The following is a 288,358-nucleotide window of genomic DNA, read 5'->3' on the forward strand; positions in this document are numbered from 1 at the left end:
TTATAAAACGTTTTTGTAAAGTTTCGTTTTGTATATGAATGCATTCTCCTTTCTTTTATTTTTTTTAAACAAAGACACTAGAGGAGCCAAACCACTGTTTTCCCCAGACTACTTAGATTGTAGTGTGCCTTTTAACTAATCAATTGAATGGGCCGTTTTCTGTTTTATTTTCCTTGTGGGGCTTTGCTCTGTGCTGGAGGGGGGACCGAGTGGTAGAGTAGACATCTTGCATATATATTTTGTTGTGTGGTTTGAGTCACCTTAATGTGCTGTGAGTAGGTACATTTGATTTGGTTCATGTGCAGTGCTGGTTTATTCATGATCTGCCTACATACATTGTGACTCTTTTCATACGCATAGCTCTACACTGACCTCCCTGATGGTGCAGTCTCGCCCCACATTATTTATTTTCTTTGCTTGTTCATTTGTTTTGATTTATGCATTAATTGTATAATTTACTCCCTCCCTCCTCAATTATGATCTGCATTTAGGCCTTCTATTGAAACTCACTTGTTGAGTGGAGACAAGTTTTTTTTATTTCACGTTTTTTCAATAAAATCTATATTTTCGGTATAATACTCTCCGGCTCCAGCTTATTCTAGGTCTTGTGCAGTATCACCGGGTCACACTTGTTTGGTGGCTTTTCTTATTGGACACCAACCCAGTACGAATAAATCAATATTCAAATGAGCTGGGATTTTATTGACAATTTATTTTTGTGGTGCTGATATTCTTTTGTTCATTGATTTGTTACTTCATGCTATTTGATACATTTCCTCCTATGTGCGCATTTCGTTTTTGCTTTTCAAAACATCTCTGCGCAATCCATATCTCCGTTTCCTCGAGGTTTATACCGCTCCCTTTGGACTGTCTATTCTCCTTCATCTCCATCTCGCCGCCATGACTGAAGTGGATCCAGCAGGTAAATCAATCGGGGATCAGAGCTTTCACCTGAGCAAGCTAATTGATGGAGACACTAGCTGCTCCTGATATCCTCATATTTTGTCCATTTTGTGGACTCGCCCTGCTGGGCCCTCACCGCTGCTCTCTCCGTGCTGAGTGTATTTGGGCTGAGGGGGTGATGGATGTTGGAGGCTTTTAAATGGAAGAAGGAAGGAGGTGGGGGGGGGAGAGCAGGAGGCGAGGAGCGACGGAGGAGGGAAGAGGGCGAGGAAGGAGAACAGGAGGATGCTGAGCCAGCTGTTTTTCTTCTTTTTTTTCACACATGTAGAAGTCTGTTGCGTGTGTGTAATGCAATGTTGGCCCGCATCCGGTTCCAGCTAGTGCCTCCCCATCCCAACGCTGCCACCCTCCACCTCCCCCATCAGGCTGATTAATAGTGAGAAGAGCCAGCTGCACTCCTCTCCCCACAGAGAGGTCAGGCATATGGCAGAGTGGAGAGCTGAGCTGCAGAATTATCATATCAAACCTGGTTTCCCTTGAACACTTGGGGGAGCGAGCGTCGTAGTCACTGATTCTGGGAGAAAAAAAGGAAAGTATTATGACGATCAAGGTGCTCAAGCAGTCTCTGACCACCACTGTTAGCTTTGAGATTATGGATATTTTTTTTGAAGCGCTGCCGTACCTTTTCATCTTCTTCCCTATATCTGTCCTCTCCCCGGTCGTGATGTAAATTATGCAAGGAGCAGCAAGGCCAATTTCCCAAATATTTAAGATGTAACCTCCGAGGCATTGTCCTGACCTCCACGACACACGGAAACTCAGCGGTTGGTGTCTGTAGATCTGCAGGACCGGGAGGTTTGTAGGAAGTGTGCCAATGTTGGCGGCACAGATGCCTAGCGGTTAGAGAGACACGGTACTGGGGGTGTCCCCCTTTTTATCCTTGTAGCAGCTTGTCTTGTCAAAGGTTTGCAGCGTTTTAATCTGCACAAGTCCTCATAATGGGGGCACAAAATACTATGTGTTCCAATACCCATACTACCATATTATTTAGTATGTCCCAATACTTAGTATGTCAAATGCAGTATGCCAGCAATATCCGGTTGCATTTTGCAGTATGCAAGTCAGCATGCTTTTCTGGTCATTCTGACCCACAATCCTCTGCGCTGTGGAAGTAAGAGCAAGAGGGTCAAAGTTCAAAGAGCAATGTTATGAGGAAGTGGCATGTCCCAATTGAAGGCATACAGCCTGCCACAGTATGTGCTTTGTAAGGGAAGCAGCGGTATGCCCTAAGAGTAAATTATGCAATTCAGAAAGCAGCTATAGTTTCCTTGTCAGTGTGTTCCAAAACAAACCATTTGACAATTCCAAAGACAATTTCTAGTATTTAGTATCTAGTATTTGCTAGTCAGGTTTAGGCAAGTATAACCTCTTGATTCGATTACATGTCTGCCGAGATTTCGGCAGACATGTAATCGGATCATTAGTTCTCCTACAATATATTCTTGACATAGTTGAAGTCCAACGAATGATGAGGCTGATTCCAAATCAGCTCTGGACCATGTTATAGCTCTTATTGTGCTTTACCTACAATTAGGTGATCACATGATGTTCTCGGTACATAGCAAATTGATGGGGGCGCAACTTTGTATTTATTTTGTAGTTATTTACATACTTTGAGGTTAAAGTAATGAACACCCATGAGCACATTAGAATTACATGTAGAATGTGTCTGCATGAGTAGGTATGGAGTCTTTAACCAGCGGGTACATTATTGGATGTTCAGTAGAACCAGTAGCACCGATATACCGATATTGGGCCAATACCGACTTACATGGCTGCCTGTTTCGGTGACAATGTGGCAGAGCTATTAAATTAAATTCGATGCTAATATAATAACAATACATACTAAATAAATAATTAAATAATTAAAATTCCTGTTTACAATGTGTTGCATTAAAAAGGTTTACGCTTGAATTACTGTTATTTCTTACATTGAAGATTTTTTTGCTGGTTATTTTAATCGTGAATAAAAATCCAGTAAACTTATATTTATTTATTTTTCTGTTACATTTAGTTAGTTAGGAAAGCAAGTCTAGTGGTCAAGCCTGATGTTGCCTTGCACATAAAAGAGTGCAAACACACACCCAGAATACCACTCGCTAGCATGTGTGTGTTTTGACCAACAACACAGTTGGTCATTGCAAACATTGGAGGGGTCAAATTTCCATGTGACCTCCCCCGTCCCCCATGGCGACGACATGCTTAAACTGTAAATTACTGCTGATAACGCTGAAATTGTGTCCATAATATCACATTATAGTGCTGATGAGGACTGAAGTTTAATTTCAGTGCCGCTCTCACTCGGTAATCTCACCACAATGTTAATGCTGCATGTTGTACATGCATCAAAGGAATGACTGCAGTTCTGGACAAACGTAAAGATCAACAGATGAAGTTTCCATAGGTTATGTATTATTTATCCACATTAGTTAATGCAGCTCATGAGCTTGCCTTGTTAATTCCGTCTTTGAAGGTCCTTTGCGGTGCAGAGGCCCACCTCTCTCTCATTAGTAAATCTCATTCAAATTGCATGTTGTCAAGGATCCCTCGTGATTGACAAAGCTACTTAGCAAAGTTCTGCATAAAATCTAACTAAAAAGTAACTTTTGGACATCATTAATATATGCATTACAATGGCAAGTTCCCTCTTTAATATTTAAGCCCTTGTTTTGGGGGGCAAAAAATCATACATAATTAGAAACAGGATCTTGCAATTTGTAACAGTTAATTACACCTTTTATGCCTGAGTGGGGACGGCTGGGTATCAGCGCTCAGCGGCGTTGTGGAAAGCCGACTTCTCAAGTTACTATCGGCCGCAGAATGACAGCCAGCTGATTGGAGCGTGGTCTGTTGTTGCTGGACCTCCTGGAGCTGCTCTGCTTGTGCCCGACAAGACAGGGCTTGTATTTTAAGGAGGTAGCAAAAAGAAGCGGGATTACAGGAGGACAAGAATGTACCAAAAACATTTCCATGACAAGATAAGAGAGAGGCGAGCTGGAGACGAGGTAGGCCAACTGCGCCAGCACTTTAGGGGGAATCTTCCTCGTCGCTCCTTGTTGGAAGAAACACACTTAATGTTTCAGTTTGTTTGGGCATTTTTATTCCCTGGAGGTCTAATTTAGAACGAAGCGATCTGATTAGCCCGGCTCCCCGGGAGTCACTCTCTCTCGGGAGCCACGGCCGAGGGCATCACTTGAATCGGAATCAGAAGATGCAGAGACCAATTATGCGTCTTAAAAAGAGGAGATGTTTTTCTAATCTTTTTTTCTCCAAACCCAGATCAGTGATCCTCCACTCTGACCCACTGCTGCTCAAGGAGACCTTTCATCTGAACATAAGTACAATGTCCATACACTATAGACATCAGATTTTTGATGAGACTGTGAAGCAAATATCCAAATTCTCACCATGTTTCCTACTGCTGTGACCGAATAGTGTATATAATTTATTCAAACTAATTATTTCTTGCAATGCACGTCTGCTCTGTACACATGACAATTTGCAGTCCCGCCAATGTTCATGCAAACATGTTTTTGCATTTGCACACTAAATGGTATAATCTCATGCAGTTTTTTTCACACACTATATATTCAGTTTTTGCTAGTAAAACCTTCATACATCATATCCAATAGCAGGTTCAAATAGCATACATGTTTTTCATTGAAGTTTTTATGTCATTAAGGCTTCTTCTAATGCTGTAATCTTTATGTCATTCCAAAAGACTGGGTTGGGACCCACAGTTGGGTAGCAGGGGATTTTTATTAGGGTCACAAACGTCTTCCGTAGTCTTTTATTCAACAGTAATATCTGCAGTACACCTTTGAGCCCCATTGAGCCTGCTTGTAACATTGAATCAAATATGAAAGTCAAACATTCTGTTTAACCAATGAAAATAAATAGATATCCCGTTAACTCCACCTAAATGTATTTATTTGGTCTAATTTATAAAGTATTATTTCTTCAAAATGGCTGGTTTACTTATTCAAGATAAGGGGATGCAGAAATAGCAGTAAAGATGGTCAGGAATCCTTTATTTACTCACAGTTCACACACTCTTATTGTTTTTGGGATGGTCTGTTTGGCCATCAACTACCATTACACTGCTGATCCATCGCTGCGATTCAGCCGCTGCTATGCAGGCAGACAGCTTAGTGAGTTTCATTTTGTTTTTGAGAAGATTGTATGAAGTGTATTATGCGACGAATTCGAACCGATCGCCTGCGTACATCGCCACTTGTTTTTGAGTTTGAAAGTCGTACGTTACGACGCCTAACAGCTCATTGGCGTCTAGACGGGGGTCTTCTATTGCTCAATTCTCGTTAATTATTCAGATGTTCTGTGCTGCAAACTCTCACCACCTTCAACACTGAGTATCAGGACAAAAATGAATATGAGCAGTAACACATGCTGTATATTAACCCCTTGCTCGTGGTGTTCAAAGTGGGAATTATATTCCAAGCAGTGCAGAAAAATCGTTTTAAATAGTATAAACAAGGTCATTATCTCAAACCTACACTGAGCATGTCTGCCTCCCAGCAGGGCCCTAAAGCTTTCAAAGGTATTACAGCTGAGCAGTCGAGTCAATGCAAATATGCTTTCCTGCTCTACCTCGTGGGAGTATTTGCGTGTTGTTGTCAAGTGATCTTAATGTCACCGTGCATGCACGGCTGAAGATATTGTTTCCAACTGCGCCGCACACTAGAGCCCACCAAGACCTGATGTCTATTTATGAGCAACAAGCCGACAAGGACATGATTGAACACGCTGTGTGTGTGTGTGTGTATCTGCAGCATTGTGCACAGACGCTGCGTTACGTTGTGCAGACAGACAGAGTAGGTGACGGGCACGCCGAGGCGAGACATGCAGTGGTGAAACCGAAAGCTGCTGCGGCTGGAGTGATTGCACGCGCGTGAGCGCAGTTTGTGACGCATGATGGAGATGTCAACCGGGAGAGTGGCGATCAATCAAGAGCCGTGATTAATATGGCCGCGCTATTCTTTGGAGCTAAACGGCCATGTGGGACGGCGTTAATCTACCTGTCAGTTTCCGTCGGTTTTCCACCGGCTACGGTGCCGACTTGTCACTTTGATACTTGTTTTGTTTTTCTGTTTATCCTGTTACTGCCGAATCATTTAACTGAGTAACAACTGTATCGCCGCCGCAAATCGTTGTTCCGGGCGCGGTGTGTGGTTAGTTATGCACTCACGCGGTCTCTGCCTCTCTCTGACACATACACACACACACACACCTGTGTGCACACAAGCCCTTTCACTTTTCCACCTGGTGTGGGAATATAAATGAACAATTTCCCAAGCTGAAGTAGAAATGCTCATAGAGGAAAATTAAATCCCATGCCTGGGGCTGATGGGATATTCATCTTTCCCATTTTATCTATGCTTTCTTCCTTCAGCAGTTGGCACATTTTCCATCAGTGGCATTCTCCTTCAATCAGTTGCACTGTGTGTGTGTGTGTGTGTGTGTGTGTGTGTGTGTGTGTACACCAAGACACTGCTCATAGCAAGTCAGGTTTTTTTTCTTTTCTTTTTTTGTTTAATAGATTCACCTCGCAACCCAGACACATTTTAAGTGAGGCACAACACTGCAATCACAGCACTTCTCCTCCATACCAAAGCGGCACATGAGGGGAAAGGAGAAAAAATGCAAAACAAGATGTTTTCTTAAATTCTTCTAAAAAAAGAGGTGTGTGTGGATTGTTGACTGAAGGCGAAGACGGCTCACCCCTAATTGGTTCAGTCAGTTCGAGGCACGTAAACAGTTGCTCATCTTGTTAAGAGAGATACTCCTCCGCTGTTAGTCTGCTCACGATCGGTGATGATCAATTGCAGATTCGATCGCCGCCATCGGGCAATCGCCTATACGAGTAATTGCACCTGCGGCCAATTCGTGGGCTGATGTCTGTTGTTTTTCGTCGTAGCATATTATTGTTGGATATTTTGGTGTAATTTAGATTTTTATCTGTGAAGACGCTGACCGCTGTCAGTACTAGCAGGTAGTTGAGGGGATGAAAACCCAATCCCTCTCTCCTCAGTGTCCTATCGATGGAGAGCCGTATTGACCGGTGTGCTGATGCGGAGGGAATTGAACAGCTGAAGGCTGGTGGAGTCGGCGGATGTCCAGGGCCCTCTGGACCCAGCCTGGCTGACTGTCAGAGGCCTAGTGATTCTTTAAGTAATTCATGGCTACAGTTGACATGTCTACACACACACCGCGCCCTAAGGCAGGGTCACAACAGGGTTTCTAATGAGAGCTGTGGATAGCTCCCATAGGACACCTGACACCTGTGAAATGGAGGTGAAAAAAAAGGTCTCACATAATGGAAGCATCTGTAAGACATCACATATTTCATTAATTTTCTGCCAGTAAGGGGGTAAAAAAATAAATAATCCATCACTGCCCCAAGGCCATGTACAGATGAGTTGATTTGAATTCTTTAAATCATTATTATCATTGCTTCTAGAGTGAAATGATATACACAATTGGGAGCCAGTGTATAACCCCCATACAGACCCCCCTCACTCAAATGATGGACATGTTGAGAGATTATTATCATGTGACATGCTATAATGAGATTACACTGAGTTCGATATAGGATTCACACACACACACACGGTGTTGGAAATGGCACCTCTGATTTGTTCATATCTTGGAAGTTTCCATCATTAGCTTAGCTTCGGCACTAGTAGCTTGCTAGCTGAGGGGTGGAGGAGAGAGAGAACGAAGGTGGCAATCTGCCTCAACACAATACACAGCTGAGTTTAATATCACATAATGAACTGGGAGGAACTTTTGGGACATGGGGTGCTATTTGATGCTAATTCGGGAGTGTAGCTCTCTGAAAGTATACACCAGAGGTACACCCACGCAACTGATGCAATGGCCATGGTGTTTCCATTACATACATGTCCAAACATATAGCCACTGGTTGCTAAAATATTAAAAAGCAATGTAATGAGATGACATTTGCTATAGGAGTATTGCAATATCATAAAGTTGATGTAATGGCTCAGTGTAAATGAATATATACTTTACTATTTGGTCAATGGGATAAATGCGTCTCCAAAATATTAGGAGATACAGCCAGTTGATGATGAAAATATATATATATATGTTAAAACATTTATACTGGAAATGAGACGGTATTTTGAAGACAATTATAGGCGATTCAATAAGATATTCGAAACCAAGTACATATTGAGAAACATTCAATGGACTGGAAAGTTAGAATCATGTCATGTCACACACAGTTTGAATATTTCATTTCTTTTTCCACATTCAACAGAAATATAAAGTGACATGTTGTTTTACTGTGGTTGTGGCCTTTTTAGCATATCCGTTTATTGTAGTGGTGGAATATTATCATATATATATATATATATATATATATATATATATATACAGTTTTTAAAGTCCATACTGAATATTTGTCATTATAAAGCGCTTTCTTTAAATGTTGTTCTTGTTTTATACAAAAGTAGCAGTAGTTAGTGTATCAAGTTGGAGGTAGCATTGGCCCTGAATTGTTTTTTTACATGCATAAGACGCGACATTCTGCACCTTGCGTTACCCACTTGATTATCTATGAACATAAAAATTATTTAAAAAATCAAACGGAGATGAGTACATGATAACGATATAATGTACTCAGATGCAGATTTAATGGTGACAAAACCACAAGTGAAATAGCCCTGATGCAGATATTGTCTGTGCAATTATGATGAGTGAAAGCAATTTCACAGATGTGTATTTTTATACTCCCCACGCACATCACCCTGCTCAGAAATATCCCGTGAAGACATGCCATCCACATGCAATTACTCCATAAACTCCGAGAGGTAACGCTTACAATTGAGAACAAACTGATACAAATTCCCAATCTAATTTATATGCAAAGTTAGAAGTCCCTTGTCCTGCTCAGTCAGATAGGTTTTCAGTCTGCGGTGTGTGCAGGATATGATGGGCCACAGGGACTCATCTGTAGGTGTGTCTTTGGTTTTATGTACATGGTGATTGATGCTGCAGCTTACTCCACCCAGGCCTGTGTGTCTCATATAGATAGGCGTCTCACCAAGAACTATAGCACATATAGCACATAGTATATACTGTATGTATATATATATATGTATATATATATATAAAAACTCTTGTCGTCATGTCTATTCGGGATCCTCTTAAAGTCCCAGTGAGACGGAAGTTAGAGTGTGTTTAGATTGTGTACTGTGACGTATTTCACGGTGAAAAGGAATATCTTAGCGGTGTGAAGTTACCAGATGGATTTAAATCAAATCCTGTGCATTTGATTTCTCCGAGCACTTCCCCCCCCCCCAAAACCTGTTGTTAGATCAGAAGGATGTAGGGGAGATCAAAAGGGATCTTTGAGATTTTCCTGTTCCGCGCTGCGGTGACACAGAGCCGGTTGAAACTCTGCAAAGTTTCCGTTAAATGAATTAGACCTCAGCCACATTGTTTTGGAACTTAAAACAGTAGCTAGTTGCTAAAAGTCTCATTTGATTTCAGATTTTTTTTATCACGCTCTTGAGCGCCGGATGAGTCCTCAAACATTTTAAACCATTTTACAGAAGTGAAAAGACAGGGATTTTATGTACTCTGGTGCTGATTTTTTTGTGCTACATATTTGGCATCCAACAAGTGAATGATGAACAATTCACACAGGGACACAGGATTAAAACTGGGAAGAGGCACTTTTCACTCCACTGGGTCTTTAATCCCACAAAACAAGCCAGCTTCCTCTGTTCTCTGTTAAACAAGTAATAGCTGAAGGAGAAGTGCAAGCCACTGTAAAACGTCACACATCATTTTTTCCCAAAGTTCAAAAATAATGACGGCTTCAGTTTCACATCCTGACCTCTGCCTTGTAACGGCTTCCCTGGGCCTCGTCTCCGCACAGTCCGGTCACCTGGGGAACTTGTTCACATCATTCTGCATCTCTCAGACTTCCACAACTTCTTTTTTTTTCAACATCAAAGTCAATGAGAGCAAAGCAAGGTGAACAGAGAGATGCTGAGCTGAGCCTGGCTGAGCCCGCAGCGCGGAGAGAAAAAAGTTCAACTTTTTAGAGGAGACTGCACGGCCTGGACCGACTTAGTAAAAGTCAGTGAGTCAATGCTCCAACATATAATACTTAACCCAATGTGCAGGCCGAGCACTAATTGAATTAAATGGAGCACTATACCGGAAAGAAACATTACATTCACCAATCGAAGAGTGAAAGCAGTCCAGCATGCCAAATTGGGCTCAGAGGATCCATACGCATCGCATCTGCTTAATCTAGAGCATCAATTCGGAAAAAAATGTTGGCCACTTGGAATGATATCTAATCTGTTATCTCTAAGAAAAGAGGCAAGGTGGATAGTAACCTGGTCAAATGTGTGGGCACATTCAACCGACAATTAAAGCGCGTAAATATACAGGGGGTGGACATACTTTACAGAGCCGCCTTTGTGACACAATGCAGTCCGATGCAACGCCTTCCGCCTCTTGTGAATGAGTCAGTGTTCACTTTCTTGAGCCAAATGAAATGCAATTTTTTTGGTGACATAGTTGCAGGTATTGGAATGTGATACAGTGTGTTAGGTGTTCCTGCTTTTGGCCACCCACAGAAGCTTCATATTTACCAAGCAGACATGAGAGTGATATCAATCTCCTCATCCAACCTTTGCCAGGCAAGCAAATCAGCGTATTTCCCAAAATGTCAAAATAAATCTCTCTATGATGTATTGTGCTGTATGTCGCCAAAGGCCAAATCCCTCAGATGCAACGATTGAGGTTGTGCTATTAATCAGTGTCCAGGATTCGTATTTTGTGCGGAAATTTGACTAATTTGATAAAGTAAATTGGGATGTTTTGAAAAGCGACGTCAAACATTTTCCTCCGACTCAAAGCCTCCGGAAGCAACCAATCCCCAGCTGTGATGTGCTGCAGCGGTCCGTCTCGCCATCTCATTCAAGTTCTTCTTCACCTTCGTTTGCTCTGTCGTCCCGTCTCGCTCTCATTCTTACTTACATTCTTTCCATCCCTTATTCATATGTCACCCTGGATAATTGTTTGTCACATCAATGCCCAAACAGTGCATGTCCTTCTCCCTACCGTTTCTATACGGTCCTCCTTAGAACGCCGCACTAGAGCCGGCCTTCTGGTCAGAGCCTGTCTTTTCTTCACCGCACACAACGGGATCTCTGTGTCCAATCTCTTCTGCAATTGAATTATATTAATATCCTTTCGGCAACTGTTTGTGAGGAGCTATAATATTGTTCGTTTTTTTTTCTTGTGGGGAGGGTGGGGTTTCATGGGTATGGTGACGTGGGGTATCTGTGCTTAGATTTAGCCGTGGGAGGCTTTTGACTGATGCAGTGGCTTGCGTGGCTGCAGGGTCGACCGTCTCGCAGGGATCCATCCGGCTGTTTGCATCACGGCTCCTCTGGCGTGATGTCTTGTTACTTTTTTCTTTTCTTTTTTACCCCTGGGCGGATTTTGTCACAGTTATTCTTATGACAGCGACACAAAATAACATGCAATTACCCTGCGAGGAGGGAGGGAGGGAAACATCCCAAATGTAGTTTAGCGCATCTGGCTGCAGTCGCACAAACAACAACTGGAAGGAAGCATTTGTGCGAGTGGAGACGGTGACCTTGAGCCGAGCTCTGGAAGAAATGGCCGAGCCGAGCCCCCCAGAGCGCTGAGGTGAATGTGGAGTCCTGTCAACATGAGGAATGTTGTCGTGCTGTTGTCTCGTAATAAAAGAAGCTATCATTTGCCGGAGAGAATCAAAAACAACGCTGCCACCAAGCCCGGAGAAATGAACCACCCAGAGATGTACGCATTTGGTGTGGCTGTCGCTTTTCTTTTCTCCTTTCTTAAAACAATGCCTGAGAAAGGACCAAAATACAGTTCATCATGAGACATCCAAGCTTTTTACTATGGTTGACTGCTAATGGTCAATTTGTCATTTACCGTCGCTCTAAACTACCTCCAGGCAGCGCAGCTGTTCATTAGAGGCGGGGGCTGGGTGAGGACTGAACATAACGGCGTTTAATTTAAGTGCATATGCATTTTACGCTAGTAAAATATTACAATTTACAGTTCAATTGCTCAAACGGCCGTGGTAAATCTGTGTCGTGAAAGCAACTGCTTGAAAACGTGGTAAAAAAAATCTGTGCACTGTTAAAATCAGTGTCATACTGAGGCAGTTGATGATTACAGAGAGTAATAGCAGACTGACAGTGATATTATTCAGAACAGTTCACTGCATCCATTTTAATATCCCAGTTTAGCAGTCAAAACTTCTTTGCATCATTTTCTCACTACAGGCAGAAATTGGACAGTAGGAGAAACAGGAAACCGTAACTACTAAAGTTAGGGTTGGTAATCTTGAGAGTATGCTGAAAGTAGCTGAGAGCACTAAACTTGTGAGAAAGCCGCCAAGTTGTCATCACTGACCGCCCGTCGCTTCAGGCCTCCTTCCAAAGCCACTCCCCCAAAAATTATAAAATGAATTCAATGCAATTCCATTTTACTTGTATTGCCCAATATCACACATTTACATCAGAGGGCTTTACAATCTGTACAACATACAACATCCTCTGTCCTTGGACCCTCGTATTTTATATAGAAGTCTGATTGCATAGAAGTCTATGAGAAAATGAGCCTACTTGTCTCTTGATTTATTACCTCAGTAAACATTGTAATCATGAGTTTATGGTCTCAATCGCTAGTTTCAAGTCTTCTTCAATACAGCATAGTCTTTATTTTGGAAAGGATGGTCCATTTAGTGTAAAATAGAACTTAAAGCAGGGTATGCTTTAGGGCGGGTTAACTTGTGATTGACAGGTCGCTTCCACTAACTACCAGTACACGGAATGTCAACGTCACTACTCCATAGTCTAAACATTTAAACATTATCACTTCCGCTCACAGAGAGGGGTTAAATAGTATTGAAATGTTTGGATCCCTTCCTCGTCGTCCAAGCCTGTGACATTGACTTATGGTGACACCTCCCAGCCTGTTTGGCTTAGACAGTTAAATGACAAATGGTCCAGCCTGTCAGCCAACATCTGTTAGTCATCTGAAGCCTGGACTGGCGCTGCCAGGCCGGCACCACGCAGACTGCTGGCCTTTAAAGCTAGCCTCCCACAGCTGAGTCACACAATTACAGCCAATCAGTGACCAAACACAGTTATCTGAGCTCCTTCAACCACAATCACAGACGATCCTAATGTGTTTGCGCTGCTTCAACCTGTGTTCAAAGAATTATTCGTCATTGGTCATTTAAGTTGAATCCATTGGACTGAAAAGCAAGTGGATAGTGTCAGTGAGTACAAGTGTTGTGCTGCCTTGGTATACCCGCGTCCAGACTTTTAAACACATCCAGTATTTCCAGTATTGGTGTTGCATACCTATTAGAGCCACAAGAGCACAGGGCAACGTGAAATGCGGGTATCAAGTGGAAGTAAACCGATATACAGTACTTCATTATCCTCTCCAAATATTAAGCTGTTGGCTACATAAATCTACAAAAGGTTGCTTAACCATCAGAGTGCCCCGGATTGAGCACGAGCTGCCAGGGACGGGACGGAACACTGCAGGGGAGGTTATGGTTAAAACTATGATATGACAACATTTTCTTTTTTTTTAAATTAAAAAATAAAATAAAAAGTGGTTGAGAGGTTGTTAGTGCGGGATAGGAATTCATGTATTTTTTTTTATAATAACACTAATTATAATATTAGTAATAATTATAATGTATAATGTATAATAACAGCAACATCACAATAATAATATAACATTGTCCGAGATAAACAAAAATAATAAAAAAGTAAAAAATGTGTTTAGTGATCATTTGAATTTCAGGATTTTGAATTGAACCACTATAGATGATAATAAAGTAAATACCATTGTCCAAATACCTTATGATCTTATTTATTTTTAAATCGGCCCACATTATACAATCTCAGTAAGTCTGTCAATCGGGCACATAAAACATCTCAGCTACTTGCCCTGCAATGTATGATGTTGTATCATGACAGTAGCATAAATAACAAATGACCAGGAGACGACAAATGTATTTAAATTTAAATAAAAAACAGTTATTAGCACTATTAATAGTATCCATAGGCTTTTAGGCCAACAAGCACTGAGTCTACGAACTACGGATTTGTAGAATTACATCATACTGTAGTGTAGACTCTACTAGATGCTTGGCTCAAAGCAATTTAACAAGCTCAACTTTACTCGAGTACGTTTGGATCACCATTTAAGGTTAATGCATCCATTTTAATGGCTTGCACTTAGCTTGGTAACATAAAAAAGCCGAGAGGGCGAGTGCTTCTGTCAGTGACGAAGCATTGTGAGCATATGGCCAGCACTACAAGTGGATAAGATGGATCTTGAATAATTCCAGAGGGGAAATATGGGTAGTTGAAGCAGAAAACAATCCCAATCAAACGATCAAACAATAAGTCTTAAAGGTATGATAAAACGGAAGTAAGCTGTACTTAATGTGTTTTTTATTTGACATCACAATCATCAGCCTAAATTCTAAAGTAAAGCGTTCCATCTGGCCTTTGAGACCCTGTAGAGATGCCCTAATTACTCAAGTGCTCAAATGAGCTGCCGAATGCAGCTTCTCCCAGAATATCAATGAATGAGAAACGATTGCACCATTACGTTGGTGTGAAAAACACCAGCAGTACAACTTAGTGAGGACGAGGAAATGCAAAGTCTACAAGACAACATGCCAATCGTCTAAAAATGATATGATGAAGAAAAGCTTCTAGCACTTGAAATCAGTAAAACAAATTTACAAATTAGACCTGAGTGCAACATATGTACATATGAGATAAAAACAGAATAATGTCAACATGCGGTTTGATGTGAAGTTATTAAATTACTAATTTCCACCAGTAGAGCAAATTCCACATTCTGCTTTCCCTCCCCGCTGGATGACACGGCTAATATCTGTCCTCTGTGGGTGGAATTAGATGTTAAGTCAAGGTTAAATGGCCGAGTGTTTGCGCTGTGTTGTGTTTGGACGTTGTGTAATGCACCGTTTCTTTCAGTGATTATGGGTAGTATAGGAGAGGAGCAGCCATGTTTAGGGACCGTTATCTGCAGCCTCTTTTCATTTATGATGGTTCTATAATGCTCTCCCCTTCATGGATCACACTCTCACGGGCACAATACCGCACATTGCTGCATACTTTATTATATTCCACCACAGAGGTTAAACACACAGCACACGCTGCCGTCTTTGAGGAGCCTAAGTAAGCAGCAGTACTTTGTAGCTCCCAGAGAGGAAGCGGAAAACATCCAAAAAATGATGTCTGTTCTGCTTGAAGCTGCATTAAGCCCAATTGGGTGTGTAAAAGAGAATAATGTCTTATGCACCAGGGAGGGTTCACCTTATTTGACCGGTCGAGATTCAAGTGTTTGATAGTTTCCCATGAGGACTGTTCTATGCCATTAAGTTAGCTTTGCAAAGCCAGCCCATAATTTTCACTTTACCTTGTGATAGTTTGGCAAAGGAAAGACATCATTTTACTGAAACTGGTCTCTCAGAACGTGGATTTGAACATAAAACCTTGCCACAATTGACTGGGCAAATGCACATCTTATTTGACTTTACAGTCCATTGATGGCTTCAGGAAATGCTCCAAAATCATCAATGAAACCGGGCGGGATTTTGAAGCGAGAAATAAGCCAAGCACTTGTAGAGTTAGACTGCATTCAAGCACAGTATATGGCTCTTTTCTGCTTCAATTTTAAAAGAACTGCAGTACAATGCGCAGTGTTTTCACCAGAATTGGCACTAGGCAAAAGGAGCCAAAACGTCTGTCAGCTCTCTCTGATGATGATGAGGAGGTCTTTTCAAGCTAGATAGGATATGAAATTCTTTCAGCGTGGTCTTCGTCTACCCAAGGGCCGTCTCCAACTTGCACTTGTATTCTTTCTGATGGCCATCAGGGGGCGACTCCTTCTGCAAATAGAGGTGTATAGAAGTCTATGAGAAAATGACCCTACTCCTCACTTGATTTATTACCTCACTAAACATTTGAGTTTATGATCTGTTGAGTTCGAGAGCCTCTTAATTAAACTGTGGGAATTGCCACCTTTGACCCAGTAATACTAAAAGTCAGCCGGTTTCAATTATGAACAAAAGCATTTAATACTTCTGATGCTAAAACAGTTGCATAGTGAAGTACATTATTTACAGTTACATAGAATATGACCCGCTCACCCCGGAAACGTTACCACCACACCGTGGAACAGGAGCAAGAGAACGGAAGTTCTTTCTCTCCCGCCTTACATAGTTCAAAAAACATCCCATAATGTCCGTAGTTCCTATTGGCTAAATCCAGCTGGCTCCTCCTCTCTCAGCCAGCTAGGACCCCCTTGGCTCGGGTGATGCTCCTTCTGCGTCCGCTGCAATTGCCTGTCTAGAAATCTCTGTCTATCCCTCTGCTACTCTTTACAGTTTAATACATTCAATGACTGTCTTTTATGGCTTAACACTTCTATGATAAACATACTATATAAAGATAAGGTTTTGCAACTTTTGGCAAAAACTTCACAAGCATAGAACTAAAGGTGCTACAAATTCTACTAAGATACACTTCTAACTACAAATCACTTGTAACTACAAATCCTAAAACACTTCTACAATTATGAATCTTCTAATTATGTATTCCAAGACACTTCTAATTATGATTTCTTAATTATGAATTATTAAACACTATTATAATTTCTTAAAGCACAGTTCTAAACCCAAATTTCCTACAGATCTCAATTGCTAGTTTCAATACTTCTTCAATACAGCATGATGTTCATTTGGTAAATTATGGGCTCATTTAGAGTAAAATAGATGATAAAGCAGGGTATGCTTTAGGGCGGGGCTACCTTGTGATCAGCAGTTCACTACCGAGGTGTTATCCGGTCTGGGATTTGTCCGTGTTTTTGTCTTACAACTTTAACCCTTTCATGATGTGTCTTCAGTTACTGAAAGTTAATTGTAACATTTTGGTCGTCTAAAATATCTTATTCAGTGTTCGGTTGTACTTAGCTCCACACTCTCGTGTCAAATATTTGATGGTGACGGTCAAAAACCAAGATGGCAACAGCCGAAATGACAAACTCAAGGCTTCAAAGTGGCAGTCCACAAACCAATGAGTGCCGTCAGGGTGACTACGTCCACTTCTTACAGTTTATGCTTCTTTAACAAGAGAAGACAATCTATTCCGAGCTGCTTCCAGATACATGACGTTTTTTAATCATTTGTGTCAGTTTTTCGGTCACTACCAATGTAAATAGAAAGTAATCCTAAAAGTCATGTGTCCAAAGTTGCATTTTCAAATGCTAGACCTTTATGTTAAACGGTCAACAACATTTTTTTAAATTCAGTTGGTAACAGTGAGATTCAGTTTTAGTTTTGTTTTAACTGACACAGGGTGCCATTCACTCGAAACAGAGTGAGATTTGTGAAGATTCTTCCCCTTTCTCTGTTGTCAATGTGTCCATCACTGAAAGGCACCCAGTTCTGTCGTGACGTCAGAGTGTGTGGGGACAGTACACCCGTTATTCAGTGTGTGATGCACACAGGAAGACGTGTACCCTTGCTGGTTTGACTTGCTCATGAATAGCTTATTTAAAGCAACGCGATTTGTACCGTAAAACTCTAAACACACAGTATTCACCTCAAAAGGTAACATTTTTACGGTGAAACCTAAAAAAACTGTCCCTTAAGATTTACAGGTTATGAACTGTGAAGAAGACATCTGCTGTATGAAACACCTTTTGTTCTGCCTTATAAAAACAGAAATGGGCCGGCTGAGGGGTTACGTCGTCCACCATGAACGGCAACGTCCCGGGCTTGACTTTGGCCGGAGACGTTTGCTGCATTTCATTCCTCCACCCCATCTCTCTCCTAATATCCCGTCATGAGCCAAATTGAAGTTGTAGGAAAGACTTTTCCATTTGTTGCAAATATATCTGCTGATGTGATGCCACATTATTTCTGCATAATTAATTCTTTTAGACACTGAACACATCTCTCGCCGGCACGTTCGGGCCGCTAAAGTGAACAGTGAGTAAAGTACAGCCATTATCTTTTCTTGTGTGAGAGGTGAGACTTTGACTTAACATGCTGTTAGAGCCAAAAATGGTATTATAAATACAACTGTACTTCTTTGTGTGTACATTGGGTGGCGCTGTATTCCTGTCCGGGGCTCGGGTATATAGGTCCTGAAATCACTGTGTTTGTCAGGTGTTTGACCCCGGAAGGGCAAAAGGTTTTGACCGCGATACTATACACATTTTACCACATCGTGAGAAAGAGTGGCTTTCTGTACATTGTTCCACGACAAAAATAAATGTGCTATCGATCAGCAAACAAAGGTCTCTGTGATGTGTCAAAAGCACCACACCTCACAGATAGTTTAGCATAGCCTACCGCAAGCGCGTCAACCAGGCTACTCCGAGGGAGGAGCACCTCAGGAGCTTACAGACACACTACTGGGCTTCTTTAACATTAGTCAAAACCTTTTGCCCTTCCGGGGTCAAACACCTGACAAACACAGTGATTTCAGGACCTATATACCCGAGCCCCGGACAGGAATACAGCGCCACCCAATGTACACACAAAGAAGTACAGTTGTATTTATAATACCATTTTTGGCTCTAACACATGCGTCATAGCCCATAGTTAGCATATTCCACGTCTCCGTAATGAGGGACTTTTCAAAACACGCCACTTATTCGAACATCTTACATGAGCAATTAAACCGTGTCATTGGGATGCTGCTATGTGTCAGATCCACTGGGCTGCTTGAGATACACTCAGCAGTTCCTACACAGATGTTTTGACACAGAATGTGCTTTAAATGTCCTGCAGAGTCTTGGATTAAAACAAACTCCCATTACACACACAGACTAACTAACTAAATAGACTAATGTGAATTAATCTACATACCAAACATCCATTAAAATGATGTGGAATGCAAATTTTTATATAAAAACACGGTCATCTTATTTGCCTAAATTACAGAGTGGATTTAAAACAGAAACGTATCCCATCACCCGTACTGAAGCCTCGTGGCTCTCTACTATTTGCCCAAGTGAAATTGAGGTGTCAGATACCGCCGGTGGAAAGAAACCTTTTCCGATACAAAGAATCATTGCGGTAGTGGCAGAAGGTGGTTGAAAAAACAACAACTGAGGAGCGAAAACAAACAGAACCTCTTGATGCTTTCAAAGCATCACAGAGGTGTCAGAGAGGTCACAGTCACAATGCCTTGGAAATAGAATCAGAAGAGAATGTCAGACCCTTGTTCTAGGAGAAATAAGGGCCAGGGGAGGAAAAAAAGATTTATCTTCCGTGCTGGGCTGCATGCCTCAGTCCGTTCAAGGCTACTGCAGTGTTTCGCCTCGTTGACTCGTTAATGATGTGGTAACGACACGACTAGTTAGATGAACTCTGTGAGGCAGAAACTCAGCATCATCTTCAGCGAAGACACATTAGTATCATGTTTTGCATGTGATGAAGCCGGACAGGAGGCTCACGGTAAATCTTTTTTGCCGCATGATTAAAACGTTAGTTTCACATCTGTTAAAACACAGCTGCAATTGGTTTTCTCTGCCCATAACACTGACAGAAGGAGACAGAGGACTTCAATATAAGGGTCTCTTGCAATGATCTGATGAACACTTATCATCTTGTAATTGTGTATCTGGTCGTACCTCACCACATCGCAAAGGCAACTCATGTCTTTGGTGCCACTAATTGCATATGAATGAATGGCAATCAATGCCTCTAACTCTTCTGCCATTTAAAAAAAAAAAAAAATGCTCTCATTTGACTGCTTGGGTTTGTGTCTATTATGCACAACAAAAGGGTTCAATAAGCTTTAAGTGACCTGGTCGGTACAAAGTGTCCCCTGAATACATGTATGTACAGACCATCACAGAGGGACGAGGTGCCATAAAACCTTACAAATACGGATAACACTTTTCTATAATCTTTTCTCAGAGGAGTTAATGTTACATTTGCATATACATGCAAAAACCAAAAACAAACACACGGAAACCGTTATTCGAGTCCTGTTTATTTTACCTTTCACTTTACCAATGTAGTAATATTAACCCAAAACACTACTTTTTCTAAAACCCAAACCTTTTTGTTTGAATTTATAACGTATGCCAAGTGTCAATCTCAGAACCCATTGTCTGTCTGTCTGACGACGGATAAGCCTCTGGGGCCAAGGGGCTGTATTTCTGGGGTTCCGGTGTAGCCAGCGGCTATCCGGACCAAGACTTCCTTTCAGTGCTGTGATCGTTGTTTTCAGTCCAATTAGCAACTTTGAGTTGGAGTTGAGAGACGTCTACATACATGTAAATCATGGTCAGACAATAGCTGGCGGGGTTCTAAGATTGCATTTCAGCCAAAGCCTGCTCCAACGTGATTAGTCAATACTACACAGACTAAAAACGCAAACCAGAACACTTACAACATCTTATCCCATTGCGGACAGATTCTAAACATGAATGCAGAATCTGTTGATTGAGATTAACCACATGTTTACTGTGACCACTTGTTGCAACAATTGTACTGCAGCAGCTGACGTGTTGTAGTTGTCTCAGTGGTAAAAGCTAGTGGAAGTTGCAGTAGTATTGGATGAAGTAGTAACATTAGTAGGCTAGTATTAAGCACTGCGGCATTCAAATTCTGATTTCAAAACTTGAATCAAATCACACTGTTATCTGTCATGCTATGTTAGCCGAACGTGAAAAGATTAACAGCGACTGGATGGAAGCATTGCACTGCCTTTAAATCAGCGTCTTTTGATCATTCAGGTGCACCAGATATGAACTGGAAGGAAACTTTGACGAACTCCCAACAGAAATAATGTGGCACAGTACTTATCATTTGACTTGACCTCATATTTAACTTGTATTGACTTTATTTAACCTTGTTTAACAATTGAGTGAGCCTGTTTAGATTAAAGCTGTTTTTCCAGGGAGACCTAGACAAGAAAGCAGCGTTGTGACTGGCGTACAGATGCCGAAAAGCAAAAGGCCATTAGCAGAAGGACGAGTTTGTATAGAAAATGCCAAAACTCACACACATCCATTTACTTTCCCCACACGTAGCCATGTAGACATATTATACATACACATATACACATTTACACTCTGCAAATGATATTCTTGCTCATTTTCTGATATCCTATTAAAACACATTATATATTTATATATTTGAAAGTGATAGTATGTCCTCTAGTCCATTCTTCATGGGTAAAATATAGATTATAGTCTTTTTTATTGTTTTACTACTTTATAGTACATATAGCCATGCGTGATCACTGCAGCTGGTCCACAAAGAGTTAAAGAGGACATCTTCAATGAGTGGAGGCAACTTTAACCTGATTTCTGTCTCTGGTGATGTGTCTGGCCTTGTCTGTGTGCCATGTTTTTTTTCCCATTTCACTCAGTAGAGCTGCTTGGGGTTTTTACATGCACAAGCAAGAACTGAATCCAGGAGAAATTAGGGCTCCAATATTAATCTGACCTTGTCTCCCTTCCTCCCCAGATTCCCTGCAGGTATAAAAGACCTTCTCAGCCCTGTGGATGGACTCCTTGAATCCCATCTGAGCCTCCACAGCCGCCCCTTCCACCTTAACTTAAAAACCAGACTGCAAACAGATTCTTATCAGGACTGTAATTGAACTGGATATTGGACATTCCATGTCACCCATCGCTGGTATGATGGACGTTCCCTCCTTCATTTGACTAAGAAAGCAAACCAGACCAGAAAAATCTTTCCAGTGCGGTGTGGGAGAATTTAAGTAAACAGCTCCAGGGATGTCAGTCAGTAAAACCAACAACAAAACATGGCTCAGTCTGCTAGAAGTAGCTGCAAACCCACCGTATCCCCACAGACCATTTTTGCTTCTCGTGCTGGTCCGATCTCTTCAGAAATACTCTGTGTGTCTTTCTCCACTTCACATCACATTATTCCTCTCTCATATCTTCTGCTTAAGCTTGGCCATAGAAGCATAGAAGCTCCAGTCCCACGGCACATTGGTCCCATGACATATAGAGCAATTTAATGATCATTTTATGAGATTGTGATCTCGGCTCTCTGGCTCTCTTGGTGATCAGCTGCCCATAGGAGGAGGAAAATATAGCTTTGCAAGATGAAGAAGAACCAAGAAAATCTTCTCTAGGCATATAGTTCATGTGCAAGTGAGGAGTATGGGAAAATGTCTTCTCTATTTAATACTACTACTACAAAAAATAACCTTTGTTGTTATAGCCCCTTAACAATTCTTCAAGGTAATGAAAGCAATGACAGAACAACGCCAAAGTAAAAGTGTGAGCCTGAGTAAAAACATCACATAACACAATCTCCAAATGAACCACATATACATATAAAAATACACCAAAAAAAGATCACCTGCATTTTTTTATATTTTTTACATAAACAGGTTTCCAATAGAAGCGAACACAGAGCTAGCTAACCTCACATGCTGAGGCAGACTTTTCAAATGCCTTGGTAGTTTTGATGAAGGTAAAGCCAGCAATGCAGTGGGTTATGATCAGTACATATGTGGTCAAAAGCTCTCCAATACTGTATAAGATAGAGCAAGAGTGGCTTTATTAGTTAACGTTAACATTTGGAAATTCATTCTAAAAGTAACTGGGGCAAATATGGGGCAGCTAAAATAGAAGTCCATACTTCCTGGATAAAAGCCATGCGTCAGTTTGTACCAGTTGACAATGATTATGCCACTTTGGCTGAGACTGGAATGTAATGCGTTGCAATAATCTAGATGAAACAGGACCAAGGAATTTGCTACTTTTTTAAGGGAACCTTGAGAAAGGAATGATCGTATTTTTTAAATATTTCTTAGTCAAAGAAAGTCATTTTATAATAATTTTCATCCGTCCACTGAAAGTCAAGTTTGAAGACTTAACGTCAGCTGGTAGGCTTCCAAGTTCATCCTGGAGCAGGGCTGAAACGATTCCTGGAGAAGCTCGAGTATCTCGATTACTGACAATGATCGATGCAAATTCTATGCATCGCGGTTTGTTGGAGATGTTTTCACAGCAATACAAAAAATATTTTACTGAGGGAATTATGACCTGTTAAACTTCCTAATACTAGCTCTAAACAGCTTATAAAACATAATTAGAACTACTAATGCTAAGAATTTTTGTATTATTATTTAATTAAAATAATTCAATTATTTCAATAATGTGGATGGTTAACATTGACTTGGGGACTGTTTATGGGAATGTGGCAAAAAAATGTCGTCTGGAGCTACACAGAATGTAAAACGGCACTAAAATGTATGCAATACAATGTTGATTTTTTTTCCTCCTAAAAAACCCCCAATAAGTTAAGTCTTATTTTCTCTTTTGTATATTTACTATTGCTCCCTTATGAAGCAAATGTATTTTTTACCTGATTACTTAATGGAATAATCAATAGAATACTGGATTACTGAAACAATTGATAGCTGCAGCTCTATCCTGGAGCAGCAGTTTGTTTTGGAGAGGACCAAATAATAGAATCTCCATCTGGTCCTGATTAAGCTCGATCAACAGGAAGTCGGAAGTAAACAGGTAGGGTGTAATGTTTTGAGACTCAATGATGTGGGCCAAAGTGCTCATATGTCAACAGATAAAAGGAAAAAAGAACAGACCTAGTGTCCATCATATTTGATCTCCAGGGTCACAAAGACATCTGATGTTTAGATGATGTGTCCTCTGGCCTTTTTACACTGTTCATTTTGTTTTGAACCAGGAAACTAAATCTTGCTGACCTCATTTAAAGTCAAGTATGTAAGTCATAATTACAGAAATCTTTCAGAGAAGTGAGTTTAAATGTATACTAAAATACTGTGAGTGTTGAGGTGTGTGTGTGTGTGTGTGTTTTTGGCCCTGTTTAGCATCTGTCCATCCAGTGAAAGAGCCTGATCAGAATGGGTTGTGAAGGTGTTGAGCATGACACACACTCCCCCACAGCACCATCCAATTGTGTTTAGCTGAAGCCTTGTCTGCCTGAATCCAAGTCTGACACCTCTTCTGACAAAAATTATTTAACAGTCCTTCATTTTCAGCACCTTGGGCTTTCTGTCTCAACAACTCCTGCTAACCAAAACCTCGGTGTCAGGGGAGTTGGAATGAAATTCACTTTATATAGAGATATAGAAAAGGATAAACCCATCTAAACTCAGTTTACTCACCTTCTGATTTGCAGGATGGGGCTTTCCACCTTTTTATTCTGACACAAGTCTTTACATCAAACATTCAAAGAATCAGACAACTAAAAGAATTTTAATCCGCAACTTATCCAGAGAAAGTCGAATTTAGCTCCATATGGCAGCGCTGACAGCTTACCTGTACATACCCAGTCTTCCCACTGTTGGACAAAAATAATCTTAAATACCTTACCAAGACCACCTCAGTGGTATTGGCTAAAGAAGAGTGTCAGTCTCAGCTTGCTCGATGTTAATAACAGGTGTAATACACAGCTAGCGCGTTAGGCTAGTGTACGCTAGCTGAAAAGGGGGAATTTAGTTAGCCTAGCTTGCTAACATTAGCGCTGATTCCTTCTCACTTTTTAGGTCAAACACCTACTCAGTCGTCGGCAACTTGGGAGCTGTTTATTCCGGGCGTAATACATGGCTAGTGAGTTAGGCTAGCTAGCGTAGAAGATAGTAAAAACTGCTGTCATTAACTGCTATAAAGAATATTCTAAAATAGACAGTTTATGATACTTTAAATATCAAACTCACAATAACTTGATGTTTTGCTTAAATTTCATCAGTTCAATAGACTGGGGCTTTTGAGTTTCGCTGAAGCGTTGAGTATGCTAGCTGAAAAGGGGAAGTAAATTAGCATAGCTTGCTAACATTAGCGCTGAGTCACACTCACTTTTCGGTCAATTTCAACACCTACTGAGTTGTCGGCAGCTTCAGCAGGAGCTCTGTTGTGGCCGTCTAGCTAGCGTTCAGCCAAGTTCCCACTATACATCACTTTCTAAGTCATCAGATCGCTATACTGTTGTATAGTACACACACTACACAACTTGTTGTTTTGCAACCGGGAGTCTTGAAATAATTTCACACTACATGACTGACCGGTGACAAAGACTCACACACTACAAGATCTTTCACCAGGATGAATCAGTAATGCGTAAGTCAGGTGTCCAAACACGTTTTGTCACAAAAACCAGAAGTGAGACGAGCATATCTAGCTTGTCGATGATGTCGTTAGCACTTGTGATAACATAATAGCCTGTTTTCAGACATTTTAACTATTTTTGGATACATAGGAAATACTCACAGCAGTTTACTTAGCAGTAACATAAAAGTGATTAGTAAAATTATTAAAATACAACATCGAGACAGGAATAATTCCAATTTCACTTTTCATCTAACCTCTCTCCTCCAGATATTAAATGTCTCTACACCTTCTTGCAGGTAATTTTGATCCCTGATATTGAGTGGTCTACGCCTGTCCTTATTTTCTGACTTGAACCTGTGGCAGAAAACCCATTAAAAGCACCACTTAACATTGCTGGAGTGTGGCGCTGTGACACCAGGTGTAACCTAAAAAAAAAACTTAGACGGCATAATTAGACACTGCAGCTTCGGGTCGGAGAGGGCATCGGTCTACGTTTCACTCTCACAAATTAGCGACAGAGAGGATGTATTCAAATAATGAATCCGTTCTCCCCGACAAAGTTAAAAGGAATGAGCCGGAGAGGACCAGAGGAGAAAGCGGGAGAGAATCAGAATATTACAAAAAGCTGGGGAATCAGACGGTGTACGCTGACAGACTAACATGGCTGGTTTTTGAATATCAAGTGAAGGCTTTCTTCCTCTGTTGAATAAATATGGCTGGGGAGAAATGATGTAACCCTCCTTCACGACTGCAATGATGAAGCCCAATGAATGTGAAAGGGAAGCAGATGGCAGCCGGCACACAGACGGGTCACGACTGTCGTTATTACATGTGATGGAGTGGGAGAAGGATGCGTCAGCATTCACAATAAGCTAAATCATTCCTCGTGAAAGCAGGTTACTGCTTTCAGTGTTACAAATTTTCACATTGTTGTAGTTTAACAAAAGTTTTAAAGGGCCCGAAAACAAATTTAGTCAGTCAACTTCTTAATGCGAGTGAAGATTTCCTACATGAACATTTGCCTGAGTTGGAGCATTTCTGTTTATTTCACTTGATAGATTCCTGTTTTTGTCTGCGCTCTTTTCACCGGTTTGGAGTGGGCAGAGATACTCTGGACAGCTTTGTAAGCCTAAAATATATCCTTTCCTTGAGTGTTATTACAGCATTAGAGCAAACTGTGATTGGGCATATTTGCATTTCAAAGACTTATTTGATCCTGTGTTTAGCTTCTTTAATTAGATTTCTTTATATGGTTAAAACTAAAATATGGCAATCAAATAGATGTTTAAATGTCATCTCACATTTCCTCTAGTAACAAGTTAGAGATAAGCATTTTCTTTCACCATTATCAAAAATAAACATGAAAAAGAGAAGAACTTCTTGAAACACGTTGATTTCCCGATTAAAACTTACTTTATGTAATTAAAGAGCTGAACTAAATATATAATTTTACTTGTAGCATTGTCAGCTCTTTTTAACAATTGAAAATGAGTAGTTTTCAACATGTCTTGACTTTTATCTAAAAAAAATACACCTGCTATTCGCATGAAGCAAATAGGGCTGCAGAACTATAACTAATTAACACCCCGGCCATAGATTTCCCCAATCACAATGAAAACGTGAATCTCTGAAATGTTGTTTAAATCTGTAAATGAGGCAGTACCTTATTAAATATGCGATCATTTAATTACATTTCCAGAACATAAATCTGAACATTGGATGAAGCCAGGTCCAAAAGTCAAAGGTTTTTGCAGAAAATAAAATCAGAAAATCCTGTCTGCACCCATAAAAGAATACATTTTCGCCATGTTTTTGGAAATAAAATGTGATACAAATCAGGCTATGAATAATATATGAACAAACCCCCCGGCAAAAACCGTCAGCATATAGATAGGAGTGAAACTGGAAAGTCTGGTTTATGTAAGTGCTACTGAAATGGAGATTTCTGGCTCAGAGTCTGAGAAAAAACTAGTTTGAGGAAACGCCCTTTAAAGATGTGTTTTGTAAAATTCCATAGATTTTGAAGACACTACATGCGAACGAGTAAAAATGTAAACACGTAGATATCAGCATGAAACTCCAGTTGATAACTAACATTAAGGCAGTTCTTTTTTGTTTTCTGGAAATATATTGTTTAAATATGCAAATGAGGTATTATCTAATTCTAACTTTTGGTGATTTTACTAGAAATCTACAGACACAAATAGACAAAGTAGTAAAAATAAACATAAATAAATATTTGAGATGTTTTCTTTCCACTAGTCTGAAAGAAGACCAAAGCCCAAAAGCTCAAAATTGATCAGTGCATGAAAAACTGTGTTTTTGCCGAAGGGTCTCGCCATAATTGGAAATATATTCCATCTTGGCAGACATGATTGAGTTATCTGAATTTTACTGCTATCACCTTGCCTATTACTTACTATTTGAATCAAAGTTCAAAGTCTTTGATGATATTTGTGGCTGCCGGTGTGCACTATTATCAAGTGCTGCCACCTGTGTCGCTGTGTGAGTCAGGTTTAGTCATCCGTATCTCCATCTGTGTCGACTTGGTGAGTCTAAGGCCTCCAGGCTGACACGTCAGGAATCCGTTTGGCCGCTGTGGTCCTTATCTGAGGCCCGTTTCAGATACAGGGAAGAGATGCAGTGTCAGTGAGTTCCACTGGCATTGATCCAGTCCATCGGGCGAAGGAGATTGGAGGGGCCTTCCTGTATCACTTCCGACACAGTGGTGCATGCATTCAGATCTGCCTGAAAGACCAGCGGAGCGTGTCAGAGGGGTAGACTGTGCCTGTGAGATGTAAAAAATTCAAAAGACGCAGGCAGTTTGGTGACTTAGCCCGGTTTAAACTTTCTGCTGTGCCCCCTGTTGAGTCGAGCATTTTTTATTAAGTCCCAATGACAAGAAGTTGGGAACCACGTCATCCATATTCACAGCCAGAGCTCCACTGCAACTAATTGTTACCGTGCTCATACGGGCGCTAAACGCGTTTCCCTGCGCACTCACATAGCTAAAGTACCCAGACTCTGTTGCGACCATGTTGAGTTGGATGGTGTCAGGGAAAGTGTAGATAAACAGCAGGACTGGAGAGGGCATCGGGCACAAAGACATTCACTGGCTGACTAGAATAGAGTGTGTGTGTGTGTGTGTGTGTGCGCGCACAGGGCAGCCGATAGGGAGGACGCAGAGGGAGCAGATGCTGTTCTGGAGGGACCCTGAACAGCATACAAAATATCTGTCTGCTATGACAGATCACCTGTGATCTCCGAGAGATACAGCAGCCGTTCAGGCCCAGTTTGAGATGTCACAGGAGGTGGCTTTGGCTGACTCTTTCACTGATAGATTTTTTTTTTTTCTTTACAATGAGATGAAAGATTGAGCGTGACCTGGGGCACAAAATAGCTCTTTGACGGTATCTAGGGCTTTAGGATGAATAGAAATGTGGCAGGAAAAAAAAAGATCGTCACCTTTTCTTTAAACCACGTTTTTTTTTTCTCCTTATACATTTATGTCCATTAACAAAATTCTTAAACCAAGTATTGGTGTTTTGTTCTATACATTCATATAGGTGTTTAATGTCTGTGAAGCCCTCTACCCCTTAAAGGTCCAGTGTGAAGGATTTATAATGTAATATGATATTCATAACTGTGTCTTTATTAGTGTATAATCACCTGTTAAGCTGCATAAGTTGGTCAAATATCTTAGAAATGCACTACTTTCATGATATTGTGCTGAAAGACTAAAGCTGCAAGTCCCAGGCAAAACAAATCTGCATCCTCACTATGATCCATGTAGAAGACAGCATTGTCCTTGTATTACAAAGCTATTAACTTTATCCTCGTATGATAAGAAAAACTGAATGTTATTTAGTTCTATCATGGCACCACTTAGCTTACGCACTTCAGACAGTAGGTTTTTTTTACATTACAGGGGAAAAGACTTATAGGATGAGAACTACTTTGTTTCGCAAATGTAACGCTATCTTGGGTAAATCTGGCTGGGACTGTTGGGGGGGGGGGGGGGGGGGGGTTGCCCATTGTTTCAAACGGCCCCTTATGATGAAACCCCAATAGTCCAATTGGATACAAGCCCATTTGTCAGCCTGTTATCCCGAAAACAAACTCCCATTGTCCTGAAGGCCCATTGCTCCTAACATACACACTCTCCGTGCAACAAACAGAAGCACATGGCTGATTATTATGCAGAATTACATCAGAGCACCTTCCCAATTTGTTTTTCCTACTGATGAATGCATGACTCAGTAGTCTGCCTCTTATTACTCGTTACCTTTGTTGGTTGGTTGGTTGGTTAGGTTTAGGCATTAGCAGTGAGATTAGTTAGGTTTAGGGTGTGGAGAAACCCAAAGCTTGACAGGTCATGCTAGATATGGTTGCTCAGTAATGTTTGGGGGACGTTTTTATGGTCAATTCAGCTCGTATGCGGGTATTTTTTTAAATTATGTATCGATGCTGCATCTAAACTTTTTGCAGCTACCACTGTACTGCCGAGACAAAGCTGTCCCCCTCTCACGGAAGGTTATCCACCAAGGGAAGTGTCACAGTCCATCCAATCCACATCAGCATAGGTGACAGATCATTACAGTCACTTACAGTGGCAGCCCACCATCCTTGTGCATGCTACGTAATTAACAACAAATTACCCGCTGAGAGCTGGAGAAAAAGAAGCTTAAGCATTGGGTCTTTGCTTTGCTTTTTGTTTCCCTCCTCTGTCTTTTTTCCTTTTATCCATCGTGGCGGCTTCTCTTTGTTCCTGTTAAGCACATCTGAGTTGGTTATGTACCGAGCAAAACGTGAGCTGCCACAACGCGTGGAAGACATATTGACTAAATGCATAGACTGACAGTCTACTCTATGCATGTGAAGACTTGGAGATGTGTATTCAGCAAGCTGTTCCACAGGGATCGTTGTCCGTTTTGGCTCAGTTGTATGACACAGTTGCTGCGGATTTTTTTGGCGGATTGTTTTGGCGAACATCCTGTTCCACCTGATCCCAAAGGAGCTCCGTTGGGTTTTAGTTGTGGGGACTGAAGTGAAGATGCTGTCACTTTTCTGAAATGTCTCTATCCTGCAGGACATCCCCATTTGAACAAGAATAGACTGTGGAAGTGAAGGCGATCAACAGTGTTTAGGCTTTAACACCCAGCTCGATTGGTACCAATACCTTATCATGATGTCCTATATCAGGGGTATTCAATTAATACTCAGCAAGGTCCAGTTATATTTTCACGTTCTCTGTCTGGTCCATTCTTGTGGATGTGGTATCTATGGACACCTTGAGGGAATTTCTTCAAATTTGGCACAACAATCTACTCAAGGGTGAACTAACTAGAATTTGGTGGTCAAAGATTGTTGAGAGCTCATAAAATACATTTTGGCCATAACATAAGATTTGATGTGCTAATTATGACAATCTGACATAAATGTCTAATAGAATAAAATAGTGAAGTGATGATATTTTGGACAGACATGGATGTAAACTGGTTGGCGGAGGCGGTAATTCTAGTCTCTGACTGTCTGGAGGAGCCAGCTCTTTGTGTACACTGGGAGTTGTGCCTTATATAATAGATACAGAAACAGAGAGACAAGGGCTCTACAGGGGGAAGCGACGGCTGTGTGAGCTTATTGAATTGAAAAGTGACACTTTACAGCAATCGCGCAGCCCCCTAGGGGTGATCAGGCCACTCACATTATTGATTAACGCTCCCCACCTCCCCCTCCTCTCCAAATCTCTCCAGAGCAGAGTGATAACGATCAAGATTTATCACACGGTATCCAATAATATGATCTTCATCCGGAGCCGGGCTGTGTGGATTAGCCAACCTGCATTCAAGAACCTGCATTCAAGTGAGTAAAATGATTGCAGCTGACAGTTTTAGGAGCATTTATTTAGGCCAGCAGCATGGCATGGATGAGATGAGGAAGGTTGAGAGCAGCGCTGCTGATGTGTGCAGGCCGAGCCCTGCAACTGTTGCTGCCTTCATTGAGGTAAGAGGCCACCCTGAACGACGGCGCGCAGCATGCATAGAGCTGCTCGCATCGTCACTCCATCTAAATTTACGTAGATTGCGTTTCCGTGCTAAATGGCGGCCTCTTCCGCCGCCCACGAGTGTGCCAGAGCTTTCTTGAGCTTGACAGCTTGAGGCTGAATTGACAGGAAGATGGCACGGGGCCTGATTGGGCTGTAGTTTGGACAGCTGCCCCGACAGACGCTCTGCAGTCCAGCTTTTGAACAGGAAGCGGACCAGGCACTGCGCAGACTTCCCCATAGGCCTGTCGGACAAAATTCTCCGCATATGGACGTCTGTCCTGATATTTAGCATATTTATTGTTTACTTTGTGGATCCAGAGCCTCAGACTGTATCCCTTGAACTTGTGAAATGTTTTTGAATTACACTCAAAATAGGATACTTTATTGGATTTCGCAAAGTACTATTGGATACTCGAATGCCATCAGTCTTGAAAATTGCAATCAACATTGATGAAGGACATGGGCCTGTAATTACATTACCCCCCCCTACTTCCTCGGTTATAATATCCTCACTAATGGTGGCGCATTTTGGCGCATTCCAAGATGTATCATTTATTCCTCAAGACATTCCCAACATGTCTCATACATCCTTTTTTGAGAGGTAATCGTGTGCAGAAGTTTGATTTAGATCTACAGGGGCAATCATCCTGGTCACCTTTGCAATCACGGCTGTGTAATTTTTCTGCTTTGAAGGGAGGTGAGTGTTGTGCAGCCAGCGGAGCCCCCAGCCTTTCTGCCTCTGCATTAGAGCTGCAGATATCAACGGGCCGCCGGTACCAATAACCCCGAGTGTGAACTGTCAGCGACAAGTTAAAAAGAGCAAATGAGCCAGTGATCAGAGTCACCCGAGGCTGCGGTGTAAGCACAAACACCCTGCAGGAAAACACTGTAGCACCTTACGGAGTTGATAATTGGAGACCCTTTTTGTGTGTGTTTCCACTTTTTCGTTTTTTTAAATGCTTACCGAGCAAGGTATAGGCCAAATAGCAAGGTTCTGCCGGTGAGATGAATCAAAGAGCTGAGGCGCTGCCAGGTGTTCTCTGAGAACATTAAGGAGCCGATAGGATTAGCGAGGGGAGCAGCTGGTCACCCAGATGTTTGAGGCGTGCCTGTTAAGGTGGAGCCATAAGCCTCAGTGTCTTTGATTAAAAAGTCAGTAGTTATTTACTCCAAACTCTTCAGATGGCTGGCAGTGCAGTAGACCATCGGGCTGTAAAAGGGAGAAAAAATGAAGTCAAGTCATATTTATCTATCAAGACCTTTTAGAAAGCAAGGTGATCACTATTTTCAAAGGAAGTAAAAAAATAAAACATAAAAATCACAAAAAAAAGAGAGCCTCACTGTGTGTGTGCGTGTTACTTGGGTTTTCTCTCGGTTTGTTATTTTAATCCAAAAACAGCCATTATACTGTGATATCTGACATGGACAGATTAACCTTTATCACAGCAATGCAGCTGAATGGGCAAACTTGGACAGCTCACCAATACAGAACACAGGGGAAAGGGCATTTAAAGTGCCGTTTCAAATACCACCATCCCGGTGATTAAGCCCCCTGGCTGTTGAGCTTCGAGGCTAGCCTTTTCAAATTAAGGTGATGTTAGTTAAATATTTTTGCAGCCCCTGTCTTTCGACTTCTATTAGGCTGAGTGCCTTCGTAAACCCGCAGGACTTGACGACACTTCAAACGCAACAGCAAAGCAGCTGTGAAGGTCAGCCTCTTTGCAAGAAGGTTCTTTTTCATACAATATTCATCAAAGCCTAATTTCAAATGAAAGAGACATGACATGTAGGGCTTAAAATAGGGAATGTCAAATGTACGAGGATGAACAAAGACTGCTTCACCAGCGGGATGTCGAAGAATCACAGACAATTATATTATATTGTCTGAATATACAAAGGTCTTGACATGAACCTCCATATTGAGTCAGACATATACACAGTGAGAAATCCAGTTTGACTCAAATCAAAAAATGCACCTGTATCTAATGTGCTGTTCGTCCTTCACGGACAATGAGGTCATGCAAGTGCTTTACACTGGATCTAAAACATTTCTTTTGACTTGTACCGCTCTAAAGAGAGCCTCCTGCATATTGGGTCGTCCTTGGTGATAAGATTATTGAGGCTTATTTTACTGCACACTCTGGATAAGAACATCAGCCAAATGCGTAAAAAACTCTCAATCCGTATTTGGACAGGATTAACTACACCTTTTTTGTAGTCCCATCCCTATCTAGCATGCCAGTAATTTCATACAGTCTCACCAGTAAAAATCCATTCCCATTTAAAAACATTTTTTTTACCCTTGCTTAAATACCTGGTAAAAATATCCCCACATGAAACTAGACCTGTACAAACTGACGTCCCTGAGGTTGTTGGCAAACGTATTCCCTCCGAAAGCATATGGTCGAGAGCCATCTGCTCAAACATCACCAGAAAGTGCAGAGACATTTACCCAAAACTGAGATCTTTTATAGTTAAATAAATGTATACTGTATTAGTATATATGGGACTTGGCATTTCTATGTTTATGTATCTGAGCATGCAAACCTCCAGTTTACTGGGTCTGCAGCTGACATAGATATTCATCAAAGCTCTCATTACTGACAAAGGAAAATAGATCTGCAGTACCTCCAGTACAGATGACTTACTTTATGCCATTAAGGTCAACAAGTTTGTATCCATTAACTAGGATCCACAGCTGCCACTCAACGATAAATGGTTTATTTTCTAAGGCCATGTCCATACTACTACGTTTCCATTTTAAAACGCATATATTTTGCTATGTTTACACTGAGCGTCCACACTAGGCCCGAGTTTTAGAGCCCCGAAAACGGATACATTTAAAAGGACAGATAAGTTTGAAAACTCCGGGGTTACCTCGTAAGTGTGGACAGACGTAAATATGGAACCAAATCCAAGCCAAAAGTTTTGATCATTTGAAATTAAAATTAAAACTGAAAGTTCAAATTTTGGTCTTGAACTTTGAAAAATACAACAATGTATTTAAACTAAATATAAATGTAACACCCGTCTCTGCCCTGATCAGAGTGTATCCTCGCGGGTAGACCGTGATGCACAAAGTATTTCTCCCATAGTACTTTCGCTACAGAGAGAGCTTTTTGGTCCTTAGTAGGAAATGCCTGGGCATAACGCGTATAGTGATCTGTCACTACTAACACGTTAGCAACGCCTTTGGAATCAGGCTCTATCTGCAGGAAGTCAACACAGACTAGATCCAAGGGGCCATTACTTGTTATCTGATTCAATGGTGAGGCACGTTGAGGGAGTGTCTTTCTGGAGATACATCTATACTGTTCAACCTCAGTTGTCATACGTGGCCAGTAGAATCTGTCTTTGATCAGTTCAATGGTTCGTTCCACTCCCATGTGTCCACACTCGTCGTGCAGAGACCTTAATACCACAGTCCGGTATCTCTCAGGCAAGATAAGCTGCCTAATCTCCCTTCCAGACAGTTTCTTTGTTACTCTGTATTCCTCTTTACTAGTGTGGATGTAGCCTAAGATTTTAATTACTGAAATGTTCGGCTGCACTATATGGATATTTAGAGGGAAGTGAGTATTCACTTTCAGCCAAATATGTTGTTTTTTTCCTCCCCCGTCTTTTATCTGCAGTAATAACATCAATAGCTAGTGAATAAGTCCTGATTTGCATTTTTAAAGCATTTAATAAAACAGAAAAAAAGCAACACTGAATTTGGATAAACAAACGCTAATAAATAAATCATGCTAGAAAGGATATACTAAGTTTGAAATGGCATTTATATAAACATTACACTTTCTTTAAGACATTCTAATAAATCCACAGGTTCAAACATGTGAAATACATAAAGTTTGGAATTCCAGGCTTACAGTGAATAGAGCATCTAATAAACATCAGTAGTGGTCCTAGTTTCTTCAGAAGACTTTTGATGGTTGTAAATCATGGTATCATACTGAAGGAACTCTCCAGCAAGAGGATCCGAGGATCTGCATCAAACTCCACACCACATATCTTATTCAGTTGTTATACTACGGCAACCAAAGACCACGAGCGATAATATATTCAAAAGATGAATGCCTTGTATTCCTCCGAATGTATGAGAAAACTTGACTGTCGCAATTAACTAATTAGAATTGTTTTTATTTATTTTTAAATCAACGCTAAAGATTCCATGGATTTGTGACATGATGAATATGAACTTGTTCAATACAGCATGTAAAAATGTTTTTGTAAAATCTTGCCGTACCCGGGGAAATATTCTCCAATTATAAATACTTTTTAAAAATATTGTTGCTTTATTATTTTCTTACTTTGGTGAATTAATCTACACTTAAAATAATGCATTATAATAGCCAAAATAGTCTAATTAATGCACATGTATGTGTACATGTAATGTTCAGTAGTTTGTAATGATCATAATGCAGGTCTAGTATTATTGTTTCAAACAATTAAGTAACAACTGTGCATCCTTGCATCTTTTCGTTAGACACATGCAAACATTATCACATATCACACATTATCACATATTAACATTGTGAGAAAATGTGCCCCCCCCCCCCTCCCCCAACAGATCTGGTTAAACAGATCAGCATGTTTTGTGGATCTACATAGTACATTATAACCTAATGTACCATGACATAACATAGTACACATCAACAACTATGAATACCAATGAGCTGTAACATAACACATCGATGCTCTATTCAGTAACTACTTAATCATCAATGTGGTTTTATCACATGGCAGACCCACATCATCATTATTTCAAATGAGTCCTGAAGCAACAACAGAGTTGTTTCTTAGCTGCGTGGCTGTAAGGATGGTCGGTTGGACAGTCCCCCCACTTTTGTGCAGCCTGAAATATATTAACTACAATTTGTTGTACTGTCATGGAATTGTTTCACGGACATCCATTTCCAAGAGGAAGAATCCTACTCACTCTGGTGTTCCCCTTTGTAGACTTTTACTCTACCACCACTATGCGTTTGACACATATGGTTGAGTGAAATATCTCAACAACTATGGTGTGGGTTGCTGTTACATTTGCTACAGACATTCATGTACCCCTCAGGATGAATTGTAATTTGGTGATTCCTTCACTTTTCATCAAGAGCCATATTCAGGTCGAAATGTGTCAACACTTTGGTTTAAGACCAAATACCTGCAAAACTATTGACATTCCCATCAGCCTCAGCTGTGTTTTGCATTTAGTGCTAATTAGCATATGTCAGCATGCTGATACTAAGATGGTGAACACCAACGTTAGTATGCTGATGTTAGCATTTCGCTCAGCTGTGGCTAACAGATTATGCTAGCTCTCCGGTTTTCTCCTAATTGACATGCTCCAAATTGTCCAGAATATCACCAAACTTGGACATCACTCACACCAGTGCTGGAGCTACTGGGGACCAGTTTGCATTAAGCTTAGATATTTAAAATCAGATGCTTATCTAAAATAGGGCCCAAAGATGCCTTTTGCATTTGGTCTCTACATCAGCCATTTTATCCATTCTGTGACCATGTTGCATATCAGAGAAAAATGCTCCATTCAAATCACCAAAAAAAAAAAAAAAGCAGACATTAACAGATGAATGACCACCTTCATCAGAATAACATCACACGCCCAAGGGAATTTGTATTATTGAGGCTTGGTTGATTCAGCACATAGAATCAGGCCAATAGGAAATAGGGCCTAGAGGATGTGTAGTGTTGTTTCAGGTCTTTGGGTTTGATCAGGCCAGAGATGGGAGGCTGACTTAATGTGCTTCCTGCTCTATGTAGAGCACTGCTCATTGATAAACATTATCTGCTTTCACTGCCTTAGAAAATGTCAGAAGTCGACCAGAGAGCAGACTCGGGAGCCTTGGCCGCACAAAAACTCAGGTAGTGAAAGGACACAATCCATTTTAACACAGGGATCCAGAACCTCAGTATTTGGAATAGGGAGAACTCCTGTTTCTCTGGTTCCCATTTAATTAACCAGGAGATCGTTGTTTTTATCCTGTGTGAAACTGAGAGTTGAGCTACTTTTACTGGTGACGTTATCACGTGATGCTACGTCAATGAGTCACATTAGGTAACGTCCGTAGCTTGCAGTAAGTTACATAACAAGCATACTTATTTTAAACCAAACCATGATCTTTTTTCTAACCCTAACAAAGAAGTTTTGTTTCCAAAACCGTAACAATTTCACAACGCACAACTTCTGCATCAAGATAGTATTCAAAAGACGCCCCCCTGGTGTCATTATGTAAAGAAATGGCTTTATCTGCTCAAAATGAGCTAGTATGCGTCTGCTTGGATTTAAAGTTGAACACACATGAACGAGAATCATTCCGCTCAACACAACTATGCAGTATTCAAAAAAATATTTACGGGCTTACGAACAGCAACGGTAAATGGCATTGCTTGTGCTATTTACTGTCCCCATCTACAAAAATAGACCAGAGAGACTCTTGTAGTAGAGCGACCAAGTAACCAGTAACCCTTTCAAAGGCTCATACTCCTCTAGTGACAGTCAAAGCTTTACCAGACACCCAGTCTTTCAGCAAGGTAATGGGGACTCTGACAGTAGCTTCTCATGGCTGGTTAGCTTTGACCACCAGCTGTAAATCACTGCTTATGCTACACTGAGTTGTGGTCAGTCTCCCCCGTGTCCCCTTACCCTCTGTCTCACATGCATCCTAGTCACATGGCCGCATTTCCTACAGTCGTTGCTCCCTCACTATTCAGTTTTTAAATATGCTGGGTGAAAGGGTTCTGACAGAATTTAAGTGTTTAGTCACCCTTAAAAAGGTCTATGATTATGAATAGTTTGAACTACCTTAAACCCTTTTCCTACATAATTCCAAAAGCTCATATTTTACTGTCAGTAAGAAACATGTTTATCGAGAAGTTGTTTACTTTTCAGGGGGTGAAGCGTGTTGTGAGCACTTTCAAACTGCAATGTTTACCCAAGATTTGCAGTCAAAAGTGTTTCAGTGTTTGTTTGCTCTAGCAGCACTGCACAACATCAGTTCTATGGTTTATTTCAGTGAGTCTGTAGAGTTCTTTAATTGTTCCACACCAGAGGCCTTTGAGTCACGTGGTCATTTTCCAATTTGGTTTAGCCATTGTCACTGCATTTAGCCATACTTCCCGACTTTCTATTCCAAATCTAATTAGAGATTTAAGCAGCAAATGTATCAACTGACTCATTCATATAAATAATTATACATACGACAAAGGGAAAATCCTTTTCCTGGCACATTCAACAACACTGTATTCGTAATAGTCATGGACCATTGTTTTTCTCAAGTTCTTGGAACATTGTTCTCAGAACATTTTTTTTGGAATGGTCTCCGAACTTTGTATTCCTAACGTTTGCTATCAAAACTTTTGCGAAACGTTTTCGTAACCTTGTATTGTTTTAAGAATGTTCTCAGAATGTTATATCCCGAGAGTTTACTGAACTTCGTATCCGTAACGTTATTTTCAGAACATTATTTTCAAAACTATTCAAAACGTCCTAATGTTACGGTAACATTATTTTACTCATGTTCTGGCAACGTTATTTTCCTGACGTTACAGGAACGTGAATTTCTTAAAGTAGCGGGAAAGTTCCGGGAACGTTATTTTCGGAACTGCTGTTAAGCTATTGTTTTACATAAAATTCAAAAAAAATTCCGGTGTTTCAGGTTCAATTCACACATACTCAGACATACATAACGGTTTGTTATCTGTGGATTGTTCTATTCCTATCGATCTTGGAACATTTTTTGGATTGTTATTTTAGGAACGTTGTATTCTTAATGTTCTCAGAACGTTGTTTTCGGAATGTTGTATTACTAAAAAATTGTTTGCACCCTTCAGATCGTCAACACCATGGCCTCAGGTTTCACTGTTACGCTGATACTTTGAAGCTATCGTTTGTTTCAGTCTCCATCAACCTGCTCAACTCGAAAGAAAAATCTTGCAATGTGCAATAAATGCACAAGCACTTAGCACTTTAATCTGTTTTGTTGTCAATGTCAAGTATCTCTAACTGTATGTTACAAAATGGTTTTATGTAGTTTTTGTGATGTTATTTAAAGCAACAGACTGAAGCACTGTAACCAAGACAAATTTCCTCTCAGGGAAAATAAAGTTTATCTATCTATCTGCTGATGCCAACCTCCTACAAGTCTCTAGGACCAAGCACTGAACCTGGGGCGACATAGCATTTTCAGACGCCTCCACTCTGTGGAACTCATTACCAAACCACATCAACAATGCACTCACATTGTCATCATTCAAAAAGGCCCTCAGAACAACCCACGTCTTCAGACTTTACATTCACAGCTAAATTCCCCATCCCTGTTTTTTTTCTCCTATTGTACATCATTGTGGGAATGCTGATTCCACATTCACAGTATAGTTATCCTGTTCTTTATTCTTTAACTATTTCTTCCGTACATTTTTTGATCTCTAACTTCTCCTGCATTCATTCAACTTTTTTTATACTCTTTCAGATGATGTGTCCCTCCCCCCTATTTGTATATTTTATTAAATGTATTTATGTTTGTACTTGCTCAATATCTACATCCAAACCATCCCATAAATTGATATACACATCTCCCCTAGTGGTACGAATTCTAGGTTATAACTACCGTCTAGTTATTTAGTTTTTTGTTCTTTAGGAAATCAATATTTGTTTTGCTTTTCTACCACATTCTACCACATCCATGGACTGTTAGTGTGTGATCCAAACATTCCCAATAGCTCCAGAGCATTGTAAAGTCCAAATGTCAACATTTATTGATGTGACAGATGTAATAATTTATAAAATTCACAACATATTTTTATTCATGTAAACATATTTTTGCTTCAATCTATATTTGTTGGCGTTTAAGCTTTCAAAAACACTGTGGTTGAAAAACTGTTTGCACTTCCTATTGCTGACACCCTGCCATATTAACAGGGCAGTCAAGCAGAAATAAATTACATTGTAATAACCACAATAACATCAAATCATATTTTTCTTTTTTGTGCGTGATGGTCTGAGGCAGTTCTAAATTAGTTCGCAAAGTAAGAACAAATTCAGGTAAAAAATGTTGATGAATCCTTAATTTGTGCGCAAAACGTTTGCACGCAGGGTTTAAGCACTGTTTCTGAATGAGGCCCATTTTGTTTTAGGGTTGTCAGGTCCAAAATTTTTAACGGATATCTCTGGAACATCTGGCCGGAATTTCTTTAAGTTTGGCACACTCGTCCATCTGGACTCAAGTATAAACTAATTATATTTTGGAGGTCAAAGGTCTCGTGATATATCTCTGAAGCGCCTCGAGGGAGTTTTGGACTGCAACATGACTGGTGTGGTGGAGGCATACAAACATAAGGCAGTAATTCTAGTTATTCATGCACCTAAATCTTGTTTAAACAGTCTCCTACTTGAGCACCTTGGGGTTAACTGTCTGGTTTACGGCTCTTGCTCAAGGGCATTTTGATGCTATGAAGTGAGCGGGCTCCTCGTTGACTTTTCTCGTCCAGCTTTCCCCATATGGTATTCCTCATTCAAACCTTGGACCCTCCTGTCATAAGCCCGCTCCTCTAACATCTACTGCACAGCTGCCCCAATTTAGATAGAAGATAATGTCCACAATTGTCCCCTGCTGGGAGGTAATCTAAAGTAAATTACCACTATGATCTCCATCATCTCTATCTATCTTAATGTGGTTTGATCCACACTACTGAACGATATTATAGCTGTTGTTAAACGTTACAGGCATTAATGACGAGCCGTAACTCTCATTGTGCTGCTTTAGAGCCGTGCTGATTGAGCTAGATCATTTGTTATGCTCATCATATCATCAATCACTCCCTTCTGAGAGCCACACAGCATTAGTGTGGGCTGTCCCAGCTTCAGAATAGCCACTGTAACATAAGGCGAGGAGGCGACTGACTGATACATCTTTGATAAACCACCATCTGACTGACTGACTAACTGACATGTAGATGGACATGAATGGACTGGCATGTTTACTTGCTGGATAACCCGTGGACTAACTTTTTGAACTATTTGTTTAGCGGATGCCGATTCACTGTCTGACAGATGCTCTACTAGCTGACTTACTGAATGGTTGAGCAACTGACTGACTGACTGATTGGTTTTCCGACTGGCTGCTGGTTGACTTGCACGCTGGATGCAGAGCAAATCAATTTCAAGGAGAGCAGCACTTGCTGAGCCCAATTAGCAGAGGGAACACTAATTACCACCAGGAGCCACGGATACATGTTTTGGTTGGACGTCTCGATTCCTTGTCTGCTTCTGAATGCTGATTACATTCCAGTGCGGGAACAGACCCTCTCGCCAGCCTACAGATGAGACTTAGGCCTGCTCTGTTTTGTTCCAACATCCCAATCCTCAGAGAGCACAGGGATGAAAGATAGATAGTAGGGGAAGTAATGGAGCTGTTGACTATGTTGTAATTAAAGAAGACAATGACTGAAGTTGTTAACCAGGCAGATGAAAGTCTCCCGCTCTTTCCTTTGTGTATGGATGGAAATGCTGTACGCACTAAGCTGATGAGAGAATTACAGTCCTCTCACTGTATTAAATTCGGATCAAAGAACGTGCATGTTTTATCACGATTACACTCCTCTTTGAAAAAATATCAACACTTTTTTTTTTTTTTTTGGTCCACGTGGCTATTTCTGAAGCAAAATATTCATATATCAATGTTGTCGTGGAATCTTGAAATGAATCCTCTCGTGGCATCTCCATGTAATCTGAAAAGCAAGCATGTGCTGCAAGTTTGCTCATTTGACATTTTTCTTTGGTCTGTGATCGATGCAAAAGAGCGTAGTGATTGACTATCAGCCAAATGCTGTCCTGTCAGTCGATCACTCCAAAGAGAGCGGGGCCTGAAGCCTTGTTACACGGAGATGGCTAAATTAGAGAGCGGGGCCAGGGAGGGAGTGTGATGATTATGCATTTCAGCTCTCTCTACGTCGATTTTCACTGAGGGATACCTCTGCCCCCCCCCCCCCCCCCCATCTGTAATTGATGCTTCTGCCCTTTCCAGTGCCAGCGTGGCTGCATTGGAGCCTAAACCTTACTTCCACATGTACAGAGGTTCCAGTCAACTGTCCCTGCTCTCTGCTGGTTTGAACTTTGTAGGAACTAGATGTGGTATTTGGGTGTCTTATGCAAACTGCTTTTATGATACTACTGGTGGCATTCTATATTTTTTCTTAGCGTCAATAAAATCCCATAAAAAGACCAAATCCAACAATTAAGCCTTCTAATTTCAAATTTCCTGAGAAGCCAAAGCCCAATATATTAACTTTTACATTTTTTTAACATGTCCTGCAATAAGTGAACACATTAAATCTCTCCTTGTGTCAATAATGTTAGCTAGCTCCTGTTGGCTACAGAGAAAGACAGCGTATCCTTCCGCTCAGGGTTGTGTGTCGTCCTCTGCTGAGCACCTTTAGAATCATGCTGCAGAGACAATTCTGCATTATCTAACTAGCTGCTGCCATTATCATGGGTTTATTTTGACATGGTTCCAAATACAGCATCCTGCTGCTAAATACTGCGCCATCTGTGTATCAATCCACAACTGAAAGTAGTTTCCAACAAATTCACTCTTTACCCCTGTTTGTGTAACATTTGCTGAAAGCTACAGTGCCCAGCTGTTTTGCCAAATTACTTAACCCTTTTCTTTAGAAATTAAATATATATTTGTGACCATCTTTTTAAGATTTACTGTTCGTCTCCAGCAGGAACCAATGGGTTTCGGGCTTAAAGCCATTGACAGGATATTGAAGTCACAGGGTATTGAAAGAATGAGTAACAAATTGGTTTAGTTGAAGCAAGTGATTACTCTTTAAATAGGCACACTGCCCTCTCATTGAAAAATCCCCCCAGCTTCACTGTAAGGTGTGGTTTGGGTGTAATTAGAAGTGCATGCACTTGCCCCTGTTTCCACACCTAACGGTGATGTCGTGGTGTACTGACGCACCCTGGAGTTCCCTTCTACATCACAAGCCAATGTGAGAAGTTGAACCATAAGGTGTTAAGTTAATCTTGAAAAAGGAAAAGAAAAAAACATAGAGCGATATACAAACATCTCATTAATTGGTTCGTTTTTGTATTCTGTGTTTTTAGTTAAGGCAAGATCAAGAAATATCCTCGTCAATATTGTAATGTAACAGGGAATGACCAGTCAACAACAACTTGAGCTTATTCGTTGAGAGGACTTCAGACATGACATTTGCGGAGGTCAAGGTGGACAATGGGATTTTGCAATGACAGTAAAACGTTTCTAAGACCGATCATACATCATACATACTGCAAAGGCATTATGTCTTGAGACAAATGATATGTTTCTATCGCTATTTATAAAATAATTTATTATTTAAAAATGCCTGTCAGTTTTAGTATTGTGTTGAAGATGTTAAAGTTCAAAAGATTTACTGCAAGTCTCGAGGAAAGGAAGAAAGACAGACGTGGCTAAGATACACAGCACAGTGAAATGGATAAAATGAGGCATGTGGGGAGAGGGGGGGGGGGGGGGGGGGGGGGGGGTGGGGGTGAGTGCAGAGGATGGAGAGATCAGGGGAGAGATGGAAATTGAGGCGATGCAGTGAATCAATGTGCTTGTCACATCTCCATCCCTTGGGATCCATGTTTTTTAATCTAATTAGCCAACCGGGTCTTTGTGTTGCCTGTCTATCAGCGGTAGCGTCTCAAGGTCAGGTCTTCCTTCAGAGGTCTGAGTAGAAACACCACTCCTGTTGGTATTCAATTACAGCTTAGCCTCAGACTCTGTGAGAAATCTATGTTTAAAAGCACACCTAGTGCTGGATATTATATATCACAATTTATTTACTTGTAGAAGTTTTAAACCAAGAAGTATAGTTATTGAATGTATTAAGTGTCTGTGAGAGAAGAGTTTCCAGGTTACGACCATATAAGGTGATGAGTGCAGTCTGTGCCAAGAGCGGGAGAGGATGAACGCTGGCTGCAAAGAGGGGTGTCTTACCAGACCAACGGGTCATAGATCAGGAGGAGCGGATCGGATTTCAGCCAATCGCTGAGCTGATACGAGACATTTCAGAGACTTTTGAGGGACAAAGGGAGTGTGGATCTCCAGAAATCTTCAGACCTCTTGTCTTCTGGTGGGCAGTTAACTGGACTTCGCCGGTCTGTCGGGTAGAACACGTTGGGTCTCTGTTCCATGGAATATTTTGTTATTAATAGTGTGATTCAGTTTGTAACTGCATTTGCTTTCGTTAGATATTAAATACCTTTTGATTTTAACTTGAACCAGCAGTTTTGGCCTATTTCGGAGATGGACAAAGGAGAGCAGAGTGGGAGGGGGCTTTTCCTTTGTTTGAGAGATTCTGGACATAACAACTCTCACCCTCCACATCAGACCTCTCTGTTCAGCAAAGGATCCAGTGGAAGCTTGCACTGTGTGTTCATATTCATTTTTAACTCAAAACACACACACACAGCTGACGCTTTGATTACGCTGATGCGCACTCATTACGGTTTAGAGGAATATTTCAGAGTTGCACAGAGATCTGCATTTAAATCTCAGTCAGTCAGTCAGTCAATAAGTCAATGCATCATCAGCAAATCTATATCTACATAAATCTTTCTGTATGTCGGTCTGTCACTGAATGCATGGATGAGCAAAATAACAATTGATCTGCTTGAAAATACAATAATCAACCACTGACCACTGAGTTCATCAAGACACTGCCTGCTCTGTGTATTGGTTCGTCCTTAGTGTTTGTATGTTGGCAAACCTCTTCAGTCACATACATCTACAGTAGCTTCTATTGACAGTGTTGAGATGACGGTGGTTTGATTGCCACATGCAGTGAAACTGTGACTGATTAAGGCACATTAGATGAGCCAAAGCCTCGCTAAATGAAAGATCTCCTATTGTATTGATCTCAAGAGGTCGAAGGAGAGCAGCAAAACATCAGCTCTGGCTCCAGTCTGGCCTGGCACATCGATTTTACAAGTACCTAATACAATGTCCCCCATATTGCTGCCAAGCTGGAAATGCATCATAAAACAGTTATATTGTGGGGCCATTTTCTGCCTCATGAAAAAAAAAGACAAAAAGAGAGAAGCCTTGCTCCACTGTTGCTTAAAAAACGCTGGTGCCCTCAATGCTGACTGGGTCAGTAAAGATCTGCTAAACACCAGGAGACCAATGGATCAAACACCAACTAAAACGCTTAAAATACAATGGGGAAAAAAGCTTAGTGGATCAGCTCGGAGCCCCTTACTTATATGATTAGATGAAACAATAATCCCTGTGAGGAAATCGGCTTGTTACATTAGACATATTCAGACAGAAATAGGCGACCTCAATGCTCATCACAACCTCAAATAATATATTATAATTAAACTATAAGGGTGCAACTCATAAAATGGTATTTAACTGAATAAAAGAGAAAGAAACATACATAAAATGTAACAAAAATCTTGAATGTAGTAGAACTTATTGAGGAAAAGATAGAACACACTAAAATATGTTACATAGGAAGAATATGATGTATGTATTTATTTAGGTTAACTCTGGTACAATACATTAGATGGTGAGTTATGTTTAACATTGTACACTAGTTGAAGTCACAGGTTTTGAAACAAACACTGCACAAGGAGGCCTGTCAGTGTGTCTTTCAGTCATACACTGAAACCTGTTGTGGAAAATGCTGTAAATAGCAGGTCAAAGGTTCAATCCCCAGAGTAGACTTTCAACAACAGTGTGTCTAAGTGTCCTTGAGCAAAGCACCGAAGCTGTTCATTTGTATGAAGCTTACAAATAAGAATTCACCACTTGTTCTCTCTATTAATATGAAATCATCCAGTCACAGTTAAATGTCTGGCTGAAGTTTGTTCTGTTTATACTACCTCAGGCAAGCAGACCCCTTATCTTCAATCATTACCTGGTAAATTCACGTCTTTACTGAATACGGAATGTCCCTTTCTCCTCTGAATTACATCATTTTCCTTTAATCTACTTCTTGCATCCAGTCCTGTTGTGTTCACTAAACACGCATCCTTTCTTCACTATTGTCTGTTGTTGATCAAGAGACTAAAGCTGACTAAATAATATGAGAGACTGACTTGATTTTTTTAGGGGGAGGAAGCAAAGTCGGTCGGTCCACCACTTTGGTCAAAACAGAAATATCTCACCAACTACTGGATGGTTTGCCATGAAGTTTTTTTTGCACAATATTCATGTTTCCCAAAGGAGGAATTGTAATAATATAAAGGTTGACTTTTCAGGGTTTTTCAAATGGATACGCCCACTCTGCCGGAAGCTAATCAATAAGGTTATGAATAATGTGAACGCTAGCACTAGCTGAGTCAAAGTTAGCTGTGCTAAGTTTGGAAAGTGATTACTGAAACTGAGAGGGCTTGTTTGGATTTTTCGAATTGGTTGAATACTCCTGTGCTCTCCGAAGAAAATTACTATTTTTGTCGATGGAGTTTATGGCTTTGAAGAGAGCGATATAACGGCTTCAGTTCCCTGTTGGAAAGGGCTGTCTGACGTCGAGGTAAAGTGGCCCTACTTAAAAAATCGACATCAGTTTAACTGTACATTTATACGTGTATATTTTGAATATTTTCACTGCTTTGTCTTTCAGACAGACTTTTCAGACGGGGATCCAAAGTTATATCGCTCTCTTCAAAGCCACCACTGGTCTATCACTGAATCGGTCGGTCAGATTGTTTGTGTTATTGTGTGACTTATGTATCCAAACTCCCACATTAATCCCACATTAACCGGGACGTCTGGTGACCATAAAGGTATTTGTTAGCATATTAGCATGCTAAACTGAGATGTTAACATGGTACAAATCATACCTACCTACTTAACATCAGCATGTTAGCATTTAGCATGCTGACGTTAGCATTTAATAACTCAAAGCAGAGAGCTGCTAGCACGGTGGCAGACTCTTAGTTAAGATCTTTCATTAAACATGTCAGATTTCATGTTGTGTTATTAATCTCCCGGTCTAATGGCCCATTGTTTCCTTTACACTGCCTTTACAAATGAGCTGCATTATTCTTCTGTGTTGTAATCACCAGGGCAGGTCTTGATTTAATTTTTCATTTCTAGTCCTGCTTTGATATCATTTCCATTGTTTTCATTCTACTTTTTAACTTGTTTTGGCACATTACAAGTTACTGTAAGAGATTAGCCATTTACATCTGTATTTTCTAAAGAATAAATATTGTATGGCCTTTTCCTCTTTTTAGTTGTTGTAGTGATTGTCAGTAGTACAGCATCCCTCTTCACTGTGACAGTCCTTTCCTTTCAGATGCAGAAGCTTTATCTGATAAATGGGGGGCGGAGAGGTAGCGGTGACTTCATCTGAATGCTACAAGCATGGCCACGTTCACACATGACTGAATTTCTTAATTAGTGTCTCATTCAGCTGTCTGTGCCTCTTTTCTCCACATCAAATCACCGGGTTATAACTGCAGCCAAACTGCGGGAAGTGAGGAGGGCTGGGACATGCGGTCAGTCTCCGAGCTATCCAGAAGTTAGCAGCACATGATTGTTGTGGAAGATTCTAAACTTATAGATGTTACTCTGCAATAATCAGTGACAAATTATGGGGCCTGCAAGCACAGCGTTTATACAAGTCTGACCACATTGACGATATATAAATGAATTATGGGGTCAAAATTGACCAGAATTGACATTTGAATATTTATTAACATGTCAAAAGTAGTCACAGGTTCAAACCTGTGCCCCTTATTTTGGGGCATTTTGTCCATGACATGTGTCCTAACTGGCTGCCAGCTAAGTAAACTGAACTTTTGTCGGACGCAATGTCTCTATTTATTCTTGCCGGTTGCTTTGAGAGTTTCTCCATGGACGACGAGCGGCTGATTCATGAAGTTGAAATAAAGAGGAGCAGCAGGGAGATCACCTGATAGTTTCCTCCTTGCTGTTAGCTATATTGTATGTCATTTCCAGAAAAAATGACTATATAAATGATGTGTTTTCTGTTCAAAAAGTATAAACGTCCCAAGATAGCAAGTATTACTCACCCATCTTTGAGGTGGTTACGTCTTCAGAGACTGATCTCGAGCGCACAGCTGGAAGGTACGTGGTTTGTTTGCATTAGGAAACATGGCGCTTGCTGTTAGGACACAAGGCTTTCTCATTTTCCAGTTTGTACATCCTTGATTCCTTTCCTTGCCTCCTCTCCTGGCATCTGGGTTACAAGCCAGGGGAGCAAGGAGACAAGGATGCAAAAAAATGAGAAAGGCTGCTTTTCTTTCACAATTAAATATTAATTTTAATTTTTCAGTATCTGTTTTTTTTTTCAAATATAATTTATATTCAAATTTAGAATATTTGTTGACCTCCCTGAAATGAATGAACAGCATTGTGTAGGTACTACATGTTTGGAAATAGAAAAGTAATTTGAGCTGTGTTTTGGGGGTAGCTCACATCTATGCAGAGCGTTAAAATCACAATCATTTTCCAGATACATTTTCATTTTTTCAGCATTTGTGCTGCAACTCTCAGGGAAAAAATACATTTCTTGTGTCCTCATTAATTTCTCATGGTAACTGAGTATACCAGGAGCATGTAACTGTTCCTATTTGCAGAGAGCACTCTGCCTCACCCATTTCACAGACGACAACCTCTTACTTGCACACTTGCCTAAAATGGGCATGCAAAATATAAATGGTGAGTCTGCAGGTAATATGTGCATTGCCATCGATGAATCATTGAAAACCCTTTTAGCTGTAAAATTGGCTGCTTCACCTGTGGGCTTTTTTTTACGGCCACAGTGATCCTGGTTAGAGCAGAGCAGCTAATGGAAATCACACACGCAACACTACACACACGCTCTCTCTTTTCTTCCACACACTCCTCTCTGTTCTGATGCAGTTTCATTTCCTGCAACAGGCCTCTGTTTTCTAACCCTTGAAACAATGTAGAATAAACATCATGCTGTATTGAAGAAGACTGTGGAAGAAGACTGAAGAAGTGGAAAGCTGTGGAGGGCACTCACTCTACAATAAGGCTATAAATATATAAATAGGTACAATCAAACTGTGGGATGAACGCGTCCACTTCACTGTGAGTGAGGTGGCTTGGGCAAGGGTTTTGTGGCTGGAATAAGAGCCCCCCCTGTGGTAAGACCATGCATCTGACCTCCGACCTGACAGCGGGTCCTCTTGGGGAGCAGATGAATCTTGCATCTGACGCCCAGGATGTGATTGAGCACTGTGCTGTCCTTGTGAGGTAAATGTCAGATCTGCTAAAGGGAAAGAAGAAGAGATATTTTAACGCTAGACATTTTCATGAAATTGAATGTTCCTGTCTTCTGTTGTGGTCATGTGTTGTGTTGTTTTTCTACCGTGCAAAACCTCCATATTAGGGGCAACAACGTCTTTAGGTCGACAGCCTTCAGAGGTAGTCAGCTGCTCCAGTTCACCTGGAATTGGAGAAATGATGAAGTCGTCTGTGGTCAACAATAGACACGGCAGCATGCTGATGTAGACTGCGTACTGTAGGGTGCAGTAGGAGGACAGGAAAGGACTCTAATGGAGGAGTCTCATACACTAGACATATAGTCGCATGTTACATCATCAGGTCTGTACCTCACTCTGGTAAAAGGTACGATGAAACATTACCGTGGGATTTTTAATGATCTCATGTGATCAATATGTCAGTCATAAGTCATTTATCACACATTTCTGAGGCCAGCTATCACACCTGCTGCTGGCTAATGTCGTTAGCATGCTGACTTATTCATAGTCAGCTTAAAGAGTTAGTTTTTTTCTTTTAGGATGACTGTATGCAGACTTTAAAGTTGCTTTAATCTATTTTTTTATCAACAATGGAAGACATTACTATAATGTGAAAGGGATCACTCGCAGCGATGAACACAGTCAACCTGACTACAGTTTCCCTCAAATCTTTTGACCTTTTCTTTTTAAGGCCTGTAACTTTAACATTTTGCTTCAATCCACTACCTTCTCATTGGCTGCATTTCCAGGCACAGCTGTTTAAAAAAAATAAAACATTAATACATTTACTGTATGTTTACTGCCTAGCAACAAACAGCAAACAGACACAATTAGCAATTCGCTGTTGAACATAGTGGAGCACTTTGCAGCTAAAGAGTAAGATATTAAGTTCAGATATTGGAGACCGAAAGAAGAGTGAATATTGGATTTTAATTAAATAAAAAAACTCCAAATGAATGTTAATGTTGGTCCGTATCTGCTGAATGTGTAAGTAGGCTAAATATTTGCTTAACATCCTTGCTCTATTACAGGGTTTGTTTGTTTTCTGTGATTGCTTACACACTTGTTGCGGAATATATCTCATCAAGTCAAAACTCTACTCTCAAGCGAAATAAGACAAACCACTTGGAGATAAACATCTCAATTATGTGTCGAAATGAAACTCTGCAATCAAAACCTGATCAACAAAATGTAATTTTTGCAACTAAATGATACACACACGCACCATTTGAATTACTAACCCTAGGCCTTTCATAGCAGCAACACCACACTGACGTTCTAAAAAGTAGAATTACAATAGAATATGTTAATGTAAAATACTGTAAACTACGAAAATGAATACATTCAAAGTACAGTGCAATTGTAAACAAAACAATTGTATTGTAAGGGATGGTGGATAGTTTAAGGATCTTGCCTTCTGTTAGGGTTTTCTTCCTCTATCTCTACCACTACCTCTTCCTCTCTCTATATCTCTAATTCATCCACTACCTCGTCCTTTCTCTATATCTCTACTTCTTCCTCTACCACGGCCTCTTCCTCTTCTTCGACCTCTTATTCTTCCTCTTCCTCTATTTCCATCTCTACTTCTTCCTCTACCTCTTCTGCTATCTCTACCTCATCCTCTACCTCCAACTCTTCCTCTATCTTTCTCTTCTTTTTCTCATTATTTTCCTCTTTCAGGTCCTCGACCTCTATCTTTACCTCTTCCTCTATCTCTTTCTCATCCTTTTCCTCAACCTCTTTCTCTACCTCTTCCTCTATATCTTTCTCATCCTTTTCCTCAACCTCTATCTTTACCTCTTCCTCTATCTCTTTCTCATCCTTTTCCTCAACCTCTTCCTCTATCTTATCTTCTCTTTCTACCTCATACTTCTCGCTCTCACTGCCTCCATGTTTTCACAGTTCTCACAAAAGAGGTCTATTTGTAGTGCTAACTGATTTTTATGTGTATATGTGTGTGTGTGTGTGTGTGTTATGTGGGGGGTAGGGGTGCATTTTGAATAGAAGAGTTCTTGAACATGTAAATCGAATGTAAGAAAAAGTGTGTAGTGTTTTGCAAGAAGTGTGTTGAAGAATTGCAAACAAAGTGCAGAGCAGAAAAAAAGAGTACTTTTGGTCCCTTTGTTTAAGGCATGGTTACACATGTTAAAGTTTTGATGCTTTTGTCTAAGCATTCAACTTCATTTTTTACACATTTTTTTTACGAAAAATGTTACTTTATAAGGTGATGCTATGCCAATGTTGTGTGTACAGCTTGGCTCTCTCCCCCCTAGTAGGTAAAAAGGGGCTACATCTTACATGTAGAGTTACAGTTGTACACAACAAATGCTCACACTAGTGCCAACAGAGCGTTATAAACTGTAACACTCAACACATGCATAACCAATGCCACACCATAACAATATCTAGAGGGGTTGACAACAAAGCCACAACACCTACTAGAAATATTTAAATAGATATAAATATGTCAGCTATAAACTTTGAACATGTAGGCCCCAGAAGTAAGACACAAACAGAAGGACGCTTTCTGTGAAAGCTTGTTGTTAAGGGTTGAAGCTCATTTGCAACATTCACATATTGTCAATGTATTCCTAAATTTCTGAAAGATCCTTTAACTGTATTTACATTTATGGCAAAAACAGGCGATTAATGTAACATTCATCTGTTTCAGTGATTCACCTGGCACTCTATGTGAATGACGGAAGAGTTCAGACACTCTCTTCAAATTACATGACTCGAAGCTATTCTCAGCCGTCATTGTTGTCTGTTCTGTCTTCCTGCATGTGTGGAGATAATTGCACAGCAGAGTGAGGGAACAAGTCAGACAATATTTTCCTAATAAGGCTCTCTATCAGCCAGAGGGAGCTGAATCTGCCTCGGAAGAGATTTTACGTTTTTATCTTAGAAGCGCTTCTAATGACTCTTGGTATTTGCCCCGCGGCGTCAAAGCAAATGCACGCCTCCCTATTCAATTTCAAGCACACGAAGCACATTTCATTTAATGATAGTACACATCAATAATCATTAGGGCGTGGTATAGTGCTAAATTATCATTCAAAATTGGAGGAAGCTTTTTGGCATGCAGGGATACTGTGTGAGAGGGAGAATAGGACTATCCCGAGATGTAGTTAAACATACCTTTTCCTGAAACACTTATCAGTTCAAAGGTAAAGGGAGTACGCTCAGTTTGATGATGCCTTGCTTCAGGGACACTTTGACAGGAAACGTTTGAGGTGTTAAACAAAGAACCCAAAAGGAGGGAACCCACTTCCGATGCACCATAACACCAACCCAGAACGTGTAAAACCAGACAAACTGAAAGTCAAGAAAATAAAGAAATAAATATACAATTAAATAACAAACAGGTAAGTCAAACAACATCATCGAGTATATTGTAGTTTATGTAAGTAAAAGAAAACGCTACATATGTATACCCATCTTGACAGTTATTTGGCTGCAAGAGTTCAACTGGAAGATAAAATACTCAAGCATGCATCCCAACTTACACAATTATTTAAAAATATAACTTCAGGAGGCAAACTGAGCCAGGAGATGCTGTCTCATGAGAAATGTAAAACAGTTCTGTTTACTGAATTGAATGTATGAGCAAAGAGCTTGATTAAAGCATGGCTCTATTACAGCACTTTTCAGTGCTCGTGGTTTAGGTTATATGAATTTACCAATGGCTTGCCTGGTATGGTAATCATGTTCATCCCAACTGTAATTAAGGTGTTTGCATAGGCAGATTTTTTGGCAACAATCGCACAAATGTGGGCGCCAAGAGAACCCAAAACCAGACCAAGAGTCTGCAGCCATGCAAGCAGCTCTATGAGGCAGTGTTCATGCACACTGTAGTGGTGCTTTGAGCTAAATGCTAACATGCTGGCAGTGACAATGCTTGCTGATGTTTTGTAGGTAAAATGTTACCATGTTCACCATCTCAGTTTAGTGTTAGCATGTTTTTTAGGTAATTAGCACTAGGCACTGCTGAGGCTCATGGTAATGTCATTAACTTTGCATCTACTTTGTCAGAAACAAAAGTATTGGACAAATGAATGTTTTGACCTGATAACAGCGCGAGGTGAAAAGTAGGATTCATCCTCTGGGCACCATGAATATCTGCCCCACATGTAATGGCAATCCATCCAATATTTGAGATATTTCAGTGTGGACCGAAGTGGTGGACATATTGACCAACACTGCCACTGCCAAAGCCATGTTCTAGAGAAGGCTCGGTTAAATGTCTTTACAACAAGTGCAGTGTTTTGCTCCTGTCCAGCTGGGCAGGGGTGTGTCTAAAGGGGTAGCACAGGGAGACAAAGAGCCGGCATTTGTGCCCAATCTAAGCCAATTTTCATCGCAGTACTTATTTCTTATTTCCCCACAACCACTCCTGACTGGTTCTTGGTCCCCTCCTGTGCCACCTCATTTCAAAAATCCTGGAATCGCTCCCGCAGGGGGGTCAGACTGGATATGCATCCCAATAACAGCTAAAGTCCACTTGGCAGTATATATTTAAATTGCTAGATTACCAACATAACAAGAAACCAATACTATATGGAGGTCGTGGATAAGAGGTCACAGCAAACATAATATTCACAGAGAACAGAGGAGAAAGGATATTTTACAAGGCAGGGTTATGATTACATTCCACAGAGTCAATGAGGACAAAAAGGAAAGGCGATGTAATTTGGAGGAAGGTGGGACATCATAATGATTTTCCAGATAATGAGGGAAAATAGGGACACTGCTAGCTATACAAACAGCTGCCAAGGCACCACACTCTTTACTGAGACTCGGTGAGATTCATATCCACAGCCTAATGCGCCAACTCACAATAGCGAGCCGACCAGGGTAGAGTTTTTTGCTCGAGGACACGCCGCCAAAACACATGGCTGTTGATGGACACACTACGTGCCGTGGGGAAAGACATAAAAGGGAACAGAGAAATGTACATGCACCAAGACGAGCATTATCTGAGACAATTAGTTCGTTTTATAATGTGTCAGTTATTTCTCTTTGAGTTCATTTCCCGACAAATGACATCCTAATTAATTGCAGGCGAGCTGATAATAATAATTTGTCTCTTTCAAGATGTGGATTGTTTGAAATGTCTCTGGACAAACGTTTGATGTCTTATCAAGATCAGAGCTTTATGGCTGAAAATAATCCATTGTGTGGTGATGAAAGAGCGGCTAAATCTGGGGACTAAATAAATGGTGAGAAAGTGGCATCAGAAAGAATGGTATCTTAATTGAGGGATTTTATAGTGAAATCGTTTTAATTGTATTTTTTGGGGGGGTAATAATGACCTAAAGTTGAACCCTGCACTTCTTAAATATACTCATATTTTCTTTCTTTTTACATTGCTGAAATGTCTTTGTTGCTTACCTGAAACGACCTGGATATTAACAGTTGGTTGCAAACATCAGATCCTCTCTCGATTGTGTAAATCCACTTCAACCTTTTCCCTCCTCTTCCCACTGAATCACATCCCCTTATCTTCTTCTTGTACTCGCTCTAATATGCCTTTATCTGGGTAGAATAACTCTTTTTTCCCCCCCCTAGAACTTCCCCCTCGCATGATCATCGGCCTCCGTGCCCTACAATAATGGAATACGTTATGACATGAGTCCCTGATTATTGCAGTCATGTTCTCCATGTAGAAATGAAGCACACTTTACTCTCCCACTCAAGCCCTTCAGATGGGAGTCAGATATAAGTCAACCAAAGATGAGCATATCAGTCAGTACAGAAATAGACTGCGTTTAAAAAAAAATTAATTTATTCAGACTTGGACTCAAAGATAATGACTTATTAAAGGAGTCTTGGGTTGCTATGGTACAGCAAGGCATTTGGGTTTTTGACAAACCTTCCTTCGTCATTTAAAACATTTCATTGCATTTTGGCCGGCTACAGACAGGTGGGTGTGACCCTGAATCAACATTATGCAACAAGCTGAGTTGGTCTCAGAGGAGCCTCCACAGGATCTGTACCTGCGCACTTGGTTTCAGTGAATTTGAAGCCCTTGAGCTGAGGTAAAGAGAGGAGCTTAATTGTACCCAGAATGTGGACATCATTAAAGGACATTATCTTCTCTGCTCTCTGTGTCGGGGCTGAGCTCCTCCAACTACACACACGCACACACACAAGGCTGCGGTGGAGACAGTTCAGTGAAGATTAGTCGAGTTGACGACAGCTACGCTTGTTGCTGTTGTGCAATAAAACACATAAAAAAAGCCAATACTTTTATCAATACACCTGTTCAACAAGCACAAACATGTGAACAGAAGTGAAGCCTAATTCCATCGGCTCCATCCACAGTCTCTCTTCCAATGCTGAAACAGAAGCTGCCTGAAGTCTTTTTTATCTTATTTTGTTCTTGAGAACTTCTCTGCTGGCTGAGACGAAGCAGCCGGGAGGACTGATACTGGCTGATGTCTTTGTTCTTGTTTCCTTATAAGCTTCAGAACTGTTGTTTATTTTTTTGACATTTTAGATTTGTTTCCAGTGCGATATTAATGACTTTTATATACTGACTTTGCTGTTGCGGACATTACTGTTGCTGCTCTATAAACAATATTAAGTTATATTCAATAAATTAATTAAATCTAATCCTGTTTTTGTTTTGTTTTTTTAAATTGTATATGAACTTGTTTAGTCATGAAGAGGAACAGAGTATAGAAGAGTAGCTCCTTGTAGTAATAAAATCCTCAAGATACCTATCCCTAACTGAAGCCCACTGTAGTTCTCCGACAAGCGTGGAAAGAGAGGGATGAGCAGCAGAGTATTCAGTTGGTTGCAATCTGCAACCTCACCACTAGATGCCACTAAATCTTACACACTGTTCCTTTAAGAGTTAGACAAGGACATCCTACTCTACAAATCACCTGTTTTAGCTGTTAGCAACAGCTGCTAGCTATATTCCCCTTATTGTCTTTGCTTTAGCGTCACACGGCAAAGTCCAATTCTACTCAAAACGTATCCCGGAATTATCAACATGTAAATTGTGCTATTTCTTCACTGTTCATTTCTGGTAATTGGAGAGTGCTGCTTGAGTATTAGCAGACATTTAGCCGTCCTTGCCTTCATTTGACCCGGGGTGTTTGCCCTGCCTCAATCCTTTTGACCGAGATTACACATCTGCAGATGATCATTTAAGTGGGATAGTTTAGCCTGTGGGTTTTGCCGAATTTTGAAGTTGCTTTAAAGTCATCATGTACTTGTGAAATCCACAGACCCACATTTATTACTCAATCACATCATTTTAAAATCTAACTTCAGACCAGACCTGATATGAACTCTAACAAAGAATTGCCATTTGACTTGGACTTGCATATTGTGAGTGGTGAGCATTATTATTACTGCCTGCATTACAAGATATGCAATGAGAACAGAGTGTCAAAACCTGGACATGTACTGTAAAAATCGTTGCCATTTCTAGGCAACAGAAATGGTAACATTTCTCTGCTTTTTGCAGGTGGTGAGAACAATTCTATATCTAAAATGTAAATGAAATCAATCTTGTGTCTCTCAAACAACATCATGTATGGGAAAGAAAACTGGATGATTATATTACCCGAATCATTACACTTAATGTCTGCTCTGACAGATGAGGTCTACAGAGAACTGAAATTATGAAACTTTCCTGATATCATTATTGCGTATGTCAAAAAACAACAAATGGTTTGTAAAACTCTGCGGCTGAACACTGGCTTCATCATCGTTCACAGCTGCAGATTTATGAATGAAACATGGCGGGGTCAGTCACCCTCATTTTCATGACTACTGTTCCTACTGGCAGCGGTTGCCCTCGCTGGGTACTGAGGTTAGAAGTGTGTGTGTGTGTGTGTGTGTGTTTTGTGACACAGTCATTCATCTCCCTGGCACCTGTCGGAACCCTGATGACCTACGCCCATACAAAGCTTTTTAGTGAGCGAATCCATAATGTGGCCAGTCTTTGCCAAGGGCTGCTGAACACCCGTCACTGATTGGATGACCCCTCAGATCTTTTGTCATGTGACCTGCCACTCGCAGCAGTAATCATCAGGGTGTGGCCGTGGTCAAATATGTCTGCACTTTCAGACGCACTAGGCTGCAGGATGCTGTCTTTATGATTACATCCGAGTGTTTCTGGGGCAGCACATGTACGTATGTGTTGCTTATCAAAACAGCATTTTACAGCACAGACTTTCTCTAACAATAGAAAACGCCTGTACAGTTTGTGCGACTACAGAAAAGCAGGAATCAATGAGGTCCCATGTCACAGGTGCGGCAGTGAGTTACATTTCTACCTTGTTTTGTGTTTGTCACAAATATTCCCACTTGGCTCTCTCTTTTGTTCTTGTTTTATTCCAATCATGATGAAATCTTTGCGAGGTGAGGAAATTCGGTCAACTATTTCAGCCCAGCCAGAAAGGTTCTGGGAACTGAGAGACATGCTGCCGCTTTGAGCTTTGGGTTGAAGTCATTTCGGAGCAGTAATTCTCCCCTTTCTCTGCGAGCGGGTTGCCTATAACCACTCTGTCAGCTTTCCGAAAAATCCTCGGCAGGGGATTGCCAGCTATAACGTGTGCATTAAACAAATCTATCACAGAGCCAGGTCATTGGCTGGTACTGGCACTGGTGTCCAATAATACAGTCTGCTTTCTCCAATTTCAATTGACAGACAGGGAAATGGGGACAATAAACACATGTTACCTCCTCACTCACACTCGCTCTCTCTTTCTCCGGCTCTCTCAGACGGAGGCTTTCTCTTGTTACGGTTTAATCATCACATCTCTTTCACGTTGAACACGAAAGGTTTTCAATTTAGCGAGGCTATGATTACGTCTCCTATTTCTATTGTCATGAGAAGAGAGAAAAAAAATCACAAGTGTTGATGGCCTGTTTTTGTTCTGTTATTGCATCGCTGCACTCTCTCTAACCTCACCACCGGGACTGATTTGCGTATGAATGTATTTTTATGTTTCACCATTTTAATTTTCAGCAGGAAAACTTTGAGCCCTCTGAAATGGGTCTATAGAACATTTATAGGTGTGCTTCACAGACAAAATAATGGATTTGCACAGGGGGAGGACAACAGAGAGGGCTTCTTCTTCCAGGTGAAAGGAGCCAGGCGGTTAGAGACAGGTTGCTTGGAGAGCTGTGGGATTATTCCACTGTTTCATGTTGAACGTTATCATGGGCAGGCAGACCGATGTGGGCTAAAACCAGCAATGCATCACAACACCTATCCAAGGTCAAGCACTTTCTCTCTGTCTCTCTCTGCCTGTCTCCTCCAGTCGTAGGGAGATTTGTTCAGGAAAAAATGAGATGAAATGTCAAGAGCAGAGTGATTGCCTGGGAGTGGGAGATCCTAATTAACTCTCTCTGGTGGAGATCTCCCTCTGTCTCTCTCATGCCGCGTGTGCCCGTATGAATCTTTCATCTCATCCTCCTTGCCTCGCCTCCGAGGACGCAAAAGCTAGCCAAAGGACAGATGGATACAACGAAAGAAAAGGTCAAAAAATAAACAGTTCGGCTATGAATGACAGACTCTCTCTCAGGGATGGAGAGTGACAAAAAAACAAACAACCCCAGCAGGAATGAAGCCAAAGCAGCAATCAGCACAGAAGAACTTGTGACATCAACAAGTGGCTTGTTACAGAAAAAAAGGGATATTGACCAATCTGGGGCTTCCATAGTCAATACCAGGGATATAATGTGGTTTGTTTGGGTCCTTATTTGCTGTATAATTAGCACTTTACTTTGGGAAAGGAGTGAAGCAGGAATTTATTTGTGCTGAAGTGATTTGCTTGTCAAGGCCTTTGAAACGTTTGTTTACTTGTTTTTCTCTTTTTCATGTTAAATATACATTTGGGGTTTTCTCACCTCATACTGATTCAGACAGAAAAAGGCGGGTTTAAGCCAATACTTCAAACTGTATGAGGAGTGATTTTAATTACACCTTACATAATAAAAAACAAGCTGTAGGAGGTGAAAGTCAGTGGCAGTTAATTTAATTAATATCACAGGCAAAAAAATATGAGTGCGGGTGTTTGTGGCCACTTTGTAATTTTCACAATTGCTACAGATGCTATATCTGTACATTTACTTGGCAAATGAAGACATTTGGAGTCAGCCACATCATGTGTTGGTGTAAATAAGCATTTGTCTAAATGATACCGTGGGTTAAAACCATTGACCCGCGTTTATTGTGGGTGTAAACGCTAATCTTTTATTCATCTTCTCCTGATTAACATTCTATTCATTTTATGAGTTCATCTAATTGCATTCATTTAGCAAGATGCTAATTCTGGCTACATAAATCTAAACAGATCTTCATTCATGCCCAGCTGAGGCTTTTGACGAAACCAATCATGTATTAAATTGATGGAGCCCTTCATTGCTCAGTATATTGAAGTGGGCCGTATCTATAAAGGTCAAGTGCTTCACTGAAATGTACTGAGGTGCCAAGAAGTCATCCATCAAAGAAGACATGGATGTGGCATGCATGGTTAATGAAGGCAGGCCAGCCGTCACCATCTGGGCTTTGTGTTGATGGATGGGAGGTGCCCAGATTCCTGTAAAAAGCATCTCTACTATTATTATTACCTTCATGATAATAAGTACAGTGGAGATTATTACAATGTAGACAATGGATTGTAAAAAAAAAGGGTCCTATTTATATAGAGGATTATATTTATTTGCCTTATCTTCATAGAATTTAGTAGCGTTTGTTATATTGATCTGCGCCTGTTTGCATGGGTTGACAATAAGCTGATAGGGAGTCATGTTTCTAAAAATATGCAGCGATGAGTCATGATGAATGAGTCATTTTTTTCTGTGTGCATATTGCTTGATGCACATGAAGACAAAATAAACAGTAAAATCCCAGTAAATTACTGCCCAGCTTCTGGTGTGAAGTAGGACTTGATTGAATGAGATGCCGTCTGGAAAGCGAAAAGTCTTCCGCTGATGTTTATCGAGGAGGATATTGAAATGGGAATTGGTTCTGTGTTATTTGATTTTCTGACTGAGACACGTTTCCCCCTCTCCTGGTAAAATTGCATTTCCTGCAAGTGTGCATACTTTATCGGAATCTTGCCTTTCAATTTGCGTCAATGTCCATTTTCAAAGTCTGCGCTTTTACAATAAGTGAAATGAAAAGTCACATTTATATCTTTAAAGTGTGGTCATGGATGCCTTGCCAAACAATACAACTAAGCAGACAATGTACAGACAAGTTGACATACAGTATATTGTGTAACGTTATATTTCAATATCAGTGCTGTTCTACTACATTACAGTGTTCATATTAATACCAACCTGTAACGTGCACCTACCGCTAACTTTCATGCCCTCCAAACTAACATATTGGTTATATAAGGGACTAAATGAACTAAAAGAAACACCTTTTTTACACAGTGCGCAGTGCTTTTTTGCTTGACAAAACATACTGCTTTAATGCTTAGGAAAAAAGGGTCTAACTAGGTCAATCCTAGCTGTGGTTAGCCTTTAATTTGGGGATTCCCAATTCTCTCTGTGTCTGTATTCATTTGCCTTAGTGAAGTACCATCTACAACTACTGCAGATGCAGTCGTTCTGGCACTGTGCCTTCCACTTCATCATGCTGCTAGACCCCAGTTTAAATGAACTTGACTGTGGTGTATTTGGTCTGCTGGTGGCTTTTAGATTAGAGAGTTGGACTGGTGAGAATGTTGCCTATTAGAATCTGCAGACCAGCTGGACAAATGTCGGTAGAGAAAGCAAATACCCCAACCCCCTCCCCAGCCTTTTTCTCGCTTACTGTCATCAAAGTGATTAAATCCAAGGGGACAAACACTTCCATATTGCTTTATCTGCTCATGTGTTAGTAAGGTTTTGGTGTCAGTTAGGGACGTTCATTACACCTTAAAACAGACAAGCTGCAGGAGGTGAAAGTCAGCGACAGTGAATTTAGTCAACCATAACTGTCACGGGCAAATGTACTCAGCTGCAGCTAATCAACGTTAATGCCGTGAGTTGGCCAAGCTACAAGACAGAAACTCTCCACAGTTGTCTGGTTAATATAGCTGCATTGGAGTTTGTTTTTTTTGCCCTGACTCCATTTAATATTGGGTTTCTGCCATTGCAGAGTCTGATTGGATCACATTTACAAAGCAGCAGAAGATATGCAGTGGTATCTAATATGTATCTGACACACTGAAGTACCAAGTGACGTCTTATTTTTTGCACGCTTAAAGAATATGACTCCTGAAATTGACGTGACATGATACACTAGAAAGAAGATGTATCCCTCCAGAAGTTGTTGGAACGACCCAGTCCAGACCACAGATCCTGGCATGCTGAACGCACACAAACAGTAGACAAGTAAAAATATGCAGTTAAGCAGTCATCCTATTTTCCCTAAAATGTTTGTGCTATTGCAAAATAGTTCATAGGAACATAATTCTTAGGGAATAGGGTAGCATGGAGGGAAAAGAGATTCCAGTTTCTCTGAAAATTCTGATAATTCACTGCTGCTGAAAAAGACGTTTCTGGAAATGGGTCTTTAATTGAACAACGTCAAGTTCATAACTTTTCTATGGGCTGTGAAATTCTTTGAAGAAAGTAACTGAAGTGAGGAAGAGTTGGTACATAGTTAAGTAACACTTCATCACAACAGCAAGAATGCAGAGGCTGTGATAACAAGGCTGCTCTGAGGCTGGCGCTGTCCTTAAATGAAAAAGAGCTGCTGCGCTGAACTTTTACAGAGGCATGTTGCAAAAAATGCAAGAAAATGTTACAACGAAAGGCAAAATGGTGTTTTGAGTGTGTGTGTAAATGGGATTGAAATGCAGACTGAGTTGCGCTGTTCCCATCCCTGCTAGTTTCAGCCCTCACCAGGGAACACTGTTAAGAATCTGCAACTATGTTTCTTCCTTCCCCACTTTAATCTCGACCTGAGTGTTTGGTTTAACAGCGAGTGAAGTGCATCTTCTAAGCCTTGGTGAAGGAGAGACAAGGTTCTTTGTGTCCCAGCAGATCTGAGATGTTTCTGATGAAATGAACAGTCTGAGCATGACTGCTTTAGAATAATCCTTGAATGGGTTTTGATGTTGACCCCTATATGGTTTAAGAGCAACCTTTACAGTGAGCTTTGTCCGTTTAAATCACCACTATTGGATTAAGCACAAAGATAGAAAGAAGCTTCTACCTGTTGAGCGTCACATCCGCCCTACCTAGTGATTTATTGCTTCTCTTTAGAAAAGAGGAGCTCTCACATTAATGAGGTCTGTGTACCCAAGATGCCTCAGGCCAACACTGACTTTTAGCTGTTTTCTTGACCGTTTTCCTCTGGAAAGCACTCAGGCCGGACCAGACTTTATGATGTCATTAAACGTTAGCATCAGACTGCTGAAGGACTTGATCGGGTCACTGTAACATGCGGCCAAATGATCAGCGAGACAGACAATTCAAATACTGCAGGAAGGGATGTTTAGTTGGTTCCATGTTCTGCAGGGTTTTCTTGATATTAAAAAAATAAAAGAAAGAAGATTCATGTAACTTATTGAGGTCATTCAGGTGAATTATGAACCGGCCAAAGTAAAGCTCTTGAGAAAAGTGGCTTCCATATAAAATGGTTCATTTTTATGTTGTTTTTGACGAGGAACTGGTATCCAGACATGGAACGTAATCCATGTGTTTAGCAGAATCATCCTATATCAATGTTCTTTTCTGGGGATAAGGTTGGAATAACACAAAACCATCTCACCCTGATAGTCTTATTTTCATATACAGCATACTCAAAACATGAATGATATATCGAAGGAAACTACATGGGCTCAATATGTTTGTGTTTTACAGTCAGTATATCAGATGAACAGTTAACTGTACATTCAGAAAATAATATGTGTTGGCCTGTGACCAATCCAGGATGTCTTCCCGCCTCTTGGCCTCTTACCCAATGCATGCTGGGATATACTTGTGACCACTGCCATCACCCACACAAAGCTTAAAGCTGCACAGAGTTTGGATTTCGCTACCTAGCAATTATGTAAGACAAAACTATTAAAATAATCTTCCTCATTTACCAACCCAGCCAATCAGAGGTGCTACGGCCCAAAAGGTAAGAACTAAAGGAATGAGAAAGTAAAGCTTTCTCTGGATGGGTAGCTCGTTCACTGCTTGATTAAAAATACCGTTTGCATCTCACTCTTACTTATTGAATGTCATTTCCTGTGGGGAGCATATTTCTTACCATATCAGTGTCCATACCTGAATTTAATTCAGGCAAACAGGGTAAATCAATGGCATCTCAGTCAGAGGTATTGGAATACTTTTTCCCTGCTACAGCCCACACTTTTGATTTAATAACACGGCTGCTTCTACACGTACAAAATGTACATGGTGCAGCTTTGAATACCACAAATATTACAAAGTCAATCTTGAAAATCGCTTTTCATGTTACAGTGAAAACACGGCGTTCGTCATTGAGAACATATTCTCCTGGTTGATCTGTTAGCGGCCAGTCCCTCTGGCTTCTTCTGATGTCCCTTTGACACTATCTGCTATACTGCAGTCAGACGAGCAGACTACATGACTAGAAAATCAACCAGGAGACACTATTCGCCCGCCCCCCCTCGATAACATCTCCCTGCCGCTTTGCTAGCCGCCATAGTATTCAGCTGCTGCTATTCAGCGCTCCATCCTATTCATTCACCACCCGCAGAGGATAAGAGACAGACAGAGTGCGTGCCACATGCATGTGAAAGCAGCTGAATGTGAGACTCGTCTGATAATCCGCTCAAAGCGGTGAGGGATAGGCCGTCTTTGGTAATACTACAGCAGGTGATACTACTCTATATGGGCAGAAGTGGATAAAGGTAGACAACCAAGCTGACACTTTGGCAGCAAGAGAATAATAATAATACATTATTGATTCCTTGCAATATTTGAAACAATGGTTCCTTGATTTCATACAGAGGAAGACGGAAGCAGTTTTGTCATTTCTAACGGAAGACTATACATGTTGTTGCTGTAAGTAGCTGTCTAATTAAGCTAACTCGAGCTTGTGAATCCTGCAAAAGGGTTCTTCAATATGCACTTGATGGCTACATACATTGTCCACAGGGTGGAGTTTTGTGTTGCGGGCAAAAAGTCTGCATTTCTCATAGAGAAACAGATTGTTCTCATTGGAAGTGTAGAGATAGTTAGTCCAAGTATTTTAAGTATGACAAGGAAAAAAGTCAAATCCATGCGATACTATTTTTCTACCTGTTAATTATTGTTAGGCTACAAGCGAAGGGTTCTATCCTGGCTGACGTTGGCTGGGGTTGCTTGCGCATAAATTTCCCCAATAGCAGTAAAGAGCAGGACAGAGACGCTAATGCTACTGTATATAAGAAGTGGACGTAGTTATCGTGACGTCACTCATTGGTTTGTGGACTCGTTTGATTGACTGAGACCATAAACTCATGTTTACAATATTTACTGAGGCAATAAATCAAGTGAGAAGTAGAGCCATTTTCTCATAGATACAGTGTGAATTATTTTTGCAACCGGAGGAGTCGCCCCCTGCTGGTCAGTAGAGAGAGTGCAAGTTTAAGACACTTGGCTTTACGTGAAAGAATCGGAGGTTGCCGCCCGGCTACACTCCACAACTGGCTTCCACAAATTTGGAAAAATACCATACAGCGTATGTGCTGTTGTAAATGGGGCTTTAAAAAAAACATACACACAAAAAACATCACCTATAACCCAGCAAAATCTAGTTAGCTGATGAAATACACCTTGGCATTCGAATTTACGCTGGCTTAGGTTACTTCTGTACGTAGTAAGCTACTTAACTGGTCTCCCTAACCTTTGCAGCTTAAATCCTCCAAACGTTTTAGATACCAAGCAAGGGTTTAACGAAATTGCAGATGTGCTCACATACTCAGCTTCATTTGTCTGGATGAAAATAGTTTAAAACCTACAGAAAGAAGAAAAGGCTTTTGGTAAGCGAGTGAGTGAGATTTATCAATTGTGTGTTCTCTTAAACCGTCTTCATTGGCCTTAAAAGTATCCATTGCCCTTGAGGACTCCCAGAAGAGACAGCACAGGTCTTTGGCCTTACAGTCTGACATGGGGTGAGGTTTCTGACAAGCAGCACGAGCCTCCGAATGAGCTCCAGGAGCCTCGAGGTTGAAAGCACCGTCTTTTTTTTCTCTCTCTCTCTCTCTCCAGATAATTTCCAAATTCAAGAAAGTATTGTTGCTTGTTCCTGACAATGCTGAGAGCTCAGCATGTCTTTACCACTCGGAGAGCCAAGTCCTAGAAGTTAAAAATATTTAAACTTTTAGAAAAGGAGTGCTACAAACAGGATTTCAGTAATCGCAGAGCCACAGCAGGAGCCACAACCAGAGTTTCACGCAAGCATGTCTTAACCACTAGACATTCATATAAAGGAAAGCACAGTTCTTGGTGGGTGCAGCTTAGTGTTTTTTTGGGGGGGGGGGGGGGGGGGGTACATGACCCTGTCACTCCCCTCTACGCAGGCCCTCCCTCTCAAACACTTGTAAACTGTCCATCTCATCTCTAACCAACTCTTATCCCTTTGTACATCAGCATGTTTATTCATGGCATGACTCTCAGTGTGGCACATCAAGAGGTTGCTGGAGGAAGAGTGGCAGGGTGCTGTGAATTTCCATGCTGACAACATGTCAAAGGCAGTCAGACACAAAGGAATAAAAGATGCCCAGAATCAATTGCAGCACAACACTTGGGATCGCGGTATGAGATGAACACTCAAGGCATTATACTTGATATGTGCAGAGGCAGTACATACAAATCACCTCATCCAGGTGACGGCTGGAGCACTGCACATTTCGGAGGAATAAACCCGCTCTGCTCTCCGTCGCTGATTTATAGAGACAAGTCAACATAAAAAAGACACGGCAGATCAAAGCCGTGCAGAGCAACAATGTCACATCCTGTAGACAAATATGGCAAACCCTGGGACTCCAGTGCCTGTGGCAGTGCATGCTATCTGTAGCTTAAGCTATGCAATCGTGCCTTAATTTGTCAAAGGAGGGCAGAGCATATACAGAGAAGGAAAACACATGACTCACAGTGGGTTCCCTCTACGTTGGGCCTGTGTTTGAACATGAAGAGCTAAGGGAAATAGCTCTACTTCCCCAACGCTAATGGGGCCTAAGGTTCGACATGCTGAATAAGTAATATGGAGAAAGTAACACCGTGGCCAGAGAGCATCTTCTAAGCCTTTATACATAATTCAATCCAAAAAGGAAAAAGGGGCTCTTTTCTTCTGCAGAAGGTGCTGTGAGGTTGTTGCATATTTTCATATTCAGCATACTTTGGCAGTGGCAGAACGCATTATTCTCTCTTTTTTTCTGACAAAGGGAAAGTTGGATTATAAAATTCAATCTCTGAGGGCAGTTGAGGATAAAAGATAAAGTATGTGTGTCTGTGTGTGGGGGTGTGGGGTGTGGTTTCCTGAGTCTCATGCACTGCTACTGTAACGCCACTGAAGGATTTGCAATGTCACAGCCGTGTCTGAGAGTCGGGGAAAAAAGAGAAATTTATAGTTAATGCAAAATGGTATTATACTGACATAAACATATGCACACACACACACACACACACACACACACACACACACACACACACACACACACACACACACACTCAAAGTGAATGGGGGTAAGACGCTGGAATTACTGAGCAGTGAGGCTATTCGAATTTAGAGCATGTCTAATCAGTATATCACCCAAAATATGAACCAGCGCCTTCACAGCCATTCAGAGTGGGCAGTTTGGCTGTACACAATCACACACACTCACTCGCGCACACACGCACACACACACACACACACACACACACACACACACACACACACACACACACACAGCATGGCAGCATATCTAGCAAATGCCTGTGAGCTGCCTAAGAAATGATTTGTTGAAAATCCTACTGTTAATGGACTATAGATCTTAAAAACACATTGCACTAAGGCATACGGGCAACGGTGCTTCACTCCAAAGAGGCCGAAGAAAGAGAAGAAAAGTCTTCAAACATCATCATCCTTCACCACCCTCTAGTTAATTGGTTCTTAATCCTCCCATCGCACATCCATAATCCCAGATCAAAATGCCTTTATAGGTTGAAGGCCTGGACTTCTGCACAGCAATAAATTTGAGCGGACACTTGAGACCAGCGTAATTAGACTCCAAACTTTAAGGTCTGGCACAGGTAAATATATTAGATTGGCAAAATAAAGAGAGTGGTCTTTTAACCTGACTTTATATGTCAAGACTGTAGTCTGTGGGCTACAAGAGTGAGACTTAATCTACAGCATGTCTCGCTCGGAAGTCTTCATAAATAAACTCTCCTCTTCAGTCACCACTGGAGAGTATCCTTAACACTGTTTTAATCTTCTGCTCCCCCGTGACCAAAACTGAGAGGCACATGCTCTATCAAACCTGGAGTATTTTTAACATAAAATGTGTTCAGTGTTGGCAGGAGGGGATTTACTGTGAAACTTCCACTTCACGGCATTCCCAGCGTGCGAGCAGCCAGTCAGCAAAGTTTACAGCTGAGTAAATTCACCACTTTGTTGCAAAACATTTAAATTTGAATAGCGGTGCACTGATACGGATATTGTAAGAGTAACAGGAATAACAGAGTGGGTCACAGACAGCTTTGAGACGGCGTTCTGATCTATGTTCCGATGCTGAGGGTTGGCCGTCAAATTTATGGTCATCAGATATGTCGGTTTTCAATTCAACACATCACTATCTCCGCAAATCATAACCCCCCTCGCCCGACAGTAAATTCAACTGTGCCGTTTTCGAGGCAGGCTGAAGGCGCCAATCACTGCGGCCGTGGCACAATATGATCTACATTCAGCTGCTAATCAGGGTTCAGTCAACAAAGTGGCTGGCACACTTGCTTCTCACACAAGCATCCGGAAGTGCTGCATGCTTAATTAACTAGATCAGCTAATAGGAGTAATTGTAGAAAAAACAAACACTGTCGGTTAGCTTTATTTTAGCAATTTTACTGTTGGTAGTTACTGTCAACAAGAGTTATTTTATGCCTTTTGATCCACATTTTGTATTATCTTTTATGAATATATTTGTTGACAGTATGTATTTAAGTGGCCACATATTCAAAACACTTACTTTTCCTGAAATCTCCTCACCTGTGCTTTATAGTCATTTAGCTACAAAGCGCCTCATTTCACCAGAGCTGTCTGTTTCCACATTCTAATTACTGTCTGTTGTTCTACAGATACACTAAAAATATAATATGTTTAAACCGTATTTGAACACTTAAATATTAAGTGTTACAATGTTAATGAGAATGTGGACCGTGATGTCAGTGCTCTTTGAGCAAACCCACGCTAGCCAATAGGTGACAGATGAACCAACAGAAAGACACAGGCTGGTACACGGCAGCTTTCTGAGGCCTGGATTTTGCCTTTTTGAGACTTCAGTTGCAGGAGAAACTAAATCCAAAGCTGGTGGAATGTGTTCACATTATTTGTTACTGTGATAATGATTCACAACATTGCCACAAAGACATAAATCAAAAGACATTAAAGGTGCCCTGTGGGTTTTTAAATTGTGTTTACTTTCAGTATTTCTCACAAAGACGCATTGTCCGTATCCTTGAGGGCTAACAAATGTGTTGAGTGCATTTCCTTCCCCATAAAACATTTCGCAAAGCTGATTTTTTGTTAAATAATTGAAATATTTCATAATTTATATCCGTGTTTGCTTCCTTGCAGTCCTTTTCCTCACTGCCTTTGTTGGTTCATTGCGATCTGAGGAGTCTTGTCCATAGAGGCAGAGGAGGTTGCTCCTCCTTTTTGATATTATCAAATATCATCATTTATCAAATATTTTTTCACACTTCTTTGGAAAAGAAAATAGTAATTCTGATTGAAATGCTTCAAACAGCTTACAGAGTACGCAAGAGGGGAAAGGGCAGTCTATGTGAAGTAGTGGTGGGGGGCCGAAGAGGACGGGCTCCTGCTGTCCATCCTTAGGGCGGGACATCTTATATCAATGTAATGTCCTTCATTTTTTTAAATGCTAATCTGTTATTGGCCCAAACATGTACAATGATGCAACCTCCCTTGGGTCTTTACCAATCAGCAACCACAATACAATATTGATATTGCATTGGTCCAATCAAGATTCAAGGTCATCTTCAATTCTCCACCACTTTATTGTACGTGAGTCTGATGAACTGGCAGTAAGTAAGTAAGTGATAGATAGAGATTAGAAAATAAATTATAACATGCAAATTGCAAACTTGTTTTAAACATTTTTGTTGAATTGCCTAAAGGGCCTAAATTGTATTCAGGCCCTTTCAACAGAGTTTCCCTTTTCTTATCCAGCATAGCTACCTGCTTGCATTAGCCAACGCAACAGGGGGGTGAACTAGAAGCCAGTGTAGGAGGGGGATGTGGGCTCTTTGCGTGGTTCCAGTGAGCAGCCTATAGCTATAGTATAGCAGCAGCATTGTGAGGAAGTTGAAGGCGGGACTTGGATGATTGGGAGATACTGGAGTAGAGGAAGTATCAGTACTCCATCCATGAGGATATGAAGGCATGGATTGCTATTTACAGGTCTGGGCAGGAGAGGACAGGTGGATCGGAGCTAAAATAACTTGAATTGAATAACTGGATTTATCCGTTTATCAAACTTGTTGCTGTCAAGTGTTTTGTTACAACTAAGTAAATATGTTAAAAGGTTTGTTTCCATTTGTTTCCAAAGTAATTTATTGTTTCTGTAGAATCACATTGTGTCAGTAACAGAAAGTTTTGTCATGTGACCAGTAATCAGGAAGTAAGTGAGCATGACTCTGAGAGCTGCTGTTTTAATCCAACAAAATCTGCATACATCTTGTGCGTTGTGGTAGCATCGCGGGTATGTATTGATTGTTTTATTGTAATCTAGGATTGAAAATCATTATTTTTTGGGACAATGTTACAGTCTGTGAACTTTGATGAAAGGAATCTACAGAGTTACTACTGCTAATGACTTCACTGTTTCTAGGTTTTTGAAAGTTCATATAAGAATATATACAATAAATAAATGAACAGATAATTGATAACATGTTAAAATATGATGCCAAATATTACAATTGGAAATACATATTTAATGAATACATAATACAGTAAAAACAAGGGGGTTTAAATCATATTAAGGGTTGAGTTGGTATATTTACATTGTGTATATCTGTACAGGTTGAAAACGAGCACATTGTTAAATATGCTTTTTGTTTTTGTTTCACCTTTCCTTGCAACGTCAATAAACCTGTGGGCAAGGGAAGATCATCTTCAGAGTCTGGATGTTTGGGAAGGGTTTATCTGACTGTCAAGTTTTATACAGCACATATACCGAGGGCAGCACATCAAGTAAAAGTTGAAGAGGAAACCAAGGTTGGTAGCATGGGGCTTGAGGTGAGACGATAGTTGGGCCTTGTTATTGGTGAGTCATTTAATGGAGTCTGGGGGGCCAAAAAGCACAGCCTCAGATTTGTTGTAATTGAGCTGCAGGAAATTGAGGTCCATCCAGCTTTTGATGAACTCAAAGCACTCCCTAAAGCATATAAGGTATGATGGGCAGTTGGCTTTCAGGGATAGGTAGAACTCTAAAAACCCTGCGACCCACATTTCCCATACTGGAACCAAGAGCATCATTTCATTTGACCCTCCCTGGCTGATTGATGCCCATGTACTTCAAAGTATATGTCTCCAGTTTGTAACCCAGATTTTAGCTTTCTGTTTCAAATATTTTGTCTCCAATCTCAAGCGAACATAACACTGATGACATCATCAAGGTTATTTTAACAGACAGGGCAAAGCTCCCAGCAGAGCCACAAAAGATGCCATACACCTGTTTGAACAGGCTGAATAGTACCTCTCATGACAGGTAAACTGACCTTTATGTATAAAAATCAGAGGAGTTCCCACACTCAGCTCTGATGAGAAAGTGCAAAGGTTGCAAAGTTGGTTTAGTCTAGAGTATAGAGTATAGCGTTGATGAACAGCTGAGATTATAGAAGGTGAGTTCAATGAGGCAAGAGCTGCATAAACAAGTGTGTCTGTCATATTCACGTACACAAATACTTGTTGTTTGTTTACCAATCTAAGCTGTCATAGTTTTTAGAAGCTACCAGTGAACAATAACATTCTCCCCTCACAAGAAACAATTTTTTAATATATATTCTGATCCATTTATTGTGACGACAGCTCACGCATTTGAGCTTTTATTAAAAAAATCTTTATAACTGTGTTTTGAGAAGTATATTATTGCTGCCTTGTTTTATTCAGTAGAGGCACAGAATGCACAATGTTGTCCATACTTATCAGGACTGATCTTCGTCCCAATATGACTGACATCTCCATTCTGAAATGCCATTTTCTCAGAGTTGCTATGGCAACAGCTTGTGCAACTTCCACCGTGGGACTTGTGAGTACCAGATAATGTAAATTCAGTTTTGTAAGTTGGCATGCGTGTTGTCAGCTGTAGGAAAATGGATCTTGGTTCATGGTGTGTGGGTTAATTAACAGACATATGGTTACACTATGGAGGAGGAAACAACGTCAATAGTCTCCATGGAACTGTCTGACATGTTGCTCAACAAGCCGATCACAGTTGTGGGTGAGAGACGCAGAGAGGGCTCCATGTCTGTCTGCTCTGTGGTTGGTAACAAACAGCAGCCAGATACGTATATATTCAGTGTTTACAAACTACTCGAACTCTGCTGATTAAATGATGGAAGAAAATCATTTCACCACAGCAAACGTTTTCATTAATGCCATGTTTTTGTCATGTATTATCACAAACTATATATTATGATACTACATATACAAATACTCAGTATCATCGTCATTATTGTTGGTCGTGCTTTGGTAAGTGTGCATTTGTGTCAATTTGTCAACAAAAACTAGACACTTTTTTTTGTCAGTACAAAACTTTGTCAAATCTTTGTCACACACCTTTAATTTGACTTCTAAGCATTTCGGGGCTACAGCTGGCGCCATCTCCTCATCTACTATGTGGTTGGTGGGAAAGACCTCGTTTATTTGTTCGCACACAGTGTCCATGGGTCTCTGCTCTGCAGTAACTCAACAGAGTAACTCTCCTCAGTAATTCCAGTTGGCATTTCCAAACTCTGGAATTTTGAACAGACCTGCTCTCTCTTTGTCATTCCCGCTCATCTAGCATTAGCATTAGCTGTTACCGCAGCTATCTGTGCAAAACCCCCTGATTGACACTTCAAACGCCCTGAAAGCCTCAAAGGGACCCCGGTTGCCACCAGGTATTTTGCGCTCTGGTAATAGGCTGTGTTAAAACATAGGCACTTGGTCGTAAAGCTATGTAGGAATAGGAATGTTAGGAAATGACCAAAGCATTTGAGGGTTAAGTTGTAAATACTTCATACTAAGTTCACCTTATGGTGTTTCTCCCTCATGAATTCATTTCAAAAGCTCAAAAGCAGTCAAGGTAATACGAATTAAGAGAGACTCAGTTATTGTTGGGTTTAGAGTCCGAGCCAGCCTCCAGGTTTCCCAGGTCCCTGCAGCAATGCTCGGATGACCATTTGATTGACAGGCCGGTGAATGAGAGGCAGTACCTGGGAGGCTGGTAGCCAGGGATTGGATACGAGCCCTCTGTGCGCATTCTAATAAGACACTGCCTTCCAGAGGAATCAGACTCACAGCAGTCCAAGGTTAATCTAGATGTCAACACCTGCTGAGTGTGCAGTGGATTGCTGTGGGGGAACATCCCCCATCTTCCCCTCTGCTGTGGAAGCTTAATGTGGCAGCTGATTTCATCCTCCCTCCGGGAGGAAGTGTACAGGTTGGTATTTCAGTGCTGCCGTGCATGACTGTTCCTCCCGGCACTTTGGCTGCTGACCTGCTTACTTGCTTGTTAATTGTTTCCTATCCACTCTGGCCACACTCCAAACCTGCTCCACGACATTCCTAAGCACTTGAAGTGTTCAAATGTAGGTAACTGGAAACTATGGTATGGCAGGTAATGGTCGTAATTACATTCAAACACGATTTGTAAGAATACTTTTTTCAACTATGACCATTTCAGTAAAAAGTTCTACTCACCACATTGAAAACATTGGATCTGTCAAAAGAAAGAGCTCTTGTGTGCACAACATTTTAATTCAGCCAGAATGGCCGACTCCGCTGCAGATGATGTAGAGATGTAACTAATCAGCGTGAATACAGTTAATGGCTACAAAAGAAACAATAAATAGTATCAAAAATAAAAAAATATGTAAAAAAAATATATATAATTGGTTTTGATATGTGAACATCTTCAAGATTGAAACTTAAATAACTTGTCATACGGAAGTTGCACAGAATTACCGCAAGGAATATGTGGCCATTATGCGATTCTGTATTGATATCCATGGCGATATTTTCCTAAATATATTGTTTAATCAATATCTAACATTAGGTGACCTATAACTGCTGTCAATGACCGCACATAATTAATTAATTACATAGACTAACTTTAATGAAATTCTAAAATACTAACAATAAAAGCGAATTATAATTATGTAATTGTCCTTTTTTTCTCCTTACTCAAACAGTGGAGTGAGGAGAGCTCTCTTGTCATGATGCTATTTTAAAGGCAGCTTGGTTTCAACACAAAACCCTCTAGAATCTGTAATGGGAAAATATGTTATAGTATCATGTGAAGTTTTAAAGAATGTACAACTGAAAGTGATGAACACAGACAGACACAAAACAGTAGTCCTGCAGAAGATTTTAATTAGTTTTGAATCCAGGTGTCCTGGTATCTCTTAGCTGATTGCACGCTCCCACAAGGGTGAGAAGTGAAGAGACACTGTGTCTTTGTTGGTAAGGCAAAAACACAGACAGACCTTGAAACCGGAACTGAATGTCCTGGCAGAAAACAGCCTGTGTCTGAACTCCTATCCTCCCCTGTTTATGATTTATCTGAAGGTGTAAAGGCGTGAACCTTTTGTATGCATAAACGATGTTGAATGTTGCACTTTGTCGAGGCATTCACACAGTCTACTGAATACGTAGCTGTTGTGCTTTATTCCCTCTTGCAAGAGAATAAACAGAAAAAGACAACTTTGAATCTTCTGATGACTTCATTATTGATTTGTGAACAAAAACTCTCTTCTCCCGATTAACCTAGAAATTTTCCACCACAAATCCCACCATCCTTTGGTTTTGCGGAAGATTAGCAGTTCGATCCTCAGCTTCGTTGATGTGTCGATGTGATGCGGACAAGACACCTTAACCCCAAATTGCTCCCGAAAGCTGTGCCTACAGTGTATGAATGGTGTGAATGTTTAGTTAGTCCTGATGGGCGGGTGGCACATTGCATGGTAGGTGGCCCTTGCCATCAGTGTGTGAATGGCTGTGAATGGTTGAGGGACATGTAGTTTCGAAGCCCTTTGAGTGGTTGGAAGTCTAGAAAGGCGCTATACAAGAAGTTAATTTACCATTGCCGGTTTTCAGTTACAATAGTAGTAGATACCCTTTTATTAGTGTACAAACCGTAGTTTGTTCAAAGTGCAGGAGATAGTCACGAGATGCAAAAACAGCCAGAGCATCATCAATGAGTATCACCCGCTAGAACAATTACGTTCACCAAACACAGTATTCAAGGGACACATGAAGCCACTAAATATCATTTTAGTGGTAATTGTCATGCATTCCGCAACAGTGGACTCACTTACCAGAACCCCCGCCCCCCTTTGTCCTGTCACTTGTCTAATCCTCCACACCACCTCTTTTGCATTTTGTCAAAATCCATTTATTTCCTCCGCAGATCAACCTAATTAGAAAGAAGGCTTGTGGTGAAAATACGTCTTTATTGCTGTCATTATCAATATCGCTATCCTTCTCTGGGTCACTGCGCACGGATTGGCTGCATGGCAAGTGGAGTGGAAATTTCCCATTTTGTTGGGAGCATTTCATGTTTCAAACGCACGTCCACAGGGGAAACGATATTGAAGGGTGTAAACAGTTAACAGGTCTCTTTTACCCCACAAACACCTTGGGAAGAAAAGCTAGAGATGCAGAAATAGAAAATAGGCAAGATAATCGTTAGCCCGTCTTCTGGGGACTGAAGACTCTATTCAATCACACTTGATAAGAAAGCCTTGGGGATTAGTCAAAGGCATTCTCCCTGGGTGGTGAGAAGGCCTCTCTGGGTTCAGGTACTCAACAAAAAAACTGTTTACAGTGCGATAGCACCAGAGACTGCTTTGAGGCAGAACAGAAGATTATGATTTCTCAACTTATCAAATGGAAGGAAACATTTTTGATCAAATGGCGGCGGGCAATTTTGCATTGAAGGTCAGTACATTTGCTAGCGTGTCTGCAGGTAAGAAAATGTATTGTATTTTATAATGAGCTCCAATGTAGCTCCTCTTTTCGTTTGAACAACCTCTTCCTCACAAATGAGCTCGCCTCCTCATCTTTGCACCAAAGAGCGGATGCAGAAAACACTCAGCCCCCATCTTCTGTCCTTGTGTTTTCTATAACGCTGCTTATCCGAGGCAAGCCGACACAACTGAATACAGTTCAGGATTATTTCTGACAGAATGAGACAGACCGTCTTCAGTGTGGAGGGTGAATCATTTTTGTGTAGTCATTCTGTCTTTGAAAGACGGACGAGGGTAAATCAGACTGAAATACTCCAAGGTGAATACACTTTTAAAAGCAATTTCGAAAAAGCGCCCTTTTCTGTATGTTTTGATTTTCGCTCAAGCGGCTTGGCCGTGGTGCGGCACTAGACGCTAACCGAGAAGCAATCTGCTTGAAAGACACAACAATATATTCACTTTAAATACACACTCAGCAGAAGCTTTCATGTCGCATGCATGGGAGACTCTTCACTGCAACAGTCAGCTGTTATGTATGAGAAGAAAATACTAAGCACCTCAATAAGCAAATAAATACTGTTTGGCAACTGGAGAACCAGCAGGAGCTGCAGATTATATTAGTAATATTAGTAAAACAATTTTATTCAAATTCTTTCCCATTGGTAATCTTAATCAAATGTCCCAGTAGGAAACACGTTGCTACAGATCCTGCTGTTTCAGAGTCTGACACTGTGGGCCCTCCTCAGACAAAATTAAGACCTTGTATCTCACTGTTCTTGTCGTCCTCTTGTTGTTATGTCTGTATTGTCTCCTGTCTTGCAAAAAACAAAAAAACAAAAAACAAATTAAGACCACTGCTCCCCCAACTCCCCAACACCTTTCGTCAAAAGTTCTTTGTCTTACTTGTAATTGGGGGATAATTGTGCACTAAGTTTTGGAACTACTATTTCCATAATTTGGGGGCTTTTGGGAGATGTAGACAGAAATAACAATGGTGTCTCAGTCTGTGGTCGGGGCTGAGCTCCTTTAACTACACGCACACAAGCACACACACTAAGTGAATGGTGGAGACAGTGAATATATATGAATTGTATATATATATATATATATGAAGTGAAGATTAGTCAATTTGAAGAAAACTACGCTTGTCACTGTTAGTGCAATAAAACATTTTTGAGTTAAAAGCCAGTACTTTATCAATACGTCTGTTCAGCGAGCAAAAACAAAAGTGGTCTGTATGTTGGGTACACACCAAGCACATTGACCTATGTGAAGAAAAATGGCCATCAGGCTGTATGTTTGACACCCCTGTACTATACCATGATTACTTTATGAGATTTAAAAAAAATACCATACTTTGACATTTGTATGAAATTCTATGACTTTCTTTCTACATACTATTCTATAACTTTTGTGATTTTTTGATTTAATTTAATCTATAATGATTTTTTTCAACATACCAGAATACGACTTTCAAACACGACGAATACGACTGCAAAGTGCTCCCCTCACAATGATCTCAAGTCAGGCCACAGCAGCAATGCTCCGAGCCTTGTTCAACAAAATATTTCTAATTAGAAAGGTTTGTTGCCTTTTCTCCGTAATAGTTCTTATCAATACTTGCCACTTGTGTGCGATTATGCTTATATACTTTCGACAGAGCGTAATGTGTTAACGGGGGAATTTGAATACATCATAAAATCAGGCGAGCTCTTTCACACTGAGGTTTTAATTGTGGTTATTCTCTTATTGCAGACTCCTGTTCTCACTAGTATCCCTGCATGAAGACCAGAGAAGCTTTCAATTACCATGGAGAGTGAGTCGTGGCTCTGTCCCTAACCGACAAGAATCTAGGTGGGTTCCTTAACGATAACTAGAACCGGCTGATTCTGGCTGAGCAACATGAGAAGGTTCCACTCCTTCCTGACAAAAGAAGCCAAGCAACTCCTGCAATCAACAGTCGTGTTTAAAATGTATGATGTCCCTCAATTGATTGTTTTCTTTATAACAACGGACGCTGTGAGGCCAAAACATATTTTTGTACTTTCTTTCACTAAAAGGGTGTTTGAAATCCTAAACTTTATATCAAAACTGAATCAGACCTGTTATGGGTTAAATTAAGTAATTTATTTCCCCCATTGGCTGAAAGTAATTTCAACTACTTTTTAGTAGCCTGACTGATGAAAGCAAGTGTGGCTTTTTAGACTGACATTTGAAAACAAGTCTATACTTCCAGAGTATGTATTTATGCTGTTTTCATCATTTGCATGGCTCTTGATTTGGTCGAATTAAAAAGAATAATCGAAAAGACTGCTTTCCAGCATTTAATATGTCACAGTGAAATGTGACTTTCCCTTTGAGCCCTTTTATTGAGTTATAATTGCTTTCAAATGAATGTTGTGTGGTTTGAATTCATTAGTATTTTTCCTGCCAACTAACAAACATGTATGATTCGACTATTTAATCCTTGAAGTTGTGTGCTATGTCATACATTGCAATTGCTATATGTTTGAAGAGAAACGTTGCTTTAATTGTATGGGACAATTATTATTAGAGAGATAGATTACTTATACGAAATATATATATATATATAATATCCTATGACTTTTTTTCGACATACTATACTATGACTTTTTGTGATTTTGTAGAAATAGTATGCTTTGTCTTTTTATGACCTTTTCCAACACGCGTGTTGATTACTCTCTCTCTTAATGTGTGTAAAGAACAATGTACTGCTTATTGTGCAGGTCCAAAGCTAACAGTGTGACTTTTGTGACTTTTTTTGAAATACTGTGTTTTGACTTTTTTCAACATACTATAATGTGTATTTTTTGCGACACACTATACTATGACCTCTTTTCGGCAAATTTTTATGACGTTTCTTCGAGATTCTATATTTTTACCTTTTATAATTTTTTTCAACATGCTATACTATGACTTATGACTTTTTTTTCGACATTCTTTAATTTTAGTTTAATTTAGTTTTTTGACACAATATAATATGACTTTTTTTCTGACTTTTTTGACAAACTATAGCCTACTAATCTTATCTTATCGTATTCATAAGATGAATGGACATTATTAACAGAATGTGAAGAGGTTTAAGTGTTGCCGTTATAACAAAAATGTCTATGTATTGCGTCAATGTAGCACCAGTCTGTCCTCAGTCCAGAGAACAAAGAAGTACACCTGCCAAGAGGGCTTGTTAATAAGATATCAGTAGTTCATGTATATTTTGATAATTCGTTTTTTTTAATCCAAAGTGGTAGAAATGAGGAAATGAGCCTCGTCCTCCCCACTGCTGGTGGGCTGCTTCACCAGGAGTAGAACGGACGGCAGCTCCAGGTGACGGACCCACCGTGGCCGTTGACTAGGGTTCCGACTCCTCGAGCTGCCTAGTGCCGACTGCTCTACTCCCCCGGTGGGGAAGTATGAGCCAAAGATATGGGTTGTTTTCTTGTATCTGCCACTTTGAATTTACTCCAATAAACAGATTAACAAAGCACACATATATGGAAACACGCAGATGGCTTATGTAAACTATAAGCTGACACCACACATGAAGATTTTAAGATAGCAGGGTAATTTTGACGGACTTTTATTTTTGTTTCTTTTTTATTATTATAGCTGTTGACTGTAAATTTCGATTGTGTGAACCCAGTAGTAGAGATGCAATGCTACCCCTGGAGCAGGTTGCTATCGGCATTACTCGTACCTTTAAAGGTGCATGAAATTAAAAAAAACATTAATATAGCAGCAAACAACTATTTGTAAAGATATAGTGGTGCGATGTCTACCTAAGCAGAGATAGAAGTCTCTCTCCTTCTCTGTGTGTTGTTCTCCAAGCTTCTCCTTCCTTTGTTGACATAGACGGACTGGCCGCGCGTGTTGTACGTGCATATTTGTGTGTGAGTGTGCCCCATTGTCTAGCTCACGGTTGCCGCTCTCTCATGCACTGCTAAATGCACTGCACGGTACACCATCCCTGGTTCCCCCTTAGGTAAACCCTGTTAGTTCTGTCAGCTTATTTGTCATAGTCTGTACTGTAAGTGCTGCTGGCACCGTTATCTGCGAGCCGCCAGCTCCGGCGTCGCCATAATGAGAACCGTGTCGTGACGTGTTCACATTTTGTTTACCCAATATATATTTATCATCTGATGCTATAGGCTGCTGTTAGAGCATGCAGCAGTTAGACAATTGACACATTAGCCTCTCCAGACTTAACCACAAATATGAGCAGCCCCCCCCCCCACAAACACAGCCACACACTAATAGAGAAAGCTCAAACACAGAAAACACTGTAATTGTAAATCGATAAACAATTATGGTACCATCAGATACTGACCTCAAATCCCTTGGCCCTGACCGTGTTTCCATTTTTCCGGTGTTTGTAAGAAGACAAACAATAATGGAATGGCTCATTTAACATGTGGACCCACCAACGAAGCTTAAAAGTATGTAGCAACCATAAAGCTTGTGTTTCTTTTTCTGCATCATCAGACGGTGAAGTTGTATACGTTTCACTGTGATGGATTATGTATCTCATGCCATTTAAAAAACTGAACACATATGAACATATATTCATACCTATAGGTGCAGCATGGTTGTGTGGTTTAATATGAAGTACAGTCATTTGAGTTGTGGGACATTACTCAAATTAGCACCTCGGCTCATCCAGCCGAGGTGGTTCGGGCATCTAATCGGGATGCCTCCTGGGCGCCTCCCACTGTTTTCCCGGCACGCCCAACTGGGAGGAGAACGGGGAAGACCCAGGACACGCTGGAGGGATTACATCTCCCAGCTGGCCTGGGAACGCCTCGGGATCCCCCAGAATGAGCTAGAACATGTTGCCGGGCACAGGGAAGTCTGGGTCGGCTTGCTGCCACCGCGACCCGACCCCGGTTATTTCATCAAGACCACTGCACTGGTGATGAAGAGATGGCCTAACAAGGGTCTTTGGGGGGGAAAAAAGAGTCTTGATCACAAAACAAAAGAGGGTTGTCCTGGTTCAACCTTTGCTGCAGAACATTCTGGGCTCTTCTTAAAATGCACCAAGCTGGCCAATCATGGATATGAAGCTGGGCTTTTCCAGGTAGATCATCTTGTAGCATGTAAAAAAGTAGCATTTTGCCAATTCTACTGTTTGCCTAGCAAGTGGTGAAACAAACAAAACATATCAAATTATTGTGATAACTTTTAAGAAGACAATCATAATCAATCCTTTTTCTTGACAGAGACCTGATCTCTAATGACAGATAATGTTGTATTTGCCTTTTTACAACAAAGTACACTGTACTCTAATATCTTATTTTTAACTGGTGTTTGATTCAAGCGTGTTAGAATATTAAAGGTATAATTATAGAAAGAAAAAAAAAAAAAAGGTTAAAAACATTTATCCTTACCAGATATTCGAAAACACAGTAGTTTTTTTTCAGCCCCGAGCAGGGTCTGGTCTAGTCTGCCTTTCAGGCTGCATATTTGTTTACATTTTGGTGATTCTGCACTATAAAAAGACATTAGTTACTAGAAGTTCCTGTTGATATCTTTATACGCATAAATGAAGATTTGCAAGTTATGGGGAACGTCTTTTTTTATTTTTTAGGACTTTCGAAGCTGATTTACGGACTTTTGACTATTGTTTTTCGGATTGATCAACCACTACCAGAAAAGAAAGAAAAGCAAAAGAAACTTGTGTTGACAAATACTGATTTGGCCACACAGCTGCCATGCAAGGTGCTGACCTGCGAGCACACTTTGAAACGTGGACCGCAGGAGCCAAGGATCGAACCCCCGTCCCAGTGATTAGTGCTGTGTAGACAACCTGGTCCACCTCCTGAACCACAGCCGTCCCGTACAGACATGTTTCTGTCACTTCAGAAGTGGATGGAGGAACAGCAGATAACGCAGAATGTTCACTGAAACACGTGCTGTGAGATTTAGATTGAAGACAAGATTTTGTCAAATTTACACATCTTTATAAGACAGGACAAAATGGAAAAGGAGATCGTCTGATTGTTTGAAGACATTTTCTTAAGAGAGTCACATTAATACAAAGATCTATCATGGAATACCAGTATTGTATATACTGCAGTTGTTATACCACATTTTTATATTCTGTAACATGTGTACATATGCCAACTTTGCTTCAAAAAGTGTTCAGTTAGTTCATCCAAGAAAAACAAAAACAAAAAAAAACGTTTTAAAACAATATTCAACTCACTATGAAAGGATTACAATACCCTGCAAATGCTCACGGTCTGTGTCATGATGTCTTTAAGCGTTTATCTTTACCACAAGAGAATACACACAAACTCAAAGCTTTGGGTAACTCGTTGGATTTGATCCTGCCTTTCATATAAAATACTTGAAACAACTGGATGCTCATTAATGATTTACATAGTCCCAAGGGGAAGAGAGACAACACTGTGAATTCATGTCAGGATAATAAGGAAGTGATGTGAAGAGTTCCACTCCAAAATGCTTTATATCCAGATACAACATAAAATAAAATCATTGCCTGAGGGTCATCATTCAGTGTGTGAGAAATCTACAGCATCCACTCTGTAACAATGAACTCATTTTGAGCACTTAATTACGAACGAGTAATGAAAAGTAATTTCATTTGGTTTTAGTTCTCTCTTTATTTGCTGTTAAGCTTTTTGGGGATCATGTTTTTTCTGCAATATTTTTGGAACAAAACTCTTCATGATTTCCAGCCCTCTAAATACTGCAATAATCAAAATATGGAACGAGAAATACCAAACAGTTAGCTGATCCACTTCAGTGATTATTATTTTTGATGTACCATCCACAAATGAACACAAGTATCTACCTGCTTCAGTGGCTCCCTCTCTGGTTGGAGCAGAAGAGGTTTTTATCAAAGCAATAGACGGGTGCGAAACCTCATCATTGCTAAACATGCAAAGGCCTCGAGTGCGAGGAAGAAAATAAATGCTGTGAGTCATGTACAGTTGATGAAAACAAATCAGAACAGTAAAATTAGGTTGTTTTTATTGTGTTGTGCTAAACGGAATGCGAGGGAAGAAGCCGTCGCGTTTCTTTTCTCGGCTTGTGAAGTGACAGGATCCTTATGGTAACAGTTTGACATTTGGGGAAATGCTCTCATTTGCTTTCTTGAGTGTCAGGTGAGAAGATCAATACCCCTCTTGTGTCTGTACAGTAAATATGAAGCTGCGTCCGACAGCCGGTTAGCTTGGCTAACAGTGTTAGGTTAGCTTTAGAGGTGCTAGTCGGTTGATTTAGTTTCCTTTAGATAGAGCGAGGCTATTTCCCTGTTTCCAGTCTGCATCTGCCTAAGCTAAGCTAAGCTAACTGTCTCCTGGCTGCAGCTTCCCATGGATCTGACAGATACGAGAGTGTTTTCTATCTCCTCAACTTACTCTCACCTGGAAGGGAATAAGCGCATTTTCCAAAATATCTCACTATTCCTTTGATTTTCTTAGGCTGTGTATGCGAGGCACACACTTGCATCTAACAAATGATTCTTATTTCCCCTTACAAAAATGTTTTCTTGAGAGTGGAAAAGCAGTTTCACACGAAAATGTTCCCGAATGTTTCTCAAAGCGCGTGTACATGTTTGAGGGGTGTGGTGTAAGACATTACGCAGCAACGCATTATTCTTGCCATAAAAAAGCAAATGAGCTGGAAAGTGAATATGAGGCTTCATCACCTCTTTGGAAAAGTGTTGTGTTGATGGCGTCCCCCATTCTCCACAGTCGCTGTGATTCGGTGCCAGCTGACTTTTCGAACTGTATTCACCGTTGTTCACCTTCACCACATAAGACAACTTACCAGCACTGATACAGGTGATTCCCAAGAGAAAACCTCCTCTAGATTAGGATGAAAACAAATACCATAGTTTTATACTTTAGCCACCCAGATCACAGTCAGAAAAGGAACCAAAATAACACCCCAAAAAATAAGTTAACATAATTTTGACACAGAAGTTTACAATATGTACATTTTTTTTTTTTTTTTTTTTAAATTAAAATAGATTTTTCGGTTGTCTGATTGGGTAGGTCCTCTACAGCGCGCTCCTCTAATTTCAACCATCCAGTGTTATTCCGCAGAAGCAGAGTTCCCATTAAGAGCTCAGTGCCGGCCAATCAGAGCGCAAGTAAGGCTACCATTGTCAAGTCCCTGCCAATAGTTTGTTGGTGACGTCTTTAAACAGGGCCGAGCCCTTCGCAACACAAATGGCAGACCCCTTCAACATCTTGACAAAAAGAAATAAATATAAAATATATGTAATATTTCTATATATATTCATAAAACCAAACCCAGGATAGATTTTAACTCTGATGTGTTCTCTCCATAATATAATCAAACTGTGGTCATTTTCCTAATGTCAGTCCACTTTACTTCCCTTTTTGACTCCATTTTTGTATATTTTTGCAGTTTTGAAAAAAAAAAAAAAAAAAAAGTCTTCTTCAAACCTGTACATCTTATATGCAAGTAAACAAAATGTAAAAGTGCGTGTTTTTTTTTGAATATGTTATATCCACTATATCCAAAAGTGTTGCAGGCACTTAAGTCCTTCCCAAACATTGTAGGTGTTTTTCGACAGTGGAGTAGGTTGGTTTGGTTATTCCTGGATTCGCGTGGGTCCGTCTATCTGTATGTCTCTGTTCGTCTGGCGAGGAACGGGGCCACCCCGGGCCGCTGCTAGCCCAGGATGTCCAGGTAGACCGGCGTGGCTTTCCCCATGGCGAACAGGACCTTCTGAATGTCCTTAATGTTCAGTCGCTGCTGCGGTTCCCTCTGCCAGCAGCCCAGCATGATGTCGTACACCTCTTTAGGACAAATCCGTGGCCTGTCCAGAACCCGGCCCTGGGTTATGCACTCAATAACCTGCAGAGGAGACAGGGCAGTGAAGTGAGACAGACGATTTTCACTCACTGATTGCTTTGGTTTGGCCATAATGAGAAAAAGGTGACACTGAGCAGACTGTCCTCTGAGGTTTGAACTAATGAAACTGAGATGAAAGAAATAAACAGTCTGCTTTCACTCTTAAATTTGTCCAATTTTAAAGGGGAAACAAGATATTTGTGCCACAGCACAAAAATAACAATACTGACTACCTTTGGGGAAGGATGTTTGAGCTGTTGCTTAAACGGGTATTGATCATTTCTTTGTTGGACTTGTGCTGTAATTAGTTAGATGACTCATTGCCGTCGCGACAATTTGACTTCATTTTTTGTGTCAACTCCAGACTACTAGCTTAAGGGTGCTTTCACACCTAACCTTATTGATTCGGTCAAAACAAACTGAGGTCTGTTTGCCCGGTTAGAACGGTTCCTTTGGGCAAATATGAAAGCTGTCAATCAAACCCTGGTGAGGACCAGCAACCGATCAAGACTGCTTGAAAAGGTGAGTCTAGAACTGCTTCTAGGAGGAGTCTAGTTTGGTTCGTCTGTCAGCAAATATGTGATTTCAGCATGATTTCGAGAGCTCATCTACTAATACATTCATCTGCTGATTGTGGAATATGTCCAGGAAGCTGTCTTATAATTGATCGGTATAAGACCATGTATGTACCCTATTCATGCACATCAAGACGTATACGCATTACAAGCGCATGTATTTTCGCACCAGTCATCTGAGAGCATGCAAAGGAGCTTTTGCACAGTCCTGTCCTCTACCTGTTAGCCAATAGCCATGAAATGCAAATGTCAATTGGTAGTCTAATAATACAAATAATGCTTGTAATCCCTTATTTTTTTCGTGAGCTGTTTGTGACACCAAAGCACATAAATATACACATCAGAAGCATTAAAGTGCACTTGGTGTTTACTCCTCTTGGTGCCCTTGTAAAAACTCAATGCGAACAGGAACCAGACCAGATCTAAACCGAAGCAATGTATGATTTATCCTCTCGGTCCGAACCAAATGAACTGAACTACAGGTTTGAAAGCACCCTAATATGGATAGGGATCTATTTGTGGGTAATGACTGTGGCTGCACTGAAAAACTGCACAAAGAAAAGTGTTTTTTTTCTTTTAGCATTGTAACCACATTCAATTTCTTTACGCTCCAAACTAAAACAAGCTGAAACATTATGTTCTTTTCCATGTTTAAGGCGTAGAATAATTACCATACGTTTTGATATTATGGTGTCATGCAATTTCATGCTCTTGCAAGCTACAGTAGCAGCACAACACGGTGTCAGAACAAAGCCTTTGACGATCTACTGCTATCTGAAGTCTAATTTCCCTGCAAGAATGTATGACAAAATCTAATCTGTGTATAAATAAATACGATTTCATTGTGGTTTTTACTCAAGAGTGCCAATACAGGATATTACAACAACCAACTGGGAAAACCCTGTTATTTTGTTCCACCTGTTGCATCTGTTTACCAAGGTAAAGCACTGCTTTCTCTCTATTGTTACATTCTTTCTCTCATGTCTTGTCACCAAAGGATGAGACGCCTGGCAGACAGACTGCCTTGAGACTTAGACTGAGGGGGTAGAGCATCAAATGCTGCAAAGACATATGGAGCTTCTTTGCATAAATTCCCAGACCCCAAACATTACTAACAGACAGTATTAAAGGCCGCACTGGTCATGACAACAGCATCTGGCCTAACGCATTGTTAGAAAATGATCCTGGGAGTAATCATGAATGACTGAGAATCAAGCCTACGGAAATGTTTCGATAAATTCACTAACTACTAACGAAGTTGCTGTTTTATATCATGGCAGCAGAGGAATTCCCTGCATTTCCTTTACTTGTGATGGACAGTTCAAAAAAATATATTTTTTAACTCCACACATTCTCCAGCCTTGTCAAGAGGTATGTTACCCACAATGCAACTCAACTTCTGATAGTTTGGTTGGAAGTTTGGGTGTGTTTTATTACAACATACTACACAAGAAGCGGCTTTATACAACCTTTTTTCACATGCAGTAGTTACTAGTACTCCCCAACACCTGGAAACAGACTTTGCTGTGCAAAATTGTAATCGTAGAAAATTGTAGCAAAGGAGTTCCCCTTTAAGTGATCAACTTAGACGTTAAACGGCGATCTCACTTAACTTCAGGTCCTGTTTTGTCCTCATCTGTGTAAAGTATGTCCGCAAAGCAGTCCGCTACACTATCTAATACGATGTGATGAGTGGTGTCTGTTGGATAAACTCTGTACTTTCAAGGTTGGCTGACAGGTGGTAAAGCAACATATCAATGTATAACTTTTACAGCAGCCATCTGTAAAATATAGGGCATTTACTCAAGTACTGTACTTTTTAGGTAGTTGTACCTTCTATCTACTTCACTACATTTCAGAGGTATTGCATTCATTGTAATTGTTACTCCGCTTTTTTTGACAGTTGGAGTTACCGGTTATTTAGAAAATGAAAAGCCCTGTACTCCCACACAGGTGCTCTCAATTACCCTGCCTGATTAGACCTCTGTGCTGGGAATGAGATGTCATCAAACTAGTGGTACTAATTGTGCAGTTGTAGTGCGCTTACAGATAGCACTAAACTAGGGGTCACCAACCTTTTTTAAACTGAGAGCTACTTCAAGGGTACCGAGTAGGACGAAGGGCTACTTATTTGATACAAACTTCCTGAATAACAAAGTTGCACAGATCACCTTAATAATAATAATAATATATGTGAAGAGACTGTTTGATCACATGTCAGTTAATTATTCCTCACAATAATTATTAATAATGATTTCCACAACAATGATGGTATAGCTACACATACATATTTAAACATGCAACTTTTATTTCTGTTAATCTGTTTCAACATTTGAAAGTCAGAGGTATCGCATCTCTAATATTTTTGTATCATCACATGATTAAAGCCGGTTACTTTTGCACATAGCGCCTGCTGGTGAATGATCCAGTGGTAATGTAGACATTTTGCGAAGTCTGGGTCACCTTTGCATTGCGCAATGAAGCCTGCATGCCGGCCCGTCATCGCGGGAGCCCCGTCTGTAGTCACCGACACCAGCTTTTCCAATGGTACCTTTTTCTCAACGAAGAAACTAGTAACCAGTCTCGTCTATAGCCGAGCGGGGGATCCAGCCCTCCGAGGCGCGTGAGCGTCTTCGGGCGCCCGCGTTCAAACCTCTAGTCTGGGCCTTTTCGGTCGGATTGCGTTGCTTCGCCTCTACCCCCACCACCCCTGAGTTGTTGCCCCGCGGCCTGTTCCGAGGAATTACGGACCTGACGACGGGGTGCGCTCGCGGCGCGCGTCTGGCACCAACGGGATGCGCCCGCCATTCAGAACCTGAAAACCTAGTGCGGTGCAGCAGCCTCGTCCTGGCTGTCCGCCGTGCGCCTCCGGGTACCCAACTCTCTTAACTCTCTGCAAGCGTTTTTGATTAAAAAAGAACAGCAACTACAATTTTAGACGGAGCTCCATAATGACTATTGCTATTTTTAGAACATGTCTTGCGGGCGACTCACGTGGTCCCTGCGGGCGACAGGGTGCCCGCTGGCACCGAGTTGGCTACCTCTGCACTAAACCAACTGAAGGGAGGGCTGATGTATGGACACGCCCACATTGCTCTGAGGAGAGGTCTTATGAACACTTGTGGAGGAGAGAGGGGAATATGACCACTTTATGAAAAAGTGTTGGGCTTTGGACATGGCGATTGATTTAAAAACAGTGTTTAAAGGTGCAATGTGTAAGATCAGACCAGGATTTTAGTTCAAAACATTTTAAAAAGTGAAGTAAAATTATGAACAGAAAATTAAGAGGATACAGTGTTGCTGCTTTTTTTCAAAGATATCTATTGTACTGCAGATATATCTACTGATACGAGCATGCTAACACTAATATTATATAGACGTTAGCTTTGTTTTCCTTTTAATAGCTGATATCTGTAAACTTAGATTGTATTGACACAGTAGTAGAGGTGAAACGCTAACCTCTATCTGTTTGGAGAATGTGGCCAGGCTTTACACACTGCGGCTCTAATAAGAAGCAAATGACGGTGCTTTTTGTAGTAGAAAGTTAAAATAATGATTATATTTTGTCTATGATTCCACCAGTGATCATAGAGCTGGTGATACATGTAGCACGATTCCAGTCCCGCAACTTATCAAGCAACTCGGATGGACAGATAAGGAGGCCAGGCTGCAGGGTCACTGCTGAATAGACAAAGTTGACCATCCTTGACCTCTGGTAGCAGAGATATATCAGCAAAATGCTTACATATGTTGCCCCCCTTTATTTCATCTAAAGTAGCTTTAGAGTTGTTGAAAACAACTTATTTCTCACTGCCTGGCAGTATCCAGCTTCTCATTGAACTTGTGGTGTTTACACTGAATGAAAAATGCACTCAACCCAACAACCCATGTGTTTTGTTTTTTCCTATGTCTGCACCATTCAAACAAATTGTGCATAATTTTATACACATTTCTCCCAAATTCAGCCTGACGCATTTGGTTTCTTTGGAAACTTTGCAATCTCCTCAAGAATGTAACATAAACTTGTGTGGGTTTGAACAATGTTTGGCAGCATGGCAGTTTGTGATGTCTGGTTTTTTTCTAGAGCCTATAGAGCCGAGTGGAGAATGAGGCCTGTTTGAAACCCACGTTACCTAATATCATTTATCATTGTCACTGGTACCCACTTCTAATTACTGCTGTAATGTATCATTGTGCAATGTGTTGGACAAATCTGAATAACTGAATAATAGGTACAATATTGCATTCTAACACTACCTGAAGACAAAATTACAATATAGAAATATCTTGTGGATTTTCATTTTTTGGGCTATCACATAATACAGTGCTCATCTATTTACATTGTCATAAGGTTTCGGTAGTGTAGTTTAATCAGCTGAGTGTTTCAGAGTATCTCAAAAATCTCTCAGCTCAAGATGCTCAGAAAAGAAGAACATATTGATGTTTCAATTGAAATACATATAAGTGCATTGCATGCCAGGTTAGTCTTTTAGGTCAATTTCATTTTCTCAATATGGTCGCTTTACGAAAGTAATCCTAATTGAATTTTATTGATTCAAAGCAGAGCCTCCAATGAAAAACCAAGCCAATGATGGGTGTTATGTAATGCGGCATCTTGTCTGATGGCAAAGCGGCATCAATTTATCACCTCGTTGGGCTCGCGCTGTAGTCTCAGAGAGAGGAAAGAAACAACACGAGGCAGTAGATTAAGATCCAGAATGGCAGTGTTCATTTAAATCTGCTATAAGAAGGAAGGCCAGCTATTTAATTCCTACTTAGAAAACAACTCAATTAATATACAGCATTTGGTGATTTGAAATGCAGAAGGGGACTTCAACATTTACCTTGAGATAACCTGGAGCTGTAAAGTTCAATGCGGGCATGATGGCCAGCAGTGCAGCCTTTGTTAATATATATATATATATATATATATATATATATATGTGTGTGTGTGCTGTTTCTTGTGAAGGTTTATCTAAATGCTACTGGCTCTTTGTACCTCGTTGTTACCCAGCTGAAACCAAGGCTGCTTCCCATAGGTAAAGATCTCCCACAAGATGACTCCAAAGCTCCAGACGTCGCTTTCCGTGGAGAACTTCCTGTACATGATGCTCTCCGGGGGCATCCAGCGAATAGGTAGCATGGTATGTCCTCCAACCTGAGGAGAGGAGAAAAAAAAGAAAGGAGAGGAGATCTTTATTGCATATGAAATGTTATCGCTATGAAAACAGATTAGAACATTCAATCATTAACACAACTCCCAGGCGCCGGGGGATTAACTGTCCTTGCATGTGGCTGATACGACGAGCTTAACATCTCATGAATGTCTTGCTGTGCACTTGGATGTAGACACTGATGCAATACGGGAAAACGCCGACTTATCTGCCACCTGCTCTGTATGTATTGAATTGCGAAATTCCTAAGGTTACGATATTGAACTGCCCCTTTGTTCTTGTTGAAAAATTACAATCTGCAATGCGTTCTCTGCAGGAGTACTGGCACTAAGCAGAGGATGAGACTCAAAGCGTGGGATTGTATGTGTTGTAATCAGTGTTTTAAATAAATCGGTTTCAACCAGAAAACTGCTGAATGCATTCTCATATGGATCCTCATAGCAAAGAAGTTCATATGGCTGAAAATGTGAGTGTTTAAAACTCTACATATGCACATGTAACCCCCCCCCCCCATTCATATGAAGGTTTGCATGAAGCCAGGTGCCCGCTGAGACAGGGGAGATATCAACTGTAAGCTCTTTGATGTCTTTAAACCTGCAAAACCCGACGCAAAGTCTCCCATGCTGTAAATCCAATGTGGCTGGGTATTAATCTATTAAACAATCATTCATTAATCATCCTCGCTCTCAGCTTCCATTAGCAGGCATTGTTTTAAAATCTATTTCCCATTCATGTCGGTGACTGTGCTTTAATGAGCTGGACAAGACTGATGTGGCAATGAGAGGCAAAGTATTGCAGGTTTCAGCTCAGAATGCTCGGGCAGTATTAATTACATTGATGATGGCGGAGCTCAGGAGTCCAAGTACACTATTGACGGATAGTGTTATTAACATGCTGGTGTGATTTGATGTGATGCTTGTTGGAGCCACTGTTGTTTCAGCATTGCTTAACTGCTGCTGGGATTTCTCTCCATCTACAGAGAAGTGTTTGAATGTCTACAACATGATGTCTGGAAAGTTGATGATTGAAAATCATTTCCCAAAGAAACCTAAATGCAAGTTCCAGTTGCTAACTTTTTTAACTGTGTAATGCCTCAATGAAAACTGAGTAACTGAGCAAACTTGATCTACTGAGGAAGACCATGAGATGCAGTTTAAAGCCAATGGAAAAAACAATCGAGTAAGTGGAACTTTAGGCAACTTTTTATATTGAAATATTTTAGATCAATTTTACATTCCATACCCACGAAATTTGATGGTGATCCCATTTCATAAGTCAGAAATAGGGAAAAAAGAGCAATATACTGTCGGACCACACAGAAACAATCCTACTCAATCATGGGTGTCAACGTGTTGTTTTATAACACTGGAAATAAATAGCAAAAGTTCCTTCCATGTTATTTTTGATGTCATTTAGTTTTCCTTATCTGGTTCAGTTTTTTTTTTTTACTTTTGCTGTTGTGATCTTGACATTTTTGTCATGATCACAACAAGATGGATTTTTAAGCGCCTTTAAGGGTTTTTATCTCTAACTTAGTGGAAGCGCTCCTGCAGCATATCAGACAGCCATCATCCATCCACCATCACAACCACCCACCCATCCATGCATTCGCTGATCCATCTACGCAACCATCCATTCATGCAGCCATCTATCTTTCTCAGCTCATTTTGCGTACTTAAGGACAACAAATTAAATCAAAAACACACACCATAAGCGCTGAAATCATCATTAGGACAACGTCTTACTGTGGCTGTATTCACCCTCACATGGTTCCTCCGCTCTGCTCCTCTGGATTACAACACAATCACATTCATTTAATCATAATATACTCTTCTCCCAACTCTATTCACCAGCTCCAACATCTGTGTGTGCCTTCAGCTGTGAGCATTGTGTGGCATTTGGAAAAATAAAATAAAAAATCAACTCAAGTCTTACTAATTACCTCCTAGTTCCGTAGCTCGCTCATCGCACATTTCCTTTGAAAGTCAAACACAATCTCTGCGTGTGAGCTCGATGCAGCAGATGAATCGTCTGGATGTTTTAAAGAAACATGAGATTTGTCATTCTGCCAAGAGGCTGCTCCTTCCTGGGCATTTAGAGAGAACGTCCTCTAGTTTGTACACTTCATCAAATTTAGTTGCTGAGTACGAGGCCTGTTTGTTTGCCTTTTTCTTGTCCTTCGTCCAGGCCTATAACCTTCTCTGAAGTCCTGGAACGGGTCGCGCAGTTATTCGTACATCCATTACTAAGTTTATGTGTTTTTTAAGTTCTCCGAAACTATTTGCTAGTTTCAAAGTAGTGATTTATGAAACCCGGTTGCAAAATTTTAAAACTGAGGAAACTTTGTTTTAATGTGTAAATCGGTTGATAAAAGCAAACAGTGTAACAGAAAATAATTGTAGCATAACAAACTGTAGCATAGCTTTGAAATATAACCAAAAAAAAGCCAAATGATACTACATTTAACTGACAATATTTTGTACATTTAGCTTTGACTATCTTTTACCTATATACGTGTTAAACTGTGTGTGCATTAGTTTTGAATGAGTGAGGCATATTCGATTACGCTAACATAGCCAATGTTATTTGGTCATTTACCGAACATTACTTTTTTGGGATGTAAAATCCTTCCAATTTTACATCATTAATCAGCATTTTGATCAAGTGTGTCGCTCATATTCCATCTATTCCCTGTTGTACTCTTCAATCTAGCTAATAGGGTCATACTATATTTGCAAACTAGCATTAGCCTAGTCAGTCAGCTACTGTCAACTCAATCTTCCTTTTATAAAAGAACTGCTCAATTCATAATCAACATAAGGTACTAACTCAAAACACTCAGGGGGTTTGCTGCTACAGTGTACAACCAGTTATGGTATGACCAGTAGCTAACGGTGGCTAATAGTGACGCACAGGTCAGCATTTTTTTGTTACCCGCCCCCACCTGCCCTGTTATGAGAGCAAATCCACCCCGACTATTGCATGCAGTGTTGTAGTCAAGACCACCTAAACTGAGACCAAGTCATGTCCAAGAACAGAGTGTATCGAGACCAAGTCAAGACCAAGACCAGACCTGAGCAAGTCCCATACTGCGTGACACACTTAGGATTAAATATGCAAACCATATAGCCACTCCTCAAATTGATCTGACAGATCCATATTCCCATTAAAAAACATATGAAGATTCCTCTTCATTATGTATGTGTGTACCATGACAAATATCTTGATAAAATAATCAAGAGGTATTGCAGAGGGGAATTTGATGTGTGGGAATTATCCTTGGTTGTCTATTTGTAATTAAATACAAACAAACACTAAGGAGCTGACATCCACTTAACCATCTTTATTCAGCACTCCTTCCCACCACCCATCTAATACAAAACTTTTTTTTTTCTATTGTAGGGCATATGGTGACCACTCCTTCATAAACCTGAGACATTTCCTTGACAAAAGGGATGAATAGAGGCTTACACATCTCTAAGGTTCTTTTGATCCTCTCGATACTGGATCTACACTATGGTTCTAGGTATTTTGTGGTATATTGGCCCTTGGAGCTCCTCAGCGTAACCTCGTTTTTAGTATTTTAAAGAAGTCAATAACTGTGTGTAGTGTAGAGTGTTTACTGCACAGTCATATCACAAGGCTGCGTGCCTTCCTTACATTTACCACAAATCGACATTTCTACACATGGCCTGAAGGTCAACAAGACCATTAGAGACCGTTTTCTGCGACAACACCTACATGCTGACAAGAGATCAAAAGCACACTCCATTAACCTCCAGCAGGTCCAACTTTTGGTCTTAGAAGTGTTTCAGCAAGACATATGTGGCCATCGTTACACTTCCATTCTTGCCCCACTGAAAACTAAAAATGTGATCACAAAAATAGAGCTGAAACTTATATGACAATAAGTGGACTTTGGGTTTCTAAATCATATTTGTTATGACAGCAAAATGTAGATATGTTGAATCGTTTTACTCAGCGCAATATGTTTTATTTTCTCACACTTAATGTCCAGAGTACACTTACTTTTCAGCTCCATTTGGCTTCACATTAATACATTTACACACATGTGCTGATCAGAGCCACCGAGTACAACCTTCTAGTAATCCCACCAGGAGTTAAGCGCTCTGCTCAGCTGCATCTCAGTCTGTCTCGGGGTAGTAATGTGAGGAGAGAACACTTTTGTGTCGTTTTCCCTGGATCTTCCAGTCAGAATTCTGCTTCTCTGTAACTTGCCCAAAGGCACCAGAGGTGTTAGCAGAATCTCAAAGACAGAAACGTCCTTTACCTCCACATTTTTGGAACTCCTGCCTGCATGCTCACTCTCTGGCTAAGCAATGAGTCCCAGACTAACTATGATCCACCACCACCCTAGAAGGCAATTAAAGCTGTTGGTCTCTTCCATCAGTGGTTGGACAGATGCAATGGTAATTAAGAAAAACATAAAAGTGAGAGGTGCTTCGAGTAAGCTTCCTTTTCTCTGCATCTTACACAAACAGTATTTATTGTCAGTCCCAGAATTCATTTTGTGGCGACGAGGAGGGTTTGCAGCAGTTTTCCTTCTCGTTCATCTTATACCAGGCTTCCACTGCAAGCTAATGGCCAAATGAACATTGACTTATACTCCACCTGGTCTCATTAGACCTGAATTGCTTTAGTATTGTACATAACATTAAGCCAATATTGATGCCGAGACCAGTCGCCCCCGTTTGTGTAAAACCTCTGGGCCGAGCCTAGCTGGGTGGGCCGAAAGTAAGGTGTAGGAGTTGGTGAGGGGCTGTATACCAATCTGTCCCCCTGTGGAGCTTTATAAAGATTAAACGAAATTAATTAAGTTCCTGTTAGTCTAAATGACTTATCTGAGGTCCACCCAGCCCATTGCACGCAAGGCTAAACCTCATCAGATGCATACTAATGATTCAACCGCTGCTGCCGTGGCGAGGGGCATTAAAACTGGCTGACTCTCTGCTTCCCAAATGATTGCATGCTATCACCTTGGGTTTTTGTCACAAGGCCATGGCAATTAGCTTGGAACATAGGGGAAAAGAAAGAAAAAAAAAGGCTGAACACATAATAAAAATAAAATAATTGCCCCAGTAATTATTCTCATCTTTCTCACTCAATGTCACATCGTGAAGCTGGCAATGCTCTGTGGGGAGTGAGGAATGAGTCTGGGGCTTTTTTTTTTTTTGTTGCTGTGCAAACTGGATTAGTGCTCTGCCTGTCCCACCGTGGCAGGGGAGTGATTGGATTAACGGTGTGGAGAGCACAGCAGCATGGCAAGGGGATAGATTACTGGCCCAGTTGGGCTCTTCGCTGGGCGCTCCGCGGCCTGCAGGGAGCCCTGGGAGGCCACAGACATTTTATAGGGCCCCGATAACCATCTAGACACACTCTCTCTCCCTGCTCTAACCCCACTGCTATCTCTGCTCTCCCAGCTCAAACAGCGGCCAACACAAGTTCACTTTTAGAGGCTATGATGTCCATTAGGTTTCTACCTGCTGCGGCGCTGCCAAGTGCAGATAAAGTGGTATCTACTCTGGCCGCAGTATGCCAGTGGGTGGTGAAAGTTTCTGAAGGTGTTCAAAACACATACACATACACACACACACACACACACAGACAAAAACAAACAAACACACACCATTTGCGACCATGCTATTTCACATTTATAGTATTTAACTCTCCAGACCGACTTGTGCAATACAATATAGATAGATAGCTCCTTAGTGTTGCTGCTGACTTTGTAGCTGCTGTCTAAATACAAAAATGACTAGCAGTCCAGCCCTTTGGTTCTGTTTAATTGTGACTACATGCATAGGAGGGCCGTCTGCATGGATTGAATTTGTTGCTAAATGAATAACAAGACAAAGGGCCCTATCTTCTAACCGGCGCCAGGCGGCACCCGGCGCAACTGTTGCTAGTTTCAGACTGACGCACCTGTCATGTTCACACCCAGCGCCCATGTTGTGTAGGTAGCGTGTTTTCACGAGTAGATCGGTTTCCTCAGCAGAAAACTCGCTTCTCCAATTTGCCAAATCTGCCATTTAAAAAGCAATGCAGCAGTTGGAGGAGCACCTGGCTATTTAAAGGAATGGGAGCGTTACTTAGCGCTCAGATTATGCGCCGTAAAACTAGCGAAACTGGAGTCGGACAAGTTCCAAATCCACTTGCGCCATGCACTTTAGAGGCTGCGCTATTGATTGTTGAAAAAGAGCCCAAAGAGTCTACAGCCATGCTACCAGCTACATGAGGCTGTGGCCTAATTAGGCACAGCCTAAATGCTAACATCAGAGCACGAACATGCACAAATTGTTAAAAATGTCACACTCTTGTAATTGTATGGATTGAACAAACAACATGTAACGTGTTAATTTGGGAGCTTTAGATGTGCTGGTAAGCAGATTTTGTTTCCTTTAAACAGAGCAAGGCTAGCTGTTTACCCCTGCTTCCAGTCTTTATGCTAAGCTAAGTTAACTAGCTGCTGGCAGGAGCTTCATATTTACTCGAGAGACATGAGAGGGGCATCAGTCTTGACAAGAAAGCTACTAAGCACATTTCCTTAAATGTTGAACTAGCTCTAAAGAACGCAGCAATACAAGAAATACAGTATTTATGCTAGACTTCCTCTGAGGTCAACCGCAGCACCTCCTTCATTTCTAAAAATGTACTTCTCAATGAGCTTGTGATCACGTAAGACAGGAGTGCTTGGCAAAGAAAAAACAAGGCCCATTTGGGAAGAACAGAGTTTTTTCATCCCTTCATGCAGCAGTAATAAATATGGCCTGTGTACTCATTAGCACCAAGCCGCATACAGTTTTGAGGAGCTTGTGCTTGATAAATAATGCAGCAGAGGAGTGTCTGTTTGATCCTTGGAACAGAAGAAACCCGGGGACCATTTTTCTTCAAAGCAAAGCAGTGCAGGTAAGCGGAGGCTTCCTGGCAGAGTCACAAAGAACACCAAGTCCTTGAAACTGAGTCATTAGATTATAACATTGTTACAGTGTTTGATTAGTCTGCTTCTAAAATGCAGATTGTGGCTTCAAAACTATTTTTGTAATCTTAGCCAAGTGTTATGATTGTAATTGTTGTTGTCATCCTTTACCTAAATTGTCTGGACACATGCTTTCTGTTCCTCAACAGCATCCTCCTTTACATTCAGAGAATGCTACACTGATTGAATTGAAGAACAAAACCCTGCCATTGCTAAATGAAAACCCTCAGGCTGCAAGCAAGCCTCTGGAGAGAAGTCTGGGATCATTTTTAATATTCTCAAGAAAATAAGTAGACACTGGAAGCCTCTACATCTTATCCTCTGACAGGAAACTATATGTCACTGTTTATAATTTGTCTGTAATGAGTTGTTTTGAAGCCATTTCTCTCCTTATCTGGAAGAACCAGGGTCTAACATGACAGTTTACAAGCAGCTTCCAGAAAGCCAAACTGAAAAAAACTTTTGTAGATCTTCTTTTTCATGCCGCAAGGAATTGAATTCAACACAAATTACGAAAATGCAATTAGTTTATTAAATCAGAGAGCTGCTTTTTTGGACTTTGGATTCAACATAACCAATGAATATTGTACAAATGATACTGGGTATTATAGGAAGAAATGACAGATGGAAATTAGCTGTCAAGGGCCATCACATTTACTGCAGTGCATACTAGTAACTCTGCTCTGTATTAAAGAAGACATGAAAGACAAAACAGCTGCCACTACCTTGTGTGAAAATAATGTATCAAATAATGATATTTGCAAAGGCCTGCAGATTGACAGAGCCCCTACGTGAGCTCCGCTCCATTTGTCCCCTAAATGCTGTTCCTGAAACATTTGTTGAAAAAAATAACACTATTTTACGTTTCCTACTTTAATTCATAGGGATCTTTTGAGCATTCACTGTCATTTACCTTTCTAAAAATGCATAATTCAGTGCCTCACTCCCTGAACTCAGGAAAACAATACCTGATATATCGTGAGTCAGTGGTATAGACCACCCATACGGAAGGCGCCACCGCTGCCGGCGGGCTGTGCAGGTTCTGCCGTTGTCTCTTTTGAAACAACACAGAAGCGCATTCAGGGCAGGAGGATATGACAGATGGATGTGATTTAGGACAATATTCATCTCTTTCTTGAGGTTGTTCCCTCCCGCTGCATAGCGTCCCGGGAGTCCCAGAGGGCAACAAGCGTCAATGCGACTAGTCAGCGATGGAAGGATTGTGTTCTTGGCAGGGCGCTGCTATTTATAATCACTCAACACAGGGAAAGTGTCCAATAGTGTTAGGAGCTCCTTATCTCTGGGCTCTGTCAATATTCCTCTGTGTAGGCGGGCAGTGATGCTATCACAACGCACCAAACAGCAGCTTCACAAAAGGCATGCCACACACATACATTTATACACACCACCCTAAATTCAAACTGACACTTGTCTTTTTTTTTTTGCTAACTTTTTTTGTGGTTACTGCCAAATCCAACATACAGATTTGCAAGAAGTATTCCTCACTGCAGTGTGTGTGTGTGTGTGTGTGTGTGTGTGTGTGTGTGTGTGTGTGTGTGCTGAATCAGTATATTATTCAATAAATGATTCAACCATATCAACTTTCCTAAATAAATTCACCACTGAGTTTGATGGAGGGAAGCAACGTTTGACTGGAAAAACATTTTTCTTTGTATCTTGCTGCATATTCCCCTTTTATCACACTGCGGTCCTTTTTACTGCTAACCCCATTGTTACTGCGAGGGCGGATTGTAAATACACATGGAGTCACCAGCTGCTGAGTTTAATGTGCTTGGAGGTCCACCTCCCCTCTTCACAGACACCCTGAGCAACCAGCATGAGTCTCTGGTGTAGTGTCAAGGACGTGATCCCTCACTGGCTTCCCACTTATGAATACGACTGTGTAGCGCACTGCAGTCCGGGATTGAAGCCGGGTCCCTTCAGTAGTAGGTGCGTACACCTACCTGACACTCTCTTGTTAATATACTTTATCTTTCGCTAACAGACACTTGTTCTAAGATATAACAGACACACACGAATATATTAGAAACCCCAGCTCACACAGTTTCTTGTTTCCCTGTAAATTCTGTTATAACCTGCAGCTACTCTTTTTCCGTTTTTTGAACTCACCCCACCTACACACTATATTAAGCGTATAATTGTTCAGACAACAACAATCTGCTGAACCATTTAATCGTTAAACGGAGCAGTAGGTATCTGCCAGCTAAATCAGCCGTGACTTTGTCTTAAGACAATTAAATGAACTATTGTTTGGGATAAAACAAGGAAACACACAGTCGTGCCCTTTATTTGTCCAGAGGGGCCCACCTGAGCTCTCATTGTTCCACAGAGATAGTGGGAGCTGCCCAGTACACCTGCAGTCATCTGCAGAGGGGAAGGAATTAGAACCGACTTGTTTTTCAACTGCACTAAAGTGCAATGCTAGTTGACATCCTTGGGTGGGCTTAGCAAAGATAAATAAATAAAATAAAATATATCTGTTAACTGGACTCTCACTTTTTCCCCCATTTAATTTTTTTAAATACTGCATATTGCCATAGCAATCAATATGTAATGGAAAAGTATTTTTTTCTATGTAATTAGATGCATATGTAAGGAGGGAGAGAAATGCCAAAATACCCCAAGGAACTCTAAAGCTAAATCTAATCTAAATGTACGTCTCGGAGAGGGTTATGTTTATCAACTCCTTAGATATGAATAGTAGTCACCGTGTTCCACAGACTTCGAAAAGAAGTTCAAGGCTCTTATGCAAGCTGCTTTTGATAATGTAGAGGAGCAGGGAACATTAACACAACATCAGCCGAAAAGAAGACAACATTTCATCTCTGCTAATGTAAATGATACCAGGATGTTATGGATTAACTTAAACACTCCTTGGCCGTCTATGATCAACCCTGAAGTAATTCAGTTCAGAAATAAAGACCACATGAGCGCAAAAGTGAATTCATAGGCAGCCATGGAACGATAGCTATGCAGATGAAACACGCAGAATGGGAATAACACACACAGAATCCATACATGCGTGCTCCATTTACTTTGACAGAGAGACTAGATGCTGCAACACCCTATATGCAAGACGAATAGCATAATATCTGCCGTGGTTTCCATTAAAACTGGCCAACACAAAGCCGCAAATGTCTAAACATCCAATTATGCTCCTCAAGAAAAAGCTTATAATGAGTATTCAAGATTATGAGTAGAGTATTTATAGACCCTTGATGCTAAACCAACAGTGAACTCACTCTGAATATGTATGTGCAAACGTACTACTGGCAATGAACCGTTTCTGATTCTGATGTTACATTTCAGAAGTGTGGCTGGAAAATGAATATGCCATTATGCTATATCACAGAGACACAAGGGTAGTTTTGGATATTCTATAATTTAAATAGCTTCACATGAGCACAGAATTAATTTGTGAAATTGGTCTTAAATTAACAGTACGTTGGAATTTATACATAAAATGTAGATTGTAGTGTTAGTTACGTTCTATGTTGTTTGGTCTCAACAGCCTCCCAACACTGCTGCTTTGTTGAGATCAGAGATCTTTAAACAGAATTATTCATGACACTTTTTTTTTTTTCGACTGACTTTCTGTTCCTGTCCTCATTGACAACCTGACACTTGTCTATTCTCAGGGCCAAAACAGTTAGATTGGATATACTGACACACACTCAACCATATCCCCAGCCTACACTGAACACACACACACACACACACACACACACACACACACACACACACACACACACACACACACACACACACACACACACACACACACACACACAAACACAATATTGGCATAATTCTTGAACAACTCAAAACTAAATATTCAGATTTTGATCATATACACACCACACAGATGGTGTGCATGGTGGAGCAATGTACCAAACACTAAAGACATCTCGCACAAATTTCCTCACAAATTATTTTATGTGTGCAGAGCTGCTCACCCAGCAGGCAAGTACTTCATAACTGCTGGCGTTGCCCCCAGCAAGGTCCGAACTGGCCCAGCTGCCACGCTGGGAAAACAAAATCAGACGCACCTAAAGTCATTTCACAAGACCAGGCTGTTTAAGGGATCCAGACATGTAGCAGCCATTCCTCCATAATAACCAGTTATTTATTCAGAGAAATGCTAACTTCCTCAGCCCGGCATTTGCCGCCTGGTTTGCGACGTTCAGAGTTGCTAATCTCGTTAAACAGTAGAGAGGACATTAATCGTGAGCTATGTAAACAAGCCTCTAAGCATGAGGCTGGAGGCTCAGCAGGCTCGTCTCCTATACCACACTGCTAAACCGCTCCATCCTTGCATGAGTGCATGAGGGCTGGTATGGGGGCCGTGGGCTGCAATGGGGAGGGAGAGCTGTTCACTCTCCGTACAAAAGAAAAGACAGAAACAAAAACATCAACAAAACAAAACAAAAAAATCCAGAGAGAGCACGGAAGTCTTCACCCTTTAGAAATATCTTTTTAGTTAGCGGTCCCACAGGAATTATTAGGGTTCTTTTGGACCCAAATATAAACATAAAAAAGTGTTCTGAACTAAAATGTAATATTTATGTGTCAGGTGGAGTCTACTAATGCTCATGCTATATTGGTCTTACGTTAAAATGTACAGGAAGAGACCAAAAAGTGGATTTGTTATTGTTATTTTTCTCTGTTGACCATAATGTTAAAGCAAGACGACTATCGAAAACACATTTGAAGTGAGGCAAAAATGTACATTTCTTCCATCTTTAATCGATTTGGCAGTCTGAACTCTCTGAACACCTCTCTAGCCCCCTGTGCTTTGATGGCAAATGACAAGCACATAATAAGGATGGTGGTGAGGTCTTACCCTGTAGTAGTCACTGCTGTAGATGTCCCTGGACATGCCGAAGTCTCCAATCTTGACCAGCAGGCCATTGCCCACAAGGCAATTACGGGTTGCCAGATCTCTGTGGACAAAGTGCTGGGAGCCCAGGTAGAGCATGCCCGAGGCAATCTGGGTGGCGATGTGCAGCATCTGGGAAAGGCCCAGCTCTCCGTTGGACTGCAGTGGCTGTCCGTCTACCAGGATCATGGCATCTGGGCCGTGGGCTCTGAGTTACAAAAAAAATAAAAAAAAATAAAAAGGATTAATGATTGATTTGATGATCTAATATTGATGATGGAGTTTGAGTCATTTTTAAAAGTGAGATTAGCGCCCAGTGTGGCCAAAAGTACTGAACTGACTCATGATAGTCAGGACTCAAGTTGGCTGACATTAGCCACATAAGCTTCTGGTCATACCAGACCAAATAAGTCTCTACCAGACTGTATTGAAGTATTTATTTATTATATTGCTTGGGAGTTAACCGTTTAACTCGTGAGAGGAAATTTGTGCTATTTCTTCTTTTGAAAGTTACATAATCTCACTTTAACGACTGGATGCGGGACCATTTAAAGCCTTTTCAGCAAAGCTCCTTAGAGTGCTAACAAACCCTTATACTGGCAGTATTGGTGCCTTTTTTTGTACCTATCGAGAATAATTAGCATAACAAAGATGGGTTGCTAAATCATTAACACAACGACTATAACCTGTAAGCACTCAAGCAGGTTCAATTGTAAAGCAAAACTGAGTTATTGGTGGAACAGTTTCTGCCACATTTTCATATACTGAAGTCCAGCATGTCAGAAATTTTCCTCAAGGCTCATGAATTTCATCGAGGTGCTCTAAGTCGTACATTTACCAGAACAAGTGCCATATGGGTGGAGAGCTCTTTCCCTACTTGGCATTTGTAGGTGATGATGAAGAACTAATTTCCTGTGAGAAGTCCCTGCTGTTGTCCTCCCCTTCTTGTCACCGTGACTACAGACTATGTGCCATGCAGGGAAGCTCTGCCACTCTCGTCTTTCTTTTTCCATCTCTCAATTTTGGTAAAATTCACCGTTCTTGGCTTTAAGAGTGTGTGTAATAACTCAGCTCCACTGTAGATGGATTAGTATTACTCTTCCTTAGTGTGTGTCTCTTTGTCTCTCTACCTCTATTTCACTTCAGATAAATTTAGTAGTGGCTGAATGAGGGCAGGTCGCCCTCCTTTCATCTGAAAGGTCAAGCTGGACCTGCACATCAGATACGCTGTTCATTCCTACTGATTCCCCACACATCTCATTTGTTAAATGTGACCAACAGGGCCAATAGACCAAAAATCAGTCACGTCTTGCACCTTGCATGAAAGAATTTCATCATTCGCGACATTGCCTTTCATTTCAGGACTGATTTCCCAACAGAAAGTCTTCACGCGCTCTTGAATCTGAGCACACACTCACACCCAATCGTAACATGTCATCTTTTCAACTATTGCTCAAACTTCTAAAACAAGATAGACCACACACACACACGGCTGCTGTCAACACACTTGAAACAACACACTTCTATGCCAGACTCATGCGCACACTGACATCAACTGCAGTAAAGCTTCCCATTACCAAAGCGCTCGGTGTACAGGCATCGTGTCTCTTTTGTTGAAGCTTATCAGAGGTCACCTCCCTCGGTACAGTCTGACATTACGGAACAAAAGCACTAAAGAGCTCATGTTTGATAACCCAGAAGGCTGTGAAGTTGTATCGGTAGCAGAGTTTTGACGAAGTAATTTCAGTTTTCTTGGACTCTTATTGAAGCTTTACAATTACTGGCTGTCAATAACTTGGTGGACACTTTCATTTAAAAGTCAAACCAGTACCCTGAGTGGAAAGGATCCAAGAACAGGTGGCACACACACAAAAAACACACATTTGTACTGCTTTTAAGCTTTCACCCACTTTAGTTTCCTACTGTCTGTTCATATGATGCATTTTATAATTTGCTGAGCCAACACTAGCCTGGTACATTGAGGTTTACCTTCAGTGACAAACTGACCTGAGGAATTTGTTGAGGTCTCCATGCTTCATGTATTCGAACACCATGATGAGAGGGTCTCCGTCTACGCACACTCCGTAGAACTTAACGATGTGGTCATGCTGCAGATTGGTCAGCAGCTCAGCCTCCCTCTGGAAGTCCTTTCTTGCCGACAGGTTGGGATCTTTCAGTGTCTGAAAGTGAAGATACAAAAGTCTTCGTAACGCATTCAGAAAAGGTAAATATTGGAATGGATGGTTGGGGCAGTCATAATGAGCTGACTGGGCCTGCCCCTTTCCAAGATTGGAGAAAGCAACCAATGTATCATTTGCAGCACTTAGTATCATTTGCAGCACTTAGTACCTTACAGTCCATTGTGCCAGTCATTTGTCCGATGGTGAATTACAGTGATCATTCATGGAAGCAGGTATAAAACTACATATAGTTATTTTATTGAAGTAAAACAAGTATACCACTTTGGTGGCCGGATGAGGGCAACTTCCTGGACATGAAATTAATACATTTTGACTATTTTGAACAACCACTTGAACTTACCATTACTTTTGGTCTTTGCGAGGTTTAGGACCAAAACCTTGTTTCCCGTAAAGGGGGCATATAATAAACCCTGTTGTTGCAGCGTCAACACTAACGTCTTTAGAAGTTGTCATTGACGTTTAGAACGTATATTTGCCTCTCCGTGTCCTCTCGCACAAACATAACCACGCCTGTAGCTGCCAGTAGCTCCTCACAGCACGCTGATTGGTCGAGATACAGGTGGTTCTGACACAAACACATTACTTGAAGCCTCACAAGATGGATTTTTGTGTGATCAAGCTGCCATGCAAAGTAAGATTACCACTACTGCTACTACTACTACTACTACTGACTTGTTGATCACCTCATTTGTCCTCTAGCACCACAAGCTTGGTAGTTTTGTGTTTGAGTAAAATGGCTTGACAACTGCTGGATTATTACCATGTAATTAGTTACAGGTAAACAAGGTCAACAGTAAGTTTTTGGTGATTGCATGACTTTTCATCAACTGACACCAGCAGGTCAAAAGTTTAAGATCTCCAATCTTTTATTCACAAAAGACGAACCGCAAAACGAATGAATTTCCATCAGCCTCAGCTGTACTAATACATGCGTTTAGTGCTAATTCAAACGTGTAAAGATGGAGAACACGCTAAACATCAGCTTTTTAGCATTAGCATTGAGAGAACATTTAGCTCAAAACACCGCTCTACCTAAGCACAGCCTCACAGAGCAGCTAGCATGGCTGAAGACCCCTAGTCCTGCTGGATCAAACACTATCCTCTGAACTCTTTCTTTACACCCAATAATCGGTTCCCTTTTGTTTCTGCCTCCAGCTCATGTCGATGTGTTTGTTTGCCCACCTCCTTTCCTTCATCACCAACAGCACCAGCGTGATTCCATGGGAATGGAAAAGATAACATGGGAAAAACAGTTGCTGTTTGATTATTGGATTTGCCTGCTAGTGGATGGTAAACACGATTTTGAGTTAATACCAAATTATGCTAAAATATCTTTATAATGATCAAGAAAGCTTTGAAAGTAGTCTGTCCTGGTTGAGTTTTTCATTTTCTTTAGAAATACAGTATACAGTAGGTGGCTATGCATTATATCCACCTAATATATATATATATATATATATATTCTTTTCTTTTTTTTAGGAAAAAGAAACTGTCCACAAAACAAATTGATCTGATTGGTAGACAAATCAAACAAGGAGTGCCTTGAACTCCTCTGAAGTGGAGCACACATGACATATCAAATTTTGATGTGATGTCAGTTGGCGTCATTATCAGAAAATAAGGGAGAAAAAAAAAATCACATAACAGCAATAACGTGCTTTATATTGCAGCCTCTATCGGAGGGGAAAATAAGACTCTTGACACATCATTCGGGAACAAGAAAACACAGCAAGTTGCTTCTTTTGATCTCCTTGGCCTGGGTACCTGCTTTCTCAGCATGCTGCTGGCGCTATTACAGATGGAAAGACCTTGGGATGGAAATACATTTACTCATATGTGCTGTTCTTGCAGTGAAGTGCTGGAGGTGGTTGAGATGTACGGCAGAGTGGGTAAAATGGCCATAAAAATCTATTACCAAATCAAACCGCACTCTTAAGGATATGTTTCTTGTCTGGGCATCCTTCCAAAACAATACCTTCAAGTGCTCGACTACAATAAATTGAGGCAAAGCGCTGCAATGAATTTTCCCTTTGTTGACCTTTAAGTGTATTCACAGAGCCTGTTTCTGCTTCATCACAGACAGGAACATGTTCAGATGAAAATGCACATTGCATTGTGTTTTAAAAATAAAGAGGTCCCTGTAGAGGGTGCTTATTATAAAAGGTTGGGGTTATAAAAGGTTAGGGTTAGGGTTAGGTTATAAGGTTATAAAACCTTATAGGTTTTATTATAAAACCTATAAGAGGTCAGGGTGCCCTGCCCCTGGCGGGAGCCACGAAACTGAACACTTTTTAAAGTCTCTTTTTATCTCAATTGTGTCTCAGGTTACAGATGCCAAATCCCCATTTCTAGTACATGTTGGGTAATATCTTTAATCACCTTTTTTGCTGGGAGTTACATGAGATGATCAACACCATACTCAAGTGTGAGTATGAAGCTACAATCAGGAGACGGTTAGCTTAGCCTATATCGTGTGCACCACCGTGTGCATTATCGTGTGCACCAGACTCCATTCACTGCTCCTAACTTAACACCAGGTGGTTTACTCCATAGTGAGCAGTAAATTCATGTTTTACCGATTCTTATAGTTTTTTGCATTATTACTGACAGGAGTAGAGTTGCAGAGTTGCTCATATCAGCGGGATTACTAACCAGTGGCTATCTGTAAGTGGAACTGGATATACTGTACACAGTGATGGTGGCTGGCCTGCGGAGAGGGCCATGACATTCGCATAAAACTGATTTATGATGGCACAGCCCACTGCAGGGGCTCGTGATAGGCCAACACATCATTCAACATGAATACTGGACTTCTGTAGGAAGGCTCTCCCAAAATTCTGGCACATTATGCTGCACAACTGTTTGGTCTTTTTTCTTTTTCAAACTATAAAATGAGACTCATTGCAATTTGCGTTGTCCATGAGTTTGACACTGCTTTGCTTTTTGAGGGCACTATATCACGGATAAGGCTCGCTGTTTCCACTGTTTCAAGGCTTAGCTTCACATTTTCATACAGATATGAGTGGTGATCTTCTCATCGAACTCTCCACAGTGAAAGCGTATTACCCAAAATGTCGAACAATTCCTTTTGTGCTGTTTGCAACATGAGCGCACACACACACCCGCACACACACACCCGCACACACACACAGAAAACATACCTTGACAGCCACCAGCATCTTGTCCTTGGTGGGGCTGAGGTTGTAACACTCTGCCAAGAAGACTTTACCGAATGCTCCTTCGCCCAACTCCCTCTTCAGGATGATGTCTCTCCGCTTTATATGCTGGACTACTGAACCACAGACAGGGTGAGAAACGGAGGGAGGGAGGAAAGTAGTGACATGAGTCATTTTAAAAAGGCTTTCCTCAGATGCTACACATTTTTGTGGGATAAAAAACCCATGCTGTGGTTGCAGAAAAAATGTTTTGAGGGAGAAAAGAAGCAAAGAGCAGCACACTGGCAGCTATTTGTCGTACGATTATCACGATATCAATATCTCAAGTCTGTAAAGATACAGTTCGAGGAAGTGAGAACAAAAATGATGCAGAAGACATCTTTGATTTAATAGTGAATCCATAAAAAAACAAACGTCTTTATATTTCAGTATTTCTCTTTATATAAGTGTGATACAGTGAAGCAGAAACCGAATATGTGTTATTGTCAAAGTGGGACAAATGTTTTATCTAACTGTGAAGTTACAATATTGGGAACATTGTTGGTTCAAGTGGTTTTAAATCTCCAAAGTGCAAAGAAACTGCAGGATGACACCGGACCTACCGAGCCGCACATCTCTTATCTGGTTTACTTGGTTTTACTGTCGGCACTGAAAACAACACAACGGGACATTTTCTAATGAGATGAGAATTGTAAAATGTCGAACTTCTGTAAAATCTCTGTGAGGAAAATAAAACAACAAGCTGAGCATGGGGAGAAAAGCAGACCCACTGTCTCTCCCTATACTTCTTATTCTCTTTCTCTTTCCTAACAACTCACTCTGGGATCATTTTAAAGTTGCAGGACAGTTACAGCCAATCATTGGATGTTGTGACCTTCAGCCTTTTGTGTTGTGCATGAGTGAGCATGACAGAGCTAGAGGAAGAAAGTGTGAGAAAATAGTGAGACAGAAAGTATGAAGAATGGCAGGTATCAGGAGTAAACTGTTACACCCTGATACCTGCCAGGCTCAGTATGAAAGAGTTGGGAAAGTGTAGGAGCTGTTGGCTCCTGCACAGAACGGCTCTTCATGCCTCTGAATAAAACATGATAGCTTGTAGGTTTACCATGAGCATTGCAGTGCTTCTAAAAAAATGTACACATAGACACAGATATATTTATATATAGTTTCCCAACCAGACATGTAAAAGAAAATGAGAGGCACGACCACAATATACAGGGTTGGACATCATAGAGTAGTTTGAGCTGAACAGTAACTATATCTGTGTTAAAATATGATAATAAACTAGCTTGTTTAATGCTCAGCAACTGGAGACACATACATAGGTGAAGGTCCAAACCAAAGTTATTAAATTTGAAAGCAAATCATAAATTACAAATAAAATAAAATGTGAACCATTGGAATTAAATTACGTTCTATTGGTTACAAGCAATCAGTGTCCAATATTTGTTTAACCACAATTACTTATAAAGTACATAAGGAGGAATGCCACCAATTTAAATAAGTCATTATGTTAATTGTTTATGCCCCCGGACAGATTATTCAGTGTCTGTGGACCACTCCTCTCTTAATCTGATCAAAACCATTAAGAGCCTAAGATTTCATTACAGAGGTGCACCAGGTTCCACTCCATGGATGAAAAATAAATGGGGCAGCACAGCATAATTACATGAATTATTAAAAGGTTGAACACAATTTTAAATTGAATTTAATATCAAGCTAAATCTTTTGGCCCGATTGTCCGATTTGACAGTGACATCACTAATTCAAGGCTTTTTTATTGCTGTAGGAAAGAGCTGTTCACTGCATATTGGCATGTATTGATTTAACTGCCCTGTGATGCAGCTGACACATCATGCGTTATTTTCACAAAATATCTGCAGGCTTCTTATACATTCTCTTGTTAGCAAAGTCAACCAGTACAACGTGTCCTTGGTAGAGAAGTAAACTTCCAGGGTCTTTATCCGCCCTCCATCTGTGTGTTATTTTAAATCACACTGGTGCTTGTATACGTATTATAGAAAATATGTCACTGAGGAGTCATGGGCACACAAGACTACATACTGAAAAATCACTGACGTCCCTGCAGCGAGAGCTCATGAGCTGTTGCATCTGTTGTCACCAGCAAACATAAAAGTGAGGCATCCTGAAACTCTGAGGCAGGTCAGTGTTGCTACAGCTTCTCCCAACACCTACAGTAATGCTATTTGATCTCTTTCTGCAGAGGAGGCAGTTAACTTTCAGCAAAAAAAAAAAAACACCAAGCAGCGGCGAAGTTTGACTCCCCTCAATGATTATATTTTTCTGCAGCCGGGAGGAATGTTCATGTGTTTCAGGTGGGAAGAAATTATTTGTAAAACAGGTCAAAAGACTCTGCTGTGAGAATGGGGGCGGATTTGCCCCCCAAGACTCTTAGTAGCTATTGAAGCAACACGGGTCGTTTTTTTTGACAGAGAATTGAGGAGGAAATATCTTGAAAAACTCAACTTCTCATTTCTAGCCAGACCGTCAATTCCTTTGACTGAGATGACTTTCCTACAGCTGTAGCTAGCGAGCTAATTAGGCTAATGTTAGCTTCATGAGTTGGGTAAAAATCTGTCTCCAGGTGACTTCTTAAATGTTTCCAGCTGACTCGTTTTGAAACAAAGGTTCCTGTAAAAGGGTCTTGAATATGCACATTATGGCTAAAATGCTAAGAGACAGACATGTCCCCTGTAGAACGTCAGCATCCTCAGTATGATTGGACCACCGCTGTTTTTTTATAAATACATACTGTTAAGGTGTGATTGGTTGCAATTTTCCAATTCATCTCATCTATTTGAACTCTTACCGCCTATGATCACGTTATGCAGCTCGTATAGGATTTTCCGCGAGAGATAACAAACGGGAGCCAGCCAAAAAGAGTTCACAGAATGGTGTAGTCTCTGAAATATTTCCTCATTCACAAACACAGACGAGTTCAGTCTGACCGTCCCTCTGGTTTTTTCTTTTTCCCTTTCCTTTTGTGTAACTTCTCCAGAATCACCAGACCATCTGGCGAACATGTTGAGAAGGCGATTCATAAAAAATGTCACCTGCTCCTCTGGTGTCCCCGTCAGACGGTATCAGAACCACCGTTGCTGAAAATCGGTGTTAAATATGAAGACATGTCCCAGTTTCTAAAGTAGATCAGAACACAAGTGGCTGCAGAAGCTGGCAGACAGTTTGGCGTGTGAGAGTCCCACCAGGGACACTCACACATCACTGCTGTCAAAGCTTCATCCACCAGAAATCTGCTCTCCTAGAGCTGAAGAAAACATCCCCTACGTCGATACACATTTTAATTCAAAATGTGTTTTGACTAGATTTCAAAGGCCAAATGTCTCTGACACTTTCGCAGCTGATAAAGGAGCAGAGATTGTTTTTCTTACTTGTTTTAAGAGTTTCCAGGCTTTACATCCACCCCCACTGAATCCTATCTTTACTTCTCCACTATTGTACTTTCTTTAAGAAATATGAATAATCTTTTACTGTAATTCTTTTCCATGCGCTCCTGCAACGTTCATGATCATTCAAGGATAAGCGCTGCCCTTATTATCGCTTGCCTGTCACGCTGATGATCCAGGTATTGAAGCTTATACTGTCGTCGCACCCGCCATTAAGCTCATCCGGGTGACATAGTTGGTGAAATGCCAGAACATGTGAAACAATGTGAAGGTTTTTATCGATCAGCAGGTGGCGGCTGAGAAAACTTTTTCAACCAGACGTCAGACAACAATATCATAACTTCTCCTCATAAGTTAGCGTTCGATTGTTATCTTGACTTTCACTTTTTGTGTATTCTCTTTTGCCGTGAGGTGAGGCGAGGCTTCATCGATGGGTTCCCTATCATGTGCAAATTGGTCATTTGCATCTGTTTTAAACATATCTTATCAGCTTCATCACAATATCCAAACTTGTATCTTTGTCATTATGTAAATCAACCAAACTGAAGCACACTCGCTGTTATTAAACTCACTTCATTATTTTAGAAATTCACTCTTTTTTTTCGGAAATGTTTGCCTACTAATCACATAAAGGCCTTCACTGGATGATCCATGAACTCTTTTTGCACTTTTACTCCAGGAATTTTGTCTCCCTTTGCTCTCTTTAAGAGATCAGAAGTTACTGTGATCTGGTATATGACAGTCGGAAAGCCCAAAAAAGTGCCTTAACTGTAGGTGTCAAAATATGTCAAGATTTAAATGTTACTGCGTAGAATAACTGATGGGAACTTAACCGCGCTTGACAAAGCTTTGCGGACTCTTGATCATATAGTGCCACTTTTATTCCTGTAAGATGAACATTGCTGCCCGTTTAACAACTTGGTCACCAGATTTGGAAACTTTTCAACCCAGTTTAGAGACTTTATTTTTTTTAAAGAGACTCTAGACTAAACAGGCTTTTCCACTAGACCACACTGACATACACTGCCTACAGCAATATGAGACGACACAGGAATATATTGTCATGCTGTAAGAGTAAGACTGATGTTGGTGTAAAAACGAACCCATCCATCAGTACACTGTGATTGCACCGAGAGGTTTACATACTGACGGAGCCATATCGAGGGGGAGGCGTAAACATACTGCCGTTACTGTGGCGGCATCTCACTTTTAAACCTGCACCACTGTAATTTATGATATTTACACTTTAGCCCATATTTGCCAAGAAATATGACGGGGAGAAACTGTAAAACCTGACACGTAGAAAAATCACTGAAATGCTATTGAAACATAGGTTATAATTTAGAACGCTGTAGCTAGTTTATCCTCAATATAGAGCTATATGTCGTTTCAGTCTCTGAAATCTGAAATTCACTTTAACTGATCTCCTGCACTCGCTCTGTGCCAAAATTTCACTTTTATGATTTGTTGTGTTTCGGACTGAATAAATGTGATTGGCAGAATACGTTTTGGATTGTATCTTGTAAATTTCAAAGCAAATTCTCAAAGCTATCGGAACCATTCAAAAAATAATGTTATGACATCAAAAGAATATCTATACTTTCACTGTCAGTGAATATATTAAGTTCAGCTCTGCGGTAACAATAATGCAACTAGAGAGTCTATTGACGTAGATCTCAACTATGTTCGTAGTGTTTACGTCGCTTTCGATGCATCAGTTAAAAAAGTGATTCTATTTTAATTTTCATTACCCAGGAGAACTTACGTTCTTTAATTAAAATAACACCAGTCATTTCTTTAATTCAACCACTGATTGATTTGGAGATTTGGATGCATTATGCTAAAAGCCGCTAATGTAGCCTTGAGCTGCTAGCCTCAAGCAGAGATGAGAAGTGGGCTCCAGAGGTATGGTAAACGTACTTCTTTCTGACACATTGCAGTCTTAAGACCCAAAAGACACCAACTCAAGTGACATCACTTGAGGCAATGTATCGGATTTGGCTGAGCTCCCTCTGGAGCCGCAAAAGGCTTTATCAAGCCTTACAAGGTTTTCTTTAACCCAAGATTGTATTTTCTTAATCCTGAGTGACTGTTGCTATAATTTCTTTTCTCTCCTCTTGCAGCTGAAACAAACTTGTTTAACTTATTGTGAAATAAGTAATAATAATATACTACCTAAATGTTAAAAGCGTATTATCATGAAAAGATTCCAGGTTATTGCCCTGACTGTAAAACTGTCAAATAATGTCTGCACGGACAAATTAATGAAAGAAAATAGTGATTTCTCCTGAGGAAACTGTGGAAACCACTGTGTCCATTCAGTAACCTGTTTAACGCTCCATTTGTACCAGTTGCCCCCTCTTTCCTATTTTTCCCCCCAATATAAATATTCCATCTATGTTCGTTTCTTCAGCCTCTAAATAGACACTGACCGCCTCGTTCCTCCCCCACCGATGGGAAGGAAACAGCTATTAGGGAGCGTGCCTATCGACAGTGGCGAGGACAAGTCACTTTAACCTTCAGTTTCCTCTGCAGGCGGACTTGGGCTGCATCCTGCTGCCCATTTACCCAGAGTGGCACGCTGAAAAGCCCTGAGATTAAATCTCAGCATCATTCATTTGTCTTGGCTCACCTGAGGCCTCAACGGCAGCGGACGTTCTCCCTGGAGGCCGAGAGACAACGCAGCCGAACTTTTACTCAGCTAGTCAGGTCAGGGGGAGCAAAGCTGTTTGGAGGGCTTTGTTCTGTACCTGTGTCTGTCTCTGTGTGTGTGTGTGTGTGTGTGTGTGTGTGTGTGTTTGTGTGCCTTTGAAGATGTCTTTTTCTTCGTCTACATGCCAGCTTTGTGCATTTGTGTGCCTTTCTGCCTCGCAGGTGTGTGCGTGAGTATTTTTCTGCCTGACAGCCTTCCTGAGTGTGTGAGTGTGTGGTGGGTCGATCGATGCGGGGCTTCTCCTCATTGACAACATGTCTTTTGCAGGGTGGACGCTTCAACATTGCCGGCTCCTCTGAGATCTGGCTTTTACTGAAATCAGAAGGGGAGTAATTTCACTGAGATCACTGTAATGCACTCGTAGCTTAGCTTGCCTACAGAAAGAGCCCCACAGAGAGCTCATAGTTAGGTGTGAGGTACTCATCCACCAGTTGATAGCATACAAAAAGCTCCCCACCATCAAATTCACTGTAGGGGCTGTTGGCGTGGTTGTGCGACTGTGACATGAACAACTAGCATTTACTGTTGACTCTCAGTGGGAATCTCTTCCCAACCTGCTGCGGCTGGCTGACTGCCGGCCTGCGTTTCTGTTGCTGCTGCCTGGCCTTGATCAACACTGTGTCTTGTGTGTGAATAGACAGCAATTCCTGGCTACACTATGACAACAAAAACATGCATCACACACTCATCTTGGTTTATTTCAAGTTTAAAATTTCAAGCCAAGCCAAAGATATGGAGTCCCAATATGTTCAATATTAAAGAAATAAATAAGACATTATGAAATAAATAATCATACATGAAATGTTCTTGTCTTCACTTCGATGCACGGTAATAATCTCAGGCTCACAAGCCAGCCTGGCTAAGACGATTAGCTGCGTAGCATGTCAAGCTAAATAAAAGGAGTTTTTGTGTATTGCAGTCATTCACAGCAAAAGATAGTTGGTTGATTCAGAATGACTTGTTGCTCTGGCTAACTAACTGCCGAAATGAAGCAGCAGTTGTTGAGCTTGCTTAGGAGAGGAAGGGGGCCTGTGATTGGCTGAAAGATGAGGGGATGACTGGTGACAACACCGTCTTAAAGAGTTACATTGTGAAAAACATTACAAAACAAAAATGTATATAATGTAATGAAAATGACCTCCAATTAAACTCTTAATATTAAAAGAAGAATAATTAAATGCAATTTCAAAAAAAAAAATGTAGACCTTTGCATATACTTTTTACTATTTTACACAATTGAATCATTTCTTTTATTCATTTCATAATGTTGTATTTATCTAATTGAAATTGAACACTTAGTGCCTCCATACCACTAAACGTATATAGAGAGATCAAATTGTACATTGATTTCCTTTTGACAATGGCTTCTCCTTAAGCTCAACCTCGGTGTTATTGCTGGATTAAAGTTTAAGCATTAAGCACACTTAAGCTTTAAGTACTTCACACTTGCTGCTCAGGGGAGGTTTCTTTGAAAGTGACTACCAACACAAAATTGCTATATTTGACATCTTAGTGCAGTGTACTCAAAGATACAGTATCAAATGTGTTTGTACTCAAGCAGAAGAGTGTTACAAAAAATAAACCCTGTAGGCCTGATGGGAATAAAGTATTTATATGTATTTAGCTGACCTGTCAACTCTCATGAGAATGTGTTACATTTACATCCAACTTTAATTGGCAACTCGTTGGTCCGGTCTTAATGTTAATGCAGGACGTGTTTGCAGACACACCAAAGACTAGGAAATGTGGAGCAACTTTTATTTTTTTGTTTTTTTTGCATATTGCCACCACTCTAGTTTGCAAAAGTAATTAATCGTGTTTGCAGAAGCAAACATTTCTAATTTACTCTCGGATTTATTTAATTTCCATTGCTTACCACTTAGTCTGTGCAGTTGTTCTCTATATGGGCTGAAAAAGGCAGTTGTATTTGCACTTTCAACTGTGTCTGATGGGCTCTTCATTGAATTTAAACGTGGTTTCTGTCCATCTGGATGCGTTTTTTTTCATAGGACTGCACCTGGCATCAACAACCATCTTTTCAGAGCTTTCTCTGAACCTCACTCCCTTCTGGGCTGAGCTGAAGAAGAAGCTCATCTTGGACTTCTTGAGCAACAACTTAACAGGGCAAAACACCACGACACAACAGTTTGTGACAAATAAACAATTTGTAGCACTAATAATTGTACATTTATAAAATTTCACCGCCGAACTGCATGCTGGGTACAGCTCGCTAACAGTCTGCTAACAGCTGGGAGAGGCTCCAGAATATATCCGTGATATAACGTGAAACCGCCAGAATCTTACAAAATACCGTGATATGCATTTTTGGTCATACCGCCCAGCCCTAGTGAGAGGGTGTGGTTTAAGTGTGTGGTAGGGGCGTGGTTTAAGTGTGTGATAGGGGAGTGGTTTAAGTGTGTGACAGGGGCGTAGTTTAAGTGTGTGAGAGGGGCGTGGTTTAAGTGTGTGAGAGGGTGTGGTTTAAGTGTGTGATAGGGTGTGGTTTAAGTGTGTGAGAGGGTGTGGTTTAAGTGTGTGATAGGGTGTGGTTTAAGTGTGTGAGAGGGGCGTGGTTTAAGTGTGTGAGAGGGTGTGGTTTAAGTGTGTGAGAGGGGCGTGGTTTAAGTGGGTGAGAGGGGCGTGGCTTAAGTGTGTGATAGGGGTGTGGTTTAAGTGTGATAGGGGCGTGGTTTAAGTGTGTGAGAGGGTGTGGTTTAAGTGTGTGAGAGGGGCGTGGTTTAAGTATGTGAGAGGGTGTGTTTTAAGTGTGAGAGGGGCGTGGTTTAAGTGTGATATGGGCGTGGTTTAAGTGTGATATGAGCGTGGTTTAAGTGTGTGAGAGGGTGTGGTTTAAGTGTGTGGTTTACGTGTGATAGGGGCGTGGTTTAAGTGTGTGAGAGGGGTGTGGTTTACGTGTGATAGGGGCGTGGTTTAAGTGTGTGAGAGGGCGTGGTTTAAGTGTGTGACCGGGGAGTGGTTTAAGTGTGTGACAGGGGCGTAGTTTAAGTGTGTGAGAGGGGCGTGGTTTAAGTGTGTGAGAGGGTGTGGTTTAAGTGTGTGATAGGGTGTGGTTTAAGTGTGTGAGAGGGTGTGGTTTAAGTGTGTGATAGGGTGTGTGAGAGGGGCGTGGTTTAAGTGTGTGAGAGTGTGTGGTTTAAGTGTGTGAGAGGGGCGTGGTTTAAGTGGGTGAGAGGGGCGTGGTTTAAGTGCGATAGGGGCGTGGCTTAAGTGTGTGATAGGGGTGTGGTTTAAGTGTGATAGGGGCGTGGTTTAAGTGTGTGAGAGGGTGTGGTTTAAGTGTGTGAGAGGGGCGTGGTTTAAGTGTGTGAGAGGGTGTGTTTTAAGTGTGAGAGGGGCGTGGTTTAAGTGTGATATGGGCGTGGTTTAAGTGTGTGAGAGGGTGTGGTTTAAGTGTGTGGTTTACGTGTGATAGGGGCGTGGTTTAAGTGTGTGAGAGGGGTGTGGTTTACGTGTGATAGGGGCGTGGTTTAAGTGTGTGAGAGGGTGTGGTTTAAGTGTGTGAGAGGTAGGGCTGGGCGGTATACCGGTTGAACCGGTATACCGGTTTTAATTTCCCGTACGATATGAATTTTTCATATACCGTCATACCGGTGCACAGCCGAAACAACTTCTGTTGCTCTTCAACAGGCAGCAAAAAAAATATATTGTTCGCAGCTGGGAGCGCTACGGTCTTAGCTGTATTGAGAGGGAACCCTAGTCATGATCATAACTTTATAACAACAATTAACAACCCACAACTAACGCTCTTTAAAGTAGGTTGTTTGAATTCACAACTGGCTAACCCGTGGGGCCGTTCTGTTTCCAACTATAATTCATGCAATCATAGCCTTAGAAAATGACAACTGCCTTTCAATCAATCTGCTCTACATTTCCATTCATTTGCTGAGCTTTCAAACTGCCAAATTAGTCAATCCTCGACTCTGCTAGAAACATTTTAATCTTCAAAAAACATCACCATGAGAATAATTATGTCTCTGTTACACCCAACACAGAGGGGGCAGAGTGGGGGCGAGTCCGAGCAGTGCCCAAGCGTGACATCCCTAATAACATGGATGTAATAAAAGGCTATACACGCTATACTCCAACATTAAGAAGCTATTGTCTAACTTTGGCCAGCGGGATGTTGCAAATCCGTAATTAAAATAGCAAGCTGAATGATAAAACAAAGCCACTTGCTGTGAGACAGCGTATCCGACTAGATATAGATCTGTCATTAGGCTAAAGAATTGTCCTTTGCCTTTTCTGCCTTTATCTCCCTAATGCGGATATATTTCCCCATGATTGGTCCTTTTTCCAGCCAGGCAGAGGAAAAAAAAGAAAAGAAAAAAGAGAGCTGATCTCTTCGAACGTCCTAATCAGTCATGGCTCGCCTGTTTACCGTAACCAAAGTCGAGGCCACCGGTTCACCCAGGAGATGAACCAATTGAACGGCGGCACTTCATGTTTTTAAATTGGCATCAGAATGACAACTGTGACAACACTTTTCCCGTAATGCTCCAAATTTCTCCGGCATGCAAGTGCACAGGTTGCCAGGTTCAACTAGAGGGCAACTAGGATTGAATAATATATATGTATATATTTTATTTTTTTGCATGACAGCCAAGATACTTTGCCAGTATTGACTTGAAGATCAAACACTCATGAATAATACATCTGGTAAAGCACACTGGAATCACTGGTGTGAGCTCTGCAGCTGGCCAGTTTCCCATCGCATGAAGCTGTTTTAACGGAAGCCAGCACGGCAACAGACTGTCCCTCCTCACTGTTATGGTTGTTGGAGCTGGTTTCAAAATGCACAGAGCCCGACAAATAGGAACACTATGCAGTAGACTGGTTGTGGAATCAGTGAACTCCTGATCTACACAGGTAAGGAGAAGTGTGTGTGTTTGCATTTATGTGTGCCTACTGCGGACAGTAGGGAGAGGTGTGTGTGTGTGTGTGTGTGTGTGTGTGTTTTGTGTGTGCAAGCTATTCTCCTGGATAAGAAGCTTTCAAGTAAATGAATGATACATTATGGATTGGTGGCCGAGCATCAACAAAGCCGCCGTACTGTAACAGAGGGGAGTCAAGCTGCAGGACAGCCAGGCTGAGCAAGGCCAGCAGCACAATGAGGGATCCAAAGGGGACCCGGGGGGGGGGGGGGGGGCACTCAAGGGACCCCTAACTGAAGACACTTATCAAACCATAGAGAAGGGAAAGTAAGGTGAGATATCGTCCAATCCACTCTACCCACAAGCCACACTAGCCGTACGCCTACAACCACGCACATTCACAGATTAATTTTTCCCTCTCATCCACCTACACACATAGTGAAGATACACACATGGACACATGTAGGCCTTTCCTTTCCCCCGCCCTGTCCGTGTGTGTCTGTTTGTCCTGAGGGTAAAGAATACATTCATATTCAGCGAATGATCCGCAGAAGCCGTTTGCAGCCATTCCTTTTCCAGCCGCTGGCGTAGAGCAGCGGCCATTGTGACTGTGCGATGAATTCAGGGTTTGTTTCCTTTTATTCTTGTGCTCGCGCATAGAATTAACTCAGAAAAAATAAAAGACAAGGGACGCAGCATTGTGAGAGGGAGAACGTTCTGTAAAAGCCCACTTCAAAGCCGTCGTGCACAGCCAGCGTCTGACTTTCGACTCCAGGCTCGTGGTAATCGGGAGGAGGTTTCATCCGTGCCCATTGTCATTTATTCATTAGCTCGCAATCAGATCTCCTGTGCAAGGCATGAGACGCCATAAATCAGTCACCGGCTGTCCATTAACAATTCATGCGATTCATAAAACATAAGAGCCGTCATTTATTTATCACCTCTAAATGGGATTTCCTTCCCACTCATTGGCTCCGGCTTAGGAGCCAACTTCTGTTGGCCCGTCCGACGGCCATTTTGAGAGCGAGCCAAGATCAAAACAACGCAGATCCAAGCTAAAATGGTCCGGAGAAGCCTGATCTTGCACGCTGACGTTCAGAGAGGAGGAGTGCCGTTGTCCCTGGCTAAATCTTCGGCTGGTGTGCCTGGTATCGCGAGGAAGAGGAAGCAGCAGGTGCCAGGCTGCGGCTGGCTGCTGGCACAGTTGTTTTTCTGCTGATTCTCTTGAGCAGTTGATGTAATTGTGAGTAATTAGGCTTTAAAGTGGTCTTGTCTTTCCCAAACCTGGAACATGAGTCCCGGGGGAGAGTGGAGTGAGGTGGAGGGGGGGGGGGGGGGGGGGAGACACACCAGTGGCTGGTACACCGAAGGCTGCTTTTGTCTAAACAGATCCTATATGAAGAGTCTGGAACGGAGCCAGCAGATAATAACGCCATATTATCACACTGACTCTGTTGATGACACTAAATTATACTATTGCCCCCGGGGGCCCTGGCTCTTATCATTGTAAGGATAAACAGCAAATTACAATGGGGATGCAACAGTTGGAATGAGCCTAACAAAGGCGTTGTGTTTGTTGTCTGGCTGTCTGACTGGCTGTTACTTTACAGCGCATAATATTTCTGTGGTAGTTTTCTTAAGTGCCTTACACTTAAGAATACTTAGCATCATGCTTGAACAACAGTAGGGTCCCTTTGCATCTCCATAAAATCAAGTAATGTGTGGTAATGGTCACCGAGGGACACACCACCGGGACAAAGTAGACAATGAACAGGGACTTACGGGTGGCTGGCTTGTTGCAGTTGTGTCCATGCCTGAAGTACTGAGGGTTCTCAACCACGGGAATACGAGTCATCCCTATGACGACCGCATCAGGACCCGCATCCAGAGTGCAGGGGGTAATAATCCCGTGGTTGACGTGATGAAGAGGGCTGGCAGAATCTTCCTCACCACTGATCACAGCTACCGGACCTGGAAGGAGAACATAAGAGTGATGAGCCAATTTAACAATTTAAAGTCCAAATGTTATCTGACTTTTATGTCAAACTGTTGGACTCCTTCATTGTCACATCTAACAATGTACCTGATGACCAAAATATAAACGCAACTTCCTGAGGTATCATACATGCAAGTTATACAGTAAGTCCCCCTTCACCTACAAAATTGAAACTTTGCCTGTTGTTACTTCACTGTGCAGAATGATCGATGTGCAGAGTTTGATTTTCACAAGTCTGGAGGCAAATTGGGTTCCAGTATGCAACTTACACAAATGTGATGTGGAAACATCTTTTGTTTTTTTGTAATTTTCTTGTGTGTTATTCTTCAAATGAAAAAATGTGTGCGCATTTAGAGAGTTTGGATATTTTAATGAAAGGAAAGGAGTTGATGGAATTTCAATCATTTGTAATAAGGTAATTGAAGTTTGTGGGAAAAAAACACACCAGGCATTATTTAAAGCAGGGTATTTTATGTCTTTAAACATGTCTGGAGGAAAGCTTTAACTGATAGTCAGCTTAATCATATATGACATATTGGTAACCGTTGGGGAGGTGGGTGGTTTGTTTTCCGCCACAGGCAAGTGTAAATCAGCTACAGCAGTGGCAGTTACAGTGCTGTAAATGTGAACGGGAAAAGGTGGTTAGTTAATGCTCAGTGTGCTTGGTTCAAAAAGACTTCGTGTTTCTACTTGAATCTACCCTCATGAACTCAAATCTACAGTAGTTTCCTCCACAGAAACCAAATATTAAGTGTACTGTTGTCTAGAATTAATTGACAGATAGCATAAAAATTGTCAAGAGGAATGTCAACCTCATGTCAAATTTGATTGCATGAAAATATAAATTAATATAATTATTAAGTTGAAACAAAAAAAAAAATACCTGTAACTATACTTTCATGCAAAGATGTTTCCGGTTCCAGCTTGTCAAATCTTTGGGATTTGGACTCCAATAAAACAGGCAATTTGTCACCTTAGGATCTGGAAGATTGTAATGGAAATTTTCCATAATTTTTCGGCAGGTTTGGATTAGATTGCAACTAATGATTATCGTCATTACTGATCAAATGGCAGATTGATCAATAATGACGATAACCATTAGTCGCAGGCCCAGTTTACAAATTGATTCATCAATACATCCTTTCATCCATTCTTTCTTGTTTAAGCACACACAATTAGATACTAAATCAAAATATCTATTTGCATGTAAAGCAGGAGTTCTCAAAGTTTTAATGACTGAGCATCAATTCAGGGAGCCAGCATATGATTGAGAGCCGCTCAGGAAAAATGCACACATCTCAGGTCCACATTAAACTGCAGGGTTAAGTGAACAGCAACAGCACTGATGACAAAATGTTATTCCTGTGACACTTGTGATGTGCCACTAGTTGCCACGCAACCAGTAGCTTTCTAGAAGTCGCCACTGCTAACAGACGCTTGTTAGGGGGGGGCCGTAGTTTGACGCAGTAGCCGAGTAGCAAATGAAATCTAGGATGTTGAAAGTGAAAGTATTGAAACGGACCACGGATGATTAGAAAATAACACATGCATTTCATGTCACATTCGGGGGCAGCACAACATTTTTTCCTGAGAGCTGTCATTGGCCCACGGGCTGCACTTTGAGCATTGGCACTCTCTGTGCTGGTTGAATTTATGGTGTCATACAACACATTCCTGTCAACCAACCCCAATTTCCTTTCTTTAATCAAAATTCAAAGACATGATTTACTGTCAGCCAGTGTCATCCCGTTTCCCCGTTCTGTCACTGCTGCTCCTAAAGCAACACACAGCTCCGACAACCGCAATCTTCGGCGGTGGAGGGAGGAAAGGAACGGCAAGTGGATATAAAGTCAACAGTAGCTGATTCATTGAAGCAGTGACAGTCAATCTGTTTACCCACAAACTTGAGTCTCTTGCTCACCTTGACAACACAGTAAATAGTAATCAAGACCCAGTCATATCAAATTATAGACCCTGAGTCGCAGGGGAGGCGGGGTGTGATGAAGTGAGACATGTGAGCATAAATTTATTTACCACATTTGCCCTTATGCAGGGTTTTCATAGCTGAGCACCCGCTTTATTGGAGCGATGTGCACAGCAGAGCAGAGGTCTTCACTGTGGGAACTATATCTACCCAACCACTGGGGACGAGTGGTCCGCCATGACACTAAATCTCTGCCGATGGCTCTGACTCTCCTCGACACAGCACAGACAGAAAGATATACAAAGTATAATGGTTCAAGCATCACTACACTTGAAAAACATTCAAGTTGGGTCAAGGAGAAAGTTGGGCTGAGTCAAAGGGAGAAATCTTTAAAAGATGTGAAAAGATACCTCAAAAATGATCCTAGAATTATGCTCTGCTTTTTCATACAATATGAATTGGAATGAAAACCCATCTGGTCGGACTCCAGTGCCAGATCGATGAGGCCTCGGGGAACGCCTGGCCTCCCTCCCTCCAAACGGCTGCACTCAAAACTACCCGCCCTCCCACTAGATTCTTATGGAGATGAAGGTTTTCTGAGGAGTGAAGGGGAAATTGTACGTTTTGACTTCAGAACTTCCCCCAAAAAATTGCATTTATGTTACCTGAGTGATGAAAGGGCCCAACGGCCGCTGAGAGGGTTTTTTTTTTTTATCTTCGGAGACGCTGCCTGTGCACAGAATGGAATTGGAACAGGAAGTGCACGTTTTCCCCCGAACCGTCTATCTGAGAATAAAGTTCCTCTCTATTAAGCCAACTTTGATCTATTCAGGAGAACTGGAAAATGAAATGAGCCAACTTTCAGCTATTTTCCCAGTCTTTTCATCTCTCGTCCCTTTTCACAACTTTTCTTTTGCAGTAATATGGTTCGTACGGAAGGTAAATTCAGCCATGCACCACCAATGGCCACTGGGTCTAATTCAAACCTTGACTAAAGACTTCGGATGGTTTTTCAGCTCAAACTTTTCTATTTCTCAAGTTGCAACAGTCTTACGACATAAGACATGTGAAGATAAATATGTAAACTTATTACACATGCTGACATTTAGTGAAGTCCATTTGTCTCCTGTCATCAAAACTTCTGCCAGTTTATTAATATAAAGCAGGCCGTTTTGATTTAACATTTTGGGAATTATTTGCTTTCCTGCCAATATTCAGATGAGAGGATCGATACCACTCTCATGTAAGACTGTGCCAGGATTACATTTTTACGTTCCAATCATAAAGGTCATCAAAATGTCTACTGTCAGTGCTAACTTAAATGACTTCAAACCACAACTGCCTTTCTTTTTATTGGAGCTGAAACAACTGAACAATAAACTGTGTATTGCAGGTTTGCTGCAATATACAGACAAAAGCAGGTTTGTTGTAAAAAAGTTAGAGAGAGCTGCCTGGACACTACTTTGAATGCAGCATAGTGTCTGTAGCTCTTAGATTCTATGTGCCCTTTCATGTTATTATACATGCGTTGCTATCTTTTGTGTCAATAATTGTGAAAATAAACAAAATTATTTGCACACCATCCCTTTTTTCAGCACGTTTCAATTGTCAAAATAAAAAATATTTTCTACATCAGACCCGCCCTTCTATAAGATTTTCTGGTGTGCAAGAATGTGGTAGTAAGTATATGGTCCAGCTGTTTACAGCCTTTATGCTATGCTAAGCTAAGCTAGTCGGCCGCTGGAAGCTTCATGTTCATACAGGCGTGCTCTCAATTTTGTCATCTGACTCTCAGTAAGAACAGTGAATCATTTAGCAAAATGTCAAACCTTTTAGACTGTATTGAACACAAACATTAAAGTCAGATACTCTAAATAACTCAATACCATGATTTGTATCAGAAACATGAGACTGGTTCCCCACCTGCATCTCACACACAAGTTGACAAGAATGCAATTGATCATCAAAGGACACGCTGCCACGGGCAAAAAAAAATAAAAAATCATTCATTTATGTTCGGAGTAAGTTTGTTCAGGGATTCCCGGGGAACGTCCTAGATCACAGCGACGGGCCGTCGTTTGAAGGTCAGTTAAATCTCATTGCTCACATCCTTCTATGCTTTGCCAGCAGATACGTTTCCTCTGCAAACATCCTTTTACTTCTCTGCGGAAAATACGTCTCTCCAGATGAAAGTCATCCGTTATTTTCCAAAAGACGTGTCACTCCGGTCGGCATTACTCAACGGTCATCCGCGTAACGTTCTTCAATCTCTGCTGGCGGCGGTGCAGCAAATGCTTTATGTTCATGCAAGGTGCGGCTCGCAGGTGCATTAGCTAATTCAGCCAAATCAATTGATCAAGGTTGACATTTGCATCATTTGTTTCTCTGAGTTTAAAAGTCAATCTAATTTACTCTACAGGAGCAGAGACAGAGGCGCCTGCCCCTCCTGGGTTTTCAAAATGGACTCGTTCATTAAGGTATTGTCAGAGTGCCGGGCCAGCGGGTCCATCTGTGGACCGGGCCTCAGTGGTGAATGAAAAGAGCATGCAAAACCTTTGAACTAGCCACCTTTCAGACACAAGCCCACTTTTATCTCCAGGCCTCGTCACCTTGTGAGCATAATAACATTAGGAGTGCTAAATAAATTACCTGCAAATGTGAAAGAAAACCTTATTTTCTAGCTTTGTATGGGGGAGCACCTCATGGAACCTCACACTCACTGTCACATGGTAGCAGGGGGGAGCCGTTAAATGTGTTTTCATGTGTGTGTGTGTGTGTGTGTTTGTGTGTGTGTGTTTGTGTGTGTGTGCCATATCATGTGTCACACAAAAGTACCATTAATCCTGTGGCTTAAAATGTCAAAGATGTTATAAGATTTATTTCATCCTAAATATCTATGAAACGGACGCAGCTTCAGTCTTTTTGGACAATAATATATGGTTAGGACACTTCATGCTTACACAGGACTTTCATCCAGGAGACCTGTGTTCGTGACCCAAAGTATTGTTGAGTGATTTTGGAGTTTCATGTTTACTGTACTTATGTTTTGTCGATGACATTTTACTTAGTTTACATCAATATTTTAAGCCCAACCATGATGTTTCTCTCAAACCTAACTAAGTGGTTTGTTTTGAATTCACAATGTAATTTCTGTTATTTGTTATTCTGCCTGTTACCTTGCTTTTGAAACTGCTGGTGCTGTGTCTCTGGAACTGGACCGTATTTGCCGGATCTGGTTTTGGATGCTTCAATGCCACAATGACACTGCGTGTCCCTATTTATGCATTTTTCTCCTCATTGGTTACATTAGCTGTTATTAGAATGTCCACACCCCATTTTTCCTCCTCGTTCTCTGCTGGGGGAGCTATTTTTTCACAACAGCCTCTGGGCTTATTCATCACAGCGCTATCATTTCTCTTTGCACAGTATGTTTTTATTATAATAATTATTCGTGCAAATATACAACACCAGACTAAAACTCGGCAGGGGTGTTCATCTGTGGGGCCCCTTGATAGTCTGTGTCTCTGCTTCTAACGTGAGTGCTGAAGGTGATTCTCAGGACAGAAATAATAATAATAAAAAAAGCCAGCGGGTGACTCTGTAGACTTTTCCCTGTGGTGGGGAATAAACTGTGCGAAGTGTGATTGTTTCTGTTCCACCTCCTTGTGGTAATTATTGCACAGATTCCTTTCAAAGGTAGTTAATTAGGACTGGAATTAACTTGAGGACATGTAAAATGAACAAGAGAACACAGGAAGGATAACTTACTGAGGCAAGGCCACGATGGATTTGAAACAAATCAAGTCCATACGCGGGAAGCGTAGAAAACAGGGGAATTAAGGCAACCATCAACACAATATCAACCAACTGTCATAAGGCTTAAAGCTTCTTTCATGAAACTACCAGAGATGGTATTTTTCCAATCAGTGCAGGTTAATCAATGAAATATAGCTGTAAATGAAACCAGCCAATGTCTTGTGTAACATCTTAATTACATCCAAAATCAAAAATACATATTTTCCTCTTACCTGTAGCTATTTATCAATCTAGATTGTTTCAGTGTGAGTTGCAGAGCATTGGAGATATTGTCCGTAGAGATGTCCGCCTTCTCTCCAAAAAATTGGACTTGGCACTTGATTTGTTGTGCTTGAAGCTACAAAAAAAACCAAGTTCCTACATGAAACTCCTCACAATGGCCGATTTCTCCAAAACTAGGCAACTCACACCAAAACAATCTAGATTGATGAATAGCACTACAGGTAAGAGAAAACGCATGCACTTTTGATTTTAGGGTGAACTGTCCCTTTAACACTGGCCACCAACAACACAACACTGCCAAACTAGACCGTTTAACACAAAATCCTAAGAATTTCTGATGCCAAGACAAACCACTTGACCTCACATGATTATTGGGAACCATTACACTGCTGTGACTGCTCGCTCAGTAGCAGCACATTTTAAAATCCACACAGCGAGTGTAGCACCCGTGCTAAAAAAAGGCAGAAAAAAAAGGCAGTTAATTGCCAAATGCCATTATCGTGTGAAGAAACCTTAAGGTTATGTGCACAGATCAGATAACAACTCCCCGCACTGCGCAGAAGAAGACATGTAATAGACTCTTCTGCTAAATGGCCTCAACCAGTTCACTCAACCTCCCACTCGCAGAGGAGCACGGTGAACATGTGACAGCCGAGCACACCGGCGACATCCAAAAAGCAGCCTCCGCGCGGTTGAAGCACCCCTTGGACCGCCTGCTACGTCCACTCCACTTGACGGTGAACCAACTGTGGCAAATATTGAGCGCTGGGACAGCTGATATTTATGGTGCTCTGCAATGTGGACTATCGGCAATTTACGGCCGCCCCGCACAGGTCAATGTGCTCTCTCTTTATTGTGATATAAACAACGGCGGACAGTGAGGGGAAGGACGGCCGAGTCGAGACAGAAATAAACATGTGTCTGAAATCTGCTGTACACCTATCAGTCATTGCATGTGGAGCCACTCGTACGTCCTCTAAAACGAGGCGTCTGCACCGCGCCAAACATGATCTGCAATGACACAGCACTGAGCAAATTACAGTTTGTGTCGCTGTGTATCTGTGGTCTTGATGCTCAGAATGATAATGCAACAAAACAGGGAGATTGATATTCCGACTCTGTTCTTACTGTGCCCTATCAGCTTTTATATCGTTGACAACTCATTTCTCTGTAAGCTCCCTGAAGACAGACGAAGTCATTTTACACAAGTCTGAAAAGTGATGGAAAATGACATCATCCGACAGACAGATCTGCTCTTTACGATCACGACAGAGTCAGAATCTTTACCAAAAACTGGGACCCACGCTTTATTACCTGTTATGTGCCCGAGCACAAATTGAAAAACAAAACATACAGTAATATGTGAATATATCCGGAGCCATGCGAGTCTCCGCTATGTTTGGGGTTTCATTCTTCTCTCGCGGAAATGTAATCAGAAAGGGCCGAATGAAAAGCTTGTGTCGGCGTTGTTACGGAAACTACTTTGCATCATAAACTCAGCACTCAAGGCAACAGCGCATGCAAACACGCACACACACACAGTACAAACATATGCACAGCAGCAGCCGCACACTCCACGACTATATTTCTTGTCGCGGCATTAGAATATGAAACGATTCCCCAGCGTCGAGCATATGGCGGAGTTTGCATGGAAATCACAAAGGAGTGCCACATTCAGCCACTGCAGCCCACAAAACGGCTTGATGACTGTGCACATCAGTGCTGTGGCTAAAGCCTCCGCATGCTAATGTATCCCACAATTCCACTGGGATGAAACAAGTGTTTAAGTGTGTGTGTGTGTGTGTGTTTGTGTGTGTCGGGGGGGGGGCAGAGAGGTAAATTATAAGTCAGATGGGCCGATAAGATATTTCCTCAATGTGATAGATTGTGGTAAAATGTAGTGAACATTTGGGAGGGGGTTTACTTGACAGACATATATCATCAAATTGATTTCAAAGGCAGCTTGAACCTGAATAATTCCCTTACCATAAATATGTATTAGCTAGAAACAGCTACTTCATTGTGCTCCCAGAGAAAAAAATCAACATGTTCACAGTCTGCACATGGAACAATGAATGCTATGTAGCTGAGTACATAAAAAGGTGGCTGGAAATCCAAAGACCCAAACCAGTTTGTCTGCAAATATGTGATTGGACGTGAGGGACAGTCCATCCCTTACTGTCATGTGGAACCCTGCAGGGAAACAAGACTCAGAGCTGACAGCTATGCTGGTGTTTCTGTGAGGTTGCACGTAGACACAGCGGGGCTTTGAGCTTAATGATAACATCAGCAGTCTAACATGCTCACTATAATGATTCTAACATGCTGATGTTTAGGTGGTGACGTTTAGCTTGTTCTCCGTCTTAGTTTAGCACTTGCTTATTAGCACTTCATTCAATTGATTTGCTGGGGACCTTGAATATTCGTACCAAATTCCATGGTAATCCATTTAACGGTTTCACTCAAAACCCAAACTGTCAAACTCATGGTGGCACTAGAAGAAAATTGGATCACTGCCGCAGTCAGTTGGCTTCATACGACAATGAAAGTTCGTATGAAATGGTGGAGTGGACTGCATGCTAGCTCCTACGAACTTGAATAAAAAAGCCATTGCCCCAGCAGAGAAGCACTGAACTTGTGTAATGCTGAAGTGAACAAGACAGTGGCAGTTTAGAATATACCAGTGAAAAGCTGATTCCTTTTGTAATCAGAGGTCTTCCCAGCAGGTAACACAGGCAAGCAATCTGTGAGGGCTTGAAATGAATTGGAGGCAGCACATTAAGGTCATTGTTAACCACTTTCTCTGCTCTTGGGTGCAATCAGGTCCCATTTTCTTAGCATTCATCCAGGTTCAGTCACACACAGAAACACTATCAAATCACTGACCCACCGTGGGTTATCAATCGATCAGCTCTCTTGTTCCACCATCTCTCATGCAGTCGCTTTCCTTCATTTTCTCTCCACTGTTGCCTAGATTACTTTATTTCAATTCAATGGCCTTTGTTGTCAGGATGTTTTCAAAGTTTTTCAAAGTTTCAAAGGTTGCTGCCTCAGTTCTCTCACAACTGCCTCCCTCCATCGGAGGGTTCTCTACTGAACAGATTTGTGAGCCTGGGAGGTGGAGGAGAAGAAGAAGAAGAAGAAGAAGAAGAAGCAATGGTGAAAATAAACTAAATATACTCAAGTACTTTATACTTCTCATCCACTATATTTCAGAGACATATTGCATATTTTACTACACTACATGTATTTGATCAATTTAGCTACACGTGTGTACAATATTTGTGAATGTGTGACATCACATTGGGAATTCTAAAATCTATCACTCAGCAGCAGCCCATAGTTTCCCAGATTGAGGATCAGATCTCACACCAGATACTACTAAACTACTGGAGGCTAGTTTGATCGTAGAGGAAATGGAAGAACCACAAACAAGTGTCGTATCCAAAGAAGATAAACATCTACAGAGTCTACAGCGCCTCTTGTTGTGAGTCTACTCCAGGGGGAGTGGGACTCCCACATTAAGAGATCGCTAAACCAGACGATGGAGGGACTCGCTGTCACTGAGGGAGTTTGCCATCAGGTGAAGTGTGCAAGGCTTCACTGAAAGACCTTCAGAAGAAGTTCTGCGGTAGATGTCTTGCTGAAGTCTGTGATAATATTACAGGACCCAGGTCTGGATGCAGTCATTATCCAGTCTCTGCAAGCCCAGATTAAAGAGCTCCAGGTAATGACTTTTCTGCAGCAGTGTATTGTCTACTTTCATTCTTATCGCACTCCTCCCATAAAGCATGACACCCTGCAGCTGCGTGAGAAGGAGGCGTGAAGCAATGCAGCAAAGTCCACCGTCAGAAGTCCGTAGGGCCGCACAGTGGCTCAGTGGTTAACACTGTGGCCTCGCAGCAACAAGGTCAGGCTAACACAGAACCTTGCCTCTTGTCGCTGTGTGGAGTTTTTCGCCTGTGCCAGCGTGGGTTTACTCTCGGTACTCCGAGGGCTCTTGTCGATTTCCTCCCACACTTCCAATCTGGACGGTAAAATGATGAATTGCTGGGAAATTCATAGATAGACCTCCGAGTGGGCTTGAGCACCTGGCGTTTGGCCTCCTGCGTGCATAAAGCCTGCCCTGTCCGGATATTAATTCCTCCAAATATTAGAACTTCTTAAGGGAACACAGATATGTGGCAACGGTTTTATATGTGCAGAACGTTTTGAACCTCAGCAGGAATATTTCTGAAACATAAATTAGTTATTAAAGTCCAGGGGTCTATACATTAAATTCAAATTAGTTAATGTATAATTTATGTGAATAGATGCCACAATGCACATTTAAAGAGGTTACTAACAAAAAACGAAATAGGAAGGAAGAGTAAATCATGCCTACATGTGTGTTAACTCAGCAGATATAACATTAAATGAGATAAGTATGCATACTTGAAAGCAAGACAGATTTACTGATACTTATACTTTGAATGGTCAGCCAGCGGCTAAATGTTGTGTTTTTCTTTAATTAAAAAAAAAGGCGAAAATCAAATTTCTTCAAAATGAAATGATGCTCAAATATTCCTGGGTGAGGACCCCCAGATCCCCCTCTGAATATGTCTCCCCCCAATAAAACCTACATCAAGTCATGCTAAATACACATCTTACCAAGGCACATGACACAATTTAACCTTTGCACACCTCTTCTCTCATCACAACCTCCTTACGCTTTCACCTTGCTACATAAAGGACACACTACTTCCAGCGATGGCACTGAATGCTGGCATTGGAGTGAAACTACCAGCTGTAGAAATATGAGCGTAATACTTATGGATCCTGAGGTGTTCCCGAAATGTGTTCATATGACTTGGCTGCTGTACTACAGGCCACCCATCATCCAAGAACTTATGGAGTCTGGTGTGCTGTAAGGTGGTCTACAGCAGGGCGAGGTGACGTCCATCTTGTTTTTGCCGCTGCGAGGGCATCACTTCCATATAAACAGGATGTATTCATACCCTCAATCTTCTACAAGCAACAAATATAATGCACTGCAGGCAGGTAATGAATGTGTAGAGGGATGGATGGATCTATAACAGGACTGATAACGATATGAGCGTCAATTAAACTGATAATTGTCTTCCGCTCTTGTTTCACTCGGGTCTCCATCCATTACATAACTACTGTACCTGTATGACCTATACTGCACCGTGCACTCTGGTTGCTCCGTGGTGAGGTGCTACAGCGGGCGAGCAGACAGGCTCTTTAATATTTCAGTCAGACTCCAACCACACTGATGGCTTACAGGGGCAGCCATGCAGGGCGCATAGCCAAGGTTAGCTGAAGCATCAACCTCCATTCGTTTGAACCTGAACACTTTCCTGCTGCGCCCAGAAAAAGGACGAGGACTCTTCTTCTTCGGGTAAGAGTTCACATAATGCCTCAAATAGAATACATAGCTGGTACAGTTTGGATCGAGCACTATGTGCTGTTCTTAGGACACTCTTTGTAATGTTTATCATTTTCTAAGTTGTTAAATGGGTGTTTACAGCACCATGAAGGGTACACCATTTCAGCATGGAACTATTGCATGTGTGACAAACTGCAATTGACCCTTAGCTAAACTCCAAAACCCTGATGCTACTCCGTCAAGCTGTCAAAGCTACCATGGAGCCCACACTGTCACTAACTAAAAAGCCATTTCAGAGAGAAGCCGACTTAAGGGTCAACAATATGACTTCGGTCAGAGCTAGCTGAGTGTATTTAAGTGTATTTAAATATGAAGGGATGTGCAGGGGAGTGTATCGGTGGGAAATTGTCCTGGGGATGACAGAGACAGTGGGGGTCCCGGGCTTTATTGATGAACCCAACTGCAGATGGGAAAAAACTGTTCATGTGTCGAGAGGTCTTGGTCCTGATGGACCGCAGCCTCCTGCCAGATGGAAGGGGCACGAACAGTTTGTGTCCAGCGTGAGATTGGCGACTCTGCGTTTGAGGAGCGGGACTCAGCAAATTAAAAGGCAAAAGTATTAATTAAATAAAATTAAAAAATTTTTTTTGCAATTGGCTCGAAAATAAATTTCATTGAAACTCTACACCTTAATGCATGGCCAGGATTAGAAACCTTACAAACGTGACGTCAAATATTTTTGGTCTGTGCTATTTGTATGTGTTGTCACCAGATGTGGCCAACGTTTATGTTCTCTGTTTAGATTATTTGTAATGTAGTACCTTTCTAAAAATAAAATCTTTCTAGCACCATAAAAGACTATATATACAGTATATATATATATATATAAATACATTTTATTTACACAGCACATTTCCCTCAAGGCTCCAGTACAGAAATGAAAGCAGTAAAAAACAAAAATGTGTTGTAAAAACAATGTAATCATTCTGGGGCCGATCGACCGTTTGTTTTTCAAATATCCAAAGCCCTTAAAAATGATTGATTCGACTGTCTTTCTCCACATGAAAGCTTCTTCCAACCCAAACGTATGCAGGAGATGTCACGCTGAATGTACAAGAGCGTATAGGCATTTCAAACAAAACAAACTTCACAACTTCTCCGAGGGCGACTGCTGTGGGCGAAGCGTCGCGAAACGAAACACAGCGTTACCCACAGCGCGCTGTCAATCAGTGTCATGTGCATAGGGATGAATGCTAAATTTAACTTTCCCTGCAGTCCGTGGGAACGCATCCATGGCCATGTAGATGCAGGGGACTGTGGACTTGAGCTTGAAGACAGACCCATTTTGAGAGGAGCTGGTTGAGATGATCAGGGATTCTTCAAAGTAATCGAAACACAACATGAGGAAGACTAGTAGGACTCAAGATTGCGGGGGCGCAAAACTAAAATGTAGGTCGCCTAATCCTTCTCACTGTGACTGGGGGGCACCGAGAAAGAAGAGGAGAAGCAAACTAACTAATGCAGCCAATTAAACTTCCCCTGCCCCCCACGCCAATACCCCCCCCCCCCCCCCCCCCCCCCAACCCCTACCCTCCCTTAGCAAACACTTCAAAGTGCTGCGATCAGCGAATGGCAATAAAGTGAATGAGCTGGCTGTAAATGGGTTTGGATACGGAGGATGCTGAGGCAGGGGGACTGTCAAATGATGCTCATCACACTGAGAAAACAGTGTTCATGTTGTAAGTGGTTGTCAGGCGCCCTCCACATAGAGGCAAACAACCCCACAACGTCTGCAGAATTACGCCGACAAGCACCGCAGAAGATAGCAGTTTATTCAGCGGATGGACATTTCTGTTGATGGCCAACGGGGTCGATGGCTGTGTTTGTGCGAGTGCTATGAGAGGCAAGCTACATTATTAACGCTCTGTGTCAGGGTGACCCTAGAAGAAAGAGCAATCTCCCAGCAGGAGCTCTGAAATGACACCCTCTCCTGACGACCAGCCTGACGACTAACTCTGAGAAAATACAGAGCTTGAGTGTTTTTTTTTGTGAAATGGAGGATGGGGCCCAGTGTAAGCCGAGAACAGCCGGCTCCATGGGGGACAGGCAAGAGAGATTTTTATTTTTCCAGCTGCAGGTAACGCAATTTCAAAGAGCAGAATTGGGGCATCTCATTACACAAAATACATTTCACACAAAATCCCTTCCTTTACATAAAACCCTCAAGTTCTCTCTCTATCTCTCTCTCTCTCTTTTTCTTCCTCTGTCCTTTCAGAAATATTTCTATCTCTCTGTTTCCCTTCCAAAGCCCAGCTGTTTTGTGTCCTGCTGGGCATTCGTAACGGGCCGATTTCCACACCGATCTGAGCGCCATTTAAATAAACATCAACAGAAGATGTCAGAGGGAGCCTGTGAATAACACCAGAGGCTTATCCACTTCCACAGCTTTCAAGAGGGAAGAGGAGCCATCCAGTTTCTTCATTTCACTCTTTCTGTATGCCGTTTGAATAACCAGCGTCCTGCCATCAATGCTTTGGCTGCCACCACTTAATGTGAGCCAGCAAGGCCAGACTTTAGCTCCCAGTAGGGCTGGCTCTCCCCTCTCTCCTGGAAGGGTTTCTTATAATAAAGACATTTCGTTCAACGTGCCGTGTAGTTGCAAAAGATAGACGCGACAGGGAAGTTAGGCTTCAACATGTGCACTTAAATGCAGTATGTCTAAGAATAAACTACTGTATAAAACTGTCTTCCTCCTTGCATCTGCCAATAATCGATGTTGCAAATTTGAAAAGGCAGGTTCCATCAAAAGTGTCTCTACTTTGAAATAGAGCGGGGAAAAACAATGGGCACAAAATGGATCCTGTGGCTTTCCACTTTAAAAGAAAATATATATGTAAATAAAACCCTCTCTCTGACATAAAAAATATCAGGGCCCTTCCAATATCATTTAAAAGCACCCCAGCTGCAAAATAAAGACCTCCACACAGCTCAGGTAAACGGCATCAACCCACCTTCGTAGACCTCTACCCCTCCACACACACTTCTCTTTCTTCTGTTGTATTTGCATTGCTAAGCTGTTGGCAGCGCTTGTCATTTTGTTTCATACGTGATAGCAATTACTATTCCAGCGCCCGCGATCAAAGAAGAACTAAAAGGCGTTTTTAAGACAGGAGAAAACAGCAAACACTGCTTCCCGTCTTCTGTTTACACTGATAGAGGCTGAGGCCTAGGAGGCAGAGTGGCTGTGACTGACAGAATGGGAATACACCTCCTGTTTTTAATCCCAGAGAAGGGGGGGGGGGGGGGGGGGGGGGGGGGGGGTGACCATAGGGTGCAGAGCAGAGGTTTCTACAAAAGGGCAGACTGTACCATTAACCAGTGTGCTCCCTGCTGCTTACACTGGATTAGTTACACTGCTGGTTATTTTTCAGGAAACCTGGAAGCATTGAAGCATTCAACAATTACAGCACTCGTGATGAGACAGCGGGGCCTTGACTTCAAATAACGAGCCTCTTTGAGATGTTCTCTTCTAAAACATAGATATAACCAAATTGAATATGTCCACGTCATCTACAGTACACGTTCCCACATGCCAGCAGTCTTTTAGATCTTAATTTATGAAATGAAGGGTGGGGTAACCTGGAACTCAGGAACTTAGACGTCACACAGGCAAGTGCATTAATGAAAGGTTGTCGGTTTGAATCCCAAACAGAGGATGGAAAGTTAAGGTAGAGGCAGGGAATATTTGGACGGTGTGAAAAAAGTGGAAGTTAGAGTAAGGGGCTGTTGTGTTCAATGCCTCACAACTGTGAAAAAACAAGCATAGAGTTAAAAAGAGATCAACCAATAAGATGTATCCTCAACGCCACACGAGGCAGAATTCTAAAACGTCTGACAATGTGAACCACCAGTAGCATGAAACAAAACTGTGAGTCTCTCAAATGCTAGCAGTTTTGTGAGTCTGCGATTCATTAGACACAGCTAAATGCTAATGTCATCATGCTAACAGGCTCATCATGACATGCTGATTGTAATGTTCATCATTCTTGTGTGCGTTAAACATTACATCTGTTACACCTGTTAACAAGTTAACAAGTAGCACTAAACACAAAGCACAACTGACGGGAAAATTAAAACAAAAGTATTGGACAATGTAAAACATTGACCGAATAGAAAAGTTAGGAAATCTGCACAATGTCTGCACAAAGTTTCACAGCAATTCATCCAATAATTGTCCAGATGTTTCAGTCTGGACCAAAAGGGTCGACCAACAGATCACCACTGCCACCCTCCAGTTCCACCGTGCTGGCACTGTTAGCGCCGCTAGAACCGTGAGCTGCGAGCCGGCGGCTCAGTTGTCTCCATGTTGAGAGCCGTGTGAATGCAATAGATATCCTTCTAATTTCGCATTTAGCACCTTAAATGTATCCAGTTTGTTTAAATTAGTATTACACGGCAGTGGTTTGAAAGTGTTTCACCTCAGTTCCTGACCTCCTGCTGGAGACTTAAAACACATCTAATGGTCAAAATGGTGAACCTTTAAGCTAAACGATTCTTTTTTTCCATTTCCAGGCTGTTTTACTTGATTAATTAAAAGGAAGGAACCTGCAGACTGCAGATATTAATTACCATTTTCACACCATAAATCATCTTACTGGGCTGAGAACCAGCTAAAGCAGCAAGGTCTGCTGCGGTTTCTTTATCTTACATTTGAGCTGATAAGCTCCTGTGTGTGCAGGGAAGACTTTCAACCAGTTGCCCCATCTGTTTGAGTCGATGTCCAGCATTTCAGTTTCAGTAGCTGGGATGCCCTTTTACGATGCACACGGCCTTTTCATTTCAGTTGACATGACAAATGTTTAGTTGCCAAAAAATCCTAACTTGAGTTGTTTTGCAATACCGATGATGTAGGAGTTGAGCCATATTCTATTGCTGGAGTTGCAGTGACTCTAAATAAGAGTGTCAGCTAATAGCCTTCGATGCAAATTAAAATGTTGTTGCCCTGGTCACGATACTTGTTCTTGCATTGTGGGAATTATCTGCAACACAGTGACATGCCCGGCACAACAATGTGCATCGCCTCCCCTCTTCTCCCTGGACAATTCTCTGCGGCACTCAGAGGATGGCTCCCTGGCCCTCCTCCTCTCACTGTAATGGGGGTCGGATGCCGCTTTTTTCCACGTTTCTGCCCACATTAGCATCTCTAGTTAATTGGCACCATTTGCTCAATGGCATCGCTGGAGTTTGTAAATTACTTTTACAATTGTCACTAATTATCAAGCTCGACGAGTGGAATTGGCACGATTGGTCCCTGGTGGAGCAGAAACACAACAGGCGGAGAAAGGATTAAGACTATGGGGGGGGGGGGGGCAATGAGAGGCGCTGGCTAGCCGAGGAACACAGTAGCAGAACAGAGGATTACATACAGATGGTGCTACTGTAGCACTGCCTCTCCTTGCTGCACGGTTGATGAACTATGCACTTTGGCTGCATCCTCAAGAAAGATATATTAAATTCATGTTTGCCACACCGCCCCCCACCTTTATGCATCATCCTCATTTGTAAGTTGCATGGAATGGTTCGCTTAGAAGCTGGTCGAGAGAGTTTCATGTAACACCTCTAAAGCGTCTTATGTACAAATACACATTCTGAAATAACTACCACTCTAACCACAGCATGCTTATCCCCTGGACTGTCGTTATCACAAATATGCAGAACACTTGACCTTTCGCAGATCCCCTTCTCGGTTTGTTAAAGTAAGCTGTCGGTTCTTGCATGGCGCATATGCCGTTTACAGTGTTAACGCTGGAATTCAACACTTAAAAACCTTAGAGAAAAGCTGCCTATTGTCAATTTGGTCGGCTAACATAAAAAATTACACTAGCATTTGTTTTATCTGGTCTGAAAGGCCTCCTGTGGCTAGTTATGGTTGCTGAGCTACTGTGATTGGATAATCACTTTCCAGGGGTGTGGTTTAGCATACGGTTAGTTTAAAGAGGCAAAGTCCCGTCACTTCCTGTTGGCCGAAAAAATATGTCTGGTAGTCAATGACGAGACACAGAATTTTTTTTGATTCCGTTTGAATCTACTGGATGTTTTCCCGGCAGACAAAAAGAGTCGATGGATAAAACACATCCCATTGAATAACGCTACATTTGTGCATACATATAGCTAAGTTACCGAGCTAGCTAGCGAGCCAAGGTAACCGCCGTGTTGGTGACGGGCATTGCGCGAGAGACGAGAGATGCAATTCACTGATGCTGAAGACAAATCTAAGACAAACTGCGACTCTCTTGACTTGCAAGATTATCTTTTAAATTCATGGCACAATTCAAACCATTGACTACTTTACATATTGTTTTCCAAAATAAGATCCAATGGGGACACCCGAAGGGAGGTGACTTCTCTTTGTCCTAGTGTTTTGGTAAGATCTCTTAAGGTGCCATGCTGACCTATGAGCAAGTGCCTGTCCCCACCCAGTGTAACACTGTCAGATAAAGTCCAGTAGCAAATCAACATTTGCCCCCCCCCCCCCCTCCCCTCCCGTGCTTATCTCCTGCAGATGACAGACAAGCACGGCGCAGGGAGCATTCAGTTCAAAGAAGTCTAATAATTGAGGATGGAGCAGTTATCTGAGAGACTGTTTTGTCTGACGAGCTAGACAGTCCGGCCTTCTGAAAGGCCAGACAATTTGCGCTCCAAATGTCATGTTGTGAGAGGGCAAACATGGCCTGGTGGAGGAAGGCCAGGGAGAGACAAAAGCTCAGGTTAAAGATGTGCCAGGCCTTATCACACAATTATTCTGCCAAAAACCTACCGAGAGTACAAACAATATGTTAGCTGCAATAATTTGAGATAAATAGTCACCTCCTGCAAAGCATTAATCATTGATTAAAAAATGTTTTGCTCTTCTTGTTTTGCTTCTTCTTCTTTTTCCGCAGTGTGGAGGAAATTGGATTTTGCCCTCTGGCACAGTGGCAGGATCAGATTGTGGACTGCAGTGCCGTGGATCTTATCTCAGCCGCAGCTTTGGTCCAAAACATATTGCTGCCCCTCTCTCGGTGGAAATAGGCTTCAACTGTGTTCTGCTGTTGACAGAGCAAAGATACTGGACACACACATAAAACACAAGCACACAAACTAGACCCTGTCTCCCTTTCTCTCTTTGTCTGCACACACCCATTGACATTTAAATACATGTGTGTGTGTGTCCTTGTGTGTGTGTGTGTGTGTGTGTGTGTGTGTGTGTGTGTGTGTGTGTGTGTGTGTGTGTAGGGTTTGGGAGGAGGATGATGTATAAATCCAAGGGATGCCAGCTCTCACATGACCCAGAAAGTGCCGTGGTCTCCATGAAGACGCTCTTAAATTAAAGCTCAGTCCCTGGAGGTGGTGTTAAATCAAGTGTGCCCACACACACACACACACACACACACACACACACACACACACACACACACACACACACACACACACAATGCATCTCCAGACCTCTTACATATGTAACAATCTGTGCACAGGATGAGAATAAAAAGGGCAGTTCTGCACATCGTGCATATGATATGATGCACTCAAAAATTGAAGACGCTGTGTGTTTATTTGGACGTCGGTTTTACCTACTTGTGTGTAATTTTTTTGCGGTAGCAGTAATTAATATATTCATGGCTGTTTAACCCCCCATCTCTCAGGACTGGAGAGATGTGTTTGAGAGACCCTGGGTAAAAAGGAATTGAACCCACTACAGTGAAACGCTCATCCCAACAGCGACAGAGTCAGCAGAGTAGCCAGTTCACCCATTAGCTAAAACACAGCTGAGCCAGCCTGTCAGAGCTCCCTAAACACCCCCCCCTCTCCTCTATTCCGCCCCCATCATTGCCCCTCTCCTCTCCCTCCCCATGCATAAAGAACATGCTGCGTTCAGCACACTCCGTTATGCTGCGGCGCTGTTAGCCTGTTTGTTTAGCTCATCATCACCACGCTCCCCTGGGCCGCATGGAGTTTATCTCCCTGCCAGTTAGCTGCCATGAAGCCCAAACACAGAAATAAAGCCGCTTTGCCAAGCAGCTGCAACGCAATATTACGGCCACAATACAACATCGCGGCACCGATTGGATTTTCAGAGGGCTCTTGAATGCACAGTGAATAGAATAGAAAGACGGAATGTCTTCCGGGAGTGTTTTATAATTTTTTATTTAAGAATGACGGCCGAACAGACGTGCCTTTACTGGAGGGGGGTGGTTTATCTCTCTGACAGAGAGGTCATAGTTTCAGTGGCATACTTGCGCAAGCACTCGAGGGTTTTCTTGTCCGATTTCTGGTTACCAGAGGTGAAAGCAAAATGGTGGTGCAGCGCCGAAAAACCTTGCATGAATGCGCAGTTAGCAGGAGGAATGCAGTGACATCAGGTGGAGATAGGACGCACTGTAATTAATGGGACACCTGGACACTCCCCAAGATAGACGGGGATCAGAAGATGCCTTCTGATAGTTTGGGTGATTCGCTATAGAAACAGTGAGCACTGTAAGTGAACACTAATGTGGTGCATAAAGAAGTTGTGTACTTATTTTCAAAGTAGACAGGAAATAAAAAGGAATGCACATGACTTGGTGACAATGGCATTGCACCTCAGTTTCCGAGGTCTGAATCCCTGAAGCTATATACGGCTTCCTGCAGGGAAGTCGTGTTTTCTAATGCTCCTCGCCACAGACAGGTCACAGGTCGGCGTCAGCAACAGAACACAGTATAAGCCGAGAGCGGCTTCTACTGCAAGTGTTGCTGGAGCTTTGCCCTCTTCAGACTTTTTTCAGACTCGGAAGTCAGTGAAGTCGTGTCAGAAAACCCCCGCTCCGCTTCAGAACACGTGAGCAGGGCATCACAAGGTGAACCCCCCCTGGATCACAGGCAGTCCAGTCAAATGAAAGCAGCACCTTTGAGCGAGCATGATGCACAACCTGCCGGGTGTATTCAGCCATTAAGCCACATACAAACACATAAAGTGTCAAGGAGAGAGAGAGAGAGAGCGATTGTTGTGGGGACTCCAAGCACAAGAAGCAATGTCGGCAAACGGCCGTTTAGCTGCTGTTTCCCGAGGGTCCCAACTCCTGATGCGCATTTGAACCCCGGACACTCCTGGACTCATTAGCAAGCGTTAAGGTGTCGTGCGGGGGCAAAGAGGATAAAAAAGAAATAAAAAAGAATGCAGTGACCTGTAAAACTGACATAATCTGCTGCCTTTGAGGAGCCAGTAATGACCTCTCATCGCGGTGTGACACACTCTCCGTCTTCATTTCACACCCTCTTAGAGCGGCACAGATGGCCTTGGCATTTCCTTAACGACCTCTAAAGTCTTTTCCGTGAGCCGGTGCGGTGCATCGTGTGCATCTCCTGTTGCTGCACACTGGGGAAAAGGCTCACAGGTAGAAGTAGGAGTCCATCATGAGGGTCCAGAGCGACATCAACTCGGAGCGGCAACCTTTTCCTCCCTCACACCTTCGCTCCCCTCGGCCTACTTTGCATTACGGCGCACCATCGATGCTTCTCCGTGGGTTAATGCACAGGTTAATGAGGTGTGACGAGGCCACTGTAAAAATGCTACTAAACCAGCCATGCAGGATAATTCGTCTTGCCTCAGAAGTGTCAGCCACACCGCAGCTCCCTGCTCTTTAATTCATTCAAATGAATTTTGTTTTAATTGTTTCATCCTCTGTGCTCACTAACTCCATTAGTGTGGGAAGAGAGATGAGAAAAAGAGAGAGAGAGGTGATGGGATGTTAGAGAGACATATGGAAAGAAAGGCAGAGGGAGAGAGAGAGAGAGAGACACAAATAGATATGCAGAAAGAGATTGGAGGAGATTCACTTTGTGTGTATGTGCTCCGTGTGCGCCTGCCTCTATGAATAATGAATCCCCTAGTTGTGATTACACAACAATTACTCTCTAGAGCTAAAACTTTAACCATCCTCATGAAAGATGGAGGCTTGCACTCTATAACACGGACGCTGCGGTCTGCCCGGTCCCAGAGGTCCCAGAGGTGGGGAGAGGCTGATGGGGAACATGAGCCGATGGGAATAGAAGGAAAAGTGCAGCTGATGGAAGGACAGCTCCGTAAGTAGCGGGAGGAAGTCAGGCCTACTGGGCCGCTAGACGTGCTGCATACGGTGCGTCTATTGCTGCAGTTTGTAGCCAAGATTATTTTTAGAACGAGATCGATTTTCTTTCATTTTTTAGAGGCCTGAATAGGTGAACGTAGGTAGTTACTTCACAGGAGAAAGCAGGAATCCTTTCGTACTTTGGTGCCCTCTTTGTGGGGGCACTTTAGGGGTCCTGACCCCCCACGCTGTATAAACTATTTTTTAAATATTAGAGCAGCTAACATGATTCAATATACTACAATATATGAATTCTGTATCCAGAAAAGACGAATCCTTGCAGTGACTGTGTGGCGTTGTAAAACTGTATACTCCAGTGTGATGAACAACCCCCCCCCCCCCCACCCCCACCCTTTGCATATTTTAATAGGCCAATTCAATATTTTATTGGTCCTCTTGTGCGTTTTGGCCCACACAGTCTGTAAATAGCTATTAATATTTTAAACCGCGCCTACTGCTGACTGATCAGAACGTTCGTGATTAAGAATCATTAATTAAGCCTTCATTATTATTTATTCATCGACACCTTCAATTTAAGATTTGTCAAGACATGCCACAACGACGGTTAATGTAACTGAAGATAAAATAAAAACCTGTGTAGTTGCTGCCACCGGCGTTTTCCGAAGCGCAATCAATTCAACTCTTAATGTGTTTTGTCATCAATTGCTTCGCTGATATTTGTCAAACACTGAAGACAACTCAACGCTCTCTCTTCTCTATCATCATCACCCAGTGACATGAAGAAAAACAATAGTCCAATCTAACTGTTTTATGGAACAGTCAGACAAAAAAAAGGGCTGTCGGCCCATTGGGAACGCACCCCGTCAGCAAGATGACCAGGGCTACAGCTTCAGTGCAATATTCTCATGCTTATGTATGCTTATATACGTTTGCTGTTATACAATATATGGAGTCATCCTGTCACTGTTTATAATAATAATAATAATAATAATAATTGGCTCGTTTGTACTGAAAGCAAAAATGCATTATATCAACAAGCAATTATGGTGAACATCTAATTGAACTGCCTCACAGTTGATAACATACTGTGGTACATCAGTAATACACCTATAGGATAATGTCACTCATATATGTACCTATAGTAGGCTACTTCTACTGTTTTATAGTAGTATATTCCTGTCAGTATTTCTCAAAGTAATATGCTGTGATACAAGCTACAGATATATATATATATATATATATATACTGCAGTATAGAAGTGTCATTAATACACCAATTGCACAATATTGTCTTATTACATTACACCTTTAGCGTACTATTGTTGTTTTTAATACATGTTTGATACATTTTATCTTCAGAATGCTTTGCTACATACTTAACATACGCTTCACATAACAAGCTGGTATCATCGGTGATGAGAATAATGTAGAATACTGTACACGCAATCATTACCTTACAACAAAAGTATGTAGAACGGCAACATATGTTTATAACTTTAAATATAATAACATATAGAAGAGCTTTCTCACTGTTTATTGTATGATTAGAATAATAATATATAATATTATATATTATATATATACACTACAGTATGATGTCATTACTGCAGTATCCAGGAGAACTGTCATTATTGCATTTATTATTGTCATTCTTGCATCTGGATACATTTTACTGTTATATAATACAAATTAGAATATCAAACACATAGTGCTGTGACTGTTCAATATCCTGTAGAGCAGAATCCTGTTAAACCTATGATGCAGTACTTACAGTACTGTCGCCATTATATTTGGATAGATTGTAGTAAATACACTCACTCTTATGATATAGAATGCTGTCATTACCAAAACACACCTTCGCATAACCATTGATTCAGCGAAGAAATCAATTTCAGTGCAGTAGCTGGTATTTTATCTCTGTCAGTATAAAAGGATCACAATTCCTCTCCAGCGTAGGAGTTGAGCATGCAGCACCCTACATTTGGCGGTTACATAACACGAGCCGTTTGCCGGGCCGGTGGCTAGAATCCACACTGAACTAGTGGTCACAGCGTGCTTCTCTTTTTCAGTATTTTATTTTATTTTTATTTTTAAATGTATGCAGGGCTCTCATCTCAGACCCCAAAAACCACCTCCCCACCTCTGAGTAGATGCTCTCCCGCGTGGTATAAGAAGCGCTCAGAAAGTTGAAAACCCAAACTGGAGTCATGCCAAAAGGATTTTTTCCGGAGAGGAACGGAGGGCTGAATTGTTGAGCTGCACAAGCTGGGAGGTTTACAACTGAGCTGTGCACACCTCCTCATTCAGCCGCTTCTCTTTTATAGTGCAGCGTGCTGTTTTTCCAGTCAGTTAGCTGGCTGCCGAGTTGTCGTAATAGCAGTTGAGGAGGCAAACTCTCATATTTGGGCCGTATATATTTTTTTCAGCCACAGCAGGCCTTGAACATGGCTTTTTTCCCATAATGTTAACAACAAGGGCTGCTCCCTAAAAACAAGTCCCGCTGACTCGGCGTGGACAGCGGGGAGCCGTCAGTGCTGCACTGCAAGATGTGAGGAGTGCTGTCCAAGCTGAGTTCGCCGAGGGCCGTCTGCTGAGCCCCTTAATGTTCATTAACTCGGCGGAAACTCATCATCGCTATATACCGCACGAGTCTATTTCCAGGCCCAGTGTAAAATTGCAGAACATATGAGCGCAATAATCATTAGCGAAGTCCTCCAGGAATGGAGGGCGGGGGGGGGGGGGGGGGGGGGGTACTGTATTGTTGGGAGGTTGAACGAAAGTTCAAGGCAGAAATAAATGCGTTTGTGATTACTTACGGAGCTCATAGATTATCTCGCCCCTCACAGAAAAAAAGGTGGTACGGCATGAATGCATCTGTACCCAGAATGTGCCAACGATGTGATTTACAATGGTGGAGCAGCAATCCCACTGGCTACAGAGGTTAGTAGTTACAGAGTGATACAGCAGAAAAGTTAAATGTACAAAGTCCCCCAACTGTGAATTCAAGCAAAACCCAGGTCTTCAAAAAGAAGTGGCCAACAGCAAAAAGCTGAAAAAAAAGAAAAGAAATTAAGAAATGTGGTGCTGCAATAAGCTAAGTGAAGGTTTTGAGTGTGAAAATTCAGAAATGGTTAGGCGTTGCGCTCGCTCTAACAATACTAATACACTTAATTGGAATGGCATCGGAACAAAAGCACCGTGCTTGCTGTTTGGAATGAGGTTTTTCTCTGCTCCAGATGAAGCACACAATGAAGCAGTACGGAGCAGCAGCTTTCCCTGATCAATACGAATTGAAACACGGAGATGTAGAAGTTGCCTATACCTATTGTTCAGCCGCGTCGAAGACAGTCCTGCCTCTTAAATGATTTAAAGTGCAACTACATGTGTATTCATTACAAGACAAAATGTCAAGACTCTTTCTGTGGCTGGAACAAAAAAAATGGAAGCAAACATGATATTTTTTTTAAACAATTCCCTGTGGGGATGAAGCCAAAGAAGCTCTGAAAGCCGGCGGTTGAAAAAAAGTACGGCATCTTCCTCCGCTCCTACATCAGTGTTCTGCCATGTGCTGAAACTTTAAAGATGTTTTAAGCCATTGTTAAACTCAGAGGACCCACGGCAACCTTCTGAACTATTGATAGCTTAAGACTTAAAAAGGGAAGAGGCTTCCAAACACCCAGTCAAAGTACATTTGAACAAAACCACTCTGCAAGCCCGGGAAGTTACTTTGCGATGCAATACAGATAGAGCGGGGCTGCGGCTCTGCAGAAGGACACCGAGAGGGCACTTAGCTGTTAGCGGTCTTGTGCTGACAGTCCAAGGTCCAGAATAAAATAAAAAACAATAAATAGAAATCCTATTTGTACTGAAATACACAAAACAACCCTAGGCCACCCTGCACTCTGTATATCCATCCAGGGACAGGCAAAACCCCAGGGAAGGCTCTCATGCAACTTTAAGTGAGATAAATAAGTAAACAGGCCACTTTTTTTTTTCTTATTTTCTAAAAAGGTGCTAAAAGAGCTGAGGAACGACATGTGAGATAATGCTGCGGCTGAGAGGTCGCAGGCAGCATCTCAATCCTTCTAGTGGTCACTGAAAGCGCACCGCGATCTGACACCGATCTGACGACAGACATGATGGTAGAGGAACTTTACTTCCTGGAAAAAAAGAAAACGAGGCCTTCTTTTCTGGGGAAAAGATTAAGCAAAAAACATTCCCCCCCCAGCGTGCCTGTTTCTCTGCTGTTTTCTTGGCAGTGCCCATCTGTCGCATGCGCTCAGAAGAATGAATTACAGCCAATTATGATGGCTGGTGCTGTATAGCAACTGAGCAAAGAGTAAACACCATTTGTGCAGGAAAAGAAAGACGGGAGGGTTTGTGCTCCGTTATCCCTCGTACACTGTGGTTTAAAAGGTGTTTGAAATGTCCCTGAAACACCATGTCCAGAAACAAGGAAGCAAAACATCTGTTTTCTTTTCCATTCAAAATTCTCCATCTGCACATGATTAGTAAGAGTGCTCTTACTAGCTCTTGTCTGGCCTCTGTGACTTAGATTTGCACTTTCAATTATGTTGTATTTTTGCTTTTAACCAATTGCACAGCTTTTTTTTTTTTAAGACTTTGCTCAGAATCCCTGATATGTAAACTGGTCCTTTTGTAATGCTGCTCTCTGTCATCACCACTTCATCCAGATGTTTTCCACTATCCCATGTCATTTCCACCAAAATAGACATGCGATATCTTGCTGACATGGAAATAAATGTTGAAATCAATTATGTTGTTCAGCGTGTGAAATTGGCAGTTGAGTGAGCTATCTTTATTTAAATATCTTCACTAGCATGACGAATTGATGAAACTGGTGCTTAATATTAAATGCGTTGCCTCGGAAGTTATATCTATTTGTATTACTTATAAATTACAATTAGTCAGTATTTAAATGTTGCAGGTGGTCGAGGTGGAGCTCATTTTAACTACTGTACTTTATATAAGTTATTATCTGGTAGTTAAAACCTTAATGTCACATTTTACAAAGTCATGGTAGGTTTCTGTGTAAAATGTAACTATAGATGTCAGATAAATGTACTGGAGGAAAAAGTACAATGCTTCTCTGAAATGAAGCGAAGTAGAAGCATTATAAAATGGAAATATTTACTAGGAAATTGTGCTGTACTTGTGTAACTGCACTTAGTGACTTTCCACCACTCCATTGCATGCATGACTTTGTGTTGAATGGACTATGTAAATCACGTTTAATTGAAAGATCCTTGGCTGAGTGTGCGTGCTTGACAATCGTCCAGACGCAGAGCAGCAGTCGTGCCGTCTGTCTGCGGATGGACAAGTCTCACCGCTTAAGGGGCAGAGCTCACTCCGGCCACTGGAGGCCAAGAAAGGCAGTGATGCGGTAAATGCTGCAGTGTGTGTGTGTGTGTGTGTGTGTGTGTGTGTGTGTGTGTGTTTGTGGGCCTGATCATCCCCAGGCCTGGTTCAGGTAATGTAGCGAAGAGGAGGGTAAGCCGCCTTGACACACACACGCCTGGATCACAGAGGCTAGCAGGACGCCGCAGGGTACAGATTGTGTGTTTGTGTGTGTGTGTGTGTGTGTGAAGCAGGTGTGTGTGTCAGTGGGTTCTGGTCATCTCTGGGATTATCCTATATGTCATCTGCATGTCTGAAAACCTGAAAACTGTGAAGAATGTCTTAAAAATGTCAGCCCCATCGTATTTAAAAGGGTTAAAGAATGAGGGCCAAATTTCTTTCAGATGCATTCTGCACTGGGGATGCACCAATCCAACTTTTTAAGTCTCGATACCGATAGCGATACCTGGGTGTCGGCCGATACGAAGTACTGATTAGATACCAGTGTTTAATTGACAAGCCGTAACCCTCACTGTGTTAAAGTGACTGCATCATTCAACATCAGGGTTGACTTAAAAACTGCTTTCCTAACTTGTAACATGTAACAAACAAATACATGAATACAAATGTACTGAATAATAAATTGTACAGAAGCAACATGGTAAAAATGTTTACAAGTTGACAACAATTACAGTTTAAGTTAAGTGTTAACCCTTTTAATGTAGCAACAAATAGGTCAAGACTTAAACAGGAATTAAAATTCCAGTATTTAATGTAAATAGTATAAAATTTGCTTTGTTGCTTCCTTGCCAAGAGCAAATATGTAAATATGAATCTACAGTCAGCAGCCTAGTTAGCTTAGCTTAGCATAAAGCCTGTTACCAGCCTAGCTCTGTCTGAAGGTACCACAGCGTGCAAACTAGAACCTCTCGAGCTTTCCAATTAGAGGTGTTCCAATCCCATTTGTTCCTTCCCGATTCCGATACATGAACTTGCCGATAAGCCGATACCACATCCATACGTATATATTTTAATGATTTTCATTGTTGTATTGCCTGGCTCCAGTTAAGCCCTTTGTGAAATATAACCAAATAGATAGAGAGAATCATTAATGCCATAGAAGTTTGACAGAATTTCCGGTGTTGAATATTACCAAATTTCTAGCTCTGGCTAACATCTTACTCTCCGCAAGTACCTATAAGGTGAGCCAATCTCCCCTCTGGCTCGTCTCATGCTGCACATGTGCAGTACCGATCGAGGCAGATCGTACTGATCGGGTAGCGAATGGCACGCGTTGCTCCCCTGTAGCGTAACTTAGCTGATAAATGATAGGATAACGTGATATCGTATCAGTGCATAGACTCAATACGCAATCCGGAATTTTAGGCTTGCAAACAACAACAAACAACTCTATCTCTAATAAACTAGTTATATCATGTGTGATTCATTTATACAAAAACTTAAGTAAAGCGACAAGCTGTGATTTTATGGATGGTTATGTGCTTGTGTCGTTGAAGTAACTTCCTCCTAACTTTGCCTCCAAAAGCAAGCCATACAGCTTTGCAGCTGTACATTACAAAGAAAGTTTTCGTAGGGAATTTTTACTGTATTGAATTCTACATAAAAAAAGAAAAGTGCAATAAAAATAATATCAAGTTTCTTGTTTCAGAAAAGCATACATCTTTGAACTACTGATTAATAACTACCAGTGTCCTGCTTTCCTAAAATAAATGCCACTCAATGATGTCTCCTCCATCATTTGTCACTCTCTCCTGACGTGCTATACCTTCGCTGCCTTTGTTTGTTCACTGTATATTTTCAGCCTAAACTCTGCAGTGACACGTAGCCAAAAATAGCGTCAGCATCATCTGCTCCTTATATAAACACACAGCAGCTGCCAACAACTATTGTGGATGAGCCCCAGAAATACCCAGAATGCAGCACAATGTGGCATTAATTCCCGAGCCCTATTGGGATCCCCAAAATTAGTTCAAAATGGTTTTATTTCCAAAATTCAGATCGGGGATGAGTTACTGTGTTGTTATGGTGACAAAAAGTATTTAACAGCAAAGTCAACAGAGTATCAGTCAGGTTTCTGTTTTTTCATGTTTTATTATCTTATTGTGTTTATTTACCACCAGATTTCTTAAAATGTGTTCATCCAAACTGGAGAAATGCAAAAAAAAAAAATCACTTTTTTTTTCCTGTTTTTGCAAAATGACGTCTACTGCACCCACTCTGAAAAAAAGACGGAGCAACGAATAGATCTTAACACAAAATGCTACGATCTCTGCTTTTTTTAAAGGAGATTTTATTTCGAAGACAGTGAAGGTGACAAAATGATATACACTTTGTTGTATATTGGCTGCACTTACAGCAGCAGGGGTGGGGTAATCTTCTACCAGAACATAATAAAAGATGACAGGGGAGCGTGATACACATTACTGACATGCTGAGTGTCTTTTTCTAAAGACGCATTATTGATTCCCTTCTAACAAAAATCTGTGTGAAAGACACTTGAAACCCACTGTTGTGATTCACTGTAAAAAATAAGACCGCTGCTTACACGGCAAGATGCTTTGGCTTGAAGGCAAGTTGACAACATATTGATCAGAGCAACAGGTTATCTACAGTGCAAATCCATTTCCATGCACACACGCGAACACATGCAGACAGGCGAAGCATCTTTCATAAAACCACAATTACAACCACATAAACGGAGCGGGAGTATATCAGTCAGAGCGGTAAATGCGGGGCGGCCAGTGGACAGACCTGGCGGCAGGCTTTGAAATGCTAGCAAATCAATTGAATGTAGCTCACAAACACACACACACACACACACACACACCCTACATCCACATAAAAAAAAAGAAAAGAAAAGAAAGAAAACGCCCCAAAAACAGTTTTTATTGGATGCTCAGAAACGGTCGGTGATCAAACTCAAACAGCCAAAAGAGCCACAGTGATTTAGTGGAGCGAAAATCCATTATGGCTCCAACCAAAGGTAATGACTTCTTCAGGCCTTCCAGCTGATTCTCCAGAACAAGCGTGGGAGGGGAAAACACACACACACATACACATACGCTGGACAAATCAGGCTCTTGTATAGCACAGTGTGACGTCCTGAAAGAGTCCATGCTGACAATCATGCTGACAATCACCTCCTTTATACCTTCAATCACTCACAGTGACAGTGGAGAGAGCAGCACACCCTATTTATACTGAAGTGGCTTATGTATAACCGCTGGAGGTACAAACTACCACCTGATACAAAAGGAGGAGAAGAGGAACTAGCGGCACTGATATTGATGTGTCTAATTGGTTATAGGTTCACGATGCAATATTCAGATGATTAGCAGCAAAAGACTATTCGCTATGTAAAGATAGAGTGGAGTAATGTCTACCTGAGCTCTCCCTCTGTGTGTGTTCTTATGCGAGCTTCTCTGTGGTTTTAGCATGCTTTCATGTGAGCCCCCTCTGGCTACCTCACGGCCGCTACTCTGAACCGCTCACACGTGGTGGTTACAGGTGATAACATCTCCCCGACCGACGGCTACGTTGTGGGAGCGTAGCGCTCACCCCTCTGTCAGCACTGTTGCCGTTCTCTGCGCAGTTGGAACCACTTTGCGCGAGTGCAGGTCATGGGGAATGTTGGAGGTATGTGACAAAACTGTATGTTAAAGACTCGCTGTGTTGAGAGTTGTGTGGGGGCCCTAGCTATGCTCAGAATTTTGAATTTAGCACTTTTAATCATTACATGAAGACATAAAGCAAACATTATGGCAACAATACAGTTAAACAGGGCAGAAGCACACTATGCTGCAGTACATGCTCCACATAACACTGACCTTACTGTAAAAAGTGGAGAAAAAAAACCATCAACAGTGGTAATAGCTCAAACTGGTGATATGCTCAACCTTCAATATGCTTCACCCCCCCTTGCACCATCATAGCAATTCATAAAACTAGTTGTTACCTTGAACGAGGCAGCTGAGCACAAATGACTGGGGGAAGAATCTGAGCAGAGTAAAACAATATATTTAAAAAAAAGCTTTCTCTGTCTCTTGACAGAGAATGTTGAGGTGCCCTTGAGCAAAGCGGGCAATCTTAACACATCGTACGGAGCAGCGAGTGTTTCTGGAGAGCCTTTGTGGCGCTCGGTGAGATGGCCGGGCGACGCAATTTTTTAAATGACGCCCTGCAGTGTCCAAGACAACTTTGAACCTTGCCATCAAGGAGATAGATTAAGCTCCTCATCGCTCCACAGAGGAGAGTACTGAAACTGCATTTGAAGCACCCTTTTAGCAGAAGAGTTGAAATAACTCCCCAGGTAACACCGGGCGCTCTGAGCATTAAAAACACGCTACGCTCTAAACGCTGCCGGCAACATGAAGCAGAGCCTCCTTGTAGTCGAATGCAAGTGTAGAAATAAGGCAGTGCTGTATTGCAGGTTCAAGGTTGGTTGAGTTTTACATGGTTTTTACATGGTTAAGGGTGGATATCATAAATATCAAACTACTCTATTGTGTGTAAAACGCATTGTCATCTACCGTATATCGAAGTAAGACAGTTACCGCATCATTAGCAAGCAGCTGTGGCAATGTGTGTAGTCTCACTGTACACACCCACACAAAGGGTCAAACTGGCCTCATGTCATGGAGTTCATGATGCACTCTACGTGATCTCTTCTTCCCAACATCTTTTATTTCTCATCAGGAATTTACACTATTGTTTTCTCGGCGTCGAACTAGTGCGTTAGCGCGGCTTAAATTCATATGACTTGCCATGACATTACAAACACGTCTGTAAAGCTTCATTAACTACTGTTTAAGACTCATCCTTGATTTGAGCCAGCTTTAGGGCCAATGCAATAATTGCCACCCCCTAAATAATTACAGCGGAGAGTTCTTTACCGAGGTAAGTAACGAACTCTAATCCTGTAAAGTAGGTAATTAAGGGGTGGCAGCAGCTAATGCTACTTTACGCCACGCTTACGGTATGAAATGAGGAACGCGCATGTTGAGGTCACGGCGGCACGCCATTAGAACATCGTGTGAATGAAGGTAACAAAAAGTGAATAATGCTGGGAATCGACGGGAAGGAGCAGTGAGTGGATACAAACAGAACCAGAGGAAATGTGTACATTTAGGATCATAAGCTGGAATCCACGCACAGGGACACAGGGATGTGTGTTGTATGGGTGACACACAACCCCCCACCACCACTTGGCCTGCCAACTGATAAAACACTTGAGACTGAACCACAGGACCTGAGCCGCTACCGGCGTCTCTCCTCACTCCGCTCTCCCTGTTCTCAAATCAGCGGCCACGACGGCTTTTTGCCTCTTCCACGACGCCAACGCCGGAGAGACGAGCAAAAACCTGGAGCTGACACAAGATGAAAGCTCAGCATGCACATGTTTAATCCTATTTTATTTCTCAGCGTGATCGACAGCGCCGGGTCCGCTAATTAATTCAGGATCCCTTCCGCGATCACTCTACATAGCAGTCATGGGTGCTTGCAAATGTATGGCATTTAGCAGGACTCCCGATGCATACAGCAAGACAAGACTCCAGTGTAATAGTCCCATCCAAAAGGGACTTTTTTTTTTAAAAAGTCCTCTTGGGGATGTGACTAAAGTGCAGTAGCGATTCTGTAAAAGTGCAGTAAAACCAGGACTCCTACAGTAGCTGCATATGTACATTTTCTGATGAACAAAGGTTTTGAAGATTAGCCGGCGGAATGGATTTTGCTGCACAATGATGCAACTGGCAGAAAGGCCAGGAAAAAACAAAGCTAACTGTCTGGCTGCCTATCTGCCCGTCTGCCTATTCGTGTAGACTTACCTTTCATACCGAATTTGGAGCGCCGGCCGTATTTGTTGATGAGAACAAAAAGGACGAGGAGGAGGACGCAAGCGAAGCCCGCCAAACCCACGGCGATGGAAACCTGAGAGGAAGGAAAAACGCTGCGTCAGACTGTGTTCACATCGTAATCCTCTCCAGATTTCTGATCACCTTAAACATGGCAAATCAGAGTTTAATCCACTAGATTGTGACGACTGCTTTCTCATAGATTACAGCAGTCTGGGGGAAGGAAACAAATACTCAATACCTGTTTTGGCTGCGATGTATTCCAGTTGACAGAATATAATTTCAAAATAATCCTTGTGTGCAGCAAGATTTACTCTCAGAGCAGTTTGAAAATAAAACTACAGAAGCTACTTTAAAGCTGTCTCATCATCTTCATCATCATTACAATAATTTATTCTGAGCAAATTTCAGAAATTTGACTAATTTGTATAAGCAATGAATAAATACCGAACACACCTTTTTTTGGTTTACACAAGACAGTTTGCTCCTCATCATAACCGACAGGATTAAATGTTCTCATATTTAATGTGCTGTTTATTAATCTAATAAACAGTTGTTTTCTTATCAAAAAAGGAAATTAATCTACAAATTAAGATTTAAACTGCGTTAATGAAATGCATTTTACTTGCTTTTCCCGCTATGACAAGTCAAAATATCTGACATGAAAACAAAAAATGATGTAACATCCATTGGCGTATTGTAGACTTTGTGCCTTGGCGCTGCATGTCAACACACAGAACAAACCCCCTCCAAGGGTCGTCTGACAAAAGCAGTTAAAATATGTGTCGAGACGCGCAGCAGCTCCGCTGAGTCCGGGGGCAACGTCTTTAGCAGCTGTTTCATCAACATCATTAGAGAGAAAACTCACCCCGAAAGTGTCTTCATCTGGTCGGCCAGAATCACCACCTGACGGCGTCGAAGGAACTGAAACACAGAAACACGCAAAGCAGGCATCAGTGGCTGAGAATATAACTTTAATGGCTGTGGTTTACTCCAACAGTTACAATAAATACATAGTAAACTGAGTTTCACACTTTTTGTGAGATTTCTTATGGCAGCATGCACAGTGGATGCACTAGAATAAGTCTTTTTTTCTGTTTAATATCCACTGTATGAACCTGTTGATGCACCTATTATCACAATAAATAAGTTCAAGTGACACTTACACGGGTTAATAATGAGAATACCTGATGTGCTCTCTCTTGTATATAATTGACTGCATATTTTCAGCATCTCCACGAGGTGAAATGTTTCTTATAAATGTTTTGTGATAGCTCGCATTGCCGATTGAAAATATTTTTTTGTGCTTTCCTCATTCGCGTATAAACTCTTGAAAGTAAGAGCGCTTGCCATCAAGAGTACATTGAATACATGTTAGTAGGAGGTGGATTGAAGTGAACAGGAAGAAGCTTACGACTGCCATGCGTGATAAAAGCTTGAGACTATGGGGAAAAGTGTTGATGAACAATTAGGGATGACCCCGATTGCTCAGCTATCGATTATTAATTGATATTGTTGTTTTTTTTACAAATAAGAAATGACAATATAGATGACAAACAAAGTAAAAGGAAAACAATATCATTGTTGACGGTTTACTCTGACTTCAGGACGGTTCAAATTATTTTTTGGGGCGGTGTTGAAAAAAGTTAGTCTGGATCCTTGTATACCAGCTGCTATAAAAAAAAAAGATTGGTTTCGGGCCGATATGGATCATTGACGATCTGCAATCATATCGACGGCAGAAAGAAATTGGTAATGGCATTTCTATGAACAAACATTTTTTATATGTAGAAGTGGACAAAAGGCTTTCAGTTAGAAGCCTGCACAACCTTAAATGCACTCCTAAGTCTGACACCACAAGGTGCCTGTCAAAGCCTGACATTTGATACCCAGAGTTTTAGCCCAAGCCTCAGGTGAAAAAAACAGAAAAGACATTATAATTTTTGACATTGTTGTTTTGCACCAATGCATGCTCATGCTTGTACACAGACAGTATATACAATTATACACGCATAAAAACAGAAAAGGAGTTATATACATAAAGCCAAGAGCGACAAATGTTAAATTATGTCCAACTAAATAAACTGACAAATGCACCGTACAAACTCAAAGTCTAACACACATATTCAGACCGAACTGGATCCTGCTGGACTCAAAATAATCCTGAAGATGTCAAAATGCTACATGTCACACCTCTACAAACGGGAGTTTCTGCAAACGGCAGAGTTCTGGGGAAGGGAGAAAAGGACAGAGACAGAGCCATGAAACAAAATGAAACGGTGTCAGGGAAACTCCAGTCCGAGGCCTCCCTCCAGCCAGGACATCAGAGAGTAATTGTGGGCAAATTAATGGCCGCATGGTAGACTGGCTGCCACTGGCTCAGACACACACATAACAGTAAATTGCATTGCTCTGCGTCTGAGTGTGTGCCCTGACTACCATCTATCTGTCCCTTCTTCCCTTCATCCCTCTCTCCTCTCCTCCCCCTGCCCTCCTCTCTCCTCAGCATTATTAGTATCAACCGGCCTGTCACTCTCCCTTCTACGGCTGAGCTTCCTCACAAACTGCTGCTTTAATGTTTCACACTCTTATCACCCAAACGCCTCTCTCTCACCTGCCTCACTGTGTGGGTGTGCGTGTATGTGTGGCACCGTGAAGTCCTCGCCCGCCCTAAATGCAGCTCGTCGCCGCCCATCCGTTTCCATCGCCGGCCACGCTGCTTTATAATCCATGGCTGATTAGAAGGAATGGCCCTTCATATGGAGATGGAAGAAGACTCTGACAAAGGTCAGAGATCAGACCAGCCCACTTAGTCTAAGCCGTCAACAGCGAGGCTGCCACAACAGCCTGAGGCCAAACCACACATCACAGACAGGAGATTTACGATGCAGCGCGAGAGCTGGTCAAAGCATCGTTCCAGCAATATGACTGCACTGGTCGCTTTACAAACATTCAAACGTCACCAGCTAACGCAGTGGTCTGTTAGGGGTTCAAATGGAAGCGTTATGCACGCTGAGTCGCTGATGCAAGTACCACTAAAGAGAATGACTAAAACCTTGGGTTTCCTGGGCAACTACCACATGAATGCTACGTCATACTGAGTCTTTCTGACTTAACATTTTTCAAAGCAGTGGTAATGGGGCTGTGGTGAGAGTGCTACTACTACCTACAGTACCCAGCATTATTTCCAAGGCCAAGCAGCATTTCATACTGCATTATTTTGTGTGGTCCTGGACCCTAATATATCAGAATTTAAGCTAACATTAGTGGCTTTGTCTATCTCTTTATTAAATCTGGGGAATTTTCACTTCAACGACCCCTGCCAACGTTACCAGAGATATCACAACAAGTTCTCAATCCAGCTCGTCACATACTGATGCTTTGTCAGCCGCTTTCGAACACACCGGGTAGCTCAGCCTACCGTCACAGCAAACACGTGGTTAACATTGTGAATTCAAACAAAACCACTTAGGTTAGGGGAAATCATCATGGTTGGACTTAAAATAAGTTAATAAACTTCCGTTAAGGTAGCAAAACCACCGTGGTATGTTTAGGAAAAACACGATTGGGTTCATTACAATTAGAAACTAATTATAAAAACTCCCTGGCATTCATAACCAACTCATTAAGCGAAAAATTCTGGCAAAATTGATGGTTGTCTGCTATAAGGGGAAGTGTGCCTTGTCTACCTTGCAGTTTTCCAACAGTCATTGGAAACTGTTTGGAAGAGGGCAGGCACTTTCCAAAAAACCTTGGCAGGTGATTGGATGAACCATCGATCAATCAGACTTTTGCCGAAGCCAGTCAGGAGAAGAGCAAACACCTCTTTTCCATTGAGAAAAGCCTTCAGTCCCGTTCTTTGTTCTTCTTTCAGTGAAGAAACACTCTCCAGTCATGATATAACTGATGCTATATCTACAATAACCTCGTTTGGAGCCACCAGCGTTGTTAAGCCCATAGCTGCCAGTAGCTCCTAGACGCTGATTGGTCCGTGCGCTGGCTTACCGCATACAAAAGCATTACTTGAAGCCTGACAAGATGGATTTTTGTGTGATATGTAATCACGAGAAACTGTCGTTGCGAGAATCCAGGTGCCATGCAAGGTAATTGTCTTCCACCATTAAAAAAAACTTTGGGTGGTAAATTTACCATCAACAGGTGTTTCAACAGTGACTAAGCCGGGCAGGGCTCAGCGAACGGGTGATCAAGGCATCAAAGCCCAGCTGCTCAAGTAGATTACCAACCAGCAGCAGTAGACTGTGGCAGTACAGCTCACGTCACTGTGAGAGAATATGTAAATGTGTGAGGGTTAAGCAGGGCATCACTGAAGCATCATCTCTCCCAAATCATAAAAATGGCAGCGAACCACAAGCCACTGAGTGGCTGCTGCTGTGCTTTAGAGACCTCGAACAACCTGAAAAAAGCTGTTTAAATTTCTTGACAGCCTGGGGTGATCCAAGCAGTGGAGGTGAATGACTCAACAACTTGAGATGCCATTGAGCAAGGCATATGAATGGGCAGAGCATTCGGTATAAATTCTGTCTAGCAAAGCCATCCTGGAGATGTATAATTCCATCAGGGTCCAGAACTTTGAGCACCAGTGCTTAACAGCTTTTTATGAACTGCAACACAAAGTCAACAAATTTCCCCATGGTTACTATCTTAACAGTGACCATCCAACATTAAGTGATGTGTTTGTGGGTGTGTGTGCATAATGACGACAGACAAACAAGTAGTATAAAACAACAAAAACAAATAAACTGTATGGTTAAATTTGAAAATGCAAGCACTCACCTAATTCCACTATGTCTGCAAAAGAGAAGACAGAAAGTCACGCTATGTCAATCGATTGACACAAGGTATTAACCTTGGAATATTGACCATGGGGAGAAATTTGCCAGTCTTTGTGGGTTTATTCCCCCTCCCTGTGAACTCGGAGCGAACTGCAGGCAAAAAATCTACCTGACTGAACTGTGTATGAACCCCGGCTGTGATCCAGCCGGCGGGGATCAACTCCACAAACCTAGACCCTGCGCAGGGAGATTTTAATAACAACTAAAGGCTCCCAGTAGTTCTTCCACCGAGGGTGGAACCTGTAATTCATACAACAGGTAATTCAAACGAGAAATTCAACTAGTCGAAGACTTATTCCAAATCGTGATGCCCATTTCCAAAAAGTGGGCCATTCTAGCTGCTGGGGGAATCAGGGAGTTACTTGGCAGAATTTCTTCTTTTCTCTTTTATTGTAATTCAAATCTAGGAGCAGGAAGGAGATGTTCAGGCAGTAAAAATGTGTTAATAACCCTTGTATAAATGTCATTTTTTCCCCCACGAGTATACTCTCAATTGTGATTATGGGGACATCCGTGCTGGCAGCTGCCAACAGTGCATAGCTCATCAGCCACAAGCACAGTGAGGAATGGCTATCAAGCGGAAATGATCCACTCACCTTCTTCATCCGGGGCCATGAGGAAGTGACCATACACCGTCTTGGTGACCGTTCCTAAAGGGTTGCTGGCCTCGAGAGTGTAGTTGCCGTTGTTGATGTGCGTTGGGTTCTGGAAGGTCAGGCAGCCCTCCAGGTAGTCCTGGTAGAAGTCCATCTCGGTTCGGATGTAGTTGTTCTGGGGGATCTCCTTTTGCTTGTAAAACCAGCGCAGCTTGGGTTGGGGGTAGCCCCGAACCGTGAACTCGATGCAGGTATCGTGGCGCTGCTCGGGCTCAGCCAGTCTCAGGATGACCGGAGGAACTGCAGTGAAGAAGGAAACAAACTATGTAATTTACGTCACAGATTTGAGAAAAAAAAGACAATCCACCCATAGCATGAGGGAAACACCAGAATGAGCGGTTCCTGGATCCCCCCGAACGTTGTATTGCCCGTCTTGAAACCTTAAAGACGGGATTCTTGAGGGTTTGAGTCTGATTCTTGTGTTATAACGTAAGTTGACAGAGTTCCACAACCCTTGGGCTGATGAAAACCTGTCCTAATTCTTTGAAGAACCTCAAATAGACTTAACACAAAGCTGTTTTGATTTGTGTGTGTGTTACATACTGCAGCAGTACACGTAGTGGTGGAGAAAAATGAACAGATCGAGGGGCTCCTCTCGCCTGAAGCAGGCAGAGGAATCTCCGCAGCATAAAGGAGCACAAAGCCTCTCTTCCCTGACATGCAGCAACACACCTCTGAGTCCACAATGCAGCCAAGCTGAGAGGCAATTTATCACTTTAATACCATCAGATACATTTCATAAACAATTCATACGCTGATTTGTCTTTGCGACGAGTCAGTCTCGCAGCTACATCATCAAATGGAAATATTTGGCAGTCAGTATTACCTGGCACTATCTCAGTGTCTGTTCTACATACCAGACACCATCCCCACCCCTCCCACCAAACTTACCCATCAACTCCCCCTCTCACACACACTCATAACACGCCATTGCTTTGTCTCTTGCTTGGCTTCAATGCCTGCAGTTTCTATAGGCGTGTGTGAGCAATCCCATTTACATTCGCTAGATCTTCTTTGATGTGTGTTCATGCCGTCATTCAGATGACCCTGCAGCAGCCCCGATGAATCCCCACCTGCAGTTTCATGCAGTGTGCTAATTCAAGATTTCAGATTACAATTTGAATCAAGAAATAAGGCTGGGGTTAGTCATTTATTAATTCAAAATACCAAATAGTTGATGATTACAGGCACCAAATGGGGAACTTGCATGGCCAAATTTACCTGTTTGGAGGCCCCAGGGTAAAAGTTTGTTTTTGGGCCCCCAGACTCCCCCCTTACCTATGACCTTTGCACAAGCCTCCAAGTGCCCATTACTGCAAGAACAATTTACTGCAAGAACAATTTACTATGTTCACAATCGAAGTTTAGCGCGTTAGCGTGCTAACATTTGCTCTATGGTATTAAACACGGAGTACAGCTGAGGCTGGTGAAAATGTAGGTTATTTGGTCCAATTACCTGCAAAAACTAAAGTATTTAACATATTAGTTTTTATAGGTTAAAAGTTTGACATCATAATGGCACCATATAATAACTTGAGGTTGTTGCAATTCATCCCGAGACGACCAAGAATGTCTGAAGCTAATTTCTTGGCAATCCATTCAATATGTTGAGACATTTTACTCAAAACCACAAATGTCAACCTATTGGTGGCGCTATAGGAGATCAGCAAAGTAAGTATGATTCATCCTTTGGGTAACATGAAGGTCTGCCCAAAATTTGGTGCCAACCCATCAGGTAGCTGTCGAGATATTTCACTGGATAAGTGAAAACTTTAACCTGCCGATGGCACCAAGGGAAAGGTTTAGGTAATCCGCAAAGTCATTAGGACTTATCCTATGGTGACCATATGGTAAATGTCTGTACAGAGTTTCATGGCAATCCATGTAATAAATGTAGAAATATTTCATTGCACCTTTGCAGTGCAATGTTGTAGCCATATTTGCAATTACTTGAATTAAGTACAACCACTTGACACCCATTCAACTTGGAGCTTTTTCGGCTCCTGTGGTTCCATGAGTTGCCCTCTTGGCCCATTTTGACCAGTTAGGAATCCAGCCTGGGAGGTTTTTCTGATGTGGTCGGACAACATGTCGCACAACCTACTTCTTTTCCAGCATAACAACCTCCCTAATTGTAAATACTACACATGGGCTTCATCAATAATACAGTGATAGACAGTGATTGACTCATTTATAAATGATTGTCAAATAAATTGATAATAAAAGTAACTTTCAATTGCAGCCCTGGTTATTAATTAACTGGCGTGTCCCAATGGATAGCTCATGTTTTCAAACCAAATAATCACCCAGTAAAAAGATGAATAACGCAATTATTGGCGATTGAAAGCTGTCATTTCAGAAACTGCTTTGGCGATATTGTTCCTGCTAGACAATAGTGACAATAAAGTCATTCAATTGCACTAAAGGCTAAGGCAAGAGTGTGTGTGTGTGTGTGTGTGTGTGTGTGTGTGTGTGTGTGTGTGAGAGAGAGAGGGCGCAAAGCTGTTATTTGGAGCACATGCGAAGGAAAGAGAAAAGATATAGATGAGAGAAGAGAAAGAGTGAGGAGGGAGGGAGATGGACATGAAGTGAGGGCGGCTTAGCTGTGCAGCATAAAAACAGAGAGAAGGAGAGTAAGGGAGAGGAGGAAAAAAGGAAATTCTCCTGTTGATGGACAGTTAGGGACCGATCTATTTTCCCCTCAGTGTGGCTGTGACCCCAGTCTCAGTCAATACAATAAAAGCCATTACGGCGCTCCACAGTGATCCGTAACAACATGGTGTCCTGGTGGAGCTAATATAGATGACAGGCGTTGATAACTACATGCCTCTGATCCATGAGAACAGTGAATGTGAAGGCTAGTTGTGCAATGCTATCTAGCTGCAACACTGGTGGCATATTTCAAATACCACGCTCCAGCCGGATAGAATATCATGGCCGGCAGTGACAGAGGAGTTTCAATCTCTCTGAGTTGAACCACATTGTGATGAAAATGTTAACCTGTGAGAAGCAGCATGATGATAATAGTGTCTCAAGGGATTCAATCAAAATGTCCTCACTAGTTACTCATTATAAGAGTCAATGCTTTGCTCTACCTGTAGAGCTACTCAAGGAAAAGTACTACAAACCCATGTGTTAGTTAGTTCCTTATTTTTAATAGAGAGCTATGCTTGTACAGTAGGACCAAAGGAAAACATGGTAAGTTGTGTGAGTACACAATGCTGTAGAGCTGCTATTGTTCCAGGCAGCAGCAGAACAATGGCTGGCAAAATTTGCATTGTGGTTAATTACGGTTATAAAAAAAAAAATAAAAAAAATAAAAAAAAAGAGAACTCATCTTTGAATGCAGAGAATGTCACTTTGACGGCTGGTAATTTTGCTGTCAATCAGATTACTCCCTAATCAGAGCGGCAGTTTAAGCTATTTTATGACATTTCCAGAGACAATAGGCTGCGCAGGGGAGGAAATGTAATTACCATCGGAGCATGTGTTGAAAAATTAATAAGTTAATTTGCAGCACCAGCAGAGAGTGTCAACAGAAAAGAAAAAAAAGAAGAATGCCTGGAGATGTACATCCATAGAGTGTCCGTGTGGAGGGAGCCCCGAGGACTAGATGTTGCAAAGTCAATCTGTCATTCCAGCGCGGTCCTTAGCAGCTCTGCTTCGGTAGGGGAGGGTTTGAATTGGTGACAAATCTCCCCTGTCCTGTAGCGTGATGCATTGCAAACTGCCACAATAGACTGCGCTTTACGACAGCATGCTCGCTACAAAAAAGAAAAATGTCAGACATCTTTAATAAATACTGGCTTTGAATACAATCTGTCCCAAATCTGCCCAGGGCCAATCCACAGGGTAAAGTTATCTAAGAGCTGACATATATATAGTGTAATTCATGGTCTGGATATACGAGGAACATCCTGATGGTTACCAAATTGTTGCTTTATCATTGCTGGGGGGATTTTTCTTTTCCTTTTTCCACTCGGATCAAGGCTGAGCGTTTATGTGGCCTGGAGGGTATGTTCTTGCTAATTGGCTACATCAATTTCACTCGGTTTGTAACTGTGCAACACCTCATTGCATTCTAAATGTACCTGCATAATTTGGCCGTTCTGCCTGACAAAGGAGATTTGTTCTTTCCTGTTGTAAATTATTCTCTTAGACTGTCAGTGTCATTAATACAGGATATATTTCCGTCTCCAACATAAGTCCATCAAAGCTGCCACTAAAGACATCTCACTGCACCACGTCCATTCTAGATCTCTTTTTCATTCTTGACCTACAGTTATCTTCTCTGCTGTGTGCCAGATTTTGTCCAGTTGAACTAAAACTCAGTGGCGACCATTCATGCCAAGATCTACCTTCTACAGAACTTTGAAACTATTAAAGAAAACCAAAAAAGATCAACTAGTAATATAGACATATAACCAAGTCCAGACACAATCTACATCACAATCCTGAGCTAGCTTAATGTAACAAGTTGCTATTGGTTCAATATAAATGAAGGTAGATCAACAAGACTGCGGCAATATAATGAGAGTATGTCCCCTGCCTTCCATTCATTGACCATGAGCAAAACAGCTCAAGAACAAAATATCTGACTTGTCCTCTAGCGCCACCCTGTAGTTTACATATTTGGCATTTAGTGAAGTGTTTTGCCAACTATTGGATGGATAGCTATGGAATTTGGTACAGACATTCATATTCATACATTTTGCCATCATTAAGTAAAAATGTACATTTGTCCAATACTTTGGTTTTCTTGTTAAGCAAATGTGAGTGTGCTAACGCGCTAAACTAATTTGATGATTTGGACAGACAGACTGCCACGTCTCCTACAAAATGTCTTTATATACAAAATACATTTAGGAGGAAACACTTAGGGGTGGTTGGTTTATGGTTGGCGTACAAAGAACAGGACTTTGACGCTGTCGATCAATAGTTTTGGTCCTACTTGCTGTTGAGTTTAGGCTACAAAACCATTCTGTTAAACTTGGATGATGAGACCGGTGAGAGGGAGTCAAAATAGAAATTAAAACTGGTGTTAGCTCTTCCCTTTATGGTCAGTCAAAATCCCAATTAGCAGATCTATTGTCTTTAAACTCAGCCAGGCCAGCTTGTCTCAGCTATGACCAAATATTTACAGTAGCTGTTGGAAATTGATGTATTCCTTATAAAAATAATTGAATCCAATGTCACTTCATCACTGGAAGTTAATACCAGTATTTTCAAATTGTGCTGTCTTTTGGTGCCCTGGATTATTGAAACCGTACCAGCCTGGCTGCCAAACCATGGCAGTCCACAGACAAGTTAATGGCCTTTAATGTGGATAAGCCACTAGCTCAGTGGTCGGCTGAGATCTCATTGCAAACAATCACAACACCAGCAGTGTTAACTGATTAGCAACCTTCAACCACAGAGCAGCGTTATTTCACATTTTAAGCATTAGAGTCTTATTCAGAGCATCCATGAAGAATGAGCAAATAAGATCTAATACCCAAGAAACACGACTACTAATGGGGACATGACAAATAATAGGGTGACAGAAATTATGGTATTTCTGTTATTGCAGTGTGGAAGCGCCTGTGCCAACCCTAAAAATGTCATTGAAGGGGAAAGCATTGACTATCAGAGTGATAAAGGCAGGAACTGAAGTGTGAACAGAAAGAGGACTTAGGCACCATCAGAGCGGAAGTGGACCAGAAACAGAACTGAAACCTCTTTTTATACTTCCTGTTTCTATTTGCGTCCATACTGTTTGTTCATTTAGGTGAGTCCCTTTTCTGTTGGTTCCGTTTTTTGGTCCACTTTAAGAGGACTGAGTTTGTTTAATTTAATAAGAACTAAATTATATGTGAAATCACGCTATGTAAATTTAAAGTTATTCTCAAAGGAAACATTGCTGACCCAGCATTTAATCAAGAGGCAAACACCATGACAACCTAGAATTTTTAGCCTCACTAGGGGAGGCAATATCCTCCACTTTTCCTCCAGCGCTACCGTAATGATGACATATTTGGCATTTAGTGAAGTGTCTTGCCAACTATTAGATGGATTGCTATGGAATTTGGTACGAACATTCATGTTCCCCTCAAACTGAAAAGCCATTCGACATTGATAGTTAAAAATTCACATTTTCCAATACTTTGGTTTACTTGGCTTACCTGGCTAACGACATTCCTAACAGCCTCAGCTTAGTGCAAATAAGCAAATGTTAGCTTGCTAACACGCTAAACTTAGATAATTGTATGGACAGACAGACATTTTACTTGCTCAACTTCTGCATGAGCATTATCATTGTGAACATGTTAGCATGCTGGTTTTAGCATTTAGCTCAAAGCTACGATGTACCATGCACAGTACAAAATAACCACACAGAGCTGCTAGCATGGCTGTAAACTCTTAGTCAAAAGAACATAAACATCTCTTTTAAGTGTGGGTTAATAAACCTTGGAGAGAAACGCAACAGTGAACGTTTGTGAAGCCATTTTAACTTACAAAATATGCTAATGACCGCATTAACATTCAATGTGACACTAAAACCCCGGAATCGATTATTAACCCAGAGTTGAAATAAAACTATCATTAGTTAAGCCAAGGGGTTTCATAACTCAAAGCGTTAAACCCAAGCTAACATGTAGGTATAAAAAGACCTTCCAGTTGCAAAGTAGCTTCCAGTCTCTACTTTGTAGTTGAGCATGATGAGTAGGTTTACACCTTGGGCCAAGATACTGATTTATTTAAATTAGAAGATTAATTAAATGCATTAGTAAGAATATAAGCATGTATTTTATGTCAAATACCTACCTTCACTTAACACATGGGCAGCATTAGTGTCAACTCCGAGTCAGAGTTTTACAAGGCCTTAAGGCTTTCTTTTAATAATATACAAATTCAAGCAATGGGGTAAAAAAAAGCAGCAGCAGGTAATCTATAAGGAGAACCCAAAGTGTACATTTGAAAAGTGTGTGTCACTGGCTCTCCACCATGGGCTTAAATGTATCCTTCACGTCACTCCTGCAACCCCCCCCCCCCCCACACACACACACACACACACCACATTCCCCCCCTCCCCTATGCAGTGCATGGCCAGAGTTTCCCTAGCTTAAATCATAGAAGAAATTCAACTTACATTGTACGTTGAGCTGGATAGAGGAGTTGCTCATCCCCACCACGTTCTCAGCGATGCAGGTCAGCTGGAAGTTGTTGTCATCTCGGCTGATGTTGAATAGCGTCAGGTTGATGGAGTGGATGTTGGGCCAGTACACATTGGACTAGGGGAAAGAGAAAGAGAGACACAGACAGAAATGAGAGACAGGTATGTGAAGGATAAACGGTAACAGGGGGTTTAGATGTAAACACTAAAATTAAAGTTAATTATTGATTGATTCAATAACATTGCAGTACCAGTGGGCATGAATCACTGCGGTGATCTAGTCTGATTTAATTAATGTAGGATTAGAATGTAAAGTGTGACATATTGTAAAATATGGCACTAATGTGACTAACAAATTCACAGCTTTTCACCTTTTAGATAGCTAAAGACAATGCTTGTGTTTCCCTTCAGTTGGCCAGGTTCCCCAACACCTCGCTCAGCTACAGTATCCTTCTACTCTAAAACATCAAGCCTGAGGCTGAGGTGACTTTCATCTGCCACGCAGCATTTTCAGACACCGCTGTTCTCGCCTCCTTGCTGTTTATCTCCGTTGTTGTATCCGTGACGTCCCCGGGGGCCCCGGGTTTGCGGCCTCACTGCGGGTTCAGCCCAGGACTCGAAGTCTCACAAAATAATTTTGCACAGTGGTAGATCAACATGGTGAGCTATGCTGCGCGTTACGCCGAGGCCCTTGTTCTTCATATGGGAATAAGTGAGTTAGCTCTACTTGAACGGTGACAGTGACATGACATAAGCCTGGATTGTTTTCTCCAAAGCGGGTTGAACATATATCCGGAGCTGTTTTCATAGCAACAAGTCCTAAAGCCCAAGCCTGCAAAGATTGTGAGTTCTTTGGGTGCAATCCTATAAATTTACACATTTTTAGATACAATATTAAGAGGTTTACTTAAAAAATAGAAGCAATCCGAATTTTGGATGATATAAGCAAAAGGACATGTAGTTTAAAGACCAGGGGACAGCAATGTCTCGGAGGTATGAATATTATCTCCAAGCAACCAGGTGGGCCATTAGTGGTATTATGATCAATGCTCCAACAATATTTGTGTTGCTCTTGTATTTGCGAGAACCTCAGCAACAGTGTAAACATCATCACTCACAGTGTAACCGGATTCACTTACTATAACTGAATGCATGAATAATGGGATTGTGGAAACATTGTAGAGTGCAACACTACACCGTCAATAACTATGAAGAAACGAGAGTCTATGATGGAAGGGTTCCCAACGTGCCTACTGCATCTCATTCACAGCTGTGTGTGTGTGTGTGTGTGTGTGTGTGTGTGTGTGTTGGCTGACCAGGTGCGTGTTGATGGAGTGCAGGCTGCCGACCGTCCAGTCCACCTCAGGCAGCGGTGATCCAGATCCATTGCAGCTCACCGTCACATTGTCGCCCTCCATCACCAACACACTGCTGTGGCTCACACTGATCTCTGGTAAGTCTGGAAACACACACACACACACACACACACACACACACACACACACACACACACACACACACACACACACACACACACACACACACACACACACACGGTGTATGTTCATGTTAATACACACCTGTCACTGCCTGTATCTACATATTTGCACACAAAATGAATTAATCACTTTTGATTAATGTTACAAAATGAGCACAAAGGAGGCACTGGGAGAAACACACATACACACACACACAGTAGATGTCACAGGGATGAGTCACCACCAGGAGATAATACTGCAGAGTCTAAAACCTCTGTCAGAATCAACGCACAGCTCCTCACATCAGATTCACCCTCTGAACTCTGTCACACCTCCTCCCCTCCCCGCCTCCACTCGTCTCCCTGCTCCTCTTCTCTTCCCTCCGTTTCACCTTTAACCCCTTCCCTCCTTCTCCTGCTTTTACGGTCTCCCTCCGTCAGCCATCCTCCTTTTCACCCTCCCCTCTCCTCTGTACTCCTTCCCTCCCTCTTTAAAAAAATAAATAAAATGGAGAACACACCTTTCCTCCCTCCTCTCTGCCCCTCCTCCACTCACCACAATTGTGGATGTACATGTTGTGCAGTCTTATCTTGGAGGCTCCGTTCCTGCAGTACAGCTGCTGCGTGTGGAGCCCGGCCTCTCCTCGCTGCTGCCACAGCTGGATCCAGCGGATGTCGCAGCCGCAGTCGAACACCACTCCGTCCAGGCCCCTGGAAACACGATTATGAAGCAACAACAACATCAGCCTAATCAATAAGGATGTGACGCAAAGCTACTCTCTGTATCTGTTAATGCCACGGGCATGTCTGGGGCCATTTTGCATGATTTATCATAAAAAAAACAAATGGAAGTGTAATGTGAATGTATAGTTGGTCTGACGTGAATATTGACAAAATTGAGAAAGCTATTGACAAAACATGGGCCAAATAAAGAAAGGGGTTGTGCATGCAGTAGTAGAAAGGCCAGATGAAATGAGAGATGGCTTCAAGTGTCTCTGAAAAAAAAATAGACAGCTGGGGACAACAATGTTAAAAGCTCTCTTGGCCGTTTTGGAGATGGTCTCTCACTGCTATCAAGATAATGAGAGGCTCACCAGTCAAGCTTTATGTCATACTGAGCAACAAGTCTGGTAAAAACTAGAGTTTTTGTCTTAAACATAGATTTCACTACTTATTTAGTGAAGGGAGACGTGACAGGAGAAACTAGACAAGAGAGAACTTAATTAAAGGAATATATATATACAATTTGTACATTAATTATTCAGCCTGTGTTACCTTGAAAATAAATAGCTTTTCTCTCATTTATCCAGTTATATGCTCATTGTCACACTTGCACGCCGGACGCAGAGATGCATGTGTTTGGGAAGAAGTGAGCATACAGCTGGATATTTGAGACATGGATCAGTCTATGGTCTATGATTAGTCTTGCATCAGCACAAAGTGTTTAGGAGGCAACATGTACTTCGGTCTGCTGCTTCCAGCAGGTTGCGTGCACACTTAACCGTCTCCATTTGCAACAGCAAGAACGGAAGCACTAACAATCTTCAGCTGCATGAAAAGCCACATTTCAGCGCTCTCGAGCTAATTAGAAACATTCTTCACGATACCAATAACATCAATGCAGTTATCACCGCCAACACTAAAACGTATCAAGTGACGGTTCATGCAAAACACGCTGGCGTGCGTGACGGTCACCACAGATGCGGATCCAATATAGGTGGTTTTACTCAGATGAACAGACCAGATGAACAAAAAAAAAACCGAAGGCCAGCACTGCAGCGTTCAAATGCAAGAAAGTCAGAGGTCAAGGCAGTGTTGAGGCTATCAGACTCGGGCCATATTAGCGGCAGGCAGGTATCATCGGGCTCATTGGCGCATACATATCATTACGGTGTCAGAGTTGCATCGTTCCGCATCGTACGCCACCCCTGCATTTTGCATATGTCCAATTTGGAGGCTGCGATTGGCCAATTTTGCCAAGATGAATGCCTGCCCAAATGTCCTTGACAGAGGTCAATAAGATATTGCGGAAAGCATGAATAATGCATGCGGTGCGTCCTGCATGCTTTATAAAGTAATGAGAATAGATTTCTGCAGGTGGGTCTCTCTTGTTACCAGGTGTTCACTGGATCCGATACTGTAGTCAGAGCTGAGCTTTTTCACATCCTCTATGAGGCGGCATACCCATTGAGCTAACAAGGGAGTGCATCTACCCTTCGTTTGAAACGTGTGCCCGGCGAGTAACAGTACAGTAACATGTTTTTCACAGCTCCACCATCTAAACAAGCTATAAGACAAACAAATGAAGAAAAAACAGCAAACTGACAGCTGGAAGTTGATAAATGTCTGGAGGAGAGCAGGTTAGACTTTGAAAAGAACAAAAGCAAACAGGAGTGTGACCCCAGATACAGACAGCTAACAGCATGGTGTTTCCTTGAAGCTGGTTAACGATCCACCCCGCTACTTCAGAGGAAAGGTAATGATCACCACCGGAGGCTGTATTTCTGGGAAATATACACACACAGGTGCTCCGGCTGAGGAGCCGCTCATCACAGGCAATACTAAGCCACATACCGCATTGTTGCCGACGCGCTTTGATCTCAGCTTGAATGCACCGCTTCCTCTCCTTATGCTGTTATGATGTCAGGAATTATTTGAGGTTTTTAAATCCCGCGTGTTTCATAAATCGCCTTATTTACCACAAAGCTCCTGATCTTGGGTGTGACTGTGGGTTGTGTTTCCTGTGATGCCGGGCTTTGTGGTAATTCAGCAGAAATACGCGTGGTTAGTTGCTCTGGGTGCTCGGCTCGTCACATTGTAAGTCACTTTTACTACAATACAGTACATCCAGATGTTAATGCATATTAATAAGAGAAAAATGGATTTGTGGATCTATCCCTGACTAGTAATAAGTTAGCTTTTATTCCAAAGAAATCAAGGGGTATTTCATTACTTAACTATGAAGGATTAGATCAGGACAGTGTCTTCAAATCTTATGTCATGATTGTCAATTACAATGCAAATTTACAGTGGAAGCAAATTTATATTCATCTCGTTTTGATTTTCCCAAAAAGAAAGCCTATAGGCCTACCCTAAAATGACTTTACATTTTGTACAACAAATTGAAATGTCATCCGTTTTTAACAGGGTTAGAGTGTTGTGTCTCTTTGTGGTCATTTTGAGTCTCTGTAGTCATTGTGAGTGTCTTTGTAGTTGCTTGGTGTCTCTTTGTTTGTCTTTGCAGCTGTTTTACATCTCTTTGTTGTTGTCTTGGTCTCTTTGTAGTCGTGTAGTGTTTCTTTGTAGTCATTTTGAGTATCCTTTTGGTTGGTAAATGTCTCTTTGTGTGACATTTTGTTGGTAAAGACTGACACTTTGTGCCTCATGGGCCAGTGCCCTGTAGGCCTGTTCAGTTCTCCTCCTGCTGATGTTGTTTTGTTGCTAGTCACAGAGAAAGGTTGGCGACTCACTGCACACACAGACCCAGTGGAGCTGCAACACAATAGCGAGCCCTTTTAACATTTAATCAGTAGCGGTAATAGCAAAAGTATCAACAATTGCTTTTTGACGAGTTAGAATTCGGAGGAAGTAGACGAAATGTTGATTCTTAATATCGACAATAATTTCCTACGAGTGGAAACGTTCATTGTAGATATCTGTAACTTCATGACAACTATTACCAACCTCTACCATGGACCTCTATTCAAACTCTATTACAGATAGGCTTATTGATAAGCCAAGTTTGACGTGTTGTAATTCCAAGTTGACATATCCATGATGTAGTTTGACTAGTTGCAATTCTAACCAGAGAAGTGCAATCATTAGAATTCAGATAGGTGTGTCTGCAAAGACATCTGCTGTAATGCGTGATTGAATGAATCCAACACACGACTGTAACCCCGATCCACAAATATCTGGTCAGGTATCTTCAGCAATGTACGTACAGGAAATGATTGTGGTGATTTGTGCGACGTATCGGAAATTAACATGGTAACTCTGGGCGACATATCCTTAACAGGTGATGCATCAGACTTATCAGAAGTGCAATTGTTGGTATCTGAAAGAGGAAATTACATTTCCAATAGTAACAATTCTGGAAATTCAATGAATCGTTTGAAAAGGAATTACTGATACCTACAATTCAATCTGTAAATCAGTAGAATTGCTGAAAAGTAATTTCTACGTGTTATAACATATTAACATTTTTTTCAGATATCTTACATTTACATTTGAACTGTTCAAAAAAAAGAAGAGATTTTGACATGTCAAAATATAATTTCCACAAGTGAAATCTAAATCGCTACTAGTCAGCTCTACTGATTGGATGTTAAAAACGTGAAACAAGGTGATCTTCTAGTTACAGATGGTCTCTGAGACAACCAAATATAGATCCACTGAAAATCTGTTAGTCTGTAGTGTTAAGTCTTGTGATTTTTCATTTAACGACAGGCCTGACCAGTGGTCACTTTTCCACAAACAAACCACGTCTCAGTGGTTTAGCATCATATCATGTCTGCAGCCACTGTGTGCAGATATAAAACCCTTTTACAGGCTTCTTGTTTGTTGACAGTCATCATTTCAACTGACAAAATCCCCAGTCTTTGGATAGAAATAAGATAAATCGCTGAACTTCAAGTGGTAAATCTGCCACCGTTAGCATTGTAAACTTTATGAGGTATGTGCTACACTCGAGGAAATATTGACAGGCGTATAGCAACAGTAACTAAGGGCGGAGCTTACTAAACAGTCAAATCTTTCTCTTTGATGGTATTGAATTGGATTTTTTATTGAATCATATAAATCAATTTTTGCTCTCAAGCACTCATTGCTGTTGTGTTTGTGCACTACACTACCCATAGATCACTTGTCAATCACACATCGTGGCCAGCAGTCATTAGCATTATAGTGTGGGGGGGGAAAAAGCTGTCATCTAGCTGTCATGCCATCAGATTGGCTTCTAGAGTCTTGAAGCAGGAAATTGACAGTCGGACATCTATTCATTGGCAACAGGCTGAATAAACAGATGTCGCCATGTTTTTTATTTTTTAACTTTTTGTGAAATGTAAAATTAAACTCAGTTTTCATTTTGCAACAGGGGTCGGGGAGATTAGAGTTTCGGTAAAGAATAGTATAAATCAATCAGAGGGAATATGGATAAAGCGGAGAGTCGACACCGCCGATGTCACATTTAATACTCTTCTCGTCAGCAGGAGCTTTTACAGCCATAACCATTTTTCCCCTGATCCTTGCTAAATTTGCTAAACAGTTGCTTTTACCGCACCGTTCTGAGTATGATTGCTTCACCACACTCCTGGTTGTCGCTGGACCCGCTCCATCACTCTCGCGCTGTATCTTCTTGCTCGTGTCATGGATAAAGCAGTATGCTGCAAATGAATAAATCACCGCATTGTCCAATCGCTGCTTTTCTGTGAGCTTGAAGCCACTTGGCCATGCAGCGTCCCTGCAGGCTCTCTCACTGCCTGACTTTTCTTTTCTTTCTTTTTTTAAACAGTTTCGGCTTTATTTGTCTGTGGAGCCAGACCTGACTTTGGCTTATCGACAGCACCACCTGCACTGCAATCAAGTAGAGGAGACGGGACACCCGAGTCAGGTCAGGGAAGGCTCCAGGTAGGAAAAAATGGACAAAGTGAGTGGGAGCCTCGGGCAATTTCCTCTTCAGAGTCAAAGATTTGGGCAGGGACAGGTATACTTTTGGTGGCTATTTTTTATAAAATTGACGTTTTTAGAGGTCCTGCGTGTATCCATATTGTATATTCAGGATGGATGATGTATTGATATGTGTACAATCTATTTGTAATCTAAAACAAATGTCATTGTATTTAAGGAATACTTAAATTGTTTTTTGCAATCACTCAAATTCCGTCATACTAGAATTCCAATTCAACATACAAACCAGCTGATTGTATTTCAATGAGACATCCTTTATGATCCTGTTACACCCAATAGGGCAGCAAGTAACTACACACAAACTGCTTTAATGCCATAAAGCAGGCGAACTAAAGGATCTACTTTCTCACCAATAAGAAGCTGGCAGAGGCACGGACATGGCGATGTGTAACTCTGTTTTTCTTTTTCTACCGGTGCCTGTTTGGTAATTGTCTGACTTCAATCGAGCCCTGCTTGACTAGAAGTGTGAAGTGGTGCACTGGTGGTTATAGAATTGCAGTGCTGGTGGGGATGTTCAATTTTCAAACCCAGTTTTCGCCCATAATCTTTTTGCCAATAGCTTATTGCAAATACACAGAAATGTTTGCGGCTTTAGTTACATTTACAGAGTTTACATAATTATATTTAAAGTAACTTGAATTACTCAGTTGTCATATCAAAAGGTACAAATATACATGAAAATACAATTTGAAATGTGAGATGTGATACTATTCATCCCTGTTGCCATAATATATTCCATATATAGCATCTACTGTACTTCTATGTGTTGTGCATGTCTAAAGCCCTGCACAATTCATGTGAGAGGGATTATTATGGCGAGCTAACATTTTTTGACTAATTCACTGCAATAAAATCAGGACACAACTAGAATAACCGCCCCGTGGTTGTGTGCCTCTGCAAACTGGTCATGTTGCAGTTTACATCCACGTCTGTCCAAAATGTTAACACTTCATCATTTTATCCTGTTGCACATTTGTGTGAAATGTCATGATTGGCAAATTAATTCTTGAGTTATGGCCAAAAACGCATTTTATGAGGTCACGGTGGCCTTTGACCACCAAAATCTAATCAGTTCAAGCATGAGTCCAGGTGGAAGATTCTGCCAAGACGGACAACCCAAAAACAACCGGCCACGGCTGCTGGTTGTATAAAATGGCGTTGAGGTATAGCTAGACTGAAATATGTGTTTCCCTCGTATATCTCAAAAAGTGATATTCCGCTCTTCTTTACACTCGTATTGCTGGAGACGCAAGGATGACCAGTGTCGAATTTGGACACGCGACTTTGGATAAACAAGCGATGGAGCTCTGTGCAGCGGCGGGGGCGGAGCTTCAGAGCTCTGCGGACTGAGTCTACATCTACTTGGGTCAACAAGCGATGAGTAGTTCTCGAGAACGCTGCAAGCAGCACCACAAGGAGCCAAGCAATCGGCCCGCTCCGAACGAGCACCGCACCAGTTGCTTTTATAGGGAAACGCTTTGTATTGGCATTTGGACTTGTGGCTGCTTCCCCAAAAATAGTAGCAGGCAGTCTGGGTTTTGAGATGGGGACCTCTGCGTTGTCTAGGCCACTGCTGCTCACTCTTCTATTACACTTAACATTTGAATTCTCCCTTTCCCTCTCGTAACGTTTGATGTTTTTTGAGGAGTCACTGTAAATGTCGTGTAATCTCAGCAAGAATTTTCCCTGAGTGCAGCTGGACCCTAAAAGATGAAGGTTAAGATTCAGTAATTTACCTGTCACAAAGCCCTCTGAATTGCAATGTTTAATTCATTCTAATCCACTGGCGGTCAAGTCAGAAGATTACAGGTTTTGATCTATTCATATTTCATCCATATTCAAAGAAAAAGTAATTTTGCTCCAAGAGGCGTGTTTGACTTTGCGTCAGCCCCCTCCCCCGCAACCCGGAGAGCCTGGATTAAAGCGGCGCCAACAGAGTAAAGGGATACGAGACGCACGTTGCTTCAGGCAGATCGATACAGTTGCCAAAGAAGGGGAATGCGTTCCTCTTTTGGGTGGACCAGATAGAATGAGCTTCCTCGAATGCTGCTGCTCACTCCGCTTCAAACAACCTCCAATAATCCCACCCAGGATGGCACGGCGACAGTCGCCCGCCGTCCTTTAGGTTTTGCGATTGGCTGGTGCCGTGCAGCACACACCGCAGCAGCTCCGGCCCTTGGGCGAAAGGGCACGCAAACAAAGAGAAAGAGACGATTATCCATGTCTCATCCAGAGGCAGCACACGGCATGCCGCCTATTGTACAGCCTCAATGTGATGTTGGGGCCTTTTCACAGGAGCCACAAAAGACTTGAGATTATCGAGATCTCCCTGATAGCATTGTCGTTGTCATTGATACTAAGATATTGCAGGGGGTGTGAAAAATCTGTGCAACCGACCTGCGAAACAAAGTGACTGTTTTGGCAGCGACACTGAGCTTGATAAGAAGTGCCGGATAAGGGGAATAACAGACTTAATGCACTGATAGGAAGTACTTTTTCCTCTTTAAACGTTGCCTCATCATGCAGGTCGACAGGCGTTGGTTCTCAAGTGTGATTTTTAATTGCAGAATCACGACGAAGAATCGGCTCCTCAAAATCACGGAAAGCTCCACATAAGGGGGAAGTCCTGTCGTCATGTTAGAGCAGCTAAATAAATAATGATTTTAACGGTTACTCCGTTTATCGAGTGAAACATGTTTTTACACCTAACCGATTATGCGCGAAGCAGCAGTTGAAAGCGGGGAATGTAGCGTTTGATTCCAAACGTGGCCAATCGCAACGCTTTGATGAAACCGCGTGTTGTTTAATGGTGACTTCAGCAGAGCGTCACTATTTTTTATTACCTTTTTGATATGTACAAATTAACTCTTTTCTTAATAGGAACAGACAGCAGATCAGTTTGTTTAACACGTCTTTTTGTTATTGATAGATTACGATCATGGACTTGTGTTGTCTCTGTTGCTCTGCGTTTTAATTGTAATTTATGCTTACTGTTCTATCTATTTCTACGTGCCACAGTGTGCATTCCATTTCCCCCTTTTATTTAAATTTTTCACAAAAGCAAATTGTTGCGGAAGAATTGTAGAGCAGCAGTGTAAAGTAACAGTGGACCTTAATGAAACATACAATGAAATAATCCTTAAAAACATTGTTACTGTAATGCTTTTGAAGGGCTTACGGTGTAATTCCAGGCTTAAAAATAAACTATTTCCACATTTCCTATTCGTTGCAGGTCACTGTCACCGTGTAGCGGCTTTGAAATTGTTACTCTTTCATTGATAAAATAACATGAAATACAATTACAATAACAGCGCCTAGAGTGACTGAGATAACACGGTGTAGCGACAGCGTCGTGGCAAAGGGCCACGCTCCCCTTTTCGTCACATAAAACGGAAATTACTTCAGCCGGTTTGATCTCCCTCTATTTACATAATATCCGTGTGGTTCAGCAGCACGGGTGGGCACTTATCATTGATACTGCATTGTGTATCATTCTAATAATTAAAGGCTACGGGCGCCCGGTGAGCGCGCTTCATTTGGCCCGATTGAATGATTGGCACTTGCCGAGCTAATATGGTTTGGGTGAGCACACCAAGACAGTGGAGAGAGTAACGATGTCAGGCCCATGTCGCAGACTCTGCCCATGATCGAGTGACTCATTTCCTGTTATGGAAGCCTGATTCCACATGGCTTCGTTCTTTCGCAACGCCCCGGCCCGCGTCTGTGCCGCCACGTCACTCCAACTGACACCTCTTAACTAAACGCAGCAAATTGAACAGACACGAACCCTCACTCCTCATCAGCATTCCCTGGGGGAAAAAAACACGGGCGTCACCCCGGCCCTGCTTTCCATGTAGAACAACAAAGGCACCGTTTGTTCGCATCTAAAATGGTTGCTTGAGGAAGAAATGGGATTGCACATCAGAGCAGGCCGTGCTCTGTGAGCTGGGATGGTGATCTGGTTAAGGTAGGATCAGCGCTAGTTATTCTAGTCTGTTGCATGTGGTGTAGTCTGTCCAGGAATCTGAGGCCATTTAACTGAACACTAATACTGTTCTCTTCAGTGACTCAGTAGGCAAAATGGTCCTGATCTTTCTTCTTGTATATTCTCGTGTGAAAGCCGCACAAAATAATAATGAAAAACCAAACATAATAAATTTAATTTATTATTTATTTATTAAGAGTTATATATATATCTATCTATATATATATATATAATTCAGCTTAACCCAAAGCAGTTTTGGGGTGTTTTTGCTCCATTCACTGTGGTCTTGTTTGACACTGCAATATTTGAGTCCTGCACCTCTAAGGAAACAGTACAATCATAGCTAGAAGTAGAGAGAACTCAAAAATGTCTTTTGTGCAATATAACACCGTTAAATTGACATAAATCCTATTACAGAACAAAATGCTCGTTAAATTACTTTAAAAATGTATTTTACAAAAATTGGAAAACAATGGAATCTATATATCCAACCTATTTCAAAGTGCCAAAAAGTGTTACATGATATACATATATATTGAACATTTTTACAATCTCTACTTACAACCTCTTCAGCCCTCTCTGCTTTGCCTCTGTGTAAACAGCCTGCAGTGCAGTCAAAGAGTTTTTGTCAGGCGAGTCAATCATGTTTTTTACAGGATCTGGTTAGTTTAAACGGTTTATTTGGGGGCGGAATTTGAAATGCGTAATGTAGAATAAAATGTGTTGAAATATCATAATGTTAAGATTCGATTTGGTTGCTTTTTCTGATGGAAAATCACGCATTATGTGTTTAAGGACCGTCTGAAAGTTGATAATCCAATCATAATTTTAGTTTTTACAGCTTCTTGCTTTGATAAACGGTGTATTTTTTGGCGATTGTTTAACAAAGACATGCTTTTCCATCCCACCGGCGGGTTTTGGGGTTCGGAGGGTCAGGACTCTGTGGGGATTAGATTGATCGGCATTAAACAAACAATTCACGAACGGATTCACTCATTCAAATGTTTCGAAATCTTAATTGGTGCAAAAAGGTATGTGACATCACCTATTGCCCACTTCAAACCAGTGAGTTGAGTGCAGAGGAAAACCGACATACTGAATTATATTTTGTGTAATAACCAAAACAGACAATGTGTTGATGTAGGTTTCTGTGACTTGATTGAGAAAATACATTTTCAGGGTCTTTAGGTATTTTTACGCAGTAATACTGATGCCTGATATTGTGAAGTTAAAGATCTAAATAATGTTACTATCAATAAATGTATTACATAACATACATATGGAAGCATGGGACTCAAAGCTTAGGCACTCAGACAGATTAGAGGGTTTAGAGGCCAAAACTAGCTTCTACAAAAAGCTAGAATTGGACAGCTGGTGAGACAACAAAAGTACAGAACTTGTACAGTCCAGTGAAGAATGAAATTCACAACCCAATAACAGGCACAATGAGGGATTCAGAGACCCATCTGCCTCCGATGAGGGCCCACAGTGAGATGACACTTGTGCCGCGCCGGCATGGGGTCCGCCGCGAGTCGCTTCCTACACAGGACGGATAAAAACGAGCGCCCTGTAATATCGTTGGGTCCTGCGTGTTCTAAGTTTTCCTCAGAATCGAGAAAGCTAAACGCTGAAAAATACATAACTAAACCGTCAATTTAAGCAGGGCTTTCCCTCCACTCTGTCCTGCCTGAATCGTACGGCGGCAGGACTACCCCAGATCAGCATTGTGCCACTCTCTCAGAGGACCTGCCCCGCTTCTACCCCCTGAAAATAGCACAATAAGGAGGCCTGCTAGAAATAGTCCTGCATCGCATCCTGCTACACCTCAGCTTTGAAGGCCAGGTGGCACGGGGGAGCGCGTGTTCAGAGCACAGTCACATGACGGACAGTGCCGACGGGCGTAACATCTAATAGATAGATAGTTACTTTATTAATCCAGCAAGGGGACATTTTTTCGCTACAGCAGCATTTATGGTACAGGTAAAGCAATAAAAATAACAGAGTAAAAAATATGAAATATAAAAATGAAAATATAAAAATGGAAATGCACAATATATACAATAGAAATAGAGTAAAAATATTAAATATAAAAAATGCACAGTATATACAATGAAATATAATAATATTAAAAGATTTAACTAAACAAACAACAGTGTAACAGAGTTATTCTTAATGTGTAAATTACAAAGCAGATCGGTCGCTGCCATATTCTCCCTGGTGGTGGAAGAGCAAACTCATTTCTTGAACACAACGATCACTAAAATATTTATAACATACAAGAAAACGGGGTTGGGCTCCCTCATCCTATACCAGACCATTACATTTCCTTTATGCGCCTTAATTAAGTCAACAAATGACTTTTGCGATCACAGTGCGACTATGCCGCCTATAGGTTCTGTCATTTACACGTGCTCAGACAGATTAGAGGGTTTTGTAGAACCAAGACAGGAATTATAATGGCATGCGGTGAGGAAAATTTGTATGGCGGCAGATAGTGTGCAGGGAGCGATGATGAATCACTCTAATAAAACACAAACAAAAGCCAACAAGAGAGAGAGAGAGAGATCAGACGAGGACTTACAGCTCGGAGAGTTGGAGGTGCTGGAAGAGCTGCCACGACAGCGTGGCGAGAGGATTCCTCGACAAGTTTCTGCAGAGGAAAAAAACAAAGCGAGGGTTAAATGGGTTGGTTTTTATATATGCAGTATTTCATGTCTCCTGCTTGATGTCACATCTGCTCCCTTTCATCTCACATCCTCCCTTCTATTCTTGTTTTGATGTGAAAACCCGAATAGCAAATCTTACCCTGGGTCAGTTTGAACATTTTAGTTAAATGTATTTTTCTGTCTCGGTTGATATAATCCTGCACTTAATGTATATCCACAGTGCTGTCGTGCGTATCTGCAAGTTGAATAAACTCAATTTCTGTGAAATCAAATAATTCAGCTAAACTAAAATAGAATAAATTAAAGTAAAACAAGACAAGTGGGGAAGTGGATAAACAGGCCTGCATTGATGGCTAAAATAAAAGCAAAGTGCTATTGACAAGAAAAGGGAAACAGGCCTGGTTGTGTGGAGCTTCAGGGCTCTGGCAACTCAATAAAAGAAAGTTGACTGCTTTCTAGTCAAATAATTAAATTGACTTAAGGAACCTCCTGCGGCTCAGGAAGCCACTAAATTCGATAACAAATAGCCAGAGACTTACGAGTGATCCGACCAGAACCAGTTTAAATATGAAGGAAAGTTTAGATAACACTCTTCATAAGAGATATGAGAGCATTTACACAGCAGCGCACTATCAAATCCTGTTATCAGTCCAAGAGTATCGCTCTATCTGATCATTAGTTTTCTCTGACGTACATGTGCAGGGTTTTGACTGAACGCTCGGTTGATGACTCACATTGCTGTACCATTTACAACACCCAATATCACAGCTCACAGTGCCTATAAGGGAACAAGGAGTGATCCACTCAGCCTCTAACTGAAGCGACACACGCAGGAAATGGCATATAGTGCGAGATAAGAGACATCTCAACGACCAATAGATGGTAAACAGTACACATTTCAGAATACAGCAAATGGGCGTATTAAACATAACGGATTACTCAGATGTTCCAACTGTAACATGCTATGATTGTATTAAAAAAAATTGAATGTTAAGGGTGGTGTAGAGGTAACTTACTAAGGCAGACAAAATACACGTAAAAATAATGTTCAAATAAATGTAACAATATGACATGAATTTGAAATGATCAAAATGCCAATATGGATAAATAAATAGCAGTATAGAAGCCAACAGCAGTTCATATTTATAGTATTTAAAGAATTTCCATTTAAGTGCATACTCTATGGCAGGATAATTTGTATGGAAGACAAATTAGACACTCCTGTAACCAGGAGCGTCGCCATGGCAACAGGCAGCTGAGGATGTTGCAGGTCTTTTTCATTTCCTGTGATATCACACATGCACATACACAAATAGACATGCAAAACACACACACACACACACACACACACACACACACACACACAGGTAAAACCCACACAGGTATGTTTGCACAAAGTCACTCACACGCTGGTTAAATAATATTGTCACCTTGAAATACTTGTGCAACTGCATTGCTGCTCTGAATACAGGGGATGTGTGTGTGAGTATGTGAAGATGATGCATGGAAATTTACCTCCCAAAGAAAACTTGCAGTCCCAAAGGGACAGTATTATACACAGAAAGAATACATTACAAAGAGAGAGAGAGAGAGAGAAAAGGTGGGCAAGCCAACAGCAGCTCATTAGGTGATGTAGAGCAGGGCCGCTCTGCCCTTTCGTCAAATCCCCCCCCCCCCCCCCGAAATAGACAGACATTTAGACTACAGATCTCCAAATAGACACACGTCAAATGACAGACCTTAAAAAAGATCTCCAAATATACATAGATTAGACCCCAGAGCTCTAAGTTAATATTAGAGTAAATTAAAAATAGAAGATAAGATAAGATAAAGATAGAAGCTAAAGCGCACAGACCACATGTTCCTGTAGAGGTGGTTAGGTCTTTATTCACTATTACAATCATCAAAAAGCAAAAGCAGCATGTGTTTACATTTAGGTTTTTATGTAGATTACTAAATTATTTTGTATTTCTGTTAATGATGTCACTCTCCCGGATACATTGAAGGCAATAGTTTGACGTTTTGGGAAATAAGGTTATACGCTTTCTTGCTGAGAGTCAGATGTTAAGATTGATGCCACTTTCATTGGACAGAATCTGCAAAAAAATCTAATAAACTTCTTTCCAAAAAATGACTTCAGATGTTATTTAGTTATGCTACCTTCTTATGAAATGCTCGTAGAGACACTGGAATATCAGTTATGCTTAGGGTAAGTTATGTAAGGGTGCTGCAAATAAAAATCACGTTTTACTACTTGTAAAAGCAAACAAATCTACTTAAGACAGCAATAAACTTTTTAATACACATGAGCCTTAAGTGACAAATGCAAATGTTTTTTTTTTACACCTTTTATTGTTGCATACAGATAAGTGAGAGCGAGAGACCTCCTTCACGTCTCCGGCAGGAAGTGTTCCGTTTTCAAAGGTCATCCTTCACATCTCGACAAGAAATGTCAGCTAAAATTGGATCGGGAGGGGTAAATGAATTAATAAATATATAAACAAATCAGCAAATAAGGCATCAAAGCCCGACGGAATGCCAAAAGACAGGAGGTGAGGATGGGGCATTGATTATTAAATTTAAAAATTAGCAGAGGAGAAAATGAATTAGAAGCCAGGCAGCTGTGTTTCCAGGCCTGGAAGGACATACACTCACCAACAAATATATACACATAGACCTACACCGCTTTTACTAGACCGTAAAACAGACACAGTTGCTGTTCAGTCACTGAGCCACCACCGATCATCTCCAGACAGTGCTCATTTGAATAAGAAATTATGTGATTCACATGAAATTTTCATTAGGTTGGGGTGGAAACTATGCGCTACGGCGACGGATGTATCTGGGTGTTAATATTGATGGCGGCGTCAGCTCCCCAGCCGGAGGGCGACGAAGTGAATGCTAAGCTGAAACCCGGGTGTTTGCTCCTCTGCAGAGGAGGTGCGACTCCTCCTCCCTCCCTCTTTAATAATTCTGTTTGGCACAAATGCCATTGGGAGGGCTCGGCTACTCGAGAGGGTTGGCTAATTAGTGCAGCATCACTGGTGGCTACTGTCTGAGTGTGGGGGAGCTCTGCAGATTGACATTCAGGACCACGCAGAGGAGAACCAGACAGCCACTGAGCGAGGTGTCGCAACGGATCAGCAGCGTGGACGTCGTGAAATGTAGTCGTCATCTGTCAAGCTGAGGAGAGGCAACTAATATTTGCTGCAGTGCCATAAACTAATTGCTTCCGTTTCTCTTTTTTTACAGCATTTTTTCTAATTCCTGAAATGTCTCCGAGGCCTTCGTGTTACGAGTAATGCTGACGACTGTAAGCTGCAAAAACAAACCTTTTTAAAAAATGAAGTAGAACTTTAAAATATCACGAGTGTCAATCTTAAAAGAAAGTTGTTTTTCTCCACTTTTGAAAAGCTGACATTTTAGAGAAGGGAGCTTTCTCTAACGCGGCAACCATGTGCAGTTTGTTAAATAATGTTGTATTAATAATATAAAAGGTTAAAGTGCTTTGATCTAGGCCATCTCTTGTTGCAAACAGGCAACTGGCGTGTACAATTCAGAGAATACTGTCATAAAGGGGTAAGTACGGTATTACATAAAACGCATTCAAACCTGTTTAATGAATATACACATTCGCTCTGCTTCTCTCTACCATCGACTGACGCAACACAACAGTTATTCAGCCTGCAGCCGAGTTCACATTCAGGCTTCTGTTCACCCGAACCGGCCAGAAAAGATCCTCCTTTGTCTGGAAACCGAGGAGATTAAATGTCTTCATCCCATCTCAAAGACGCCACGTGTTATTATGTATTTAATATGTTGATCCGGCGCATAACGCATCAAAGCCTCTACCGCTCATCACCAAAGGTATTCACATTTGCATTTCCAGAGGATGAACTTACTGCAACCCCTGAGACTGTTCTAGAGCTGGAAAGGTCACATATACAAAATATCCACAGTGAAAAATACAAGTGTAAGCTGCTGATAAGATCTGCTCATGCACCACCCCAGCTGGTAACACCCAGAACTTATTTCATGCTTTTCATCCCACCCACTGCAACCATGTATCTCATGGTCCGCCGGTCCGATGCACCATCCTCCGCATGTATCCTGCCTGAATGCACATAGAGATTGAGTATCTGTATGTTGATATGCATGTTCGGCCATACCTGCAATGCCTCTGTCAAAGGCTGAAAAGGCTCATGGGAAATATCTTAGCTTCCTTGGTTAGATGATATCTGGGGGCTGACATCTCACTAGAATTCAATTCACATTTAAATGTAGACGACTGAGCAAAAAAAATATATACATATCATGTGAGTCCTAAAATATACCCCATTTAATCTTTAAAAAAATATAAATAAAACTTGACAGCTCCCACTTCCTGGATGTTTTTTTTTCTCTCCAGTATTACAGGCAAGATTTTATTTCTTGGCTTCCTCCACCCCAACCTCCACCTTATGTGTTGATGCTTTTAGTATTGTTGAGTGTTATTAAGAACTGATGTAAAATGTGTCTCCCTGTTGCTGCTCAGATTCTTTGAGAAGTCCTTCAAAAAGCGGAGTCTTTTCAACCCAATCTAATTGTAGATATTTGTATAACCGCTGCAAAATGTGCCTCTCACTGAAACGTGGTAAAAGGTACGGCTAAGGTTAGAAATAAATTGGTGTTATAGATATTTTGTATAAAAATGAAGAAAAGCTGTAAACAGACAGGACACTAAATTTGATTTCTGGTTACTATATTGCATCAAACGCCTACCTGCATTGTAATCATGCAATGACACCATCCTTGTTCTGATTTGTGCTAAAAAAACAATCTCCTTTTAAGGTTAGAAAGAACATTTCCAGATGATTTTGGCACAATCTAAACTGGAGACACTTCATTTAAAAATGCGGAGCAGAAGCTGACAGGCGACTCAGCGACTGCCTCATTTGTTTACAGTCATTACCTAAACGTCTGAAAAATCAATGAGGTAATGATTTATTAATGTCAAAATGTGGAACATAATTAACAACAGAATCATTTCCACACAGCACATGAAGTTCGTCTTTACTCATACCCCTCCCTAGTTACACATTCAGTACATGTTCTGTCATCCGGCAGTGGTGTTTTGGGAGCTATGCACAGGTAGAAAACAATAACCTGCCATTGCTGGTAAATCTTAAGTTACTGGTTGTCCTCCATAGGTCTGTTTCCCCTCTGGTGAAACTCATACATTTGGGAATTATTACCTGGGTGAGACCAAAGATAATTAGTAGTAGGCCTACTTATATAATGAACATCAAATGAAACCTTTGTTCTTTGTTTATTTGGTTATATTTGTGTGTTTTGCATTTTTGCTTTTGTTTGTTTCTTCATGTACGTATGTACAGTAATATCTGTAAGTGAAATGTAAAAATCTATAAGATATTGTGTCCAAATGGAAAGTAGAAAGGAATGTATCAATGATATGTATCGACACAATAACATAACATCATTTTCCTTCCTTGGTTGAACAATAAAGTGTATTTATTTGATTCTGTTCTATCAGCAACATCCTCTGTTCATATTTTTATTTTCTATTTCAAACCTGTCGTATTAAGACAGCTCACATTGGTCCACAAACTGTTAATCATTTATAAAAAAGAATAAGTACATCTCACTCATGTATCTTCCTGATGGATGTGCTTCACCGAGACAGCACTTGCATAGCATTATTTATAGAGAAATAAGAGGGAATGTGCTTAAAATCCCCCTCCTTAGGCAGTTCAATCACTGAAAATATAAAATTGCGAGGGAGAGTGAGATCCATAAATTGTGTCTGAGGTAGCATATGGAATTCATTTCGTTGAAACAGCCAAGGAGAAACTTCAAACAGCCACCGCTTCATTATAATCGGGAATATTATTCGCCCCAAATCTGCATCAAGCATAGGTACGAATGGCTCCGGGGAAGAGGGATAAAAATAGTCGATTCTTTAATCTCAGAAAGATCCTCTGGTTGTGGTATATGTGTGCATGTGTCGCGCTAATCTCGCAGCAGAATTCCTCTCATCTGCCGTTAAACCTGTTTATTCCCCCTCCGCATCCGAGCTGGGTTAAATAACATGAAACTGGGACTTCTATCAAAGCGCCCTTGAGCAAGGTACATAACCCTCAGCTGTTTTAATGAGTCCAACTGTTTGTCAAACGTACGACGGCAGCTTTGGAGGATAAACGGCATAGCAGTCTGTATTATGGTTTCACGTCAATACGTTTTCAACTCTAGTGAAGGATTTCTCACCTCATTTAAAGTCGCCCCCCCCACCAGGTAAATCCTCTTCTTGTGTCTTCCATTGACTTTGTATCCAATTGTGACGCCTCTACAATTCACCCTGTGGTCTGTCTGAACAACACGTACTCACTCCCAACTCGTCAAATACTGCAGCTCTGTCAGTTGGACTCACACAGCATGTCAGTTTTAGCTTATTACATGCATAGTGTCTTTTCAAAAAAGCTTCCGTGTTTACAGGAAAGTATACAGTTTCCACTTGTTGCATTCATACAGTCTCCATTTTTAGGTTTCTTACGCAACAAAACCACTTGGTTTGGCTTAGAAAAGCGTTGGGGTTTGGCTATAAATAAATAAGTTTCCTATGTAAAATAATTACCTTTTTTACGGAACTAGCAAAGTACAGAAATTACCTTACAAAACTACGGTGAATAAGGTCCACGTTGACTTGGTATCACACGGGACATGGACAGCAGTGTCCTTGGTGAAAGTCCTGTGTTCATTTGACTCATCCAACTTCCACTCCCATGCACCCCACTTGAACTTTCTCATTTGCTCTGAGAGTCTAATGAAGACGTGGATGAGTTAACATTGGATTTAGTTGACAGCCCGGTGCATCTCATACAGGCGCCAAAGGGTGCCTAGTGTCCAAGTATCAGACGACAGGTGCCAATAACCAAGCAGCGGCATTTGAAAGTTGGGAGTGAGTCATCTTAGTTTAGCATGCTAACATTTCCTAATTCGCATTAAAACGTACAGCTGAAACTGATGATTCTGCCGATGGATTAGCTTGTCGATATCTTGTCATTAACCAAAGTATTGGACAAAGCACAATTTTGACCAAATGATGGTGATAGCAGAAAAGTCCGGGATCACAAAGGGCATGCTCCCCGAATCAATCACTGTTTGAGAATAGATGACTTTGTCTTCAGCCCAATAACTCCTGTTAACAAAATGCCTCATGGTGACTCATGACATTAATAACAGCCCATAATATCTGTTACTTTCATTCCAGCAACAGCTTCGAGTGACGTGGAATGATTACTTTTAATAAGGGCCTATTTCTGCCTTTTCAGTATCGTTTTATGAATCCTGCTTTCAGTATGATAACACCAACAAATTAGTCTCACGGTAGTGGAATTGATTGGCTGACTCGAATCTCTAAACAGCATTTTTGTGCTGTTTCTGAGTTGATAGCAAAGGGTGGTTTGATGAATGAAAAAAGGGGATAAAGCGAAAAAGGGTTACGAGCCAACCGGAAAGGCACCTTATGTCCAGAATCACTGAGTCACTGAGTCAGGTTAGCACAGTAATTGGAATACATCCCTGCAATATCATCCGAGGTTTCAGTTTGTCAGTGCAATTAATGAAAGACAATATTGTACACAGTCATCCGGCTGATTGTGAGGGAGAGATGCGAGTCGTGGTTCCAAGACACAAGAGAACGAAGCCTTTAAGCCACGACTCTAATTATTTTGTTCCTCCCAGATAGGGATGGAGATGTTAAAATCGACTGAGCAATTTAATGAAAAATGTCTTCAATCTAATGAGACAAGCAGAGACTGAACTGCCACTGGGCTGACAGCAATGCCAAAGGTATACTTGAATCTTTTTGTTGTAATTCCGATTGCGTTTGTTAATCATGCAGATGAAATATGCACTGAAATATGCAGTGGAGTTTTCCTCACAGTGGACCCATGGAGAGAAGTTCGCTGCTTGTTCAGCTGAGGGTACACACTGCCAACCTGTTCTGGCCTGCTGCTTTATGAAATGCCTCTCGCTGAAATCGATAAAATGTTAGAGTTGATTAAAACACCAATAAAGACACCTGGGAGTATTTTTCTAGATGACTGCAAGAAACATGTTCAGCCCTTTCTACAAGACCTTGTTTCTCAGAGTGCTTTTCCAGCAAGCAAGCAAGTCAACACAGCATGATTACGATAAATACATTCCATCGTGGTATTTGTTTGCTAAATAGCAAAAACAAAATAACAGCGTAATGGAAGAGTATTCGCCTCATTTGTTTGGGCAGAGGTAATAATGCACCTCAGGACCAGGTCATTTCTGTTATTGGGTTCAAACAACATTGGCCTCCATTAATTTCCATCCATGTAGTCAAGGGTAAGACATTGAAGATGACCGTGTGTCTTTTGCCCATAGCAGGACTCCTTAAATATGGGAGTAAGTGAGTGAGTGCATTTTAGACATAATCCAGAGGTTTCAGAAAAGTGACCGAGGCATTTCTACCATTTGGACCTCAATCCAAATCTACTGCTGCCTGGAGCGGGCAGTCAGAACAGAGTGCAACACATGGGCTTCTGCATGTGCCCATTTGTAATTCCACAGTCCAGAGGACTGGATGAAGCATTGTCTCAGTTAATTAAAGCATTTCCACAGAGCCTCAGGCTTGGCCCCTGTTTCTGTCTTTGCCACAATGATTGTTTCTCCCCAATAACAGAGACAACTGCCATGGGAGCTGCTGGACAATGGACATAACTCTTAAGAGCACTGAAGGCTTCCGCAATCAAAGCTCTTATCACCTAGATGTGGACCCGGGGAATCCTGTGCAGCTGTCAGAAGCTGCAGGGTGAACTATTGGAGAAAACCTCAGTTTTTAATGCAGACTTGCTGAACTCCAAACTTCCAAGAGGATTGGTTTGGAAAAATCTAATTTTGTTCACCTTTGCCCTTAGGGGTTATTGGGAGAGGGTCTTTAAGTGAATTTAGAGTGTCTGTAGCTGTAGAACATTTAAACACATAGTTTGTAATCAAATTTTTGCATGTATTGTTGGAAAAAGTATTAAAGCAAAAGTAGAAACATCACACTGTAAAATAACAATGTCACAGGTAACACAAATTGGTTAGCTGCTTTGTAAGCCGAATGCACAGAAATGCTTTGAGCTGAATGCTAATGTCAGCATACTAACATGCTCACAGTGACAGTGCTAACATGCTGATGTCAAGCCCTTTAATATTTACTAATGCAACCATCTTAGTTTAGCATGTTAGCATGCCCATATTTGGTAATTAGCACTAAACACAAAATACAGCTGAAGGCTGATGAGTATGTCGGCAGCCTTGCTGGTGTTTGGTCGTAAAACAAAATGACTGGACAAATGGTGCTAGATTGGAAAGGGAAGGGATCACCAAAGTGATTCCAATTCATCCTGAGGGGAACATGAATGTCTGTGTGAAATGTCATGGCAATTCATCGAAGAGTTGTTTTCAGTCTGGACCAAAGTGGTGAACCAGCAGACCAAATATGTTACTTTTTCATATTATATATACTATAATATAAATGCCACTCATCACAAATTGGGGTGTGTGTGTGTGTGTGTGGAAAATCACTATACATAATACATAAAAATGGCCCCAACTGTTATAATATGTCACTCTTAAGTGCAATCATTTCAAGTGACATTTAACTGCTGTGCTTTAGTTAACATGTAATCTGCAAAAATGGATTGCTTTGTCTGTAAAATAACCAGTAACTATAACTATAGCTGTCAAACAACTGGAGTGGAATAGAATGTACAATATTCCCAGCTGAAAGAGGTATGAATTTACTCCTGTATAGTAAAATACTGCAGTAAATATAAGTTACTTTCCATCACTCTAAAGCAGCGGACATGTTCCACATCGTCACATATTACACCCCGACACCAATATACAGCGTTAGGTTACAAATGATCCACTTGTTAAAGAAAAATCTACCATATTTTGCGAATTGGACATCAAAGCCTGCAAGCATCACTGTTCATTTTATGATTTTGTGCACATCATCAATACACTAACAGCAACTTCATCTCTAGTTATTTTAATGCAGTGTAGGAAGATGAATGCACACATCAACTATTGACACTTGTGCTTGGTTGGTTCCATCAGGAATGCAATGCCAATGCCACGTCAGTGTGAGACATTGCCAACCTAGCATGCTGCCAGCACTTTGTAGTAATGGAGAATCTTTCATTCATTTCAAAGGAAGCCCTCCCTCTGTGGTCGTGGTGCAGCTTAGCCTCTCATCGTGCATCTCAAGATAATGTGTGCGTATTGGTTACTCTGGAAACCAGGAGACCAACTGCAGGCAGAACTGAATTGTTTTTAATTACATTTGTTGAAGCATTTCTAGGAGACAAAACACGGATTACTGTTTGAGAGAAAAAGACGTATATAATATAAATAAGATCCCCTCAATACATAAAGGGTTATGTCATTTAGTACACTCCACGTTTCTTCAAATCTAGCTGGTTTTATGCCAGACTCCTGTGTCTTCTATAATAGGTTGTTCCTATGGTGATGCCAAAAAGCTTATATGAGACTTGGGAAAGCATCCGCTCAGTGCACCTCTTCCTATATGATGTCCAAACAGCTTGTTAAATACAGCAACATGTAAGAGCAAGACAGCCAGTGGCCCGGGGTGTCAACTGTGTACGCTTTAGCGTCTTCGAGTATTTTTACAATCTGATGCATGAAATGGGGACTGTCTCCACTGCTTCCTGATTCATTAAAAGAAAAGAGGAAAAAGAATTGAATCTGAAGAGCAGTTTCTCCTTGACAGCACAAAAACACTGGCCTCAAGGACACTCTATTTTCCTATGCTTCACTTACTCACACAAAGATGCAAATTTATGGAAATGTAGGTAAGGGTATGGGGAATGAAGATTTACTGTCTAAGCATCTTCAGATAATGTGTTGTTATCGTAAAAGTGATAGCCTGCCACAGACACCCTTGACAACAACTGCAGACACCCTAACATGGATATGTATAGGTGGTGTGGCAGGTGAGGGGGGTCACGACAAGGAGCTTAAGTTATACATGATAAAAGTCATCTATACATAAAATAAATGACTATTTTTGTCATAAAAGGCAAACAGTTTTGTCAAAATCAAAAACCTGATTCTGACTTTTTACATTGGTTTTTACTAAATACAAATGTATTATGGCATAGAAATGTAAATGGAGCTAAACTGTAGTGATTGCTCTGTTAGCCTACTGCATTGATTAGGTATAAAAATGAATAATTCTTTTAATAATCAATTATTGCCATTGCAGTTACTATTCTCACTGTCACAGGGGAAGTCACATAGAAAGCTAACGCAGCAGAGCTATATTAAGTATAAGCTAGCTGGTGAGATAGCCACAGATAGCCGTAGCTAAAACTAAAAGTCAATTTACTGATTTGTTGATTTCTTTTTCCCTAACTGTTATCCCCAACTGAACATTCTCTCTATAATTCAGTAAATTATTCCACATAGTTAAAGGCGGCAGCAGCTAAATCCTATCATGAAGACGAAAACAATGTAGCTAACTCCTGCTAAACGGTGGCTAGCTTCTTATTGTCTACCACATTTATTTTCACCTTAGAAGGATTTATGTGATTTGTAAGCTCAAGCACCTTTAAAACACACACTTAAATGCATTAAATTGTAAATGCACATATTGTATGCAATTCAATATTAATAGTCGTCGTAATAGTAATTTCTTTTAAAAACGTATTCAAATCAGAAATTAATATGGACAAGATGAAAGAACACATTTTGTTTACTGCATTTTCTCCCTCTCAGTGTAGTATCTGCATTCGTATTGATCAAATCCATCTTGACAGACTGCAATAGGCAGTAGTGACAGACAGTAGTCCCAATAGTTACCATAGAACAATATTACAAAACTCAATAAGGGGTTACTCTGAAAATGAGCCACTATAAATTATTTCAAGCTAGGCAGCACTTCTGGAATTCTATATTACAGAAATAATCATATTAATCCAACAAGAGGCATTTTGTAAAATTCACCAAGGAACTGCATCAAAATGAATAAATATTCCAGAGGCAGTCAATTGGAAGTAATTACTTGACCAACTCCCACAACAATGCTGAGAATTGCTCAAAAGCATAATAATAGCAGATTAAAGAGGTGGAAATAATTTACTCTAGTCCTACAGACAGATCCTGCCAAAAGACGCCAAAATAAATATACTAAATAAGAGGCGTTTAGAGGACTTTAGTAGCATAGAGCGAAAGCAATAATAGGGATTATTAAAGATGGCAGTTAACGCTGACATCAAATGCCTCCTCGCTGCACTGAGTCAATGTATTCTCCAAAAACAAAGGTTCTCCTTCTAAACGGTCAGTAAATAGAAGCAGAGATTTAGTGAGCAGCAGCTGTTTGTCAGCTCAACCAGAGTTGTCATGTCTAACATCTGCACAGCTGGCAGCTTCTCTGAGGCCCGTGAGTTGAATGACAATGATAAATTCAGGTGGACGGACCCCGTGTTTCAGAAACATAACCCTAGCAGGTGACATCCAAATCATTCCCACTCCCGCCAGCAGAAATGAGCACGGAGACATTCAGAACATGAAAAACGGCTCCGCCACCCAGCCGGAGAGGTTCCTCCCAGCTCGGGTACAGCTGGCTCCACTCAGTGGGCTGCAGGTTGGGCCGCCTCGCTCCATTAGCCTGGAGGATCCATTTATCCTTTCATCACGCTGCACTCCTGCAACAATAACACCATCGCCTTGCCATGCATCACACATCGGGGTGGCTCTGGCCAAGTGGCGTCTCCTCAGCGTCTCAGTAATGTGTGATGGTTTAAAGAAGCTGGGAAGGGGGAGCTAATCATGTCGACTCAGGTGCGAGGGGGTTTAAACTCCTCCTGAGCGCGGCGGGGGCAGAGACGGGGGCAAAGACGGGTGAGAGACGAAGGGACGCGAGATGAAAAGAATAGACGATGATGACATCACCTGGGAGGAAATTTAGCATTTGGGGAAGCAGTTCAGCGTTTTGATCAACTGTCAGCTTCCTGCCCTGTTTTTGTGCAGACTATCAGACAACAGTAATAACCAAATAAAGTTATTTTTGATTATTGTTACATTTACTTTTTTTTAATTTTTTTTTACTTTATATAGTCTTAATATATTAATAACTTGTTATTATTGGACAAACAAGCTGTGCTCCTTAAAGTTTAGCACATGGCATGATTTTAATATTCTTACAAGGAATCAATCGACAATTTAACAGCTATGAAAGCAACATATAGAATATTAACAGCAGCTTAGAAATCAAACTGCGGCAGGCCCTGTTTTGCAACGTGCAGGCAGTCTGCCAGGCCGTTTGAGCTGATCCAAAGCAAACTTGAAAATCCCCAACCAGGGGTCTGTATGGTCGAGGGGCCAGCAGCTTGTTACATCGCTGTCTCGCAGCTGAGAAGGTGTTGAGGTGTATACGGTAAAACAGCAGCCCGGACTTGCCTGGATGATTGCCACTACCGCACAGCAACTCTCAGCATCTCCCAGCATCCCCTCTGCCGTAGCTGTCATACACGGCCACCTGGGGCTGCCATCTTGACTTGTTTTGACGAGGCTGGCTGAGTGGAAGGAGGAGCAGGGGCAGATGGTACTGTTAAACTGGCAGGGGTGACGTGGCTGGCATCGAGCCGGGCGTCCCAGCGAGTCTCAGACAGCGGGAAGCCACCTTGACCCAGCCGGGGCTGCCAGAGCTTAATTCCCATCACCCCACTGGAGACAGGGGGCCGCGGGCCATGCAGATCCAGGCCCACTGAAGACAGTTCAGACAGCCCGGTCTCCCAGCGTCCCCTAGGTCATTGGCTAGCACTCTGCCAAACATCCTATTAGGGATAATTCTGTGTGTCTCAGTTCAGTTTCTGTGGCACTAAATGCAGCAACCTGATTACTATGAGCATACTAATGTGATTTTTTTAATGAAGAGGAAGCTAAGGGAAAGAGGGAGAGGAAAAGGTTCATGTGGAGAAACCTAATGTAAAAACAGAAAATAAGTCAACATTTGAACATGAAATGATGATGAATATATTTGGAATACAAGACCACTAGTCTAAAGCCAAGCTAGCAGCGCTGTGAGGCTTAGACACAGAGGGTGCTTTGAGCTAAATGCTAAGGCTAGTATGGCAGCATGCTCACACATCGGCTTTATTTCGAAGTGACTTAGTTTGCTGCTGGGTCTGTACCAAAGGGGCGAACCGTCAGCCACACCGACATTGCCATCCACAGAGCCATGCCGCGTGCATTATAGAGCCATGTATTGTGCAGAATTGTGTGCAAAGTTAGTGGCTGCCTTCAGTAAATGCAGTCAATAGAAGTTTCAAACAGGCATGGCAAGATCACAATGGTGGTTCCTCCCTGCTGGACTCACTTTCTTGAGGAATATATGAAAACAGGCCAATAAGGAGGAAAGGAACAATCAATATCTACAATATCCACCCTACGGCATGTATTCCCCCATGGTGGTCTTATAGTGAACGATTGTTTTTTCTGTTTGCTTTTACATTGGGGTGGAGTGTAAGCCATAACAGGAAAAAAATATATATGGCTTTTCTTGGATTAGTGAAAAGAGCAGAAAGCAGCATCAAGCTGTGCAGGAGGAAGTGTGGTGAAGCACTTTCACACAGAAACACCATTCAAACCAAAGGCCAGAGCAATCCTCTCTCTAGTCTGAGTTAGCCAGTAAGCCAGCTGTGAAGCCAAGGAAGGCTGTGCCAATGTTTCACTCTACGCTGACATGACTTAATTAAAGTGCCATAGCCTTTCTTTAACTTCTTCAGGTTTAATTGGATCATTAGCAGAACAGATTTAATTACTGCCAGAGCCGAATGGTTTGCATTAAATCTGCACCTGGAAAACTTGGTTGAATATCGAAAGCTGAACGAAAACGGAGCAGTTTGTCAAGGGGAGGCGGTGCAATGGACTGACTCTCACACTTCAGTCCTGATTGAGTTTGTTTGCAAATATGAAGCAAAACCCCCCCAAAAACAGCCACATATTCATATTACCAGTAAATATACTGTAGATTGTCCAGTGAAAAGGAAATGAAACCAAACTCACATTAGTATCGTTCAAAAGAGATTCAAATTGTTGGGGTTTAAAGAATAATCTGCATTCTGATGGACAACCACAGATCCAACTCAAATTCAGTAGGAAAAAATAAATCAAAAAGCTGTATAAAAAACTACCTTTCTACGTAAATCTCTCTCTTCCTGCACTCCTGTGCCTCCAACTGCTGGCTGATGTAAAGGCTAATACGCAGATAATATGAACAGATGATGCTAATGTTACTTCGAACTGGTCGCAACTGCTTCCGGTAACTGAAGCCATGTGCCATTTTATTTTTATTTAAAGTGATATGAGGTACAAGAACTGAGGTGAGCAATGGCCAATCAGCATTTTTGTGACAAATTCACCTTTGACTGACTTAACAGTAATCCAGTGCATTGATCCCCGTAATTATTGCTGTTTGTGTGGCAGAGAACGTTCATTTCCGAGGCACGATTCAGTTTTCAAACAAAAATTGAGGAAATACTTTGAATTGCCAAATTGACGTTCACTCAATTTCAATTGTCTGAATGAGAAAGATACTCATCACTTAAAGAAAAAAGGATTAAAAGACACGTACAAAAAATAGAAAGCACAAGCAAAAGGAAGCGTAATTAGGAAAGCTCCGATGTGGACAGTGATAATGACAGCAGAGTGTGAGTGTGTGCAGCGCAGCACACTCATGGTGACATTTATCAGAGAAGGCTCTACTGATTACCAAAGGGTTCAGTGAGTCTTAAGCTGTGATTGCTAACATCACTTCAGAGTATTTTAGACATTTTGGAGAGAGGCAGTGAGTTTGCACCTCTCAGAATCATCACTGACTCCAGCCCTCTCATCTCTGCGGCTGCGATAGGAGGCTCAAATACAGTTCTTATCTTTTTTTTCTATAAAATTGTGCCGGCTATTTTTAAGACCAATAGCCATCTAGACGTAAAGCCGTTAAATGTAGAGTCGCCAAAAATCCATACACACTCTACTTGCTTAGAGGGCACACTTCATTTGATCGCACTTTACATGTTGTCATGAGAATAACGTACACACAACAAAAGCACACTTTGGAATACAGCAGTGTAGAATATAATGGCATAGTACAAATTAGAGCTGAAGGATTTAAGGAAAATATCTAATTGCAATTTTTCTGACCAATATCTCAATTTAAATTCAGTCCAAGTGAACTTCTATGTAAACTCGCCCTGCTTCCTGTAGAATAATCTACTAATTTAGCCCACATGTATATGTGTACATTACATTAGTGGGCATACTTAACAGCAATTTACACTATTCAAATTCAAAAAAATGACATTACATAGTGGTGTTATATTTATTGATAACAGCTACTTACTCTGACATTTACAATAATGAGGACAAATTGGTGGTCGGTCAAGTCTAACACTGTATATGAACTCTCGTCTTTGCTGTAGCTGCTTAAGCTAACGCTAGCTTCAGAGACTGACAGGATTTGCAACTTCACAGCACTGACTCCTCCAGGTCTCTATGCAGACGTTTTGTAAACCCTAATAAACTCTCAAGCACATCATGTACTCATTTAAGTGCTTAAGGGGAGATTATGTCAATGTATTACCTCTGTTATTTGCTGTACACTCAACAACTGCAGAGCTCCCCGCTACTTTTCCACCAGTCGGAAATTATCACCCTGATCGTTAATGTAGAAAAGGATTTCCCACTCTGTTGGCATAAACAATGTGCCCAGCCCACACATCAAAATGGTACACAATGGAGTTAAGACATTGTTAATCATGTAGGTTGCAATTAAAATTGCTTTTTGGAAAATTGAACTCACGATTCTGACTTTCAAACAGTTAAGTAGTAAGATAATGACGGCCAAAATTGTTTTAATAGATTGCAATAGTGATTATACTAGAGAAGAAACAGATTTTTTTCTTCTTCTTCTGTCCATTATAAAAGCTGAAAAAATATTTCCTTTTTTCCCATCATCAAAGTCAGCCTCATCTATCTGTTTGTGTCCCAGGGAGATCAGACCACTACCACCGTTTCACGGCACCGCACGGCATCAGAGGCCATAGGCTCCATCCAGAGGCCAGGCTGCAGAGCCCCCCGGCATAGTAAATAGCAATCTGCTCGGGTGAAATCCTCATCCTCTTGTCCAAACACATCTGAGGGTTCCTCGCCGGTGTCGTTTGATTGACAGCGGCCTGTGTCGGAGGGCTTGGCGCTGTGTACACCCAATGTCAGGCCTCAGCCAGACAACTGTCTGTCAGTTCACAGGTTGCGGAGTGAGTGGCGACTGATGTGGGAGGATGGAATGGGGTGGAAGCGTGACGGAGGGGGAGGGAGCCCGGAGCAAAGTACTGCCTCGGGAATCAAAGGACCTCATCTGGCCTCTGGGATGTGACTGCTGCTGCTGCTGCTGCTTTTAGTCTCGGGCACCAACAGTTACCGCTGTGAAAGTGTGGAGCGTGATGACGCTGCGTGTTCGAAACCCCGCAACCACAACTCGAAAGCGCTCCTTGGGCCGAAGAGGACGGAGCGCTGCTGAGAAGCTCCCGAACGCCGCCTAAAAAAACAATCCTTCACCGAGATGAAAGCTATTTTTCGCTGCTTTGTCAGCTCAGGTAAACGTAATGTTGTCTCGCCTCGATCATCCCTCCCCCCCCCCCCCCCTTCGGTTGTTCAACACTCGAGAGATCAAAAGCGGCGTCGCGGAAGGTGAAGGCATGCGAGGTGAGGATGCAGTGAACTGTCGGCGGGAAGTTTGAACTTGCTGGGTAGGATAGCCAGCTCAGCGCTCAGTGTTGCAGGCGCCATCGATCCAGTCACGCCAGTTGACATGAAGTCCCTTGAGACCGAATGTCCCTGCGCCGCAGATTAACTGAAGCCATATTCCTGTGGTTCACCACGACCCGCAGCCACCCACCGCCGTCTCGGGACCGGCAGAGCCGTCGTTAAGCATTAGGCTCTGTAAGACTGCCGTGATTGTGGATGTAAAAATCGCCCGCACAGCCTGGCTACTCTCTGTCTCTCAGAATGGGCCTCGAGGTGAAGGCCTCCGTTCTCCCTTCGTGGTGCTTTCATGCCTAATATCTCTGTCTCTTGCTCTTTCTCCCCGTCGTAATCTGCTGCAGCCACAGTTTCTATTTCTAAATCTCTCTTGACTGTCTTCTTTATAACTATTCCACTCAGCTTTTTAGGCTCGGCTTGAGCCAGTTTCTCCGTCTCCGACCCCTCTTTTGACAACCTTTCGTCTTCCTGTGATTTTTTACTAACACCGGCTCGGTCCTGCGGTCTCGCGTCAAAGTCTGATTAAGTGTCAAATAAGGATCTGTCAAACCAGAGGACAGTGCTTTGTGAGTAATGCATTGCTATACAGTGTATAACAATCATTACACATTGCTAATATTTTACTATACATTGTATGAATGCCCCCCCCCCCCCACGCATTTCATAGCCATGCATCACTCCGACATCAATTTGTTCAGACGTTGACTGACCGAAGCAAGAAAAGTAATTAAAGCCCCAAAGAAACAAAGAGGGACTCACAAACATACACAAACACACACACACACACAAACACCTACACGCACAATCAAACACACACAATCAAACATACACTTCCATCTAGTAATTTAGCCTTAAGTTGCCTTAAATGATTTTGACTAGGAGGTAGAAAGACTCAGAAAGCTATTTGGGTCTCATTTTTCTAGGTTTTTGACAGAACTTCTATTGGTTTTTTTGTGGTCGCTGAGATTTGGACACGATACAAAGTAGCCAGATTTATTTGAACTCGCAGTCAGGCCAAACTTATTTGGAAGAGGTAACAAAGCCGAACGGAAAGCAATTGCACAAACCTTAATGAACTTTGACTTCTGCCAAAGTTACAGGTCTGCTACCTTTCAAAATAAAGTAAATCATAGTTTTTTAGGGCTGGCTAGCTTACAAACCTTTCATTTGAACACTTAGTAGCACCGTTCTGGTAATGTCGTGTTCCCAGATGAGAACAGCGCTATAATAGCCAATAGAAAAGACAGCCAAACCTACAAAATAAGACACAAATACAAAAAACTCAACATTATCCATTAACGTTCAACGGCAAATAGTTGCCTCTTAATACATCCATTCTCATCAGAGTAAAATGTGCAAATCATTGGATTTCTCATTTTTATCTTTGGTTTGGTTAGCAAACTTGTGAGAAAAATATGTCTCTTTATATTGTAAGAAGTTTGAATGAATTTAACAGTCACTTAATAACTGGGCAGAGAGAGTATGAACCGATTGTGTGAGCTGTGAGAGCATGATATTCATTGTGTGGTCTATTTTATTAGCTTTCATTGGCAGGCAATAATAAATCATTAAAGTGTAACACAACCTTAAAACAAGCGTGAAGTTAAATGATGGAATTCCTGTGAAACAAATGGTGACAAAGTCTAAAGTCAAAAAGCAGCTTTTGGCATGTCTCACGATGCTTCCTGTTTGACGGAACACCAGAACCACTTGTCTGTACGTTGTAGTCAGAGACGTACTCCCTCGGCAACACTCTTCTGGCCACAGAGCTCATTGTATAGATGAACACAACCAGTATAGACCTATAGCACGGACTGATGCATTCCATTCACAGCCGGCGAGACCGTCCCGGAGGTCAAGCCGTGGCAGATAGTCGACCGGCGGGCAGCCGAGCGTTTCCCCCCGCAGTCCGCACAGCCGGCAGGCACCATTCTACATGACACCACTATCAGAGGGTGGCAAGCCTCCGTGTTTGTGTTTACAGTGAGATTAGCCACACGCACATCCAGGCGCCGGAGCATGAGGATGGAATGTAAATTTGAACTGAGTATAAATTCATGAATAAGCTGATTCAATTTGAACTGCTGGTTCGCTCTCCCAAACCTCCACGTCTGGGAAATAAGCCTTACCACATGCCCCGTTTAGCTGCCACGTCTAATGTGTTCTCCTCTGTTGTTGAGCTGTAGTTTTTCATAAGAAAAATAGTCACTTATTTTTTTCATTTTTTTTTAATAGGAAAAATCCATTTCCCCCACTCCAGAATACAAACTGGAAAGCCAAGCAGTCTGCATTATCAAACACCGGTGTAGCAGCACAGCAGCTGGCACAGCGGTGACGCGTTTGATGGTCCGTTTCCCACACTGAAGAGTGATTTCATGTGGTGAGTTGTGGGTGGTGAATTATTATTTTTTTTGTTTTAAATGGCGGGGGCGGTCTACTACAAAACCTAATGTTAACACACTCGGAAAGCAGGAACGCTACCACGCAGAGCACAGTGGGCAGGAGCCGAGAGTGAGTGGGATCTCTGTACTGAATTACTGTTGATTCAAGGTATGTAAACACATGCACTGAGCTCAATGACGCATTTGTATTATTTGATGGGAATGAAGGCTCACTGGAATGAACAATGTTGGTCTCTGAGGCGGCAACCTCTTGGTTTGAAAAGTGAAAGCAATGTGGAAGTGCCTTAAAATTGCATTCTTTCAAATGGTCATCAGGGGGCGACTCCTCCGATTGCAAAAAGAAGGAGAAAATGAGTACTTGTCACTTGATTTATTACCTCAGTAAACATTGTAAACATGGGTTTATGGTCTCAAACACTAGTTTCAAGTCTTTTTCAACACAGCATGATGTTCCTTTAGTAAGTTATGGTTCCTTTAGAGTCAAGTAGACCATAAAGCAGGGTACGCTTTAGGGCGTGGCTCCCTTGTGATTGACAGGTCACTACCACGGCGTTGTCCGGTCTGGGAGTTGTCCGTGTTTTCGTCTTACAACTTTAACCCTTTCACAGTGTGTTTTCACTTCATGAACTTTACAGTCTGTGGTTCAGCCTGAGTGTAAGAGGATGTCCTTCTCCAGAGCAATGCTGGATTGAGGAGGGACAGGGGAGAAATTAGTACGACTCACAGGATTCTGTGCTTAGAGCTGCCCAAGACAATTGTGATTGGTTTAAAAAAATACACTCAAGCCATAGAGGTTTTCCTTTTCTTTCTCTTATACCAGACTGATAATGTGTGGAGTCAGAGCTTTCTTGTAGAGATAGGTCATGGCTATAAGAGACCAGGGAAAAATAAACAGCTGTTAGTACCAAATGGCATGTGGTGACTCCCACAGAAGCAAAACTTTTTTGGCCCTACATTACTGAAATCACTGTTACAGCTTTGCACACACAGCTGAATATGTATTGTGATGTATGCTGTAATGCTATGCAGTCAGAAATCCAAACACGGATGGAAATGTTATCCTCTTGGGAGAAGTACATGTGTTTCTGTTCCCTAACATTTACTTTGTCGGCATTAACTAAATCGCACAGATAGATTTTGATTTCGGAAATTGTGATGTTCCTCCTTCAAAGACCTGTTAATGTCTCGATGTGTATCAAAAGAGATCACAGCTTTAAACCGCTAAAACTAGACTTAGGTTTGGCTTTGCTACATGTGTACCTCAAAAAGTGTTTTATCTTAAGCTGCCGTAACAAGGCTTTATTCACATACATTGTGAAAAATAATTTCCCCAAGATATTTAGTGACTGCTCCAGCAATAGCAGGTACATTACTGCAGTTTTTTTTTTTAACCAGACAAGTTATGTACTTTTTCCAGTACACTCACCCTAAAGCTCCTCAGTACAACTGATCTCTAATGAAGCACAGAAATTCTTCACAAAATTGTTTGTCTGGGATTCAAAATAACAACTCTCAAGAAGACTTTTTTTTACAAGCCACTGGACTTTTGCCACCACATCTTGTTTCATACAACAGTCCAGGGTTACGGTGTATCAGCATGTATTTTGAGAGAACGAGTAAAAAGAAACATTTAATATTCACACTCAACATTTGACCTGCCTACACTAGCATTATGGCTGCAGGACCCAATAAAAGGTCTCAATTTCAGTCCCTCAAACAGCCAACGAGTCAAGACGGCACCGCATTTTGGTTGAGATGACCTTGACCATCTCACCGGACCATTCCCGCATTCTCCGGGATAGAGCGTCGGCCAACTGCCTCCAACGTGAATGGGAGATGCTTGACACAGACGGTGTGGGTTTAGCGATCATTTACACCTTTGAGATGCACCGCTCGATTTTTTTTCATGTGCCGGTGGAGGCGGCAGGCAGAACACTACAGAGACCGCAGGTGTCATCTGGATAACCGTTTCATGTCCTTAGCCACCGCTTGAAGTCAATACGCTGCCTGAAGACCGAGAGGAGCAACTCTGTCAAAAAAGGCATCGAGCAGGAGGAGGAGGAGGAAGAAATGGAAGTCTATTTTAAAAGTTATGCCGAGGAGGGAGTTTAAAAGCCTCGGCAAGGTAAACAGAGAATAATCAGACTTCTAATTATAGGTTGTCTCAGGCTGGGCGGCCAGCTGACCTGAGTACGAAAGTGACATTTAGGAATGAAAAGAAAAAAAGACGTAGCCGGGAAGATTTAATGAGGGAGAGTCTCTCTACTTCCTTTTCCCTGTGGGGATTGACCTTTCCAGCTCCCCGGTGACAACGTTCCCTCCAGATTTATTGGGCCTCTCCCTCGGCTGCTCTGGAATAAAGGGAGGAGTTGCCACACCATCCAGACGCTGACCTTAAATTTGACACAGGCGGGGGAAAAACACGGCGCCTGGCCGGGCCGGCAGCATCAAACGAGAAAGGCTGGAACCAGCGGTGGCAGAAATGAGTTGAAAGCCCGAGACCTTGCAGTGGCACCTTTGTTAATTGACTTTGTTTCCACCTGGTTCTTTGAGCGCACGATGAATGTGTGCAAGATGAATGTCATGGAACAGAGCAGGAACACTGGGCATTCACACCCGGACACATGGAGAGATCAAAGGGGGCAGCAGGACAGGAAGTGATTGTTGAAATGACGCTGGGAAGTATCCACCTAGGCGGCAGTCTGCTATTGTCTTCAATCAGAGGTAAAAGTCCCCCCCTCCTCACATTAAACGCGAGCCACAAGGCTTATGAGTTAGATGAGCAGATTGATAACACTTGATCAAGAAAAAGTTCCGGCATGTAACTCCCCAAGAAACAACAACCTGAGATAATCAAAAGACTCAGATACAACGCGTTAGTGTGCTTTAAAGGTGCTGGTGACAGTTATTTGAGCGGTATCAAGCTCCGAATCAAACAAAATATCTGCACAATATATTAAAAGCTCCCAGCTAATTTAATGCTCAAGCATTTTGATCCAACCGAGATCTTTTTTTACCCTGTACCCTGTTAAGCATCAGTGGTATCAAGCCAAAAAGTGTATTTACCAAAATATTGAACCACCATATTTGCCTGTGTAAAAGAAGAAATAATGTTAGCAAGTAACATGTTTTTCTGCCACAGAGGAAATGAAGTCCTAAAAAAAAGTCTACCGATGTCTTCAATGCAGAACGAACCAGAGACAAAATCATCCGTCAATCAGCGAAGAGTGCCACAGAATGTCGTGATGAGGAACACTTCAAGAGGGTATGACGAGGCCGATGTATTTAATGTTTCACTTTTATGAGAAAATAGGCCTCGGGGAAGAGAACTTCTCCTGAACATTATCTCAGGGAGACTTACCCAACAGCACTACTCTTACTGTGTGGCTTCTCTTCAACAACTATTGTTCTAGATACAGGTGATGGAAAATGTGGGTCATCTCGTAATCGGTGTCGATGAATTTTCAGGCCAATGCGGTATTTCTTTAAGGCCCGAGCAACAAGCAGGCCATGAGTCCCAGCAAAGGGAGTATAGCAATGTAAAAGGTCAATGGTCAAGTAAACATACAATTATCACAGGAAAAATATATTTGGGGATGTCCTCACCCAAAGCCTTCGGGGAAAAGCATCGCATTTTAAACTGCTGGTCAGACAATCCTGCATGGTGACGTCTCCTTGTCCTTCGCCCACCGGACCGAGCCAAGCCAAGGTCACTTCGTCGCTTCTCGGACGCTTGTGTGATTGCGAGGGCGTGGGAGAGAACGAAACTGAGCGGGGCCAACGACGAGCAATAAACAATTATGATTTAATGATAATGAAGCGAAGACCCAGCGCAGCCCCACCACCATGCGGAGATAACGCTATGCATTCCTGTTAAATTATTCTCTGCGGAAGCAATGCAGGAGACAATGTCCTTTTGCTGTAATCGCTGGCGATGCGAGAGGAGGCGCACCGCGAAAACCTTCAGTGGCACCAGGTGTCTGTGTAATCTCAAAGAACATTCGGAGGGAGATTAAAGCTGCTGTACAATTACCATTATCTAAAGGTATTTCACAAGGGCCCTTGTCCTTTATATCTCCGCCATCACATCCAGCAGGTGAGAGTAAAGTTGTAAAGTAAAATTGATCGCGGGCTACTACACATCTAGCACGGCAACTGGTAGGAGGCTTTTTAAAGGGTCCTGGTTGGAGAACATTTGGGGAAACTGAAACCTCGCCTCTTCCATCGTGCTCGGAATAAAGCAGACATTTGTGTTCGGCGAGTCGATCATTTAACTGAGTGTGATATTATCTGAGTCAACGGCGGCAATATTTATGTATTTGTTAAGTGACTAAAAGCCATCTGTTCGTGTCTATTTAATCACCCCAGTGAGCAACATTGTGATTTAGTAGCATTGGCTTCTTTCCTGTCATTTCAGCGAAGCTTTGTGAATAGAACTGAATGGAGAAACTAAATAGAGGGTGAAAAAAAAAAAAAAGACCTACTACTTTTAATCAAGAATGATTAACAGCCACATTAAGGAGATCTCACACCTACTCAATTACACTAAATTCAGACAATTATGCTTTATGCTAAACCCTTCAGTTGGCCAGAATAACTAACACTGCCTGTGATATTGTTGTCTTAATAAAGTCATTTATAGGCATTACTTTGTCTATCTTTATCGGTTCCTTTGACGTAATTATACACAGCACGCAGCTGTACTGTGTAAACTGTCTTAACAGTCAGGAATATGGACTTTTTTAGTTATATGTAATAGCAGGAAGTAGAAGGCCTAACCTCTATAACCACCAAGATGCTGAAGCCTGCAGATAACAAAGAGCTATTACTGGAAAACAGTCCTGTTTTATTTGGTTTTGTGGTGTGAAATTAAGATGTGAAGCCACCAAGGGATCCATTATTACTTGTCGTGTGGTTGCAGAGTGTCCTTCCACAAACGGGCAAATAAAACTGAGCAAAGTTTGGTGGCACACATTCGGGGGTAGTCCAGGGAGCAGAGGCTGGACACACATGAAATGAAATATGTGAGTACAGACGAGACAGCTTGACATCAACTGTGGACTTACTGGCGCTGAGTTTGGTCATTTTCTGCAAAGACGGTGCAAAATATTACCGATTGTTCCTTTACTGTCGACTTTATGGTACTTAGGAGGTTTGAGGCGGTTTCATCAGTTTCCCCAGCCACAACAATAATAGTGTGGGAGGATTTGCTGCCGAGTCACTGGCGCCACAGTAATATGTTTACTTGATGAGTTGCCTATTTTTAAGACAGATAACCTGCAGGAATATTTTAAAGTTGCTGGACTAGAGATAAGTTTTCGCTTTAACATTAATAAATCGACTCATTTGCACCTATGGGTTAAGTAAGCGAACACATTTTCCTCACCCTATGGAGACAAGATTAGACGATGTCTTCAATGTTAGAAGAAGCTGCAACAGCAGATATTTCTCAACTCTGACACAGCCCTCACGGGGGAAAAAAGTACCACAGTAAATTCCGAGCCATTAGAGAATAGTCACATGACTATTTATGACTTAAATATTAATTTAAGGAAAAAACTGTATTAAAATATCAATACTTATTTAAACCATTTTATCATATGTCTTTCCACTTTATGACGGGAATAAGACCGCCTGGTGTGAATGGAATGTACCAACTGTTAACACTATCACCACTTGCCAACAAAATGCCATATGTCATCAAAAAATAAATATTCGTCATTGACTCATATAACTAATCTTGTTTTTTCCTCTTTAAAACATCTGGATTTAGTTTTGGGGCATATTTCTGGCAATAACACCACAATGTGCCATTTTAACACGTGTACTGATTAGACAGACAAGACCCAAAGTTTTAATAATGCTAAGCTACGCTAACCGTCTGGCTGTGGCTTCATACTTGGCGTACACACATGAGAGTGGTGAGGATCTTCTTATCCATCTATCCCCAAGAAAGAGAAAGAACAAATGTTCTTACATTTCCAACTGTTAAATATTGGGACTCATGGTGCATCTATGGTTCTAAGAACTATCTGCCCTTGATGTCAAGCCACGCTAACCTGTGTAACAAAAAAACAGCATGGTGGACTTTTGCTCTGGTCTATGCTCTTGAATACCTATGTTGAATACACTTATTGTAAGTCGCTTTGAATGAAAGCGTCTGCTAAATGACTGTAATGTGATGTGGAGATGAGCCTGTGGGATAGATTATGATTCTTCTGTTTCCCTTTATGAGGTGAGAGTGAGACACAGATGGTCACAGTCAAGGTAGGAAATCTTAGTTTCTGTCTGACTGACCATAGCTAAAAGGAAACGTATTATAAAAAAAGTATTTTATCAAGCAACACTTATTAAAAGTTACGTGCTATAAGGAGTGTAACGTTAGTACTCTAAGGGCATTAGTCATTCACGTACAGTAGTTACTCCGTTACGTTAATATTTCAACTAGTGGTCGACTGAAAAAGGATTTGTAAAGGCCAATATAATAATGATATTTCAGAGCAGGAAAGAGCTGACAGCTCATAAATCGCCAAGACCTATCAAGAGTTGACATTGCTGTGTTATATATTTAAGGAAAAAACTTATCAGGTATGATATTTCCGCTTGCTGTAAACTCTGCTGTTCCCACGACGGTAAAGTTTTAGCCAACTTTTTCTAACCTTATCGGCAGAGTAATTAGTTGAAGGCTTTTTTTTCATGAAGTGGATAATTACTTTCTAAGGAAAAAAAAACATCTAGATAATAAATATCTCAAACATAATCCATAAATCGTGCATTTATGTCTGGAGCGCTCCGAGTCCCACGTACAATGCCGGCATATTTTCTGGCCAATGGGTTGTGCACTAAGTGTTGGTACATGGTACATCATTCACCAGAAAAAGCATCAGCTAGGAGTAAATACATTTGTTGATTTCCTGTTTGCATCTTGCAAGCACATTAATTCAGATTCACATTAATTCAGAGTGCTGCTCAAATATTTGTGTCATGAGTGTACATTACACAGCTTTAATGCTGAGGAGTTAACCAAAGTCTGGAGCTTTGCGTTGCCTAGCACAATGCATATTTACCTTCATGTCATTCAGCCGAGACTTTCTTTTGAGCCGTCGTAGCAGAAAATTAGAGGCTCTGTGTCTTGCTCAAGGAAACATCAGCAGGGTATCGGGTATTTGAACATATTGGCTGCTGCATGGATTCAATATATGCAACAACATCCCGCTGATCACAATAAAGTACTCTCCCAGGATATGTGGTATGCTGTAATTAACTTTATTTTGGGCTCAATTTAAATAAAGCGGGCCAGAAGAGGTCACCTCATAATTACAGCACTGACGCTTTGACAAGAGCCATTTGGAAAACAAACAAGGCTACAACATTTGTTTAAATTAAATATAGATACCTTTTAATGAACAAGGCAGATGTTTTAGTCAGAATGTCAGGGCTAGCAGAGCTTGTCAGCTGTACTGTACTTTTGCTTGTTTGTTTGTCAGTGATGTGTTTTACACTGCATTCTCTTTCTTACAATTGTCACTGAATATTTAATGTAAAAACTCTACTTGGTTTTAGGGTGTAACGTTGGGAACACACGTCCACATTTATTCATGTGACCTAACGCCGTCACATCCACTGCAGAAGTCGCATTAGCTTGATGTTGCAATGGTTAAAATATGCAAGAGAGCGCTGCTGTTGAAACTCATCAGTCTATTGATTTATGAAAAGTCCATTGTTTGACCCATCCACCTCCTCGCATGCCCACCATAAGTGGTCTTTTGTCAATATTTGATACTAAATCACGAGCTCTGAACCGTAAACTGTATATAAGACGTGGACGTATTCGTAGTGACAGTTTTGAAGCCTCGGGTTTGGAGTTTTGGCCGCCGCCATCTTGAATTATGGCTGACGCCATCTTGACTGACGTTTTGCGACCAGTGAACGGAAGTGACCATATTTTGACTGCGGAGGAGTGTCAATCACAAGGTAGCCACGCCCTAAAGCATACCCTGCTTTGTGGTATTTTACTCTAAATGGAACATAATTTTCTAAATGAACATCATGTTAAAGAAGACTTGAAACCAGAGATTGAGACCATAAACTCATGTTTACCATGTTTACTGAGGTCATAAATCAAGTGAGAAATAGGGTCATTTTCTCATAGAGTTCTATACAATCTGACTTATTTTTGCAACCAGGGGAGTCGCCCCTGCTGGCCATTTGAAAGAATGCAAGATTAAGACACTTCTGCATTGGCTTCACTCTCCAGAACCGGATGTTGCCTCCTGCTCTGAACGTTGCATAGTCACGGGGATGCGTTTAACTTGTGTGTCCACCATGAAAAAGGATCCTATAGTTGACTTTCTATTGGCATTGTTTTTGTGCATGTTGACAAAGCAGTGGATTTCAATTTCATGACTATTTTAGATGGGATTGCATTATTTGCAGTCGCCACAAACCATCACTGAACCAGCTGATATTAGCTTTATTGGTCTGGAAGCTGGTTTATAACATTAAATATGATCACGGACCCATGCACAGCGCTTCAACACGACAGGCCTGTTGTGCCTATTACATTTGCTAACCCATAATAGGACAATTGCTGTACAATTGCCAAGTGATCCATACGAATGTACATGTGTGCAATGCATGATGCAAGCACTGAAACACAGTAAGAGGATAATTGAAAAGAGAGTATAACTGGGGTGGGTGTTGATTACAGTCACAAGGCTTACTGTGTCTTCATGTGATGAAGAGAATGACTTCAATTCTCCTCGCAAAAAAAAGGAGCAACCAGTTGAGCATTTGATGGCCGGGGCTTCGAGCAGACCCGTGTGACAGACATCAATGAGGTCGCCCTTCTGAGGCTAAGCTAAGGCATAATAATTAATCTTTTTTGACATCATCATCCTCGGTGTCACCTAGCAACGGTCCATCTGCATTAATGAGACCACAATAGGGAGCCTGTGGCGGCCCGTCTGGGGCGCAGCGCTCGCTGGCTACCGTGCAAATGCCTCCATGTGGGAGTGAAGATGTAGTGAACTCACTTGATTGATCTTTTCTATTTGTAAAACAGCATTTATCTCTTTTTTTTTGCCTGAATTTGAAGAGAATTTCACGTGGTATGAGACCTTCAAAGAGGAAAAACTAAGCATAAAGTAATACTTAAAAACATGTATTTGTTTTCAGTCTCGTGTTAGTGAATCCGTCTTCTGGAGAGACAATTAAAGAGAACGGAAGGGGGCGGGGGGGGGGGGGGTTAAATAACTTTCATTAAATGTTGATGAGCTCGGTCAGCTCCACCAATCACCCAAGAGACATGCAACTTATCTTTAACGAAGTCTACATCCGTGCACAACAAAGGGACGTACACACACGCTCTCCGATTCCCTGAAATCAGCGTACGACAGTGAGTTTGATGATCAGACCAGACCTTTCTGTGTTGCATTCTCAAATGCCAAATTTACATCTCTTTCTCACACTCAGACAGACACACACACACACACACACACACTGCAAAGTGCAGAGATTCAAGCCTAACAGCAGTCACCCGCAGGAGAAAAGAGAGACCAGCCTCTCAGCTGACAACTGGAAATTGCAAATGGCAACGTGTTCAGGTAAAAGACTGTGAGTGAGTTCCTCACCGTGTTTACTCCTGGAAAATTGGGGAATAACAGGCTGTCATACGGTGACACATCAGCCTTTGTTAAAGAAATTACTCCGCTCTTCGTGTGGCTCTCTGATGCTCGGCCTCCTGGACAAATTGTCCATCTGGCGAGTGCAGACTAAATGGAACTGCGTCTTTGGCATGTTGCTCCGCCGCTCGCACAAAGAAGCATGGGCAGATAGGAATCCAATTATCCGAGGCAAAGAATGGATGTCTCATTTAAGATGCGGCGGCTCTCGCGACAGTAATGACGGCACCACCGTCTCCCCCCCTCCCCCCCGGAGAGCCGCGTCTCTATCGACTGCATCATCTTCTGCTCAACACTAACTCATCTGCGGCCATATGCCGAAAGCTGTCGGGCATTATAGATCTTAACAACTATTTTTTAAGGCACAGGAAGCATGGCTGTCAAAGATAGAAATATTTACTCACATGTAGCGTAGATGTGGGTTCTGAGCGAACGCCCGAGCCTGGATCACCCTCAGGTTGCAATTCATGATAGTTCTGAAACGGGAAAGAAAAGAAAAAAGAAAATAATAAAATACAGATGAAAACCTAGCGTGGGAACATACAAACACACGCACACAGTTTCACATCGGGCCATTTTAAATGTTTTGTTTTTTTCTTTCTTGTTATTGCTGCATGTCTTTGTGATCGTCACAAGGAAAGAAACTAGTTTCAAATGCAGAAAATGGTGGACTCAAGGCATCTTTTAACCACTGTAACGAGACCATGTCTATTCCAATCATTTCAAATTGAATCTGCACGCGCACGCCCTGCGGAGCTGGCACCGAAAAGGATGTTCACTTTGAAACACCGTCTGATTTGTGAACTTTTGTGAGACTTTACTATTGACCGAGTAAAACCTCAGATTAGAGCGCGTATTCGAAACACATTTCCACAATGTGTCAACTTGCATGGAGTGAAATAACTGTGAAATTCAACTAATCCTCATTTTGCCGTGGACCCCATGGAATCCTCTCCAGGAGTCCCAGCGACCCATTTAGGTTGCCAGTGTTCAGGGCTACAATGGTAATGAGTTATAATCTTATAATCACAGATGGTGCATCTGAAAGAAGTCGTAGACATCATTATACCCAGCTGTTGGTGCCAATTACCTTCTAGAAGTCTAATCATACCTCTGTGGTGTTCGACTGGGATGTCATCACCCCAACGTTCCCAAAGTGGGGCTCTGGGACCTTCGAGGGTCCTTCAGAGGGTTTTTTGGGGCCCATCGATACCTTCTGATGGGTTCCCAAGAAAATTAGCAAACACTTCACTGTTATTTCACTCCATAGAAATCAGTACAACAATGATGACTGTAGAGCTTTGGTTATTATCCTCCCAGCAGTAATAACAATTACATTGAACACAATCATCTCTGTAAGCAGCAGGGATTTGATGCTTGTAGCATTTGATGTGGGGTCTTCAACAAGTTTGAGAGTTTTTTAGGGGGGGATCAAAAGAGGTTTTTTGATCTTTGTGTCATTTAGATTTCCAAACAACACAAAGAACAGACTGAAAGGCCACAGAACTTCATCAAAGTATTGTGTTACTTTAAAGGGGGAAGTATCCTCATACAAAGGTTCGTATCATATCTTACTAAAAGTTATTCCTCACTTTTCGTGAGTTTTTCTATGTATGTCCAGCAACACGTGACAATTTTCCCTCATTATATGCCTAGAGTCTTTTCAAAAATAAAGTTCTACAACAAATACATAGGACACAATTTGGTTAGGTTTAGGACACAAATCTACTTGGTTGGGTTTGAGAAAATAACTATGTAAGTTACATGACAAATCAGCGTATTGACCTCTGGTTACACACGGGACACGTCAGCAACCTCCAGGATGAAAACCCGGTGTACCGCCCATCCATTCACCTCAGCCTCCTCCCTATGTGGCGTTATTTGCTCTTTATACTTCCTTGTTTGAGATCACGTGGTATATATATGAATTCATTTGGAGGATATACATATTACAGTGCATTCATGTTTGTATAAATGGTGTACGAGAACGGCCAGTTGTGAACAACCATAAAAAAATACTGGACGGATTGAAACGAGGTAAAGACAAGATTTTAAAAATCGACTTGACCATACAACACCAGAATTGTGGTAAATGCCAACTGGCAACTATCTACACTATAAAAGCACACATTTTAGCACATGGGATGCACACGAATAACAGGGATGAGTCTGGTTGTATTTAAATGTTTTCTTTTTGCATCAAATCCCATTAAAAAGACAACAGCTATATATCTATCTAAAAAAAAGACATCACTGGGTGACATGTTCCTTCGTTACCATGAGCTAACGCATGTTTATCGAACTGCACTCTGCCATCTCGCTTCGACTTCATCCTCAGATCAGGTGGCAATTACTCCACTATATCTTTATGAGCAAATATTTGTTTGCTGCTATATTAATATTCACACTCTCAAATAAAGTGCCTTAAAGGCTACACTGTGGTCCTTTTAGAATATATGAACAATAAACAGTTGAGGAATGGATTTGGCTTCTTATTCTGGAGATGAACCGTACAGCTCAATAATATATATATATATATATATATATCAGGCCAATGTTTATTTTAATGAATTATTGCATCCCTTTTCTTTTGACTCAAAAAAAGATGAATTAGATCAAATGGAAAAACGAGGTGAACCCCTCATGCCTCTATGCAGCTAACAGCCCCACAAGGCAGCAGCCTTCCCTGGGAAGGCCCCGACTCCAACCGGGGAGAAGCCGGCGGTTCCCAGACAAGGCAGCAGGAGAGAGGTGGTGGTGGTAATGAGAAAAATGCTAATTTAGTGCTGGAGATATTACACTTGGCCTCCCTGATGAGGGATCAAGGGGATCAGGGGAGAGGCCAGCTCTGACTTTTGGAGGGCAAGGGAGAATACGGATCTCTGCAGAGAGCGGGGAAAGGAGAAGGAAGAGGAAGAGGAAGAGGGAGGTCGGGAGGCGGCGGATGAGGGAGGAGTGCGAGGTGAGAGGAATGTAAAGGATGTGGCCTGGTAGCGTTGGGTAGCACAGCAGGGAAGGAGCGTGGAAAGAGATGAATTTGAAAAAAGAATAATAATAAATCCCACCGCTACAGCGGGAACCCCTAATTCAATTTTCCCTGCTGCTTTTTAGCATTATTTGATCAGTGGCTAAGCAAAGCGAAGGGGATGTTCCACCGGTGTGCGACTGTCGAGAATTAAAAGCCTGTTTAAACATCGGCTCGCGTTAGGATCAGAAACACGGCCTTCACTCCCTCACCGCACACCCCGACTAACACCGTGTCATCTATTTTGAAAATGAACCGGGTTTCTGTCACATCCAGAGAAGTATCGTTAAAACCAGCGACACCGCAGCTGCAGCCACTTGTGTTCTGAGCTGAATTACGGCTCTCATCTGTGGGGCAAAAAAACAACAACACATTGGCCGCTCTGCGGTGAGCAGGCGGGCAAGCTGAAACACGGATCGACAGCGGTACAGGTTCCACATCTGGGTCTCCATCAACGGCATCAACACTCACAGTCTCTGCAGTCCAGTGTAGAGCTCCATGTCGACGTCTCTCAGAGTTTGCAGTCCCGTCCAGTTCTCTATGTGTCTGCAAACAAGAGAGAGAGAGAGAGAGAGAGAGAGAGAGAGAGAGAGAGAGAGAGAGAGAGAGAGAGAGAGAGAGAGAGAGAGAGAGAGAGAGAGAACAGTAAATGAGAGGTCTACCCGAGAAAGGAAAACAAACCGGGAGATGTGACGGGACAAAGTCAGTCCCGAGTTAGCTGTGTGTTGCCAGTTTTTTTTTTGAATCCATAACCATTTAAATTTCAATTATTGGAACAGTTCTGACAGAGCGCTCTCTGCTGCCTTCTGATAGATGTAATTGCCGAGAGGCAGGTTCTGAAGGGGGAAGTAGTGTGAGTGGGGAAGAGGGGGGCAGACCAAATAAATACTGCAGATGACTTCTTCTAACACTATCACCACACTCCCCAGGGATAACTCCATCCCGGCGCCTTTACATTTCGCTGCAGGACAAAGAGCGTTTGTAAATTATTTGTTTGTTGTGGTTTTGGAAATTAAATGGGCAACACACACACACACAGGGCACACCGGTTTCAATTAAGCCAGTGGAAATGAGGAGATGTGGCAGGAGACACAGCAAAGGCTGCATGGCTTTGTTTTGGATGGAGGAAAATATCATTAAAAACACTGAAGGGGACTTAATCCCAAATGTCAGATTTCAAATTAATACCACAAACATGACCATCGGCGCTAAACATATTTAAGTTTTAGATATAGAGACACGTAAATATCTACATGCATACAAATAGAAACACATGTTGCAGCCTAAGCCGAAACATTCAAATTGCACTCACACTTCACCGTTCAGTATCAGTTCTGCAATCAGACAGCAGTTTGTATTTCATGACGACAGCAGGAGAATAATATTCCCACGATTGATTTTGGCAAACTTGCTCCCGCAGCACATCTTTTGGCTGTTGTGCATCTGGTGTTCAACGACGATGCAGTCTGTTAATTCGAGCCCTGGCCCCCGGGTTGCATCACCTGCTTTGGTGGGGAGGGATACAGGTCTGCCAAAACATAACAAGCACTGGTGGAACCCGGCCGTGCATGACTTTATTGTTGGCTACTGGGTTGCCAATTCTTTCTTTTTTTAGGAGGGCTGGCAAGTGGGAGCATTTAGCAGTAAGAGAACACGAGTGATGTTGTTTCAGTACGGTTTTTATTCGAGTAAGTGAGTCTTAAAATGATGATTATATCCAGAAAACTAGCAGTTGGGGCCGTAATGTGAGCTGAGTCACAGAAAATTGAGCTTGGATTTGCCAAATGGTCAGCGACAACCAATCTCAGCGGAAACAAATGCAGTTTTCTGCGGGTGAACCGGTGACTGAGACCGTTTTTACATTGGGTTTATATTGAGCCCAAAAATGGCCCTCTGGACAGCTCTGGCGTTAGGTATTTAGTTGTTGCATGTGGATTGAAAATACAAATGCATTTTCATTCGTGTTCAAGGTGATCACAACATGTCCAAAATGTGTTTTGGGTGCATTTACACCTGTACTTTCAGGTCTGATTGCAATCTGTTCACATAAAAATCAATAAAGCTCTACACCAGAAGAAGAACTTACCGGCTAACAACAACAGCTAGTTAACGATCAGCAAACTAACACAAACACATGGATGAATCGCTTTTATGAATACAAGCAAGACAAGATAAGCTTTTTATAAATCAGATCGCTATCTGACTTATGGAATATTTGGCTGAGTGTATATTTGTTTTTAAACGTGTTGGAAAATATCAATTATATGACATTTTAAGATTTGGAGCCATTATTTGGTGCTAATACTAACGCTGCCAGTGTTACTTAAGCTCACTCAAACTGTGTCATTATCGTCATTGCGAAGGCAATAGATGCTAACAGCCACGTGAGAGCAAAACGAACGTTTGCGTGCGAAAGTGCGGCAGCTGCCCCTGCTTCACGCCCACAGAGCAACGTTGCCGACGTCGACATTAGTGTTGAACTGAGGGCAGCCGATCCTGAAGGCAGGGAGCCGAGTCATTAATGTGACCTGCAAGCTGACATGACGGATTCCCTTTGCAAGGCCTTGCTCACTTACGTAGAGAAGTCTACCGTAGTAAATAGTCAGTCGATAAACTTGAAATTTCACTGCCTGTGCCTTTAAGAGTGGGTGAAGTGACACGTGTTTAAAACATCAGTGGCTTTAAACTATTTACATCTATATTGTGAATCAATCTTGGATCAATTCTAGCAACTCAACCGTACCCCTAAAACGTTAAAGTTTGTCACGCATGTAAATTGAGTCAGGCTCAAGTCAAATTAAAAGACAGAAATGACAGCAACAAGAGCTGACTTACTGGAGGAGCCTGCACCAACTAAGACATTTTGGCAAAGAGCCTGAGAATGTAAAAACATGCAGCTTATGCAGACACCACAATATGGCTGAATCCTTGTCAATTATCCAATGAGGACTAGACACAAGTTTGGCCGGCAGGAATGTCAAAATAAAATCACTCAATAAAATCTTGGCATATAAACAGAAAAAGCTACAACACAAACCACTAGAGGAGAAGGCCACTGAAATAAGGAGAGTATTTGAAAGCTGAGTTAAAACTTATTTGAAAAAACTACGAAACAAGTTTATTGAATATCTAGAAAAAGGCACTCTCCCTCTTGGATGCAAGCTTCTGAAATGAAACATCCAGTCAGCTTCTTTCCATTTCCTAAAGAACTTGTGTCATCAGTGTCATCAGTGGTCAGCATTTCATTGGACCACTAAAAAGTAGGCGGGCTTATAATGCAGCACCTCCCTTGTCGCCAAGTTGCCGATTGTTTGAGGGTATGATGTCATAGTGGTTTAAATTAGTTGGTACTAGCTTAGGTTAGCACACGTCATATTTTGTTTTACAGGAGGAAGATTATTGGTTTTTCTCATCAAAATCCAAAGGAATTGATTTTTATGCATTCTTTCACAGGCGCACAATATGACCGGGGAAATGATCTAAGATAATTAAAAAGGCTTTTTTTTAGTTCATATCGCCTTCAGTACTTTTCTTACTTACATACCGTAGTTGACAGGTGAAGTAGCAACAGCGTGCTCAAACCACTTGAACATGTCAAGTTTCTTTGAATCTAGTACTATGGAGGATTGCACATGCCAAAAAATGAAAGCCAAATAGGAAACAGCTGAGCAGATTTCTATCATAATAAAAGAGCTTATGTGCACTAAACCTTACTCGGATATTAGCACTTGTTATTATCCACACTTGTTCAGGCTAACTTGATGCACTGTAATAGCTGACAGCTTTATAATGTTTCTATCCTCGTTGGGAACGTTTCAACAGGAATTTGGCATCCACAGTGATTAAATACAATGGCAAGGCAATATGACCGGCTTGCATCAGTGGGACATAATTTCAACAATATTGTATGCCCTCGTAAGATACTGATGCAATATTGTGATATTGGAGAAAAAAAAAGTATAATTTATGTGAGCACAAAGTGTTTTCATTTGCAGCACCGCTTTATGCTCTGTGATCAAATTTAGCACTATCCCCATTCCCAACAAGCTGCCGTCAACAAACAGCACAGAGGAAGCGGGGAACAACCTCCCCGTGGACCCGAGCATGTTGTCTGCGCAGAGAGTCTGATTGCCCGCGGCACATTGAATATGCATGTGGATTAGGCTGCTGTGAAAAGATGGATATGAATAACAAAGCTGCTTTGATTCTGCAGGGGCATTCAATCCCTGTCCTGTTATTCCCGCATCCTTGAAGGATCCACGAATAAAAATGGCACCAAAAAAATGACAGTCAACATAATTCGAAAAAATAACGGAGAGGCAAAGATTTTGCATTTCGGGCGTTCGAATAGACACTCTCATCACCGCGCTTACAATAATTGACACAGTGGGGTAATTTTAAATCGCTGGTTTGTCAAAATTAATATTACACTGATGAAAGAAGATTTGAGCAGTGGAGAAAAGGGGATGTGAGTTTTTTTCTTGACAACACGATTAGAATGAAAGTCTGTCTCTCTTATGACTGCCTCTTCTCTCTTGTCTGTCTTTAATTATTTGTTCTCTGCGTAGTATTTCAAAGCAATTCTGTTTTCCTAAAGGACTTTCTTCATAAATGTGCCATGACATGACTTGATTAGTAAGCACAAAGGAAAGGAGGATACTATCAGAACAAATTGTACAGGCAGATCTACCAGCTTGATCTCTAGCATTCAAGCCTATGAAATTAAAGCCACCTTCCATCTGCTTTAGAAAATGGCCTCCAACAAAGTACAATCTGAACTGGGTGACAGGATGGTTCAGCGCTTGAGGAGAACACCCTGGAACCAAACAGTAACAGATTTGATCCCAGCAACAGCCATCTGTTGTGTTGAAGCGGCCCTGGGCAACGCACTGAACCCCTACCTGCTATCTTGTTGTGAGCCGCTGTGAATATGAGCAACAGAAAAAAATTCTTAATCGGTAAAGATATAAATAAATAACAGTACAAAGGCAGAATTCGAAAGAAGAGAAGGATGCCAATTTAAGCATCGAGCTCTGGAATAAAAGCCAATGAGAAGCTTTTGGATTTCATTTAGTGACTGCCGTTGAGGTATGGAAGTTTATTAGTGTCGAAACTATTGAGCAGTATTATGCTATTCGGAATTTAAGGACATGGAGGGACCACATGAAGAATTATACTGGAGGATTTTTGAGCAAATAGCAGAACTTTTCTTGCTCAGTACGGTCTATGTGTGTGTTCATATAGTAGTGTTGTCATTGTTTAGCTTCTGTTTTTTAGGAGACCTTTAGCAAGGCATTTCCCAACTTTACTCCAAATCGCCAGCTCAAATGCGAATAATAGAGCATGGTTTTTATAGGGGAACATTTAAAACCAACGTGACTTCAGTCTGTCTTGAGTAAGATTAGAGATGTGGTGTTGTGTTGTGATCAGCACAATGTGATTCCGATGCCACATTTCAATTGAACCAATCCCTCAGCAGAAATATGCAGTAATATAAGAACAAGATACACAAGGCTCCCAGTAGCGCAAAAGCAAAATATCTTCTGTTTCTCAGTAATCTTCTCTGATTCCGCTCAATACCGCTGTCTGTCTGTGATTTACGACTTTCTTGCGATGATCTACAATGCTCGCACCGCTGCCTTAATGGGAAAATGTTTAATAAAATAGAATGTCTCTTGTGTGTTTCTGGAATATTGATCTATATTCTGCCTCCCTCTCTGTTTTCAGAGCGGCAGTCTTCTACAGCCCAAACACTTCGGAGTGGGGATGCGCGGGGTGAAGTAGCACTCATCTAGATTAAAGCACATGCCTCACATCAATCAGATAACCTGTTTTTTTTTTTGTGTGTGTGTGTTTTCTTTGCTCCACTCATAAGTGTTTGCAAGCTGCATTGTAAAAATGGGGTCGCATTAAAAGGACACAGTGGAAGAAGCAATGATGAAACACAGAGGAAAGGAAGCTATTTCCTTAAACATTTGCCGCAACTGGTAGAGTGGAACAGATCATCCCCAAGAATAATCCTCAGGGACATTTGGCATTCAAAGCTTGTTTCAAAGAGAACAAGTATTACAATCGATGCGGTTTCTCACGAAGACAAAGCCACTCCTGTTACCTCTATGCAAATGCAATCACAGGCAACGGCCGACAGATGCACAGGCTTCCTTCTTAAATGTATGGGCCTATGAAATGATACCCGCCTTCCATCTGTTGGTCAGAATCTGATTTATAAAACACTATCCAGCAGTATTAATATACAAAGCCAACTGGGAGCGTAAGGTGTACTTTTATTTTTTTCACTTTTCTGCTTCATGCTCGTACAGCGACACACACCGAAAAGCTCTACTGCCGTGCAAGAGCACTCAAACAGCAGGTGCTGTGCACATGAAGGATGAAGTGGAAAAAGTAAACGGTATCTTCGCTTCCCTCTCTTATTTCATCCCTGTGTTGGTCACAAGACATGAGCATGCACGTCCAGTTGGTCCTCCTTTGATAAATAATGTTTGGAATTATTTCTTAAAAAGTGATTCTGTGTTCGTATTGGCAGATAGAAACATCATGGAGACATATGGGGGGCACTGCTTCTCCAAGCCGCGCTTTTACTGGAAAAATATGAAAACCGGGCAAATTGTGACAATTTGTCTCAATTACATTAACAGCAGAGACTGCGAGCTGGAGAATATGATATCGATATTCAAGTGACAGGCAGAATTGACCAAATTACAGCTTTATTAAAAACGATTCTCCTAGATGGATTCAGCACTGAGGATAGAGCCCAATTTCTTTTCCAGCAAAGGCATCTGAAAATCCATGGGGACAGATAAATGGAGAGAGAGAGAGAGAGAGAGAGAGAGAGAGAGAGAGAGAGAGAGTACGGTTCAGGACAAAGCAAAAGGGAAAAAATAGCAGGAATGAAATTTCAATTGATTGCTTTAGTTATCAGAGGTTTCCCAGGGACCGATCCTCAAGTGGGAGGCACGGGCCGAAATATGGTCCGATCAACCAAATAGTTGCTTCTACTAAGTACTGGTCTCAGTGGACCTGGACATTATTTGGGCTAAAACAGTCTGCAGCCGTTTTTAATAGCACTCCAAAGACTGTGTGGGTAGTTACTGCTGATCATAGTATATCCGATGACGCTCACCTACACATCCTCTATCGCTTTTAGAACCCTGAAGTGTCCACCTGTCAATAACAATCACACGCTTCTATTCAAGGTGCTTAGGAGGTTGGGCCGTTGCTGAGCAACCAAAACCTGCGTGCTGCGATTGTGATGAAGTTGCGGTACTTTAGCAGTGAGCCTCGCTGACTGAACCAAACAGAGTCAACACAAAGATAAATGGCTTTTTTTTTTTTTAAATGGCTCACAGTAGCTTGACTTCAGAATTCGTCCTCTTCAGTTTGGCTGAACATGAACCGGATACTGTGACGTCCTTGGACGGTGGAGCGGATTGGTTGAATTATTCTCACATGACTGTGCACTTTTCTGCATTCAAAAAAAGTTGAGATTTTTCCATCTAGTCCCCGAAGAAAGAGTGTCGCTACGAATGCATGCTGCGAAGGCGTTGCTTTCGGTTATGAGCTAATTGTAAACGATGTAACATTTGAACGCACCCTTACTCTAGTCCTTATTTTGTTGACATCTAAAATCGGTATAAAAGATAACCATATTATATCCCTGATTCTAATAATAATATTCTAGTAATAATCTTCTAACTGGTTATTAGCTCAAGTTGTTTAGAAACAAGACACACGCACACATAAAGTCTCCAAATGTTCGACCACTCTTAAGAAGGCTTTGCATATTTTAAACAGTACTATAGCACTATGGCTGTGTAGTGTGACTGAACATAATAAGCTATGAAACCCAGATACTTAATAATTTATATTAAAGTCTCTGGTGATTAAATTACTCTATGTGCAACTCTTTACAGAGTAAAAACTACTTTCAGTCAGTTTACCATTCTGTTCACTTCCTGCATGCGGGAGAGCCGTGCTGTTCTGAAGCCGTGCCAGAGCCATCAGCTCAGATTGTTTTTTTTGTTTTTTTTTTAACCGTCCCATGGCTGCCCCCAGACTGTTCTGTGTCACTGGTTTGCCGATCCGGCCCCCGGGTGGGAAACTACCTAAGCCTCTGAGTGTCACTGTTCGCTACAGGCTGAGCCAATCCGCAGCAGAGATTTGGCAGTGCTAAACGTCGCGGGAGCATTGGTCCGTGCTCTGAAAGGTATCAACACTTCACACATGACTAAGCTCAAGCCTTTCTGCCCGAAATGAAAATGACTATAATTAGTGTGCCATTTTGCCAAGTGTCATCAGGCTATGATCCGCTCGGGATTCTGGAGTTACTCAGCAGCGGCTCCGAAGGCGATGGATCTGCACATCAACGGATGTCACTTTCAACGCTTCGTACCTCCATCTGTGCCGCGCAACAAGCAGAGTACGTCAACACTGTCAACCCACAATTATCATTTCACCAATAAATGCTCCGAATCAGGCCATTTAGGGAAAAAAAGCATTTAGACGAATCAGTCTGCTTTGGAATTAATGGCAACCGAGCAGCAATGATTGATTTTTGGGCCACTTGGGGCGACAGAACCAGCTTTAAACTCAGCTTTCAATATATTCTTATATTCTTATTCTGCCATTAGTAAAACATTGATAGGTGCAGCTTTAAGTTAACAACCATTTCTCATAAAAAAAGTATATGAGTGAATGTACAATTTCTGCTTTTAAGCACTTCATTCAGTTTTAAATAAATGGATATCTAATTTTGGAATCGATTGGTGAAATTCCAAGACATTCCAGCGATTTTCGTGGATTTGAGTCAAAATACTGAGCGATTTCAGGGACTGTCAGTTACCAATGTGTTCAAAGGACAATCATAGATGAAACAAAGGGAAGCTTGAAAGAGTGAAACCATTCCTGAATGAACAAAACGCTGAGAAAATATAAAATGTAACAAATTTAAACATTTAAAAAATCCCGATGATTCTAATCACAGGTATAAGTTTCAGGTTGACCATGAGAACCTATATGAGGAAGATCCTCCCACACAATCCTTAGCATGATTCAAAAGGCTTTCTGCTGCCAACAGCAGTTTTATGTCAACTGTTGTTCGAGCTCCACTGTCCTGCTGAGCATGATAATGTATAATCAAATAAGTGATCCTATAGCTCTGGATCTCTGCCAGATAGGCCATATACTGCATGCAAATGTGGGAGCACGGAGAAATGGAGTTTACTTTAACCACATCCCATCTGGATGCATAATTATTGAAATGAGTCGGATCTTCTGCAAACTTGGCAATTCTTGGCACACCATCTGAAAAAGTCAGACTATATATATATATATATATATATATATATATATGTGTTATTATTTCTGGTAATACTGGCATTGTACAGTGAGGGGATGCAGAACAGGACAAGACCAGATAAGATATAAGATTTTTGATATGAAGTGCCATTTTTACATTTTCTTGTTAATCAATGTGCTCTATCAACATTAAGTTGAATTATGACACCACATCAAAAGTTAAAATCCACCAGATCTGTAATTCTATTCCATCAATATAGGCAACGGGCATAGAAACATTAAAAATAAATGAATATTTAAAACATTTTGTATCATAATCAGGATACATAAGAGCACAATACAAGATGGCTGCCATCCTTAGAAACACATACACATCTGAGTTGAAGTCATTAACCCTACCAACCTTCCACCCATCTTGTTCATCAGCAATACATTTCACAAATTCTGCCAAGAAAGAACGAGTCCTAGCCAATCAGAGGCAGAGAGGGGCGTGCCTTTGCCAAATCACACCACGCACAACTACCAATAGTTGTGAAAAAGGTCATTTGGCATGCCGATGAGATGGCACATCAACAATTCCAAAAAACTCCCTCGCGCACTTATTGCTAGTGTGACATTGGTTAAACTACCGTATAGCTTGGCATGCGGGTTTAAAGTTGCAAACCCCTGAGATAGGATATGATGTGATATGATGGTGAAGGACAGGATAGGATGAGAGATAAGACAGAACAAATATAGGATGGGATATAGAATTGGATGGAGTAGGATATCAGAAAATACGATAGGATACGGTAGTATACAATATAGCATAGAATAAGCTACAGGATGGGGCAGGAGAGGATACTATATAGCATTAAATACAGGAGAGGACAGGACATAGGATGGATAGGAGAGATTTAGAATAAAGGATAGAATCGGCTATATGGGATACTTTCTTAGGATGGGATAGGACAGGATAGGATATATGCAAGGGCAAAGGACTGGATAGGATAGATGAGGAAAAAATAGGCTTTGGATATAATAGGAAAGTAAATTATATATAATTGAATCATACAGGATAGGATATAGGATACAAAACGATACAATGGGATACAATAGGGCAGGTAAAATAACATAGAATAGGACAGAAGAAAAGCCAGGACGGGATCTGTATGCCACAAATTTAAAACTAGTGGCCCCTACGGGCCAGGGGCCGGTCAAGAGTAGCGAGTGTATAGCAGTAGCAGTATATAACAGGCTATTAAAGGCGTTTTGAGAAAGTGCGAGTCACCGCAACCAAGAGAGGTCCTTAAGCATGCATTCATAACTGGCAACCCAAAATATTATGCAGTTCACCGCAGCAGAGACAGACACAGAGGTGCGCACTCACTCACTCACGAAGCGTCCACACACGCAATCGATCACATGATCTTCCTGCCGTGGATTAAAATAATAATAATGATGATAATGAGAGACAGTTGCTCATGGTGTGAGTCATGGGATCTGACAACTTAAATAACCCCCTGCAGATTTCTATTGTGTGCAACTGTCCTCCACAACTGCCTCCTCTTTATGATTCACCTACTTATCGGCACTCCATCTTTATGTCAACAAGACACCGCGTCCCACGTCCGACCACCTTCCTGATGAAGTGGCTTTGAAAAACAATCCTCCTGGTTATCTTATCTTTCGCGTCAAAACCTTCCAGTGCTACAATGCAGAGAGCGAAGGGAAGTAAAAAAAGACGCTGAATGTCTCACAGTGAAAGGAGAGAGAAAGGTAGAGGTGAGGAGAAAGAGAGATTGGAAGTAGAGAGAGAGACATATTGTGCAACTGAGCTGCATATGAGAGGCTTTGATTACAGATTACAATGCCATCTGTTGTGAACGGTGGTCATACTGTACATGACAGGCAGCATATTTGATACGGGATGTGTGCGCCTCCTGCCGCGGCTCTTGTTCGTCCCGGGCAACGCCGAATAAAGACACCTCTCTCCAAAGGCCAGTGGTCCACTGTGGGATAAGTCAAGTCCTGGCAGGGACCGCGGAGTTCGGTTTACAGCACAGGGAGTGGATTAAATGTTCCGCTCACGTCCTTCATGGAGCTAGTTCCTCCAATTTCAGGATATGATAAATCTGCAGCTGAGGGGCATGTCTCCTGGAGAATTCAATTAGGTAAGAAGAGGGAAGAGGATCACAGCGATATTAGAGGGCTGATCGGAGAGCTCCTCGGCCCTCCCAGTAATGAACCGCTCCGCTCCTCCACCGTGACTAGATTGATTTGACTAGCCGAGCTCAGGGTTCATCCTCATTTTTAAAGTCACTCTCAAAAAAGGCAGGCTGTCATTGTGGAGAGGAGAAGTTCGGAAATTTTTTTAGAACTGGATTGAAATGTGAGTGATGGTTGGGACTGAGGGCTGGGGAGTGAAGCGTCCGTACGCACCAGACACCTGCCAGCAGGTCGAGATAACCTTTGTGATCTTTTCAAACATGGAAAGACGGATCTTTCGGACTGATCGATAATTCTGCACTGCAATTCCTTTGCACCTCAATTATCAGTTAAATGTACTCTGGATGGCCCGTCTCGGATTTCTGTCTGTGTAAAAAGGAATATATTTATGAATACGACACCGCGTCAACTGCTATTTACAGCAGGTAAACATTCGGCTCAAGTGACACTTTTGGAAACGTTGCATGTCGTCGCTACTCGACTCTTTTGTGTCTCAGTATGGTATTGGTGTCATAATGTATGCATTCTGCTCGTGTCCACATTCTGAAGCTGCGATCACTTTGCAATCCTGAAAGTGAGCCTAATGGAGGTACCTAATCGTGCGAGTATAAATAGTATAATTAGCTTAAATAGCATCCGATAAGAATCTCTTCGTGAGACTTCGTGACAATTATCACAAACATGAGAAATTATTTAAATGTGTCGACTTCTGATATATCCCCATCCGCTTGCTGGACTTTGATCGGTGTGTGCCACGTAGCATTTCAGCTATTTCGACAATCTATCATGTTGAGAGCTGAAAAAATTCCAGCATTTAAGCCACTATCATTTTTTTGTCACTAAATGCTTTACTGTGCAGTTAAAATAAAGAATTATTCTCCCGACAAAGTCCCATTTTTTCATTTATCTTTTGGACATTTAGGGACATAAAAGCTATGAACAGCCTCTCACCTTCCATCAGCTGAGGGAAAAAAAGTAATTACACTGGGATTAGGTTGAGATCCACTCCGCTGCACTTCATCGCAGCATTCTGCTCAGATAGAAGTTTTCTTCCAGTTTACAGAAAAAAAACAAAAAACTGACATTTAAAGATCTCTGTTCACTTTTCATTTCTTTATCTGGCAATTATCTATCATACATTTTGTTTTATCACCCTTTGCTGTCTAGATTCTCTGACCTTTGACCTCTTTGTAACTGGTTTGTGATGATATGATTGCTTTATTGTGTCTTATTTAAAAACTCACTCTGTTTATGTTCACCACCTGCTTTTGGCAGCTAAAATGTATCCTTGTATCCCCGAGGAGTATAATTGATTCATTAAAATATAATTATTTCTTACTGAAATATGAGCATAAAAATGAATTGGACTTCCTCACGCAGGGTGATACTAGGTCGGACAACATTCGCGCATACTCGCAGCAACAACACTGAGACGGAATCTGGCAGTAAACTCAAAGCTATCATTAAATGTAAATTTCAGCATTTTGAAGACAGCCTGAGATTTAAAAGGTTCACGGAGGAAAAAAAATTTTTTATTTCCCAAAAGACATACTGCCAGTTTATACCCACCTGCTCAGCCGTTTTTGTTTCTATAAACCGTGGAGCAGGAGCACACCCCAACATTCACTGATTATACACTGACACACTGATGATTATAGCACTGGCTGCAAGGCTTTGCAATACAATTGCTTAAAGGTGGTAAGAAGCTGAATATTCATATGTATTTCAGGTGCACCAATGACAACATCTACTGCAGGTGTAGACTGGACATCTGGTGCAATAGGAACTTTTTTCCCGTCAGACATACTGATGAACAGATGCAGGAAATATGAGAAATCACGCAAGAAATGTGTGATCCTGCATGTCAGTGGCTAGTCCACTCCGGCAAGGTATGCGTGATCTCCAACCATATCGGCAGAATAAAAACCTGGATATTATATGATTCTGCAAAAACAAAGATTCAATTCAGTGACAACGTTTTTAAAATTCTCTCTACAACATCCGCTCATGACAAATCAATCTTTAATTGCAGACCTGTGACGAGAGGAGAACTCGTGCTCATCCATAAAGAGTATGTGGACGCTTCAACCACATAATCATTTTATATATGGGTATAAATATGTAGAAGGATAAAAAAACACAGCTTCAAATGAATACACATAGCTCCAGAGCCAGAGTTGTTTTCCTGTGAATACCAGAAACAAGGCTTGAGGGAAATCAAAGCAAAAGGTTAAGCTGAATCATGTGTGTGACACTTCTCCACCTGAGTCCTCCTGCTAATTAGAGCTCGGGAGGAATTAGCATTTCTATGTTGATGAAGGACTCTGACAGGAGGAATTTACACGTGCAGCAAAGGAACGAGGCTCACAGCTGGAATTAGATTCAGCCACGGTGATATTTAGCCAGGTGTCAAAATAACAGAATACTTAATTTTTTTTGTTTTGCAAGAACACAGACACTGGTTAACAGGGTTGACAGGGAGTGAAGGTGTCCCGTTTTGGGGAGTAAAACACACCGAGGTGTAGAAGGAGAGCGAAAAAAAAAAAATGCACTATCATGTCCTCCAAACAAAGGATTAAATACTTTTTGTGTGTTCAAAGGTTTCATTTACTTCACATTTCACTTTAAAGAGGCGATAATTAAGATTAGCATCCACACTTTATTTACCAAGCTGAATAGAAAAAGATGTACCTTTTTTTTTAAGTAGAGTGCAATTGTGGGTGATTAACACTTTATATAACAACTCATGTTCTTCAACAAAATTATATTAAATTCATCAAGCTGTGTTTTATCTTCAACCGCTGCACCAGTTCCACTTTAATGGACTTCTAGTACTATGAAAACACTAATTAATATGAAAATCGAATATGTGCTTTTATAGCTTGAAATATTGTCTTTTTGGTCATTGTGGTCATTTTCAAAAAGAATGCCCTGCTAGAATATTCATCCAGAAACAATGCACAAGCAGAGGGTTTAAAACATGGTGTCTCCCTGCCTTCAAAGCAGTCTGGCAGTCCAACAATGTAATAAACTCCTGAGGACTTTGTTTCCAAAATTAAATTTTGGGAAATTAAACCTTTTTGTCAAAAGTGAGGTGACACAATTGAGGGACATATAGAGCCTGGAGTCATTCAGCTTAGCTTAAAGCATACAGACTGGAAGCAGGGGGAAACAGCTAGCGTGGTAACCAAACAGCACATCATTTGTCATTTTTATGTAGAGTGGCAGGTTTTTTTTTTGGGGGGGGCAAACCAGGCTAGCTTTCTCCCCCCTGTTTCCAATTTGTATGCTTAGCAAAGCTAATCGGCTGCTGGTGGTAGCTTCATACCTTACAGACACAAGAGGGGTCCTGCATCATTCATATCTAACAATAATTCCAATTTCTATCTTAATTGAATTCACACCAAAATGCTTTCACATTCTAAAACATTGGCAACTCACAAATCAGGCTCTATTCGGTTCACTTTTCGAGGGCAATAGATCTCCTGGAACTGGTGTGAACAATGTCTTGAATTTGACTTTGGTAGGCCTACATGAGCTGGTGCAGCACGAGCAGTAATTCAAAAAGATGGACTACAGAATAGATGCAGTTGACACGTGTTTGGCAGAATAATCTTTTCATTAAAAACACAATACAAAAGGAATAAAAAGCTACACCTCTACAGTTCCATCTCTCCAGGGCAAATCAATAAACATCTACTTTCTGCGATTTAGTGAAACGAGAGCAAGGAATTCTTGGAAGGTTCTTGTTAAATTCCTCTCAAATTTGTCTTCTTGTGTTCTGACTGAGATGTGTTATGCAATAACATCAAGTCCTCACATACTATGATTCTCACATAAGTCTAGTGTCAACCAATTACCTGCAGAAGGAAATATGGAACCGGGGAGAGATATAGCTCAAGGTTGTTGAATATTTGATTGTTTGCTATTTTTCTCCATGCTTCCATTTAAGTGACAGCTTCTCTCAGGAAAACACTCACACATCCTCTCTGCCTTACACACATGCCCACTCAGTATTCTATCAAAATGATTGGTCCATGAGTGCGTCCACTCAGACAGTGCAACCTGAGGACACATCTCATCAGTCTACCTCAAGACATAAAGCCTTGGCAGTTGGCTGTCACCTCTCTGTGCATGTTTTACAAGTGCTACATCACATATCATGGCTAAGCTTAGACACGTACACCTTACACGTACACCGAAGGTTGTGGACCTTTTACTTGTCTGTACCCATTGTCCATCTAGGCACTCACCTATATATTTCCTATGTTAAAAGTGGAATAATTATTTAGGAAAAATAATGTTACGGCTCTAAAACAATTCACTTCAGCAGCTTAGGAATCAGCTGCACACTACTGAGCATACAATCACTGACACTCCTACTGTCTCCTCTCTGAAATAACCAGAGGGGAACAAGTTGATCTTTCCAGTAACAATAAACACATTAGTGATGCTTGACAGGTGATGGCTTCCTCTGGAAATAAGAAGCCTCCCCAGTTCACAGTGTCAAATGTAGACAGCTGCCGCCACAAGTCGCTTCCCATGGCTGACATGCCAGACAGTTTTTCAATCATAGACTTTTAAAAGAAGAGATACCAATTCCACATGGAGGCTAATTTAGCCAAAGCACCAGATTAGTTTAACTACCAAAGGTGCCACTCCAACAAGTAATATATGCACTCATGGTTGTTGTTGTTTAGCCCCGTTGACTCGGTTGACATTGACTCACATAATGTGGGGACCTCATGTGGATAATGAATTACAAACCAAATTCATGAAGTGCATGAAATATGGGATGATGAAATGTGCTGAAATCTCCTGTGTCCTGATTCTGGCTGTATGAGGTCAACGTTTGCCAGAAGTTTGTCTCTTAGTGATTTAGCATTGTAAAATTGTGCAGAGAAGGTATTTCAAAGTCATTGTTTGTATCATCATCAATATTAGTTTCTCAAAAAGAAAAAAAAGAAAAGAAAAAGAATGGTAAAACCACATTATAATAGTTCAGATTGTACCTCATTAGTGACTTTTGCTGGGATTTTTTACTTTACAACAATCTCAGCTGGTAATGCATCCGAATTTTAATCTTGCAAAAAACAAAAAGTAAATTCTGTCTAACAATTCTGACAAACGTCTTTATGTTGAAGCCTCTGCTTTCACAGCCTCCTTCATCCCTAAAGAATATCTGAGTCATAGTAGCAGCTGCACAAATGTGTCTGTTCAGCTTCCATTGTGTTGTGGCTGAAATGAAGAGAAGAGACGTAGTTCTTGGAGTTGCAAAATAGCGGGAAAATGTATTTATTGCACACACTGGCAATTCACAACAAGTCCAAAGTATTAGTTCTTACATACTCTTATCTAAAGTCAGCCCCTTATGTCACTTTCCACCAATCAAATCCGTCGATTGAACCACAAACAAAGCACATCTGGTCTCCTCATTATGGCATGCTCCTCATTATGTCCTCGCCTGGGTCAAGATAACACTTTGGCAGAACAAATGATACATGAACAGGAAATGTTTGGAATCAATTGGAATGATATAATCCAATTTGTCTGGCGCGCCTTTATCACTTTCTAGGAATGTTCTTATGAAACCAAGTGTGTTAAGTTCTACATAGCAAGTTATATAAACCATTTTTTATGAACCCAATTGTGGTGTGGTCAGAATATAGGTTATATGATGACTTTCTTCAACACTTCATCAACAATGCAATGCTCACTTTCCCAATTCACTTTATATTTTTGGGATGCAACTGAATAAGTGTAATTCCCAGATTGCTAACCAAAACCTTAAATCAAGCAAACAAACGGCAAATTTTAGAGCCACAACACCTCGTCCATACTTTTTACTATTCATTTTTAGTAACATTTCACCAAATTAAAAAATTGGGCTGAGAACCAGAGTCGAACAAAAGAACTCAAATCAGATTGAAAGTTACTTTCGTGGAGAAGGGAAGCTAGCTAAGCTGTCTAATGCAGCAATAATACCAAGTAACCTCAAGAGACATCTTAAAACAAGACACCTTCATTTAGCCATTAAAGACAGTGAATACATCAAGCAACCAGAAAGATAAAGGTAAAGCAGAATGAATGCATGTCAAATGTGCATGCTTTGTGTCCTTGGCAACCTAATATGTAAGCTAATTTTAAAGAAGTACATTTAACCATTTACCCTACGAATTTTCCATTATTTATTTCAAAGCAACAGTTTGACAGGAAATGCGTCTATTTTGCTGTTTTGGCGGGAGTTACACGAGAAGATTGATACCACACTCATATATGTTTTCTAAATATAAAGAAGCAGCGGGTCAGCGTAGCTTAGCATAAAGACTTGTAGCAGGGGGGTAACAGCTGGCCTCTAAAGATTAACAAAATCCACCAGCAACTCTAAAGCTCACTAATTAACATGGTATTATGTTTCCAGTTTGTATGCTGCTGACCTGTAGCATCACATTTAGCAGACCGATACAAGAGCGCCATCAATGTTCTCATCTTACTCTCGGCAAGAGGTGAAAAAGCTAATTTAGCAGATCTACAGAGATAGACTGCAACACAGCAATATAAAATAGCTGTTTTTTTATTCATCCAGAGCTTGGGGCTGTCAGCTTGTATAGGTTTATGTCTCTTATTGTAGATATCAGTCATGTGACATATATGATGTATGTATGTTCGGGTACGGTAGGGTGGGGTGTGCATGGAGAGTCATGGTGATAAAAAGTTTGTGAACCACTGGTCATATGTGGAGGAGTGGAATATGAGAAATAAAGGCAACTTCAAGGAGACGGCATATTCGAGGGATATATCAGCGGGAAGAGACGGTGATGTCAGGTAATTCTTAGAAAGATGAGTTTCTCAGCTTATGAAGGAAGATGGACTGTGATATTCTCACTGGAGTAGCAAGGTCATTGCGCCAAACAGGGGAGCCAGTATAGGAAGGAGAGTTGGGTCCCGGTGGACCATTTACTTTTAATGTGTTCTCATCTGCCTCCACACAAAGCTCTGTCGGGGTCTTAAAAAAACCCTCTCGGTGCTCTTGACAAGAGTCCTCGGCTCACTGAGAATGATGGGTGAGTATGGCTGAATGGCCTGCCAGGTCCATAATGTTTTGATGTAGTGCAATACACACCAATAGTCCACAGAGCAAATACAGATATCAAAGCATCTGAGGTAATCAATAAATAGAGGCTGCTCAGGGACAATATATATATATATATATATATATATATATATAAATATATATATATATATATATATATATATTTCTACTTTCTGGGAAATATGAAGGTGCATTTGTGCTGCGATGCTTTATCCTGTCCTTACCGCTGATGATGTTGGCGGTCACAGTTAAACAGCCAGGATTGTAGAGCCATTCATTCATTCAGAGTGTTTACGGCCCAAACCACAGCTCACATATTGCATCAAAGGGATCTCACTGATTTGTACAGATGGGAAGCTGATGGACGGATGGAGGCAGGAGAGGGCAGCTCACTGCGGGTAATGCGCCGCTCTGCCTTTTCGGAACACAGAAAGGCCCAAAACACAAAGCAATTCAGCAGTGTTTTTTCTAGTTTTCTAAAAATGATAAACTTAATAAGAAAAATATTAAGAATAATCTCGTGCAAAGAAGAGATAAGCTCCATCCCCCAAGTGACCCTGAAGAGAAGCCATCAGGGGTCACACTGACACATGTTGAAGCGAGATTTTGCTGCAGGCAATTAAACACAATACAGGAGCTCGGGTGCACATAAATTCACTTTTTTTTATTATTTCTGAGGCAATTTGGCCTTCACATAAGTGTTTACTTATTCACGAAACGAGAAGAGAGAGATTGCCGTTAAAATAGCATCAATCAACATGCGCGCCTTGTAGGAGAACATTGCCGAAGCTCAGCGGGAACGGAGGAAGCTGCATTAATCACATGGCTCTGCCAGTCAGCGTTGACATGGAGGACAGTGGGTTGACTCCTCCTACTTGATAATACATAAAGACTGATGTGTGTTTTTTTGAGACACAAAACATCGCGCATGAGTAATAAGCAGGGGCTTTGTTATGGGCCCAGGAAGAGAAAGGTGGAGGAGGAGGCGGAGGCGGTTTTTGTGCCAGTGATGTCTAGTGGAAGTCGGTGCACCGTGGAGGTCAGACACACATCCTTACAGAAGTTATCTCCGAGGAAATGAATGGTGAGTGAGTGAGTGAGTGAGTGAGAGAGAGAGAGAGAGAGAGAGAGAGAGAGAGAGAGATAGAGAGACCGACAGAGAGTGAAAAAACAGAGAGGAGAGGGGAAGAGATCAGGAGAGAAAAAAAAAAGAGTTTCCAAACCATGCATTATGAAGAGGGCAGATGCAGAAGAAGGAATTAGCTATAATGCTGCTCTCAGTGTGGCTTCACTGAGCTTACAGATACCATGTTTAAACACGGTATCTGTAATAAACCCTCAGTAAAACTGTCTGTTCATCAGTAGATATCTAACTGCAGCAGGTCTTTGATAATTGTTCCTTGTACTGGTGAGCAAGCACATTATAATAAAAAAAAATGCATGTAAATAGATGTAAATTGATGGATTATGCACGATGGAAACATTTCACTCGGGTTTATTTTATGTTTTTTCTTCAAGCCACCGTGAAACAAATTGCGGTTTAAATAGGTATAGATACATGTTTGATTTTTTCTGCTCCCTTCAATCTCCCAGATTGGACATGATAAACTGTTGCCCAGAGTAGCGGCACTTACTCATAATCTACTGTATAAAAGCAGAAGCTCAACGAAAATGTCAACAGAAAGCCCCTGGAAGGCCGCTGCAAGGCTTTAAAGGGTTCTTCTAATCCTGGGTGGAACAGCAGAGCCTTCAGGTTTCAGGTTTTTACCCCCTCCATCCTCAATGCATCTTCTGATTGTTAAAGGGTGTGTATGTGTGTGTGTGTAAGGGGGGGGGGGGGGGCTTTATTAGCATTCTGAGAGCATCCCCGCATGCGGAGGATCTGCGCGGAAAAACCCGTCGCTCTCTCCTCCTAATTCTCAGATGGCAGCCGTGACCTACTTTCCACCAAGACAGGCTCATGCAAACTTGATGATGTGCTTATAACAGAAGAGCCCGTCGTGCAGCGCCTGGGGTGAGCCTCGCAATGCGGAGGCGGCAGGGGGTCTGTGTGGTAAGGACCCGAATGGCAGGACGTGCGTTGGGCAACTCCGTCATGGGGCGCCTAGAAGCCATCCGCGGCCCTGACACTGACACGGCACGGGGACAGGAGATGCAACGAGGGCCGTGAAAGGCTGTCATGATCACCTGAACCCCCGTAGGACAAAGCGCTAGTTATTTCAAAGTCATTTTACAGCCTAAGAAGAGCCAATAATTAATACATTTGAATATGTCTCTCATGAAACTGACAATGGCAGACATTAAAAATGCCCCCCTGCTATCATTAGCAAGCACTGCAGCTATGTAGACATTTGTGAAATAGTGTTCGAGGATGGGTAAGGAGAACAAACACACCGTCTAATCATGTATTCTACTTCTTACCAAAATATTTGAAACTTCTAAAAAGCACAGAATTATTCTAAATAACTCATTTTTTAATTCTATTTTTTAGTACAGACGAAAGGTATCCAGAGAATCAAAGACTAGGGAGTACCCAAAGTCAGCGTCAACTGCCTGGCCAGATTTATTTAATCTTTTTTAATGATTTACTTATTAAGATTTTTCCAGTTTTAAGCTATTTCATTGAGCCCATTGAGCCCTTTTTACTTGAGAACTGGAAAAAAATCAAAATTTTCGAAGTCCTTCAAAAAAGTTATTTGATTGATCATTATATGCATAAAAGCAAGTCCCGTCACGTCCATCCTGCATTTCTAAAATATTGATTAATTTTAGTGAATTGATGTAGTGGTCCATTGTGATGCCATTACAGTAAATCTAACAACCTGCTGCCTAGCAAATAATTTGCAACTTATTATTTTGAGTATAAAAAAAACTGTTAAAAACTGAAAGTTGTTTGTCATTTATCAATTATTTGATCACATAGTTTTTGATTCAAATCAAAATTTTGCCAGTTTGAGAATATTTAATTCAAGCAACCTTCTGCTAAGTCATTCACCATTTGAGAAGTGCGACTTGCTTGTGAAAGGATAAAAAAAGGGTTTATTTTTCCCAAAGTGATGAATCAAAAAAGTGTTTGGTTTCAGGTCTCGTATCGGCACGAAATCAAACGTTCCCCGGCCTTATTCTAAAGTAAATGCATCAAACAGTTAACAAAGACCAACAGTGAGCAGTATCACATCAGAACATAACGGAGCGTGACGTTTTTGTTTTCTATGTGCTCAGATACGAAGCGGGTATCCAAGGCTGATGTCAGGCAGCTAACAGAGGGTAAGTGAGGTTTAGGTGTAATTTATTTGTGCCTTCAAATGATACTAACACACTAAAAACCACACATCACACAGAGAAACCCCAGCAGGCTTGTAAAAGAAAAGATCTCAGCCCTGAAGAGCAAAAATAAATAAATAAAACTTAATCAAATGGAAAACGAGAGAAATACCAAGGTGACAAAGAAAACTAAATCAAGATGACAAACCGATACGGGTGAGCTGGGCATCAGAAACCCAGACTTCAAAAATGTCACACAGCGGAGAGAAGAGAACACAGACAAAGACGTGGATAAAGAACAGGAGGAGGTGGGGAAATAAATACATATACTGGCAGTGAGGCGGGGAAAGTAGGAGTGTTGCAGTCAGCATCAAAGTGAGCGAGTGCTTGTGGATGAAGGGTTCCAATCTGCACATCCACCTAACAACCGAGATTAGGGGGCCGAGCAAAACCCTTTGACCTGGTTCCAGCTGACTGGGCCTGAAACAAGTTGTAACTTATTTTCCCAAAAGATATTAATTCATAATCTCTGAAATGCACACAGCCTGCAAGCCAGTTATTACCAATTCAACTGGATTACATTATCAAATGTCCAAAAAGTGTTTTGGCTTTTCTGGCATGTATCACATGGAGGAGATATGCCACACATTTATTCCGGCGTTGAAATAAACATTATTCTACGACGCATTTTTGTTCAACGCAATTCTGCGACTGACTCTACACATCGATCAGTTTACTAAGCAGCTAAACAGCTCAATCTCAGGTAACCAAAACACGATGGTTCTTATTTTTAGGTGATTACATAATAGAGAAAACTATTCAATATTAAATGCTATACTACCAATAAATCCTTCTCAATTATACAAACTGTACCTTTAAGTAATGCAGTCATGCTCAGCGTCTGAGCCAGGGGAAACTGGCAGCCCACACAAGTCACCTATAAGCGGCCCTTGGAAACATTCCTGTGTAAAACAGGTTTCTTTGGCAGCATCAGCTCGCTGGAAGTTTTTGTATGAAATGGTATCTGAAGGTGCCCACAGATCGATAATTTCAAGCAGAGAGACGTTTTTAAAAATGTTTAAAGAAAAGAGAGAGAGAGAACTTCTCAAACTACTTTTTGAGGGAGCAGAGTAGCTGGCATTGAGCCAGAGTTTTTAGGGGTAATTGCTGAAAGTGATAGCTGGTGAAAACATGCAGCCACGACTCCTAAAGTGTGACTCCTTGATTAATTTGACACTAAAATCAATCACGATGAATCTAGCATCATGATGCATTTTAAAGGATAGCTTGAATCCTGGGAAATTGAGATGACACAGACTTTTACTGACTGTTTGATATCTATACAATCTTGATCCTCCAATCAACTTCAAGTCGCATTTGGCAGAGCAGAAAAAACCACAGAACCATTTCAGAGTGCAGAAGTCTCAGTTTGTTTGCAGATAAACAGATGGCAATTTTACAAGTCCACATAAATCTCTTTGATTGCCGAGAGACTTAAAAAAAAAAGCCAAAACTATGACGCTCAAGGAGGAGCATTCTCCTTTCAAAGGCAGATAGAGGACATCTGATTTTAAAATTCACATGTAGAGACAGCGATACCTTCGAAGGATTGTAAATGAAACACCATGCATAGCCAAATGTACATTTAAATAACACCACAAGACATTAAAGGCAGCAGTGGTTTGGTTGTTCCGTGCCTGTATGGATACTTACTTTTCTTACAGAGCGTGTCAGTGCTGCCATAATCTCTTTAAACAGATATCTGCATATGAATGCAGAATCTACAGGTAACAGGATTTTTGAGTGTCGGACGCGTTCTGGTTTCCGTTGGTATGTCGAGCAGTATCGACCAATCACGTTTGGGCAAAAGAGGCAGAAGGCACGGGCCCAAAATGTAATCTTGGAACCCACCGGCTATCGTCTGACCCCGATTTAGCTCTTTATTAGCTGAAAAATAAACTGTTACCCGAGTTTAAACCGGACACTTGTGAGAGTCTCTTAACTCCAACTCCATTCTGGCATCTCAAGTTGCTAATCAGACTCTGAACAATGACCTGCGCAAGGAAGAGCTAGTCTTGGCCCAGATATCCGTGATCCGGGTATCCGCTGGCTTCCCCGGAACCCCTAAAAATATTTGTCGTTGCCCCCAGAGGCTGAATCGTCGTCGTCAGATAGCTGGGTTCCCGAGATTGATGCACTAAAATCTCAACATGTCTTGCCGGCTGGATGTGTAGATTTTAGGATGCTATTGGTCTCATGTCCCCCTCCACTCAAAAATGTGTCTTTTTTTATTCACTTGGATGTTTGAGCTACACCACAGGATGATGTGTTATGTGCAGAGTCTATCACTATGTTTGCACGTCGGTGTGTTCTCTGTGCTCACGTTAAACCTCCGTTCCAGACGTGCACTTTGTGACATCACAACAGCCAATCGTGCTCTTCTTGTGTCGAGTCGTCCACAAAGAATTCTTAACAAGGTAACTGAACTATATGAGGAGACACAAAAAATTCTGATTCAAAGAGCAGTGTTTTCATAGCTTATGCTTTTAGACATGTCTGTAAATAGCCGACAAACAACCTATAATAATGAGATTATGATAGGCACGGTGAATATCGTACAGAATGTTTGCTGGGAAATTAACTTCATTCAACCACTTTTTGTCGCCAGATGTGGAGATAAGTGGAACAGAGAACTGTAACACTTCCACGAAATATCTGCATGTTCACATTCATGTGTGTAAAATTTGGCTTTTACCTTTTTGTAAGTTTTGGTTAAAGGCAGTGTCTCGATGTCCTGAAAGATATATACATTTTATTGTATTTTATGCGCTGAAGATACAAATAAAGAATTCATTTTTCTATTTTTTTTTTATTTGATTACAGATGAGTGCCTGTAGAATAATTCACAATAATTTCATTGTCACACTACCGTCGAAAATGCCGACTATTACGCCATCGCAGATGTAGCTCCTGTTAACTCTCACAGATGGATTTAGCAGCGCAGCATGTATACAGTGAACTCATAGATGTTGGCGAACACATGTACAATTATGGGAGTGCGAAAGTAATGACGTACTTGAGAGCAGAGGAAACAAGGTCAGGAGGGGTGATTTCTATCTTAACGCATGTGATGTAGTGATTGGACAGATTCAGTTCTGATACTCTCTTCTCACAAACGACGCTCTCAAAAAGGCAAAAAAAATCAGGCCAAAGGTCATCACCAGAGGTGGAAACTGATTGGATTCTGCAAAGAAACGAGCACCTGCAGTCAGAGCTGCACTTACACAAACCTTTCAAACCTGCTTCAGCTGCTCTCAAAGAGAGAAAAAAACACATTATATTTTCCTTCGAGTATCACAGCAAGGCCTTATCTCATCCACTTCAAACAGTGATGCCTCTTGCGATGAATCTCTAATGCGAGAGAACTGGAAAACTATTATCTGGACTTGGCAGTTTTCTTTGGCTGGCCGATCATCCCACAGTTCCCTCTCTAGTTTTCCCATCTCCATAAATTGTCCCCATCTCTCTCTCTCCGTTTCCCTTGTGATGAGTGAAATAGACCTGCCGTTAGCAAAACGCACGCACCCAACACCTTCCGGAGGGGGAAGGAGAAAAAAAAGAGAAAGAGAGAAAGAGAAAGAGAGAGAGAGAGAGGACAATTTGTGGGCAGCACGCGGCCTCTATCACTGACTGCTCTGTATCACTATGGTTACCGGTTATTATCTTTAAAGACCGTATTTTACTGGCCAGATCATAAATTAGCATCCAGCAAATAACTGCTATTATCAAATAGACATGTTCATTTATACGTTTCAATTAGCAGAGTACTTATGAAATATGCTGTGAGCGGCTATTCTTTTAAGCCAAATAATCAACTCGTGCTTTTAAACTGCATAATTACCATACACGGAAGTGAACATGTTTGGAGACTGCTGTGTGTGTTTTTTGAATGTATACATTCCTGTCAGACGTGTAAGCTGATGTGTCGTCTCTGGTAAGCTGTCATTGGGCTGCTGCTGCTGGGTGAACGTTGTGCTGTCCATGCTGAGCAGCAAGGAAACAAGAAGCCAGCTTGGCGAGGGGCCGCGAGATGCACAATTAGTCCTGGGTCAATTGAATTAGAGTGTCTCAAAGGCAAAAGAAAGGGGAGGGGGGGGATCAATGTGTGACTTTGTGCTTATTATAAACAGGATTTTGTGGCCATTTTGCAATGAAAATCCAAGTGGTAGTTTATTCTGCTGTCGGTCGACGTGAGAGAGGAGATGAATGACTGGAGCAGGTTTTTACAAAGAGGAAAATCTTTAGCACGTGACCTCTGACCCTTCGTCTCTTTACCAGCCTCAGTTGCTTTTAAAGTGGCTGAGCTTCAAACTCCCTCTGACAAAAACAACAACACAGTCACGCAAATGACTCTGGTGCTGCAAAGAGAGCTGCTCCCAGTGCGTGCATGTAGCTATATATATATATATATATATATATATATATATATATACACAGAGAGTCGCAGGCTACCCTCTAGTGGCACAGCGAAGCGATGAGCCATGTCACAAGAATAAGTTGTCGTCTGCAAAAAAATACATACAAATAAAAAAACGGAAGGGAGGTCCTTTGTGGCGCGCAGCGACGGGGGGGTTCCAACGCGTTAACGGGAGATGTTTACTTTATATGCAAATGAGCCCCATCGACACCAGAGGTCTTATTTTAAGGCCCGAGCTCCGCTGCTTTTTTTAAATTTCTTTTTTTTGCCTGACTTTTCAAGAAAGAAAGCTTTGATGTTGGCAGAAAGGATCGATGCGAGGGGAAGAGAGGGGGGGGGGTGCATAATGAAAATGGAGGCTACTATTAAGGGGGGGGGGGGGGGGGGGGGGCTTCTCTGTTGTAACCAAACCCTCCATGAATCCTCTGAAACCATCTTGCTATGTGGGAAGATGGGGGGCAGCCACAAGTGACGTTTTTAACACCCATCCACCACTCTATCTAGAGCCCCGCGTCATCTTGCACATAATAAAAGTTTTTTCCGGGTCTCAAAGGACGCGGGTGGAAACCGGTCGACCCTACTGCGCCATTTATTTCTGTTTCATTTGGCACAATCTGTCGGCGCAGTTGCCGCTGTCGCACTAGGCCGGGGGAATCGAGTGAGTGAATGGGTAAATGTGAGGGGTTGTCCGCAACATCCTTCTGTCATTTTGGACCATAAAGGCCTGCGGGGAGCCTCTGCGGAAGGAGCAACTTTATGAGGACACGCCGCACACACACACACACACACACACACACGCGCGCGCGCACACATACACACGCAATCCAATATCCACTTAAAAAAAAAAGGTTTCAAGATCAAGTAGTTTGACAAATGGTTGCAAGGGATTTGTGCAGGGGCGACGGAATACGCGCATTCATCCTCCATGCAAAACAGATTACTCTAGCTGGTGTTATCATTTAAAAAAAGACTAGTTAACAGATTAGTGGAAGTGCAAAAAAAAAAGTCACTGAGTAAGAAATAATCAGCCAACAAGTCAGATCAGTACAAAGCAACAGACAGTCTCGCAGGGGAGATGATCAATTACTGATTTTAAAAAAGCGCACGGCGTAATGCGCATCTACTTACATATAGGAGATGTTTTTGAATAACTCTGCTATGTCAACACTGGTCCCATTGCTCCCAGTGTCTTGCAGGGCGAGTAAAGGGAAAAACCTGCCGTTGTCGGACTTATTGCAATAGATCTCTGTTTGAGAGCAGCTGCAGGTCGGCGGGCAGTCCAGCATGGAGCTCAGATAGTCCTGGAAAACACTCATCAGGAACAAAACCCTCCACCAGCAAATCCGGATCGAATGAAACCATAGATCCATGTCTCCGGGTTGAAAGTGGGGGGGGTGGGGTGGGGGGGTGGTCGAAGAGGTCCCGACGTCCTCTGGGTTAGATACCGAAAAATAGGAGAGGAGAGTGGGAAGAAGGAAGGAAAAAAGGTAGGAAGGAGGATGGCAGTGGTGGTGCGTCTGTACAGAGGAGGCTCTATGTGAGCGTGTTCTGCCGTGGATGGATGCTGTAGTGTCCTTGCGCGTCAGAGATTGGGTGAAAAGGAGTGAGAGGGGTGTGTGTGTGTGGGGGGGGGGGGGGGGGGGAGGTGGGTAAAAAAAATAAAAATATCCGAAATCACAGATAAGGAAGCGAAATAACGTCCGGTCGTCCTTTCAGCCCAAGATGCATGGTGTCCCCCCCCCCGGAATTCCGTGTTGCTGCTGCTGCTTGATGCCGTCGTCTCTCTCCAAGCAGGACCAGGACGACTGGAGCAGAGAGGCGCCGAATGAGAAGTTGGGGCATCAAGTCCCTCCTACCGGCTACAGTCATACTGACACCTGCAGCAACTGCATGCAGCCAACAGTGAGAGAACAGCGCGTGCTGCGAAGCAAACGCGAGTGTATCATACGATCGGAATACAAATGACATAAAAATAGAAATGAAGAATGTTTGGGTAATTTAATTGACAATTGAGTAAATAAAAGCCAGAGCAATTATTATTATTATTATTATTATTAAGACACACTATTAGTCTTAACATATTTAAGGGTTTTCTTTAAAGACAAATACAAAAATAATTTACAATAATCTCTAAAAATAGTCACTAAATGCATATAGGGCAATAAGGATAAATAAACAGAAAAATACCCTTTAATGTCAAAGTGAAAACAGATCTCTACAATTTGATCTAAATTAATTACAAATATAAAAATAAAAATGATAAAAAAACAATTATTTGGCAGAAGTGTCGAAACCCTTAGCGGGACACACTTTAATAAACACTGGTGGTTCTAGAAGTCACAGTTAGCTGGAGTGGAGAGCAACCCGTGTTGGGTTCTGATTGGTTTAAATAGTACCTGTAACTGGACAGTTCAGATGCAGACAAGGTGACGGAAAAAAATAAAGCACGAGCACATTTGTCAGTGTTAATGTGCCGGAGCAGCCGAGTCAGAGTCCCCATGCAACCTGGCAGAGCCCGAGCAGTTATGTAAAAGAAGAACGGGGGGGGGGGGGGGGGGGGGGGGATGCTGCAAAGCTGATAAAGACTAATCCACACAGACTCAAGGCTGGAACTGCTGCGAAAGGTGAACCTGAATGGTGACTTGGAGATGGCAAACAGCCCACTTATGCAAACATGTATTTTGTATTTGTAATTCGGACCACTTTAAAGGGTCTTTTTGTGCCGATTAAACATGAAAGCGTCAACGGTTTTTTTCTCACTTTTCCGCAAATGTATATGAGCTTTTCCACATGACTACTCTTGCTATGCTTTTAATTGCTTATTTCACCTCTACACTCATTGGTAAAGCGTTTGGTGCTCTCTGTCTTGGATCCTGTGAGGTTGTAACGATGAGAAAACACCAGCTTCAGTTGGAGGCTGGATGAAAATGATTTAATGTTCAAACGTAATTATCAAGGGAGTTTTGAGACTAGATGGCATCAAATGAAATCAACGTTGTTCCTGTATTGTTAATCGGAGAGAGCCCAGCTCTCCACCATTATGGAAAATTGCATTGGTGCGTTCATATTTTAATAACTTATTTCCATTTTAACGGCTCAATTGAAATAATGTACAATATTTACTGGTAATAAACAGGACTGCACAGAACATATGTTTTGCTGGTGCTACTCGCCTCTATGGTAAGTATTCTATAATAAACCATTTTATTCTGGGAACCAACATTAGGGTTTGGCAGTAGCTCCATCTGTGGGGACTCGGCTTAGGAACCTGAGGGCTGCCGGCTCAAGTTCCCGCAAGGACCAAGTGGGAATTACCGAGGTGCCCTTGAACAAGGCACCGTAAACTGCCCACTGCTCGTAATACCAGGGTAAGTTAAATGCAGATGTCAAATTTCACTTCAAAAGTTGATTGTCATTTTTAACATATGTTGAAAACCCTCCGACAATGGTCTTGATGTGTCATCCAGAGCTGTATCAAAATCTGATTGGTTCCGATGCCATCCAACCGCTTGTCCTCGTCTTTGAAATATTTCCATCAATGAGGTTTGAAAAACTCACTAAAGGAGAATGAGTGGAGCCATCACTCTCTTGTTAACTTCACCATGTGGAGCTCACATCACAACCTGAAGGCAGTCCATCTGCGGCCTGACGCCGAGCCTCCATCTTACTTCCCCTGCTCAATCAATTATCATCCTCTGTTGGCTCGTCAATGGCGCACGAGGCCCGTCTCGTTTAAAATGTGTGTTTGCCGTGACATCCGCACCACCCCTCAGTTCTTTACCAGCTCAGCTGGTCTGCTCAAATCAATCAGGAACACCCAATATGACTGTGCAGCCTTCAAAGGGTCCAGCTGAAGATGAAGGGCTGCATCAGCAGAGCATGGAGTTGTGGAGGAATAACTAAGTGGAGGGAGCGTTTCCGCCATCTCTCCAAACTGAGCAACTTAAAAGACGACGCACTCTCAGATCTCTCGTACACCAGTGAAAGGAGCGAGAGGCAAGTCTGTATTCCAGAACCGCAGCAACGAATCAGGCATAAAGTTAAGCAGAACATTCTGCTTCCAGTTATTAGCCCTCCCAAACAAACTGCTTCTAAAGAAGTGCAGCAATGCATTGTTTCTGCACAGAGTTCATCGTAAATGCTTTTTAACAGACCATCAACAGTAAAAACTTGTGGAGTAGCAATAGAAGAAAGATTGTTACTTTTAGATTTATTTTTAGTCGTGAACAATTCTGCACCACACCATACATTTTGTTTGTTGTCTTTGAGCGTCATGTCGTCTACTTCAGTCTTCAGATCTTTCATTTCCAACACACTCACGGTAGACACATTTTCATGACACCAGGAAAGTCATAAAATAGTCCGACACAAATTGTACAACCAAAATGTGTGTGTGCGCTGCCTGGTAGCAAGGTTTTGTTATCTTTAAGCTAACTTAGAGTAAGCTAGCTGCTTCCACCCGTTTCCAGTCTTTGTGCTAAGCTAAGCTAACCGGCCCGCAGGCTCCAGCTATACATTGAATGGACAACCATAAGAGCGGTGTCGATCTTCTCATCAAACTCTCGGCAAAAAGTGAAATCCGAGTGGCGTTGCACGGGCTCCTCAGAAGTTATTCCTTCACTTCTCTTAGCCTCAAAAATTCCCCAGAATTTCCATTGCCTGACCGTCACTTAAACCAAACGTTAAAGAAAAAACAAAAGAAGAATGGAAAAAAGTGAAAAACAAGACTAGAAATTAAAACACACACACAGGGAGCTGCTGCAGCAGGCGGCCACTTTGCATGGCGCCAATAGCACGCCTGTAGCTTGTGTAACAATCTTTTCCAAAAAAAAGGTCAAACTATTCTGGATGAAGATCAAAAAATATATATGTTTGGGACATTGATACGTTTGACTAAGCTTTTTGACTTTCCAACCAGAAATGCTTCATATCAGTGACTTCAAACAGAGGCCCCAGCTTGCCATTTAGCGCCCGGTAGGCTCGTTCAGTAATAAGCATGTATACCAACCACTGAAGATGCCATTAGGTATTTATAGTACCACCCTGTTTAGTGCATGTGCAGATGTTGTCTATTGGGAAGATAAAAGGTGATCACTGCTGGTATCTCTATTCACGCGGAATGTCATCATAAAAAGTCAATACTGTGAATCTTCATATTTTAAAGAGTTTTATTCTCTTTAAATAACTACCAAACGCAAACCCATCAGCAAGGTATTTAACTTCCAGCTGCTCATGAGGATCTGCTGTGAATGGTCACTAGCAGAAGACGGACCAGGCTGCTCCGGGAAACCGACAGCTCGAGACTGATCGTAATTGGCAGCATCATGGTGCCGAACGGACTTCGACCTTCTCTGGATAATCACATGGAAGAATTCCAAAGTACCAAAAAGCAATAACATGAGAGTAAGACAAACGCGATGCACACCATGAAGGAGAACATTTTGCTGCCTAGCTCATAACTTGAACATTTGCTCCCCAGGAAGTTGATCATAGTCCCATCTGGTCAAATTTCGATCAAATATAAAGGATTAAGGACTATTAGAGTTAAAGTACTCTTCCTGTTCCTGAACCACACTGATAATTCATTGGTTGATGCAACCTGCTGTATGTTTCAAGTCTGTTACCAGCCTCTTTTATGTGAAACTTTTTCCTCTTTTGCTTTTCACCTCTACTTCTCACAGTACAGGAGTATTTTTGTCGTCCCAACAACTCCCAACAAAGTAATACATGATCCATCAAGATGACCGTGACCGATAATTTCCCATTATCTAGTATTCATCAATATCATATAAATAATTTAAAAAGATAAGGTGTTAAGGGGTATCTGTAATATACAAAAATGTTGCCTAAATTGTTTTCTAAAATACTGGCAGCGGGAAGGATGAAGCGAGAGTAATTTTCTGATTTTTGCCACTTTGTATTCAGTCCAAACAAAGTCACACGGACCATGCATTATTATTATCTGCTAATATTATTGGTTGTTATTGAGAACTAATTATTCTGTAATCTATTGGTTTCGTGTACAGGGACAGGAATTGTCCGTATTTTTTGTGTTGCTTGGAAAAACTTTTTTTTCGGGCTTACATAGGTTAAAAAACTAAAGTTAGGTTAAGGCAACAAAACCACAACCCTAAAACCACAACGCGGTGTCCCTCGGTAAGAAAGATTTTAAATCTCAATGGGGCTACCCTAGAAAAACAAAGATTGAATAAAAAAAATTAAAAACGAGTAGTCAATTTAGATAATGCATTATCAAGATCATAATTAGTTTTAAGAGATTAAGGAATCCATTTCCCTGTGTACTGCTCAAGACTAATGGAGGAACTCATCGCATTCGATCAATCCACACATGCGAGAGAGAGGCACTCAGTTTGAGAGGTTTCAACTCCGAGAAAGTTCTTACTCGCGCATCACTGTGATTTGTTACAGACATCATGCGTTTAGTTCCTGTTCTCAACTCCATTGTGTCACGTCTAACCAATTCACAAGAAGAAAGGGAAGCATGCCCAAACGTAGGTCAGGCGCGTGTGTTCTACAAAGAGGTATGAAACGTTGTTTTTTTCATCTTTAACTTTTTTCTATTTCTGAAGGACAGCTTGTGTCAACTTGTCATTCAAACTGTCTGAACCCTGCTCTGATGAGAGAGTACTGTAGAGGAGTGAATGTTTAACCAGGATATTATTTAAATCACAATCAACATTCTGATCCACGCCTTTAGATTAAGTGAATGCAACTGGCTGTTCACTAAGACTTTAGCCTTTCCAAAAGCAAAAACACAAACAAGGTGTGAGAAATGTATTGAACAGTGTCTTTATCTGCAGTAACATCAGGTGCAAATGTTAGCATGTCCAGCTAACTTACTATCCAAGGCAGTAACCAAACTTTGCTTCCAAAGTAAAGGATTATAGGGTAGCTGGTTTATTATACGTCTACATTTGCCAAACGAATCAGTTAGTCATCATCCTGAAGTCAATTATACTGAGCAAATGTCTCAGGTGCATTTTACTACGAAGTGTATCAGGCACATTTGCAATAAAATGCTACTATTTCATATACAGATGGGTAGATTAAAGCAAGCAATAAATAAATAGATGACACAAAAAACTTGTTTTTCTGTTACAGCCTTACTTGGTCTGGTATGACCAGTAACTAATGGTGGCTAATGTTAGCTAAACCTAAGATATTGCATTTCGTGATGCCAGAAAATAGCTCAATTATCATGGGTTGTTTCAGCTTAGTGGTAATAAAACTGAAATTATATTTGGTGTTGATGGCCTTCAGTTATCAGTCATTGTGCGTCAAGCCGAACTCACTGCCGTCTCAATCATACTACACGAGGAGGGGAAGGGACGATTTATTGAAATATAGCTTATTGACTGCATAAATGGTACAAATAGTAGCCCAAATAATCACAACCTGCATGTAGCGCCACCTGCCATATAAAGGCCAGATGAGGTGGTTTGGCCCCAGGCAACTTGAAAAAGGGGATGTTGAAGAAACGGATCGATAAGCAGCAGCAGTGCAACAAGAATAATTGCATTTATTACCAGATAGATTTCTGAAACAGGACAAAAATAAAACGAAATCAAACGGAAGAAAAGGAACACCAAACAAAAGAAAGCTGCAGCCTCACAGCAAGCTGCCAACTCCACTCTCCCCTAACTCTAGTGAAAGGAGCGTCACTTTACTGGGACCTACCACCTGCCCAGGTAGGCACAGGGTGAGTGAAACAGAGCAGGCATCCAAATCATACAATATAATTAAAGTAACATTGATACAAGTTACTGCGGGCATCACAATGTATCCATGGGCACTCATCGCGTACCGAGGAGCACACCACAAATAACAGAATGACATTTACTGCGGAACCATCTTCCCATTCATCTTAATAGTGCCCAGTCCCCATCCTGCTAAAATGACATAATGAGGCAAAGCAGATTGCATTGATTGAGGTGCTGAGCAGCTGATCTACAACATCCAGGCAGAACAACAACAAAAAATCCTGTGAGCCAATGAAACAAAGTAACGAAACTGGCTTTTGTCATTTATACACCTTCAGTGATGTATGAAGTAAACGAAGACATTGGACTGAGATCCATAATCAAACAGACACAGAAACATTGTTAATGTTGGGGAACAAGGCCTGCAGTGAAAAAGGAGAAAGGAAACATTTTTGCGAAACCCCAAACCAATTCGATTTTAAAATGTAGCGTTATTAGCCGGAAAACCGCCCAATCTGGCAACACTGCTGACATTGGGATTTTCTGACTCTTCTTCACTTGTGTTACTATTACCATCATTTTAAGATTTACCTTTTTCTTATAGTTGCGGTTTATCGCCACCTTTGATGCTGATCATATGAGGTATACCTATTTTTGCACGTAGAATCCTAATTTGTAAAGTATACTGCTAACAATGAAGGTGGAATAAATGTAGTGGAGTAACATTTGCAATATATCCCTCTTAAAAGAGTAAAGGTAAAGGTTAAAGTAAAGAGAAATACTCAAGTGTAAGTGCCTTGAATTGACACTGAAGAACAGTTCTTAACTGTAAACTCACTATAGCCTTTTAGCACATCTTTCTTTAATAATAGAACTATTTCTATATTCAGTACACACTATATCACAGGGCCTCATGTTGCATTTAGCTCTCGAATTTGCAACACAAGGGCAAAGGTTCCTGTATTTTAGAAGCGTCTCTCTTCCCAGTGGGAGGAGGAAGACGCTGGGGGAGTCTGCGTTTGCCACCTATAATTAGAAGCAATTCTCCTCAACTGGAGTGTTATCTCGCCCACTGACTGAAGGGAGCAGGCTGCTTTAAGGTTGGTCATTCTTTAAGATCAACCTACGCAAACCACACCACCACCATTAGAATACATGGTGTCCCCACGCAGATGAAACTAGGTGCCGAATGGGTTTTTGAAATTATTAGAAAATTGCATTTTCCTTTGTCGCCGACCCAGGACCCATCTGACACAGGCATGGGCGTCTCAGCCGTCAGCCTCGGTTAAATGAAACATCAAGGCCCGTCCCTGCCACCAGCTGATTAAAAATGGATTAATCAAGTTTGGTTATGGTCAGAACAGCACAGAGATTCAATTTATCACCCGGGCCTATTTAAAATGTAATTACATCACAAGCGTTGATAGATTTGAACAAGGCACAAAAGGTTTTTGGATGTTTTCAAATTGGCAGAGCCCTGACACCGCAGCGCCAGTCACTCTGTTTAGGCTGGTGACAGCGGCAGACGTCCTTGCCAGACCTGTTGCCTGATGGCCGCAGGAGGAGTAAGAGATGATTTGAACAGGTTGCTGAAAGGGAAAGAATTATTATTATTATATTATAGAAAATATCACTCTGTTTTACTTGTGCGTGAGCACAACAGGGAATACATTTAAAGGGTTTTGTTCACCAAATCCATGTTTTGGGCCAAAATTGTCGCACTTTATAAACTAATACGACCTCAAGCGGTGTCAAACGACACCGACTTAAAGATTTCCAAACAGGTTTTCGATTTTCTGCATTTTTACACATACTTCAAAAGCCCTTAGAGATTTGTTTGACCATTTAGAGCCATGGTACATGCAAACGTCATCATCCAAAATGGCATCTGGTAAGCGGAGACACTTCGTCTCCCAGCACAAAGCACTTTAAGACAAACAAAGCAAAGAATACAGGGATGCAGCATTTAAAGATGGTGGCATGTGATTACAGAAGAGTATGGAATAAGGAATGATGGGTAATGAAAAATATGCAAAATGTACGAAAGATTAGACAGAAGTGATTGCGCTCTAGACAGCTAAACGATAGCTTCTTGCTAATGTCATTTATTCACGTTTCAAAACAAGGGAATGATTCAGCATTCCAACCTCCCACAAACAGAAAAGTGCAGATTGTCTCACAAACCTTGTCTTTGGAAACTCTTTGCTGAATTTTTAAAAGACCTTCTTCAGTGCCACTGTAGAGCAGCAGCGACACAAGGAATCTTTAAAAGTTCAATCCGGATTTCATGATAATATTTTAAGATGGGGTGGATATCCACCTGACAAGCTCTCTTTGCACTGGACCAACATGGCTTTGAGTATTACTGACACTGACGTTCACGTCCCTGCAGGATTTGTGCTGCTCTTTATGCATCCTGGGGGCTACTGTGGAGGGAGAGAAGAAGAAAAAAAAAAGAATAACGAGTGATTTCTAGATGGCTGACAATTAGCTCTCTGGCTGTGTAAATTGGAGTGAAGAAATCCCTGAAACACTGCGAGTGTGATGTGGGTTTACGAGCATCAGGTTGTGTATTCAAATCCGCAACCTGCTGGGATAATTTGGACTGGAAAAATGAGAGCGAAATGCCAGCATACGCTCGTCTCCTGTCGAGGTGCCATTAGGCGATGTACATTTAACACCTAAACGACTCAGCTAGCAGCGAAAGTGGGAGCTCACCCGGGGTCACAAACTAAACGGCCGAGGTCACACTGGGCACATACAGGTGTGAAATGGTAAAAAGTAAACACTTGTGCTTGAAGTGAGCATTATTTTTTCAATATTCTTCACAAAACCTTAAATTAACAGATCTTTTGGGGGGCAATGCATTGTAAACAAGCTGTAACAACAACACAAAATATTATAATATTTTAATGTTGACATGGCGACCGTGTAAACAAACAGTTGCGTATATTTACACATCCAACCTTAGCATTAATTTGGATTACTGTTTATGGCCAGCCGATGAATTCAAGTCCAAATATTCCATTTTTTTAACTCTTGGTAAAAAATCTGGCTCTTCAGCTTCTAAATGCTCCACCAGCTAGTTGCTCTCTGCAGTGTTTTTGCTTTTTCTTTCTAAATATATTTGCTGTTGCAAATTAAGCGAGGTAGCACGGTGGCCCGAAACGCCTCCTCTCCCTGTAATCAAATGCGTTCAATAACTTCCACAGCCAGTTTGTTCCAATTATCAGCCACGTCTCCCGTCAAAGTGTCCTTGAGAGAGACGCAGAGGGCCCCCGAACTCGGGACACTGATTCGATGAAACACCGTTTAGTGTCCTGATGTCATAATCTCAGTGTTGACAATGCACCTAATGGTATGTCTCGTGCTCTTCCAACCCGGTGTGTGTTAAACATCACAGAACTGAGAAGCAGCCTGCGTCACCCTGCAGGGACTGTGCTTCGTGCATGGATGATGTATTTATGTAGGCCAACCCCGGAAGTTAGCATCGCACTGGTTCCCTCGACATAATAGGATTTTGGATTATTCCAGAAACTAAACTCTGTGGCAAACAAGCGTTTATGATACTTACAGGTTTTGTTGCGCAAAACAATCTTCAAATGAACACTACTTTTGTTATTTTGGAAGCGTGGATGCAATCAGCAGAAGTAAAACGCTAACGTTAGCCTACAAACAAACTACATCACGGTCGCATGAGCGCGAAGTTACAGAACTGGGTTTTGAAAGCAGATTAGCAGTTTTGTAGTCTCATTTAGCTTCTTGTTAGCAACCGCCATTTAAAAGATCCGTAAAAGCTTAAAAATTCACAATTTTATATTGTTAACAAAACGTTAAGATCTCTTAAGCTTGTGTTGATCACAGACCTTATTTCACCAAAAACCCATTTAAAAAGAAAAACATCGACTTCAAGACAAGGGAACCGGAAGTGTCAGTGTCATGAGTCAAAGGACTCATTCCTGCAGAACACTATATGTGTTTGTGTTTCTGCACATGCACATACATCATGTGCATGTTTGCACGTGCATGTGTTTGAGCCTCTACCTCCCTCTCTGTCTGTCAAAGGATCTGGAACAATACCACACTGCTGAATTCAGACCTAATGCTCTGATGTGTGAGGATGGAAATCCTGTATTCATGTGCCAGAATCAGCTACCCAGTTGCTGAGATGCAGCGTTGCGATAACCGGTAGCCAAACTCCTCTGTTAGTTCCCAGCCAAATGGGCCGAGCCCGTTGGCAGCCACACTGCAGACAGATGATATTCTTATTATGTGGACATTCCCACTGCGGGATGATTAGATAAATGGGAGTGCATGTATGCCGTTATTGTTGCATTAATTATTCATCCGCTATTTTTGGCTTTACTGTGAATATATCCGTTTTATCCCTCAGGATGTCGTTTTTGTTTTTGTTTTTTCTCTCGGAGTGGGCTTGCACGTACGTCGGCAGCATGGCCAGAGAGGGCGAGCGCACAGTGGAGTCATCGCTGCCTGCAGAGCCACAAGTCGATGCCCGCCGACTTCTATCGACCAATTACTCGCCGGGTCACCGCCATGTGAGCAGGCCGACTGAGTTGTCAGCAGTGCCCACTGAACAGGCTGTGCTGTGGTCTCTGGCTGGGATTGAATAGTGGGGGGTGAGAGGAGTGTTGAGGGGCCTTTTCCATTGTGCCGGGCTGACAGACCGCTGGACAGCTCGGCGGCGGACATCAGCGATGCAGGCCCCCTTGTTCCGCAGCAGCGGCAGGTCACTCCTAAGACCTTGAGAAAATAAGGGAGTCAGACTCCATTTGTTTTCCGTCTCTGCTCCCCGGGGAATCAAAGGGGAAGACATTTCCAGCCGTCCCACCCGACTGCGTCCGACTCACATAAGAGGTTCGTTTTCGCCTCGCTCCCTCCAAGCTTTGTTCACACATCCAGCAGACATGGCATGTGGGACAGTTGTGGCTTAGCTTGGCCAGAATAGCAGGGGGAGCAGGGGAGTGGAGGAGGCAACGCTGGCTGGCGGGGAGGCAGCTGAGAGGACAAACAGCACTGTGGAGAAATGAGAGGGAGCATTATAAAAGGCCAAAGACCCAGAATAGGCCTCGTTTGGGGTTGCATTCATTGCTCCGTCATTTCCTGCACAAATACTGCAGATACTTCCTCTTTAATAAACAAACACGTTAGCTACTTCTTGTAAATATTTTTTTTTTTTTCTGGATGGGGCCAAAGTGGAGTAGCAATTCAGCAAACGTCGGGCAAAAAGCATCCTGTTTCTACAATGATTAAGGGGGCACACACTCCTGGAAACCAAAGGCAGGAAGGACAACTGGAGTCACGGCAAAGAAAGAGACAGGGAGAGATAGCAACTACAGAGTCGTTAGTGAGACAGGTGTACAGGTAAGGATGTGCTTCCAGTCACCTTCACTACATTTCAACGCTCAGAGAGCCACGGGACACACCGGCGAGCGCGGGCAGCTTAGCCATTTCAAGGCTCTTTCTGAAATGAGATGTCCTTCACTTTTACAAATATGATACCTGCTCTCAAAGAATGACTGCTGTCATGTAAGTCAGGCTTCCTTCAGAGTTTTACCTTCCTTTTATAATGGCATATGCAACCTATGCGGTCTGGAGCTGTGGAGGATTTTCTCAAATAAATATGCAAGAAAATGAAAAGTTCCTTTTTGTGTCATTGAAATAGATATAATTGATGTAGACTGTTAACATCTTAAAAGACCAGGTCACCATTACAAATAGATTTTGTAAAAGAACAATAAAATAGATGTCATAATTGCACTCAGAGTTGTAACAACAAATAAAGTATTCTTCAAATTGTAGTATTCAAGAACAATTTAAGTGACAATTCAAATGCAATTCTCCTGCAACCATCGAGCATCAGTCAGTCCTGGTCAAGGACTAAACCACCAGGCAGGGGCCATCAGAGTCAAGGGGCCCTTACTGTAAGTCAGAGCCTCGCTGTGAAAGTGACTGCTGTTAAGTTCTCGGGACACAGAAGAAGTGAAGAAACATTCACTTTGCATTAGTCACATGAAAGACACTATCATGACAACTCCTTTTCACTCCCATTCATAGAAGTTTGTGGACGGCCCGCTATAAAGCCTCGAGTTTGGCGATTTGTCCCGTCCCCATCTTGGATTTCGCCGTCGCCATTTTGGATTACGGCCATCGCCATCTTGACTTTTCGCAACCAATGAACCGAAGTTACCATATTTGGAATGCGGAGGAGTGACGCAGTGACGCCTTTAACGGCTCCGGTAGCGGCAGCGACCTGTTAATCATAATAAGCCCGCCCTAAAGCATACTCCACTTTATGATCTGTTTGACTCTAAATGGACCAGAACTTACAAAATGAACATCATGCTGTATTGAAGAAGACATAAAACTTGCAATCGACCCCATAAACTCATGTTTACTGAGGTAATAAATCAAGTGAGAAGTAGGGTCATTTTCTCACAGACTTCTATACAACCAGACTTCTTTCTGTAACCAGAGGAGTTGCCCCCTGATGGCCATTAGAGAGAATGCAAGTTTAAGGCACTTCCGCATCGGCTTCACTCGGCAGAACCGGAGGTTGCCGTCTACTCCGAACGAGTCAAATGTCAGAAACTGACACACCGTTTGGCGTCTGTGTGAGACGCACCAGGCTTTCAACTAACTCCAGTGTAAACCCGTCCGCATTAGTATAAGCAGGACTTTCCCCCAGGATACCGCTGTTTGTGTCCTGTGTGAATTCAAGTCAACGTCGACTCATTTTACCTTAGTTTTGTTACGTTACTTCCATACTTTGCAAACACCCCTGTTTTCCGTAACAAACATACTTGTTTCAACCCAAACCACGATGTTTTCCTGAACCTAAACAAATAGTTTTGTTGTGCAAGTAATCTCATAAGGGATAATTAAATCTATGTTGGAAGTTTATTTAGAAATTTTGTTTTAAACTAAAGAGTCCAAATCGGACGTTCGAATACTACAAATATTGTCTCTCCAAATCTGCTGAATGAAATCATAAATCTGTACATCTCTGAAGTCTCCTGACCACCAATGCAGGTTCTGATAGAGGTGACCTTCGATTTGGGACCCGAACTGGGTCTTGATGCTCTGACTCAAACACTATGTCTACACAGGCTGCATGGTGAAAACGGCAGCATCAGTAGCACAGAAGCAGCTTCAGTCCTCCATCAGCACACAGGATGTGTTTTAGGCATGAGCTCGGAGTCAAATATGCAATCACTGTAGTTACGCAGAAGTAAACACACATGACGCCTGAAATGTGCATCCGTGTTCACAGCTGTATTGATGAAACGGTTCGGCACACACAAGATGGAAGACCGCAAAACTGTGTAGAGTCAAGAGTGATCAGAACTAAAAATGTTAACTATAATTCATTCCTAAAATGCCTTTAACAACTAAAGTTCCAGAGAATCCTAAAAGGAGCTTAAGGCTAGAGTAAAAATAGTATTAAGTGTTTGTGTACCAACAGTCTTTTGGCCTACAGGTATATGCATCTCCATCAGAGGATTTCAGCATGTGTAGCGCTGCTTCACTAACCCCTGGGCTACCCCAACCAATGCTAATTTCCTTCATGTTACAAATGATGCTTGGCTTGAGGGTGAAATTAAGTTCATACGTGAGGTTATTTTATTCGACTTATATGTGAGGCAGCTACTGTATAAACGGATGTCTAACCTCGCCGCTTAACTTTTATGTCTCTTTTTTTCTCTCCAGCTTGTGATCTCATGACAGGAATATAGAAATATTTATTACCTCTAATTAAAGGTTTCTGCGGTTTTCTTTTGACCACTATGGTTGTTTTCCATTAGTAATGATCAGAGTGAAGCACATTCTTTTTATTGTTGCCGTCATTGCTCTCTTGTCGTATAGACTTAGTGATTAAATCAAATTAAATCTTAGATATTTTTCTACTCCTCCAGTTTAAAGTTTAGAGACGGAGGGCTGTCTGTCTTGGGGCAGAATTTCGCAGGTTGCAAAATGAAACGGTGACCTGGTTCTCTCTCAGCTAGCTTCTGTATACTTTCATCGCAGCGGGCGGTGTCAAACAACGTTCCTCAGCAGTTCCCTACAATTAGCCCCCCGTGCATCACTGTGCATGTTGGCAGCATACATTCTCTGTCAAGCGGCTGTTTCATCAAGTAATGGGATGTCAGTCTCAATAAGTGAACTATTATTTGACCCAGCGAAAAAGTGTTTATTTTTCCTGCTGTAGAAGTGTGTGGTTTTTTTGGTGTTGCGCCTCCACCAACCATTGGTCCTCATGCATTTCTACGTACGGTGGGCTCGTACGAGCGTGCCACGTCAGATTCAGCCATCCCTCCTAACTTCAGATAAGTGGAAATGACCAGCTTAAACAAGATGAATGCCAGCCTTAAAATAGCCCTCGCTCATGAGAATTGCAAATTAGCATAATTAATGCACATATAATACCATATAAGGCCACGTGTCCTGCCCCATTTGTCCGGAAGTGTTCACTCATGAAAATGGCGCCAAAAAATAAAAATAACTTTTGAAGTTTGGTGAGTTTAGTCATGCTTTCGGAGATCCATAAAGGAAAATCTATGCTTTTTAACACCGTCAGCAGCAGAATTAAGGGACCTGCTAAAGCCAACAAATGGAAGAAAAGAAGGAGTGCTGTTATTGCCATGTCACCTGAGGGTCGTACTGTCACTGGAATAAAGAAGAAATGGTTCAATATGGCTTAAAGAATACAAGCCGTAACAGGTGATGTTGCACTGTCAGTCATAGTAATGGAGATCGTTTCCCAGGATCAGGACGCTATCAGGACGCTGTCTAAAGACACGCTCTCTTCCAAGGGCCCTAAGGCATCCAAAAAAAGTAGGTCAGCCATGATGTGCCTGTTATACTTCTTACAGACATTATTATATACAGGGACAAATCAACCTTCAATTAGAGCATCATTTAAGTCGTTTTGCAGTTTGAGATGTTCATATTGATATTGTAGCCACTTAAGAACGAATCTGTTCATACCAGTGAACATGAGGCTCATTGTTAGTGGATTCCTATCAGAAAGTATCAAGAATAGCCAAGGAGAATGATTCGTATCAATCAGCCAATGACCAATTGTCCAGTGCAGGCGGGCTATGTGTGCAGAAATGTTCACAAAATGATTGAAGGGAATAAATAGAAATTACAGCTTGGAAATGAAAAAGTAATTTTCAATTTATTCATCCAGAGGTGTCATGGGTTCTTGTTACTGAGACAGCTTAAATTAGAGGCTTGTCACGGTGTAGTCAGAAAGTACTTAACCCACAGTTAAATGCCACCCTGTTGGAGGAGCAAACGCAAAATCAAAGATTGAAATAACAGTACTCGTTCTCTCATAAACTAAGTCACGGAACTCTTCTTCGGTATACCATTATTACCTCCTCCGAGGATTGGGTTTGTCTTCGGTTTGGTTTGTTTTTTTCAGCAGGATAACGGATGAACTACTGGCAGTTATGGTTAACATTTCCTACAGATAGTAAGCTGGTAGGTTAGAGCACGGCCACTCAAGTCGGCCCGCTTCCCTGACATCTATAACAGAAATCTGCATAAGAAGCCACACATACTTTCCCCATTGTACACATTTCAATTTCCAGCTTGAAAGAAGAGATTTAATGTAATACTGCCAATTTGTGAGAACACAATTATATTTTATAGAAAAAAGGGACTAAATCCTAAACACCTTTTACACAAATCTCGTGTTGTGTAAAAAAAAGATGCCGCTTTCCTCATTTGCGCCGCAGTGCCCGTCCAAGAGAGATGCTTGTTCAGCAAGAAGACGTGGCGGCAATTGGAGTGCGAAATGCAGACAAGCAGACAAGGTGTAATCCATAGATAAACAGTGACAAGTAGCAGGCAAAGGAGGGGGGGTAAAAGATGGCTGTGCCTACAATGCGGACGAGCGCCCAAGTCAAACAAGCCAGCAGGAGGGGTTTGCTGCCACAGTCCCATTTACATTACATTCTACATTCACTGGTTGATTGACATCGAGGCGCTCTGGCAAGGATAAAATACGAGCCTGGGTGAGGAGCGAGGGCAACAAACATAATGCATTATGGATTATAATACATTAAACATCACTACTTGTTAGTCAGAAGGATAGATTTATAGATAGATGGATAGATGGATAGACAGAGGCTTGTCTTTCTCTCTGTCTCCAAAAACAAAACAAAAAAAAATGTTGTCAAGACTTTAAATAACAGATTTTTTTTTTTTTCACCCCGCAAGCCAGCAGCCATTTTCATTCTGCACTAGCTGTGACTCTGACTGGATAAGCTAATCAGCTCTCGCCTCAGGGATTACATTCCTTATCATATCTCTGCCACCAGTCAGGTTAAGCATGCTGCCACATTGTAACTCTTTTTAATAAAGCTCCATTTTAAATCAAGATTTGGGTAAAGCCACCCACTCAGTTAATTGGTTTCTATTATATTAGGAGGGATTGTATGGCAGCCAACTCAGTAGGACTGGCTTGGGCTAAAGTGCGTGCTGCACTGCTGACTCACACACACGCACACACACACACACGCACACACACACACAAAGACCTGACAACTACAATTTGCACCATCATTGAAAAGTACTTGGAAACTACTTTAATGCACGTCTGATAAGTGTCGGGGGGGTGCATTGGGCTTGGACTTTTGTGAATGTCATTACTTGGGTCCCAGTGACTGTGTCGATGGATGGTATCAGCTCGGCTGCTATGATCCGAGCCCAGTGGATTGCATTACGATCGGATGCCATCTGTCCAAAGGCAACAACAGTTTGAAGTCTCCAACGAGTTGTTCTGCTAGTCAGGCATTAGGGAATGCAGATGTTTCAAACACTCGTTGAATTTCAACGCAATATGAAATCTATATTATTATTCTGGAGGCCAAATTTAACCTCATGGATTGCTCATGTGCAGGTTTAAATTTTTCCACAAATCAAATATGGATTTTGTTCATTCTGCGTTGTTCGATGGACATCAGATGTCCTTTCATTAGTGCAACATAGAAAGTTGTCACACAGGCACAGCTGGCCACATCGTCCGCAGCGCAATTTAGACATTCTGATTAAAGTGGGAATACACAAGACACTGATTCTCTTACCCCAAAGTTTATAGATTCTCATACACCAAATCTGTGCTTATGTCAGCTACAACCTTTTAAAAAAAGGAATTATGTAGATTATGTAATTGTTTACTTGCGGTAACTATTAATGCTTTGCCAGTAATGAAGACCTGGCATAGACAGCACACCAATTCATTCATTTCAAGGTTATCCATAGTGCCTGTGCTTCACTTTATAGGTCTTATAAAGTGCGTATAATTTTTGTTCTGCTATTCTGCTCTGAAAAAAGACGACCCAGTCAGTTTTTTTGTGGGCCGCCTAGATCAGAAAACATGTGATTGAACAAAGCCATTCAGATATGTCCAATGTCACATACATGCTCATTAGAATATACAACCCTTCATCAGAGCCATGGCTCGAGAATTGCCTTTGCAAAGGTGCACCATATTTTTCTCACAAGCCCATGGCTTTTTTCGGGACGGGGGCCTTAAAGAGACAGGCACTAAAACAGAGCGTTTCGGGCAGAGGGTGAATACAGGTATATTCAGACAGACACGAAGAGAAAAAATAATGTGTTTTTAAAAACAACAACAACATTTAAGCATGTAAACATGTTCCTAGAAGAAACACAAAATTTAACTATGAACCTGAAAATTAGCATGATATGTCTCCTTTAAATGTTGCCGTATGATCATTGTATTTGTAAATATTGTTTATTATCTTATAGGTTCAACATATAAAAACATTTAATCACAAAAAAAAGAAGAAATTAACTGCCCTGTTAGGTTATTTGAACCTCACCTCCCCACACATCAAACTAAGCAGCTCTCATAGTATGAGTGTATGAGTGTCGACATGAGTCACATAAAGAACCAAAACAGAACTCTTGACAGTTACTGCCCGGCTCTTCCCATCATGCATTCTGGCTGTTAATTAGACATTAAATAGGGCATGAAATCCGAGTCACATTTTGCTACTGATTCGTGTCCAGCAAGTGTCAGGTTTCAAGTTTCCAAATGTGATTACACAGTTGCACAGGTACACAAGGTGCAGGTTTGCATGTAGGCTACTGTGTGCAGTGACTTGCTTGATTATGCTGTTCCTGTGAAATGTGAGGTGGGAGGAATAATCCAAACATTAAAAAGCTCCTACACAGATTACAAGAGGCCTATCGCTGCATGCTTGCCAAATATTTTTCAGTGGTTAGACAAGAAGAATGGCCGCAAAATGCAAAATTGTCTCTCGACCTTCAGTACGTTCATGTTGCTGTTACACACCCCTCCACCTGCCCATCAGCCACCACCAGTGTCTGGACTCCACAGGGGCATTCATAGCTGCTGCTCAAGGCACACACCCCTCGATCACAAATCTCCTGAGAGTCAGAAATACGGATGTCACAAAACTAAATTCCCCCCCAAGACGTTTCTGACTACTCACCAAAAAATAAAGTCAATTAAAAGTAATTTTCCCTCATTTATTTTTTCATATATCAAGAAACCAAGCAAATTCATTTTGACTGCAAACCTTTTCATTGTGGTTTGAGCGCTGTATCCCAAAGTAATTAAAAGAATGTAAGCTTAAGTCAATGGGTGAAATCAATGAATTAAAACTATGAATCAAAATCAACCCTGCACATATCTAATGGGGGTGACCACTGAAACGGTTACATTGGTCCCAACCACCCCCATATGTCAGTCACGACGGGGGCCTAACAAAAGACAGGTCTCACTCCTGTCACCTGTCTTTAGGCCCGCTCCACGAACAGCTGAGGCATGGAGGGCGGCAGGAAAGCAAGCTGTAGGTGCTTTTATCACGGTCTGCAGCTCCTGCAATCTGTTGCTGCTTTTAGTTGGGAAAAAAAAAGCCGACGCTTACTAGAAGGGAATCTGGAATAATATCACTGTGAATGAGTAAACATGGCCAAGGGCATTACTGTCTGTGTCATCCAGTGAGTGGGCATGGAGTCATCCTCTTTTGTCAGGGGTGGGAGAGCTGGTCCTAAACACATCCTTTCTGGCACAGAAGGTCGTCGCTATCATTGTGTTCCAACTGCAGCTCCGGGGAGTTACCAAAATATCTGTAACACTGCCGGCACCTCTCTGCACAGAGAGCATTCTGGCTTGTCCACTACACGTGTGCTTGGTGCTGAGGCACTCAGCAGACCAGAGGATGACCGCTGATGGAGTTTCACACCACGCTGTCCTTGGCTATTTTTTTGGGGGGGGGTTTCTGCAGGTAATAGGTAGCAGTGGGTGCAGGAATAGGGTTGTTACTATAGATAAAACAACAATATAAGCAATATATATTTTTCCGTTAAAGTGCATTAATTAATGTTTTTGTATTAAAAACCTGTCAGATTATGTGTAAAATCAAAGGGGCTCAGAATGAACCCACAGAAAATGATCACCCAATTCCGCAGTTTACCTCCGCTCTACTGAGCTCTATAGCGCTTTCGCTAACTAATGCTAAATGTTCAAATTTTTCAGCCCACAATTTAACGGTTTTATTTCAGCCTAACCTCTTTCCAGCACTAGCAGGCAGCTGTTTTCAGCAAAAGAAAGAAAAGCTCTGATAAATCCACTCTACACTTCCCGCCAGACAGACAGAAGTTAGCGACTAGCTGGAGGTGGCTGCTAAAAAGCCAGAAATTTGCCTTAGGACTAATGTACAGGCTAAAAAAAAAAGGTTGCACTCACGTTACTGTACTTTAGGTAAAGATGTTTAAGAAAAGGTTTGAATTGTTGCGTGAAGTTCAGTAATTTACAATGTTGTGGATTTTTCGGTGCCACCGGACCATCTGGTCGCAAACATGTTGGAAAGGTGATTCATGAAAAATGCCATCTGTCCCTCTGGTGCTTTAGTCAGACATTATACTTTTGCTATTTCTGAAATCAGCGCGAAGCATGACAGATTCCTCAGGAATGTGTGAGTTTCCCACCACCTCACTTCAAATCCTGAGCTCTGCTGATGACGAATCGGACAGCCGTCATATCCACAGCTAACTCTCAACCCGGCACGGAAACCAATGGGCTACATGTTATTTATGCAATATCAGAGGAGAAGGAATCATTTTATCAGATCAGTGATCATTTTTGAAGTAAACAGAAGTCGGCACAGTCAAGTCAAAGTTGATCATAGCCTAATATCACAAAGCATCACCCTCAGAGGGCTGTACATATAATGAAAACAGTGATGAGCAACATTAGCAAAAAGCAAATGTGAAGTGAGATAAACTGCATACAAAGCATTAAACGAGCTCAATACCTACAATAAAAACAGTAGCAGCATTGAAACAAATATACAAAAACGTACAGATTTCGAAATCGGATAACAATTTAGTATTTTAGGACAGACTAAGTAAAGTTGAGTTTACTTTGGAATGCGTCGACTGAGGTAGCCTCTCGAATAGAAAACAATTCCACAGAAGTGGGGCTCGGTAAGAGAAGGCCCCTTTCACCGACTGATGCTTTAGTAGCAGTGACTGGAGGTGATAAGTAGGATGGTGAAAGTCCGTGTAATCATTTAAAGTAGGATCTTGAAGTCTGATCTAGCATGTAATGAAATGGAATTAGAACAGCAGTAACGTGATCGAATTGTGTTTTGTGGAAATTGTAGTTTGCTAATAGTTGATTAAGGTGAGGCAGAGAGTGTGTTGCAGTAATAATGCCTAAACGAGACAAATGCATGAATAAGTGTTTCAGTATCAGCCGTGTAAAGAATGGGATTAATCTCGACAATGTTTCAGAAGTGGAAATATGCAGTCTGAGTAATATTGTTGACGTATTCTTCAAAGGAGAGATTGGGATCAAATAGGACAAGGAGATTTCTAATACAACGGCTTTGTAAAATTGAAGAACCAGACACGTTTAGAGTGAGATCACAGAATTAATTCCTTATCTGACCTTCTTGTGGTCTGATGAAAAGTTGTGTAAAACAAACTGGGATCTGTGAGATATGCATGTTCTAAACCAGGAGAGAGCAGTGTCAGAGAAACCAAACGATTGGTTGCGCTGAAGTCTAGAAGCACCAATATGGAAACTAAGCCAGAGTCTGAAGCGAGTAGTAAGCCATTGACCACTTTTGTCAGAGCAGGGTCTGTGCTGCGGAATTTTCTGAAGCCGGCTTGATGAGGGTCATACAGGTTAGAGGATAAGAGGTGAATTAACTCAGAAGAAATAAGGTTGAGTAAACAAGTGGTGTGGAGAAGAGTACCAGTTTAGAGAGAGTATTGGGAGATTATCGACAAGTGGGTGATTTTTGCAAGACAAAAACTGTTCAGATACAAACCACCATCCTGGGTGGAAACTGAGGAAATGGAGGACATTGTTTTTCTGATGTAAATTTTTGTGGTGAAGAATTCTATGAGGTCAGTTTCAGTAAGAGAGCTGTTACAGTTTTACAGTTTATACGTAAGTTTAGTTAAAAATAAATTGTAGTTATTTTTTATAATTTTTACTTCAGGCCAGAGCAATACGCTGTTCTAGCAACAGGCTATTAGAACACGCAAGCCTAAGGGCTTCTTGCTTGGTTAGTAGCACAGGCGGGCTTGTGACCAGCAAAGCCACTTTTGAGTTATTGTCTTTGGAGATCGAGATGGCCGTGATCAGACTGTATTGAGCTGGATGAGAGCCACATCTACAGCTTCCTCAGTTCTCTTTTTTAAAGTGCTTTTCATCTTGGAAAGGCAGTATCAATGCTATAGTTCTGGCTTTGAGACAGTCACTTCCCCTTATAGCATGCTTGACTTGCTCTCTGTGATTAATTCATTACCGTTTTCATGGGACTTCTGTTGATGAAGTCAGAGTTCCTAGTGCTTGTTCCATTATGAAACCATGCGTGGCCTCCACTGTCAGGAAGGAGGACATTAGGAGGAGGAACTCCCGGGCGCTGGAGCTAAACCCCGAGGCAGAACTAGAATGACGGCGGGGTAGGTCTCGTCTTCATCACAGCAACAGTCAAGGTTCCTCCTAGGTTCTTTGATGTGGGCGGCTCTGAATAAGCAGGTGGGTGGACTGGAAATATGTTCATTAAACAGCACTGGAATGACTACAGCTACTACTTTGATCTGGGGGGGGGGGGGGGGGGAAAGAAAGAGAGAGAGAGAGAGAGAGAGAGAGAGAGACTGTGGATTTTTTTCAATAGCTTTAGTTATTGCTTGTATTTATATTTATATTTAATTGAATTGGAGGATTGATAATATTACACACTGTCACAGTATAACCAGTTTGTTTATTTTCTCATCACGAAAGAAAGCCGAAAGACTTCCACTGACCAACTACTGCTCCCTATTTTCTCGCAATCTTGCATCTGATCTCCATGTCTTGCCAATTTCAAAGTCCCCTGCCTTGTGAAACACAACCAGCGATCAAGCGAATGGGCTACTGGTACATGATGGAAAACCTTGACAAAGTTGGCCGGTGCAGTTAGGCGGCAGGATTCTTGGGTCGTTTTGTGGACCATTTTTAAAGACACCCAACGATTATTTTCCAGAAATCTCAAAGAATAAACATGCATGCGTGCAAAAATACTTGGCCGTTTTTATTAGCCAATATGATTTCCCCATGGCATTATTTTTAAGGGCATGAATGTTTTTGTTTTTTTTACTGACTGACTAACTGCGTTGAGTTGCACTTGAGGCGAGAATCAAATGCTGAACAAATTGCTCTAGATTTTGTATTGCATGAGAGGAGCATTTTCACCCTTTTCTTCAGCTTGCCATCTGGAAGTCAGTAGTAGTGTTGCCACATCACCAATTGCACTTGTGAAATAGGGTATCCCCGTAGGTGTGATGTAAATGAATCTCATGGTGGATAATATCTTCCGTAGTGTTTGAATGTTCTGCTGCGAGAGTAGTGGGCGTGTGGAGCTGCTGGGGCAGCAAAGTTTGTAATGTAGCGTGATGTGTAGCTTGAATGCGGGAGATGATTGACATGGATATTTATTAATCAACAACGCAAAAAAAGTGTAGTGACCGACAATGATACTAAAGTAAACAAAATGTGTTTTTTTAACAGAAAGTTACGAGGTTTCAGTTTCTGACTTTTTCCCCACCAGCAGCCCAGCATGCAGTCATATCCACTACAAACGAACAGCTACCACTTCAAACAGCTATACCAGAATATAAAACAAATGTCGACATAAAAACAGCTAGTTAAGTTGAATTCAGTTCAACTGACAGACGGAGAGAGAAAGAGACGTGCAGAGAGGCATCAATGTGACTCTGAGATGGAAATCATGGAATCAGGGGAGACTGATAAAGACAGACAGAGGGAAAGAGAAGGGGGGGAGGGGGGGCGTCTGGCAATTCCTGCATCGTCTGAGCTCCAATTAGAGCAATGCCGAACGGTGGAGAAGGCGCATGTGTGCGTGTTTGTGTTTTTAGGGGAGATCAGGTGGAAATTAGGTCATACTCTCCTTCGTGAGATATTTACAACACGGCATGAAAGCCCTGACCAAAAAAATAGGAGGCGGCGTTAGCCCAGGAAGAAAGAAAATGAAAACAAATTAGGCCTGCTGACTTGACAAAATAAGAAAAAAAAATAAGTCTGTCTCTGTCCCTTCCCCAGAAGCCAGAGAGCAGCAGTGCCTTGATCCATCATCACCTGAGTGTGGGGAGATAATAAGAAGCCTCATCTGCCCTGTCCCCATCCTCCAAAATCATTAACATAATTCTGTATTAATCAGCGCCCGCCTCCGCCACTCAGCAGCCGAGATCTAAAAATGACCCAAAAAACTCTGACTTTACCTCCTCCTGCTCTCAGAGGGGGAGATGTGAAGGTTTTTGGGGGACAGAGTAGGTGCTGAAATATCCCAAGGATTGTGATCCCACTCCTGGTATAAAAAGGGAAGCCTTTGATGTGTCGATGGAGTCGTGTTCTAATGAGGCTCGTTACACAGCGATCTGTCCCTGCCCGACTAGAGGTGGCATCGCAGAGTGGCAGCCAAGCCTGCTAAAACACTCCTGCTGTTCTCCGTTTGTTCAGCCAGGTTTTATCACAGCCAGCCCAGTGCTACGCTTTGTGGCTGTACATCCACAGTTTCAATTATTCATCGGCCTGCAGCACCTTGCAAACAGAGACGGGGATATACATCAGCTGCTGTTAGCACTCGTTTTCTTTGTTTGTTTTTTACCGATTTGATGTTTAACCCTGTAGTTAACCTGTTTGCAAGTGTAAAAAAAGCCACATCAGTGACTCGCCACTGCTATGCACCGTTATATTTCCCTCCATTGTATGTTATTATTTGCTGCATTGTGGCAGTGCAACTTCAGATGTTCAAGCTCCATCAGCGTCAGTGACGGCTCACAACAGAAAATGCTATAATTTATACACAAGTGATGGGTTTTTTTATCCTGCAAGTGGTAACAAGAAATAATAATCATAGTATAGTATCTTTAAGTTCATTGGCCAATTACGTATATGCTTTTTAGGTTTTATTTATGGCCCATAGCCGAGGTTTATGGAGTTTAATCCCTTTTCCAACTTCAGGTAATATCTTATTGGTATTATTGTGATGTGTAAATGTTAATTCCTGGGCTTCTATTGAAACATTTCAGATATTAGTATTAAGTGACTGAGAGAGAGACGCATCTTATAAATATCTGACGATCCAAACTGCCAGCAGCCTGAGTCAATGACAGACACATGTCAGTGTTTGCTATACAATGTGACACATTTTAGTTATAGACACTGATGTGTCAGAGATATACGGCACAGTGCATCCGTCACGCCATAGATCATCTCATTCACATGCTTCTGTGTTCAGAAGTGACATTCATAGCATGCTATCTAAGTGATGCCTTTTTGTCATTCAGACATAGGAAATGTAAAAGTCCCTTACTGCATGTATTCACAGGGCGATAACGGAAAGAGCCACAGCGCTCTCGTAATATTTGGCATCTGATGTGAGAGACGGAGCGTTGCTGGAGGAGATCCGTGAGTTAGAAAGTAATGATCAAGAAAAGGGTGTTTACTTCTCTCACTGAGGATTTCTAATTGAGGCCTTGATAATTGTCCCCGCTTCTCGAGCCGATCTCCTATTAAGTTTCATGATCAATTTCATCATTTTAATTCTAGGTTATGATGTCCAACAGTGCACAAGCAACGATGGTTGTTGTGCTTGCACATTTTTTAAGACTGATCCGACATGAGAAGAATCTCCTCATTAACGTCTGGTGATTCGTCGTTTTGTTGGACCCATCCTGCAGTCGGTTTTTGCCAAAGATGTTATAGCAAAGATGACGCATTACAAGCTCAGCTAATTTTTTGAAATGGTCTACACTTCCTGTCTTTTAAGCGAGTGTAGTCATTGCGTGTTCACCTCCCCACATCGCCTAACTTCATTTGGAAGTGTGAATGCCGTGTGGTTGGATGAAAACAGGTTGGGTTATATTTGTATTGATATCTTGTTGTGGCCACCCCATGTGACACAGATACAGGAAGACCAATGACTCTCAGTGGGTGGTCTCCTTTCTGAACCGTCTCTGGTTTTACTGTTGAAACATCACAATGCACCAATAAAAGCAGTAAATAAGACTGCTACAGTAGCAAGCAAACACAAATTAATTGAAAGATTTTTAAAATCAGCTTTGCAGATGTTTTATTGAGGAAGGAAATGAAATTAGTTTGTCAGACTACACACACACAATGAAATTAGTTTGTCAGACTACACACACACACACACACACACACACACACACACACACACACACACACACACACACACACACACACACACACACACACAGAGATCCTTTAAAATCATTGTTTCATTTAATAAGTGTTGCCCTTCATAAGGCAAACACATCGTGCATTCAATCTTTCTATATCTAAGCTACGTTGTGTTAAACCGACGGCATTCAATTCAGGCTTGTGCTGAAGTGTCGATGTTATTAGATCCGATTTAATGAGATTGCCTTTGTGACTTTTACATAAAAGTGAGTCAGGTGCTTATTTTTAATGTGAGACCAACAGATTAACTCGCCTACACATTTACCTAATCGGGAGCGTGTCTAAAAAGGGGCTTGTGTTCTACTGTGAAAGGTAAAGCATCAATAAAGCTCTTCATTCTCGTCAGTGAGATCATCATGTGTCACATCAATTCTATTAAGACTACCTCTTTGTCTCTAATTGATTGGTTCTGGCTGTAAGTCTGTTTGAGTTGCAATGCATTGTTCTCCATTTCAGACACCTGGGGTTAGTTTACAGTACTTTCCTACAAGAGAAACTGAGAAAAAACACCTCATTACTCAAATGGACGAAACCACTGACACTGCAGTTGGGAGTACGATGACCGATCAATTGCATCGCTGCATTAACTCCAGAAGTCCTTAGAGGGACAGGGACGATTGGGACTCTGCCACAGTAAATGTGTGTGATTCAAGCATTGAGCTGTCTTGGAATGAAACTCGTTTTATTAGTCCAGACATACCATCTACAGGTAAGTATATAGATAACAATATATGTGCAATACATATTTACATGATTTCACCAACTCAAAAGATATCAATAATAATTTACATATATTTACACTCCCTATAGAGTAAATTATTAACACGGGGAAGAAGTATTTTGACCGACCACCCTGGGAAGAGGAAACAGGCAGAGGTGAGTTGTTGCACTATTTAACTTAACCTTTATCTTGGCAATATATAAACAATATTGTTCTGCCACATAACTAATTAGACAATCAAGTCTGTTCAGTCACTCACTGCCGTTGTCTATTTGTTTGTTGGCAGGGAGAACAAAAGGAACAGCTCTGTGTCCCCAGCTGTGCACATGGCTCCCAGCAGCCACAATCCAACAATAAATAAATACATCAAACTTGTGTTCTCCTTGGCTCCTTCATCACACCACATCTCAACCACTGTCCCGCAGCACAGGTATCGGCGGTGCGTCGTTACAATGGATAGCATGTATAGAATTTTTCAGACCGGTTGAAATTATTTTTGGCACAGCGCCTTATAGGAGCCTTATAGACCAGCTACAATAACAAAGCAAAACAACAAAAGCAGTGATTATCTGTGAATATGGATCATCAATGATCAGGGGATCAGGGATCTCTAAGAGTTATATTTACTCCCTTTTTTCATTTGTGGAGATCTGATCCATGATCCGTGACTCCGATCCGTTATACGATCCGAACCGTGAGTTTCATGACTCGTTTCACATCTAACCTATAGACATAGCACTGGGTCTGAGACTAAACTCCTGGAGAGGTGCCAGACTATCTTTTTCCCCCCAGAGTTGCTGAGGGTGAGAGGCGTGGGAATACTCTCGAGCCCCCAGCTTAGCGCCGCTGTGTTGGAGTTCTCCCCAGAGGACGGCAGAGTCACCTCAATGCGAGTCGCTGAGAGGAAGGCTCATACTGTCGTACTTAAGAGTTAAGGTTATTTGCTAGTATGAAAAAAAAAAAAAATGTACTCCTTCTAAGCATGTGGTTTTGGATGCCTAAACATATTTTACAATAACTTCATGAGCAAATCTGGAGTTTCTTGCACTCGACCGAAAGAAGGAACTTTCAGCAAAATGTTTAATATTTGAATTTAACACCTTCCCATAATGATGAATCAAGGCTACACACTATCAAATGATTTGACCAGTGGTGGGCCGTCAGGGCCTTCAAAGCCTTTTCTGCTGGCCTAAACAGAATCACAAAGCTATATCTATTTTATAATTTAATATTTTTTCTTAAATACACTACATGTATTATAATTTATAAAAATATTTTTTCCATTATCTTATTTTCTCATTGCACAGCTACTGTGTTCCTCAGTTGCTCTGCTTCCAGTGCAGCTTGTTTTAAGTAGAGCTTTTATCCAATCAGATTTCACCTCTGTGTCTCTAGGTAAGAAGAGAGGCCCGAGGCCTGCAGACTCACAAGTGAATCCCTTTGCAGTTTAAGTGAATGGGGACGATATTGTTGATTGTCATAGTGTTCAACCAATCAGATCTTTAGTTTGACATGTTGGGCGTATTCTTTGACGTGCCAGAGCCTGCTAGCTGGCCTACAAGTACGTCAGCATTAACACGCAGCTCAGTTTTCAGGTGCAGCGCTGCAGTGAGGTGCAGCGTGTGCTGTGATTGGTCAGTGGGCGAGCACGTGACAATCGTGAAACGAAACTTAAAGTAGCCATCAGAGGCTTAGTCGGAGTAGTAAGAGTTCAAATTGAAAGATATGGAAGAAATGATAACATTTTTTGCATTTTGCTTGGTGTCGATTTATTTTATTTTTTTCCTAGCTTTGTTTTTTTAACACTCAATGGCTGAAGGAGGAGAAACGTATTTGTGAGTTGGGATTTAACCGTGGGATTAAACTCTTTGTCAACAAAGAAAGGAGCATGGACTTTGTCTTTAAATAGTGAACAGCACCTCTGTTAAATGCTTTTGTTTTCACCGCCCCAAAGCACTCACAGGCGGCTACTCGCGCAGCAGTCAGAGCAGAGAGGAGACGCACTCTCGGCGTATTCATGTATCTGCACTCTGCAGTTAGTGTATTTATAGGTGTTGAGCTTCATTTTTACACGAAACAAATAATAACCGTAGCTGTGTTTCAGCTGCAGGACAGCAGTGAAGGCCCAGGTATAAAATGCACAGCCCGCCACTGGATTTGACCCAATTTCAGCCTGGACTCCGCTAGTTGCTGTTTGCAGCGTTATTGCGTTTACTCTCGTTATGTATTGTGTTGTGTGATTAACTCTCTGTCAGACAATAAGGCATCGAGCCTGAAAGTGGGTCTTGCCATTTAGGCTAAGGGAGACTGCTGTATTTGGCGCAACACGCATACATATTGGGCATAAACATAATTTACACATACATACAGAGTATACACACACACACACACACACACACATATCCAGTCTACTGGTGTGCATGTTTATCTGCACCTTAATATGTCTAATTTGTGTCCATATTATCTCGGTCTTTGCCATTTCTTTTGTTATCTCCGTCTGTGTGAATACACAAGAAGCTGAGTGTGACATTGTGTACTTGTGTACTTGACATTGTATTAACACCGTAAAACACATACATGTACACAATCAGCTGGAAGCTGAGAGGTGATGATAGAGGTGGAAGTGAGAGGTTGTAGAGGACAGGATTTACCAGCAGGCTGACGATTAGCCCCACCATCACCCCTCTAACACATACACACACACACCTCATTTAATCACTCCTACATTCCCAGCTGTACTGAGAACACAGAAGTAGATGCCAGCTCTGTGCATGTGTTAGTGCGTGAAGTTCTGCATGTACCGTATGTGAATGTATATGTGTGTGTTGGGCCGGATTTATACATGTGCGTCAGGGAAGCGGAAGAAACTACAATGTACATTAAAACATTTTAATTAAACACAGAGCTCCGCCATGTGGAGACCTTAAGAATAGTGATCGGGTTGCCTGCACTGACCGAGGCGCTGCAGAGAGATCGGGAGTAATCCTGGTGTGCCGGTAATATTTCATGCTTACGGAAGCTGAGAAAATTTGTGCTTGCAATTGTTTTTTAAATGCCGTTATCTCCAGATCTCAAGTCATTAACTTAACACAAATGCATACAAATGCAGAAATATATTTGTGATTTATTTTTTACATTTATATAAATCGTAATTTATTTATGTGTGCATTGGAATGTATTTGTGAATCGTTCTGCGTGCATTTGTAAATCGAATACATTTGTGAATCTTTCTGTTTGCATTTGTGAGTCTGTGTGCATTTGCAATTATTGAGACTGATCTGACCCCATATGATGATAGTACAAGATGAAAAATCAAAGTATCACCAAAGTGATTAGAGTTCATTCTATGGGGCCATTAATGTCTTTACAAAGTTTAATGGCAATCTATACAATAGGTATCAAGATATTTCACTCAAAACCACAAATGTCAATATCATAATGTCGCTTTCGGAAAAATTAGCAGATAATGTCATAGTTAATCAAGTTGTTGAGATATTTCAGTCTCGACCAAAGTGATGGAACAACTAACCAAGCGAAGCTATTGCCATGGCTAATGATGTAATATATTCCATTCAGCTGACTGGTGAACGTGGTCTAAATACACTAAAATGCTCACTTAACTGTCATAATTACCCAGAAGCCTCAGAAACCCAACAGCTGTTGAGAGGTGCATTCTGTCACTCTGAAAATGTGAGCAATTATCGCTGTGGAGACTGCCCATTTTATACTTGCACTTAGTTTTAAGGTTATATCTTTGTATTCCAACTTAGATGAATGGAATTATGCCAAGGCTGTGTGAATGTTTTTCTTGTGTGGCGGAGGAGAGTGAAGCCACTTGCACAAAGAGTGCAGGCTTTGTTCGCGCAATTGAAAGATTGAAAGATGGCATTTGGGAGGGAGTTTTCAATTTCGGAAATGTCGAACCTTTCATATTTTTGAAATTCTTACACATACCCGCAATAAAATATGTGTTCCGAGTTTGTCACAGAAAGATGTGTTGTTTAACCAACCAGCCAAAATTGAAAGATGAAAAAAAATTAAAAAAAGATTGGCGAGGATATAAAGTTAGCAGGCAGCAAAGAGAGGGGCCAGATAAGGAGTTGGACAAGGCCGGACAGACGGTAGAGACTTTTTTTTTTGCCGGTCCACCATTCCACCGATGCAGTGGCCAACCGGGATTTGGAAACCACTGCTAGCAAACTGTTGGCTGTGTTGTCCTAACTGCCGATTGAGCAGCAGAACCACTGATGCTGTGTTTAAAACCTTCTGGTGACGAGCGGCCCCCATTTGGGGGCTCTTGGGCTCAGAACCCCTCAAAATCAAATGCGGAAAATAGCATGATTATTAGCCAGTAGCATGTACGTGGCTACTTTTTTTTTTCGATGAAAGAGCAACGTATGGGCAACAACATCATATAAGTCACTTCTGACACACTCCCAACACAACTATAGGGTACTCACATAAGCAGAAAAATATCGTGGCATAAAAGCACCAAATCCTGGCCCGAAATCGGCGCTATGAGTACAGTAAATCAATGTTTGTACCCTCATGCTAACGGCTACCAAGTCATGCAATACATTTATTAGCATTAGCACACGTGGCGGAACACGTAACTAACTTCTGTTTTACGATCCGTAGAAACACTAAACTGTTGTGAGTGATCAAACGTACCTTCGTGCTGCCCTCCGCTGAAAAAAATCGTAGGTATGCGCCCAAGTTTTATGAAAATATGGATAATAACGTCGCCGAATTTCCGTTCCAAAGCTGTAGTCATTGTTGCCAACTGCATACTGTTGACTTCCGACTTGTTTCCAGAATAAGAGCGGTCAAGCAGGCTTGGGCGAGTGGTCAGACTGCCTGCGACCGGAAATTTCCGCCGGGGTACACGCGTCACTTCTGGCAACTTTATTGTATGAAAACTGTTGCCGATCGCCACCAAACTCGACACAGGTCTTCCTGAGACGATGACGCGTCGAACGAGGGGTTGTTTTTTGAAATCGACCGAGGATAGGCTGCCATGCAGCCACATACACACACATGAAATGAGAAAATCCTACAGATGACAGCCAAAACTGGCTCTGATGATGTTATGAATATGAATATGATTCCTATTATCTGTATTTGGATGTATTGAATCATATGAGTGATAAAGAAAGTGAAATATATAGTTATATAGTGTATAAAAGTACAATGTAAGAGCTGCAACAGCTGGTTCGAAAATGATGACCTCGCCTGACCGCTTTGTACTAAAACCTCTTATTATTCACTTTATTCCACTTTATTCGACTTTAACCTTTTTTTAATAACTACTGATCAGTTATGCTATGACTTGGGAAAGTTTTAGGGAGCTAGCTGCATTATTTCAATAACCTTTTATCAATGAAAGTGCATTGTTTTCCAGGCGAAGCTGAATATTTTCAATTTCAGCTGTGTAATGTCTTATTTAACTATATTAACCAGTAACATATACAAAATATTTACACAATTCAACACATCTCACAAGTGTTACCAGTATTCTAGCATCAAAATTATTAAAATAGACCTTGTAGTTAGAGCTGGAGACTCACTTGCGTATGGGTATGCAATTTTCGCGCAGAGGGCTAAAAATAGGGCTAGGGGGCTGTAGTCACCAGAAGGTTAAATTAATTGTTTGGGGAGGCGTGATTCAGCCATGATTTCAGGCCTGCCCAAAAAATCCTGAACACAAAAATGATGAAAAACAGTTTGACGGTCTAACTCCACAATTCAGTTCTATACAGTTCAGTCTTTTCATGTATTTTCAACAATTCATTTCTAACATGTATAATGTGTTTAGAAACAAATCTCAGCTTTTCCTTGAACCGGACTTTAAACTGTATTTTGGTGAGGCTTATTGGACCAGCGCTACAGATGGGGTGAAGCTACTGTTACACGGGATAGCGGGGAGGAAACATGGCTGCTGCCATATGCAAGTATCTAAGGAGTAAAAATTTGCTTTGCAATAAAAGTGTTGCAGGGATCATGTACTTTTGTAGGCCAACCCGGAACACTTGTTCCTTTGAGAAAGCCAACAGGATTTTCCGTTGGATATTGGATTATTGTAGAAAATAAGCTCTGTGGCAAACAACCGTTTGTGATACTTACCCGTTTTGTTCAGCAACATATCTTCACAAATGAACACCACTTTTATGATTTTGGAAGGTGGACGCAATCGCCAGAAGTGAAAAGCTAACGTTAGGCAATAAACTAACCATACCAGGGTCGCATGACACCACCACTAAGCTAAAGGCGGACTAGTTGCTGTGACGATGTTGGAAGTTTTACTTAGCTACTTTTTAAACAACTCCCTTTTTTAAGACACGTAAAAGCTTTAAAAATTGTATTTCGGGCGTATTTTATGTCGTAGAACAAAACCTTAAAATCTCTTGAGCCTGCGTTGACCAAATTGACCGATCGTAAAGTAGACATCAGGAGGTTGCATCCGACAATTTCTGTAACTTTCCGAAACAGACAATCCAAACAGCACGGCCAAAAAAGGTGAGACAGAAAGCAGGGTTTGAACTACTCTCCAGAGCGCTCTTATATTTCACTCTACCACTTCCTTCTCTTTACTTGTAAACAGCCATGTGCAACACTATGAATGCTTCACAGGAAATATTGTCCTAAAGTGTGTGCTGTTGTCCTAAATTTTGAATGATTATCGTGTCTCCCGCACCTACTCGAAGGCTCTTTTGAGTGTGGCTGAACAGCTTTAAAACACTTCGTCTTCAGACATGGTCGGACGCCATGTTGTGCTAAGTGGTTCTTTTCGAGCATACCGACACCTTAAGGCAAACAGGAAGATTTGGGCCTGTGCGCACACATAAACACACTGGGTGACAGACTTTGTAATTATTGTAATATAAGAACTTATTCATTTATTGTTAATTTCCAGTGAGAAACGTGGTATTTGTAGCTTTTAATCAGTGTCCCTTCAGAATCTCACCATTGCGCTGGATGCTCTGAGTTCAATTAAAACAAGTCCCTCAACAATCTTCAAGCTTTTAACCCATTCTGTATACAAAGCTGTTCTACGCTCATAAATAATGCAGGATGTGTAAAGTAGATGCATTACGTCCAGCTCTATTGTTCAGACACTCTGTTTAATGAATAGGCGTCGCTAAGAGCCATTACCTGAAAGCAAAGCCTTCCCCGATGTCTTCTCTTCCCCTGTGCATTAGTTGACCAGAGTTGTTGTGTTGGGGAGGCAGGGGCTCTGGCCTCGTACTGACAGTCTAATGTTCATGCTCTGTAAATTGTGCTGGAATTGCTCCTCTGGGAGACATGGACGTGACAATGGTCTGGGTTATAAGTACTTGTTCACAGACAATATTGTGAGTCTGCTTGCCCTTTTCCTTTGAATAAGGAATTAATTATTCATCCGCCGATGGGAAATAAACAGTGTGGAGGAGAGACGAGGTGTTTCTGTACATAATAGATTCTGAAATCTGTTTAAGTGTCAGTGAAGCTGAAATGAAGGCATCAGGGTAAACGGGAACCGTGGAAACAGACAGAGGAGCATCTTCATTCTAAATGATAATGTCCTCGTATTACTGATTCCGGGAACCGCATCAGAGCCCGCTACGGAAATTAATAATGCAGAGTGTAAGCATTCACGCCATCATTTCCCCAATCGCCTCTTTGTGACAATAATGAACATCAGATCAGTCACCTGGTGGCGCTGTGCCACATGATTTATTTCTCCAGAGGCCAGAAACACCACCGGTGGTCTAATTTTCGTGTTTTATTTCTATGGCAACACAGGGCCATTTAAGTCCATGGGTCAGACAGTAAGGCCATCACTAAATCTTCTCAGTATTAAAACACACACAACTTGGATCCTAGATCATCAAAATTCAATTTAAAATGCACTTTACTTATCAAGAACCAATTAAAATGCCAGCCATTATGTGGTTGTAATAAGTGCGTCGGGATGGAGGAGGCAAAATGTTATTGTTTCGCCACTTTGTTTCCCAAAGCGAGATGTGAGATAATTAGAGTTTATAAATGTTACCTTAACTCACCTGCATTGTAAGCAGACGCAACCTTTTCTTTTACTGGGACCTATTCCAGCAAGGGAAAAAAAGACAGTCCTGTTTTTATTTCACCATCGCTGAATAGGTTTGACTGCGGTAGATAACCCGCAGAAGTACAAGAGAACTTGCGACATTGGTGTGTCAGCAGCGCCGTTAGCTTCGTTTGCTAATGCGATTCTCAAAAAGACCTGTAGTTAACACTTTTTTGACCACTTGGGGGCATTGCGACAAGCTGCAAACATACCTAACCTTGAAAGATTATCATCTAATAACAGTGATATGGTGAAGGTGATAGAAAACAGCTGTTCATTTAAACATCCAGCTGACAAGAATCTATTTTTGCTCCGTTTTTGGTCACCACCAACTCCTGAGGGAAATATCTGGTTGATTAGCGGCTAAATGCTCCATTCATTCACCAGCTGGTCGCTAACCTTGACTTTAGTGACTAGCCGTTTGGTGCTAAACAGTATTTTTCACTTAGAACAGCTGTACGTTGGCCTGCAGCTGTAAACAAGGTTGATGTAAGACTGGACCAAAACACTTACGTTGGCTGGAATACCAAAACAATGCGCTGAAATACGCCAAAACAGAACTGCAGAGTCAGGTAATAATTCTCCAATGGTTTGTCACAACAACCGATAGCTTTTACATTGCACATCGTTATTTTTTCTATCCTTACTAAAAAATATTGCTTAAGGCAGCTTTAACAGACAGTTGATCACAACTGGAGTCAACTAGCACTGAGATCACAATCCAACCACTGATCAAACATTTTAAAACAAATTAATGGAATGCTTAAATTTGTGGCAATATATTTGCCACAGTGCTTCACACAATCTTGACTTGTTTGATCTTCGCCCCTCCCCTCTGGTACTCCCTGGGCAACACTTAGGGCAAACCAGCAGGCCATTTCTTGCGCTGACAGGAAGTGGTGAGTTGCCAACAGCGCCATCCTTGAACACTGTGGACACCAGGGGCCCCAATTGTAGGTGAGGAGGGGCAGCTGAGCACGTGGGTGGCAGATGTATCACTGAGACCAAGGGAGGTGAAGAAGAATAGAAAAGACAAGGCTGAAGAGGAGGAGGCGGCGGTGGTAGTGCGCGTGTGTGTGTGTGATGGTGGTGGTAGGGTGCCAGAGAAATTGCACAGTGAGATGCAGCAGAGGACTATAAATAAAAACCTGCTGCCAGCACTGTGGGCAACCTCCAGCCAGGTCTGAGTCGTTTCCATAGTAGTAAATGCCATTTATCTAATGTATTGGCCTATTACGACCTCTCCTTTATGTGTTCCCGCTGAGGGATCCCCTGCAGTCTCGCAACAGGGCCACCGGCGGACAATTGATTGGGGAGTCGTTCTATTTCTGCAAGCAGCCCCTCACTCATGCTTCTGCCTCTTCCTTTATCCCACCCTTCCCTCTATCTGTCTCGCTCTGCCTGTTCCTCTTTATCTCCCTCCGTCCCTTCGCCTTTTTCTGCCTCTGTCTCCTTGCTCTCTCCGAGGACTGGCCACAGGCGCATTGTCAGGCCGCACCTGCAAAAATAAAAAAAAATTTAAAAAATCAATAATATAATTCTAATTCAAATTGATATTAAAAGGCACAGGGCCAGCAAACCATTTCTCTGTAGACTTATCATAAGCCCATGTTTTTCCGCGCTGCTTACTTTCTGTCGTTTGGTCCCTTCGATCTCCTCTTTAGAGGGCTCCTCTGGGCTTCACTCGCCCAGCATGTCTGTGCAGAGTTAAGACGGTAAATTTAAGGCCGACAAATTTGGCAGAGTAGCCGTGAGTACGTTCAAGAGATGTCCGTGTCTGTGATAAGTACCCCAGATATTGGCATACAAAAGCACTTCTGCAACAACACAGGCAGAAGCCTGCCTTAAACACAATTTGAATCTTTCATAAGCTAGGCCAAGAATAAAACAAGTAATTATGAATTCTCAGAAGCCCAATTTCTTAAGAACAATGCAAGGGGGATGGGAAGCATAATGCAGGGGACCATTAAGCACTCATGTTTATTCCATTTTAAGTCAGCCAGTATCACTTTCTTAATGTAATTATTGCAAATAACCAATCTCTCTCCCTCTCCGGCTGTACCAAACCACTAATGCTACTACACCGCCTTCAAAAAAAATGCATATCAGCATGTTTTGTCCAATCACAGAGCCATTTGTAAAGCTAAAATGCAGTCCAGTCGTATGAGGAGATGTTTAAGGCCTCGGGTTGCTGTTGCAGTTCAATATTAACGAGATAATTTGATCAAGTTAGTGCCAATGCAGACATTTTGTGGTTGGGTAATTCAGTCCAGAAGGCTTGTAGTTGGTTTACCAGAAGCCTTTTTGGATATGTAGAAAGCTGCAAACTTTGTAACGTGCAACGCAGCAAAAAGGGCACTCTTAACTATTTATCATTGTTTTAGATGCAAAAATTCTTTTTTTTAAAAAGTGCTAATGGAGTCAGACAGTTTTGCCCTCTTCTCAATGCAGTTTCAGGATGTTTCACCACATTACTCTGCCTGTTTCGAGATATTGTCCAGTATTTCTTGAAAGCAGCGAATTCTATTACAAGATGATTTGCAGTTGAGAGCAGCAGTTATTCAAAGAGTAGTTGTAATGTTCACAGGCCCGTCACATATAATTCACCTCATATGGAGTGGGCGCGGTTAGAGTTGCCACCTATTTGTCATCTCTTATATGCACCAAGTCAGCCTGAGTCGGTCAGTGCCAGTTTGTCACACTGCGAGCGTCAAGGCTTTAAAAAGGACAGGAGAGACCGTCTACTTGTATCACGTGATAAATTTAAGATTGTTAAATTTTAATTTTAATTGTGGCACAGACTCCATTTGAGGATAATGAACAGTTGGTTCCTCACAATTGGTGAACATAACGGGGTCACCCCTATGTTCCCAGGGTCCTCTTTGTAGGAGACGGTTAAGGGTTATTTTGCCAGTTCAAAAGAAAGAAGGGAGACAGACTTATGGATGATAAATGGTCAAAATTCATTCCGCCACTGTGGAGGTATCAATTTCTAAATTCAACTGTCCGCAAATTTGAGGGTGCAGGTTTCAGGTAGTAGAACAACAGTCGTCCATAAGCTGTAGGTGGGTGATTGCAACATAATTGACCCAGGGAAACACATTGAACATTTGAACGAGGGTAAAAAAGTATTGCTGAGAAGATACAGTAAAACCCTTTGAGAGGAGGATATTGAGCTGAGGAACAGAGGACCCTGGGATCATAGATATGCTCCAAACACAACTACCACCAGTCTGATTATTCATGTTTGACGTCTTAACGCTGGTGTTTGGATATCAACACCAGGAGTTGGCACAGGTGCTGCAAATTGGGTTAATTAAGATGATTGCCAATTAATTATTGCCTGCTGCCAAGTTGACTTGACATAGTGTGAACCAGACTGATGTAGTAATAGTAATAATAATAATGTTTTTTTATATTTAATATAATCATTATTAGTATTAGCATTATTAGTATTAGTATCAATATCATTAGTATTAATAGTAATACAATTATTAGTAGTAGTCATATTAATATTATTATTGTCATTTAATGGGGATGTGGGACAATAAATACATGATAGGAGCAAAGAGGACTGGCCCAAAACACAAAATGAATTTAGACAGAAAGAACAAATGAAGCTCTAGCGTAAGTTCAGTCAGGAAGACTATACTCTTGCATCCCTATAAGACTGGTGTTTATTTCTCATACATTTGCCACTGACTCCTCACGCATGCTCACTCATTATTTCCTTGCTGTCACACTTTGAGGCTGTCAGTCATGATATCAGCTGTTTAGATCAGCTGGTCAATGAAACAATGACATCGTTAGCCTATCATCTTGCTGCTGTCTCTTTTAAAGATGATGGTCTCTCTACCTTCAGTACCTTCATGCTGCTGTTACGCACCCCTCCACCTCCACCCAATCTTCGCAGATTCATCAACTCCTCATTCTATCAGCCTCATCAGCCACCACCAGTGTCTGGACTCCACAGGGGGATGTATCTTGTTGCTGCTCAGGGCAGACGCCCCTCGATTACAAACCTCCCTGTAGAGTCCAAGCGCCAAAGACTCTGTCAAGACTTTATCATCACATCTGTTAATAATAAACAATTATCTTTTCTTCATCCAACTTGTCTCTTCTAATTGAAATATTGTTTTTGCATGCATGCTGGAAACCAGGTTATTAGAAGAAATCAGATTAAGGTGTTTACATGCACTGCAGTTAGCTGGTTACTTTACATTCAGCAGGTCAGTAATCAGATTCCTCCTCAATACTTTTATTTTTTTTTGAGTCAGACTCAGTCTCATTTTAAGTGAATTTGTGAAATGAGTCTGCAGCCTTTTCGTTGGAACATTTGGACTGACGGTGCAGTGAGAGGACAGGCTGTGTAGTGTGACAGCACAGTTTTTCCGTACAGTGTGCACGCTTCTGGATATTACAAATGCTCCACTGTTGAGCCGTAGAAACGGACTCATTTTGATTGATTGGTTTAAGTTAAAGACTCTGGATTTTATTGTTTTGTATTTGAGAACACACTGCTTACAAGTAAGTATTTGTGTCCCACCACACTACTGTCACTTCCTTCCTTTTCTAAAGTATTTTTCCTGTACATGTAAAAAAAGAAAGAAAATACCTACTCCAGTGAAGTGTACACATGTTTAAGAAAGCAGGTTTCTCCAGCAGAAAGTAGTTGCGTTAATCTGGGTTCTCAGGTGTTTTCACGTTGCCAGCCGACTAGACTTCTGTTCAGGTGGAAGTTAGGTGGAGCTATGCTGGAATTATCCGAGGTCAACAAACTGCATGGAATGATCAAGGTGTTGACATTCCACCCGAACAGGTGCCACAAAACGAATGGGTTGATCAGACAGATTTCAGTCTGTGCAAACCTACACACTCCTCTAATGTCTAATCATGCATGATAATTAACATTACCTGTGTGGGTGGACCGTGGGTGCAGAGGGCCTTTAAGAAAACCAGCTTTCTCATTTACATCATTACTGTAGAAAGTTGTGCATGCCAACAGTGAATGGTGTGATTTTCTCGTCACAAAGACAAAATAAATGGCAAGATCAAACTTTTTTTTCCACAAAAAAAAGAAAAGATGAATCTGAAACAATGCGATGTTCACCTTGAGAGGCGAGTCAGTCGTACAGCATCAGCATGACAGCTGAAAATGTTCGCATTGATACTCAATAAGACTCAAACTAATTGAGCACAGGAGGCATTTAGACAGAGCTTTAGTTGGAGAAAGTGATAAAAAGGCAGCAGTGGAAAGTAACTACGGTACATTTACTCTATTCGTATTAAAGGTGCTATATACAAGATTGGGATCATTTCTATTTGCTCTCAAGATGGCAACGACTGAGCCGGCAGCTAGCAGCTAACGGTGCTAACACTGCCATCAGTGCCCGATCCATTCCAGCAGCTTGATCCGTTCTGCGCATGTTCGGTATTAACAACTCAGCCACGGCAGCTCACGTTTTTGTTCCTGTAGTGCGAAGAGATGCCACCCGGTCTGAAGAACGGTAGTTTTTTTTTGTTTGTTTTTTACAATGTTCGTATACCTTTCATCATTAAACTAACTTCTGGTACATTTTGAAGCGAGAAATCAAGTATTTAGATTTAGAATATTGGTAATATTACAAAACAAATATGGATTATCGAAAATCTGCCCCAATGTTTTCTGGAAGCTTGCGCCTGCGGGGGTTGACATCTTGCCTGCCGGCCAGTCAGGCTCACAGGCCCCGCTGTGAGCTCACAGGAGCTCTCTGACGCTCCACACGAAGGCGAGTCGGTCTATAATGGAGGAGCAGAGCACAGTGGGGCTTGCTTGAGCTGATATTGGCCGTGGGATAGAGACAGGCATGCTAAGATTCAAGCAAGTGCCCGCAGAGCATGTTGGAGAACCAGAGGGAGGGAGGTACGTGTGCGGGGTCAATGCACGCAATCGTCCGGCCTCCAATGTCCACGCACCTCTGGATGTACAGCCAACATTCCACAGGGGACTTCTTGCCTCAAAATGATAAGAAGTGAATTCAATGATGAATGAAAATTGTAAAAAATAAAAAAAAGACTTTAGACCAATACAATTTTAGCTGCCGTGGCTGAGTTGCTCCCCCCAGGCCTGTCTAGGTCTTAGTGCCTGTTAGCATAATAGCTATGCGGACGTTAGCGCTAATCAAGGCATCTACGGTACGTTTACGTGTCTTAAGGCAGCTGCATCATAACCAATGTAAACTGAACTTAAATCAACCACATCCTATGAAGGGAAGTTTCACCACTACGGAAAATTGTTTGAAAAGTTACGCGTTTGTTTTAGTGTCTTTTCTTTGAATTACCTTTTATCTAAATTTGATCATTACTGTAAAAGTTAGAAGTAAAGCAGTAGTTAGTGACTATTAGTAAAGAAACGGCTTTTTTGAGTGTCAAAATAAAGGGTTTATTATACCGCCTTGTTTGACGGAGTCAAGCCGCTGCCTGTGAATAGTGAATTATCGGTCCACTGTCCCCGTCTTCATTTTGATGCATCAAAGAGTCCCAGCTTGGTTCAGGAAACATTTTAAGTTTTAGATGTAGCCGCCATTAATTATTCCTGACAGTAAACATAGCGCATTCATATGTTAATGGTGTTCCTGTTTCTCCTCAAACACTCGGCAGTGCCATTAGTTTGGCTGAGGAATGAAGATGAGCTGGACTGAATGGAAAATGGCACGAGCAGACCCTGTAGATGACCCCGAGAAAAAGCCTGACAGCCTGTTCATCTATTGTTTTACTTTTAAAGAAAAAAAAAAAGAAAAAAATTCAGCACGTACCGGATTTCTTAGACATGTTTTCCACGTCATATTCCATGGTAATTGGCAACCTGTTCTCAATTTGCATGAAGTCTCTACGGGGGCCCTCAAAGGAACAGACAGGTTCTTGGTTTTTGATTTATAATTTTTTTTCTCCGACTGCTCACATTCGAGACAGTTTCTGTGAAAAAACAGACAATTTACTAATTGACAAGGAGCAATGTTCTTTCACTTCAAAACTAGAGGGGAAGTCTGTTGAGAGACAGTGCGGAAGCAGTTTGGCCACTAAACCCATCAAATGGGGAAACTAAAATCTTATGTGGTGTATGAATGTTGATATTCTCACAACTGGAATATAAAGAAACATTTCTCACAGTGTATATGTGGATCCTGTGAGGAGGTGGAATGATTAATGACTTGTTTTACCGCTGACTAAATGCTCCCTCACCTCTTATTTAACTTTCATTTAAATAAAATCATTATGCATGTCTTTAAAAAGGCCTCTCATGGTTTGTACTAATGTTTTACATTGAAGTATTGTATTCTACAGCATCAGTGTCCAGCATGCTGTCATTGCAGGTATTTTTGGTTCTATTTTTCCAAATGCATTACATATGTATTTTGTTGGTAAGGCAGACAAACAACTTTGTTAAGGTTAAGAAACAAAACCTTTTTTTAAATCCTTCTCGCTCAGGGAACGTCATATCGTGAAACATCACAATTATATGATTACCTTCCTCTCGGAGCAGGCAGCTGTTGGTGTATCTGGCCACTCAGAGGTGATTGGGGTTAAATCACAAGAGAAAATGATGCCGACACAAACCCTTGCGCTCTCCATCCACGTGCACGGTGCCTGTTGGATTATCACTGCCAGCAGCCACCTCGTGTCACAGTCAATACCAAGTTGAGCGAATGTGCATTTTCATTCCAAGCAATTCTCTCACCACACCATTAGTTCGTCAGCATTTTGATGCTCTCTTCAGGCTGGGATTAAAAACTGGGGGGATTAGACGTTGCATTCACTCGCTGTGACTTCAACTTTGTTTTACCTCAGGTTAGAATGAGGAGCTTTATCGTGTGTTTCACCAGAGCCCTGTTTTTTTTTTTTAAGACTTACGTATGCCATCAAGTACACAAGCGTGATAGGACTAGGTTATTTTACACTCTGGTGACATGTTAGGTTATGACAGGAATGACTAATGAAGAAGTCCTGGAAAGCTTTTTGCATTACTTCGAAGACAAACGGCTCCAACGTGTTAAATAGGCTTTACATTTTTAGCCACGGAGAGAGGTGCTTTCAGTCAGGTCTTACAAGAAGCAGTTTGAGATTGTTGAGTTTAACGCTGCAAAATTTCATTCAGCCCACAAAAACCTGATAAAAAACCGGGGCTGCGGTGACGGATGTCTGTCTCTCCCCTCCTACTTGAGTACCCTGCCACCCCTATCAGCAATATGAGGACTATTAACATGACAAAAGACTTCCATCTGCACGACAAAGCATGCTGCAGTGATACCACATTATGACCTACACATCATCACGTCAAAGACATCCAAATGCAGGCATTAGTGTAGAGATTTAGCCTATATGGGAAGATTTTCAGCTATTATTTAATATTGATTTATAGAATTGCCTCCCTGTCTCCTAACTCGCATTTCTTAACCCTAGATCAATCATACCTGAGCTGTAACCAGCTCCAGGTGCTGCTCTGGGCCAGCGGGCTCTGCAGTTGCCATCTGTTTGGTTTCTTCTTAACCTCCCCGCAATTCATTCAATATAATAAGCCCGTGCCCTTTACGGTGACGGTGTAATATCCATCCGTGTAGAACTCTGCAAATACAGATTAACACAGATGGTTTAAAGTTGTAAACAAAGTCTCTTCCTTTCAAACTGAATAAAAAAAGGGATGCTGTATTTGTATCATTGGATGCTGCTGATGAGAACTAAGCAATACATGATGATGACCAATCACCCATCGGCGTTCCTTGATTAATCGCCTGATATCATGCTTGTCAATGGAAATTGTATGGAGAGCAGCTTTTAAATTGGCTTGATCATAAAAAAAAAAAAAAAAATTTATAAAGCAAACCGCAGCACTTTGGCGACATGTTAGTTCTATTGCGACAAATGTTCAAGGCTACCGTCCGCCCCCACAAGCCATTGAGTCTTCAATATACATGCTGCTGATGAGCTTTCTTTAACGGTCCACAAGCAGCCATATGCTGATTCATCTATCATCTGCAACCCTACCTGACTGTCCTGAAAGCCTCCAGAGTGAAGCTGCTTTTCAACCCGCAGACCTGCTGTTAAAAACCTTGAGCGGACGCAATTAGCGACCCCGACTGCCTCTTCTTCTTCTGCTGCTTCACCTGTCCTCTTCCGATTTCACCTGCCAAACCTTCGCTTTCTCAAAGCTCCATTAAAATGATAAAGATTGCAGTATTTTTAATATTGTCAACAAACCACATGAATAGACAAAGGTCGTTACCAAAAGCCCTCCTTCGTCCTACTATGCACTACCTGTTTAATAAACACTCAGAGTCCCATGACTGAAAAATGTTATGCAATACTTTAAGGGATTGTAAGCAAAAATAAGTGACCATGCCATTGAGGGAATTTTCTAAGTAGACTATGCGATGCTTACATGTCACGCGAACCTTGAAAATGCCGAACCACATTCCCAGAATTATGGGTCGTTTTCAGCAAACGTTACTCAAAAATGATTAAATCCTGCATTTGGGAGGGTCTATTTTCAACTGCTGATTAATATACATGTGGTGTCCTGCTAGTATTACATGGCACCAAGACGGTACATGTGGGATTGAACATAAACTACAGGGCCCACATTCACAGCAATGATGAAACACGTCACTGCAGCGGCGCGGTTCATTGATCTCTCTTTAATAGTTTCTTGGAAGAATAATGCTCGATATATTATTCAAGAGGAGATATAGTTTCATCTGCACTAAAGATAAAAACCACAACCGGTGTCCTGTTCCTGTAATTTATGTCTATTTTCAACTCCTCTCTTCAGCGACATATCAAAACAAAAATCTAAGGGTGAATACGTCAAAGTAACGCAGAGCGACAAAAAACCTTTTTAACTTTGTAAGAATGACTCGGGCTTCAGAGAGAAAAGTAAACGACAAAGATTCAAATAAGCCATTTAGGAGGAACTTGGCGTCAAAACAATCAAGCAAATTAATTAAAACCTCATCCCTGTCCTCTGGGCTGCACCAGTGTCATCATGTGGCCCCTGCTAATTCATATAATCAATTACTTTGATCTAACACGTTTGTCACTTTTGATCGCCACAAATGCTTAATCACTGTCGCAGTGCTCAGGGACCATGAGCCCGGATCATCATCGCCATTACTTGCTTGTATTTTTCAGCATCCATAAGTTTATTCTACCTGAGTGATGTTGCTCCAGAGCTAAATGAAATGCGAGTGTAAAAAAATAGGGGAATGCAGTTAAGTCCAGGCACAGGAGGGGCCCCGATACCAAAGAAAGCGACAACACTCAGTGGATTTTAATGCAAGCCACAATTTAGTGTGCATGTAATTGCTGTGATTATGTGGTGATTGGGTTATGTAGATTACACACCTGTTTTGGGGGCCCCCACCACAGGCAATTCGTATTTGAGCGAGAGATGGAAGCGATTGACTTTGATTCAGGTTTAGTTGAGCTTTCTTTGTAACACACTCGGGGATTGGCACTCTGAGCCTGTGGGGTGTTTGGAAACTGCAATAACAAAACCCTCAGAAGAGGATCAGCCGATGCTTACTTATCCTGATTTAAAGTCCTACTATTAGAAACATGAGATTTCATGCATTTAGCCGTTACCCTGGTCGACTTATAGCGAGTGCAAAAGCGAACAAACGTCAAATTTATAATATTACAAGTAGGAAATGCAGGACACTAAGTAGCCTGACGATATTCCTGGGACAGATGCTCTATGAATATTATAAAGGAAACCCAGCAGAATGAGAAAAGGTAGTTAGGCTATTTCTTCACAGAGTTAGAACAAGGAGGAAGATGTGGGTGGGGGTATGAGACGCGGCGCAGTGATTCACTGGTTCGCTGACCCAGTTTGGAGGAACTTCAGCATTTGTTTCAACAATTCACCCTGACAACCAACAATATGACCAGCTCCAAACTGGTCACACTGTAGAGTCTGGCTGTCAGGGTTATGAGTGTAATAATGTTCTCTGTCTCATGATGGATGGAGCCAGGCCAGGTCTTGGCGCACACACACAGACTTGTGTGTCCAGTTTCCAGTCAGTCGTCAGTCCAATAGGAATTATTTTTACAGTCGCTCTGTTGTTGCTGTGGCAGCAACACAGCATAAGAGCAGAATGTTGCCCATGGTGTATCGCCTATTTGGCTGTACTAGCCATCAACTCAGCTACTTGCAGCTGCACACCGCTGTTAGCTGGGCTACTCCCTCTCTCGGGTCCATAGCTTGACACTTTAAAGGCTACATGAGGGCGAGTATGAAGCCCTGGTCTGGACAGAAACGGGCACTGCGAGATTCATTCCCATGTCCTCATTAAACAGGTGCTGGAATTTTGCAAACACAGTGACAATTTGCAGGGCTAGCTCGGTGTCTAGCTAGAGGGGTTTTCTTTGGCCACAATTAACACGGAGTATCTTCCGATACCTTGTCCAATATAAATGACACATCCGTCCAGTTTACAAAGCTACAACCTGAAAGATACAAATTCATTCATCCCAAAATGTTTGGGGTGTATTGGTGCCAAAAAGGCTTAGTATACATATTGAATTATCATATACATAGCAGCAGAATATATGCAGTGATTAAATATGAAATATGCATCTGACACGCTGAACAATACCAACTTCTAAATTTGGCATACCTCTTTTGTCACAGAGGTATGCGTTCGTTCAAATATCGAAAGGGCTTGATTCAAAACTCTTCAGGTGACGTGGTTAAATTATTCATTTGATATGAATGAAAAGAGGTTCCAACTCCTGAAATTGATGCGATCAGCCAGAGAGAAGATGCAAACTGTGTTGGAGTTGTTGCGACTACATTTGCGGTTGGACTTATTGCAAGTAAGAGTGAGCTGAAATAATAGATTCAGTGACAGATTTGTTTGCGTCAGAGCTCGGCCTATCTACGTATTTTACAATCTAGCAACCAATTTTATTTTTTTTATTTTTCCACAAAAAGCTCGTACTGTAGAGCCTGGTTGTCTAAAGGAGAGCAGCTTTGCAACAGCAGGCTGATGTGGACAAGTTAACACAGTTCATCAATGAGACGCATTTGCCTCATAAACCCACCGAAGACAGTTGTGGACACTAGAATGCGTGTGGAGACAATCTCAATTTGAACCATGTGTGGATTTACGGATGGTGACGATAGTCTTGAAAAGGCAGAGATTTCGTTTAGCACCATCGTTGGTTTGAATGCAGGTGTAACGGAGCTTTTATGGCAGTCTCGCCTCTGTCAATTTTCAAATTGCATGCAATGCGTTTCCGACCAAGTGATCCTCGTTAGAGGGTGGAACTAGAGAAAGCAAATGACAATGACGAGGGTTCAATCAACAGGTGAAAGTCCAAGAAATGGATCAGGAGTGAGCTAGCTAGCATAACATGTTAGCAAGCAAGCACAGGCCACCAATGAATACTGAAAAAAAATTAACTGCTAGATAACAAATCTGTCTTAAGGAGAAGGAACCATGTTGGCTCATGAACAAATACATGTTGAGGACCAGTCATTGATGTTTTAAAATCAACATATTGATCAGGTTTCAAACTTTCAGCTGCGTCGATTTGCTGTTAAAATTCCGCTCTCCAAGGACCTCTGAACTACTCAATGTGCGCTCTGTAGTGCCCTTGGTTACCATGATTTGATCCAAACAGAAAGAATGTAAGAGAACGGCATTCCGGAGAGAAGGAAATAGATGAAGAGAGGAAAGAAACACAAAGGACAAAAGGCAGATGAG

At 41.6% G+C, this 288,358-nt stretch overlaps 1 protein-coding gene across 4 annotated transcripts; it reads right to left on the minus strand.

The window, feature by feature from the left end:
- Window positions 1–82,826: 82,826 nt before the first annotated feature.
- Window positions 82,827–240,713, minus strand: ntrk3b (neurotrophic tyrosine kinase, receptor, type 3b). 4 transcript variants are annotated; one of them, XM_076077988.1, is made up of 18 exons: window positions 240,412–240,713; window positions 213,398–213,472; window positions 210,306–210,377; window positions 179,873–179,941; window positions 168,175–168,329; window positions 167,458–167,600; window positions 166,118–166,259; window positions 158,929–159,228; window positions 158,274–158,288; window positions 154,348–154,403; window positions 153,453–153,555; window positions 120,579–120,767; window positions 107,752–107,882; window positions 104,397–104,569; window positions 102,354–102,597; window positions 101,467–101,535; window positions 90,318–90,476; window positions 82,827–84,746 (listed from the first exon to the last, which is right to left on the minus strand). In XM_076077988.1, exons 1-18 carry the CDS (start codon window positions 240,651–240,653, stop codon window positions 84,561–84,563), a joined length of 2,523 nt encoding a protein of 840 aa, XP_075934103.1. In that variant the 5' UTR covers window positions 240,654–240,713; the 3' UTR covers window positions 82,827–84,560. The 4 variants fall into 4 exon arrangements, with proteins under 4 accessions (XP_075934103.1, XP_075934105.1, XP_075934106.1 ...); XM_076077990.1 differs by lacking the exons at window positions 101,467–101,535; window positions 158,274–158,288 and adding an exon at window positions 95,796–95,804; XM_076077991.1 differs by lacking the exons at window positions 101,467–101,535; window positions 158,274–158,288 and adding an exon at window positions 157,774–157,815 and having other exon boundaries at window positions 154,348–154,367.
- Between the last annotated feature and the right edge of the window lie 47,645 nt (window positions 240,714–288,358).

Source organism: Anarhichas minor, unplaced genomic scaffold (genome assembly GCF_050575085.1).
Source record: "Anarhichas minor isolate MPS153535 unplaced genomic scaffold, ASM5057508v1 ptg000062l, whole genome shotgun sequence".
NCBI classification, from domain to species: Eukaryota; Metazoa; Chordata; class Actinopteri; order Perciformes; family Anarhichadidae; genus Anarhichas; species Anarhichas minor.

What these genes read in the sequence shown, in the direction of transcription:
- ntrk3b (XM_076077988.1), bottom strand. Translation starts at nt 240,653, where the DNA reads ATGGATCTATGGTTTCATTCGATCCGGATTTGCTGGTGGAGGGTTTTG. An exon ending in CAGATGAAGACACTTTCGGG is followed by an intron (nt 153,556 to 154,347) that starts GTGAGTTTTCTC and finishes CCTTCCTCTCAG; the next exon opens with GTTTCCATCGCCGTGGGTTT. An exon ending in TTCAGCTGGGTAACAACGAG is followed by an intron (nt 84,747 to 90,317) that starts GTACAAAGAGCC and finishes TCTCCTCTGCAG; the next exon opens with GTTATTGAGTGCATAACCCA.